This window comes from Schistocerca americana, chromosome 1, assembly GCF_021461395.2.
Source record: "Schistocerca americana isolate TAMUIC-IGC-003095 chromosome 1, iqSchAmer2.1, whole genome shotgun sequence".
Classification (NCBI taxonomy): domain Eukaryota; kingdom Metazoa; phylum Arthropoda; class Insecta; order Orthoptera; family Acrididae; genus Schistocerca; species Schistocerca americana.
Genome location: NC_060119.1, coordinates 785,517,559 through 785,799,144, shown reverse-complemented (window position 1 = coordinate 785,799,144; position 281,586 = coordinate 785,517,559). Strand labels below are relative to the sequence as shown.

At 39.9% G+C, this 281,586-nt stretch overlaps 2 protein-coding genes and 1 non-coding gene across 5 annotated transcripts; 2 read left to right on the top strand and 1 right to left on the bottom strand.

Annotated features, from left to right (window-relative positions):
• Positions 1-68,815: 68,815 nt before the first annotated feature.
• Trnas-cga lies at positions 68,816-68,890 on the top strand. Its single transcript has one exon. It is a non-coding gene; the product is annotated as a tRNA-Ser (tRNA).
• A 22,956-nt stretch (positions 68,891-91,846) lies between these two features.
• On the bottom strand, positions 91,847-121,581 carry LOC124612345 (protein preli-like). The gene is made up of 3 exons (XM_047140502.1): positions 121,279-121,581; positions 111,555-111,768; positions 91,847-93,397 (listed from the first exon to the last, which is right to left on the bottom strand). Exons 1-3 carry the CDS (start codon positions 121,368-121,370, stop codon positions 93,050-93,052), a joined length of 654 nt encoding a protein of 217 aa, XP_046996458.1. The 5' UTR covers positions 121,371-121,581; the 3' UTR covers positions 91,847-93,049.
• A 257-nt stretch (positions 121,582-121,838) lies between these two features.
• On the top strand, positions 121,839-274,672 carry LOC124612330 (longitudinals lacking protein, isoforms H/M/V). Of its 3 annotated transcripts, none has more exons than XM_047140473.1 (10): positions 121,839-121,976; positions 122,088-122,292; positions 140,759-141,058; positions 190,686-190,835; positions 194,528-194,809; positions 196,948-197,124; positions 220,781-220,838; positions 238,685-238,946; positions 258,445-258,865; positions 267,948-274,672. In XM_047140473.1, the coding sequence occupies exons 3-9, from the start codon at positions 140,903-140,905 to the stop codon at positions 258,863-258,865; spliced, it is 1,506 nt and encodes a 501-aa protein (XP_046996429.1). In that variant the 5' UTR covers positions 121,839-121,976; positions 122,088-122,292; positions 140,759-140,902; the 3' UTR covers positions 267,948-274,672. The 3 variants fall into 3 exon arrangements, with proteins under 3 accessions (XP_046996429.1, XP_046996437.1, XP_046996446.1); XM_047140481.1 differs by having other exon boundaries at positions 121,864-121,961; XM_047140490.1 differs by lacking the exons at positions 121,839-121,976; positions 122,088-122,292 and adding an exon at positions 131,687-131,788.
• Positions 274,673-281,586: the final 6,914 nt, after the last annotated feature.

The window sequence follows — 281,586 nt, the reverse complement described above, 5'->3', positions numbered from 1 at the left end:
AAATTCATGTCGAAAATACGTGTTCACCTACGCATAGCTGCGGTGGGGGTCAAGTGCTGAGAGAGATGTGTGCATAGCAGCTAAAAGGTTCGCAATGTTACACTGACAGCACAGATCGCGCTATAGAAATATGTTCGGCTGCGATCCTAACTGAACAGCCCGTTTATCAGTGAAATTTCCCGTCAAACTGCTGCCAGTGTGGGAGCACCGTCCGCTATTGTTTTCTGCAGACAAGACTTTCATAGACAAAAAACTATTTTTCTTTTTTACAGATCGCCATATAGCACTGACAGTTAAACCCTGTAAAAGAGCCCTACTTTCGTCAAATACAGAAATACTCTTACTCAATTACACTGCTCTGCCACTGAGGACAGGAGCGAAGATCTATTTGCAGAGCGACTCACCCTCGCAGACGCTGCAAAAATGTGTTCCATTGCTTTCCATAATAGCACAGTCTGTTTTCTCCCTAACGATCCTAACGGGACATTCCAGCTGCGTCTAGCTCAGGGTGGCTGACGCATCGCCGCGAAACGTCCACATACCATCTGAAAGTTTCTCAATGTTATACTGACATCACATATATAAGAAAAAAGTCGACCATTCGGAAATTGTATAGCGTCCCAGAAAAAGTTAACACTTGCTTTTGTAGGAGCTTTCGTGATTTCTCTGCTTGTCTGCATGGAAATTCTTGCTCTAACAGAATCTGTTTACGAAAATAGCGCAGAATAACGTCGAATCCGTTCTTCCCCATGGTACTAATGTAGCACCCCGTCCATCACTTTTTCCTTCCTGCTTTCAACATACGCAAATGCTCTCACCACTTTATGGAGACTCCTATGTCCTGGCCCAAAGGATGTTTTGTCAATGAATGAATGGAGCATTATGATTGGTTCTTATTGAATTTACCCGCCGAATTACTCATGCTGCCGGTGTGGAAGCACTGTCCACCCTTTTCTTGTTTTTGCAGACAAGACTTTCAGTGGCAAAAGCTATTTTACACAGATCGCTGTATTGCACCAAAAATTAAACCCTGCAAAGTGCCCCTACATGTCTTCAAATCAGAAAGACTCTTACTCAATTACACTACTCTCCCACTAAGGACAGGAGCTTGAATATTAGAGCGTGAAACTGATCTCCAACCGAGCAATATATCACCGTGTACTGTGTTGATGTAGTAAACATACAATTGCTATCCTGTGCCATATAAAAATCGCTTCTTTTATACGATTTGTATAGCTATCGACACCAGACACTCATACATATACCGCAAAGACAGACTGCACTGTAGGTATACTCGCACTAGATATTTCCCACAAGGACGAGTGGTCATCCACTCCCAAGGTGAGACCAGAGCACCCTCAGTGGACCAAAGTCACTCTCAGAACTGTTCTACAAATTCGGGCTCATTTTCCCTTGGCACCAATGCATTACTGTTTCTGGTCCGGACCTGCTTACTTGCTTTTATACACACATGTCAAGACTCTGGGATTACAAGAACACATGTATTTTCGCATGGTTTTTGCATAATATTATACCATTTTCACGGTATTTCTCGATATCAAGCACACAGCAGTATCCTACTGATCACTCGCACACCATAATTCCGAAGATATAGACTGGAAATTATTTCTCTACAAGTCGAAACTTTAGCGAGGTGGAGCATGCTGTTAACCACTAAGTAACTTGAAACTTATCCCATCTGCAAAGACCTGTACGTAAGAACTCGAAAAAAATAGACGAAACTGATATTTCCACTTGTGAATACCAGAGTCGGTGATGCAACAGATTCGAAATCATCCCTATAATTTACAAAGTCAACTAAGGTGTTTCTCAACATCTAGAGAATCAGCAAATGTGCCTTCCACCTGTCTTTTACCTGCTAGATGCACACACCACAATCGATGTTCTCTCAACTAAATAAAGGCGCGAAATATGCAGAAGCAGTCAACCAAACAATTTACATGGGAGGAAATCATGGTCCAGCGCAAACGCACTTCCATATTGAATCTTATCAAATTTCCACACGATCTCGAAAGCTATCCAACACATACTAGGTATTAGTTCGCTATTCGTCCGTCTAGAGGTCAACACAGTTAAGTCAGCTACATTCTACACTCCAACAGACCTCTGCATTCGGATGGCTCCTACAGTTAATGGCAAATGTGAATAATTCTTGCCACAGATCACAAGCGCTGCATGCCAAGCATGAATAGACAGAATCGTCCTAGGAAAAAACTGGCCTCATATATATTTTGTCCCTGTACTTGCAACTAAATGTTACACTTGCAATCGCAGTTGACCGACATTCGACAATGAACGAAGTATTGGAAATACACCCTGCTGGCGGCTGTGAGACTGGAAATCGAAATATCGGTACCATTCTTATGACTTGACATACTCCTCCCTTTGCTATCACAGTACTGCACGTCAGATCCATACCTTCCTTATGACTGGACATAGTCGTTTCCATTGTGTATGTCGGAACACAAACACATACTTTATAAGCCTGATGCTCAAGGAGAACCTATCTCGCACTCCCTACTACTAAGTGTAATACCGATTGCTGGCGATACGAAATAATACTGACCTAAAATCAACGATGGGTGGTGTCATGCTAGAGCCAAGGTAGCCAGTGAGGGCTGGCAACCCATATTACACCACAGAGGATGGGGTTGTCTACGTCCAAGGCATACCAAAAGCACCATGGTAAACACTGGTTATTTACATACAAGATAATGGAAACAGACATTCCGAGCACTACTTCCTGCAGGGGGAGCTCGAGCCACGACATGCAGGAAGTATCACTACACCAAAACCTGATTGGCTGGAGACAGCTATTTAGGGGCTAGAACCAGCCCTGAAGTTCAGTTCACTCTGGATGCCGACCTCCTAGACATCGATCACTGAAGATTACCTTTTTTGTCTGGGATTTGGACTTTTACTAGTGTGTGTGTGGTGTCACGAACCTGTATGGAAAATTAGTAGTAAATTTATGTTTGCCTCAATTAGGAGACTTTTACTGGCATCGTTATTGTTACCTTTCATTTGTTGTACAGTCATCAACTTTGTAACTTACACAAATAAAAGTAGTGTTTTGTGAAAAATTGCGAATTGTCAGTCACAGCACAAGTGGCGACAAGTTGGTGCCTGCTTGTGTCTTCCTCATGGCGGAAGTTGTACTTCAGCAGCTGGTCCAAAGTGTGCACGACTTACTACAAGGTTTTCAACAGTATTGCAAGTAATCTCAGGATACACAGGAACGTTTATTTACGGGACTGTTGCAAAACCGCCCGGTTCCGCCGCCCCGCCGTTTCCCTCTTTCAACGAGGATGCTGAAGACTGGGAAACATATGAGAAGCAGCTCCAGTGGCATTTTCAAATCCACCAGGTTGTCCAAGAGGCTGCTCGTCGTTCCTAAGTTTTGTCCTGGATCCAGTCCAAAGTGTATCTTCTCTTGATGAAACTCCAACCTCGATCTCTGGTTCTTTGAGTTTCTCCCAGATTTGTGAGGTTCTCATGACTTACTACCAACGAAGGTTCCACATGTTGGATGACCGTGTCGAATTTTACCAGTGACACAAGAAGGCTGGTGAATCCTATCGCCAGTGGGCAGCGGAACTGCAGGGTCTCAGTGGGAAATGCCACTTCAACACATGAGTGTCCAAAGAATCCTACACAGACGAGATGGTCTGCGACCACCTCATCCAGACCACCTCTGACATGGCTTTCTGGCGAGACGCCCTCAGACTCGACGATCCTACTCTGGACCAGATCATTGATCTAGCATTCAAGTACAAAGTCTCTATGGTGGCCTACAAGTGTTTGGTATCCTGGTCAGAAGTGGCGGCTCTTCACCACCACAACGCCTCAGAGCCTGTAGCATCGCTGGCAGAGATTGGAGACATTGCCACCATCTGTTCCGATGACTGGGGCCGACCATCCTCTTCTGCACAGCATTGACAGGGAAGCCGCCCTGTCCAGGAATTCGTGCCTTTGGATGGCTCCGTGGGCCCAGCTCAGACTGTCGGTGCACAGAGGCCCCCGTGCCCTGCCAGTGCTGTCAGCCCCTCTGGCTGCTGTTCTGCCCAGGATGCTTTAAGAACCACGCACAGGAAGACTGCTCTGACAGGTGGGCATATTGTGCAGTGTGTACCCATAACGGAAATGTCAGTTCAGTCTGCCGGTATCGTCAGCCCCCTCCTCATCCAGCCAATGACCATCGGGGCCTATACCCATGGACACCAACCAGGTGCAGTCTATGGGATCTTCCAAGCTGATGATCGATGTTCAGGTCAACGATCAGCTGCTGTAGATGCAGGTGGATCCTGGAGCAGCGATCTCACTGATCAACTATTCCTCTTATGCAAAGATTGGGGCACCACCCCCTCGCCCCATGGCGCCCACACCTCGACGCCTCCTTACTTATGATAAGCAAGCAATCGCCCTCCTGGGTCAGTTCGCAGCTTCCATCCTGTATAAGTCGGTTCGCCGGGAAGTTATCTTCCTTATGGTCAACAACGTGGCCATGGCGGATCATTACAGGTTGGGTACCTTCCGGGCCTTTGGCTTCGGCATAGACTTCAATGTTCATCTGGTGTCTTCTCAGATTCCGTTTCTGGCAGTCGATACGTTGTGCATGAAATTCCAGGACCTCTTCTTGCCGAGCATTTTCTGTGCTCAAGATCTTCATGCGTCACTCCAGCTGAAACCGTCTGCCTGCCTGAAGTACTTCTGTGCCCGGCAGGTTCCCCATGCCCTCGAGCAACCTCTTCAACAAGAAATGGACTGTCTCACCAGGGAGGGAATCGTCACTACGGTCTGTTATAGCTCGTGGGCGACACCCTTGTTCATCCTCAAGAGACCAGATGGGCGTCTTCGAGTTTGTGGCGACTTCAAGGCTACTTTTAACCCTCTGCTACAGGCTGAAGACTATACCCTTCCATGTCCCAAGGACCAGTTCTCCAAGCTCGAAGCAGGACAATTTTTTTCGAAGATTGATCTTGCCGAGGCATACCTCCAAATACCTTTCGATGAGCCTTCTACTCACTTGGCCGTCGTCAACACACCGTGTGGGCTGTTCTGGTTGAACTGCTTCATGTATGACATCGCTAGTGCACCAGCTATCTTTGAGCATTACTTGGAACAGCTCTTGCGGGATGCGCCAGGTTGTATCAACTACCTTGACGACATCATCGTCACTGGCCATACTACGGATAAACATCTCAGTCATCTGCGACAATTGTTCCTGCACTTGCAGACTGTGGGTCTAAAATACAACCTTGCTAAATGCTCCTTTTTTCAACCTGCTACCTCCTAACTGGGTCACATCATTTCCCACAATGGCACCTACCTTCTCCCAAATCGCCACTATAGAGGCCCTTTCTCGTCCACACGATGTCCACCAATTGCGGTCTTTCCTGGGTAAAATTGCTTACTTTCGAAAGTTCCTTCCCTCCGCCGCCCACATTGCGGCGCCCCTCCGTCACCTATGCCGAAAGAACGTGCCTTTTTATTGGTCCCCGGCTTGTGAATCGACTTTCCAAACCTTAAAGCGGAGGTATCACTCTGCGGCGTGTCTCACGCCATATAACCCATCTCTTCCTCTACTCTTGGCTACGGACGCCTCAGACTATGGTGTTGGGGCCTTCCTTTCGCACCGTCTACTAGATGGATCAGAACGCCCAGTGCTGTACATATCTAAATCCCTTGCAGATACCCAATGCAAATATTCCCAAATTGAGAAGGAGGCGCTAGCCATCATGTTTGCCTGTACCAAATACCTCCTGTACCTTTACAGTACGTCTTTTCGCTTAATGACTGACCATTAGCCCCTCGGGGCCTTATTTTCCCCGTCAACCCAGTTACCTATGAAGACTTCCCAGTGCCCGCAGCGATGGGCCCTATTCCTTTCACGTTTTAGGTACGCCATCAATTTCTGGTCCACCTCCCAGCAAGCCAGCGCCGGTGTCTTGTCTCAGCTCCTCTCCGACCAGGATTCGGCATTCGATTCGTCGGACCTCCTAATTTTTCAGGTCAGTGACGACATACAGGATGCCTCAGCTGCATTCCCAGTCACAGCTGAGAGAGTGGCCGCAGCGACGACCGCAGATCCGCTCCTGCAACTGGTGCGCTGCTATGTTCTCCGCAGCTGGCCGACGCTTCCTCCGCCACGCGCCCAAACTGACCTCCGATTCTTCTTCTCCATCCGCCATCAACTGGTGGCCGTCAACGGGGTGCTCCTCCATGCGGAAAATAAATAATATTTTCCATAATAAAGGAAATAACTGACTGATTTCTAACGTTATTGGAAGAAGTAGTGCACCAGATGTAGTTTGTTTCAGAATAAAATCCACGTGACGTTGAAAGGCCTTCTCGTCAGATTGCTGTCGATCGGTGCTAGAATGACACACAGTGTCGAACACCCTTACGGTGACCTGGTAATCAGCATGGTGGCACCAGTTGTTTCCCAACCTGACGATAAGGCAGCTAGAAATCACGGAACTGAATTTTGAAACAAGACAGTTTGTTTTAACTATAATCAGGGAGGATGGAAGCATTGTAAGTCAAAATTCAAAATCATTTCGAGTCCTTTATCACCACCGATTACATCCTCTAAGTAACGTTGTAACTATCTGTCTCACCCAAGAAACGTTAAACAAACAGAAAATATACTAATGTGCTGAGGCTGCCAAGTCAACTACTTGATTAAATCTTTGTAAGTTTCAACCAGAATGACGTATGAAATTAAATAGGTTTGACTAATAAAACTATAAATTAACAACTGCAAAATATGACGCTCTTCATTATATTGGTGCATCTTACAAACAAATAATAAACCATTCACAACAAACACCGGAAGGGTGATTCCTTCTATCCAGATTTACTTGATCGCGAAACAAGTCAGTCCAGTTAACCTGGATAGACAGATTGTAAAAACAATCCATGACAATAAAACAATATCAAATGAACAAATAAGCAAGTAATAAAAGCCTACTGTTTGAAAGTCAGAAAAGCAACCAATTTGTAAGACAAATACAAAAAATAGATTTAATTTAACAAAACAGTTCTAAGTGAGATTAGAAAATTATAGTTCGTAAGGGGAGGCGAATAAAAGTTGTCATAATGTTTGCATTGGAACTTGGTCAAGGCACTTGATCAGTTGGAGTTTTTGTATGTGGTCTACTACGGCAGATAAATTGCGTGTGAAACATCAGTATATGGTCATGATCAGTATCGTAGTACAAGCAGGGCGGGAGTAACTACGAGAACAGTTACATTAGGTAAATTATGACAGAATGCTGTGATATGGGCGGCTGCTTGATCTAGTGAAATTTGTTGATGCTGCTGTGTCATCAGATAATCCAAGGACTTGAACATTTCATTGTTGTTAGTATCCAAAAGAACTAATAAGGTGGGACGTGCGCTGAGAGACAAGCTAAATTGCGGGATGAATAAGAGGAATGGTTTGATAGTGTCATTCAAAGTTCCTTTCTACTGTGCAAAGAAGTGAAATTTAGGTCTCACGGTATAGTAACGGAATGCTTTGAATGGAAGTCCGCATTATCTAGCATTGCGCGGTAGGCGCGGGGAATGAAATTCTGATTTGAATGCACAGATGAAAGCTGAATAGGATATGGGACAGCGAACAATTAGCCCATTCTTATGCCGTGGAACAAAGGTTGCGTTAATTCGACCAGTAAATGCGGGAACCAGCTGAATTTTTTACAAATGAGAAACTGTCTTCAGTTATGATCCAAAAAGGAAGAGGAGTCCACAAGCGATGCTGAAGTGTGTCGCCAATGTCTACTCGAAGACCAGGCACATGGAGTGGTGCCAGGCTGCGCTTATTCAGCAGCGGTTCAACAGTAGGTACTCCTGATGAGCGGAGAGCTGGATCTTATTTCTGCAAATCTTCTTCAAAATAACGCGGCAGTCTTCTTCGCGATAATGTGGTCTGTGCTTTTGTAAAACAAGTTTGATGGTATATCGCTACCTGTACACTTGGTTAAGTGATCGAAATGAAATACAATCTTCCGTTCTGGGAGCTGTAATTCGGCATTGACGAACAACGTGAAATGTTGTATCTGAAGTGGTTCATCCCTGTGCCACGTAACTTTCTTAGTTCTGTCCGATTTCACGGCAGTTTGTCCTAACATTACATAATCTCCTACTTGGTATAATGGCGTTGTGGCATTCTTTTGATTACGAAGCTGTTGCCTCCGCGTCATGGTTGCATTGATCTGCTGAATTATCTCCCAAAGAAACTTTAATCTTTTGACTCAACCTCGTTCTTCATGTATCCTGGTGTTGTACAATGAAATTACAAAATGCAATAGCCTATTCCAATCTGAATGTGAGCTGTTCACCTAATAACACAACATTTTTACAACTAGCAAGCAATCCGGCTGGAGAAACATCCGCAACCGACCATTACAGTAGAGGTTGAAAATACCGCTTCAGTTTCAACGGAATCCTGACATTACTCTTAGAGTTAAACAGAGTAGTTAGCCGTTTCTTTATTTTAAGTATTCAACACACCTGTACCGTAAAATTGGACATAAATTTTGCTCCTTGGGCTGTTATAATAGCCTCTAAACTTCCAAATGGTAGTACTGATTGATTGACAAATGCTTTCGTGACTGTCGCAGCGGTAATGTCTTCAACAGATATTATAATAAGTTGTCGAAGCCGTGGTCAGCGATAGATAAAGCATTTCTGTTATTTTGGGCTTTTACGGGGAACGGTCGGACCACATCGATTGCTAGGGTTCGAAAAGACACACACACTTGTGTCAAAATCGCGGTCATGCTTCGAAACCACTTCGAATATGAACTGGTACTTCCTTCCATTTATTTCCAGTTCCACATGTCACGAACCTACTGGGCATTGTATAAAACGTCATCTCTTGTAACAGAGTCTGATGAAGTAGCCTAACTTACACTCAACATCGGATTCTTGTGACCTTTTCAATTCCTCAACAAGCATGTCGTTTACTTTCAGGATCCTACTTTTCCTACTCTGCGTTCTCGTTTGACTTAACAGTCTTGTTCTTGACTATGTAGTTCTATTCACTAACTTTTAAGGCCCATCTACCAAGTCTGCTCCTGTGGTCTTTTAAAATTAATTACTGTGAACTGTCGTCCTTATAGGTAACACCGAAAGTAATGCGTACCAATAACAAGTACCAGAGGTCCCTTTTCCATGGTGTTGTAGTTCTCTTCAGTCTGATTCAACTGATGCGATCATTGACCAGTTGGTTTTCCTTCACTCTCTTGTATTCCACTGAAAGTGTAACCAACAGCTATAGGGTAGCGCAAAATCCACATAAGCCAAGACAGGTGAACTTGTAAGAATTTCTTTCGCTTTTATAATGGCGCTCTTGCAATCCGTTGTTCAAACAAAATGAATCCCTTCCTTGGTAATTTTGTGAACGGTTTCATGACGGCTGTATGATTTTCCAAGAAACGACGATAGTAATTTGTTAATCCAAGAAATGAATGCAATTTTTTAACGTTCTTTGGCGCGGGAAAATCGTTCACTGCGCCCGTTTACCACGGCTCTGGTCACACATCAACTGCCGTAATTATGTGACTTTGATAGAGCACTTTGTAACTGAGAAAACTGCACTTTCTTAGTTTTAGATTTAGATTAGCATCGTTAACACGAGTTTGCACGTTTCTCAGACGTTCTGCATGTTTTCTCATCGTACTTGAAAGGACAATTATGTGATTCAGGTATATTAGACACATGATCAGCTTAAGACCACATAAATCAATAAAACACTGAAATGTAGCAGGAGTGTTTCGGAGTCTAAAGGGCATTGTTAGGAACTTGTAACGCGCAGAGGACACAACAACGTCTTTTTCCATTTATTTTGCATCTCTAGGTATTTGATGGTAGACAGAGTGCATACCTACGGTAGTGAAGAATTTGCATATGCTTAGGTGATCCAAAGTATCATCAATCCTTGGAAAGGGACAAGTATCCGGTTCTGTGACTTTATTGACCGCTCGCATATCTACACAAATGCGTCAACCTTTTTCTTCATTACAGATTTTCTTCAGGACAATCACTATAGGTGAAAACCAGAGGCTGAAAGAAAATTAAATTATTCCTGCTTCTAGCAAATCTGAAATATTTTTCTCTACTATGGGCTGCAAATAATGTAAATGTTAAAGTTTCCGGGCTATAGTCTTAGCATCACCTATATGAATCCCATGGCACGTTAAGGAGGCTGCCAGAAGTTGTTTCTTTTCTTCAAACAAACTCGCAAATTCGTCTAGAACGGGATAATACGTCTCGATCTGCTTTACACACTATGGCGATCATGGGTACCCATGGAATTTTGACATCTATTCCAAAATTATCTATACTCATGGGAGAAAACGTACCGTCATCTGTGGTACTCAACTGAAATAAATTGCCCTTCACAAACATCTGCTTACCATCTAAAGCTTCATTTCTTGTTAATGGTTCCACTGAAAATATCTTCTCTTGTATCAAAACGATTTTCCTACTACCACCCAAAATTTTCTCGGTTTCGCTGTAGTACATCGTTTAGTGTATTAGCAGAAAGTGGCAGTTCATTCTCGACCCATCGCGTCCTTCTAGCGAAAACACGGCCAAAATGGCAGACATTTCCCCAATCTGCACTTCTTGTGTTTGGAAGTTAACTACGGCTTGAAAATGGCGCAGGGAGTCGTTGCTTAAAATGGCTTCAAAATCGTGGTCATCCTTCCAAACCACTTCGAATATGAACTGGTACTTCCTTCCACCTATTTCCATTTCCACATATTGTGAACCTTTTGGGTAAATTACCTTTTTTCCCAATCCACTCAGCCTACAGCGTGGCGGTTTTAATAGTAAACGCGAGAAGATTTAGTGAACAAAACACTTACTTGTGCAAATGTATCAGTGATAAAGTTAGACTGTCTACTGTTGATTTTACCTTCCAGAGTTACGTTAGCCACCTCAGTGAATCCTGCATCTCTTACTGGACTCGCTTTGCGATAGGGGAGCGAGGGGCAGTGGCAGAACCGCTCCCGTACGCGTTTCCTGTATTCACATTCATTTGTGCACCTTAGTCACCTGTTTGCTTAGGCAAGGAATGCTGTGAGACCGACAGTTTTGTCTAACATGCCCAATCTTTCTACAACTGGATCATGCTGGTGGAAAAATGGTTCAAATGGCTCCGCGCACTATGGGACTTAACAGCTGAGGTCATCAGTCCTCTAGAACTTAGAACTACTTAAACCTAACTAACCTAAAGACATCACACACATCCATGCCCGAGGCAGGATTCGAACCTGCGACCGTAGCAGTCGCGCGGCTCCAGACTGAAGCGCCTAGAAACGCTCGGCCACCGCGGCCGGCGCTGGTGGAAAACACTTAGGATCCTTCTGATTTGGGTTTTTGCAAGTGCAGTGCGCTTCGACAATGAATTCACCTCTAGGGAGGTTTACCCTGGTGGAAGATTGGACAAATTGTCGAGACCCTTCACACAGAAATGTGAGTCATACAGCCTCCATTAGAGTGGTTGGAGAAGTATACTTCGCCGGCCGGTGTGGCCGTGCGGTTAAAGGCGTTTCAGTCTGGAACCGCGTGACCGCTACGGTCGCAGGTTCGAATCCTGCCTCGGGCATGGATGTATGTGATGTCCTTAGATTAGTTACGTTTAATTAGTTCTAAGTTCTAGGCGACTGATGATCTCAGAAGTTAAGTCGCATAGTGCTCAGAACCATTTTTTGAGAAGTATACTTCACCTCAGCACCTACCTGTAGGTCAATCCTGGGAACAAACAATCTACACAGTAGTATATCATCCCTTCCGTTGCTTTCCCCTGAAGCATACGAGTACTAGGGCCACGGCAGTGCAGCCCCATTCCGCATTGTTGCCACATTTATTCAAGACGGCAGATCTAAGATGGCGGCAACTGTGGGATTCGATTGTCCAATACTTCATGCTCAATGTCAGTACCATCACCGCTACTGCTGTTGTTGCTTTCACCATCAAGTATTTGTTTAAAAGAGGTTTTATGTTTATTGTTGCTCTAGCTTTTAGCGACATGATGAACAGTCGTGCTCAAAAGTATCCGAACGACCTGATTGCATTTCGCCTGATTCACATGCAACCCGCATAACACAGCTGTCCAACAGGTCCTCTAATCGCTACTTGGTACAGTCATTTGACAATTGAAAATGGTTCCCAGAAGTCACCACTAGAAAACACTACTCTGTATCGCAATAGCTCAAGATGTAAAGTAATACTACGATACTACAAACACTTTATCACAGATAAGACTGCCCTTAAGGCTTGTAAGCTCACATTTATTACAATAAATGACATACCTGAAATGTTACCACTCTCATTATTATGTCAGATTGGTAATGCACGTAGTAAGTTCGTCGTATTCGTAATTTCCTCTTCAAAGTAACATACCGTACTTGTTAGTTAACACGAAATGACATTAAAAATTTAAGTTATTCACGAGCAGCTAGTTGAGAATATGTATGAACTTCAAATGACACGACGAACCGGCTCGTTCTGCATATGAATTCAGACCCAGGTCATGAAGACTAAGCAAAGATTTCGAGACTGACGGAAACTAACAGTCATTCCTGACTAGGCATACAGAGAGTGATGTACCACGATTTTCGACAGTATCAGTTAGCAAATATCAACTTTAAATTACATAATGTAAACATTTTTAACGGACGCGAATTCCTACCCAGCATCTATTGTCCCTGTTAACGAACTAGAAAGACGTTAAATATTGCTTCTTCACAAGTAACTTACTTGAAATACTGTGAGGTAAAGCTTTGTGTTGGACAGGGATTCGAACCCAGAAACTAATCGGATTGATATCGAAGCGCAATCGACTGTGACATATCGGATTTTCTCGGCAGTAGCTAGATGTTTTAACTGAAATGACCAGACGAAACATTAATTTTTTCCTTCTCAGGACACCAACCTGGCACCTATCGCTGTTATATTCTAGAGAACACGAACATTAAATATGGGTGTCTTACACCAGCAACGTAATGTGAGCATGTTTGAACTAGAAATAATATGACGAAGAGTGCAGTGCTGACTGGGAAACGAACCCCACACATATCGTTGTTGGCTATGAAAGGGTACAGGACCACCCGACATTGAAAATAGGAACAACATTCTTCGTTATTCTTGTCATAACAACATATTTTTTGTAATAATGACTCAATTTCACTTAATACACGAAGCTGGATACCAGTGTAGGAAAGAAGGATAATTTATTTATTTAATTGATCACATGTGCACCCCCACAAAATAAATCCCTACATCCAAATTGGTGAGATCTGTGAAATGAATGAATCTATGGTCGTCTGATAACTGCAGATAGTGAATGTGAATATATGATCATCTTTGAGACGGTCCTTTGGTCACCTTTGGTGGAACCAAAGAGATGAAATTTACCGGAGCTTTGAGCGCCTGAAATGTGGCTGACCAATACGGTAGCAAGGCAGAGATGCGAGATGACCTGAAGAACGGCCATGTTTTCAGCGCTCTGCCGCTGGATCTTGTGTTGGTAAGATCTGTCTTAGGTGTGCTCCGTAAAGACAAAAGAGTGGAGACATGGTATGCATGTGAAATACTTAAGAGTAGTTTGGAATAATAATTTCTCTATTTCAGGAGCTTTTTGTGGGGAGAATTAAATGTCAGGCAGGTAATATTAAGGGGATCGTAGTAATCTTCGGAAGTGATCAACGGTCACAATGAAACCACGTGTAGCAATAAGTTGAAATACTTCCGAATGCTTAAGTTAAGCTGAATTACTAGTGTGTGTACTATAAGTTGGAAATATTTAAGAAATGGCGTGTGCAGGATTTGAAATTAGAGACGAGTACTTCCATGTGGTGAGTACTGTGTGAGTCTCAATCTGTGTATGAGACAAAGGATAAAGAGAAGTACTCATCCATGGTATCAATTGAGGACTCGCGTGTGTGATGAATATGTTCTTAATATTACTTTGCGTATTATGTTTCCGTGTGACGGTTGATTCAAACTACACTCCTGGAAATTGAAATAAGAACACCGTGAATTCATTGTCTCAGGAAGGGGAAACTTTATTGACACATTCCTGGGGTCAGATACATCACATGATCACACTGACAGAACCACAGGCACATAGACACAGGCAACAGAGCATGCACAATGTCGGCACTAGTATAGTGTATATCCACCTTTCGCAGCAATGCAGGCTGCTATTCTCCCATGGAGACGATCGTAGAGATGCTGGACATAGTCCTGTGGAACGGCTTGCCATGCCATTTCCACCTGGCGCCTCAGTTGGACCAGCGTTTGTGCTGGACGTGCAGACCGCGTGAGACGACGCTTCATCCAGTCCCAAACATGCTCAATGGGGGACAGATCCGGAGATCTTGCTGGCCAGGGTAGTTGACTTACACCTTCTAGAGCACGTTGGGTGGCACGGGATACATGCGGACGTGCATTGCCCTGTTGGAACAGCAAGTTCCCTTGCCGGTCCTCGAATGGTAGAACGATGGGTTCGATGACGGTTTGGATGTACCGTGCACTATGCAGTGTCCCCTCGACGATCACCAGTGGTGTACGGCCAGTGTAGGAGATCGCTCCCCACACCATGATGCCGGGTGTTGGCCCTGTGTGCCTCGGTCGTGTGCAGTCCTGATTGTGGCGCTCACCTGCACGGCGCCAAACACGCATACGACCATCATTGGCAGAAGCGACTCTCATCACTGAAGACGACACGTCTCCATTCGTCCCTCCATTCACGCCTGTCGCGACACCACTGGAGGCGGGCTGCACGATGTTGGGGCGTGAGCGGAAGACGGCCTAACGGTGTGCGGGACCGTAGCCCAGCTTCATGGAGACGGTTGCGAATGGTCCTCGCCGATACCCCAGGAGCAACAGTGTCCCTAATTTGCTGGGAAGTGGCGGTGCGGTCCCCTACGGCACTGCGTAGGATCCTACGGTCTTGGCGTGCATCCGTGCGTCGCTGCGGTCCGGTCCCAGGTCGACGGGCACGTGCACCTTCCGCCGACCACTGGCGACAACATCGATGTACTGTGGAGACCTCACGCCCCACGTGTTGAGCAATTCGGCGGTACGTCCACCTGGCCTCCCGCATGCCCACTATACGCCCTCGCTCAAAGTCCGTCAACTGCACATACGGTTCACGTCCACACTGTCGCGGCATGCTACCAGTGTTAAAGACTGCGATGGAGCTCCGTATGCCACGGCAAACTGGCTGACACTGACGGCGGCGGTGCACAAATGCTGCGCAGCTAGCGCCATTCGACGGCCAACACCGCGGTTCCTGGTGTGTCCGCTGTGCCGTGCGTGTGATCATTGCTTGTACAGTCCTCTCGCAGTGTCCGGAGCAAGTATGGTGGGTCAGACACACCGGTGTCAATGTGTTCTTTTTTCCATTTCCAGGAGTGTATAATACTCTGAGAGAGAAGCAAGGTGAGTCAGCCGTCTATCCAGCAACGCCATTTGGCTTGCATTGCACAGGAAGACATGCATATATCCTCCAGAGATCATAGTAGGAAAGAAAAGTTACGAAGTGGCGCAGTGTCGTGTGAAACTGGGATAAATACTAATTGAAGTGGGAAAGCTGAAAGTGATGTGATTATAACGTTGTGACTATTCTGTGTATTGTATGTTGCCAGTGTGATGTATCTCTTGAGATTTTAGTATGTGTGGTTGGCATGGGAGAGTAACAAGATAGTTTCAGAAGCAGTGGGTTATGCATGTTCCTTTTTGTACCACTCGGTCTGGAGGAAACTTTCGTGATGATGGGTGTGAGAGTCGAAGTGTGAGATGTAGCAAAAGATCCACCATCCTATCCAGAAAGTGCACTGTAGCGTTAAATAATTACCAGACCATAAGATAGAGAGTCACAAATGTAAAACCATGCCCACTGGGCGGAATTTCTCATGTGTTATTGTTGTAGGTTATAGAATTTGTGTGTTTAGGTTGCAGAATTTATCGGAATAAATAAGATAGTGAAAAGAAAAAGATTGGTGGCCTTTTCCTTCGAATAGTATGTTGTCATGATACCCAGAATTTATAATGTGTGTGCCATTCATTGCGTGTTGATCAAAGCCGTTAAATAAGAAAGAAAATGTATTGCCAGTGTGTAGTGAACAGTCAGAGTTGTGTAAATTAGTAATAGTCAGATGTGCGTTTCCGTTTCCGTTGCGTAATATTCAAACAGGAGAATAATTTGTAACTTAATTGTGAGTACTAGAGCTCATCTTACTTGATAAATAAGAATGAAGCCACTCGCTTGGCAGACCACTTATCTTGCAGGCCTGACTGCTTGATGCCACAGTATGAGCAAGGCATGTGGGTGCCTCTCAACTATACACGAAGAGACCTCAGCTCCCGAATTTTTCTCCACCAGCAGCTCGGAATAACATCCTTGAACTTACAATGACCTCGCAAATAGTTCTGTGTCTCACTGGGAGCCAAAAACGTCAGATATCGTTAGTGTTGACAACTAATGAAAATACATTAAAAATCAAAATTATTATCCACCAGCAGATAGGTTTTCTCATGCTAGAACTCGATAATAAATAATGAAAACTTTAGTGCCAGGCCAGGATTCGAACCGATTCACTCGCAATATGTGTAAATGTTCAGGAATCTGCAGTTTTAAACAAACAACAAATTGTAGTCGAGCTGTATTGTCCGAAGGGATAAAATTCCGCGTTAAGGGTGGTCTGGGTTGCATTCCCAGTTCAGAACCAATTTTATCAATATACAGAAGCTCAAATAAAAGATGGAATAAGTGTCCTGTGACCCTACATAGCGTTTGTTTCGTCACTAGAAATATATAACTAGTATAAGAAAGGTTACTGGTGATAGAGTTTCTACATGTCGCCACTCCTGACTTTATTGTAGTTCAACCTGGCATCTACTTGCCAGAGAAGGAATATCATGTTTTATGTGAATGTCAGACCACAATGCTATTATACCTTCTTCATTTGGCGTAGCGAGAAGAGAATAGAATCTGTCTCTCCATATCAAAAATCATTGGCAGAAATTGGAATCGAACCCAGACCATAAGTATATGAACAAATGAACAATCCAACAGACCACCAAATCCTCTTCTCTGTAACTCATTTTTCTATCCCAACGCCGTTGCGCCACGCTGGATGAGAATTTCTGAAACACAGGCTCCCTGTAGTGGTTTGCAGCATGTTCAGTACATTCATTTACTTGGTTGACCAAACGCCTTGAACTAGCTGCCTCGGCTACCCAGTGCATACATTCGTCTCTATTTTGTAATCACTGAAATAAAATCACGTAACTGCCACTTACACAGAACTGCCAACAGTCTAGGAAGTGTTCCTTCCCACTTGAGCTACTCTATTGCTCTATCTGTTTGTTGAAAACGTCGAGCAGTGCAAAAGAAAAGCTGTAACTGTCTGTCTCTCAGAATTCTAGATCCGGCCATTTGCACTGTCTCACAGCAGTGTGGAATGCGGTAGTTCTGGAGGCATTGTAAATGACTTCTATAGCTGCAGTAGCTACGTGTCAGCTAGTAGCGTAATGGTAAGTGTCACACACGGTAGATGAGCTGTACTGAGTTCAAGTACATTCACTGCTACATTTTTGAAAACGCTATTCTGCTGTTTGCTGAAGTTATCAATCTAATGGAACTTTGAACATAATTCCCTTCACTTCTCAACCCAAAATAGTCACTTGTGGAAAAAGGGCTAACTTCCGCAACATTTTGTTCTTTTCAGGTTTAATAGACGGCCAGGCAGGAGATGCATCTCGACACTTTTGTCTTATGTATGGGTAAAGTGCATCGTGCCAAAATACGTCAGAAAAGTACTTTCTACGTTAGCTAGTGTTTTGTGCAATCTCACGGTTTAAAGTTTACGGCCCCTTTTTCTTCTGCGAAAAAAACGTTACAGGACACGTGTATCTGGACATGCTGGAAAATTGGCTCATGCCACAACTGGAGACCGACAACGCCGACTTCATCTTTCAACAGGATGGTGCTCCACCGCACTTCCATCATGATGTTCGGCATTTCTTAAACAGGAGATTGGAAAACCGATGGATCGGTCGTGGTGGAGATCATGATCAGCAATTCATGTCATGGCCTCCACGCTCTCCCGACTTAACACCATGCGATTTCTTTCTGTGGGGTTATGTGAAAGATTCAGTGTTTAAACCCCCTCTACCAAGAAACGTGCCAGAACTGCGAGCTCGCATCAATGATACTTCCGAACTCATTGATGGGGACATGCTGCGCCGAGTGTGGGAAGAACTTGATTATCGGCTTGATGTCTGCCGAATCACTAAAGGGGCACATATCGAACATTCGTGAATGCCTAAAAAAACTTTTTGAGTTTTTGTATGTGTGTGCAAAGCATTGTGAAAATATCTCAAATAATAAAGTTATTGTAGAGCTGTGAAATCGCTTCAATCATTTGTAATAACCCTGTACTCAGAACTGCCTGCAAACTAAGCTTCATAAATTAGTAACTCTCATAGTTGTTTTAATATTTCTTTCGTAAGTGTACTCAAAACTAATAAACTCATACAAGGACGTTTTCGTACCTAGCCAATAGTCGAGCACAACAAATAAATAAAAATAAAAAAGAATGTGTTTGTGTGTGTGTGTGTGTGTGTGTGTGTGTGTGTGTGTGTGTGAGAGAGAGAGAGAGAGAGAGAGAGAGAGAGAGAGAGAAAGAGAGGTATAAAAATAAAAAACAATGAGAGAGAGAGATTAAAAAATTGTTGTAAAGAAATTGAATCATGGTGTGTAAAGAAGTCTTTCATTAAAATGACACGTACCACATCATTACAAAATGTCATATTCATGATCTATGGAACAAGTATTAATCTAATCAAATCTAATCTAATCATATCATATTGCTGACTAGCCATGAAGAGTCATGAAGTACCGAAATTTTCGCCAATATCAGTAACCAAGTCTAAACTAGAAAATAAAAGACTACAGTTTTTGTAATAAACCGGGACTCCTATCAAGATCTTTTCGTCCCTGTTAACTAACCACGTAAGATGTCTGATATACCTCCATGCAGAAGTAACAAAGTGTGCATGCATTTAAAGATGAAGCGCATGATGTGAAGTTCTGTGACGGAGATACGAACCTAACACGTAATCGAATTGTTAACTAAGTAAAATCAAATGTTACGTATAGGTTTTTCTTACCAGCTGCTAGGTGTTTGAATCTAAAATAAGGATACAAATTTTTGTGCCTGAGCGACAGTCGAACCGCACACCTACCGATCTTCTTTATCATCCACGAATATAGCTTAAGTATCAATTGCTTACTCACCAACAGTAAGATGTGTGCGTATTTGGCCAGAGATAACGACATCTATTGCGATTGTTGGCAACACATGAACAGACATTAAAAATGCTCGTTAATTTTCACTAGCAGGCCGGTGTGCAGCTGATAGGGCTTGAAATGAAATTACGAATATTTTTGTACACGATCAGGATTTGGACCCACATTCCTACCTTTGGAGGTGACCTAGACAAGATTGCAGTCTTGGGAAAAGGAACGAAATGACTGAACTATACTGTTCTGAGAGATTCAAATCCTCGAAGGAGGAGATACGAATTCGAATCACAGTCCAGCACCAAATTTTTCAACGTCTCTAGTTCAATCAAGTACAAGTAAAATTTATTTATTTATTTATTTATTGTTCCGTGGGACCACATTAAGGAGTAGTCTCCATGGTCATGGAACGAGTCAATACATGAAATTATAACACGAATGTAGAAACAGATAAAATGAAATTCAGGGCTATTACAAATGATTGAAGCGATTTCATAAATTCACTGTAGCTCCATTCATTGACATATGGTCACGACACACTACAGATACGTGGAACAACTCATAAAGTTTTGTTCGGCTGAAGCTGCACTTCAGGTTTCTGCCGCCAGAGCGCTTGAGAGCGCAGTGAGACAAAATGGCGACAAGAGCCGAGAAAGCGTATGTCGTGCTTGAAATGCACTCACATCAGTCAGTCATAACAGTGCACTGACACTTCAGGACGAAGTTCAACAAAGATCCACCAACTGCTAACTCCATTCGGCGATGGTATGCGCAGATTAAAGCTTCTGGATGCCTCTGTAAGGGGAAATCAACGGGTCGGCATGCAGTGAGCGAAGAAACGGTTGAACGTGTGCGGGCAAGTTTCATGCGTAGCCCACGGAAGTCGACGAATAAAGCAAGCAGGGAGCTAAACGTACCACAGCCGACGGTTTGGAAAATCTTACTGAAAAGGCTAAAGCAGAAGCATTTCTTAAACAGGAGATTCTAAAACCGATGGATCGGTCGTGGTGGAGATCATGATCAACAATTCATGTCATGGCCTCCACGATCTCCCGACTTAACACCATGCGATTTCTTTCTGTGGGGTTATGTGAAAGATTCAGTGTTTAAACCTCCTCTACCAAGAAACGTGCCAGAACTGCGAGCTCGAATCAACGAAGCTTTCGAACTCATTGATGGGGACATGCTGCGCCGAGTGTAGGAGGAACTTGATTATCGGCTTGATGTCTGCCGAATCTCTAAAGGGGCACATATCGAACATTTGTGAATGCCTAAAAAAACTTTTTGAGTTTTTGTATGTGTGTGCCAAGCATTGTGAAAATATCTCAAATAATAAAGTTAATGTAGAGCTGTGAAATCGCTTCAATCATTTGTGACAACCCTGTATAAAAAAACATATTCAGGTGACAAGTGGTAAGTTTAAATAAAGAAAATCAAGAATGTAACACTGGAATTTGCTTAATTTATTAGCTCTTCCAGGAGCTCCTCGACAGAATAGAAGGAGTGAGCCATACGGAAACTCTTCAGTTTAGGCTTAAAAGCGTTTGGGCTACTGTTAAGATTTTTGAGTTATTGTGGTAGCTTATTGAAAATGGATGCAGCAGAATACTGCACTCCTTTCTGCACAAGAGTCAAGGAAGTGCATTCCACATGCAGATTTGATTTCTGCCTAGTATTAACTGAGTGAAAGCTGCTAACTCTTGGGAATAAGCTAATATTGCTAACAACAAACGACATTAAAGAAAATATATACTGTGAGGGCAATGTCAAAATTCCCAGACTATTGAATAGGGGTCGACAAGAGGTTTTCGAACTTACACCACACATAGCTCGAACAGCCCGTTTTTGAGCCAAAAATACCCTTTTTGAATCAGAAGAATTACCCCAAAAAATAATACCATATGACATAAGCGTATGAAAATATGCGAAGTAGACTACTTTTCGTGTTGAAATGTCACTTATTTCAGATACTGTTCTAATGGTAAATAAAGCAGCATTTAGTTTCTGAACAAGATCCTGAACATGGGCTTTCCACAACAGCTTACTATCTATCCGTACGCCTAGGAAGCTGAAGTGTTCCATCTCGCTTATAACATGCCCATTCTGTCTGATTAAAATATCAGTTCTTGTTGAATTGTGAGTTAGAAAGTGTAAAAACTGAGTCTTACTGTGATTTAGCATCAAATTATTTTCCACAAGCCATGAACTTATTTCATGAACTACATTATTTGATAAAGTTTCAATATTACACACAAGATCCTTCAATACCAAGCTGGTGTCATCAGCAAACAGAAATATTTTTGAATCACCTGTAATACTAGAAGGCATATCATTTATATAAATAAGAAACAGCAGTGGCCCCAGCACCGATCCTTGTGGAACGCCCCATTTAACAGTGCCCCATTGGGGCTGAACATCATTGCCACTCTCAATATTGCGGAGAATTACCTTCTGCTTTCTGTTCTTAAAGTAAGAGGCGAACCAATTGTAAGCTACTCCCCTTACTCCATAATGTTCCAACTTCTGCAGTAATATTTTGTGGTCAACACAGTCAAAAGCCTTCGTTAAATCAAAGAAAACACCTAATGTTCGCAACCTTTTATTTAATCCGTCCAAAACCTCACAGAGAAAAGAGAACATAGCATTTTCAGCTGTTAAGCCATTTCTAAAACCAAACTGTACATTTGACAGCAAATTATGTGAATTTAAATGCTGCAGTAACCTTGTATATACAACTCTCTCAATAACTTTAGCAAACACCGATGGCATAGAAATAGGTCTATAATTATCAACATTATCCCTGTCTCCCTTTTTATAAAGTGGCTTCACTACCTAGTGCTTTAATCGGTCAGGAAACCGACCACTCCTAAAGGAAAAGTTACAGATATGGCTAAGTACTGGGCTAACATACATGGAACAATACTTCAGTATTCTGCTAGATACCTCATCATATCCATGAGAGTTCTTGGTCTTTAATGATTTAATTATTAACTCAATCTCCCTCTTGTCAGTATCATGTGTAAGTAGGCTGTTTATGTTTTCTCTATGTAAGTAGGCTGTTTAGGTTTTTTTATTGGTAACGCCACCTCTGTATGAAAAATCACTGGCTGTGCTGTGTGCAGTCTGTGGGTAGTTTGCATTGTTGTAATACTCGCCATTGTAGTGTTGGGCAGCGGCAGCTGGATGTGAACAGCGCGTAGCGTTGCGCAGTTGGAGGTGAGCCGCCAGCAGTGGTGGATGTGGGGAGAGAGATGGCGGAGTTTTGAAATTTGTCATGAACTGCTATATTTATATATGATGATATCAAGGTAAATACATTGTTTGTTCTCTATTAATATCTTTCATTTGCTAACTATCCCTATCAGTAGTTAGTGCCTTCCATAGTTTGAATCTTTTATTTAGCTGGCAGTAGTGGCGCTCGCTGTATTGCAGTAGCTTGAGCAGCGAAGATTTTTGTGAGGTAAGTGATTTGTGAAAGGTATAGTTTAATGTTAGTCAGGGCCATTCTTTTGTAGGGATTTTTGAAAGTCAGATTGCGTTGCGCTAACAAAATATTGTGTGTCAGGTTAAGCACAGTCATGTTTAATTGTTCAAAGGGGACGTTTCATATGTCGACCCTTAGCCGAAGATACCTCACTGGAATCTTCTGATTTTTTGTTGTAGTTTGTGTAATTAGTGTAGATTTTGTTTATTGCTAGCGCGTAATTGTAGAGAAAATCTCCTTTGTAGTTGCAGTCTTTCATTGTTGTACAGTAAAACAGTTGTGGCATGCATGTAGATTTGCACCAAGTATTTTGCAGCTGCAATTAACTAGATATTATTTTCAGTGTTATGTTAATGTGTTCTCTTATTTTTGCTCTTCAAATTGTGCTTTTCTGTGTTGTCGTGTGAAATATTGTGACAATAATGGCGTGTGAAAAACGTAATACTAGGCTCCAAAGTAAACTGAGAAATGACAGTGAAAATGAAAGCAGTGTGTTAGCGCCACCGAGTAATGAATTAACTGATGTTCAAAGTAGTAATTTGGTAATTGTGCATAGGGAAATGGAGCGGGCTGCAAACAATGGTGTAGACAGTGAAACGGGTAGTGAACAGGGAAGCATTATCGATCGATCGGTCGGCAACAGCTCGCCTCAGGAATCCGAAATGACAGGACACAATTTTGCAAATACTGTAGATTCAGGTTTTGCGTCCTCACCGTTTTCCCAAATGAGTCAAGACACATTTTCCGCTTGTCAAAATATGAATGTTGCCGGTGCAACTTCACTGCCGAAAAGCACTGAGGAACATGTTTCAGACACCAGTGCATTGTTATTACAGTTAATGCAACAAATGGGACAAAAACTACAAAAGTTAGACACAACACTTGAACAAAATCAGAGACAAATGGGACAAAATCTTAAAAAGTTAGACACAGTGGAACAAAATCTCAAAAAGTTAGACACAATGGAACAAAATCTTCAAAAGTTAGACACTACACTTGAACAAACACGTGAAGATTTAACCACTGAGTTACATAACATCGAATCGAAATGTCAAAAGGTCTGTAATGACGTAAAAACACAAATTTGTGAGCATTTTCAACCTATTTTTTCGCGGCATGAAAATGTATTACAGAATCACGAAGCAGCCATAAAAGAACTGCAAACCATTGTTCATGAAAATCACGACACCTTGCAAGCTAAAATTGACTCAGTTGCATCTACCGATTCGGTTACGCAACTTGCAAAAACTCAGGAAAACTTAAAGGACACAGTAGATACTCTGAAACTTGGTTCAGAAAAACATACAGAGGAAATAATTTCACTATCGGATAAAGTAGCTGAACTTTCAGACCAGTTCACTAACTTATCTACAAAGGTAGATGATGATCTGAATAACACAACACCTGTAGCCTTCACTGACACAGAAGAGTATGAACAAATTAGAAAATTCAAACAGAATCAAAATCAAATCAATACACAGTACAAAAGAGAAATCCGGGAAGTACAAGATCAGCTGACACAGGTAATTCAAGAATTACGTATTTCAGAGGATACTCGCGCCCCAATACGGGAAGAGGGACACAGAAATACGGAACAGCCACAAAGTAATAACACAGGGCATTTCGGAAGTTATGAAAGAAATTGGCAATGTGCACCGAATTTTGATATGGAACGGCCGACACGACCTAACAATGACCGATATGCGACTCGCCGACATGATGATTTTGACTATAAGCTGTTCATTACTACACGTAAATTCAAAACATTTAAGAATTCTGGCAACGACATTCATCCACAAGCATGGCTCCATCAATTCTCTCATTGTTTTCCTCCCAACTGGTCGTTAGAACACAGATTAGAATTTATGTGTGGCTACTTGGAGAATGAACCAGCTGTAAGAATGCGGTCGGTCATTCACGATTGCCACAGTGAAGGAGAGTTTTACCATGCCTTCCTCTCAGCATATTGGTCTCAGGCCACACAAGACCGAGTAAAACAAAGCATCATAATGATGAAACGTTTCGAACAATCTGAATTTTCCAGTCTTATGAAATATTTTGAAGACATGTTGCACAAGAATCAGTACCTGTCAAACCCATACAGCCCCTCAGAACTTATCCGCATTTGCTTAATCAAATTGCCTGAACATTTACGACACATTATTTTGGCAGGACGTTGCAAAGACGACATTGAAGCTTTTCAGGGACTGTTACAAGAATTGGAAATTGACACTGACAATCGCGGAATGCGGAAACAGGAACACAACAATTACAGGTCACATCCATCACAATTCCTCGATAATAACTGGACGCGACAACACAAATCGTGACCAAAACAGACACCACCCGTATGACAACCATTGGCAGAGTAGTAATAATTACAGGGAAAGATCACCTCTCCGCGGTAATGACTATCACAGAGACAATCAGAGAAACAGACAATATGGGAACCAAAACAACTATTATTACGGGAGACAGAATAACTTGAGACGCAACGGTCCAGCGCGCAGTTACGATTCAGGGAGAAATTCTCCACTACTTAACCGACAAGAAAGAAACTACAGGAACTACCGACATGACGACAGACGATGTGATCGTAACGACAGACCCGAATTGCATCAGAACTGGCGGGATTTAAACAGGGCAGGGCCCTCTCGTCACGGTGAATTTGTAGAAGTTAGGTCTCCAAATCCCAATAACGACGCGCGCCAACAAAGAGACAATAGGCAATGACTCACACCGCAGGCAGCCACAAAACGCACGTATGAAACTAACGACGCAGCTGCCGTAGCTAGTAATTACGTAAAAATGGAAGACATTAGGGACATCTTACTCCAAGAACACGACGTAAAACATAACAACATTGCATATCCTGTGATTCACATTACAGTAAATGACGTAAAATTTACGGCAGTACTTGACTCTGGCAGTCCCATTTCAGTAATCAGTGAAACAGCCTTTAGCAAATGCAACAAATCGAACGATTGCCCCACACTTCCGTTACGTAAGATTAAATTACAAGGTGCAATCTTTGGAAAAAGTGTAGATGTACGCCAACAAACCAATTTAGAATTCTTTTGTCAAAGCCACAGCTTCTCTATGAACTTTCTCATTGTTCCATTATTGTCGACGGAAATTATATTGGGAGTAGACTTTTTGAATGAATACAAAGCAATCTTAAACTTTCACGATGCTGAAATAAGTTTAGAGAAAGAAGGTAAGACAATAGCTTTGAAATTTGAAGATTGGCTCTCAAACCATGACGAAGAAATCAATCGGCTTTACCTTCTGTTAGACAACAGATCGGAATTTCCTACGGAACTAGACACTAACAATCACTCTGCAAGTACTGACAGGGATGATGTCGACGGCGCATTTGACACTAATAAGTTAATTCAGAATAAAATTCAAACAATTGAGAATTGTAATGACACTGATAGGCAGGACCTTTTTGAGATTTTACAAGAACATTCCACAGTTTTTACTCATAAAACAGGAACAATCAAGGGATTTCAATACCAATTTCGTGTTCGTGAGCATACTAAATTTTGTGTTAGACCATATGTATTTCCAGCACATTATAGGGACCGTGTTAGAACAGAAATACAATCTATGCTCGACGAGGGCATTATTGAGCCTGCAGTAAGCTCATACAACAATCCATTACATGTTGTTGAGAAGAAAAATGGATCGATCAGGCTTGTCTTGGATTCGAGACAAATCAATACTATCATTATTCCTGAAACAGACAGGCCGCAGACGATGGAAGAACTTCTTCAAAATTTTAATGGTGTAAAAGTGTTGTCTTCCATTGATCTCAGATCCAGCTTTTATCAGATCGAACTTCATCCAGAATGTAGAAAATACACAGCTTTCCTTTGTTTCGGCGTTTGTTATCAGTTTCGGAAACTTCCCTTTGGTTTGAACATTTCTTCAGCAGCATTCATTCGCGGGCTAAATTCCATATTGCCTGAGTTCTTAAAACGTCACATCACCTTATATGTGGACGATATTCTAATAGCAGAAGCTTCATGGGAACAACATAATCGCATCCTCAACAGTTTGTTACGCATTTTTGCAGAATCTGGAATTACAGTTAACTTGGAAAAGTCTGAATTCGGTAGGACAAAAGTGAAGTTTTTGGGACATATTATTTCTTCTGAAGGCATTCAGCCGGATCCTGAAAAGTTAGAAGCAATCAGAGCCATTCCAGTTCCATCTACAAAACGACAAGTCCGCAGTTTTCTAGGTCTCGTAAATTTTTACCGTCGTTTTCTGAATATGCAAATTCTTGTTACACCAAAACTTTGTTCTCTCACTGGAAAAAATACTATTTGGAACTGGGACGAACAAGCACAGTTGGAATTCGATTCTTTAAAAGAAGCGTTACTTCATGTGCCAATATTAGCTCATCCAGATCTATCACAAGATTTCTGCCTTAGCACGGATTCTTCTAAAGTCGGTCTTGGTGCCCATTTATTTCAAGAAGCCATAGAAAATGACACTACCGTTCAGAAAACCATTGCTTTTGCTAGCCGAGTGCTAACAAAATCTGAAAAAAATTATTCCGTTACTGAATTAGAACCTTTAGCAATCGTTTGGGCATTTAACAAATTCCGTTTCTTTCTTTCTGGTAAGCACGTAAAAGTATACAGTGATCATCGTGCATTACAATTTCTTATGTCTTCAAAATTAAATCATGACAGGTTAAAACGTTGGGCATTGTTTCTGCAAGAATTCCGCTTCACAATAATCTACATTCCCGGCAAGGAGAACATTGTTGCGGACGCACTGTCACGCGCACCGGCTGGGCTTGAGAAAAGTAACAAAGAAGGCAACCTCGAGAAAAATTTCAGTATTCTTTACATTCAGAATGTCGCCTTTGAAAACTTCATCACCACATCTTTAAAAGACATTGCTCATGAACAAGATAAAGATCCGATTTGGAGAGACATCAAAAGTAAATGGCATGAAAAGACACACACTCAGATTCGGCATTATTACCTGGTTAGAAACAACATACTCTTCAAACGCTGCACTGTTGATGACAAGCTATGGGTACTTTGCATTCCAGACGATTTTGTTAATAAGCTCATTTGGTACATTCATTTCAGCTACGCACATTTTGGCCCACGAAAATGTTATCATATTCTTCGAACGACTTGTTATTTTAACAATATGGAAAAGAGAATTCGAAGAGTCTTGTCTATTTGTAAACTTTGTCAAAAGGCGAAACCATCTACTATCTCCCATAGTGCTCCGCTGTTTCCAATCATTCCTTCTAAATTAAAAGAATTTGCTGCTGTTGATCTCTTGGGACCGCTTGTCAGAACATCTAATGGATTTTCGTACGTTCTAGTCGCTGTTGAACTTACTTCAAAATTTGTTTCTTTCACACCGTTACGTAAAGCCACTGGACGGTCTGTATCCAGCGCCTTTGTTAAAAATTTCTTACGTGAAGTTGGACACGTTAGTAAAGTCATTTCAGATAACGGACCGCAATTCAGATCTGCTGTTTGGTCACGCATGCTTCGCAACCATAAAATCAAACCAGTTTTTATTTCATTGTACTCACCACATTGTAACCCGTCTGAACGGATTATGAAAGAAATCAATAAGCTTTGCAGACTTTATTGTCACAGAAAGCATCAGCATTGGGACAGATATTTACACTTATTTCAAAATGTGCTGAATGAAATGCCTCATGATTCCACTGCTTTACCACCTACTCTTGTACTAAAGAATGAAGAACCACCGAACAGAATCAGAGAGCTTGTACCTTTCCCAAATACACGTAAACTTCGACACAAAGACATAATTGATTTGGCTCTTAAAAATATAGAATCTGCAGCAGACAAAAGGAGAAAACTACACGGTAAAGCAAATGCAAAGAAATTGTATATTGGTCAGAAAGTTCTCATTAAAGCTCATTCATTGTCACATAAGAAGAAACACTTGAGTCACAAATTCTTTCTAGTTTACAATGGACCTTACAGAATCCGACGTATACCACATGATAATTGCATTGAAGTTGAAACTCTGCGTACTAGGAAGAGTAAAGGTTTACACCACATTTCACATGTAAAACCGTTTATTGAAAGATAATATGCTTTTTAACTTTGTCTTTGCCATAAAACTTTTCACTTCACATTTCTGGTATGCTTTGTCAGATTTAGAATCTGTTAACATGTAACAATGTTTGAAGTGAAATATCCAGTCAAGAACCAAGAGAACTTATTTAAACAGAAATTACGAGTGCATTGTTATAATGAACAGACGACACAGTGTTGTTAATTGTACATTCTTGCTTGTTAGTTGCACGATTACGTAACGACTATCAGGCTTACGTACTTAGGACACATACTGGTACTGCTAATGAGATTTTAATGCAACTTTTGGTTTACTTGAAAATACATTCTGAGTTTAAAGTACTTTCTGTGAGATACCAGAGGACACAGTGGTTAGTTTATGTGACAGCTACACGATGTTATCACGACGCTACTAATGAGTGACAATTCACAATGTTGCTTTTGCAGTGTATCTGTTTTATATCTGCACAGTTTTCTGAATTCTTCTAGGAAGAAAAACATGTTTTAGTAGTAACTTTTGTGGTATAGCTACAATGAGACTGCCTTTTCCGTAGCACGATAATACGTTACAGCACAGTACTTTCCTCATCACGGCAATAAGCGTAATAACTAAGACATTTATACGCAAAGCATTTCACTTTTGTGTATTATGAGGTAAGTACATTGACTTCTGCAGAACTTAGCTTTCGGAGGACGATAACTACGACACTTCCACACAGATTATGTTGCAACAAGACGCACATTTAGCGCTACAGTACACGTATTTGAGTGATTAATTTTGTACTTAAAACATTTATTTTTAAAGATTTTTGAATTACAAAGAAAGTTTTCCGTGATACATTTCATTCCATTGCTGTAATCTGTAACACCTGAGGGTTAATTACATTAATCCTCAGGGGGGTACACGCTTACTTTGTGTACCATGTGTGTGGCAACCACAAGGAACCCTAGCTAATATGGTATTTGCTTATACAACTTTACACATCGGTACCATATTTCTCTAACACACAAATTACACAGCTATCTAAACTTTTTTTTATTACATCAGTGACAGATGTTTACGCAATTACACAGTTGGATAGCTTCACACTTATGAAATTGTATTTTGTCTGTACTTTGTGAAATGCTCATATTTTTTTGGAACCATTGTGATACTATGAGAGCTTTGAATGATATATTTGGTAAGGGAGCATGATTTTAAAGTACGTTTGAGGTAGATGACATTATTGAAATGAGCAGACAATATTTTTTTTAGGGTTTGAAATTATTGCAGAAAGCTACGACGATTTTGAGATTTGACTGAGGTGTTATGATGTTATTTTTACGACGACGATGTGTATTATGCTGCTGAGGTATGTTTATGATTAATAGGCTGAGGCTATATGAGTTATTTGATTATGCTTCATATTTATAATGACGAAATATTGACGAGTGTCGATGGATACGTATATGTGTAATAAGGTAAGGAGTAATGAATAGTGGGTAGGGACTCTTGACTTGTGAAACAGGATGTTGGAAACCAAGAATCGTACTTTAGAATTATGAAATGTGTGTACATGTGTGAATATATTACAATGCCGCCGAAAAATTTTTTGGACACTGTTATATTTATAGGGTTTTGTTTCTATAGATTTGGAACGCTAATTCTTGACCTGTGAAATATTCTTATGTGAGACTGTCACTGTAGCGGAAACTGCTGTCGTAAATATTTCCATAAGAAAGTTAAGTGACCACCTGCACGTAATGCGGTCGCGGGCACCCACCTGGGCGACAGCCGCCCGAAAAAAAAAAAAAAAAAAAAAAAGCCATTAGCCTTTCAGCGGGCACAGGTAGAAAAAAAAGGGAGGCCATTAACCTCGCTTCTGATATTCCTTTGTAGAAAGCATCGCAAAAACGACACGGCCGAACTTGAAAACATACGATTACACTGTGCTCTTAATTTATGATATTTACTGAAATGCCTAATGAAATGACGAGAAATATTTTTACATCTGCACACCTGATTATGACAAGCGTCTTTCTATGAGAGTTGAGAGCTACTGACTTACGAAATGCCACATGACTATTGAATGATGTTTTTATGCTTTGGTTTGCGTAATTGCTTATTTCATTTGACATCTGTTTTTCAGCTGTGTTGCAGCATTGGTTTCATAAAATAAAATAAAATGCATTTGCTAATGTGAACACTTTCTGTCAACAGATCTATTAAATAATAATTTTGTGATCCACATTCTTCAAAAAAGGAGCACTTGGAAAGGAAAGAACAATAAGAAGGAACTAGTAACAGTAACACATAATTTTCTTTTCAAGTACATGGTAATATTTCTTTTACAATAAGTTGTTGTGGTGCACCACTTTAATTACGTAGACATTAAGATGTGAATATACATTTCCCTTATCTGCATTGTTGTCTTTAGTGTAATGTTTTTTTCTGCTTGAGCTATGTCATGCTGCTATTTGCCAGGCATAGTGCTACTAAATTTCACTTTGTATTACTCTGTTAAGCTAATTTTACTACTGACTTATTTTTCTTGCTACTGTACGTTGGCTCATGTTAGTTGTAATGTTGCATTGCTTGGTAATTTATATTTACTGTAGCTTGCTTTGCAATTTTCCATTTTTTTTGCATTGCTGTTTGTGTTAATTTGTTATGTGCTGCTGCATTGCCTCGTCCCTTAGTTTAGCATCTGAGCTCAGTAGATTTAAGTTAGCTTAAGAGGGGGTAGCCTCTAAGAGAATGAGTTTCGATGAATTGGAAGAAATGCATTGCGAAGTTATACAAAAACAGGTTTAGGTAGGATTTTCTTGGAAATAAATGTTGAGGTGAGAAATGTGTGAACATATAAATACAGAAAGCACGCTTAGATAGAATTTTTTTTGGTGGAAACAAAGGATGAAATAAGAGGAAAGATATATGAAGTTTTGGGTTGGACTGCAGTACCAAATGTTACACTGAAAACGAACCCTATCCTTTCCTATTGGTGTTATCCCACTATGTGTTTGTGTACCCTTGTGTAGTTGTTTTCTTCCTGTCTCTGTGTAGTTTCATAGAATTTTTTCTTCTTTTAATATTAAGCTACATTCACTATGATGAGGAATACTGTTATCCTCGAATATAATTGGCATTAATAATATGTTATTTACTTTGTAAAGATGTTAGACATTATTAATTCCGTTCTGTTTAATGCTCATGTGTGAAGTTGACGTTTCAAAAGTTATTGTGATCTTTTATGTATCTACTTATCTCATAATTCCTGTAACACTGATGTATATGTTATTTCGATTCTTTTGTAAAGCCTGTACTACAAATATTATCTGTATTATTATGTTCTTTAATGATGTATTTTGTACCTTTGTAATTGTATTTTCATGTTGTAAATTTATAAAATTGTAATTGACACCAGTTCATCTTATTATTAACTTGTAAGTTACATTTCACTGCACACGTTTCTGTTGGTCATAGTATATGGACAATATGTGAGAAGTAGGGACTGTTAGTGTTTGCACGTGTGTTAATGATTCAGCAAGGGACTGGATAACAGCATTGCTGGATCTAAGGACAATTCCAGAAACTTTGTGAGTGCACAAGTGGTGGTTTATGGACTTGCTATATTGTCCGCAAGACTCTTCGATGGTGATTGTGCACCTGCACATTTGCAACAGATGGCTGCTGGCTGTCTCTACCAGGACTACAGTGGGTCTGCATCTTTGATGGCCCACCAATTGCTACAAGGACTGCAGTGGGTCTGCACCTCTGGTGGCCCACCAGTACCGTAATTTCTACCAGGACTACAGTGGGTCTGCTCTGTGATGACCTAACTACCAATATTCTTCAAAACTTCGACTGACTCTGCAGTGGGTTTGCTCTGTTGTGACCCAATACTTGTCTGCATGTCGAGAGTCAGCACTGTCTTTCCGTTGGAAGGACAACACTACTTCTTCAAGACTGCATGGAAATCCACTACTTCCGTGTGCATTTTCTTCTACTGCTCAGACTTTGAGAAAAACACTATATTTTACCGTAATGAATGATCAGGACTGTCTTTATGGACTGTGACAAAATTTTAGCTTTTGACCAACGTTGTATCAATAAGTGTGTGCATTTGATATCTTTGTTATTGTAATTATGAAAATTTTTTTCAAATCTGTATTGGGCACTGCCCAAACCAATTTGTAAAATTTTTTTGTGGGGAGCATGGGGGCTATGTAAGTAGGCTGTTTATGTTTTCTCTATGTAAGTAGGCTGTTTAGGTTTTTTTATTGGTAACGCCACCTCTGTATGAAAAATCACTGGCTGTGCTGTGTGCAGTCTGTGGGTAGTTTGCATTGTTGTAATACTCGCCATTGTAGTGTTGGGCAGCGGCAGCTGGATGTGAACAGCGCGTAGCGTTGCGCAGTTGGAGGTGAGCCGCCAGCAGTGGTGGATGTGGGGAGAGAGATGGCGGAGTTTTGAAATTTGTCATGAACTGCTATATTTATATATGATGATATCAAGGTAAATACATTGTTTGTTCTCTTTTAATATCTTTCATTTGCTAACTATCCCTATCAGTAGTTAGTGCCTTCCATAGTTTGAATCTTTTATTTAGCTGGCAGTAGTGGCGCTCGCTGTATTGCAGTAGCTTGAGCAGCGAAGATTTTTGTGAGGTAAGTGATTTTTGAAAGGTATAGTTTAATGTTAGTCAGGGCCATTCTTTTGTAGGGATTTTTGAAAGTCAGATTGCGTTGCGCTAACAAAATATTGTGTGTCAGGTTAAGCACAGTCATGTTTAATTGTTCAAAGGGGACGTTTCACATGGAGGAGCATTTCAGGTAAGAGTCTCAGAACACTTTTTTCTACGAGCACTATATGATTCCCTGTTGGGACTGGGTTTCTATTTAGTTCACCTACTATATTCAGAAAGTGATTATTAAATACTGTACATATATGCGACTTATCAGTAACATGGACATTCCCACTATGATTCTGTATCCTCGCCCTGTCTCTGCAGACCAGCCACTTCCTTTACGACACCATATGGTTTTAATTTTATCCTGAGTCTTTGCTATTCTATCTGCATACCACATACTTTTTGCCTTCCTAATAACTTTTTTAAGCACCTTACAATACTGTTTGTAATGGGCTACTGCATTTCGATTGTGACTGTTTCTAACGTTTTGATATAATTGCCACTTTGTTCTACAAGATATTCTTATACCTTTAGTCAGCCACCCACGCTGCCTGTTTGTGCTAGTACCCTGTTTTGAACGTTCTAACGGAAAGCAACTTTCAAAGAGCACGAGAAAAGTCTTGAGGAAAGCATTATATTTATCGTCTAATGTATCAGCACTATAAACATCTTGCCACTCTTGTTCCTTGATAAGGTTTACAAAAGTCTCTACAGCAACTGGATCAGCTTTCCTAAAAAGTTGGTAACTATATTTAACATGTGTTGCAGCGCAAATATCTTTTAGACTTAAAATTTGTGCATCATGATCTGAAAGGCCATTCACCATTTTGCTAACAGAATGCCCTTCTAGTAATGATGAATGAACAAAAATATTGTCTATGGTTCTTCTACTGTTCTCTTGCACTCTCGTTGGAAAGAATACGGTTTGCATAAGATTATATGAATTAAGGAGGTCTACCAGCATCCTTTTCCTTGCACAATCACTTATACAATTTATATTGAAGTCACTACATATAACTAACTTTTTGTGTTTCCTATAAAGTGAACCAAGAACATCCTCTAGCTTTAGCAAAAATGTTGTGAAATCGGAGTCTGGGGATCTATAAATAACAACAGTAAGAAGTTTAGCTCCACTAAATTTAACCACACCTGCACAACATTCAAACACCTTTTCAGTGCAGTACTTTGAAACATCAATTGACTCAAATGGGATACCGTTTTTCACATACATGGCTGCTCCCCCACACCGCAAAGAGCTCCTAGAAAAGCTGCCAGCCAACCTGTGTCCTGGTAAAGGAAGCCTCTGAATTATCTCCTTATTTAAGAAGTGTTCAGATATACCAATAATTTCAGAGTCAGCATCTATAAGCAGTTCACTGACTTTATCTCTAATGCCTTGTATGTTTTGATGAAATATACTAATTCCCTCATTAATCGGATACCTAAGCTTTGTCGAAAGTGGTTTCTTTGTTAGAGAGACTTCCCTTAAGCAGGAATACCTGTCAGCTGATTTCAATCTAAAAATGGTACAGCTCTAACACCCACAACTACCGGAATTTTCCAATGAGTGATCCCACCACCCCCACCTATGCTGTCACCTATAAGCTTTGCCAGCCTCCCCTTTCCATACCTGTTGAGGTGCAGGCCATGTCTAGTGAAACCCGTCCTGCTGATAGACTCCACCGACACCACTGAAATGTGACTCATGCCTTCTGTCATTAGCGCACCCCCAAGTCTCATCTTATTACGCCTGACGGCTGTATTAAGATGAGGCCGATCGTGAGGCTGAAACAGTTCCACGAAATGCACATTCGTGTTGCCAGTCTGAGTGGCTATCTTTTCCAGGTCACCATCTATGTCATACTCCCCATCCCTATCAATACTATTACCAGCCCCACCCACAATCACTACCTGATCCTCTTTTGTAAAATCCCTACATAACCCCCCTATGTTAAAAGTCACCTGAGCCAATCCTGCATTAGGCTTCACAATGCTGGTGACCTGGTACTCACTCCCCAAAACTTCCTGCAACTGCTGGCCTACACCTCTACCATGAGAACTACCTAACAGCAGAACCTTCTTCTTTCTCTTAGACTTTGCAACTGTCCTAGCCACCGTAACTGCTGAGGTCTGCTGCATACTTCCTCCATCTACAGCTACTAGAGATTCCTCTCCACTAGACTCTGACAGTTGGTCATATCTATTACAAACACCAATAGTAAAACTATCTGAAAATCTCCTTCTCCTAGCAGGTCTCTTGCCAACAGCCAGCTCCCATTCCCCAACCCCCTTCTCCCTCCTCATCCTATCTAGCTCCTCCTGTGCGTTTTTCAACTGCACCTGAAGGACACAGATCTTACGCTCTTGTTCCTCTATCAACTTACTCTTGCTACATAACCTGCAGTTCCAGGAGAGGATCTCACCAGAATGCCCACTGGCTTCCCCACTGCATCCCCCCCCCCCCCCAGTGAAAATACTTCGAACAAGTCTCACACCGCAATCCACTACTCACGAACCTACGGCAAAGCCCACACTTCTCACTCATGGTAAAATTTTACAGTTATTGAAACAAGAAAACAACTTTATCTAAGTTCCGCTGCTACAATAAGAAGATGTTAAAAACTGACTACAATTATCACAAACTTGCTCTACAAGGGAAGTAACTACTATTATTGACAGTATTAATCAACAACAAATGAGAACATAACAAAATACTAACACAGAAAGAAAATCAAACGTCTAATGACAGTAACGAAACTGAAAGCAGTTCGCAAAAATTTCTTCTGAAGTTATTTCACCGGAAAACACCAAGAACACCGGTTGAAGACTACTAAAGTTCCTAAATAAACTACTATACACAAACAATTAATTAGTACTTAGCTTTCGATGCGACGCTACAGTTGCAACTGGTCAGAGCCCTGTTCCTTTAAATGGCTATCGGTTCATCAAATCAAATAAAATTGTCTAATGTAAGTAAGTTTACTGGCGACAGTATTCCTGTTTACCATGACGTCCGCCTATGTCATTTCTCAACTGAAACCGGCTCTCCCCATTTGGTAATGAAGGAACGTGGTCTTTAATGTGGATTCTGGATGATAACGTCTTTATCTTGGGGTTATCAGAGGTAAAGTAAATCTGTTTGTACCTCTTAAAAGTAAATGCCTGAACCCACGCATTGCGCCTGTGATAGTTCGTTCCACCAGACCATTGTGGCCACATTTCCCAGCCCCAGGAGAGTGCTATAACGGATGATGTGCTTAGCTTACAAACTTAATCACGGTGGAAAATATGCGAGTCTATTAAATGGTTAAGTCGATGCAAGCTTCTAACGCGGAGATTATGGTATTCTCATTTCATCAGGAGGATGTAAAGACTCTTCTAGGCATCGTAGCCTTGATGTGAAGCCATTTTGAAATTTTGACTAATTCAACAAATTTCTTAGTTCGGGAAAATCCACTGTGAAGTGTGAAGTTACCGGATAATTCGATTATTACCGTCATTATTACTATCATTTTCTTCATACCGCTGCCGGAACACATGTGCTTGAAGATCATTTAATGCCTTTTGGTCATCATAGAAGCAGTTGCCCAAGAAAAGGCTCTTTCCCTGTCTACGGAATCCTATTCATGTTAATATGTTACTCGTAGATTACATTAAAACTAAAGTAATTGATGAAGACGTTACTTGATAACAAAAACGCGCTGCCTTTCTTCATTTACTTGCGCCTACAAATGGTTGTCGAATACTGCCAAACCAAAAGCCAAGGGATCTTACTGCCTTCCGATATACGTCAGTTCTTCCATATGATTTGGTCAACGTGACATGTTTCAAGTTGTGTATGACACAGAATGTTTTAGAAAATCAATTGTTTCCTTTGCAATAAACTGAAAGATTTTTATTCTAAGCTATCCAAGTTCGTAATTTCGCAATATTAGTTCAAATTTAATATTCGCTTCTATAATGTAGGAAAGTATTTGACAGTTGCAAAACCCCCATCCTTCTCATTGACCTTACACGTAGTCGCTGACCATAAATTCTAGCTTAGAGTGACACCAGTTTAAGTAACCTAACGTAGGGAAGACTGTTTTCCAGTGCTCTTTCTCACAGGAAAATACGCAATTCACTCATTGGGCTCCATAAGTACACCGTAACAGTAATTTCTGTGTGTATACAATGCATACGGATTGTAGAATTTAGTGGTGCTCTCTCTTCCACTTCTGTATACAATATGCCTGAACTAAACGGGCCCTTTATCATTACAGGCTCTGGGCAGCGTAACATCATATTGACAACAATAATGTGCTTATACTGACAACCTCACTGTTCGTTTTACCTGATTTTGTAATCATTTAAATAAAACAACATGACCTTCCAGTGGGAGACATTTCGTCCCCCTTTTACTTCTGTGAAATTTGTCAGTAAGCTTTTTGTCTTCCAACCAGCGAAATGCGGCAGAGTACGGCCGGTAAACGATTCACAAACCACGATTTAGTGCCGTTAAGACGATTTCTTTAAACATTGTCGCAGCTGAAGAAATTTAGTTTCTTCTTAAATCGTCGTATGCTCCAACGTTCACAGATGTCTCAAATAGGAAAAGCTCTTTATCCAGGTACGACGGTTGTAAAGCAAACTTCCCACAGTTTGTGCCAGGTTGATCTTTTCGTTTGACAGCGCTGCGTAAATATTTTGTGTAAGAGGTATCACAAGTAGTGTTCCTGTTGCTGTGGGAATCATTGGTTGAAAACGAGTTTAACACCAATGGGTACAGGACTGCTAAATATTCAAAATGATTATCGACCTAAGTCTAAGTTCATCCGCAAACTGAGACGTATTTATAATACTGAAGCTAGACTGTGTATCCTTGTCTTCCTTGAGTGGGCATTGGAAGCAATCGGCTTTTGGCGGCCGTGGTGTGCGGACTTCTGGCGTGGGCTGTGCGCTGCGGTCTGTGCGCTTCGCTCGGTAAGTCAATCGCCTGTTGCAATAGTTAGCTGCGTTAGCTCAGACTCTTGATGGATTCATATTAGAAGGAGAGAGGGATCAGCCTAATAGAAGAGACACGTTGAAATTTGTTTTTGACCAGAAAGGGCAGAGACCGAATTCGTTCGAAATTGAGACTTGGCTAGAGGAAGTTGAGAAAATTTCGTTTGAGGATATTATAGGCATTCACCTTTCAATTGTGAGTACCATCGCGTATGTTCAGCTTAAAAACACCGAATTGTGTGACAAAATTGTTGAATCTAGTGGCGGAACATTTAAGTTCAAACATCACGATGGTGATATTAGTGAAGTTCATGTTACGCAAGCTGGCTTTGGATTAAGGACTGTCCGTATCTTTGAGCTACCATTTGAAATCACAACTGAACAGATCAATTCGGTGAAAGCTCTTGGAGAAAAGTGGTCTGCTGCTCACAAGTTCCTCGTCTTAAATGGTATCAGACAATTGCGAGTTGATTTACACAAGCACATACCCTCGTATATAAATGTTTGTGGTTATCGGGCTATAGTAATGCATGATGGGCAGCCAAGAACCTGCGCGTCTTGCGGCGGTACAGGCCGTGTCCGCTCGTAGTGAATACAACGCAGGCCCAGCTACCTGCGGGCGACGCAGTGAGACCCCAGCCATGTCACGCTCCTGACGCTACACGCTGCTCGCGACAATGAAGTGATAATGGACGTTAGCGACTTGGCGGTGACAACACAACCAAAGAGTCAAGAAAAAGAACGAAATACCTCTGTTCGAATAGAACAAACCCCGGAACCGATTTTAGTCCATCAGAATGATCAGACTCCAGAAAACAACAAGAAAACGGACCCACCACTTGCCAGCGAACAGGACCGAGCGCAAGAAACCCAAGGGGCAATAGAAAACGTTGAAACCTCCCCAAGAGTCAGTCCTCCAGGGAAACATAAAAAGAGGAGACCAGCTCACAAGGGCGCTGAGCGACTGAACCTCCTTTGCGAGAAAAAGCAAAGCAGATTAGCAACAAACTGCATCAAGAACAACATAGTAATCCGGTTCTGAGTATGCAGGCACCAGACCCCTTGCAAGGTAAATCAAAAACACCATGCCCCACGCCAACGGGCCTTTCGTCACACGAAAGATTGAAGCTGTTAGCAAATTTCGATACAGACAAGGCTTTCCCTGAGACTAGAAATGCAGAAAAAGTGACATCGAGAGCTAATCAACACAAAAACTGCGCTGATGAATAGGAAGAAAGGAACCAAAATGAAAAATTGAATGAAACTGGAGGAACGGGACAGTCTCCTGCTCCACGAGATTAACTGAACACGCCGAAACATACGCGTGAAAAAGGATTTTCGTCTGAAAGCACTTCGTATGACGAATATTGACTTCGGTAATGAATAGGACAGTATGAACGCAGCACAAGCCTACAAAACCGCCACGTTGAACATTAATAAGATACGCTCCTCCCTGCATTTGCAACATCTGCAAGACTTTCTATACGCATCTGTCGTTGAACTGCTGTTACAGGAAGTAACAGATATTAAATTAGAAAAGATACGTGGGTACAACGCCATAACAAACCCTAGTATCAGTGCAGAGCTGGGAACCGCCATTCTCACGAAAGAAGGCATTCGTGTCACACAAATAGCAAAACTGGAAAACAGTAGAGGAACTGCAGTGACTGTTAATAACGCCCGCATCGTCAACGGTTACGCACCGTCAGGCAACAATAACAGGCGTGCTAGAGCGAACTTTTTAAAATGTGAAATCGTTCATCACTTTGGTACACGTCAAGATTATATAATCCTAGCCGGCGATTTTAATTCTGTGCCCGAAAGACCAGACACCGAATTTCAACAAGTCCTTAGAACTGGAAAGAATAGTCCACCAATTCCAGTTAACCGATACCTGGGAACATACCCATGGCGCACAGCCCGATTTCACATATTTTACCAGTCACTCAGCAAGCAGGCTAGACAGGATTTACGTCTCGTCCAATCTACAGAGCCATGTACTCCAGTCGGGGGTCTCGCCCACTATGTTTTCTGACCACGCCGCGTACATCGCCACAATAAATTTGGAAAAACAAGAGAATTACCGAGCGAGGGGCATATGGAAACTCAACGTTACACATCTACAAGATGAGGAATGTCGCGTGGCATTTACTAATGCCTGGAAAGCATGTGAAAAACTGTAAGTAGGCTGTCTATGTTTTCTTGTTGGCAACGTTACGTAGCGCTCTGTATGAAAATCACTGGCTGTGCTGTGTGCAGTCTGTGGCTAGTTTGCATTGTTGTCTGCCATTGTAGTGTTGGGCAGCGGCAGCTGGATGTGAACAGCGCGTAGCGTTGCGCAGTTGGAGGTGAGCCGCCAGCAGTGATGGATGTGGGGAGAGAGATGGCGGAGTTTTGAAATTTGTAAGACTGTCATGAACTGCTATATACAGGGTGATTCAAAAAGAATACAACTACTTTAGGAATTTAAAACTCTGCAACGACAAAATGCAGAGCTAAGCACTATCTGTCGGCGAATTAAGGGAGCTATAAAGTTTCATTTAGTTGTACATTTGTTCGCTTGAGGCGCTGTTGACTAGGCGTCAGCGTCAGTTGATGCTAAGATGGCGACCGCTCAACAGAAAGCTTTTTGTGTTGAATCGACGACAGTTGTTCAGCGTGCATTTCGAACGAAGTATGGTGTTAAACCTCCTGATAGGTGGTGTATTAAACGTTGGTATAAACAGTTTACAGAGAATGGGTGTTTGTGCAAAGGGAAAAGTTCTGGACCGCCGAGAACGAATGATGAAAATGTAGCACGCATCCAGCAAGCATTTGTTCGCAGCCCAGGAAAATCGACTCGCAGAGCTAGCAGAGAGCTGCAAATTCCACAATCAACTGTATGGAGAGTCCTACGAAAAAGGTTAGTTATGAAACCTTATCGTCTGAAATTGGTTCAAGCACTACCTGAACGTCAACTACCCGAGGCGATGGATCGGCCGCCAGGCAGCCCGTGACAGAGCACTTCATCACTGGCCTCCAAGAAGCCCTGATCTTACCCCCTGCGATTTTTTCTTGTGGGGGTATGTTAAGGATATGGTGTTTCGGCCACCTCTCCCAGCCACCATTGATAATTTGAAACGAGATATAACAGCAGCTATCCAAACTGTTACGCCTGATATGCTACAGAGAGTGTGGAACGAGTTGGAGTATCGGGTTGATATTGCTCGAGTGTCTGGAGGGGGCCATATTGAACATCTCTGAACTTGTTTTTGAGTGAAAAAAAACCTTTTTAAATACTCTTTGTAATGATGTATAACAGAAGGTTATATTATGTTTCTTTCATTAAATACACATTTTTAAAGTTGTGGTATTCTTTTTGAATCACCCTGTATAATATGACTATTAAGGTAAATACAGTGTTGTGTTCTCTATTAAAATCTTTCATTTGCTAACTATGCCTATCAGTAGTTAGTGCCTTCCTTAGTTTGAATCTTTTATTTAGCTGGCAGTAGTGGCGCTCGCTGTATTGCAGTAGTTCGAGTAACGAAGATTTTTGTGAGGTAAGTGATTTGTGAAACGTATAGGTTAATACTAGACAGGGCCATTCTTTTGTAGGGATTATTGAAAGTCAGATTGCGTTGCGCTAAAAAATATTGTGTGTCAGTTAAAGCACAGTCTTGTATAATTCTTCAAAAAGGGGACGTTTCAGAACGATACCCGCTATAAAATTCTGCCATAGCTTGGTGGTTAAATGTGCTAAGCCTAAAGTAAGGAGAATGCTGATCGATTACTCACGACAGAAAAGCTTCTGGATTAAAAAGACGACTGGGTTTTATTTTATCTGCCTTAGGGACCTGTACACCCTAGACACACGATTAACGGAGGACTTTATCCGGATTCAGAAAATTAAAGCAGAACTTTTAGCACTGAAGCGGCGACAGTCAGAAGGTTTTAAAGTCAGAGCGAGAATACAAAACTTTGTAGAAGGGGAAGAAAGAGCTATGTACCATATAATGCGTGAGAATGTGAGAGGAAACAGAATAATACTGACAGAAGTTACCTGATGGGACCAGTCACACAAAACAGAATGAAATTCAAAACGCTGCTCATAAATATATCTCAGATATGATGTACAACAAACCTACCGTCGACGAGGCGCAGCGAGATCTTGTTAGAAACGTATTAGGTCGAATTAGTACAGAGCAAGTACAAAATCGCACGGCTGAAATAGAAGAGGACGAACTGAAAGACGCAATAGAGCAGAGTCCTAAAAATAAATCTCCAGGACCTGATGGTATCCCCGTGGAATTCTACCAAGTGTTCTGCCAACAAATGGCAAGCAAGTTGCTATGCATGTACAACGAACTCATGAATGGAAACGTTGACGTTCCCAAAGAATTTCCTGCAGGGACCATAGTACTAATTCCTAAAAACTCATTTAGCAAAGCAATTGAAAACCTTCGCCCAGTAACATTACTCAACAGTGATTACAAAATTATGGCCCACGTATTAGCAAGAAGAATAAAAATGGTTATCAACTCTGTAACTGACCCGTACCAAACGTGTGTAGGCAAAGACAGAAACATCTATCAGAATATATGCGAATATAGGGATATACTATCAACCGCAAATGTTGTTATTGTTGTGGTCTTCCTCTATCCTGTGCAAGCTTCTTCATCTCCCAGTACCTACTGTAACCTACATCCTTTTGAATCTGCTTAGTGTATTCATCTCTTGGTCTCCCTCTACGATTTTTACCCTCCGCGCTGCCCTCCAGTACTAAATTGGTGATCCCTTGATGCCTCAACACATGTCCTACCAACCAATCCCTTCTTCTAGCCAAGTTATGCTACAAACTTTTCTTCTTCCCAATCCTATTCACTACTTCCTCATTAGTTATGTGATCTGCCCATCCAATCTTCAGCATTATTATTATTATTAACAGTCCATCCTCCTACCAACTCTTTTTAAATTTTTTATTTTATGTACTTTTTTTATGTTTTTGAAACCAAATCCTCATTTTTCTTACAATTTTTTTTCTTCTGGTCGGTTTCCTATTTTTTCTGTAAGCCTTTGCTAGCATAAAAGAGAATAAATATTTCTTCTTAATTAAAGGAAATTAATCTTCCTCTTGATAATGGAAAGACAAGTGTATTAAAATAAACTGAACGTGAAGTCTCTCATCCTCACCCGACTTAATTCGACTACATTCCATTATCCTCGTTTTGCTTTTGTTGATGTTCATCTTATATCCTCCTTTCAATCCACTGTCCATTCCGTTCAACTGCTCTTCCAAGTCCTTTGCTGTCTCTGACAGAATTACAATGTCATCGGCGAACCTCAAAGTTTTTATTTCTTCTCCATGGATTTTAATACCTACTCCGAATTTTTCTTTTGTTTCCTTCACTGCTTGCTCAATATACAGATTGCATAACATCGGGGATAGGCTACAACCCTGTCTCACTCCCTTCCCAACCACTGCTACCCTTTCATGCCCCTCGACACTTATAACTGCCATTTGGTTTCTGCACAAATTGTAAATAGCCTTTCTCTCCCTACATTTTACCCCTGCCACCTTCAGAATTTGAAAGAGAGTATTCCGGTCAACATTGTCAAAAGCTTTCTATGAATCTACAAATGCTAGAAACATAGGTTCGCCTTTCCTTAACCTATCCTCTGAGATAAGTCGTAGGGTCAGTATTGCCTCACGTGTTCCGATATTTCTACGAAAACCAAACTGATCCTCCCCGAGGTCGGCTTCTACTACATTTTCCATTTGTCTGTAAAGAATTCGCGTTAGTATTTTGCAGCCGTGACTTATAAAACTAATAGTTGGGTAATTTTCACATCTGTTAACACCTGCTTTCTTTGGGATTGGAATTATTATATTCTTCTTGAAGTCTGAGTGTATTTCGTCCGTCTCATACATCTTGCTCATCAGATGGTAGAGTTTTGTCAGGACTGGCTCTCCCAAGGCCGTCAGTAGTTCTAATGGAATGTTGTCTACTCCTGGGGCCTTGTTTCGACTCAGGTCTTTCAGTGCTCTGTCAGACTCTTCACGCATTTCATCTTCATCTTCATCTACATCCTCTTCCATTTCCATAATATTGTCCACAAGTACATCGCCCTTGTATAGACCCTCTATATACTCCTTCCACCTTTCTGCTTTCCCTTCTTTGCTTAGAACTGGGTTTCCATCTGAGCTTTTGATATTCATACAAGTGGTTCTCTGTTCTCCAAAGGTCTCTTTAATTTTCCTGAAGGCAGTATCTATCTTATCCCTAGTGATGTATGCCTCTACATCCTTACATTTGTCCTCTAGCCATCCCTGCTTAGCCATTTTGCACTTCCTGTCGATCTCATTTTTGAGACGTTTGTATTCCTTTTTTGCCTGCTTCATTTACTGCGTTTTTATATTTTCTCCCTTCATCAATTAAATTCAATATATCTTCTGTTATCCAATGATTTCTACTAGCCTTCGTCTTTTTACCTACTTGATCCTCTGCTGCCTTCACTATTTCATCCCTCAATGCTACCCATTCTTCTTGTACTGTATTTCTTTCCCCCATTCCTGTCAATTTTTCCCTTACGCTCTCCCTGAAACTCTGAACAACCTCTGGTTTAGTCAGTTTATCCAGGTCCCATCTCCTTAAATTCCCACCTTTTTGCAGTTTCTTCAGTTTTAATCTACAGGTCATAACCAATAGATTGTGGTCAGAGTTCACATCTGCCCCTGGAAATGTCTTACACTTTAAAACCTGGTTCCTGAATCTCTGTCTTGCCATTATATAATCTATCTGAAACCTGTCAGTATCTCCAGGCTTCTTCCATGCATACAACCTCCTTTTATGATTCTCGAACCAAGTGTTAGCTATGATTTAAGTTGTGCTCTGTGCAAAATTCTACCAGGCGGCTTCCTCTTTCATTTCTTACCCCCAATTCATATTCACCTACCACGTTTCCTTCTCTCCCTTTTCCTACTGCCGAATTCCAGTCACCCATGACTATTAAATTTTCGTCTCCCTTCACAATCTGAATAATTTCTTTTATTTCATCATACATGTCTTCAATTTCTTCGTCATCTGCAGAGCTAGTTGGCATATAAACTTGTACTACTGTGGTAGGCATGGGCTTCGTATCTATCTTGGACACAATAATGCGTTCAATACGGTGTTTGTAGTAGCTTACCCGCATTCCTATTTTCCTATTCATTATTAAACCTACTGCTGCATTACCCCTATTTGATTTTGTGTTTATAACCCTGTGGTCACCTGACCAGAAGTCTTGTTCCTCCAGCCACCGAACTTCACTAATTCCCACTATATCTAACTTTAGCCTATCCATTTCCCTTTTTAAATTTTCTTATCTACCTGCCCGATTAAGGGATCTGACATTCCACGCTCCGATCCGTAGAACACCAGTTTTCTTTCTCCTGATAACGACATCCTCTTGAGTAGTCCCCGCCCGGAGATCAGAATGGGGGACTATTTTACCTCCGGAATATTTTACCCAAGAGGACGCCATCATCATTTAACCATACAGTAAAGCTGCATGCCCTCGGGAAAAATTACGGCCGTAGTTTCCCCTTGTTTTCAGCCATTCGCAGTACCAGCACAGGAAGGCCGTTTTGGTTAGTGTTACGAGGCCGCAAATGTATGCCGAATAAAATGTGCGATAGTGACAGAGTAGATCATAAGTATCTCCTCTGAATCATGGAAGTAATGGGATTCCCACCACGATTCGTGAGGACTATTCAACAAATTTTGAAAAACAATGTAGCATGAATAATGATAAATGTACAACTAAGTAAAGAGATTGAGTTGACTGGATCCGTACGACAAGGTTGCCCAGTGTCAATGGCCCTTTTCGCAATTTCAATAGAAGCTCTCCTCGCGACACTCTTGCATCAGCTGCAAGGATTTCGTATAAACGGCAAGAAAATAGTGTGAAATGCCTACGCAGATGATGTGGGCGTCCTCGTTATAAATGAAGATGAAGTGGCGAAAGCTCTTCAGATTGTACACACATATGAACTTGCTTCTGGCGCCAAACTAAGTGAAAGAAAGTCAGGCATTATGAACGTAGGCAGAGGAATACGCATGCAAAATCGGGGACAGTTGACGGAAGTATCAAAAATGGATCAAATGGCTCTGAGCACTATGGGACTTAACATCTGAGGTCATCAGTCCCCTAAAACTTAGAACTACCTAAACATAATTAACCTAAGGACATCACACACATGCATGCCCTTGGCAGGATTCGAACCTGCGACCGCAGCAGTCGCACGGTTCCGGACTGAAGCGCCTAGAACCGCTTGGGCACCGCGGCCGGCACGAAAGTATCAACTTCGAAATGTTTGCTTATTGAATTTAGCAGCAACATCCAACACGCCATTTCCGTCAATTATAAAAAAAAACTACTTGCTAGCATACGAGCGTCTGTACAGGGAAACAGTATGAGGCAACAGGACGAGATACAGTAAAGCACTCTAGTAAATGTGTATATAATGTCCAAACTTAGCTACGTTGTATAAGCATTCCCAATGCCATTAGAAACAGCCAGAAGAATTTTGTCCGCGATAGGAAGCTTTGTAAGCCAAGGCAACATTTTCAAAGTGAAGTTCGATACACTAACACTCCTAACAAAGAAAGGGGTTTTAATGTGTCGAATGTACAAGCAATGGAAACAGTTGTCGGACAGCTTAACGGCCCCCTTGCTGAATGAAATTGCTGCTGCAAGCATGCAGCCCCCAATAGATGAGCAGCATATGGCAGCTGGTCTTTGTCATCTAAAAACTTTTCCCATTGAGTACAGTTATATCTCATCGAGGCTCTCAGAACAGCAGTTGACGAAAGTAAAGGACACCTATACGTATTTGATGGAAACTAAGGAAGGAAATATTATTGAAAGAAAATACCCTAACAACGACTGGTCTGCAATTTGGAAAAATATCCACGATAGGAACTTACCCTCTAAGGTGAAAGCAACTTGGTACAATACAGTCAACAGGTAAATAACAACTAATTCCAAATTGCATGCTATACATCTCACAAATTCGCCCTTGTGCGCTTCATGCAACCGTCGTGCACTGAAGAACACCGATTCGTGTGTGAAAGAGTAAGAGACATTTGGCATATAGTTAAGCAGAAATTAGCCACCGTTAACAGAACATCACCAACCGTTTTCACCGCCGCAGATTTTCTGACTCCAGACGCAGTGCCATATCCTAATACGAAAAGAAATGCTGTTAACGGGCTAAAAGGGCACAATCTGCACTATATCTCGAAGTCAGAAAATAAAAGCAAATAAGATTACTGGGTGTTTACCTTAATCCATAAGAAGAGAAGTTTAGAGTTCTAAAAAAAGTTTTACCTTCAAGGGGATACAAAATTTTATGTTTTCCTTATGAGGATGAGAGACTTCACGTTCAGTTTATTTTAATATACTTGTCTTTCCATTATCAAGAGGAAGATTAATTTCCTTTAATTAAGAAGAAATATTTATTCTCTTTTATGTTAGCAAAGGCTTACAGAAAAAATAGGAAACCGACCAGAAGAAAAAAAATAGTAAGAAAAATGAGGATTTGTGTTCAAAAACATAAAAAAAGTACATAGAATAAAAAATTTAAAAAAAGTTGGTAGGAGGATGGACTGTTAATAATAATAATAATAATAATAATAATAATAATAAAAACGACTGAAGCATAGAAGCTAGCTGAAGAAGGAAAAACAAGGTGAGTGTGTGGAAGGGCTGTGAGGTGAGAAGGGAGGCCCTAAAGAAAAAGAAAAAAAAAGAAGGCATTTACACACACGTATACAATACTTTGAATATTTCGAATGCTATAGTTAACGTTTTTCTCATAAACTAATTTTTTTTTTTTAATTCTTTTGGGTCTTCAGCGTGCAATATGTGTTGTAGATACAGTCTTAGATAAAAAAAAATTGACCGCCGAGTCGTTCACGTAAGATAGACAATACAGTTGTGCTCCCCTCAGAATTCTATGTCCAGCAGTATGCTCGATCTGGCGACACTGTAGACTGCAGCACTTCCCGGAGGAAATCATGACTGCAGTCTGAGTACATCAATCTTGACTACGACCATAGTCTTGAGGTAAAATGCGAGACTATCTAATACGACGTCTGTCAACTGAAAACACATGTCGACAAAATTTTTACCGCTCCTTACCTAAAATAGATTCGCTTTCTGTCACAATGGCAATAACAGTTCGGTTCAACAATATTTTAGCGAGAGATTTCTTGGGCGACCATCTGCCTCTCTGGGACCCGTTTGCTGCCTACCGGCGGGGGCTGAGGCACTGAGCTACCTCGCCTGCCGACATCTGCTCCACTCCTCACTCTTGACAGTGTAAAATGCTTTAATGTTGTTGAGTGGTGACCTCACAAAATCTGTCTACGATTTATGTTTCACACTCGATAGCAACGGAGGCACAAAACCATTTTTATTTGATGAGTATATTATTTCACTAGTATGCAATACATCAATGTGGTACAGTATGAATTTCATTGTTTCTGATCCAGTGCGCTATAATTAAAGTGTCACATCCTGTTCTTTTTCTTTTCACAGGAGATTCTTCAAATAAATTATTTTTGTCATGGATTCATATGTGTTAGTCAAGGCACAGAGAGTAAATGCAATGTAATGTATTTGGTTTCTTTCTTTGATTCCCTATGGTAAATGGATGCGAAACATTGTTTCAATACCTTTCAGAACCTGCTCTATAGCTACTCAGTCAAATTGCTTGTTTTGAGGTCCATACATTAATTAATGGAGAAGTGAATGCTGTTCAAAAGTGATATTTAAAATATTCAATTGGATTTAAGGCGGCAAAACTGCCCATATTTGATGCTACCCAGAGAAAAAGTAAGTTGCTAGAGCCGCTGTTAGCAAATGTCTGCAGAGAGTTCCTAATTGCTACTGTGGAAATTTAGTAATGAAGCCCTATAGTAATCAAGAGGTTCATTTCCTTCATACTTATCACCCTGGCATGTGAGTCTTATGTGAAGAACAATATTGAAATTCGTATCATTGACGGTCGATTCGAATTTCTTCAGAGACGCTTGTATTGTGAAGCAGTTTGGCAGTCAGAAAGCTAATATCTATGACCATTAACACAACTTACTGAGTCGAGAGGACGCGATGTGTAAAGGTCTTCTTCCAATTTCTTTACAGAATTTTTCCTGGAAATTCCGCAGCTCCATAAAATAAATCAGAAAAAAAACTCACACACTCTGGCCCCTACCACAGTTAGAACTGACGACTCATACAGCTGTTGCGACACGATACATGGGCAGTACCACGGGGCTACAGACGCACTGCTGCCAGTATGCCACTCTCATCATGGTATTGGTCGCTCAGCCTCATAACGCATCGTGAAAGATAATAAAAGTTGTCACTTATGTAAAGAATAGAACTTCTTTAGCCAAAAAATTGAATTTTCTGTCTCAGTGTCTTAGTTTACATGAGGATTACATAGCACGAGTCATTCAAATGGAAAGTGAATTTAGCGAGTCAATTCAGTACCGTAAGTGGAAGTAATTGCACTGTCACAGTTTCCAGATGTTTGTGACGATGTTGCCAATTCTCAGCTGTGCTAGGAACAGCTCTGTAACAGTATGTGAGGGGAATCTTGTGCTCGTGTCATAGGAGGATACGGAGAGGAGGTGTGGGGTTTGGTTAATATGCAGCGTTTTCTCCTACCAGTTGTGTCAAACATTCAGGTGTATGATCTTCCCACAAAATATATACGAATAAAACACTTACCTTGTTACTTTGTGACAAAAGATTATTTCAGTACAATAAAAAGTTTTTGGAAATCAACTTTTCCCACCTGTCAAGAAAAATAATGTAACAAACACGTTGCACCTCGAAATCGATTGCATCTATGTGCAGTCTTGTGATCATACAAGTAGAATTTCATAAATTGCTTGAGAATGTACAAAAATGTTGGTGCGAATGGAAGCTATAAGAAACACAGTTAACTAATTATTCTGTGCCATGTAATAATCAATTCATTTAAAAATTCAGAAGCGAAGAAACTAAAAATTATGCCCATTAAGACAGAAACTAAAGTGCAGATGCGGGCACTGTGTAGATCTGCGCTTTTTCATCTTCAGATCTATACAAATAATGTATACTAACCAGTGTATTCATTGCTTTCATAATGTTTCCCTCTTGTTTAGTCTTCTAATGATGTACTGGATCCACGCCAATGAGTCTGATTGTTTCTTTGTATCCTTCCATCTACTACCTCTGTGTGTTATTGCCCGGTGTTCGGAAAGCAAAATATTATGCCTGCTCGCACGAGGTATTAGAACGAGGTCCACGCAAGAAGGCTAACGAATTATAAATAAAATACACTGAGACGCCAATTTGTCTGTCGTCGTGGTGTTAAGTCGACAGAAATAGTTGGCTGCTATTGCCTGCATCACTGGCATCCCGTCGTCGTATTCTCTTACTGAGATTTTCATATTACACTGAACACAAGAGCCGGCCGTAGTGGCCGAGCGGTTGTAGGCGCTGCACTCTGGAACCGCGCGACCGCTACGGTCGCAGGTTCGAATCCTGCCTCGGCATGGATGTGTGTGATGTCCTTAGGTTAGTTAGGTTTAGTTAGTTCTAAGTTCTAGGCGACTGATGACCTGAGAAGTTAAGTCGTCTAGTGCTCAGAGCCATTTGAACCATATCCTTGCTTTACGTCATGAGACGAACACGGCGTCACCTAGCTGATATTTGAAATACACTTCTGTTTTCTCTCACTGTCTCTCTCTCTCTCTCCTTATTTTTATTTTTTGAGGAAAGCACCGAGAAGCGCGAGTAATAAGCAAGTAGACATATAGTCTATTTACAGTCATTTTCATACCTTTTGAGTGTATTATTGCGTAATTCCAATTATTGACAGTCTATTCGTTAGCTTGCTCGCATTCAGTGGGGTGAAACCTATCACAGAAGCAAGCAAAACACAAAAATTTCTTGCACCATGCGCAACACACAAACGAAATCTTGCTGCACTGACGTGTTGTCCGATATATTGCTCGGAAAACATATCTGATTCATGTTGCTAAACACAGTTCTATCAGATATCAATTTGGATGCGTACCAAGTGTATAAAAGTATATCTTGAAATACACAGAAAGGCGCATAGAGGTATTCGTCTGAAACATAGCCATGACCAAGATTGTAACTGGCGTCGACAGCATCGTTGTCTACCACCTTGACAACTAGAATGGTGACAGTGCTCGGCCGGTTACGTTCACTGGCATAAAAGCTACAGCATGAAAACACAAAAATGTTAATAACCCGAAGATCATTAACTTTTAACCCATAGTAAAGTAAAGTAGTCATCAGTAGGAAGATTTGTTTGAACACAGGCACAGTCTTTTTGGAGGTGGTATGCCGTTGCTTTCCTCCGACCTTTGAGTTGACTTACCTTGCCAGTTAATAGGGGAACCTACATTTTAACGTGGCTTTCGGACCACAGTGCAACTCGGCATTTTTCACGCCAACAAACACTGCCCGAGGGGAAATAAGTGTAAAATGGCACATAAAAAACGTGGAATTGACCAGGGATCAAACCCGAGGTATTGGTATTTGCAGTCTTGCTCTTTACCGCTTTGCCACCATGTAGCCACCACTGTGACTTCTGCATGACATTAAAATTACGGATATCTCGTTTGTGTCTGCTTTGGTACTTGCGGGTCCCTGTACCAAAGTAAAGAGAATTAAATTGAATGTAATGCCTTCAAGTTGGCATAAACAGAAAAGGAGAAAAATGAAACAACATAAACGGTCTCTCTTCGATGCCTCAATCTTCATTGCCGTTGTGCGTCTTATGAGAAAAAACGTGCTCTTCATTAAAATAAACATCTTTGTCTTGTTATGCAAATATTTGCGATGTATTTTACATTAAAATTTTACTAACAAAATTAAAATAGGATAAGTTTTACTTTTGTTCAGAGCATCTTAATGGCTGAAGAGAAGTTAAGCTGAAATTAAACAATATGTGCTTTAAACAAAGTCTTCTTTCTTTTAACACAGTAGACTCAGTACCGCGTCCAGTTCCCGTCCTCTTCTACAACTGCACTTAATCGCCGGGGAACAGAGGCAACAAGCTTTCTGATGAATCTGTCACTCTGTGACATTAAGCACATGCTTTCCAGCATCGGTATGAAGAAAATGATAGTAATAACGACGGTAATAATCGAATTATCCGGTAACTTCACACTTCACAGTGGATTTTCCCGAACTAAGAAATTTGTTGAATTAGTCAAAATTTCAAAATGGCTTCACATCAAGGCTACGATGCCTAGAAGAGTCTTTACATCCTCCTGATGAAATGAGAATACCATAATCTCCGCGTTAGAAGCTTGCATCGACTTAACCATTTAATAGACTCGCATATTTTCCACCGTGATTAAGTTTGTAAGCTAAGCACATCATCCGTTATAGCACTCTCCTGGGGCTGGGAAATGTGGGCACAATGGTCTGGTGGAACGAACTATCACAGGTGCAATGCGTGGGTTCAGGCATTTACTTTTAAGAGGCACAAACAGATTTACTTTACCTCTGATAACCTCAAGAGAAAGACGTTATAATCCAGAATCCACACTGAACACCACATTCCTTCATTACCAACTGGGCAGAGCTGGTTTAAGTTGGGAAATGACATGGGCGAGCGTCATGGTGAACAGAAATACTGGCGCCAGTAAACTTAATTACATTAGAGAATTTTATTTTATTTGATTAACCGATAGCCATTTAAAGGAACAGGACTCTTATTTCACTTGTACTTGATTGAACTAGAGATGTTGAAAAAGTTGGCGCTGGACTGTGATTCGAATTCGTATCTCCTCTTTCGAGGATCTGAATCTCTCGGAACAGTATAGTTCAATCATTTCGTTCCTTTTCCCAAGACTACAATATTCTCTAGATCTCCTCCGAAGGTAAGTATGTGGATCCAAATCCTTATCCAGCACAAAAAACGTACATAATTTCATTTCAAGCCCTATCACGCGCACACCAGCCTGCTAGTGAAAATTAACGTGCATTTTTAATGTCTGTTCATGTGTTGCCTACAATCGCAATGCCGCGGGGGATTAGCCGAGCGGTCTAAGGCGCTGGTCCCGGAGGAGGTTCGAGTCCTCCTTCAGGCATGGGTGTGTGTGTTTGTCCTTAGGATAATTTAGGTTAAGTAGTGTGTAAGTTTAGGGACGGATGACCTTAGCAGTAAAGTCCCATAAGATTGCGCACACATTTGAACATTTTACAATCGCAATAGATTTCGTTATTTCTGGTCAAACACGCACACATCTTTCTGTTGGTGAGTAAGCAATTGATACTTAAGCTATATTCGTGGATGATAAAGAAGGACGGTAGGTTTGCGGCTCGATTGTCGCTCAGGCACTAAAATTTGTATCCTTATTTTAGATTCAAACACCTAGCTGCTGGTAAGGAAAACCCATATGTAACATTTGATTTTATGTGTCGGGCTCCGTCACAGAACTTCACATCATGCGCTTCGTCTTTAAATGCGTACTCACTTTGTTACTTTTGAATGGATGTATATAAGACATCTTTCGTGGTTAGTTAAGAGGGACGAGAGGGTGTTGATAGGAGTCCCGGTTTATTACAAAAACTGTCGTCTTTTATTTTCAAGTTTAGATTTGGTTACTGACATTGGCGAAAATTTCGGTAATTCATGACTCTTCATGGCTAATCAGCAATATGATATGATTAGATTAGTACTTGTTCCATAGATCATGAATACGACATTTTGTAATGACGTAGAATGTGTCATTTTAATGAAAGATTTCTTTACATACCATGATTCAGTTTCTTTACTTTTTACTCCCTCTCTCATTCTTTTTTATTTCTCTCTCTCTCACTCTCTCCCTCTCGCACACACACACACACACACACACACACACACACACACACACACACACACACATTCTTTATATTTCTATTTGTTTGTTGTGCTCGAATATCAGCGAGGTACGAAAACGTCCGTGAATGAGTTTCTTAGTTTTGAGTAGACTTATGAAAGAAATATAAAATCAACTACGAGAGTTATTGATTTTTGATGCTTAGTTTGCAGGCAGTTCTGAGTATTATCAGTAATTACGCTCCAGTCCCTAAACCTAGTTACAGAAATGCGATTCAGACTCATTACGTATTCCAGGCCTTCGCAACCGCGTCTTTGGGACGCCAGCTATGGTCACTTCACAGCCCGCTGTAGGATCACATCGGTTCGTCTTCTTCCTGCTGGTACTGTAACTGAGACAAGGTATCTTTGGCAACTCTGAGATCGACAAGTTACTTCCTGGTGTGCACGGAATTAAGCATAAAGTTCAGTTGATTTTTCCTGTGATTTCCATTGAATAATCTGAGTGTGTAACAAAAGATTGCAAATTTACGGTTTTCAGCCTAGGAAAGTCGTTGCACGGGGAAATCGCAACTGATCTCGTCCTTTAAATAGTAGTTTACGAGTTCCAGCCACTATTGACCTCGTAAGAGGTCTCTGTGGTAACGCGCTGACCTGTGGAAAGTGTCTGTTATGGGTTGCAGTTCCAGTCCCACTGACTCTAATGTTTTCATCCCTTCTGTGAAAGAGTTACAAGCAGTCAGATCAAACATCGATAAGGATATCTCACGTAAATACCTTCGGCCCATAGTGCAATGGTGAAAAACTTACAATGCTGCACAACAGGTAACGCCTCTTTCCGCTGCTGACAAGCAAATTTTGAGTTTCTAGGAATACATAACTTTATTTATGAAATGCCACATTTGCATACCTCTTGAGTATGACACAGCATACCAATTAAACACAGACTCAACCGAAATCTAAGTGAGTAGTATTTTACTAATTCGCGCCGATAGAGGCACGCTTGTGTACAGATACTCAGTTTTATTAAAACACACTTTCGTCGTAAGGTTATTGTGGGTAGTTTTATTTCATTTCTTATATTACAGTGCACAATTTTCGTAAGGTTTCTTTTAGTGTTGTTAAAACAATAGTAAACATGAGAGAGATATTACTCATCAATGATATATGCAAATTCTCTGATGTTATCTATAACAGTCTGACAATAAACATGCAGTTTATTGATTATATGCATGTAGAAAACTTGTTCTGAGTTAAAGCTGTCAAACAAAGTATGAAGAAGAATAAAATGCCACTACCACACGACAGCTAATGTAGAAAATACTTTTCTGACGTATTTAGGCACGACGCACTCTCCCCATACATAATATAAAAGTTTCGAGTTGCATCTGCTGCCTGGCCATCTATTAAACCTGAAAAGAACAAAATGTCACAGAAGTTAGCCTTTTTTCCACATTTGACTATTTTGGGTTGAGAATTGAAGGGAATTATGTTCAAAGTACCATTAGATTGATAACTCCAGCAAACAGCAGAATAGCGTTTTAAAAAATGTAGCAGTAAATGTACCTGAACTCAGTACAGCTCATCTACCGTGAGTGACACTTACCATTACGCTACTAGCTGACACGTAGCTACTGCAGCTCCAGAAGGCAACAACAAATCCTCCAGAACTTCCGCGTTCCACAGTGCTGTGTGAGAGTGCATATGGCCAGATCTAGAATTCTGAGAGACAGACAGTTACAGCTTTTCTTTTGCACTGCTCGACGTTTTCAACAAACAGATAGCGTAATAGAGTATCTCAAGTGGAAAGGAACACTTCCTACACTGTTGGCAGTTCTGTGTAGGTGGCAGTTACGTGATTTTATTTCAGTGATTACAAAATAGAGACGAATGTATGCACTGGGTAGCCGAGGCAGCTAGTTCAAGGCGTTTGGTCAACCAAGTAAATGAATGTACTGAACATGCTGCAAACCACTACAGGGAGCCTGTGTTTCAGAAATTCTCATCCAGTGTGGCGCAATGGCGTTATGATAGAAAAATGAGTTACAGAGAAGAGGATTTGGTGGTCTGTTGGATTGTTCATTTGTTCATATACTTATGGTCTGGGTTCGATTCCAACTTCTGCCAATGATTTTTGATATGGAGAGACAGATTCTATTCTCTTCTCGCTACGCCAAATGAAGAAGGTATAATAGCATTGTGGTCTGACATTCACATAAAACATGATATTCCTTCTCTACCAAGTAGATGTTAGGTTGAACTACAATAAAGTCAGGAGTGGCGACATGTAGAAATTCTATCACCAGTAACCTTTCTTATACTAGTTATATATTTCTAGTGACGAAACAAACGCTATGTAGGGTCACAGGACACTTATTCCATCTTTTATTTGAGCTTCTGTATGACGATAAAATTGGTTCTGAACTGTGAATGCAACTATGACTGACCTTAACACGGAATATGATCCCTTCGTGACAATACAGCTCGACTACGATTTGTAGTTTGTTTAAAACTGCAGATTCCTCAACATCTCCACATATTGTGCATGAGTGGGTTCGAATCCTGGCCTGGCACTCAAGTTTTCATTACGTATTATCAGGCATGAGGACACCTATCTGCTGGTGGATAATAATTTTGATTTTTAATGTATTTTCATTCGTTGTCAACACTAACGATATCTGACGTTTTTGACTCCCAGTGAGACACAGAAGTATTTGCTAGATCACTGTAAGTTCAACGATGTTATTCCGAGATGCTGGTGGAGAAAAATTCGGTAGCTGACGTCTCTTTGTGTCAACAACGATATGTGTGGGTTCGATTCTCAGTCAGCACTGAACTCTTCGTCATATTATTTCTAGTTCAAACACGCTCACATGTCGCTGCTGGTTTAACAAACCCATATTTAATGTTCGTTTTCTCTAGAATACAACAGCGATAGGTGCCAGGTTCTAGTCCTGGGAAGGAAAAAATTAATGTTTTGTCTCGTCATTTCAGTTAAAACATCTGGCTACTGCCGAGAAGATCCGATATGTACATTTGATTGTGCTTCGATATCAATCCGATTAGGTTCTTGGTTCGAATCCTTGCCCAACACAAAGCTTTACCTGACGGCTTTTCAAGTAAATTACTTGTGAAGAAGCAATATTTAACATCTTTCGTATTTCGTTAACAGGGGCAATAGATGCTTCTGCTAAAAATGTTTACGTTATATAATTTAAAGTTGATGTTTGCTAACTGATACTGTCCAAAATCGAGGTATATCACTCTCTGTATGCCTAGTCAGAAATGACTGTTAGTTTCCGTCAGTCACGAAATCTTTGCTTAGTCTGCATGACCTGGATTTGAATCCATATGCAGAACGAGACGTTTCTTCGTATCATTTGAAGTTCATACATATTATCAACTAGTTGCTCGTGAATAACGTAAATTTATAATGTCATTTTGTGTTAAATGATAAGTACAGAATATTACTTTTAAGAGGAAATCATGAATACGACGAACTTACTACGTGCATTGGTTATCTGACATAATAATGAGGGAGGTTAACATTTCAGGTATGTCATTTGTTGTAATAAATGTGAGCTTACAAGCCTTATGGACTGTCTTATCTGTGATAAGACGTTCCCTACTATTTGTAGTATCGCGGTATTACTTTACATCTTGAGGTATTGCGATACTGAACAGTGTTTTCTAATGGTGACTTGGATCCATTTTCAATAGTCAAACGACTGTACCGAGGAGTGATTAGAGAACCTGCTAGACAGCTGCGTTATGCGGGTTGCATGCAAATCAGGCGACATGCAATTAAGGTCGTTCAGATATCTTTCAGCACGACAGTACATCAGTGAAATGCAGTATTTCACAGTACATTTCGCTACCATTAACTGAACAATTATTTATAGGTTTTTATGTGGTGGGACTTAGGAAAATAACATACATTAACCCAGGTTGTCGCAGACTGCCTATCACCGATCTATATTGTGTCATCAGTTACATTTATAGGCTGAATACCTTGTAAAACACCTGCTGATGCCAAATGTTCTATCTGGCCAGGGGCGTGACGGATAATAAATTCGTCAATGGCAACACCATCGTTATCTTGTGGTTTTGTTTTTGCTGAGAACTGCCTGAGAGATTCAGTAACCGGCTTAAAAGTCTCTCTTAGTGTTTGCTGTCAATCCAGATGCCCTAACCATAGTAAGCTAATTTCTCTCGAATGGCTTTCCGCTCCTGAATGACTTTCTGCTTTGTTGACCTCTCGGTGTAGACTATTCAGACGTCTCTGCAGTGTGAGGCTTTATATATCTGCTCTTCCTCCTCTTATTGCCTGCTCCCTCTCCCCAATAACAAGGGCCTCTACATATATTTTCCCCTCAATAGCCTCAACCTTTTCAGTTAAAGTCGGTTACTTTTTTTACCGATTTCATTAACTAACACGTGTAATGCATTGATCTTTATCAGAAGAGATCAGTAATATGTCTCTAGCTTCCTGTGCATACTTCTAACTTTGTGTATAATAGCCTGAATTTTCGCATCCATTTACAATGGAATTTCTGTCTAGGTACACCCATTCTATCGGGCTGAGATCTAGACGTACATTCGAATTTGTCCATGGTGCAGCGTATACTGATGTAATCACCTCTCTTACCGGGCTATATACACAGAAACTCTTGGAAGTTTCATCTATACCCACCATCATTCAACTTTCTTGTTTTATCAATAACGAAAAACCCATACTGCGAATGATTCCAGCAGTCGGCACATATCTTTGTTCCCAACTGTTTTAGGATTCTGGAATACTTTTGGCTTAGATAAAATACATCAGCACCCATAAGACGACCGAAACAGAAATATTTTCGAATTTGGCCTTGCTTTGCCACAGAAACATCATCCATTATGAACATAGTGCTTGGCTTTAATTGTTCAGGTGGGGGCATGTCACTGCTCTCATTTAATGTCGTGTATGTAACACCTTTTACACAGTGCAGTATCTGATGTCATAGCTGATATTTGGACTGAAACAGTGTTTTTGAAATTACAAAAACACGTTCAAATCTGACTTCATCTACATGTTTTAGCAGTGTCATGAGAACATTAGTCCTGCCACATTTGAATGGACCTACAGTAATTGCTCATATATTATCAGAAAGGAGTATTCCATTCTTCTTCTTCTTCAGGTCTTCTTTTGTGCCTTCACAGTACCAGTCACCTACAACAACGTCCTTGTGCCGAGGATGTTTCACCCAACCTGCCATGATACCAACTACGTCAGGTAGTGACAAGTAGAGGGTATATGCAGAAAGACACACTTGGAAGGGTGGTAATAACATAGCCACCATAGCTCCGTCACTTAATTAGCTGAGCTACACTAGCTACACGGAGAATTCAACTGTACATATATATACACATCCATGAAAAGTAACTTCATCATTCTGTCTGATAATGACTGGTGCATAGGTGTTTGATGCAGCTGTCTGCTGCTGCATGATTATAGGTGCAGCACTGAAATTTATGATATTAATAAGTGTAATACTTGCACTAAATGAGAGAGGTACGAAAGGAAACGTAAACACAGTTTGAGATTATATATACATATTATTTATTTAAATATCATACATCGGATGCAGTATCTCAAAAAAGTCATCAGATTCTTTCTTTATTTTCTTTGCACCTATACAATATTTCCTAGATAAAGCTTCTTGATATGCAATAAATTCCGTGCGTATCTACTTCAAACCAATGGGCATCTCAGGATACTCTGGTTTTTCACATGCACAACTAACCTGTTTCTCTTTTGGCTCTGCGTTTGTGCAGAAACAAAGGCATTGTTCCAAATCATCAACATGTACGCTATGCCCATGTAGAAAGCTTACAACATCATAGTATGTCGAGTCTATGCTCAGCAACCACTGACTAGTCTCTCCAATGCGAGGCATAGTGCAGTATCCACATTGTATAAGTTCACAGCTGAGATGTGCCATAGATAAACACACTTGTCACCTGATTTCTTAATAGTGCTGTGTCATCGTACTCTGTTGTAATAGATAGTGTCACACCAGTAAGGCGAATGTCCAGGGGGCTACAAGTTGGAGAATACTCTGTGTCACTTGCTGTTTGATGTAGCGCTCAGGACAACGTATTTTGTCTCAGTCGAACTTAGAAATAGGCACTTTAACACCCTTCAACACATTTTCAGTTTCTATTCTCACATACAAGACCCAGCCATGATGTGCTTCTATACCCACATTTACATATTTTATTCCACTAGGAGTTACATTGTACTTAGAACTGAAAAACTTGTGCACACTTGATACCTCCTTATCTACGGTATCTGCACTCAGTCCCTGGGCTAGTGCAGGTATGTTCTGCTGGGACGGGTCACATGTCAATGACCAGAACTGTCCTCCAGTCTGCTGTTTAGGACCACCAGCAGAACTTGAGTCGTTGGAGACCATGCATCCTCACCACACAAATCAGTGAGGGGAACAGACAATACCAACTCCTTGTCCTGCTCCAGCAAGTAGGCTATGTGTGGAACTTTCTTATCCGCAGTATCTGCTCTGTGCTGCTGAACAATCACACCGTTGTTCTGGTGGGATGGGCCACATGTCGGTGACCAGTAGTGACCTCAATCTTGCTGTTGTTTAGGACCACCAGCAGCATTTGAGACGTCCTCATCGTCCAAATCAAAGAGTGGGACAGACAATAACAGCTTCTTGCCCTGCTTTGGTAAGTGGGCTATGTGTGCTACAGGATCCCATGTGGTCGCTACAGGTTCAGACACACTGAAGGTTGTTGCTGCTGCAGGTCTAGAGATCGGTGCAGGTCTTACAAGATGACGGTTGAGGTTGTTACGGGTCTGGATGTAGCAGAGGTCGACACGTTGAAATGCAGACCAAGACACGAAAACAACCAATAACAATGCTAACTAGAGACAAAGACGTGATATGGAATACTTTCTTTTCTGCTTTTTTTCTGTTCTGTAGGATTGTGCTGGATCTAGACTGGTGCTGCTGATGCTTCATGGTTCTCTTTCTGCTGCTGCTGCTGGTTGACTGAGAGAGACTGTGATCGCAGAGCTGCTGGGCTGTCCTACATTTCCTCTGATGATGTCACTAGATACTGCCATCCTTTTGGCTGAAGTCTATCATGTGACCAAATTCAGTGTTCCTATTAGTTTGCACCCTTTTTTCTGGACCGCCATCTTGGATTACATCATGGGAGGGGTTGGGAGGAGGGAGGGGAGTGGGGGAGGGCCGACAGTATCCTCTGATAGTGGTGTTGTCAACTAGCGCAGTTCGTCTCCGAGCCTCAAAGTAAACACCTATGGTTCATTGTAGAGTAGGGCAAAGATGGTATGGGGTGTTAGGCAATTTAAAAAAAAGTAAGCAGTTCCAGCACAAGCATCTATCTCCATGAGTTCTGTAACATAACTGCATCATCCCACTGCATTCCTTGTTTGTCAAAGAGTATCCACCACATGCTCATGCATTATCTTTACTTTCCATGCATTGTGTAGGAGGTTATAGATACAGTCCTCAGCTGTTTGATTGCATGTAGTACACTGATTAAATTCATCCCCGCTCATCACCAGCATTTCCTCAATTGTGCACATTGATCCTTGCACCAAAGTGGGTGAACATCTTGCCTCTTGCACTTTGGAAGACTGACTGGACTTTTATCAAACGATCTACAGTTACAGCATACACATTTATCAGCATGACGTGTGAAGTGTAACTTAGCCCCATTCTGCTGCATCTTTGTTATTTGATGAAGAACATTCATCTTCTTCACACATTCAGCAAATATCATTGCATTCCAAGCATCATGCAGGTGGCTATGGACACAGTCCTCAGCTGCATGATTACAGATAATATACCTGTCAAACTCCACCTTCTACAGCACACACATTTCATCCATTGAACACACAGAACACAGTAAACAATTGTGTCCGTCCACTCGGGAAGCTCAGCATAGACTGAGCGCATTTCCTGACATTTTTCCCAGGTAGCCATCTCGGATTACATCAAGGGAGGAGCAGGGGGGAGGGTCAACAGCGCTCTCTGGTGGCGGTGTTGTGAAATAGGTCGGTTGGAGTCCAGGCCTCAAGGTGAACACACTGGATGGAGCTACTGTCAAGTGCACAATCAATGACAATTCGAATTGTTTAAATAAACAATATATTGCACTGCATACAAAATAAAGACTTAAGTCGATCTTATGTGGCAACCCAGCACAGACTGAGTTCTTTTCCTGCCAATTTCCAGATGGCCAAAGGGAGGGGAAGGGGAGGGTGGAGTTATGTTATTGGAGGTAGCCCAATTGACCTGTTTTCCCAGCAAAATTTGAATTTCCCACCAGGATGTCACTGAGACATCGCCGCATATATGGACGCCATCTTGGATCTGAAATCCTGAATAAATCTGGCAGTAATGCAGAGTGGGGCTGCACTGCCATTGCCCTACTACCTACATGTACGACACGACAAAGCACTTATTCGGTCTACAAAGTGCTCTAAACTCCCTCTGTAATTTTGGTATAATGTGGAAAGGTGATTCCTATGGCAGCTAATGCTGTGCTTACCTCCATATCTAGCCACTATCCCCTGTGAAAGGATTTCAAATGCCATGATATTTTTGAGCCCTCCCATGGAATTTATATAAGTGCGTGCCTCTCTTTGAAACTTAAGGTGGGCTACTCCTATCAACACTTCATCACTGCATGTGGACAGTTTCCCCCTCATCTGCTATATTTTGTATGAAAGTATGGACTTTTTCGTCTGGTTTGCTAACGAAGGTGGGTACTAGGGAATCCACGGCAATGTCAATTACAGGTCAGGAAGGATGTACTTGTTGGAACCCCGGAATTGGGAAAGTTAGGCTAACTGCGGACACCATTCTGCTTTGCGGGGTCGCATTTACCAATGCCTCTTTATGGCAGTGTGTTCAAAAATGGTTGAAATGGTTCTGAGCGCTATGGGACTTAACTTCTGAGATCATTAGTCCCCTAGAACGTAAACTACGTAAACTTAACTAACCTAACGACGTCACACACACCCATGCCTGAGGCAGGATTCGAACCTGCGACGGTAGCGGTCGCGCAGTTCAAGAATGTAGCGCCTAGAGCCGCTGGGCCACCCCGGGTAGCGCAGTGTGTAGAACATCATTTTCATCAGGAGTTGCTCAAACCTTGCTTGCCATGTCAGCATCCATCTCCAGCTATCTCTGTGACCCAATTGTGAGCATTGGTTTAAACTATACACATCAAAACAAACAAAAAGTATACGGCGCTAGCTGTTGGCTACAACTCAGGAAGCATGGGACCGCAATGGTGTCTTCTTCGTAAAAGTAAACCTTGCGACTTGCATTTGTTGATTGATGAACAGCGTGGCGGCGTCAGGCAGTGACACGATGGATCATTGTACCCACGATGGGGCTTTGCGAAGGTGACAGAAGCAACGGGTGAGGTTGGTTGGCATTTTGTGGCTGCAAAGGCGGTGGTGGCGGTGCTTCTAGGCAGACTGGGGCAGGCAGCCTGGACTTAATGAGCAAAGCACTCATCCACTGCATCACATTTCTAAGCAGGATGGCCGCGCACAACGCTTTTACATATCTGCTCATGGCTTAGTACTTTGTATGTAGCACCTGAAAGCCAAACATACACTACTGGCCATTAAAATTGCTACACCACAAAGATAACGCGCTACAGACGTGAAATTTAACAGACAGGAAGAAGATGCTGTATTATGCAAATGATTAGCTTTTCAGAGCATTCACACAAGGTTGGCGCCTGTGGCGACACCTACAACGTGCTGGCATGAGGAATGTTTCCAACCGATTTCTTATACACAAACAGCAGTTGACTGGTGTTGCCTGGTGAAACGTTGTTGTGATGCCACGTGTAAGGGGGAGAAATGCGTACCATCACATTTCTGACTTTGATAAAGGTTGGATTGTAGGCTATCGCGAATTCGGTTTATCGTATAGGGACATTGCTGCTCGCGTTGGTCGAGATCCAATGACTGTTAGCAGAATATGGAATCGGTGGGTTCAGGAGGGTAATACGGAACGCCGTGCTGGATCCCAACGGCCTCGTATCACTAGCAGTCGAGATGACAGGCATCTTATCCGCATGGCTGTAACGGATCGTGCAGCAACGTCTCGATCCCTGAGTCAACAGATGGGGACGTTTGCAACACAACAACCATCTTCACGAACAGTTCGACAACGTTTTCAGCAGCATGGACTATCAGCTCGGAGATCATGGCTGCGGTTACCCTTGACGCTGCGTCACAGACAGGAGCGTCTGCGATGGTGTACTCAACGACGAACCTGGGTGCACGAATGGCAAAACGTCATTTTTTCGGATGAATCCAGGTTCTGTTTACAGCATCATGATGGTCGCATCCGCGTTTGGCGACATCGCAGTGAACGTACATTGGAAGCGTGTATTCGTCATCGCTATACTAGCGTATCACCCGGCGTGATGGTATGCTGTGCCATTGGTTACACGCCTCCGTCACCTCTTGTTCACACTGACGGCACTTTGAACAGTGGACGTTACATTTCATTCAGATGTGTTACGACCCGTGGCTCTACCCTTCATTCGATCCCTGCAAAACCCTACATTTCAACAGGATAATGCACGACCGCATGTTGCAGATCCTGTACGGGCCTTTCTGGATACAGAAAATGTTCGACTGCTGCCCTGGCAGCACATTCTCCAGATCTCTCACCAATTGAAAACGTCTGGTGAATGGTGGCCGAGTAACTGGCTCGTCACAATACGCCAGTCACTACTCCTGATGAACTGTGGTATCGTGTTGAAGCTGCATGGGCAGCTGTACCTGTACATGCCATCCAAGCTCTGTTTGACTCAATACCCAGGCGTATCAAGGACGTTATTACGGCCAGAGGTGGTTGTTCCTGGTACTGATATCTCAGGATCTTTGCACCCAATTTGCGCGAAAATGTAATCACATGTCAGTTCTAGTATAATATATTTGTCCAATGAATACCCGTTTATCATCTGCATTTCTTCTTGGTGTAGCAATTTTAATGGCCAGTAGTGTAGAATGAATTGGAAAGCAATGTTGCCGTGTAATTAATACACAGTGCCCAGGTTAGAAAAAGAAACTGTATTGGTTTATTTGCTCATGGGGGATCCCATGAGGAGGTTTGCTGGGTGGACAAGAGAAGATAACTCCAGCAGACCCAGACCCATATCAAAGGAGAAGGGAAAATTCAGTTGTGAAGAAACTAAGCCATATAGCGTCTCCTCTGGGCGGAGCCTCGGAACAGAAGTGAGATATATTTTTCGATTGTGACTCCGAGAGCCCTGTCTCACCAGTCAGGTGATCAGGCAATGTGATTTCATTGGCAAGGAGGTATTATGACTCGGCCTGTTCTAGCATGAACAGATCGATTGTTGACACATAAGCTGAAAGGCGACAGACAATACAGACAGACTTATTGTAAAATTTCAATAGTAAACATTAGTCGCATTTGCGACCTGGAGGCACCTTGTGCTCCACTCTACAAACACACCTTCTCTTCCCTTTCCCTTGTTCACCCTGCTTCTCAGGAAATATACGCACCTGCACTATTTCTGCCACAACATCTGTAACACAACTTCCTGTGTATTCCCTGAAGCGTCCAAAACAACAAAATCGTCTGCAGTTTCACTCTACACAGCTCGAAGATCACTGGCACATGCACATCCCTGTGCACCTAGCCCAGGCTCTCTGGCGTCAACAAAACACTCATCATCACCCAATGGGGCAGACACTAGTATGCTTAAATCAGTTATCCCCACTTGTAATCACTTTGGTACAGGTCACACTCAATCTCTCCAGCACTACACTTATCCCCAGACTCCACAATTCCGCTGGACATCAGAGATAGTTCTTCTACATCACTCTCTTTAACTTAAGCAACGTCACTATTCTGTGACTTGCTTAAATTCCCAGGAATTCATGTTTTGGCGCCATCTACAATTAATTTAATTATCCCACTAACAAGATTGTCCACCCATTTGTTACATTCTTCCCTACTCTTTTGAGGACTGACAGGTTTATCTACATTGACGGTAGCTGGACATTTCACAGGAATACGTAAACTACTCACAAGCCTGTTCCTCTCCCTTTCGGCTTAATTCCACTGCTTCCTCTCTTGTCTTTCTTCCTATTCTCTCCAAAATCAACCTATTCTTCACAACCAAAGGTCCACCTTGCATTATCCATTCCTCATGTTCTCTCCACATCTCCTCCCTGTATTCCACGGTTTTGTGATAAGTTATTTCCTTCATTTCAGAATCAAGTGTTTCTAATCTCTTATTCTTCTCCACATTTTCTGCTTGCAACTTATCTACTTTATCTCTTAAGATCCTCAAAACCTCCTGCCTGTTAGATCATTGCCGTATAACACCCCTGCTACCTGTGATACTCATCACAACATGAATACCTATCAGCTATACAATCATAAATGAGGGAGAAAGAAAACCATAAAAATACTACTATCCTAATACTTCTCACTGCGCTAGATGCTTAAGCACTCTACACGAAACAAAATCAAATTACGAGAACACTAACAGTAACACTATCATATAACTCCTTTACTGCAACTTAATTACTGTAACCCGAGTGGCTGTTCATGTTTATTAGTATCAATCAAACCAATGACTAAACTTAGCTTCACCTCCCGAATTACTACTCACAGTCAACCGTTTATGTACTACTCAACAATGAACCACAAATTTTCCTCATGAGACCCACATTGCGCATATCAACCACTCGAAAATTAACACTTGCGTTTACGCCTCCTCCCATTATTGTCTGTGTTCCCCTGTCATCCACTGAACTTACAAGCACAAGTCAACCCCTGACAAAACCCACTGACTTACCATGACACTCAACTCAAACATAAGCAAATCAAAATACTACACCCAACAATGAAGGTATTTTAGGCATTGTTCCTCATTCTACTGTCACCAAATAGTGTGGTGACAGGCTCAAAGATCCCACTTTGGACACCACTGAGGTGATCAGATGGTGATTGGTTATGATAAGCCATGGGACTCAGGTAAAACAATTTTAACATTTACAAAGAACTTTTATTAGTTTCAGTACATTGCGTGGTGAGACAGGCACACCTCTCCTTGTTGACCCTGACTGGGGCCGATGAACAGGAGGTGGCTTTCACCTAGTGCTGTTGAGCCAGTGCCTCATGCTGCTGAGGCTGGCAGCCTCTGTAGAGAATGAACATTGACATTGTGCCGCAATGGTCTTCCACTCTGGAGACGGCCCTCAGCTCCACACATGACTGTGATGATGGCATGTGAAGTCTGCTTAGTGTGAGGAACAAGCCGCTGCCATCAGACAGAAGTTGACTGGCGGCTGTTGCTGTGGGGCCAAGTTCCACTGGGAAATCACTGTTGGTGAAGTTAATTATATTCCTCGCCTCCAGAAAGCTCTTATAGTTCTGCTAATCTTACGAAATAGGACCATGGACTTCCTCTTCTACATTTTAATTGTAGATGCAGGCAGCCAACTCCAAGGACACCAGTGCCTCTCAAGATGAAGGAAATTCTTCCATCTTGACTCCACTACTCTCGACATAATTCTCTTCTTCTGCGCCGTGATGATGCACTGGTCACTGAAAGAAAGAAACTTAAAACTAACTGCATTACATAGCTTGGTGGCAACTGATACATTTGGTCATTGCATACGCCTGCAGATATTTTCATACTTTGTTTAAATTCATGGCCATTCGTTTATTCTGTTACCATTCATGATCATTTATGCTGCAAAGAAAATTATCTGACATTTCTTACGGTATTTTGTCATTAGCCCTAAGCTTGCACATCTCGTATAGTTTTTCATAATGCTTCCTTTTGGCTGTAAATATGTTGTATATAGCTTAGTATTTAACTAAATATCTGTGTACATATATCAACATGTTCCTTAGTTCTTAGACGGTAGATGTATTTGCGTAGTATTTCAGTTTAGTTTCTTTGCATTTAGATTAAGTACACAATGCATTCCTGTTTTGGTTTCGCCTTCTGCCAGTCTGTTGCGCATGCGCACAGGTCAATGTCTCCTCTGCTGCTACTGACGTCAGTGCATATTGTTGAGCGCAGACAGTTGAGCCATAAGCAAATTTTGTTTGCCAATTTTTGTCGATTTAGGATGAGTCTGTAAGAGGACTTGTTGTCCTTCAGAAAGTTGTGTAACACGTTTCAGTTTCTTGTTATAAATTTTCTTTCTATACTCTGTTCTGTTTTCTTGTGTAACCATGGCTTGTTTGCCGGAGACGAGGTACTGGCAGAAGTAAAGCTGTGAGTACCGGGCGTGAGTCGTGCTTCGGTAGCTCAGTTGGTAGAGCATTTGCCCGCGAAAGGCAAAGGTCCCGAGTTCGAGTCTCGGTCGGGCACACAGTTTTAATCTGCCAGGAAGTTTCATGGCTTGTTTGATTTTCTCCTGTAGTGTCATTTCTGTAGTGGGTACCTTTGATATGGGCGACTCCCACTCATTCGTTTATTTTGGCTGGAACATCAATTCGTTAGGTGTGAAACCTGTTGAAGAATGTGGAAGGCTATTGACAACTTGCATGAATGGAGTTACGTATTCTACTCGTTGGGTGTGTTTCTGAGGGGTGTACGTCCTAATAAACTAGTTAAATTCTTTAAAAACTCGTTCAACTGGGGTTGCTTCTGGGTGAAAAAGGCATACTAATATGTGCTTTATGCCCTGTGAGCTCATAAATTGTTTCCACTTTTGCCCAACGAAATATGAAGCATTATCACTTAGCAGTACCTTTGGTTTACCTACTCTTCTCAAATAGTCTCACTCAATTCTATTTCTGATATTTGTGGTTGTTGAATTTTTTAATGGCAGACATTTTGATATGTTTCCAGAAAATATTGTACAGTGCTACTACATATTTTACTCCCCCTTTACATCTTGGGTATGGACCAGCTATGTCCAGGGACACTATACCTAGAGAGTTTTTGTGAGTATTGGGTGTAGCTCAGTATATTTTGACACATTGGACTGTTTTGACTTTTGACATATTGCACACTTTCTTAATACCTGTAGGACTCACCTTCTCAAATTTGGAAGAAAACGAAGTGTTGCAATTTTTTTCAGTACATTTGCCTAATCCAAAATGTCCCCATACTTCATGTGTGTGTCTCATGAAATAGTCGATATAATCTTCAGCAATACACACACTCCACTGATCAGATTTTTCATGTTTCCTATAAAACAGAACGCTGTTGTACTACTGTTACCATTTACTTACCTTTCCATCTTCATCTTGTTTAAGGTTTTGCATGACTTTACTCCACCTGCAATCTTGCTGTTGTATAATTTGCATTTGCTTACAAAACTTATAGTAACCAGACTGTTGTGTTGTACTTTGCATTAATAACATTTTGAGTTCTGAATATTACTCTGTTAATTCACCAAATTCCTCTGAACCTTGTGGTAGCCTAGACAAGGCATCTGCAATAACGTTCTGACTGCCTTGGATATAAATGATTTCGAAATTGAATTCTTGTAAATATAGACACCATCTAGTCAATCTACGGTGCAATAGTTTACATGTTAAAAGCAATGAGAGTGACTGATGGTCACAGTCATGCCCCACAAAAAATATTCAAACTTTTTAAATGCCCATATTACCGCTAAACTTTCACTTCAGACACAGAGTAAGACCTTTCTGCTTTGGATAACGTGCGACTAGCAAAGCTGATGACCTTGGGTACTTCCTTACCTTCTTCCTCTTGCATCTGTAATAAGCATGCTTCCAGCCCTTGAGATGAGGCATCTGTGCATAGACAAAAATCCGTGGACACATCAGGGAAGTTAAGAATGTTTGTGTTGACTAATGCCTGCTTAATGTTATTAACGTCGTCTTGACACGTATCAGCCCATAGCCAAAGCCTATTTTTTCGTAAAAAGTTGAGCAATGCATCACTTTTCATCAGTTGTAGCGGTATGAATTTATAAAAAACGATGCTCGTCCTAAAAAGGCTTTTAGTTGTTTTTTATTCCTTGAAGCTGGACAAGTTTTGTCGGATCAGGTAATATACCTTGTTCTGACACAACATGTCCTAAAAATTTGACTTGCTCCTTACCCAAAACTTTTTTAAATTGGCTGTTACTCCGTAATCTACAAATTGTTGAAGCATCAGTTCAATGAGCCTGATATATTCTAACCAAGTAGGTGTGGCAATTAGCAGGTCGTCTACATAGACAGTGACTTTGCTAAGCAATTCTGGTGCTAACACTTTGTCGAGTACAGATATAAACAGTCATGCACTAATGTTCAGTCCAAAAGGTAACACGGAATTCGTAACTTCTGCCAACACAAACAAGTGCTGTATATTTTCTACTTTCTTCGTGGAGTTTTATTTGCCAGTAGGACCATTTGGGATCGATTATAATGAAATATTTTGCATTTTAAAACTTTAGAAGGTGTTCATCCAAAATGTCTGGCCTTGTGCGTTCTTCTTATTGATACCTCTAGCATCAAGAACTAATCTTACAGAACCATCTGGTTTGCTTACTGGTAATCTTGGACTACAATAGGGTGAAAATGAAGGTTGTATAATTCCCCATTTAATCGTATGATTGATCTCTTTCCTTACCGACTCTCGTTTTGCCCATGGAATAGGATATGACATTACACAAAATCTCATGTGGGTAGACATCAAATTTATATTCATAGTCTTTGATTACTCCTGGCTCCTTACTGAAAACATTGGCATACTAATAAAACAAGTTAGAAAGCTCTTGTCATTGGATATCATTTAGTACCTGTGATTCACTTAGCTTTTGCTCTACCATTTCGTAACTAACCTCGGTGTTTGTTTTTTTGTTTAGAATCAAATTTGTTTGTGAAATATACACCTGGAAAGGAATATTGTACTATTACATTTGACTCTGATTTTTTTGTTACTTTCATCAGTTGTTTTGACTAAACGAATAGAAAAAATCTTATCCTTAACATAAAAGTGCCATTTACCATTACCTATGTCAATCTGTGTTTTGTTTGTTCTAAGTGTGTCCATGCGAATAAGACAATTTACTATAAGTTTGTCAATTATAAGAAAGTTGCACTTCACTATAAAATGTTCAGTTTGTTATGGAATAAGTGCCTGATGCTTAACCAATTTAGTCTTATTGCCTGTAGCAGTTTGCACCTTGCTATTTTGTACAGGAAATGTAGGGAATTTGCCTCTCTTCCTCAATTCACAGTAAAATGCATTTGGCATTAGGTTGGTAGGTGAACCTGTATCTAAAATTAACTGTGTGTCAATATTAAATATTTTCACCTTAATGATTGCTTGTATTTGTTCTTCCTGGACTTTATCTACTGTCCCTAACTCATGCAGATACAAATCATTCTTGATATCACCTTATTTGTCAAACCTTATGATACATGTTTGTGGTTTTGTTTAGCCCTCACTCCCTGAGAGGTCAGTAGCCTTGCGATTAACTACGACCGGTTGGTGTTTTCCGACAGCATAGTGTGATTTAATTCGTTACCTGGAGAATTTTCAGTTAGTTTCACTGTTTGGGTACTCCGTCAATTTGTGTCGTTAGCTGCTGTGCAGTTATTTTGCTGCCCAAAGGTCGGCTGCGGTACAGCGTAAGGCATGGCATTGTTACCGCGCGTCGGCCACTGCTGCGGCTGACTGTTTATATTCTTATTCGGCATAGGGCCTTGTGATGGTGAATTGTAGTTCGCTCGTCCGTTGAAATTACCCCTGTTGTTTGGAAATATCTTTTAAATCGTTTGTTTTTTCCGTTCCCGTTACTGTACACATTACCTCTGGGTACGTAATTTTGCTGTTGTGTGCACCAACATTGCTGTGTGTTTAAATCACGTTTTGCTGACTGATTTGCATTGTTGTTGTTGTGCATGGTTTTCTGTTGCTCTATTGGGAGCAGGTCTTTCTTCATAGATTAAGTCGATAGAATCATGTACTGACAAAAAATATTCAGTGTCATGCTCTGGTGTTGTGACTAATTTTTCTCTAATATGCGATGATAAACGACTTTTGAAAATTTTTAACACGTATACCTGTGATATTGGGTTGTTCAGGTATTTTTCAAAGTATTCACATAGGAATGAGGATGGAAATAGGATCACATTTGAGGAAGTGGTGAAAATGGTCAACAGATTGCAGTGCAATAAAGCAGCTGGGGTGGATGAAATTAAGTCGGAACTCATCAAATACAATGGAATGTCAGGTCTTAAATGGCTACACAGGATAATTGAAATGGCCTGGGAGTCAGGACAGGTTCCATCAGACTGGACAAAAGCAGTAATCACACCAATCTTTAAACATGGAAACAGGAAAGATTGGAACAACTACAGAGGTATCTCTTGAATCAGCGTTGTGGGTAAAATCTTCTCACGTATTGTTGAAAGGAAAGTGCGAGTATTAGTTGAGGACCAATTGGATGAAAATCAGTGTGGGTTTAGGCCTCTTAGAGGTTGTCAGGACCAGATCTTTAGCTTACGGCAAATAATGGAGAAGTGTTATGAATGGAACAGGGAATTGTATCTATGCTTTATAGATCTAGAAAAGGCATATGACCGGGTTCCTAGGAGGAAGTTATTGTCTGTTCTACGAGATTATGGAATAGGAGGCAAACTTTTGCAAGCAATTAAAGGTCTTTACATGGATAGTCAGGTAGCAGTTAGAGTTGACGGTAAATTGAGTTCATGGTTCAGAGTAGTTTCAGGGGTAAGACAAGGCTGCAACCTGTCTCCACTGTTGTTCATATTATATATGGATCATATGTTGAAAACAATAGACTGGCTGGGTGAGATTAAGATGTGTGAACACAAAATAAGCAGTCTTGCATATGCAGATGACTTAGTTGTGATGGCAGATTCGATTGACAGTTTGCAAAGTAATATTTCAGAGCTAGATCAGAAATGTAAGGACTATGGTACGGAGATTAGCATCTCCAAAACGAAAGTAATGTCAGTGGGAAAGAGATATAAACGGATTGAGTGCCAAATAGGAGGAACAGTTAGAACAGGTGGACAGTTTCAAGTACTTAGGATGGATATTCTCACAGGATGGCAACATAGTGAAAGAACTGGAAGCGAGGTGTAGCAAAGCTAATGCAGTGAGTGCTCAGCTACGATCTACTCTCTTCTGCAAGAAGGAAGTTCAAAAATGGTTCAAATGGCCCTGAACACTATGGGACTTAACATCTATGGTCAACAGTCCCCTAGAACTTAGAACTACTTAGACCTAACTAACACACAGTCATCACGAGGCAGAGAAAATCCCTGACCCCGCCGGGAATCGAACCCGGGCGTGGGAAGCGAGAACGTTACCGCACGACCACGAGCTGCGGACGCAAGAAGGAAGCTAGTACCAAGACTGTGCACCGTTCAATCTTTCGACCAACTTTGTTGTATGGGAGCGAAAGCTGGGTGGATTCAGGGTACCTTATCAATAAGGTTGAGGTAACGGATAGTAGCTAGGATGCTTGCAGGTACTAGTAGATGGGAACAATGGCAGGAGGGTGTCCACAATGAGGAAATCAAAGAAAAACTGGGAATGAACTCTATAGATGTAACAGTCAGGGCGAACAGGCTTAGATGGTGGGGTCATGTCACACACATGGGAGAAGCAAGGTTACCCAAGAGACTTATGGGTTCAGCAGTAGAGGGTAGGAGGAGTCGGGGCAGACCAAGGAGAAGGTACCTGGATTCGCTTAAGAATGATTTTGAAGTAATAGGCTTAACATCAGAAGAGGCACCAATGTTAGCACGGAATAGGGGATCATGGAGGAATTTTATAAAGGGGACTATGCTCCAGGCTGAACGCTGAAAGGCATGATCAGTCTTAAATGATGATGATCCACATAGGCTACCGTATTTGCAATTGAATGGTGTGAGGTTGAAAACCTTGCGTCTGAGCCTTTCTTGCACTGCCTAAGACCAGTATTTGTCCAGGAAAGCTCGTTCAAATTGGATTTAAGTGCTGCAACGTTCGGCCACTTCAGTTGCCTATAAAAGCACATTACCTTGCGTGTATCCCACGAAAAATCTGATTTTCTGTGCTTCCGTCCACCTGCGTGGAAATACATGGTGAAAAGCACTAATAAATACTATGGTATTCATTCTTTTACCTTCGGTAGTGAATGTAGGAATTTGTCGATATCTCAGCAAACCTTCGTCTGCAAAAATAGTTCATAGACTCGTGGCATTTTCGATCGGATTTATGTTGTTATTCTAGTTACCTGTAATTCCGGCTGGTAATTGTTCAGGTATTGGAGTTGAGCGTATGTTTACATTTTGCAATCTACAACTGACACTGGTACCTGCTGTGGGACTCGTGACAATTTGTGAATAGATGCTAACGGGTTGTGGTTTGTTCACTGTAGCCTGTGTATTATTTACATGCGTATTTCGAGATCTGGTAATATTTTCTTCTAAAAGATTGTGGATCCTATTTTCCGTGGCTTGTAGGTAAATGTTTACCTTGTTCGCGATTTCATTTTCTTTTTTCTAAATAGCCTTTTCTACTACAACTGTGTAGAACTTGCAATCGGTTACTAACTTCTCTGCAATGGTATTACCCTTATCTAAGGTACCTGCTTCAGCTTGACTAATGATATCATTGAGATTTTCATTAATCTTCTCTCTCCTTAGCACATGCTGAGTCAATTTCTAATGTTGCTACCCTTAACGTAAATCTCTTCTACAGCTAGAGGTACATCTTCATAGTCTCTATTTAGTGTGTTAACGTCATTGGTTACCGTTGTTACTGGTTTTGTGTGGCTTCAGTGTTTGTGTTTGCATCTGTGATATTCTTTATCTGTTTTTGTACTCGATCGTAATGCTCATTAAAAGAATACACCTTTTGTTTTACCTCTGTAATGTTACTGTTAACTTCAGAATGTATTTCATGCTTTACTTGTGTTTTCATATCATTCAGTTTTTCGTCGATTTCAGTGCAAAAATTTTTGGCTAAGTCATCGAATTTCTGTGAGACTGTGTCTTGCAAATCCTTGAATACTTGTTTTTGTTCTTGCTTCATTGCTTTTAGATCTTGTGTAACAGTGTTTTATTGCTGTTTTACCATTTTCATATCAAATTATCAATTTTGGTATTCATATCGCTGAGATTGACGTTTATATTATATAATAACTGCCATAGCACTGCATCAGTTTTAGTACTGTGATTGCTGTCTGTTGTACTTCCCAAGTAACTGTTTGTGTTGTGACAAAATGGTGTTTGTAATGTATTGTCAATATTCATATTTGGATAGCTCTCCGATGTTTCGTTCATGAGTGGTATGTCGCTCTGGGAGATGTGTGACACTAGCTCATCGATTGTAAACGTTGTGTTGTTAACGTTATTCTGTTGTGGAGCGTCGCTATCATTTGTCACTCCTACGACACTAATCTCTGATCTACTTCAAACTTCTGCAGTGGGCAAGCATGGCGCCTGAACTTCAATTGTTCGCTCTCGCAGTTCTACGCCATCGTAGCTGATTACGTTTTCGCAATCGCTGTCAACAATGGGCATATACTTTTCGGCAATGTTATGAATATGCAAAAAATAGAGATTTCACAAAAATGTTCAAATTTCATACGCTAATTGTTACACTTGATAAATGTAATTTACGTAATGTCAAAGTCATTTTATGTCTATTATAATGTGCAAATTATTGTATTACAATTCTGCATGTTTTACAGATAATGCGTATCAAACTGAAAAATTCCTGTAAATTTTTAGCCTATAAGATTAAAGGAAGGGAAATATGAGGAAAATGTTTCTATCTACATCAAAAGAGGCCCTACCAAGCGTAACAATGCAAGCAACTTGCCTAGGTCCTACCTTTGCTGCGCTGAACAAAACAGCTTACGTGACCTGGGTCCAATTCTTATTCCTTTCAAAAATTTTCTCCTAAATTTTGCCTTTCTTCGTTACTTGCTCTCTGTCGTGATTCACGCAGACAGAAAATACAGGCAATTAGTTTTTATAATTCATAACAAGTCACAGAAATTTCTTATTATAACAGTAGTTAACGATCACTACTCACGACCGGTGTCCTGAAGTCCTGGCACACAGGTCGACAGTTGTAATACAAAAAATATAAATAAATATAACTGAATATGGTTGCGTTACTAAACTTTCTGTGCTTATCTTAATTTTTCTTCGATTGGACTTCGCTTACATTTTTAGTTGAAGCTACAGGAGGCAGACTCCGGGAACACTGGCGCTTGTCCTGTTTTAACATCATATTATTCACGCACACATATGATACATCGAGATCGCAACACTTCATATCTAACATCGCGCATTCTCATCGCCCTTCTGCATACGAGAGTGTCTTAGTGTGGCTGTCTAAAACAAAAAACTGTACCGGCAAGAAAATGTCTTTTCATTTGTCAGCACCTTACCGCACATTAATAATTAACATCCTTGCTAATGATTCTGTTCGATCAGTGTTTTATTTTTGTTTCGTTCCTAAATAAATAATAACTTTGTGGCATCTTGGGGGTCATTCATCATGTACGTATACAGCTGGCATTTGCAGAGATGAAAAAAACAGGGTACGCTACCTTCTCCCGCTTCTGGCTACAGATGTGTGGCTTGGTGCCACTATCTAAATTGTTCCGGTTCGGAAATCGTAGATCCGGGGCTGATGCACAGAGCAGTCTGAGTTGTAGTGGGTAGTCTCCACCTGACCTGTGTTTACGTTTAGTAATTTTTGCTGTTTCCACTTCGGTTATTGCTGTCACAGTAAATGAAAACAAAAAGGAATTCTGTGGCCGGGAGCTACCAAATGAATTAAAATACGTTCGCATAATTACGGAAGGCTAAAATATGTTGTTAGTTTTAGGTTTTTTCCCACCTTTCTGACAGTCGAGCATTAATCGCCTTGCAGAACAATGAAGTTATTTTTGTCTGTCTGCTAAAGAGATTTGGCTTTTATTAATCTTTTGCGCGGAGGCAGTCAATTTATTTGAAACGAAGTGTTTAATTTCACACTGTTGGCTAGTTTCAACTGTTCGCTGCATTTCAAGTGCACGTTTTCATTCTTCTAGCTCGTATGGCATTATGCCATAATAATGAACCAAACACGAGCTGATAGAGTACTGGTACTCAAGGAAATTTACATCCGAATCTGGGCATACGATTGTGCACTTTAAGCCGAATTATGCATTTTAGTATGGTTCACGAAATTCCGATGCTCTTGAAGTATCCTTTGTTGTCTTGTTTCTTTTATGACACAATGCAAGATCTTTTAATGTTTTACACGAACAAACCATACTCTGCATAACAAGGAGCCAATGGAGCCCTGATGGAGAGCCAGACTGTAGTCAAAATAATGTCACTGATTGCAAAAGCTGCTACAAAACCAGTGCTTCCTGAATCTCCCATCCATCCACCACAACATTTTCCGATCAAACATGTGAATTCTCCCTGAACCATAGCCTCCATCTCCCCCCTCCCCTGCCCCACCCCAGTGGCTGCCCAAATTGTCCACTGTCCCCTGAACTCATCTAAAATGCATCTATTACTGACACACTGTTCCTTAATGTGTTCCCCTGTTTTTCCTTCCTCTGGCCACCGAATACAACAGCACATCCCCAACAGGATCACCATTCACCCATGCCATGCCGCAGGGCAGCGGAAGTAAAGTGGCAACTCACTTTCCCTCCTGTAAGTTACTCAACATCTATTTTATGGATAGTAGCTTTTTCAGCAGCCTTTTCAGTATTTGCAGAGCCAACAGTCTGGATGATTGACAGATCTGGCCTTGTAACATTAACCAAAAAAACCGTGCTGTGCTGTTACTGCAAATGGCTGAAAGCAAGGGGAAACTACAGCTGTAATTTTTCCCAAGGGCATGCAGCTTTACAGTATGGTTAAATGATGATGGCTTCCTCCTGGGTAAAGTAGTGCCCCATTTAGATCTATGGGCGGGGACTACTCAGGAGGATGTCGTTATCAGGAGAAAGAAAACTGGTGTTCTACGGGTCGGAGCGTGGAATGTCAGACCCCTTAATCGGGCAGGTGGGTTAGAAAATTTAAAAAGGGGAATGGATAGGTTAAAGTTAGATATCCCCCCCCATGAACCATGGACCTTGCCATTGGTCAGGAGGCTTGCGTGCCTCAAAGATACAGATAGCCGTACCGTAGGTGCAACCACAACGGAGGGGTATCTGTTGAGAGGCCAGACAAACGTGTGGTTCCTGAAGAGGGGCAGCAGCCTTTTCAGTAGTTGCAGGGGCAACAGTCTGGATGATTGACTGATCTGGCCTTGTAACACTAACCAAAATGGCCTTGCTGTTCTGGTACTGCGAATGGCTGAAAGCAAGGGGAAACTACAGCCGTAATTTTTCCCGAGGGCATGTAGCTTTACTGTATGATTAAATGATGATGGCGTCCTCTTGGGTAAAATATTCCGGAGGTAAAATAGTCCCCCACTCGGATCTCTGGGCGGGGACTACGCAAGAGGACGTCGTTATCAGGAGAAAGAAAACTGGTGTTCTACGGATCGGAGTGTGGAATGTCAGATCCCTTAATCGGGCAGGTAGGTTAGAAAATTTAAAAAGGGAAATGGATAGGTTAAAGTTAGATATAGTGGGAATTAGTGAAGTTCGGTGGCAGGAGGAACAAGACTTTTGGTGAGGTGAACACGGGGATATAAATACAAAATCAAATAAGGGTAATGCAGGAGTAGGTTTAATAATGAACAAAAAAATAGGAGTACGGGTAAGCTACTACAAACAGCATAGTGAACGCATTATTGTGGCCAAGATAGACATGAAGCCCACGCCTACTACAGTAGTACAAGATTATATGCCAACTAGCTCTGCAGATGATGAAGAAATTGATGAAATGTATGATGAGATAAAAGAAATTATTCAGGTAGTGAAGGGAGACAAAAATTTAATAGTCATGGGTGACTGGAATTCAAGAGTAGGAAAAGGGAGACAAGGAAACATAGTAGCTGAATGTGGATTGGGAGACAGAAATGAAAGAGGAAGCCGCCTGGTAGAATTTTGTGCAGAGCATAACTTAATAATAGCTAACACTTGGTTCAAGAATCATGAAAGAAGGTTGTATACATGGAAGAACTCTGGAGATACTAAAAGGTATCAGATTGATTATATAATGGTACGACAGGGATTTAGGAACCAGGTTTTAAATTGTAAGACATTTCCAGGGGCAGATGTGGACTCTGACCACAATCTATTGGTTATGAACTGTAGATTAAAACTGAAGAAACTGCAAAAAGGTGGGAATTTAAGGAGATGGGACCTGGATAAACTGAAAGAACCAGAGGTTGTACAGAGTTTCAGGGAGAGCATAAGGGAACAATTGACAGGAATGGGGGAAAGAAATACAGTAGAAGAGGAATGGGTAGCATTGAGGGATGAAATAGTGAAGGCAGCAGAGGATCAAATAGGTAAAAAGATGAAGGCTGGTAGAAACCCTTGGGTAACAGAAGAAATATTGAATTTAATTGATGAAAGGAGAAAATATAAAAATGCAGTAAATGAAGCAGGCAAAAATGAATACAAACATCTCAAAAATGATATCGACAGGAAGTGCAAAACGGCTAAACAGGCATGGCTAGAGGACAAATGTAAGGATGTAGAGGCTTATCTCACTAGGGGTAAGATAGATACTGCCTACAGGAAAATTAAAGAGACCTTTGGAGAAAGCAGAACCACTTGCATGAATATCAAGAGCTCTGATGGAAACCCAGTTCTAAGCAAAGAAGGGAAAGCAGAAAGGTGGAAGAAGTATATAGAGGGTCTACACAAGGGTGATGTACTTGAGGACAATATTATGGAAATGGAAGAGGATGTAGATGAAGATGAAACGGGAGATATGATACTGCGTGAAGAGTTTGACAGAGCACTGAAAGACATGTGTCGAAACAAGGCCCCCGGAGTAGACAACATTCCAGTAGAACTACTGATAGCCTTGGGAGAGCCAGTCCTGACAAAACTCTACCATTTGATGAGCAAGATGTACGAGACAGGCGAAATACCCTCAGACTTCAAGAAGAATATAATAATTCCAATCCCAAATAAAGCAGGTGTTGACAGATGTGAAAATTATCGAACTATCAGTTTAATAAGTCACAGCTGCAAAATACTAACGCGAATTCTATACAGACGAAAACTGATAGAATCCAACCTCGAGGAAGATCAATTTGAATTCCGTAGAAATGTTGGAACACGTGAGGGAATACTGACCTTACGACTTATCTTAGCAGAAAGATTAAGGAAAGACAAACCTACGTTTCTAGCATTTGTAGACTTAGAGAAAGGTTTTGACAACATTGATTGGAATACTCTCTTTCAAATTCTGAAGGTGGCAGGGGTAAAATACAGGGAGCAAAAGGCTATTTACAATTTGTACAGAAACCAGATGGCAGTTATGAGAGTCGAGGGGTATGAAAGGCAAGCAGTCGTTGGGAAGAGAGTGAGACGGGGTTGTAGCCTATCCCCGATGTTATTCAATCTGTATATTGAGCAAGCAATAAAGGAAACAAAAGAAAACTGTTCAGATGTTCGTGGAAAACTCAAGAATTCAGTTTACAATCGAGGAGGAGGTAGACGGCAAACTACATTTCCTCGATGTGCTTGTGTTTAGAAACGAAAATGGTAGTTTGGGCACTCAGTGTACCGCAAACCCACGCACACGGACCGTTATTTGCACCGGGATTCGAACCGCCACCCACAACAGAAGCGGGGTGTTATCAAGACGTTAGCGGACAGAGCTAGAAATATTTGTGAACCTGAGTTGCTCGACGCTGAGATGGAACATCTCCACAATGCACTAACGAAGAACGGATATTCGTCTGCCGAAATAAAACATGCGTTGAGGCAGCCACGCAGAAATCATACTGATGGACAGGCTCCTGCAAAACCTAAGGTTTTCCTGCCGTTTGTTAAAAATGTAACGGAAAGAACAGGGAGGATCTTGACGAAGCGGAATATTACCGTAATTTACAAGCCCACCAGGAAGATACAGGAATACCTTAGGCCTGCCAAGGACGCTCGCAAACCATTGGAAAAATCTGGAGTGTATAGGATCCCATGCAGCTGTGGTGATGTTTATGTGGGTACCACCAAAAGAACTGTTTCTAAACGTTTGGAAGAGCACAAGGGAAATTGTAGAAGAGGAGAAACGGAATGATCAGCTGTTGCGGAGCATGCTTTCCAGCCAGGGAACCACAATATTCGTTTCGAGGAGACGCAAGTACTAGCGGCCACGAGCGGATACTACGAAAGGCTCTACAGGGAGGCAATCGAAATCGCTAAACACCCAAATAATTTCAACCGAAAGGAGGAGGGCGTCAAATTAAACGGTATATGGATGCCGGTGCTAAAGAAGATGTGTACCACTCGTCCACTACTGGGTGATGGCAACGGCGATCGACGGCGACGGACACCGGCCAATTGCACTGACGTTTTCAAAACACGTGACGTCACGCCGCGGCGCGGGGGCGCGCGGACACGGAATTTAGCGGCAGTCAGTAGCGAGCCAGTGTGTGTGTGTTGGACCTTCCATCAAGCTACGGACCCCCTTGAAGATGTCTCCCGCAGTCGGAGACGAAACGTTGGGAATCACCACAGAATTCATCAACCGACCACGGCATAACAGCCCGAATAATTATAATGGACATGATATTTCCGGCCGTGAAAGTTTACATTTTAGTATAATGAGGAGGTATTGAATAGAATTGGGGAGAAGAGGAGCTTGTGGCACAACTTGACTAGAAGAAGGGATCGGTTGGTAGGACATGTTCTGAGACATCGAGGGATCACCAATTTAGCATTGGAGGGCAGTGTGGAGGGTAAAAATCGTAGAGGGAGACCAAGAGATGAATACACTAAGCAGATTCAGAAGGATGTAGGCTGCAGTAGGTACTGGGAGATGAAGAAGCTTGCACAAGATAGAGTAGCATGGAGAGCTGCATCAAACCAGTCTCACGACTGAAGACCACAACAACAACAACAAAGTTAGATACAGTGGGAATTAGTGAAGTTCGGTGGCAGGAGGAACAAGACTTTTGTTCAGGTGAATACAGGGTTATAAATACAAAATCAAATAAAGGTAATGCATGAGTAGGTTTAATAATGAATAAAAAAAAAAAACAGGCGCGCAGATAAGCTATTACGAACAGCATGATGAACACATCATTGTAGCCAAGATAGACATGAAGCCGACACCTACCACAGCAGTAAAAATTTATATGCCAACTAACTCCACACATGAGCAAGAGATTGAAGAAATGTATGATGAGATAAAAGAAATTATTCAGATAGTGAAGGGAGATGAAAATTTAATAAACATGAGAGACTGGTATTCGGTAGTAGGAAAAGGAACAGAAGGAAACGTCGTAGGTGAATATGGAATGGGGGTAAGGAATGAAAGAGGAAGCCGCCTGGTAGAATTTGCACAGAGCGGAACTTAATCATAGCTAAAACTTGGTACAAGAATCATGACAGAAGGTTGTATACATGGAAGAGGCCTGGAGATATGGGTAGCTTTGGGAGATGAAATAGTGAAGGCAGCAGAGGATCAAGTAGGTAAAAAGATGAGGACTAGCGGAAATCCTTGGGTAACAGGAGATCCCTATCAGGTCGGATTGAGGGAGGACATAGAAGCAATTCAGAGGAGGGCTGTAGATTTGTTACTGGTAGGTTTGATCATCATGCGAGTGTTACGGAAATGCTTCAGGAACTCGGGTGGGAGTCTCCTAGAGGAAAACAGACGTTCTTTTCGCAAATCGCTACTGAGGAAATTTAGAGAACCAGCATTTGAGGCTGACTGCAGTACAATTTTAGTGTCGCCAAGTTACATTTCGCAGAAAGACCACGAAGATAAGATAAAGAGAGATTAGTGCTCGTACAGAGGCATACAGGCAGTCATTTTTCCCTCGTTCTGTTTGGGAGTGGAACAAGGAAAGAAGATGCTAGTTGTGGTACGAGGTACCCTCCGCCACGCACCGTATGGTGGATTGCGGAGTATGTATGTAGATATCGAATTTGATTGATGAAAGGAGAAAATATAAAAATGCAGTGATTGAAGCAGGCAAAAAGGAATACAAACGTCTCAAAAATGAGATCGACAGGAAGTGCAAAATGGCTAAGCAGGGATGGATAAAGGACTAATGTAAGAATGTAGAGGCATATATCACTAGTGGTAAGATAGACACTGCCTACAGGAAAGTTAAAGAGACTTGGAGAACAGAGAACCACTTGTATGAATATCAAGAGCTCAGATGGAAACCCAGTTCTAAGCAAAGAAGGGAAAGCAGAAAGGTGGACGGAGTATATAGAGGGCCTATACAAGGGCAATGTACTTGAGGACAATATTATGGAAATGGAAGAGGATGTAGATGAAGATGAAATGGGAGATATGATACTGTGTAAAGAGTTTGACAGAGCACTGAAAGATGTAAGTCAAAACAAGGCCCCAGGAATAGACAACATTCCATTAGAACTACTAATAGCCTTGGGACAGTCAGCCATGACAGAACTCTACCAACTCGTGAGCAAGACTGACCTGTTTACCATCTGAGGGCAGCACTAAACAGCAAGGCATGCAGTTTTTGTGCCTCTGTATACAATACAGTATATAACAATACTGTATATTACAAGAATGGTGGAGTGTGGCAAGGTGATGCTTACCACAAGTGGTTTGATACATGCAAATAATGCAATGAGAAGGAAAAATTAACATTAATAATTGGCAAGATACTGAGCAGAAAAGGCTTTGTGGTGCTGGATTTAAATGAATCATGAATAGGAAAGGTAGTACCTGCTAAACAGCCTTCAATAGGAGTTACTGGAATAATGCTTTATGGGTTTTGTAAAAAGGTGTATGTCTATAGAGTAGCATATGTGTCCTGTATAGTGGTGTATGTGCCCTGTAGAGTACATGGCTCTAACGACATATGTTATATGCAGCTTCTGAAAACATCACAGCAAAAATAGGTAACATGAATAAAATTAGCTACAGTTCTGTAGTTATCACCAATGAAAAAATATAATATATAATCCAAGCACTGCTACATTATTAAAGAGAATGTGAAATGTGATAATCCAGTAGAATATTAGGTATAGGTAGTAATATTGATTGATTGCATGATTCAAGATTGTGTATGCAGTGCTGAAGTGCGCTCAACAGAAGGATGCATGGACACAAACCTTGAAATTAAGTTAAAGTTGTACAAAGAATATTATGCCTTCACATATGATGAGCAGTCCATTTACTTGACAAAATCCATGGAAAAAGATATGCCAATGAGACGAAAGAAAGGTAAGACAGATGATACTTCACGGAAATGATCTACTTTCAAATACAAAGCCTAGTCAAATGAAGTATGTTGCTTGACAAAATCCGCATCACGCAGCGATGGATACAGACTCTTAACATAAACTAAAAGATGGAATGACTACTCCTCAAGATGGTTGAGGAACACATTTCAACAGGTCACATCAAATGACAGCAGTGCTCTGATTCAAGAACAAATTTTGAGTTTCCCAAAGCAGTTGAGCCATTGCAGCATTAATAAATCTTCAAAAGAATGTCTGCTCCCCAATCTCAACCACAGAATGTTATCAATTGCTTACTGTAAAGTTTCCTGATAAATCAATAAGCAGGTCATACTAGCAAAGTGTGTTTCAAACAGATTTTAATTTGAGTTTTGGAATACCTAGGCCAGATACTTGTAGACAATGCGATTTGTCGTTTAACAAAATAATCACAGCTTCAGATGAAACAGAACTGCACAACAACGAACTTGAGAGTCGGTTGTGTCATACAAAAGTAGACCAAGCCTACAAAGTGCTAAGAAACAAAGCATATACTTGGCCCCAACCAATAACAAGGAAGTCAAAAACATAGTAATGTCATTAAAAAAAATATAAAATCAGCAGGCTATGATGGATTGTCTATCAGTACACTGAAAAGATACATAGACAACATATCTGATGCCATGGACACAGCAGTAAATGATGTAATTGCATCAGGTTGTTTCCCAGATAGTCTAAAGACAGCACAAGTAACCCCGATTTACAAGAAAGGTGATAAATCTAAAATTGAAAACTACCGCCCCATCTCAATCTTACCTGTGTTTTCTAGGGTAGTTGAGAAAGTTATTTATACTAGACTAATGACATTCCTGAGTCAACACAATTTAATATTTGAAAATCAGAATGGCTTTATGAAAAACAAGTCAACATCAGTAGCAGCAGCACAATTAATAGACAAAATAATAATGGCCATAGAGAACAAGGAGTATGTAACTGGAGTGTTCCTTGATCTAGAAAAAGCTTTTGATTGTGTCAACATCACCATATTACTTGACAAGCTGTGGAACCTGGGTATCAGAGGAACTGGCTATGAGCTAATAAAATCGTATATGAGCAATAGAAAACAATTTGTCTTGCTTAAAACAAACAGTGGGTCTTACAAATCTAAAATTACTGATATCAAATATGGAGTGCCTCAAGGTCCTGTCTTGGGACCCCTTCTTTTCTTAATTTATGTTTGTGATATACAGTATTGTTCTCCTAACTGTACAAAAATATTGTATGCAGATGACACATCAATAGTGTGTAAACACAGACTATGAGAGTCTGGAGGAACTGTGCAACAGTGTAACTAATGAAATAGTCAAGTATTTTAATGAAAGCCATCTAAATGTAAGTGCTTCAAAGACTGCAATGATGGAATTTAACACAAGGAAACAAATAGAATTTGACATGAAATTATTCATAGGAAATGACATTGTAAAAAAGGAAAAAAGTTCTTGGGAATTACAATCCAGGACAGCCTCAAATGCGACATGCATATTGATTCCTTAGCGTGTAAGCTGTTGAAGAATGTGTTTGATTAGCAAATATTGTAAGGACATGTGTGTACTAAAAACTGCTTATCATGCACTATTCTCATCAAACTTAAACTATGCTGTAGAAATATGGGGTGCAACAACTCAAGCCAACCTAAGTACATTATTAATACTACAGAAAAAAGTTATCAGAATTATTTGTGGTGCCAAACCCCAAGAAGCATGTCGGAATCTGTTCCCAAAATTAGGTGTGCTTACCATTATAGGCCCCCCCATGAACCATGGACCTTGCCGTTGGTGGGGAGGCTTGCGTGCCTCAGCGATACAGATAGCCGTTCCGTAGGTGCAACCACAACGGAGGGGTATCTGTTGAGAGGCCAGACAAACGTGTGGTTCCTGAAGAGGGGCAGCAGCCTTTTCAGTAGTTGCAAGGGCAACAGTCTGGATGATTGACTGATCTGGCCTTGTAACAATAACCAAAACGGCCTTGCTGTGCTGGTACTGCGAACGGCTGAAAGCAAGGGGAAACTACAGCCGTAATTTTTCCCGAGGGCATGCAGCTTTACTGTATGATTACATGATGACGGCGTCCTCTTGGGTAAAATATTCCGGAGGTAAAATAGTCCCCCATTCGGATCTCCGGGCGGGGACTACTCAAGAGGATGTCGTTATCAGGAGAAAGAAAACTGGCGTTCTACGGATCGGAGCGTGGAATGTCAGATCCCTTAATCGGGCAGGTAGGTTAGAAAATTTAAAAAGGGAAATGGATAGGTTAAAGTTAGATATAGTGGGAATTAGTGAAGTTCGGTGGCAGGAGGAACAAGACTTCTGGTCAGGTGACTACAGGGTTATAAACACAAAATCAAATAGGGGTAATGCAGGAGTAGGTTTAATAATGAATAGGAAAATAGGAATGCGGGTAAGCTACTACAAACAGCATAGTGAACGCATTATTGTGGCCAAGATTGTGGCCAAGATAGATACGAAGCCCATGCCTACTACAGTACTACAAGTTTATATGCCAACTAGCTCTGCAGATGACGAAGAAATAGAAGAAATGTATGATGAAATAAAAGAAATTATTCAGATTGTGAAGGGAGACGAAAATTTAATAGTCATGGGTGACTGGAATTCGAGTGTAGGAAAAGGGAGAGACGGAAACATAGTAGGTGAATATGGATTGGGGGACAGAAATGAAAGAGGAAGCCGCCTGGTCGAATTTTGCACAGAGCACAACATAATCATAACTAACACTTGGTTTAAGAATCATGAAAGAAGGTTGTATACATGGAAGAACCCTGGAGATACTAAAAGGTATCAGATAGATTATATAATGGTAAGACAGAGATTTAGGAACCAGGTTTTAAATTGTAAGACATTTCCAGGGGCAGATGTGGACTCTGACCACAATCTATTGGTTATGACCTGTAGATTAAAACTGAAGAAACTGCAAAAAGGTGGGAATTTAAGGAGATGGGACCTGGATAAACTAAAAGAACCAGAGGTTGTACAGAGATTCAGGGAGAGCATAAGGGAGCAATTGACAGGAATGGTGGAAATAGATACAGTAGAAGAAGAATGGGTAGCTTTGAGGGATGAAGTAGTGAAGGCAGCAGAGGATCAAGTAGGTAAAAAGACGAGGGCTTGTAGAAATCCTTGGGTAACAGAAGAAATATTGAATTTAATTGATGAAAGGAGAAAATATAAAAATGCAGTAAGTGAAACAGGCAAAAAGGAATACAAACGTCTCAAAAATGAGATCGACAGGAAGTGCAAAATGGCTAAGCAGGGATGGCTAGAGGACAAATGTAAGGATGTAGAGGCCTATCTCACTAGGGGTAAGATAGATACCGCCTACAGGAAAATTAAAGAGACCTTTGGAGATAAGAGAACCACTTGTATGAATATCAAGAGCTCAGATGGAAACCCAGTTCTAAGCAAAGAAGGGAAAGCAGAAAGGTGGAAGGAGTATATAGAGGGTCTATACAAGGGCGATGTACTTGAGGACAATATTATGGAAATGGAAGAGGATGTAGATGAAGATGAAATGGGAGATATGATACTGCGTGAAGAGTTTGACAGAGCACTGAAAGACCAGAGTCGAAACAAGGCCCCCGGAGTAGACAATATTCCATTGGAACTACTGACGGCCGTGGGAGAGCCAGTGCTGACAAAACTCTACCATCTGGTGAGCAAGATGTATGAAAGAGGCGAAATACCCTCAGACTTCAAGAAGAATATAATAATTCCAATCCCAAAGAAAGCAGGTGTTGACAGATGTGAAAATTACCGAACTATCAGCTTAATAAGTCACAGCTGCAAAATACTAACACGAATTCTTTACAGACGAATGGAAAAACTAGTAGAAGCCAACCTCGGGGAAGATCAGTTTGGATTCCGTAGAAACACTGGAACACGTGAGGCAATACTGACCTTACGACTTATCTTAGAAGAAAGATTAAGGAAAGGCAAACCTACGTTTCTAGCATTTGTGGACTTAGAGAAAGCTTTTGACAATGTTGACTGGAATACTCTCTTTCAAATTCTAAAGGTGGCAGGGGTAAAATACAGGGAGCGAAAGGCTATTTACAATTTGTACAGAAACCAGATGGCAGTTATAAGAGTCGAGGGACATGAAAGGGAAGCAGTGGTTGGGAAGGGAGTAAGACAGGGTTGTAGCCTGTCCCCGATGTTGTTCAATCTGTATATTGAGCAAGCAGTAAAGGAAACAAAAGAAAAATTCGGAGTAGGTATTAAAATTCATGGAGAAGAAATAAAAACTTTGAGGTTCGCCGATGACATTGTAACTCTGTCAGAGACAGCAAAGGACTTGCAAGAGCAGTTGAATGGAATGGACAGTGTCTTGAAAGGAGGATATAAGATGAACATCAACAAAAGCAAAACAAGGATAATGGAATGTAGTCTAATTAAGTCGGGTGATGCTGAGGGAATTAGATTAGGAAATGAGGCACTTAAAGTAGTAAAGGAGTTTTGCTATTTGGGGAGCAAAATAACTGATGATGGTCGAAGTAGAGAGGATATAAAATGTAGGCTGGCAATGGCAAGGAAAGCGTTTCTGAAGAAGAGAAATTTGTTAACATCCAGTATTGATTTAAGTGTCAGGAAGTCATTTCTGAAAGTATTCGTATGGAGTGTAGCCATGTATGGAAGTGAAACATGGACGATAAATAGTTTGGACAAGAAGAGAATAGAAGCTTTCGAAATGTGGTGCTACAGAAGAATGCTGAAGATTAGATGGGTAGATCACATAACTAATGAGGAAGTATTGAATAGGATTGGGGAGAAGAGAAGTTTGTGGCACAACCTGACCAGAAGAAGGGATCGGTTGGTAGGACATGTTCTGAGGCATCAAGGGATCACCAATTTAGTATTGGAGGGCAGCGTGGAGGGTAAAAATCGTAGGGGGAGACCAAGAGATGAATACACTAAGCAGATTCAGAAGGATGTAGGTTGCAGTAGGTACTGGGAGATGAAAAAGCTTGCACAGGATAGAGTAGCATGGAGAGCTGCATCAAACCAGTCTCAGGACTGAAGACCACAACAACAACAACAACACCATTATAGGTGTATACATATTGAAAGTTATATTGCTTGTGAAAACAATAAATCCAAATTTCAACTGTGACCTGCACCAGTATGATGCAAGGCAAAAGTTCAGTTAACATGTAAATAGCCACAGAACAGCTTTGTATGAAAAAAATGCACTTCATGCTGGGCTGAAGCTAGCCAATGCCCTACCAAAAAGTCTCACAACCCTTCCTACTAACAAATTAAAAGATCAGCTAAAAAGAATTCTAATTGAAAACCCTTTTTATTCCCTAGACGAGTGTTATATCTGTACGAAAAGTGCTTCATAAGTACGTCAAGCTCATAGTTTTAAGTAACCTACAACTAATATAATGTTGATAAAAACAATATTTGTAATATTGTGATTGTATACTACCAAATGTAAAATTTATTAATACAAACAAATCTTTAGTTTGTAATTTATAAACTGGCGTATTCACAAGAATAATCTGTATGATGTCCTGAAACTGTATTATTTCTAGGGATTGTATTTGATTATTCGATGTTGAATAAATATTATTATTATTATTATTATTATGGAAATGGATAAAAGGAGCAACAATACACATTATATGTGTTGACTTACAACAGGTTTTAGTTTGTCCAACACTGTCACATTCCATGGTATTTTACCACAGACTGCTGTTGTCATAGAATTTCACAGTTCAACATTAGGAACTGGAAACATCACAGTAAATTTGTGGGATGAATCCACCGCAAGGAGAGCTTCAGATGAAATAGTTTGTTGTATGCTTAAATTTGTGACAAACAATTACAATATGCATGAAGAAGGTATGGAACACAAACTGATTGTACGGTCTGACTGCTGAGTCGGGCTGGAGAGTTTTGGCACTTTATTTCTATCTGGTGATCTCCAAGCACTTTTTACAGAAATACATCAGAAGTTTTTATATTTGGGTCATAGTTTCCTACCCCAGGACAAGAACTTTGCAATGATCGAGAAAAGGAATAGTGTCAAACATTATTGTTCACTCAGAATGGAAGCATGTTATTGCTGAGGCCTTTGTCAATCCTTCAAAACTGAACATTCAGGAGATGATGACGGAAGACTTTCAGGATGTAGGATCCACTGACTTGGTTTTCAAAAAGCCACCTACTTTGAAAATCACTAATTTACTCTGGCTGAAGCTGTGCAGTGATGATCCTCAAGGTGCAAGCATGTGTTGTAGTCACAATGTGCTTTGGCTATGGGAAAGACATTATACCGTAAAATATGGTTGTGAACATCAAGTAAAAAATTGTCTAGTGTGGTTGCTGTACAATGGGACACAAACTTCATAAGAAGAAGAAAAGGGATCTACTGGGCATGATGGATTATATGGAGCCAAAAAACATGCATTTTTACAAAAACCTGCAGTGCGACAACTGAGTTTAATGCATCAAATTTGTGTGTCAAGTTGATGACAAACTCATGTTCCCATACCTCTTTCAGGACCAAAGTATTCAGTTTACAATAAGTATTATTTCGTATGTTGTTGTAATTTTCTTTCTTACTTTTTGATTCAAGACAACCTTCATTACACCACAACAGAGTACAGAGTGATCTGGGATAATGCTGTATATCCATTCCTATACAGCATTTTTCCATTCTAATACTTACTTATTTTTTTTTTAAAAAAAAACTATGCTTAGTGCGATTTTAAAAAGCACAACAAAGTATCTTCAATAGTATACATGCACAAACAATACATATCTGCTATTAGATTATTATTCTGCAATTTCCTAAAAACTATAAAATGTGCTACACAGCATTATTCATTTATTGGATGAACTTCCCACAATTTTTAAAGTTTTTCTTCCGTTTAAAATGATGTCAGTGTGGAGATAATTTAAAAGGAAGTGCTTCTGCAGTACATTCAGCTGCTCACATGCAGACAGTAGCTTTCTATTAAACTACCATAATTTGGGCAATCATAATGAAAAATGTTTTATTTCATTGTTTCTACATTGTCCACCAGATTTACAGTTGACATATACCATTAGCACTGGTTACAAAGTATAAAAAATTCAATTCCCAGTTAATTTGTTATTTTCATAACAAATAAAACAATATCAAATATTATTACTATAAAGCACCAGTTCAAATCAATCATGAGAAAGTATGAGATCTTAGTAAGTCAGTGTTTAAGAACATTGCAGATCAAAGAATAGCGAGCCTCCTTCAAAATTTTAAAAGTAAGAGATCAAAACTGCATAATTTATGTAGTGGGCCAAATTTGACGTGACAGACTAACAAAACAGAAACAAAATCTTGTCATATACTATATGATGAAGCATGGTAACCAACTGGTACCGTTTTTCAGACTTGTGTCCCATTCTTCTTCTTCTTCTTCTTCACATCTTCATTTACTCCATCCCTTTGGTTAATATTCTTATTTGCTTACATGAAATAAAATATATATTTGTAAAGTTTTAATTTGATCCTCTGCAGAAAGTCAAGCAAGAAATACAGTCCTGACAACAATAAAGTATAGTCAAAATTTCCTTGCTCCTAACTATAAAATTTATTTAAAAGATCAACACTATACAAATAGAATGTATGTCAGCCTGTGTGCAGTCTCTTTAAGTTAATAATGTGTTGGATGAAGACATGCTTATAACATGACAGAATACAATTTACATGCTGTGTTATGTAACAAATCTGCAGGAATGAACATTTAATCCGACAGTATGAAATGCAAAATATAGTAAGCATTTGTGCCTGCAAAGTCTTGGAAAGTTATTAGAAATATTCTACAAATATAAGTCTTGATATTTATACCTACGCTTCTTTTTGAATCAAGAAGTAGCCATATTTACACCAATAGTGTATAATAAATGCACTGAAGCAATAACATCCACCATTCCAAAGTGGCTATGAAATGCCAGCAAACACAATAATACAGAAAGTTTCATTCAAATGCAATTACTCTGAAACAAGTAGCAAGTATATTTCACCTTTCACTGTGATATAATTACTCTGGTAACATTTTTCTACAATTTTAATTAACTAGGCTACAAAGATAACTTCTTCGGCTTATAAGCTGTGTCAGCTGACGCTGTCAGTAAAGGAAACAACTTCCCTGTGCACATCAGCAACATAAACCTTTCTCTTATAAAGGTGAACTATGTTTGGTTTGCATGGCAGGAAGCATAAATTGTCCCAGCTTTTGATTTTGCCAGATCGGTAGCCTTCTTAGCTGCATCCTTGAGGGCATCTTTCTTGGTTGATCCTAAGCCCTGGTTCATTGTTTCCTCTCTTAATGGGATTGATGTAACAGGAAACAACGAAGAAAGTACATAATTGAAGCCTGAAACCATTTTCTGACAATTTTTGCGAAATCTTTCTACGCCAAATGCTTGTATAGCACGCCCAAATCCAAACACTTGAGAATCTATCCAAGCTGATCTTTCTGCTACAGTCCAGTTCGGATTTTCCTTGCTTACTCTGTATGTCACCTTTTCTATAACACTCTGAAACAGACAAAACAAAATACATTTAAGTTCTAAATAATTTGAAGTTTATTTTGAACTGAAACATACGGGTCACTCAAAATAGTTATTGTATCTGATAACAGTATGGAAATACTTTTCTTTTTTACTTTGTCATGTGTATTGGTTAAGATGTTCGACTACTCCTAAATAACAGTGTTTCCTTTTCATCTATATTTGAGTTTCATGTTTTTGAGCTAGTACTCATTTTGTCTGTCTCTCCTCAACTATAATTTTTCTTTGAAGGAGCAGACTACTGTAATATCCCTTACAGCCACGGAGGGCAGGGGTCCACATTGCCAGGTTTCCTGGAGGGCAATGCAGAAAGCAGGTGTAAAGCTTAACAGTTGCCGTAGTTCAGCCAGGTGGTTGAAAAAACAGTCACAATTCTACTGGAGGATGACGTTATCGTGAGGCCGGGAAGGCATGAAGGACACAAGGAGGCAGGTTATGGCTCAGGGTCACCTGCTGCCTCTGAGTATTTGTAGCCATTTCTACGGTGGATGAGGCATCAGTGAGATCCAGGTCCGCAGGGGACACTAAGATCTCCACTGCATCCTCAGATGCAGAACTGATAGGGAGTGGTGGTATTGGCGCCACCAGAGGGTCCTGTTTCTTAGCATACTTATTCTTAGTTTGCTTGCTCTCTCGCTTCTCTTTAGGGGCTTGCTGGGAAGATTTCTCTGAAGGAGCTTCAAGCATGGAGGAAGGCCGTGAAGCTCTTCGTCCAGCAGCTTTTGGCTCTTTGAGCCACTGGCGAGTGTCCGCCGTGACGTCAGTGGAGACCTAGGGAGAGAGGGCCCCAAGGGACCACTTCTGCATGAGAGGAGCTGGAGGAGGCTGTTGCTTCTTCAGCAGGAGGGAGGGGACCGATGTCCTCTGCGTTTGGAGGGGGGGAGGGGGGGGGGGGGAAGGGAGGGCTTGCTCCTGAACTAGGTGCTTTAGGAGCAACGGGGGAAGATTTGGCCCCTACCATCAAGGGGCGGATGTATTGTGATGGCCCGGAGGGCCCGCTGTTCGTGTCACACAGTGAGGAACCACTAACCACTGGCACTTGGGACGGCAATGGTGATGTAGCTGCAGCAGATGTCAACGTCAACCGAATGCGGTGTAATCTTTTGAAATTACGTTTAGCCTCTATGTAAGTCAACTGGTCCAGGATCTTGTACTCCACGATTTTCCATTCCTTTTGGAGTACTGGGCAGTCTGGTGAGCAGGTGCTCCCCACAGTTGATGCAAGTGGGACATGGCGCACATGGAGTATCTGGCTGCAGTGGACGTCCACAGTCTCGACATGTGGTGCTGGAAGTGCAGCGGGAAGATGTGCCCAAACTTCCAGCACTTAAAGCACCGCATAGGGGGAGGGAAGTATGGGTTAACGTCACAGCGGTAAACCATTACCTTGACCTTTTCAGGCAATGAATCACCCTCGAAGACCAAGATGAAGGCACCGGTAGCAACCCTGTTGTCTTTGGGTCCCTGGAAATGTGCCGGATGAAATGAACACCCCACTGTTCTAAATTGGCATGGAGCTCATTGTCAGCCTCCAAAAGGAGGTCACGATGGGAAATAATCACCTGGACCCTGTGCCGTATGGTCACCAGCAAGAGATGACTTAGCCCACTTCATTGTGGATTATCCACCCTGATGCTACCTACTCCGATCAGGGGCTCTCCCCACGGGCACCACCCAGCGACAGCAAAGGCCAACTGGCATGATGGCCGTTGCCAGGAGTCCTGATGCCCCAGTAAGACAGGCATCTACACCTCGGCATATGTGGGCAGTTTGCAGCTCGGCATCAGTAGTGTGATCCCTGTGTTGTCAGGGGGCTACCACCAAATAGGTACATGACAACCCCACCACAACAAAACGCGCTGGATATTGGGGCAGAGAAATCCAGTATTGTCAAGGGGGCAAAAGAGGACAGGAGGCAACGAAAGAAAATGACGTTCTCTGGAAAGTTTCCTTGCCCAAATAGTTGAATCGCAGTTGGAGATGCAAAGCCATGACAAGAGATTCAGGAGATCGAATCTGAGGGCACTCGTGCACCATGTAAGGTGTCCTTCCCCATATGGCCTGCACTTCTGTAGAATTTTGAAAGTGACAGGTCAAACCATAGAATGGGACCTGAACTCACAGGACCGAAAAGTGAGAGACTCCTTTTAGTCGTCTCTTATGACAGGCGGGAATACCTCGGGCCTATTCTAACCCCCAGACCGGGAACTTTGTATATAAAATTAGGCACATTTATTAGTTTACACACACACACACACACACACACACACACACACACACACACATTGCTGGCACAATTTCCGAGAGTGTAGTTAGGAAGGAACCAGAGAGTACAACTTAAATTACTGAGAGTAAAACTAGTAGCAATGGAACCTCAACATCACAGCACGTCAGCAATTGTTGGTTAATATATTAAAAAACTAAAAACCCGCCTCGATTGCGAAAAAAGCACCTAGTGTTAAAGTGTTAACAATGTTCCACTGGGAAGGTTAACACTTAACACTAGGTGCTTTTTTCACAATCGAGGCGGGTTTTTAGCTTCTTTAATAGCAGCAATGGCATTTATAATTCCTTGCTCACTACAAATAGGCTGTGGTTTCTAAGAGTACAGCTTACACTGGCGCAGGCGAAATGAACGGCAATCACATTCTTGTAATTCCTTACTTATCAAAAATATTTTGCTGCCCATTTCTGAATATGTTGCTATATTTGTGGGTGTGATTAGGCATGAACGTGAGAGCTTAAACTGACAGTTCAGATTGCTGCAAGTGAAATGAGTAGCAGTGATATTTATTTTCTACATTGTCAAAAATTTTTAGCTGTTTGAGAAGAGACGTGGAGAGGAGAGTAGGCTTTGTGCATGCACAAGGTGAGGTGCTTCTTATGTTACTTGTGTTTGCAGCAGGTGCGTGTTGTACATTTAACGTCTTGTCTGAGAATCTACATTGAAATATATTTTGATGTAGAATTCTATGGATATGATTTTTTTTTCTCTCTTGAGGAGATAAGAGCAGTTTTCAAGTTTTTAAGTTTTTGACCAAATTCTTTATCCGACACTAAAAACCGACATCACAGGGTTGTGAATTGCATCTGAGGGAATCACTTTAATACTGCAAGATGGCAATTCCTCTTCAGCTTAAAAATACTGTCATATGATATGGATTTGCTTGTTCTCCCTACAAGTCAATTAACAGAAGAAATTTGTTCTCTTGCACATAGGTTGTTACCAAATTAGTCGCAAATGTTTTACATAATGCTGTCTTTTAAGTTCAGCACATTTTGACAAAATAATGATGATATTCTTATATTTTGTCGGATCCTCACTCACCATTTTTTGAATCCCCAGTCCGTAAGAGTCATTACTTTCTTATAGGCATATGTAGACTGTTGGTATAATTTTCCCGAAAGGTTTATAGCATATTAGGCTGTATACAAGTGAGCTAGTTTGTTCATATTTCAGTTTATTTGCTGTGTATGTAACATAAAAATTGAAAACATAAAATAAAATAAAATAAGAAAAGGAGTTTCTGCATTAGGACCTGACCTCACAGCCTCCAGTTTACCGTTCTGTACTCTTTTCGCTGTGCCAACAGCAGCCTGGAAATTACACTAATATTAATGGTTCATGTCCCTCCTGACTGGTGCCAAGAACAATATATTTTATTAATGCTTTGCCATCTAGAGCTTCCATTTCTGTCACATTTGCCATAAATGGGATGGTGAGGTCACCTGCCTTTCTGTTCCGATGACGTCCAGTGTGAATCGTCCTTTAATGGGCAATAACTGGGCAACCATCTTTTGTTATTACAGTCTTCGTATACGTTAATTTTCAAGTACCATAACTCTGGTCAAAGAAGTGTTACATGCATGAAATTCATAATTCCGTAACTGTGCTCGTGAACAATAATCAAATATTCAACATAGCCATCTGCCCGTCATTTTAAACTACTTTAATGCATATTTTGAGTCCTTCAACCAAAGTTTTGCAAGACAGACCCACTGATAAGAAGTACACTTTAAAGAGGTACATCACACTTCTATGTAAATCACAAGTAGCCGATTAGTATTGGCCTTACCAGTTCTCGAGTGAATTGCTTTTAAGCGGTGTATTGAAATTTGTATTCCAGCATTCTGGAAAAACCACATATCATTCATTAGCTCACAAGGTGAAGCATAGAAACAGTTTGCTTACTTAAAAAAAGTATACATTCTCTTACTTTTGATAATTTCTTTATTTCTGAAATGCAAATGCAAGGAAGTCACACTCACTTCCACTAGACTGCTTTTGTCCACTTTGCAGCCAGGGTGCGGCTCGTCAAAACACTTCTGGCACAGATATGTATTGCTGCAAACACTGGTGTACAACAGTGACCGGCATTATTGCCAAACATGTGCCTACAATTCGCATGCTGCCAATGTTGTTGGTAATATGCAATTTTTACAGCACATGTAATGGGTAAATTAATTTTCAGTGAAACAGAATTCATTTCAAACTGCAAAAATTCTGTTAAATATTCTTTCAAAAGTCAGAAATTTTGCCAACTGAGATGCTATGCATTTGATCAGATGCTGCTGAGACTTGGACACGAGGGAGGACTGAGAAGGAATGCTCACTTAGTTCATACGAGCTGTCCACTGAAAAGTTCAGCTTAATGAACACATAAACATCAATTATGTCTACATCTTTGATGATTGCAAGAGACCCCACACGACGGTATTAAACACTGACATTTCTTATTTTAAATTTTTGTGCTGCACGCCCCTTAGCTGCAGTCGTGGAAATGGACAGCACAGGACTATAACAATACTAGATAAACTGAGAGAAACAGAACAGTGTTTAACAAAGGTTTTTCTGCCAATATCTTGTATCAAGTAGGGCTCTAACTTTTAACAACTATTCACTAGAGAGCACACAATAGTAACTACATGTATCAATAAATCTGTGTAACTAGAAGTTGAGAAGGGAAAAGATGAACAGATTAATTAGTTACCTCTATAAAGTGTTTATTTCTAATCTAAATTTGTTAAAATTTTATACCTTTTTTATACAAATGTTAGCCGGCACTGATGCTATAACCTAAACTACAAACACAGATTCACTTAGCTTTCTTGCAGAGGGGTGAATACACTGAGGAAGTCAAATATCTTCGATCACACTGCAGCTTCTAAATTCAATAATGTTAGTTTTCTTAGTGTCACCTTGTCCTACATTATATATTAAATTGTCTATGATTTATTCCATGGTTCCATCTCTTTGCCAATAATCTATATGACTAAACGACTATCCCAGAACCTAGGGCACTGTGCCAGCCACCATTGTCTTGTGGCTTCCAAGGGTAACAGAAATCTGATTTTCAATATTTCATGTAATCATTAACCTAATTAACACATTTAAAATGCTGTCATAATCTACTCATTTACGGTTATAATCTTATGTTGAAAGTTTAACACAATAAGACAAGTATTACAGTTGCAAACTGTATGTGTGTGTGTGTGTGTGTGTGTGTGTGTGTGTGTGTGGGCGTGCACGCGCTTGCTTGGGCAGGTGTGCAATTGGTGACATGCTAATACCCAGACTTTACTCTTCCAGTCTTTGTGAATGAGAACACTTGGTGACTTCCAACAAACTTCAAGCATAATTTAAATCTTTTCTTAACTTTTTCTTGCTTATATGCTTAAAGGCAAATATTTAACACATTAACTCATTTCTAAACAGACATCTGAAGCTGTTTTATATATGGGAGCTCAATTCTTCAAAGAATCGGAGCTTTACTGGTAATCTTTAACTTCACTATTTCATGACAGAAACGTGGCCGACCTTTTGCTGCCATACTTTGAATATCATAATTTCAAGACCTGCAATCTTTTCAGTAACATGTCACAATCTGTATTGTGTGGTTTTACATGACTTCACTTAAAGTGAAGCTAGCTTGAGGGCATTAAGTTCAAACATATATGGCAGTAGTCTGACAACAGAATGGCCGCAGATAGCCAGTTTATCAACGTAGTAAGTCTCTCCTTGGGGCTCATTTGTTCTATTTCTGTAAACAGCACACACTTTCGCATTGTCTCACCCCATGTCTTCTCAGTTTAAGTATTTATCTTTTTTGTGGCTTTTTCAACAATGTTTTGTGGATCTGTTTCCCATGAAGGGTAGTGTTGTCCACAACCAATACAGACTCTCTTTGCAGTTTCTTTAAACTGTTAAACTACGAACGACTTTCTTCTCGACCCACTTCTTAAATTACTAGAGTTTACAGACGTTGGTAATCACCAGTATCTGTTCCCACTTTGTATAGTAATTTGCACCTTTCAACAACATTTGAATATCCCCCAAGATGTACAATTACTCAGTTTGATACCTTCTCCCTGATGCATTTACATGGCTTGTGACTCCAATATCAGTACCTTGCTGACTTTTCTGAATGTTAACTCTGTATCAGCCCAAGTTCACACACAAAATATCGGCCCACCATCACCCCTCAATTACCTTATCTTCCGCAAACAGTGTGTCCTCCATTTAATAATATTGACCTTATTATTAATTTTTTCTTTCCTACACACATTTCTTCTATTTAAAACCCACTTCCTTTGAGTTGTGTCTTGATGCTGTGCCTTTTCATTAAAAATTGATTCTCCCTTTAAGAACAGGTAAGAGTTTGGCACATGTAAAAACTATCTTCTGCCCCCCCCCCCCCCCCCAAAAATACCTCAGTAATGTCCTTTGTTTTATGATGATAGAAACTATCAACACGTACATTATGCTCTTCTGAGTGATTCCATTCCTTTCCGCAAGTTGACAAGAGCTGTTTGCTTTGTTACAGCCAAGAACTTCGTTTCTTATCCGTTGGACTATTTTCTGTGAAGTGTCACGAACTCTGCAACCCTGCCAGTTGCTTTCATTACACGAACAACCAGATACTGTTTTGTAGCTTCCTCATCAGTGATTCATAATTTGTGCAATTAAACATCTTTCATCTCTATGGACTGCCTCACCAAGTATCCTTTTTTATTATATGATCAATTAAATTTGCGCTGTCAAAACATCAAAGAAAAAATATTAGCATATATCACAACACTTGCAACACGCAATATTGCAAGCCATGCATACTAAAAATGAGAAGGATCATGTAATGAAGTTACTGCTGTGACGGCGCTGCCCGTGTTTGCTCATGCACATATGGCACTTTCCTCTTTTTGTGCCCCTCGACACAATGACAGGGCACTTCTCCTGTGTGCAATATAATTTTTACGTCTGTTGGAGTGTGGAAACTGGTGAAAGCCAGAAACTTACCGATTGGTCAACCTCTTGCCATCCTTAGCTAGGAAACAATATGGCATTCCTCAGCAAAATAGCATTGCAGTGGGCATTCTGAATGCGATGTTGATTCCAATTTACTGCTTATACTGTAATTAGAAGGAGCTTGTTCCCCCACACCTCCCCACCCACTGCAACAGCCACTGTATCGAGGGGTGCAGGACCCATTTCTCCCCTAACCAGATAGGCTTAGTAAGTAGCAGGACCATTGCCTCCAGAACAAATCTAGTTACCAGCTCAGGCAGAAAACCTGAGGCCTTCCTGTCCCTTCACTATGGTTGCCTGACATCTTGTTTCGGTCTACAGCAGATCATTTCATAATGTCCCTGTAGCACAATGGACGTGTGACATTTTTTAACATAATGATGCTGTCAAAAACATCACACTATTATTTGAAGGTGAAAAACCTCAAAATACTTATTGTGACACAATTTATGTCAATGGAACTTTCAAATACTGCAAAACTTCTTTTTTTTTGTCAAGTATTTACAGTCCATTGGTTTATTAACAGACATTACAATTCCAATGGTCTTTTATTTGTTGAACAATAAGGAAATTTCATGTTACTGGAATGGCCTTTCACCAGTTGTTGATAAATATGCTGATCTGGGCCTGAAATATCCCCATCAACAATATTTCCAGACTTTGAAGAAAATAATATGAAAGCTGGAATTATGAAGTGTGGACTGATGTAAGAATCCAGGGACATAAATTTCATCTAACACAAAGCTGTTGGTGAAAGGTACAAACATTTGGACTTTTACCTGACTACTAGTACAAATGAAATTGTGAAGTTTCCGTCTTACACATTTCGCTTAACAGTGCTGGATCCTGATATGATTGTTAACTGTTTTGTTGAGGACTTAACATCAAAAATCCCTGTATCTGAAAAATTACAGTTGTTTTTGAGTGCTTAGTGTATACTTATGTAGATGAAATTATTCCTTCAACCATGTCAGCTGAACCAAGTCGCTATATCCAGAGAACCACCAATCCTCGTGAAAGTTTCCACAACAAGCACAATAGTCAGTTTTAATCCTGTAGCACAGATACACAGAGTGATCCGAAAATATGTTTACAAATTTGACATGGCACATCGGGCCTACAGTAAGTATCAGTAATCATGTGGCCACAGGGGGTCACAAATGACACAAGGGGGCGCTACGGTCACGAGAAGGCATTGCAATAAAAACGTGGTTGGAGCATACAGAGACTGTCGCCATTCACACTGTGGAAGCGTTGGGAGTAACATGGCTAGCTACACATACCATGAAATGACTGAGAGGCATTTGATTTATGGCATGGCCAGCTACAATGGAAGAGAAGACAAGTAATTATATCACGCAAAATGTCCCAATAAAGGGGTGCCATGCCACACATTATTCACCACCATGCATCACGAACTACGAGAAACTGGCTCGTTCCATGTGCAATGGACAGCTGTGACGGAAGTATTCTTGAAAGGGTGCAGCGTATGCTGTCAACAAGTACATGAAGTATCCTGCACCACAGATATCCCCCAAACCTCTGCCTGGCACATTGTATATGATGGACTGTATTCATTTCATTTCCAATGCGCCCAGGCTTCGAAACTGGGGAACAACAACAAGTACATGTAATTTGTGTGGCAGTTTCTGCAAGAATCTGCGGCAGAGTGAAGCTTCACATCAAGTGACCTCTTTACAGATGAGGTGGTATTCTCACTTGATAGTATGATGAATTTTCACAACCTGCATATGTGGGCGGATGTGAAATCATATGCTACATGTACATGTGCCTCACAATGCAAACCGACTCGTAACATGCAGGCTGGCATGATTGGAGACTGTTTAATTAGGCCGTACATCTCTCATATTTCTGTGAGGGGTTCTGTTGTACGTGCTGAATGATGTTCCGGTGCCTATTCAACGTCACATTCAATTTCAGTGCAATGGAGTCCCAGTGCTTCTCAGCAGGCAAGTGAGGGCACATTTGCAGGCAACCTTTGCCGGCCGCTGGATTGGTCGCAGTGCACCAGTCACACGCCACCATGATCACTTGATCCATTTTCAACCAAAGTTTTTCTGTGGGTGTATGTGACGGGCCTTGTTTATGAAACACCTGTTACATCACTGAAGGATTGTTGTGGCAGCAGGATGTCTTCAAGATACATCAGGTATCTTTAGAGGGGGCACCATTCAATGCAGCACAGATGTCAAACCTGCCTGGATGCATCTGGGCGAAGCTTTGAGCATCTCCTGTAGCGGGCATCCCATTTGTAGCATGTGACTAAATAACTGCAATGCCACTTAGTAGCCCCGAATGGTCTTTGCAACCCTAGTTCCCATGTGATTACTGATCTTTATTGTATGCCAGATGTGCCCCGTCAATTTGTAAACTATTTTTGAATCATCCTGTACACAGATTTCCTGAGGTATTGGAGCAAATTCAACTCAAAACCACAATCAATTCCTCAAAATAAATGAATTAAATAAACTCCTTCATGATGTAGCAAGTGAAGAACTTCAAAACTGGAAAAATTACAAGAACACAATATCTGAAATTAGTTTCCTAAAAAATAAAATCTAGAAACGCTAACTAAAATGAAAAATATTGCCAGTTTTAAAGACGTGCAGCATACATACTAGATTAGTATTACAATAAATTTGTAAATATATCTAAAAACAAAGGTGATGTAACTTACCAAACGAAAGCGTTGGTATGTTGATAGAGACACTAACAAACACAAACACACACACAAAATTCAAGCTTTCGCAACCCACGGTTGTTTCATCAGGAAAGAGGGAAGGAGAGGGAAAGACAAAAGGATTTGGGTTTTAAGGGAGAGGGTAAGGAGTCATTCCAATCCCAGGAGCGGAAAGACTTACCTTAGGGGGAAAAAGGGACAGGTAGACACGCGCGCGCGCACACACACACACACACACACACACACACACACACACGCGCACACACGCACGCACGCACGCACGCACACATCCATCCGCACATATACAGACACAAGCAGACATATGTAAAGCCTTTACATAAGTCTGCTTGTCTGTATATGTGCGGATGGATATGTGTGTGTGAGAGAGTGTATACCTGTCCCTTTTTCCCCCCAAGGTAAGTCTTTTCCGCTCCCGGGATTGGAATGACTCCTTACCCTCTCCCTTAAAACCCACATCCTTTCGTCTTTCCCTCTCCTTCCCTCTTTCCTGATGAAGCAACCGTGGGTTGCAAAAGCTTGAATTTTGTGTGTGTGTGTGTGTGTGTGTGTGTGTGTGTGTGTGTGTGTGTGTGCGTGTGTTTGTTAGTGTCTCTATCAACATACCAACACTTTCGTTTGGTAAGTTACATCATCTTTGTTTTTAAGATATATTTTTCCCATGTTGAATGTTTCCCTCTATTATATTCATATCAATAAATTTGTAAATATATTCAAAAATACTACACACACACACACACACACTTTTGGGTGTGAGACAGTTCCTCCATGGATAATGCTAAATGAACTAGTACAAACACCACTAATTCACATTTAACCTTAAGAGGTTCATTATCTTTTGATCTCAAGATGCACGATAATGAGGGCCATTCCTTGTTGTTACATACAACAAATACAAAAAAATTTTACAGTCTCAACTAGAGGTGTGTGTGTAAAGCAACCTTTTTATAAGACGAAGACTGGGTCGACTGCGGGAGGCACGAGTCCTGTGCTCCAGGCAGACCCATAACTGTTTTGGGAGGCATGGGTTCCGTCTTTATGACTGCAGGAGGTGTGGGTCCTGTGCAGAAGCTACTGGCAACTAACAAAATCAACTGAAGAATTAACCACATCCTCCAAATAGCTTTAATATATTATAGTAATATGTAGATATCTTAATATTTACTATCACTGCACAAGACGACTGGGGAGGCGGGAGTCCTGGGCTCCAAGTCCTATTTTTCTGACTGCATGAGGTCTACTGGGCTGCTCTCAGGTGTGTCTGCTACCACCAGTATCCCTCATTGAAAGTGCCAATATTTACTGTTCATATTGTACTTGTGCATGAGTGTCAGCAGAAACTTAACCGGGCAGAGGCAGAATGGAGGGAGGCACATAGGTACGACCTGTGGTACTTGAGATTCTAAGTGGGGTGGGGGGCGGGGGGGGGGGGGGGGGGGGGGGGGAGAGGAAGGGGTGGGGGCAGGGGGAGAGAGGAAGGGCCTCCTTTTCTCCTCCCTCCCCTTCCCCCACTGCCTCCTGCAGACACCTACGTACTTGCAATTTTTTTTTTTGTTTTAACGTGTATGTTTTTTTCTTTTCTCTCCATTAACTATATTTAATTTATTAATTGCTTTTGTTTTATTACAAACCTACCATTCTTGCCTCACCTACTCAATTAATTTAGCATTTCCCCATCTGTAATGTCTATTCTTTCATTCAAGGTGGTTCTCATTGCCCACTTTACTGAGTTTGCATTTTAATTGCAAGGCACAGTTGAATAACTAAATACTTCCAAGGCTAAGGGTGCTAATATACACTTATAAGGTGGGGTCTGATCCATAGGGCAGCCAGATTGGATCCTGGTGACAGAGCAATTTTCATTACTATCATTAGTGGTTATGTCTTAGGTTAAATTGCAAATTGAAGTGAGGACATGAGTCACTGTTATTAATATATTTGTAAAATTGAGATATTGAGCTCTGAAATCCCCTTCATGCTAACAGAAAGAAATAGATTATATGTTGACATCAGGTAACATCCTTCCTTTCTTTCACTTTCATCCGTACATTACTGACATGATGAAGCCACCTACTTGACACACTATTACATCACAGAGAGAAGAGGAAGCCAACCTCAGTATTTCCTCCAAATGATCATGAGTATGAGAAGCTACATTACATGTAAAACACATGAGAAAAATGTAACTACTTTACTGCCGTTTAGTTGCATACAATTCCTCTCGTACAACTTTCCCTTAATTTGATCTGAATTTTTTTCTGTCACTATTCTTTACCCACACATTCTATAAGGAATTTCAAGCTCCAGCTGTACAAAACACTGATACTACCTGTAGGTCTATATGGTTGCAAAACTTCGATGTCAAGAAAAACGACTGTTTTTGAACAGGAAGTCATCTGGAAGACCTGCATTCAGGAAAAAGTTGATATCACTGGCATCGGTATAATTGTGAGCTGGATAAGATCTACAACAGCCCTAACACAGTATTGTAGGTTTGATGAAAACCAATGTTAGAAACACAAAACGTCAGTCACAATGAGAATTTTGTTATTTAAATTCCTCATATTTCTAGGGTTCCATATGATAAAAAATGGCACCCTTATAGGATCACTTTGTTTCCCATATATCCGTTTGTCTGTCTGTCTGTCCCACTGTTCAAAATCCTTTTTATCACAAAGGAGTGCACATATCAAGTTGAAATTTATGTCGCACATTAAGGTATGTGGTCCCTTGGCGACATAAAAAAAGAGAAGATTCTAAGTCAATGCAGTCAAAAGACATGGCCATTTATGTTACAAATTTTGATGCTCACAAACTCCCTCATCAAAATCTATAGGGTACTTCCTCTTGATGTAGAATCATGAAATTTGGCAAGAAGAGAAGTTTCACTGCACAAGTAAAAGAAAGATTATAAAATTGTTAATTTTTAATCGTATCACATGAAAAATATTTCTTTTGTTATTTGTTATCTGACTTCAAACTTGAAATTACAACATACTTGAAAGTCTTGGAGTCCCCGAGATTGATATCTTCCCACTCAATATATAAAAAAATTCAGTTTGTACGGAACCCTCAATGTGTGAGTCCTACTCTTATATGCCTCTTTTTTTTTTATTTTTTTTTTTTTTTTTACTTTGAAAACAAAAATTGATTGTTTACACAGATGTAAGTAGTCTGATCAAGATTTGGGTATTCAGCATAATATTGAATATTTACGAATGTTTACTAATGTGTCTAAAAGTTGATTAAAAAAGGTGTTTTTACACAATGGTGATAAACTTCCACCAGTAGCTTTGGCTCATTCAGGGGATGAGAAGGAAACATATGAACGAGTTGTCTTACTAATGGATGCCAATATGTAATCATGAGTGGATAGTCTATTGTGATTTAAAAGTTGCTGCAGTACACAGAGATTTGCTTGCTGGTTTCGCAAAATACAATGTCCAGTCACATTAATGTGACCACCTGTCAAAAGCCTGAATAGTCCTTCAGCACTGTGGACCACTGCAAGACGCACTAGAAATGAGTCAGCGAGATTCTGGGAGGTACCACCAGGGATGTTGGGCCATGCATCAGTAGTGCCATGACCTGTTATGTTATGCTTCTCGATTGAGGGCCCATGGTGCAAACAGCCCAATAGAAGTGGTCCCACAGACTCTTGGTTTGGTTTAAATAATGCCATGACCAGCTGTGCTGTTTCTCGATTGAGTATCCATGGCGCAAACAGTCCGATAGAGGTGGTTCCACAGACTCTTGATTGGGTTTAAATTGGGGAGTATGGTGGTAAAAGGAGTACAGTAAACTCATTCTGGTGCTCTTTGAACCACACACATACAGTGGGAGCTATGTGCTGAGGAAAAATACTGTATGTAGTGGGGTGATAGTCCTCAAGGATAGATGCATACTTCTGTTAATTGACTGTGTCTTCCAGAATGACTAGATCAGCCAGGGAATGCCACGAAAACATTCTCTAGACCGTAACACTCCCTCCTCTGGCCTGAACCCTTCCAACAATTGTAGCTGGGTGTTTGTTTTCAGGTATTTCAGGCTGTACATGCCAATGGCAATCTGTCTGAAGAATTACAAAATGTAGTTCACCTTAAAATGCCACCTGTCACCATTCAAAGGGAGACCACTTGTGGTGTTTGCAAATTCCAGCCTTTGTCAACGATAAACAGAAGTCAGCATGGCTCCATGAACCAGGTGCTTGCTGCAGATGCCTATATGCAGCAATGTTTGCTGAACAGTTGCTGGAAAGAACTGTTGGTAGCCGCTAGGTTCATTTTGGCAGTCAGCTGCTCAGCAATTGCATGTCTATTCCCCCACATACATCTCCAGAGCCACTGTTCACTCCTGTCATCTATGGCCCGTGGTGCACCACAGCTGCCTCAGTATTTTGGATAGGGTCATTTTGTCATGCACAATATACTTTAACCACAACGGCAGTTACATTATACACCATCATGTTACACACTGTAATTCAGAGTCCTCTAGCAGTAGAGGGCTGCAAATATGTAGATGTGAAGAATAAAGATGTAGCATGTAAACATCATTTGTTTTAGTTAAACAGCACCTATGCACTGCTACCAAGTGTGGAACACTCATGTACAAAATTTTAAGTTCCTGGCATGACCCGGAAATTGCAACCCGCATCTGGCAATCTATCTTCAGACCCAACTTCAGGCCTTAATAACTTTGGAACTATTACGCACAGTCCAGCGAAATTTTTACAATCCCATAACATCCACTTAGAGAATACACTCTATGAATCAAAACACCAACAACATATTTCTGAGGGAAAATAAAAAATTCCAAAATGTGATTTAAAAAAATGTAATACGTTAAAAGGTACATGATGTAGGTGCCCTCTATGGCAAATATATTTCACTAATTTTTTTGTGTTAAGCTTAATGTGGCCTAAACACACACAGAACTCATCATGCCCATATCAGTCACAAAAACTGAGTTACATGCACACAAAAATACAAAAATTTGAAAAATTACCTGAAACACATGGATTTTCGACATGTGGTAGCACACAAGGGACAAATTTCAAGCCAAATTTCAAATGCTGCATAAGTAGACCATAATATAATATGTGCCAAAATTTCAACTTGTTATTGCAAGGCATTTGTGTACAATAAAAGTTGACAGAGATGTATTTGGTTACGTTTGCCTTGCAATAACAAGTTGAAATTTTGCCACATATTATATTATGGTCTACTTATGCAATGTGTGAAATTTGGCTTGGATACCACTTGTCCCTTTTGTGCTACACATGTCGAAAATCCATGTGTTTCAGGTAATTTTTCAAATTTTTGTATTTTCGTGTGCATGTAACTCAGTTTTTGTGACTGATATGGGCATGATGAGTTCTGTGTGTGTTTAGGCCACATTAAGCTTAACACAAAAACATTATACCCTTTTTGAGTGAAATATATTTGGCATAGAGGGCACCTACATTTTTTTAATCACATTTTGGAATTGTTTATTTTCCCTCAGAAATATGTTGTTGGTGTTTTGATTCATGGAGTGTGTTCTCTAAGTGGATGTAACTGGGTTGTAAAAATTTCACTGGAATAGTGTGGAATAGTTCCAAAGTTATTAAGACCGGAAGTTGGGTCTGAAGATAGACTGCTAGATGCGGGTTGCAATTTCCAGGTCACGCCACCTTCTTTAACAAGTCATAATTCTGGAACTAATTGGCAGGGGAAACTAATACTTTGTACACTAGTGTTCCACACATGGTAGAATTAGTGTACTGAATTTCAGTCAAATCTGAGACTATGAGCTGGAGCCCCTGGTTGAACAGACATGGAATGACCCCTATGCAGTCTTTCAAAGTTACTGCACTAGGCACTGAAATGATTTTGGGTTTCTAGATTAGTCTGTGATTCTATTTTGCATACAACATTCTAAGAACTGGCCTATTTCCGTAAATATTGGGCACAAAGGACTTGTCAACTTTGCTATAAACTCAAAACACATCAGTTACTCCGGAAAGACACTGTTTACTTTACACACACACAAGACTGATACTGGAAGGGGTTGGCAGAAGAAAGTGCTATCACTCAGTTTACTGATCAAGTCATCTCTCATGTTTTTAATGCACCGCATGCTGGCCTTGGCGACCAGACAGTTGCATGTGCAAGTTGCATCTGCGTGAATGCTTGTGTGTATGTTGTCTTTTTTTTTTTTTTTAAGGGCTTACTTGTTTAGCAGTCTTTTTGTTATGCCTATCTGTGACTCAATATCCTCGCTATGTGGTGAGTATCGATCTATCCTTTTCAGAATATTGTCATAAACATATAACAAGTAGTAATACCAAGTATGTTCTTGTTGGTTATCATTTTCTTCCACTGATCCGTTCAGTTCAAATCGATGCGAGCCTTACAGTGTATAACACATGACTTGGTTGTGTAGGCTGTCAAGGCACACTACCACATTTTTATTTGTGCCGTCCACATCTTCTGCTCTGATTTCACATAATATGTTCTCCAATTTCATTCCTTTTTGTATCCAGCTCAGCTCTTTTCTACTATGTCCCTTTTGACAACAGTTTTTATTACTTTTTTTCCCTGCCACTCCACACTGAATTCAAACAATAATTGATAATCATTTCCAGTTATTAGCAGTGTCGGTCACAGTGTAGTTCTGGTGATGTGTGCTCTTCTCTAACCATCTCTCAGCTTGGAATCAAAATTACAGGTAAACATCTTTCACCTCTGTATTGTATGCTTTGAACTTTTTACTTAACATTTTCTCATTTTTATACCCCTACTGTGTATTATGTAAATTTCATTCACACCTCTTCTACTCAAGCGACTTATTATTTGGCAAGCATGTCGACTGAGGAGTAAAAACTTGCCTAAAATTAGTAAGTAGCACAGACAATGTTTAAAATTAATTTTAGCACTCGTGCATGTGACGCAGCTGAAACGGAAAAAAATATCTACATGCACAAAAATTTCACTACACTGCTAATGAAGGCAGTAATAACTCACCTCTTCTGAAATGAGAGTTAAGAAAAAGAAAGGGAGCATGGACTAGGAAAATCTTCATTTATCTTACTGGTCCTGAGACTCAGCCATTTTGAACCTTTTATTTTATGGTAATTAATTTTATTATTGCCTGAGGAACAGCAACGGGAAACACTGTCATTCATAGCACATAAATAGTGCTATTGCTAATGCCACCAAAAGCTGCTTATTTTTTTAAATGCATACCTACATTTTGCAGTTTCTAGGAATGGCAATTATTTCCATTAACATATTTATTAGCAGTTTTCCACATTTAATATCACATTCCTTCTTAAACAACATGTGATACACCTCATCACTGTGAAGGCATGGGTGCATGGGGGGGGGGGGGGGGGGGGTGTGATATAAACAACTTACAAACTCAGTCATTTGGGCGGACGCAGCTTACTACAAAATCATGTAAAGGCTTCCCAGTGAGAGTGACTAGACAAAGGCCTGGTTTCAACTTTCCAACTGAACATTTAAACCAATGAAGCATGTGACATTATTGTGCAAACTGAATTACAGTCTGTGGTACTTTTAGAGAAACCAGTAAAATTGTAGCTCTCTCTCTTTTTTTTTTTTTTTAAAATCTCTGGAGCATTTAATGCTTCCTGTGCACTAATTATGGGGTATCATTAAATCTTTCTTTTTTTATCATCATTTGCAAATTTCTTTTGGAATAGTTACTGCTTACAAGTAGTTCAGAAGTTTGACATCATTACACTAAAAATTTGACAGAAGTGTAGCCTTATACAGAAGTGAACAATAAACAATTCAGACACAAAGAGAATACAAGCTTTTGAAATACGGTGCTTCAGAAAAATGCTGAAGATCAGATGAGTAATGAGGATGTACTAAATCAATCTGTGGAGGAAAGAAATTTATAGCACAACTCGACTAAGAGATCTGGTCATTTGATAGGACACATCCCGAGGCATCACAGAAAAGTCAATTTGGTAATGGAAGGAAGTGTGGGAGGATAAGAATTGTACAGGGAGATGAAGGCTTAACTACAACAGGCAAGTTCAAATGTGAAATCACATATATTCACAAAAAAAAGAGGAATGTGTGCATTCTTACCATAACTCTGACATATCCAATGTTTCTGGTGTAGGTGACCAACAACTTCTGCTTAGGATCCACAACAGACTCTTCAACAACTTTGACTGTTCTGCCACTAATGAATCTTTCACCCCATTTAGGAACTCTGTTAGTTTTTGTAAGGAGTCGTTTTGTATAAAGCTTCTGGTCCCGAACTTCTCTGAATACTGTATCTTCACTCAAAACATGATTGCTGTAATCACAAGACATGTAACATCATACTTCCAGCAGTATCTATTTACAAGATGCTGAAATAGGATCAACTGGAATATACCCCCCCCCCTTTCTCTCTCTCTCTCTCTCTCTCTCTCTCTCTCTCTCTCTCTCTCTCTCACACACACACACACACACACAAGATTAGAAATCACTGAATCCAAAGCTTTCTGAATTTCTAAGTTCTTTCATCATGATAAGTAAAAAAGAAAATATTCCTGAGGGGGAGGGAATAGCATTCCAAATGCTAAACCATCATAAACTCAAAATAGGGGGAATGAATTAGAAATAACAAGGTATGAACAACACATATTCACATTCCACTCATAAGAAGCTAAAGGTTGCCAGTACGTCAACAATAAGAGCTAAAATTAAAATTAATAAAAAGCATGCCTGGAGAAACACTGGAATGTATACATGCTACATGCTCCTCATCATTAGCAAATCTCTGCTACATATGGGAGAATGGTTTAATGTTGGTTTCCACTTACAAAAGAATCATTACTAACCAATCCAGTTTGCTATCATATTGTATGACAGTTGTATATAAATAGATCACCTGATCTCCAAATCAAGCAAAATTCCAATACAACTAATTAGTGCAATCAGTTGAAACCATCAATGCTACCATAAGTAAACTTCCATACAATGTGTTTCACGTAATTTTTACAAGATTCTTTAATACAATTGTTTCATAACATGCTGTGAGGTTACATATCTACATATCTCTCTCTCTCTCTCTCTCTATCCCCCCATCCCCTAAATGACAACTAGTTGAATGTAGGGGCCCAAACTCAAAAATATATCCTGTGGTGTCTTGCCACTGTATTTCATTTTATATTAAGTAAAGTTTCAATACTACTGTTTGTGTTGTTTGTTTTATTTAATTAAAGGCTTGAATGATGCTAAGTGGAGATCAAAGGATGCAGCATGTACATGTGCGGACTACGTCAATGTAATTGTAGCCAGTTCCTGACCACTGCCTGTCCCTCACTGCTTTGCACTTCATACTGTGTCATGTTGCTGATATGAAGAACATGAACTGATTCGCTATTTTACAGCTCTGTATACTGCTCTCAACATAAGGCATGCAAGCTAATGTGAGCCACAAGGCATGTGTACATGGATTTTGCTCAAGAATGCTGTATTTTATACTTAATAAATGTGTTATCACACTCAGCAATTGTCTCATTTACTTCTTTTGGGAACTAAAAGAGGGTAGTAATCTTGTATGAGAGAAAAATTGCTAGACTACATTTGATATTCACTATATACAGGGAGAATGGGGACCAGGGAGGACTCAGGGTGATGTACTGATCCCCCCAAACTGATAAGTCTGAGGTGCTGTCTTTCACTGAAACTGAGCTAATGAGACTAACTTCACCTGTTTTGGGGAAACCTATTTTGTCCAGTGTCAAGAGGAGGCAAACACAGAAGGATAAGAGTTCTATTAATATTGGCAGTTGAAACATACAGTGAATGATAGAACCCCTCACAGAAATGGCAGCAAAGAACAGTAAAGGACACCCAGTGCACTCGGTGTGTATGCTTTGGGGGGGGGGGGGGGGCTCATTCTACATGTTAAAGAAGTTATTCCAGCAGCCACTGCGTGAACAGTGTGCAATCAACTGCAGATTGTGGTGCATGTTGGAACATATGATGCCTATCACCTGGGCTTTGAGGTCATACTTGGGTCTTCCAGCAACTGGCAGAGGAGGTTGAGAAGACCAGCCTTGTGCAAGGAGTTTCAACGGAGGTCACAAATTGCAATGTTGTCCCCAGAACTGATCATGGCCCACTGGTTCTGTGGCAAGTGGAAGGAATGAACCAGATACTTCAGAAGCTTCTGTGACAGGCTAGGATGCGCCTTCTTAGGGTACAACCATAGGGTCCCACTAAATGGGTCAGATGTGCACTACACATCAGAGACTGTTACTAAGGTAGCTGACTGTGTGTGGGGTGCACACAAAGTGTTTTTAGATTAGGCAACACTCCATCCAATCCAGATAACGATAGCCATAGAACACCCGGACATATTATTGTAAGATCAAAAGAAATGCCTCCCACAGGTGAGAGTATTAAAAATCATAATGGTAAACTGCTGAAGCATTCACAACAAAGTGTCACAGTTAGAAGCACTTATAAGAAGCAGTGAAGCTCACATAACACTAGGAACAGAAAGCTAGTTGAAACCTGAAATTGACAGCAGTGAGACTTGCGAGGGGGGGGGGGGGGGGGGGGGGAGAATTGCAGAGTATCTCTAAAGGATGGGTAAATGGGAAATGGAGTTGGTGTAGACAAGAAACTCAAATCCACTGGGATAGAAATTGGAGCTGCATGTGAGATTGGGCACTACTCAGTATCAAGAGTGGGCATAAAATGATAACTGAATTCTTCTATTGCCCACCAGACTCATCTCCTGATGTAACTGAAAAATTTAGAGAAAATCTCAGCTCACTTGTACATACATTCGCCAGTCATACTGTAGTAGGTTACCCAGTCATATTGTAATCACTGGTAGGAACTTTAAGTATCCAACAATTAATTCAGAAAATTACAGTTTTGTTAGTGGTGAGTGTGGTAAGATATCCTGTGAAACATTACTAAATGCATTGTCTGAACTACCTACAACAAATAGTTAAGAACCCCATTCATGATGGAAATATATTGGATCTAATGGTAACAAATAGACCTGACCTCTTTGAGGATGTCCACATCGAAACTGGTATTAGTGAGCATGACCTGCTTGTGACAGCATTGATTACTAATGGAAGAAGTACAACTAAAACAAGCAGAAAGATGTATAAGTTCAGTAAACTAGATAAAAAATCAGTAGTGTCATATATCAATGAGGAACTTGAAACTCTCAGCACAAGGCAGGAGCATTTGGAGGAAGTATGCATCAAGTTTAAAAAAATAGTTGACCACGCACTGGGTAGATATGCACCCAGTAGAGTGTTCATAATGGGATGGACTCTCCATGATATACAGTCTCTGTACAGAAACTTCTAAAGAAACGGTGACTATGCATAATAGGTGTAAAAGCATAGGACTAGAGATAGAGAGCTGCTGAATTAAATAGGTTTGGCTGTCAAGAGAGCAATGCACGAAGCCTTCAATGACTACTGTAGATGAATACTGTCTGATGATATTTCACAAAACCGAAAGAAATTCCGGTCGCATGTAAAGGCTGTTAGTGGAACCAAAGTTAGTGTTCAGTCCCTTAGCGAATGAGACTGGAACTGAGGGCAGCAAAGCAAAAGATGAAATGCTCAACTCTACTTTCAAATGTCTCTTTACAAAGAAAAAACTCAGGAGAATTGCCCCAGTTAAATCCTAATACCACTGAAATTATTAAAATTGAACAAAGCGCCAGGTCCCAATGGAATCCCTGTCAGATTCTATACTGAAAACACTACCGTCAGATTCTATACTGAGAACGCTACCGTCCAATATCCTTGATGTCAATTTGTTGCAGAACCTTAGAACATATTCTGAGCTCAAACATAACGAGATATCTTGACCAGTATGTCCTCCTCACTGCCAACCAGCATGGATTTTGAAAACATTGATCATGTGAAACCCAACTTGCACTTTTCTCACATGACATACTGAAAGCTTTGAAAGGCAGCCAGGTACATGCAGTGTTTCTTAATTTCCTAAAAGCATTTCACTCAGTAACACACCTACTCTTAGTGTCAAAAGTACGATCTTATGGGGTATCAAGGGAAATTTGTGACTGGACTGAGGACTTTTTGGTAGGGAAGATGCAGCATGTTACCTTGGATGGAGACTCATCGTCAGATGTTCAAGTAACTTTGGACATACACCAAGCAACTTCCTCTTCATGTTTAATGACCTTGCAGACAATATTAATAGTAAGATCAGGCTTTTCTGCAGATGCAGTTATCTGTACGTATTACCGGAAAGAAGCTGTATATTTGGTCAGTTTTTGATAAGATTTCAAAGTGATGCAAAAATTGACAATTTGCTTTTAATGTTCAGAAATGTAAAATTGTGCTAAGATGAAAAAAGTGTAGTATCCTTTGACAGTAATATCATTGAGTCACTGTTGGAATTAGCCAAGTCATACAAATATCTGGGTGTAACACTTTTTAGGGATAGGAAATGCGAAGTTCACATAAGCTCAGCTGTGGATAAAGCAGATGGTAACCTTAAATTTATTGGTAGAATACCAAGGAAGTGCGATCACTCCACAAAGGAGATTGCTTACAAGTCATTTGTGCGACCAGTTCTAGAATACCGCTCAAGTCTGTGGGACACATACCAAATAGGACTAACGGGGGATTGTTGGCTGGTTGGTCTGATGTATAAAGGGACCAAACTACAGGGTCATCAGTCCCTTTTCCCTGACGCAAACATGGCTCAGGATAAAACACCCGAATTACGTTTGGGAAAGTAAAACGGGGAAAGCAATGTGGAACCACACTTAAAAAGAAAACAAATGGAATGAACTGAAAACAGGGAAAATGTACACCACAAACTAAAGTAGAAGAATGTATTAAAACCATAGAGCAGATGATCTGGACTGCTTGATCACAAGAATAAAAGAGGATTAGCCACACACTCTGCAACACACTAAAATGTCCACCCCAAAAGATAAGGCAAGATGACCACATGAAGGGAAAAGATGAACACCGGGACAAACAAATGCAAAGAAAGGGTGACAGAGTTAAAATGGAGGAAGGGTGGAGGCCCCGGAGAGAAGGCCAAACACCCACCCTTATGATAAAAACACCACTCACACATAAAACGTAAAACTAAATCTGCTGCTGAGCCATTGTTGCCCAACACCAAAGGTAGGCTGCTGGGAATGTTAAAAGTCTGTCGCAAAGCAGCTGAAACTGGGCAGTTCAGCAAGGTGTGGATGACCGTCGTAGGGGAGCCACAGAGACACCGAGGTGGGTCCTTGCGACGGAGGAGGTAACCATGCATTAGCCATGTACGGCCAATGCAGAGCTGGCAGAGAACCACAGAGCCCTGCATGGAGGACTTCCACACATTAGTAGTCTCCTTAATGGCATACAGTTTGTGGTGCGTACTGCGACTATCCCATTTCGTCACCCAAAGCCTTGCGGCTAAAGACTGAATGCAAGTCAGTTTCATAGATGCCCATATCTAGAAGCAGTTTCCGTATAGCCTGTTTGGCCAGCCTATCGGCAAGTTCATTGCCTGGGATTCTGACATGACCTGGGATCCACAGTAAAACCACGAAACGACTGGACCGTTCCAGGGCATAGATGGAGTCTAGAAAGGTCACTACCAAAGGATGGCGAGGGTAGCACTGGTCAATAGCTTTTAGGCTGCTCAAGGACTCAGTACACAGAAGAAATGACTCACCAGGGAACGAACGGATGTGCTCAAGAGCATGAGATATGGCCGACAGCTCTGCAGTGAAAACACCGCAGCCATCAGGCAAGGAATGCTGTTCAATATGTCCTCTGTGGACATATGTGAAGCCAATGTGACCGAGAGTCATCGAGCCGTTGGTCTAAACCACTTCATGGACTCAGTACATGTCAAGAATCGAGAAGAAGTGACAGAGGAGAACCACGGAGTTAACCGAGTCCTTAGGACCATGTGAAAGGTCCAGGCGAAGCCACGGCCGAGGTGTACACCATGGAGGTGTACATGATTGGACCCCGAGTATAGGCGGTAAAGGCAAGGACTCCATTTTAGATAGAAGGGATCGGACACGAACTGCAATTGTAAGCCCTGACCTGCGCTGCCGATGCGGGAGATGAGCCGCTGTTGGTGGTAAAAGGAGACGGTAATTTGGATATACAGGAGAACTAGGAACATGTGCAACATAACTTTCAATGGAGTCCGGCCTCCAGCAGGACGCTGGTCACCGGACTCGTCCTAAAATCTCCCGTCACTAGTCGAACGCCACAATGGCACACTGGGTCGAGGAAACGCAATGCTGAGGGTGCTGTCAAACCGTAAACCGGACTTCCATAGTCAAGGTGGGATTGAACAGGGGGCCTGTAGAGCTTCAGCAGTGTAGAGTGATATGCATCCCAGTTGGTGTTGCTCAGGAAGTGGAGGGCATTGAGGTGCTGCCAGCATTTCCACTTAAGCTGTCGAAGATCAGGAAGCCAAGCCAATCGGGCATTGAAAATCAGTCCTAAGAATCAATATGTATCCACTACAGTGAGTAGATCGTCATTATGGTAAATTTCTGGTTCTGGATGAATGGTACACAGCTGACAGAAGTGCATAACACACGACTTTGCAGCTGAAAACTGGCTAGAGCCCATGACTACACCTTGTGGATGGCCCCCTTTAGACACCGCTCAGCAACACCTGTACTGTAGCAGCAGTATGAAATTCAGAAGACGTCTGCATACAGAGAAGGTGAGCCGGACAGCGCTGCAGCCACTGCTAGGCCGTTATTGGCCACTAAAAATAGAGATAAACTCAATACAGAGCCCTGCAAGACTCCATCTTCACAAAGATATACAAAATCTCAGCATGGTAATGTTTTCGAATGTAAGACTTATAATTTGTAATCAATATTACTATAATCTGTGTTGTTGCTTAAATACTTGAAACACATTCTACATCCTAGTGATAAAATCGCATCAAGAATCTATGGAACACGTAAATAAATAAATGAACCTATTTGCAATCACAGTTCTTTTATGGCTTTGGGTGGATAGTAAATAGCCTGAGAGTGTTACCATTTGGGCTTCATGGTCACTAAAACTTGTATTTTCACAAGCTGCCATATGCATTGTGTTAACAAATATTTGGTCCATGGTGGCACAAGCTTTTGTAATTATAGCTGGAATTGTTATTGTTTGTTTTAAACTGAAAATATCTCTTAGACTGAGCAGCATAGAAATCTCCACATACTACTGCCAAATCCATACCTCCATGTATTCTACATAGTAATGTTTCAGTTTATTGAGGACTGTCACAAATTTCAAGTTAAAAGAATAGTTGACCTTACATTGGACAGATATGTGCCCAGTGGAACAGTTCATAGTGGGAGGGAACCTCCACAGTATACAGTCACTGTAAAGAAACTTCTAAAGAAACAGAGATTACTGCATCATAGGTGTAAAGCGAAGTGTAGGGCTACAGATAGAGAGATGCTGAATGAAACATGTTTGGCTGTCAAGAGAGCAATGGATGAAGCCTTCAATAGCAAAATATTGTCAAAGGACAATTCACAAACTCTAAAGAAAGTCTGGTCATGTGTAAAGACTGTTAGTGGCACCAAAGTTAGTGTCCAGTCCCTAGTAATGAGACACGAACTGAAATTGAGGGCAGCAAAGCAAAAGCTGAAATACTTAACTCAGTTTTCAAATTTCCCTTTACAAAGGAAAACCCAGGACAATTGCTCTGTTTAATCCTTGTACCACTGAAAAGATAAATGAAATACGCATTAGTGTCATTAGTGATAAGAAACAGCTGAAATTGTTAAAACTGAACAAAGCTTCGGGTCCCGATGCAATCCCTCTCACATTCTACACTGAATTTGCCACAAGTTAGTCCCTCTTTAACTATAATCTATCAGTTCTTGTAAAAAGGTGCAGGTCATACGAGTCTACAAGAAGGATAAAAGAAGTGATCTACAAAACTACCATCCAATATCCTTGACAAGGACTTGTTAGAGAATATGAGAACATATTATGAGCTCAGACAATGAGGCATCTTGAACAGAATAACCTGGCCTCAACACCCAAAAACATTGATCATGTGAAATCCAACTCTCATTTTCTCACATGAAATACTGGAAGCTTTGGATCAAGGCAATCCGGTAGATCCAGTGTTTCTTGATTTCCGAAAAGCATTTGACTCAGTATTGCACCTACACTTATTGTCAAAAGTACCATAATATGGGGTATCAAGTGAAATTTGTGACTGGATTGAGGACTTTTTGGTAGAGAGGATGCAGCATGTTATCTTGGATGGAGAGTCACTGACAGGTGTTCAAGTAACTTCTGGTGTGCCCTGTGGAAGTGTGTTGCTGTTTATGTTTTATATTAATGACCTTGCAGACAATATTAAGAGTAAAATCAGGCTTCCTGCAGATGATGCAGTTATCTACAACAAAGTACCATCTGAGAGAAGCTGCATAAATATTCAGTCAGATCTTATAAGATTTTAACATGGTGCAGAGACTGGCAACTTGTTCTAAATGTTCATAACTATAAAATTTTGCACTTCACAAAATGGAATAAATGTAGTATCCTATGACCATAATATCAATGAGTCACTGTTGGAATTGGCCAACTTGTACAAATACCTGGCGGTAAGACTTTGTAGGGTCATGAAATAGAATAATCACATATATTCAGTCTTAGGTAAAGTAGGATGTAGACTTCTGTTTATTGGTAGAGTATTGGGAAAGCACTATCGGCCTACAAAAGATATCGCTTACAAATTACTTGTGTGACCCATGCTAGAACATTGCTCAAGTGTGTGGAACCCATACCACATAGGACTAACATGGGACACCGAATATATACAGAGAATGGCAGCATGAATGGTCATTGGTTTCTTTAATCTGAGGGAGAGTGTTACAGAGATACTGAAGGACCTGAACTGGCAGACTCTTGAACACAGACAAAAACTATTCTGTGATTGTCTATAAACACAGTTTCAAGAACTGGCTTTAAATTATTACTCTAGGGATATACTACAACCCCCCTATGAATCACTCGCACAGAGATCGTGTGGATAAGATCTGAATAATTACTGCATGCATAGAGGCATTCAATCAATCATTGTTGTCACACTCTATACACGAATGGAACAGGAAGAGACCCTAATAACTGGTATGATGGGATGTGATGTCAATTTCCCATTTCGTGGGCGAGATCTGACAACTGGTTTTATCTATCAATGAAGATTTTTCGAGTCTAAAAACAAATTGTCAATCTCTGTTGTAATATGGCCTTCAAGCCTCATAACGACTTTTACTGTGACCCTCATCATCTTCTCCGCCCAAAAGTGACTCTGCAGTGGAGTCTGCATACCGAGTGAATCAGCACTGACATAAATACAATATACGATTTTCGTATTTCACTCAGAAACACACACTGTAATGCGGAACATAAACTGCACTCTCCCTCCTCACAATTAGCTACCTTTAAAACACATACTCTAGTAGCTCCAATTATGCGAAACCACTGCCGTTGGTTGCTTCTAAATTTTGCATTACTATAAGTTACTTTTGCTTGAGATGTGATGCTTCTGTATGTTAAGAGGCATTTTAATCCTCTTTTTATCTGTCTTGCGTCATGACACGGTTTTCTACTGTGATCTGCAACAGCTAAAATTATCAGAAAACTACATTGTGCCATATCTGGGTCTGTAAGGATCTTTCCTAACATCGCATTCCTACTGTACGTGATTCATCGTGGTTTGTTACTGACCTATAGTTCAAATCATGCTATTGACGATGTGGAAGTAAGATGCCTAACAAAGTAATTTCACGATTAATGTTCCAACATACCTGTGCGGGTTGGGATATCTTCTCCAAAATCCTTGAGCAACTTGTTCCCAAGTATAGTGGAACACCGAACTTTGTTCAAAGTACCTCACCATTTTCGCACAAGGAATCGGCGCATAAAATGGGTACGCACACCAGTTTTTCAAGTACCTTTATTTGGATCCATTAATTACATCAACTTCGGAGTAAAGTTACAAAAAATTCTGCCAACTGCTTTTTAACAGTACTTAGGGGAATACACTCATCCTTACGTTCAAGCCATGCTACCTGCTAAAATCGTAGATAAACACTTCAGGGGTACAAACATTGGTGTCCACAGTACTTGTTATTGGGATCGAGTATTCGACTTCGTTTTTGCTGTTTTTAGTTCATATTGCCCATGCTGAAAGCTTGCTATAATAAATATTTGTATATCTTAAAAAAGCACAAAAATTAGATCATGGAGTGTATTCGGTGAGAGCAGAAAGTGTTAAAGTAAATAAGAAGTTTTTTGTGTTGTTGACATTAAAAGATTTTATCTCGCACTGAACTTCACACTACTGTTGACAAATTCATAACAAATGCTTCACACATTGCGCACGGGGAACAATACCCTCTATGTTCATGAAGTGCGATTTGTTACGTATATAGTGTACGTGTGTAGTTACAGGCTAGTTTCATGTATTTGGAAGAAAGAGAAGTTATTAGTGAGTGTTGCATGAGTAAGATATTCATGTTTCCCTATTCATGTTTTGTTTCGAGTGTTTCCGCATAATTAGAGAAAACTAGTTTTATTAATGCCCACATGTTAATTCAACACCTTGTTTTGCTAGTTTCTTCTTGTTCAGCGCGACAAAAAGTGAAATGAAGTTTGTTTGCAATACGATCGTAGTATAGCGGTTCCGAGTTCAGGTGAATGACCTATAGGAACGGAAACTTATTCTGTTACGGCTCTCAGCTAAAAATCCCATCGTGTGTAAGAAGAAATATCATTCACACCTCAAAAGCTTATACACAATAATAAAGGTGCATACATAGGTGCGTATTATATGTTGTTACCTTTAAAATGTTGATTTGTCTATAGTTATAGAACTAATACAAAACTTAATTGTAGGGCTACATATAAATATTCATTTAGTCCAATTATAAACGACCAGAAAGAATTAGATACGCCCATAAAGTCTTCTGAAACATTTGTGAAAGGTCAGATTATAATCGTCCCATTTCATAAAAAGTGCCATGAACGGGAGACAGCGTCTAGGCAAATTAATTTCACCCTGTTGAATGTTTCTATAGTTCACATATTGGAAATTTAACGTGAGCAGTACAAAGCTTACTGGGTATAGTGGAACAAATAAAAAAAACGTGTATCATGGAGGTTTGAATATTTTGAAGCATACAAACGGGGGAAGAGCGTTCAGAGCGAGCGGAGAAAAGTGACTGTAAAATAGGGCGGTCTTGAAGATCGTCGCGTTAAAGCTTTTGTATATCATATAGAGGTAAGTCGCTAATCTGGATAATGTATTCTCCGTAATGTGTTTCCTGAAGCCAGCATCGATATGCCGCTGTAACCGATAGGACAACACGTGCGCCATTTTCAGTTTTTGACGAGAAATTAACTAGATTTTAAAAACTGACGTTACCGCTGTCTTGCCCTAAATAACTACCCCCACAATGTTAATGGCTGTAATGTTGCGACGCGTGGATAACGTGTATAGACTTGCATTCCGTTTTCTTTTTTAATATGAAAGCAGTGGTATAAGAGTGCGTCTTTCAGAATTTTTTAAGTCTCATTCAAACTGAGAAATGTTACCGACTAGAGAACAGGAATTAATTATCAAGAAATGCCAAGAAGCCTAATAAAACGTAGCGCACATAGTGCGTTGCAAACGATTGGCTGTACTATTGTAATTCGCAGTTTTGTAATTTACGGTAACCAGAAACGGAGTTGTGACAGTAAATGTTATTTAGATATGACTAGTTATTGTTGTAGGGTTCTTGCCTGCGTTGCTTACCCAAATTCGTGCAACGTACTTACTAGTACGTAGAAGGGTAAAGGGTTGTTGTGTGAATGCTAGCCTCAGCATTAGTGTATTTGGCGAGTATGTACCTTGTAAGAGAAATATCAGCAGTACAGGGTTACTGATTATGGTGCAGTGATGAATGTGTGATAAATCGGGCATCATCTGTTTGCTGTGCTGATACAACGGGAATGAAAAACATAACGGGTCGTTGGTAGACTAGTTCCGCGAATTTCAGGTCACGAATGTTTTCGGGATGCGGTAGTGTTCGTTAGGCGAGTGCGTGGCCGCGACTCAAAAGACACTTAACATAGATTTGTAAGTAAAATCCTATCGTACTACGGCATTCACTACTTACTGTCAATTTCCTGAGTGGATTCAGCTTTAGCTGATAGAAAACACGTACCAATTTCAGTTGTTTCTACTTTGTAGCAATTTTTTTATTGCCGTTTTTCTCCTCTCTCTCTCTCTCTCTCTCTCTCTCTCTCACACACACACACACACACACACACACACACACACACACACACACTTTTTACCGCCATCAGCATGTGAAATGAGATCTGTGGAAGCAGTCTGTAAAAGGAAGTTGTTACAATTATATTCAACTTTCATAGCTTTGTGTTTGTCACATGGGGGGGGGGGGGGGAAGTAGGGAGTGCATAATTACAGTAACTTATACATCCTCCACAGAAGGTTGTGTAACTCACACTTGCATATCTTCTGCAAAAGACTTTAATTTAAAGGGTAGAATGTTGGCTTTAATGTCCTGCCATTAGCGGTGAAGCACAAGATCTAACTGGAAAAAAGTGGCAGGAAATCAGCAGTGGTTTTTCCAAATAAACCATTCTAGCACCTACTCAAAATGAGTTGGGAAGAAGACATATACCTAATAAAAGTGGTAGCAAAGGATGGAGACTTGAATACTGCAATTCTCAAATGTGAGTCCAGTGTCTTGACCACTCTGTCAGTTTGCTTGATCCTGGATTAGCTGCTGAAATGGCAGTATGTTTATATGACAACATTGTCATCTGTAAACATTAAGAAAAATATGAATTCAAGGTGTTAAAGAAGGTAAACTTGATAAATTTATTATCATAATTTATTTTTTTTATTTTCAAGGGTGTTTTTCCTCAAATGATTCAGTGAGACCCACACTGTTAATATGGTATGTAAACCATTTGTAGCTCTGTTGTATTTCCCAGATTGAAAACCAGTTTCATATTTAACAGAAAGTAGCAACATATACCAGATGAATCAAAGCTGTAATTCTGCATTTATTAAAATTAGCAATAGTTTTGTATTACTGTAACATACAGCAACAGGTTACTGTAGCTGCTCCTGTCAGCATATTTACCACTTGGCTCATTCTACTTCCAAGGCAAAGTTCTGTCTTTATGATACCTGTGTCACCCCACATATTAATGAGTGAGTGATGTGTGGAACTGGTGTTTGCACCTTAGTGTAAACAACACAGATTTGACACATTTCATATTCTCTGGTCAGAATTAATTCACACTAGGGCATACTGCCACATATTTGTTCAAAGAATTTATTTGCTTGAATGTCTGTTCCACTGACAAGGAATGGAACTATTATTTTTTCTTTTTATATTTACTGTTGATCTAGATATTGGTTTACTAGCTCATGGTGCTTAATAGAAGATTTTTATTGACCTACATCATTAGTCCCCATATTCAAATTAGACGGAAAGAGGGAGGACTAGAGTGTGCTCTTGGAACTCCCCTCTGAAATCATGATTGTGGTGACAGACTGATCTGTAGTGTAGCTCAAGTGTGGCTTAGGTTGAAAGGTGATAATTTGTTTGAGAGTTGGCAATACCAATGAATATGAATGTGCCAAGTGAAGACTGGCGACATATTGACATGTAGGTAGGCTAGTGTTTATACTTGCACCATATTCAAACTCACTTTGCCCTGTTTAATGCACTTTTTGTCACAAAAACTGAAGCTGTATGGCAAATTCAGAAAGTGTATATTAGGTAATGGGGGACTAGTGCAGCAGGGGATACAACCCGTCTGCTTTGGACAATAACGTCACAAGTGGCCAATCGAGAAGCGATTCTTCTTAGTGTTGTAGCTCCCTTCAGTGGCTGATAAGTGTTTTTTGGCTTTTTTAAAAAAAAAAATCTCAAGAGATAGAATAAACAGATCCACTTTATTAAGCAATCAGTAAAAAAACGAAACTGAAACATAACAGTAAAAGCGAAAATGGTAAACTGCTCTCTGGCGACTTGTGACGTCATTGTCCAAAGCCGACGGGTTGTATCCCCTGCTACACTAGACCCGGTAATGGACATGTCTCAGAGTATTTTGATGCATGTTACGTAGGCCTACATATAAGATTTCTAATTTACAAAAAAATACGAGGGATTCAGTACATAACTTGTACCACAAGTAGAATGGGTCTTCCATAACTTTTACTGAAACATAATTCTCAGCAAGTTCACAAGACCATTTGATCCAGCTCATGGAAAAAATTCAATGTTTTTGTGATTAATATAATGGACAGGCACCAGGAACATTATAAAACTTGCTATTTCCATATTTTTATGTATTTGTAATACCCAAGACATATATTACCTTTAGGCACTTGGGTTGAGTTCTGTAGGAGAGTCTGTAGTAGCATCACAGTGTAAACATATGGTAACACAAAAAGGGTTTCATTTTATCATAAGAGTGATTTTGAAAAAGAAATTTAAATAATTTTAATTTCATTGGTGAATTATTGAACTGATAGTGAATCATGTACTGAACTGTTTAGTCTTATCATTTCTTATGGTGTATGGAGGGTGACAGAATCCTCAGGAATTTGACTCTAGGATTTAATGAGCATTACCAGCATTGAAATCGCTCTTTAAGTTTATTCCAATGTAAGTGCTGTGGATCTCCTACAGTCTATATATAGAGCATGCAACATAAGCCAAATAAAACATCGTACAGTTTTTTTCTCAGACATCTGTGATGTTTACAGCTTACTGACTGCAAATGCAAGTTTAGTAGTGAAAAGTGACTGTCTAGTAAAGCAATAGGCCTAAAACACGCAAAGCAATTTTTAAGGCTGCTGGTGTTTGTTAACTCCACAAGAAGTTAATTATGTTCTTTTTGCAAAGATGCACTCGGCATGGCAAGGGTGTGGAGGGGAAGATTGACGAGCAACATGCCTCTGGAGAGCATCCCAAACAAGTTGCTTTGGGATTGAGATTGTGCGGTATTTACTTAATTGTACGTTCAAGATGTTTGTACGTGGGATAAAGCCTCATATAATATACTGTTTTATCTTGTGGGGTAACTTCACCAATTGCACTGATTTTTATACACACACACACACACACACAGGGTGGTCAGAAAATGCCTGAAATGTTTGTAGTGATGTATGTATAGTATGTCTGCATATCTGTGTACCTTCTATTTCATAGAGAAAGACAGAGAGATGTGTGTGTCCATGTTTGGCATGTGAACCATATCACAATTAGTAAATAATGCGATACCATGCCAAAAGACCTGTGGCACCATTAATATGGTGGAGATAAGTGACTCAGGAAAGACCAATGCCTCGAAACATCACAATTATGGGCTACACAAGGTATTAAAAAAAAAATGTTATCATAGTTTCGTTGGTTTCACAGTCTCACAACCAAACTGTCACTTCAACCTAACTCAGACCCTAGGCTGCGCCACAGATTAGTCTGTTGCTACATCATTAAGAAAGAGTGGAAAGCAGAATGACAGTACTGGATCCTTTAGTGTAATTACCGAGCGAGGTGGCGCAGTGGTTAGCACACTGGACTCGCATTCGGAAGGACGACGGTTCAATCCCGTCTCCGGTCATACTGATTTAGGTTTTCCGTGATTTCCCTAAATCGTTTCAGGCAAATGCTGGGATGGTTCCTTTGAAAGGGCACGGCCGATTTCCTTCCCCATCCTTCCCTAACCCGAGCTTGTGCTCCGTCTCTAATGACCTCGTTGTCGACGAGACGTTAAACACTACTACCCTAACGTAACCTTTAGTGTAATTGCAATCTGTAGTAGACCTAGATGTGTCTAGTATGCAACATAATCTAAGCAACTACTAAAAATAATTAAATCATATATTATTAAAGAACACAAACAACATATGAAGATATTGCTGATGCCAGCTACGAAACACATGATGTCACTGTCCAAAGAATACATCAGTGATTCCCGTTGTCTAGAAGACTGGCCATATCATTAATAGGATGTATTGTATTTATTATATTATTGCCAAGAGAGCAGTTTAATTAACCATGTAGCAATTGTGTATGTCCTCATGGTAGCAAAGTTAAAATGAGGTAATACCACCTTTCATCCATGTATGATACTGTCCCTTAACCCGTGGCTTTCTCATCTGCCCTTTAGCATGTAATGGCTGTGGTGCGACTACAACAGTTAACAACTTGTTAACGGGATGCAGTGTGTTTGCTGGCAAGATAGTATCAGGAGGGGTAAGAGTTATATGTTCCTCCTCTCCTGCACACATTTTTTCCTGTTGTATATGCTATATGTATGAAACCAGGACTGTCACAATTTGTCTTTTATTGTCTTCATTTACCTTGCACCTTGCGGTTTTACTTTGTTGTAATTAAAACTGAATTTTGTACAGAGCAAACATCAATACAAGGATAACCTACAGATAAATCTCTTCAGACTTCATTTCGTATTCATATTTGTTAGCTTCACCAAGTGTCAAACAAAGTTGTCACCTTCCGACCTAATTTAGACCTCAGACAGCGCTACAGATCAGTCTATTCGCCACAATCGCAAGGGACGCTATCTCACTATAAGTTTCACAAAGATATGGGATCTGTTTAGGACAATGTTAAACATCACTTCTCTTTTTACGGGGAAACTAATCTTATATTAATATGTGGAAAAGTGAAAGTAATGCCTTTTGAAACTAATTTTAACCACTTGATCTTCAGAGGATACTTTAAATACATATATCCAATTTTTATTTAAGTTTAATGTGGTTTTGTAATATTTGTACTTTAGTCCATAGTCTTTAATATTTTACTTTGTTGTTGTATTGTCAATAATTTTTTTGGATGAGTATAATGTTTCCTGAAAGTGCACTAATAAAATTGGGGGGGGGGGGTTGATACCAGCCAATGAGATGTGTTGTTAAAATTTGGGGGGGAGGGGGGGGTTAATATCAGCCAATGAGATTTGTTGTTTCACACATTTGCATTCAAGATATTTGTGAGAAATTAATAGCAAAAAAAGCCATTAGTCTAGGGGTGATTTGATGTCAAGTAATCTAGGGGGTCCACATCACTTCTTTTGTTGAAATTTGATGTGCAGGTTTGGTATTTGATCACAGTGGAGATTTATAAATTTTAATACTTTTTGAGTAGAGGTCTTTTAAGTGGAAGGAGTGTAGATTTTACTGCAACATTTTAAAAATTTTAACCATCTTCAAGGTGTTGTAATTCAATGAGTAATTGTGATAATGCAAAAGAACATGGCAATGTAGTTGAATGGTCTGCATTGTGCACATTATGTAAGCTTTGTCATTTCTCAAACTATTTCTTTGGCACACAAAAGTTGTCAGTAACATTTGTCTTGACAAAAATTCTCCCATGTTGAAAATAGCTTGATCTCTTATCACATTTGGTTTAGAAACCTCTCCTTTTGTGATCTTATATCCTGTTAGATTATTTATAAATCCTGTATGTTTTGTCACTTTTTGGTTCATAGTTTTTGAGAGAGACAGGTGTGAGGATTATGCCAGAGTGAGTGATGTTTTGGGCCTTGGTATCTTGGAAGGGGTGCGTGATCTATTTGTGAGAGCATCTTTTTCTCTACAGATATAAAATTTCCTCAGATGTGTTTTCCTTGGAGTATTCGTCTTCAGCTCACTCTTTTGTCCATGTTTGCTCACAAATAAATTTGCTTTTGAATAGGTTCTGCCTTGAGGGTGCACACTTTTTCCCTTCTTTTTACACAGACATATTTCGCTGAAGTCAAATTTTTTACCACATGCTGTGATTTTTGTGGTTCATGTGGCAACAAGACTGAAAATAACAAACCATTTGATGATGCTCTGTAACTTCAGCAAGACATGTCCAGGTAAAAAAATGTTTGCTCAGGGTGGAACTATCCAAAAGCAAATTTGTCCTGTGGAAATTTGTAACAAATTTATTGCTGTTTTGGCTTTGCTTTCATCTGATGAATATGTGCAGAGTAGAGGGTGCAATAAGTTAGAGTTCTCTTGGGGCTTGTCCTCTTAACAATCAGAGGGTTAAACACAATTTAAAAGACTACATCAAGTGCAAAGTTAATGAGACTCAAAGCTTAATAAGTAGCCAAGTGGCATCTGTTGGTTGGCTTTCATCCAGTTGAGTTATAGTGGTCTGCAGGTTCAACTAAAAATGAGTATATGAAACATTCTGATTATACTCAGCTGTTGGCAGATTATACTTAGCCGTTGGCAGACTAGAAAGGAAAAAAATACACACTTCTGTTCATGCCAAAAACTTCGTATTCTCACATTGGCACCAAGGAGTTTGTCTGCAAAAAAAATCAGGGTGGTATTTAAACTCTTGTTAAAATAACTACAAAGTTGAATTTGAAAATGGTGCAGTAGCAGCACTGAGGAAAAAACACGGCAAAGTTCTTTCTAATGGAATGAAGACTTGAGTGGTTGAATTTTAATGAAGAGGTCAGCAGGCTTTGCACTGGTATGTGGTAAACTAAAATGAGTGTTACTAGACAATTTGATATAATTGTTAATTGTTTATTGAAACAAACATGACCAGGAAATTGGGTTTTCCAAATTCTTGCCTGTAGCATCATTTAAAAGGACTACACACTTTTGATGGATTTGAGAGCTTCCAATGCTGAATCAAAAGCTAGCATGCTTCATCAATGTGAGATTTTAACAGGAAGAAATGTACTTAAATCACTTTACTGATTTGTACAAGGACACTGATTCTGAAGAAACTCTGGTGTACAAGCAGTGCAACTAAGCAAATCGTGTATTGTCGCAAGTAAACGACTGCCAGTCAATTATTTTGTTATAAAGATAGCATCAAAAATCTTCTACCTGACTATTCACACCTTTGTTTCGAAAAATCTGAACACTGTGAAGCAAATCCTTGAGTCAGATGTGGTGTCCAATGTTTTTGGTGGGAAAAGTGGAGCTACTGCACATCTCATTGTTTATTTTGTTAAGACTGATTAAGACTGAGCAAAGGCAATGTAAAAGTTTTTGCATAATTAGTTACAGCCAGACATGATACAGTTGTTACTTTAAAGAATCCTATATTTTATCTATGCTCTAAAGTATTGATTTGCATGAGAAACTTGACTGGGCGATGTAAACCTTCAGTAGAAGAAACTAAAAGGAAGTTTGAAATTCTGCAGCAGTGCTATCAATAAATCACTTTTGTTACTTGTAGTTACTTTTTTCTTATACTTACTTTTTTTGTTAGAAGTCACTTTTACTATGTTCTGAGGTGAAAGCAGCTTTAGGCATGTCGTCTGGGAGGGCTGAGGTTGAAAGGGGATTTTTCTGTGTAAAAAGATGTCTTAAAGAGAACTGCACATCACACTCAGAAAAAACTACCAGTGTTATGACAGTAAAAAGTAAAATGAAATTGTATGACAATCCAGAAAAAGTACTTACAAAGAGCTGCTTTCTTTGGTGCAGTGTGCATACAAAAAAAATACTGGCTGTACCTAGGAGGAGGAGGAGGAAGAAAAGCAAAAACAAAAATATGAAGAGGAAAAAAAAAGAACAGTTCAGGAGGAAGACAAGCAACAAAAACTTGCTGTGGAGAAAAAGAAGATTTTGTCATGTAGAAAAATATTTAAATAAAAACGACTGCAAGAAGAGGAATAACTTATATCACCTAATAATCTGACCTCTGAGGCTAATCAAAGACTCACAGAAAAGAGGTTTTCAGGAATTGCTATTCCTCTTGGTGAAATAAAGATAAAATAAGTATGGAGCATGTTGCTTTTGACAGATGTTAGTGTAAAAGTTAAAGAAATTATTTCTTCTTATTTGTAAACAGTCAATTATGATCTTAATTGGGCATTTTAATATGAGATATTTCCCCTTTAAATCAGTAATATTGTTTTGAAATATGCATTTTCACATCTAAAAACTGTTGGCAACCCTGTTTGGAGAAAAAGATGCTGTTTCAAATAGTAGTTAATGCAATTGTGGATTATGGCATTCCTTCTGTGATACAAGATTCAAAAATAACTCACCCTGAGAGCAAATTTGTTTTTGGGCAACTTCCTCTCTCTCTCTCTCTCTCTCTCTCTCTCTCTCTCTCAGCTCAAAATTGATAACAGTTTTATAAGCAAACTACCAAGCATTATGGACCATCTTAATCTCCTTTTGTTCTCACTTCAGGTGAGTCTTCTCATCCGGAGGTCTGAGTGACCTGCCTCGCCTACTTTCTAACGTTTCCCAAATTACCCCTTTTTCCATTGTGAGGAAGAAAGTAGTAGTCTCAGAAGGTAGGACAGTTTTGTGTACTTCTGTATGTGTCTATAACACTGCTGGAATGTAGCCTCCAGAAAGTAAGTACTGGCCATTCTGTCTCTTCGTAATTTCGCACTGATGTCAAAGCTGCCAGTGTCTTTGAATTTAACTGATTGTACTAGGTAAGGGCTCCACATGCTGGAGCAGAGAACTAGTCACATTAGTGTCTTGCGATTCCTTTACAACTGCACTTAATCTTGCATTTGCCTTATCTAACAATGATTTCACATATTCGTCCCACTTTGTATCATTTCTTTGTACCACCCTGAAATATTTAAAAGTTACTTGCTGCATATTTTAGACACTAATATTGTAATATGTTAAAATTGATTTCTTTTTCTTTTGTAAATGTAATGTCTTGGATTTAAGCACTTGTAAAGAGAGTTATGATTCTTTGCACTAAATGGAAATTTTGTCAAACTCTTTCTGCCTGTGAAGCTGTTGACAGGATGTTAAACCCTAATCTTCCTTCCTTTCCTTCTTTCTGCATGTCCAATGTCAATAATTTCCTGCTGTAATATTCATTGTAAACATGCCTTTATTCTTATGGCATGTGGATAGCTGTCATCCTGTAATAAATCTCATTGTAGTGGTGTAGGTGTTAAGCTACCAGTAGGAGAAAAATATTAAGTACAATACGTTAATTCTGTCTGAAGAAGGCAAAGTAGTTTGTCACTTTGACAGCAGTCATTCTACATCCCCTCTTCCATTTAGTGACTACATGACCTTTTCTCATAGATTCTGTATAAAATTGATTTCATTACCATATTTTCCAAGTAAATGGATAATAGTTAGAGATCAGGATTATTATGCCAGCTGTATTAATTCTAAATGTAATGCCAAAAGTAACTTTGACATTGAAAATTGCTTTAACATCTTACATGTTGTTCATCTGCCAAACCTCAGTTGCTAGTGATAATGTAGTAATCATTTTTTGCGTTATGTCCATGAGCAACTGATTAAATGCAATTGAAGGAGGAAAGGTAACAACTCATTGAGTAGTTGAATTACTGAATCATCAGTAGGCACATAAAAATGCTGAAATCATTTCTAGCTTTAGGACAAATTATTCTTTAGAACTGTAGAGTACACACACATCTGCACACCTATATTGTCACAGCTGACTACACTGTGCTGGAACTGCAGCTTGACTGGTGCCATACGCAGGAGGAGTTGGGAACTGTACACAGTGGTATGGCTGGGGGAATAAAATAATGGAAGAGGGCTAAAGGAGGTGGTGTGAATACAAGATGAAATGCAAAGCAAAGTTGTATGCACTAATGGCTGGTAGATCCGGAAGGGCAGGATCATCTGCCTAATTGGAAATGTTATTCCTGTCCGCCACACCCAGAGGCACCCACCCTATATGAAATATGAGAGCTGTGTGTGTTAGTGCATATGATGTAATGGTGTGAGAGACAGGGGGGGGGGGGGGAGACCCAGTGTTGGCTCATAGCCTACTCCTCTTGGAACATCACCAAGGGCCTGCTAAGCTTAACATGCCCATCTGGTGGACGTATCAACACCACCACCACCACCACCACCACCAGTGTTGGATGCCCTCACTTCATGAGACACTGCAGAAAGGTTCAGGATGTAGAAACAGAGTGGTGATCAGGAACTTAATTACACCACTCCTCTGCTGTAAAGGCAAAGAGAAAATTGTCAATGGCATGTGACATATCCATTAGGTCACCTATCCAAGGTATTGGCCATGTCCAACAATGCTTAACTTCAGTCATCTGACAGGAACCAATGTAGCCACCTTGGATGGCCATTGACATTGCAAGATAAACTGGGCTGGCTCAGGTCATAGGACAGAAATGACATTGGATGCAGGACAGGCTGGTGAAGATTAAGACCAGGAGGATTATGGAATCCAAAAATGTGTTACAGGGGCAGTTCCCATCTGGTTTTGGAGGGAAGGATCTAGATAGCATGGTTGTGAAGCAGTCATTGGAATTGAGCATGTTGTTCTCAGCAGTATGTACAATTACTGGACATTCAATTCCACTGTTGGCCGCAATTTTGTGGTAACCATTTATTTAGGCACAACAGCTAGTAAAAATTCCAGCAGATCTGTAGTATGCTATGACCACTCTCAAAGGTGGCCCTGCCTCATTTAGGACAGGGTAAGCATGGAAGTGGGCTGGAGGAGGATGTACTGGGTGTGTTTATTGGACAGGTCTTGCACCTGATTCTTCCACAGGGTTGCAATCTAGATGACAAAGGCTTGGGAGTGGGTGGGACATAAGAATGGTGTAGGGTATTGGGTGTAAGTAAGAACAGCTACGGCAAAGGATATGGTCAAGTTGTTCCAGTCCAGGATGATATGAGGGGGGTAAGGGAGGACTCTTTGCCGCTGGTTCCTGGAGTTCATCAGAGGATTAGGGGCATATGTTGATATGGCACAGGAAATGTGTATGGATAGATTTGGGGGATAATGCTTGTCTGCGAAAAGCCTTAGTAATGTGTTCAATATATTAGGCAAGAAATTGCTAGTACTTAGATGTGATATCCGCAGGTGGTTAGACTATACAGGGGAGACTTATTTGTGTCAAATGTATGACCGCTATAAAATGCAGGTATTGTTGTTAGCTAATGAGCTTGATATGGACAGATATTTGGATGTCACCATCAGAGAAATATAGGTCAGCATCCAGGAAAGTGGCACAAGGGCTTAGGGGGACCAAGTGAAGTGGGTGGGAGAGAAGGTGTTGCGACTCTAAAGGCATGGGGTATAGTTTCTTGGTCCATGGTCTAGATATGAATATTTCATTGGTGGATTAGAAGCAGACAAGGGGGCTGGGGAATTTGGGTGGCTATGGTTGCCTCCAGATGGTCCATAACAAGTTGTCTTATGATGATGTTTTTTTTGTGCTCATGGCCATGCCATCGGTTTGTTTGTACTTCTTCTCTTCAAATGAGAAATGGTTAATGCGTAAGGATGTTGTGTGTCAGGTACACAAAGAATGAATTTGTTGGTTTGGAGTTGGTAGCACGCTGGGATGGGTAGTGTTAGATAGCAACATGCACATGGGGATTGTTGATGTGTAAGCAGATGGTGTCACTAGTTAAGCCTAAGATTCCATTCATCGACCAAGGATTTCTCATTACCATATAAATGCAAATTACATTTTGTCACATACTTTTCACTTAATTTATTGGGACATATTGAACGTTAATGCGTTTTTGCCGTGTTCAGCATGTGTTCCTGCTCATGTCCTGGAGAAGTCATTCTTCTGCCAAAACCACTGCTGGCGCTGTTAAAGTGAAATAAATTCGTGTGAAATGCGGTATTCTTCAGCAGGACTGGCATGATTAAATTGTAAATCAGAAGTCATTAACCTCTTTTCATAATTTTTCTTCTGTTATCATAACGTGTAGGCTTTCACAGCCGGCATCTTCAGTAATTAAAACTTCCGGGCTAAGAGGCCGTGGTCCAATAGTAGAAATACTTCTCCCTGACGTTTCGTTGCCAGCTGCGGGCAACATCATCTGAGGTGAGTCTATGACTGGCTGCTAGGCCGTGGAGGTCCTGTTTATATAGAGCGCGTAGAGGGTGCCACCACTCGTCACATGTTGTCAACAGTAAAACTATCTCTGGCTGGCATCATTACTCTCGATCGAAGGTAATCGATTGTCACATCTTTGTTACAAAGTCGATCGCCATATCTTATCTAACTTCAATCCTTTTTCTTTCCTGTTAAAATTATTGTGGTGTTTAAAAATCTCTACAGCCTCTCTATACATATGTGCATAATAATGCGATGTCTTAGCTAGCACGCTCGTCTCACTAAATTTTATTTCATGGTCACCCGTTTCAAAAACATGTTCCGCTACAGCCGATTTGTCTGTGTGTCCCAGTCGACAGTTCCTTTTATGTTCAGTTAGGCAAGTATTGATACTTCTTTTTGTGGTTCCAATGTAAACCTTCCCACAACTACACGGAATCTTATACACACCAGGAGTAGCTAAAGGGTGTCTTGCATCTTTCGCCGATCTTAAGCATTCACTAATCTTCTTGGTGGGTCTGAAGATTGTTTCTACTCTGAACTTGGCCAGCACTTTCTCGATGCGGTCCGTAATATTGTGAATGAATGGAAGAAAAACTTTCCCCACCGATGGTTGTTGTTGTTGTTGCACGTTTTCGGACATTTTTCTTCTGGGATGGAGTGCTCGTACCCAGCGTACCCATTTTTCTGGAAAGCTGTTCGCAAGTGGTTTAGTTCCTCTTGCAAATAAGCTGGCTCACAGATTTTATTAGCCCACCAATGTCTTGATAATACCTCTCTTCTGCCTGGGATGATGGTTTGAATCCTTATGAAGATAACGATCGGTATGCATATCTTTTCTGTAGACTTTGTGACCCAGAGTCCCATCTGCTCGTTTAATTACTGAGACGTCCAAAAAATTAATCTGTCCATTACTTTCTGTCTCCATAGTGAATTGTATTTTTGAACTGATGCTATTCAAATGCTTCAAAAAACGGTTCAGTTCTTCTTCACCGTGATTCCCTATGACAAAAGTGTCGTCCACATACCGATACCACTTCAAAGCCCTTTTTCTGGCTGACTGCAGTGCTTGCTGTTCAAAAAATTCCATAAAAATATTAGCAACGGCTGGACTTAGAGGGCTACCCATTGCCACTCCATTAATTTGTTCATAGAACTCATTATTGTACTGAAAATAATTCGTGGAAAGGCAATGTCTAAACAAAGCTACTATATCAGTAGGAAATATGTCAGATATGCAAGCAAGAGCTTCATTGACAGGAACCATGGTGAACAGAGACACCACATCAAAGCTGACAAGAATATCACTGGGGCTGAAGGTAATCTCCTTCAATTTTTCGATGAAGTGCATAGAGTTTTTAATATGATGATCAATTTTTCCAATAAACGTTTGTAACAAGGTGGCAAGATGTCTAGTCAGCTCTTGAGTAGGGGATCCAATAGCACTTACTATCGGTCTCAGTGGGACATTAGGTTTATGCACCTTAGGTAGCCCATATAATATAGGAGGATAAGCTTCCGTTTTGCAAAGATCTTTTTTATCCTCTGAAGGAATAGAAGACTTTTTTATTAATTGATTGGTAACTGTCAACACTTTCGTTGTAGGATCCTTTTTCAACTTTTTATAAGTGGTAAGATCCAAAAGGTCACTGATCTTCTTGTGGTAGTCTTCACTCTTCACCACCACGGTAGCATTTCCCTTGTCAGCAGAAAGTACAATAATACTCTTGTCCGCATTAATCTCCCGTAATGCTTTCTTTTCTCCTTGAGACAGATTACTGCTAGGTGGCTTAGCTTTACGCAGTATCCTGGCTGTTTCCGTCCTAACTTCATCAGCAGTGTGTGATGGTAACAGCCAAATCCCCGCCTCTATATTAGCTACAATATCCTCCGTTGGAATCTTCAGTGGAGTAATTGCAAAATTTCCTCCTTTCGAGAGAACAGAATTTTCTTCCCTGGATAATTCTTTTCCGGACAAATTTATAACCGTTCGAGAATTGTCTATAACCGGTGTTTCCTGTCTGCTCTTCTGTAGATTATCAAACTTCTTCTTCTTCTGCCTAGTAGAAGACAGTTCTGCACTATGTTCCATGGATCTAAATGTTAGCCCATCTACCTTATTCCAATTGCAAACCTGCATTGTATTGCTAATAAATAGATGGAGATTTAATAGTTGACTGCATGTTACCGCCAGTCCTCGACGTGTTTGATGGATCCGTTCTCATAGAATTGCCAGTTCCATGCGTGAATAGATACGGCTAGCTTGCGCTGAATGAAACAATCTTCTCACCTTCAAAAACTTCGGAACTGTACCGGTGTCACAACAACGTAGCAAGAAAGTGAGCGAACAAAGCTGCTGGGCCTTCTTCTTGCGTAGGCTCTCCAATCATCGTACCATAACTGACATATCCTCCCCGTAGAGGCGTCTAATCATAGCGTGTAGGCTTTCATGGCCGGTGTCTTCAGTAATTAAAACTTCCGGGCTAAGAGGCCGTGGTCCAATAGTAGGAATACTTCTCCCTGACGTTTCGTTGCCAGCTGCGGGCAACATCATCTGAGATGATCTATGACTGGCTGCTAGGCCGTGGAGGTCCTGTTTATATAGAGCGCGTAGAGGGCGCCACCACTCGTCACGTGTTGTCAACAGTAAAACTATCTCTGGCTGGCGTCATTACTCTCAATGGAAGTTAATAGATTGTCACATCTTTGGTACAAAGTCGATCGCCATATCTTATCTAACTTCAATTCTTCTTCTTTCCTGTTAAAATTATTGTGGTGTTTAAAAATCTCTACAGCCTCTCTATACATACATGCATAATAATGCGATGTCTTAGCTAGCACGCTCGTCTCACTAAATTTTATTTCATGGTCACCCGTTTCAAAAACATGTTCCGCTACAGCCGATTTGTCTGTGTGTCCCAGTCGACAGTTCCTTTTATGTTCAGTTAGGCGAGTGTTGATACTTCTTTTTGTGGTTCCAATGTAAACCTACTTTCTTCTGTTAGTTAGGTTTATTAAATTTAATTTTGAGGCACATATAAAATGAACGTATATGTGCATGAAGTTGACGTATTATATACTTATATAACTTACGATCTTTCACGTAGAATAACATGACTGTTCTCGAACAAAATTTCAAAATGCAATAGGCAGAGATTTCCAACTCTTCCCTCATCTTCAGTATCCCACAAATATAGTAGGTCGGCTGTGGTTGTTACAGTTCTTGCTCCAGGGAATTAGCCGACTGCAGAGGGGCAGAGCACGTGACAACAACCAGAGCGTGCAAAGTTTAAAAGCTGGGCTTCCAGAAGGTTATAACTGCACACTGTCAGAATTGTGCAGCAATTTTCATGTGGGGTTGATTGCTGCCCTGATATCGTGCAAGTGTTTTTTTTTTTTTTTTTTTTTTTCACCTTAAAATACAAGTTCCAGTTGTTATTTCCTTGTCAGTATAGTACACATACCACACAGAACCTTACCACCATATCGTTACAACCTGAAAACACCATAAACCCATCCTGCCCGAAATATGTCTTAATTAAGGTGAAAAGCATCTGGAAAACTGTAGGTTTTGAGTTATTCAGTTGCACTTAAACATAACCGAAAAATCACTAATTCAGTGTGTGTCACGAGGAACGGTCATTGTTCTGGGAATGATTATTCAAAGTAAAAAAGGCAAGGAAACTTGATGTAAAATGTACACCTTAAGAACAATGAGTGGATATTTTGCTGTAGCAGAAATGAACAAGCACTTATAGGTCTTGAGGTATGCATTTCAGAGCTTGTGTTCACTGGGTTGCTCCCCCCTCCCACACCCACACCCACCCCCACCCCTCCTCCCCATTCAGGCCACAGGCCACCACCTTTCTGTAAAGGGTGTTCAAAAAGAAAGCCGGAGGCATAATTACAGAAACCAGTACCTTTATGTGAAGTATTGACCCTGACTGTTGAGACACTTGTCCCATGTGACACGGGGTGGTGTATGGCTGTCCCATAAAATTCCTGGGGCTGCTATGTTAACCAGTTCCGCACGTACAGCTGGACATCGGCATCCGAGGGGAATCGTTTGCCCCTCAGAGCCTTTTTAAGGCGACCAAAAATGGCATAATCACAGGGGGAAAGGTCCAGACTGCATGGAGGGTGGCAGAGAACCTGCCATTTGAATTTCTGAATGGTGCTACAACCGTGTTGGCTGTATGAGGCTTTGCATTGTCGTGGAGCAGAAGGACCCCACAGGTGAGATTGCCTGCTCGTTTTGATTTGATCCCTTGGCGAAGGGTGGTCAAGGTTTGCGAGTAATGCTGGGCATTCACTGTTGTCCCGTGCTGCAGGAAGTGAATTAGAAGGGGGCCATCTTGGTTCTCTTAAAAAGGCTCCGAGGGGCAAATGATTCATGTGGACGACAACGTCCAGCTGTATCTGCAGAACTGGTTAACACTGCAGCCCTGGGAATTTTATGAGAGAGCCATTCACCGCCTTGTGTCACAGTGGGACAAGTGTCTCAACAGCTGGGGTCAATACTTCTGACATACAGGTACTGGTTTCTGTAATTATTCCTCCTGCTCATTTCTTTTTGAATGCCCCTTATAAGCTTGGGAAGTAGAGAGCTTTCAATAAGGTATTTATTTTAGTCCTTTTTTGGTTTGAAAGCTAGTTTCTGTCACATTCCTGTATATTGACCGTTCCTCCTGGGACATCCTGTACATTATACCTTAACTTTAATTGTACATTTTTATTCTGCAACTGTTCATGAGCTGCCTTTGCTGACCAATCAGTTCCCTTTATCCTTCTTTAGGCTATTTATTAGATGGCCAAATATTGCTTGGTAATTATATTTTTGTGAAATGTTGTCAGAATTTGTTTGTTTTAGCAGCTTACACTATCATTTTATTTTGCCATGGATAAATTTTTGAGTGTTTGGTAATATTTCTATTCTTTCTTGAATTGTGAAGGAGGTTATAGAATGTGATACAGTAATATTCTGTTACAAACAGTGGAATAAGCAAACATAATCACTCATTGTTTAGTGAAAGCGTTGAGAGATATAGGCCCATAAACTGAAACATGGTAACTCAGTTTATGAACATTTATTTTTCCCCCCCTCCTCCCTCCAATTTTATGTATGTAGAAATGTTCACCTACATAGTCGAGGGCCATATACCTCCAGATGATTATTTTCCTCAGTGTCGTTCAGGCTAGGATCCATAATGGCATGGTGGGTGATATTTAGTTAGTTTTAATTTGTGTGTGTGTGTGTGTGTGTGTGTGTGTGTGTGCGTGTGTGTGTGTGTGTGTGTGTGTGTGTGAGAGAGAGAGAGAGAGAGAGAGAGAGAGAGAGAGAGAGAGAGAGAGAGAGAGAGATTTTAGTCATTAATATTTTGACTGCTACTAATTTTTTGAAAATTTCTTTCTTTACTTTTGCATGGATAGAAGAGCTTGAAGAAACTCATGAATATCCGAGAAAGACACTGAATCAGGAGGAAGGCCCAGTTGGATACAAATTGGCTGACTGCTCAGATTATTAAGTGGTGAAAGAATTTCAGATAAGGAGGCAACAAGAACTTTTAAAGTAAAATGAATACACATCAGAGAATGCTGCCACAGCAGTATTGTTTGAGGTGGAAGTACCACCACAACAATCTGCAAGTCATGTTCAGCCAACTGCTAGAGCGTGAAAGTTTTTGCGATGTGACCCTTGCATGTGAGGGCCGAACTTTGCGTGCTCACAAGGTTTGTATGAAGTTTCTAAAAGATTTCTGGCAAGACTATGAAGAGTTAGTTCTTGGTTTTGGCTGTAGCGTGTTGTGTGCAATTTTTTCTCATATACATTATTGTAGCTTATCTTTTTCAAACATATTAAATGTCACATACTCGGACACATTTATTTAATAGTGAGTAAATTTCTAGTTATGAGTGGGTATACACACAACTGTAATTTTTTTTGTTATTTTTTGAATATTGTTAGCTGTTGTAAAGTACCAGTAAGTTCCAGTTTGAATTTCTAAATTCAAAATGCAAAACTGAGGCAAATGTTTATTTTCTTCCTCTGTGCTTTATTTTACTTAATTTATTGTTTTGACTAGTAGAAATTAATGGGTGTCTTTTGGAATTTGTTTTGTATAATTAATCTGGTTTTTTACTTCTGTGATAATCTTGGCACTCTTGGTATTTTTCCCTGAAATGGATTATCAGCAGTGAATTTCTCTTATCATTGCATTAACTAAGAAGGCCTATTTTGCCATCCATAAAATATTAGGTTGGTGCACAAGTTTGTAGCGTTTTTGTTTTGCATGCTGGAATTCCAGTTGCTGTCGATTTATTTATCGACTGTCAATTTTTATTTGTAGTTCACTGTTGTTATTTGAGTGTACGTATTGTCATTGGGAGATATTGATTGGAGTTGCAAACGCTAGAAAATGGAGTGCCAAGCGGTGAAATCTGAACCTTTCCGACATGTACTTCTGCTGGAGTTCAGTAGAGGGGTGACAGCAGTGCAGGCAGCCAGAAATATTTGCACCATGTACGGTGATAATGCCATTGGACAAAGCACAGCAAGGAAAGTTTTTCTTTGTATTAAGGAGGATCGTTCCGATGTTACAGTCCGATCCATGAAGCATGGCAGTCCACGCATGTCGAGGCATGGATGGAAATTGCATAGGCGACGATTGAAAATGAGAGCTGTGGTATGTGCATGTGCGTTGCTGGAAGAAAGTGTATATCCTGCAAATCGTGTTTCTCGATTGCTTATGCAGAATTTATCACTTTTCACCACAGTCATCGATGACAACTTGCTATGATCACGTTTAATGTATAAATTAACTACGCCATTCACAGCAGAGTTCTCAGTACCCTACTGAAAGCTCTTTGGTTGATGGTGAATGTGTGACATAGGTGCGTAGAACAAGCCTAAACTCGACTGCCATCTTTCGTGACACAACTATAGTGACTGTCCACGTTCAGAAAGACATTCAGGAATTGATGAAGATTGTTTAAATGTCTCAATCCACAATGATCCACGTCAGTGTACTTGATAACTGGCAGATGTGATGAACTGTGCTCATTCCAAGGACATATGACATTTGTGTGCCATGGGGAAGGTTCAAAAATCAGGTGAATGGGTACCACTTGCTCTAAGCCAGAATCACAATCAGCGGGTGGCCATCTCTGCTTGCTCCTCATCAATTGGCTCACGAGCAACACTGACTTTCCCTATCATGGATTGTTACTGATGACAAGAAGTGATGTCTTTCTACTTACATAAGGAATAGAATGGAAAAGTTGAGCCCTAACAAAGCAGCAACTCCCTGTACAAAAATTTATGCACATCCACAAAAGATAATGTTACACATCTGGTGGAACAGCAATTGTGTACTCAGAATTGCTTCCCTGAGGTGCAACCATCATTGCTGTCATTTATTGTCAGCAGATGAGTTGCCTTGCAGACACAATCCAAGAACAATGACCAGGAAGACTGAGTGAAATGATGCTATTCCTCGATAATGCCTGCTCACATTCTGTTAAGACTGACATTTATTCATCTTATGGCATACATAGCTTATCTTGTAGACTTTATGTACAGTTTAATTACAAATTAACATTCAGACATTGACTATAATCACTAGCCTCATCTGTTGCAGCTAGGAAGTTGATGAAGGTTCTTCTCTTCTCTTGTAAGCTTGAGCTGGACATTCTTATACAAGGGTTGGAACTTGAATAGTGGCAACTATTTATTTACAGCTCGCACAAAATAGATACATGTTTCAAAGTTTTACTGACCTTCAAAGCAGTCACCAGCATTGTGTATAACCCGTTGCCAGTGATGTGGAAGTCGTAGGATACTCTTAGCAGTGCCAGTTGTGTTGACAGTTCAGGCGGCACGGTCTATTGCCCAACAAATTTGTAGCAGTTCTGAAGCGAATGTTGTTAAGTGTTTAATTCACTTTAGAAATAGAGTTGAACTCATGAGGGCTTAAGTCAGGAGAGTGCAGTAGGTGGTGTAGCACTTAGCAGCCCTATCAGTCAAACAAATCAGTAACAGCTTGCACTGTACATGCTTGAGCATTGTCCTGCAAAATGATGGTCAGGTCCTGCAGAAAGTGTCATCACTTCTGTCTCTATGCTGTTCATTTTTGGAACACAACCTACGACCAGCTTAGAGACAGAAGTGATGAAACTTTCTGCAGGACCTGACCATCATTTTGCAGGACAATGCTCAAGAATGTACAGTGCAAGCTGTTACTGATTTGTTTGACTGATGGGGCTGCTAAGTGCTACACCACCTACTGCACTCTCCTGAGTTAAGCCCTTGTGAGTTCAACTCGATTTCTAAAGTGAATTAAACACTTCGCAGTATTCGCTTCACAACTGCTACAAATTTGTCAACACAACTGGCACTGCTAAGAGTATCCTACGACTTCCACATCACTGGCAACGTGTTATACACAATGCTGGTGACTACTTTGAAGGTCATTAAAACTTTGAAATGTGTGTCTATTTTGTACAAGCTGTAAATAAGTAGTTGCCACTATTAATGTTCCAACCTTCATACTATATGCCGGATTGTTTGTTTCTCAGCAATGCATTTGCAATGTGGAGTTGGTATTTTTCCCAATTTGTCGAGGGCATCAGCAGTTCTTCCGTAGTGCGTATGCGGTTTAAAGTTGTCTACACTTTTCGTGATTGATTGAAGCCGGGTGACTTCTCATTTGTCAAGAAGCTTTGGCATTTTGATGGGCAGTGTTCTCACCAGTGCTGTTTCCAGAAATTGTGAATGTCGAAGTTGGAGGTCATCATCTCTTTAGCAGTGAGTAGTGGTGGTTTCCTTGATTTAAGTCTTCTTCACTCCCAGCTCAGCTGTATCATTATGTATGGGCAGAGAATTTTTTGTTGTATCTCTGATGGTGGTATATGGCTTAGGGTTTGCAACTATATAGTAGAGGTGGATTATGTTGTGCCACTGATAAAGCTTACAGTGTGATTTAGTGCCACCTCAGTTCTGCTTGTGTATGGGTTATAATCCATACTGGTGCACAGTGTTCTGCTACTGAGTAGACAAGGCCAGTTGCTGATGGATGGAGTGTATCTGCTGTGGAGCCCCCAAGTAGTGCCACACAATTTCTTGTCCTCATTTTGCTTGAAGTCTTTGTCAGGTGCTCCTTGCAAGAGTGTGTCCTGTCCAATGTAGCTCCTAGGTATTTGGGGTAGCCGTTACAGTTAAGGCGTTTCCCTTCAAGGATAGCATTAAGCTCTCTTCTTGCTGAGTGGTTGCTAAAGTGGAGGCGCGATTCTTTGGCCTTGTTTGGGTTTAGCTGCGAAAGTAGTCTTTCAGTGACTTTAGGTGGGAGCACAGGACATCTTCAGTGGCCTCAAATGATTCATGTTGTACAGCTAGGGCCCAGTTGTTCATGTAGGCAAACTTCCTAGATTGACAGAAAACACTATACAGGAGCTGCATTATGAAGTCATTTCACACTTGTCCTATTTACCTGATCTTGCACCCCCACATTTTCACCTTATGTGCTCTCTGTCAAACAATCTTAAAGGAATTTCCTTTCTGGATAAAAATGTGCTCTGAGCATAGCTCAGCAAGTACATCATCTTGAACGCATGTGATTTCTACAGCTGTGGAATCGAAAAGTTAGCCCAGCATTGGCAGACTGTTGTAAATAGTGAAGGAGAATATATTATTGATTGCTAAAATCTGTTGTACGTATCTATTGTGTTTATTAAGTTATGGTAAAAAGCTATGGGGTCAATCCATGTCAAATCACCCCACATTGTGTCACCCACCATCAGAGATTTTCATGAAACTTTGTGTAACTGCTTATGCTCATAACTTAAGAACATCTGTAAATTCTTTTTTGGCCTCAGAATAAAACTTTAATATTGAATTTTCAGTATAATGATGTTCTGATAATTTGGCTCTGTGAGAATGTCCATGCACGGTGGCACTTATCTACAGAAATACTCGTAATCCAAGTTGTTTTGAACTTTGAAGCAAGAAGTGGTGGACATTGCTTTGCTAAATGAAGTGTTTAAATTTTTAAAAAACATAAACAAAGAACAGTAGCAGCTGGAATGCAAATGGGAGGGAAGAGCAGGAACAAAGATATTGACAGCACTTGTGACGAAAACATTACTTCTTGCACCACATGCTTTCTCTTACCTAATATTTGGAAGATTTTCTGTTAAAAAATTTTTATTGAGACTGAAAAATTGTTGGAATTCACCTTCACAGTTGGGCATATCTCCAGACCACACAACAGCAGACTGCATGGTCTGCTTAATCCAACAGACAAATATCCTATAGTACACATTAAAAAGATTTGATTCTAATTTAGACATTTAACTTTACATTCTCAGTCAGCACATTATTTCAAAAATCATTCAAAGGGACATCGAATGTTCCTTTAATATACCATTTCTTACTTACAGACAAATCACTTCACGAATATTTCTGTATTTTTTCGAAATCTGTTTTCTATTTTTATGCTTTGTTCATAAAGTATGACATTTAAGATATTTAAATGTTGCTCGGTATTGTATTATTATTATTAAGAATACCCACTGATCAGCCAGAACATTATGACCATCTACTTAATAGCTGGTATGTCCACACCCATGGGCGTGGATAACTGGGGCGACACATTGTGGCATGGAAGCAGTGAGGCCTAGGTAGGCTGCTTAAGGGAGTTGGCACCACATGTGCACATGCATGCGGCCCCCCCCCCCCCCCTTACACACACACACACACACACACACACACACTCACACACACAGGTCGCCGTAATTCATGTAAAGACCAGGAAGGGGGTGATGAGCTCTGATGCCACGTTCAATTACGTCCCAGATGTGTTCGATTGGATTCAGCTCTTTCGAGTTGGGGGTCAGCACATCAACTGGAACTTGCCATTGTGTTCCTTGAGCCACTCCATCACACTCCTGGCCTTTTGACATGGCACGTTATCTTGTTGAAAACTGCCACTGTCGTCAGGATACATGATCGTCGTGAAGGGGTTATGTGGTCTACAACCAGTGTACAATACTCCTTTACCATCATGGCGCCTTGCACGAGCTCCATTGGACCCATGGATGCCCACATGAATTTTTTCCCAGAGCCTAATGAAACTGTCGTCACCTTGTCTCCATCCCACAGTACAGGTTTCAAGGAGTTGTTCACTTGAAAATCGAAAGATTCCCACCATCCTGTCGGCATGATGAAGAAGGTATCTCATTTCATCAGGCCATGCAGTGCTCTGCCATTACATTAATGTCCAGTGCTGATGATCACGTGCTCTTTTCAGTCGTAGTTGCTGGTATCGTGGTGTTAACATTGGCATGTGCATAGGTCATTGACTGTTGAGGCCCATAATTAGTGTGTTCCGTGCACTGTGTGTTATGACACACTTAAACTCTGCCCAGCATTGAAGCCTGATGTTAGCTCTGCCACAGTTCGCCGCCTGTTCTGTTTTACTAGTCTGCCCAGCCTACGACATTTGACATCTGTAAAGAGGGGTGACCACCAAGCCCCATGGTGTCTGGATGTGATAAATCCATTGTGTAATTTATATGGAGTTTATGTTTGCACTCTGCTCAAATGTCTGACCAAAACAGAAGTAAGTGAAGACAATATAAGAAAGCATGATGTCTGGCACAAAACTTCTTGATGGGTTCCATGAGGAACATAGGAAACTGGCACAGAAGAGAAAGCTTTCTTCAGCAAAAAGATATTTTTTATGTCAATACTTAGGAAAGAAATAAGAGATTTTTTTAAACTTTAACACACAGAACTCGTCATTTTGAAGATGTCAAATCTGGGGGAATCATACGACAAATATTGGAAATAATGTAACTCCTTTTATGGTAAGATTTGCTTCAGCTTTGTAACTGGAAAAACTTTGAGGTCAGTCTACGAGTATAATAAGAATCTCTTCATCTCTGTCTCATTTTTTAGTTATTCTTTATTCAGTTTCCTTTCATGATACATCACAGCAAACTCCCATGAAAGTGAAGACACAAATTGATTGCAGTAACTCAATACTAATTGTATATTCCACAGTCTGGTCTAAAACAGCATGCTTATGGAAAATTTGTTAAGTATAATGGTCGGTTAGTATTCCCAGTCATCAAGTGAGTATACTGAATGCATGAAGTTTTGCAAAATCTAATTAGTGGATAGTGACAACTCCATCTTACTGTGAAATAAAGTGCTAGCAAAAAGATATTACAATACAAAATGATTGATGTTAGCATTCATAATCTTTTGCTACTGGCGCAGTTGTGGGTAATGTGTAATTTCACTATGTCTTTAAGGGGAGCACACCCTGCCTATCTAACCCATGTTAATTTAGCCAAATAGTTGACCCATTTCTGAAAAACTGTTTGATGCAGGACCTTAATATTTTGACTGTATGTTTCAGGATGCTAATAGTCAACTGTACTGAAATCTACTTTATCCATTTTATACTTTTTAAGAAATACTTTTTCATATTTATTAACAAAAAATATTTAAGTTTTTCTGTAGAAAATATTTTTTGTTAACTTCCTAATGGGGGAATATTAATGAATGTAGTACCAGAGATGGCTTTTTATGTTATGCAGTCTGAAAATTTCATTCATTTATCTACGATAGTTTCTAATGTAATGGGGCATATGTACTGAAAACTTTAGTTTGCGGGAAATTGACTTTAAAGAAAAAACTTTTGAAATTTGTTACTTACAGTTAATTAAAACAGTCCTGCTGCATATGATGGGCCTTCTTTGGCCTCTGGCGGGTCTTTCAGCTTCTTTTTCACCTTTCTGGATGTTTGTCTTGCTTTCTTGGCCATATTAGATGCAGACTTGCCTGCATCGGCTATCCTCATTTATCGCAATGTTGCAGCCCAGTGATTATATTTTCACCAGAATTAATTCCCAGCTTTTTCAGTACCCAACACTTTCCAATATTACTACAATTGAATGTAATAACAGCATCATGAACTCCTAGTTTCATTGTATGCATGCCTACAAATACAGTTTTAGGAAGGTGGTTCCAAATTATGCTGTTGAAACATTAATTTGTGTTCTGTGTCTGCCCATGCAGACATTCCTTAGGAGATTAGGATGAGCAAAGTCTATGAAAATAGGTTTTATTGCTGTAATAACAGTAGCAGGAAGAGAATGCTGGTAAGATTAAGATTCTCCAGTTGCCTGAGCCCTATTGTATTTGCACCACAAATTTTCTCCTGATGGACACAATCCATGACATGGCTTATCATCAGTGGAGGACTTACAGAAGAATATGGCCCAAACATCTCGCTTCATCGCCTCCAGATTTTCTTTATTTCTCCTAATTGCCTGCCCATAGTATACCTGCAAGTTTTCTATTTCAGTTTTAGTTAACCGACCCTGTCCGGTCAACAATTTTCCATCTTCTAATTTTTTTCTTCTCATATCAACAGTTAGTTTTCTCAGCCTTGCTCCCAAATGTTTTTGAACGTGGCCTACACATTTATTTTGCTAATATGGCATGTCCATATGGCTTAGAGTTCACCACATTGTTGTATGGCTTACTGTCACCATCACCCAAATATTGGGTGTGCTGTATGCCTCTTGTTTCTACAGAGTGATGAAATATTTGTTGTACTCCATGAGCTTCCAAACCACCACCTGTTCCTCTAAAGTTAGCCACACAGTTGTGTTCTTCATGTTCATTGACTTTACAATATTTGCAACATTTAGACATTATCTCCACATCTAACACTTTATCGGTGCCTACACTCGTGGAAGTCACTACTCCATTCAGAGAAGTATGTCCTCTTTTCTGCCAACTTCCATCAAGTGCAACTGCAATATCTGAACATTCATCATTTTCTTACACTGCTTCCCTATCAGCCAGTTTCTTGTTTTCCTCACTGACCTCACATACAGCTTTCTCTAATACTGCAGTCAGTGTTTCAAATTTATTTGGTGGTTGATGTAAGTTCATCACTGAACAAAATTTTCTCCTTGCAGCCGTGCGCTTGCCAATGGATCGTAAGGCATAAACTAATCTAGTATTGATTTCATTAGGGCCACTTGCATCTGGTTTTGAAGAACTCATAAATGAAATCACAGCTGAGCATTTAGTGCAAATGAAATCCAAGGCAATTGCTAGGCCTTTTCTCCCACTGGCATTCTCACAAATTTTTACACTGACTCACCACAGTGTCTACATTGTACAAATTTAGAAATTACATTTGATAATATTCTCAAATTTATAATAATGTTACTGCACCCCTTGTCACTTACAGTAAATTTGTTGCACCTCTCTCTTGAAATGGTGAGAGCTTCTTTGATGACGCACTTGTTGAAGAATTACAATTAGAAACATTTTTGTCAGGTGACATAACCTCTTGTAAAGAAAGCTTTATAAACTTGTTTCCTCTAAATTGTTGTTTCTTGAAAATGCCTTTACGTATCATCATCTTCAATAAACACAACAAAACACACGTAAAACAAGCACTGCATCTACATCTACATCTAAATTTATACTCCGCAATCCACGCAGCGGTGTGTGGCGGAGGGCACTTTACGTGTCGCTGTCATTACCTCTCTTTCCTGTTCCAGTCGCGTATGGTTCATGGGAAGAATGACTGCCGCAAAGCCTCCGTGCGTGCTCGAATCTCTCTAATTTTACATTTGTGATCTCCTCGGGAGGTATAAGTAGGGGGAAGCAGTATATGAGGGTCGTTTTTTAAGTAAGGGCCGTTCGCGTGTATAGTCCCGTAGTTCGCACGGACGCCGCAACAAGCCACTGCACCACTTGCCGGCATCCTTCCCGTTCACACTGATGCAAGTTGCAGCTCTGTAGCTGACGTGTACGCATCACTGTGCTACTTTATAATGTTTACGATTATTGCATCGCCCGCCGCGTGTGAGATACGATCAGTGATACGTTTTTTGACCGCGAGAAGCCTATCAGCTGCAGAAATTCATTGTCAGTTAACAGAAGTTTATGGCTTGAATGCAATGAGCGAAGGTAAAGTGCGTCAATGGGTTAGAGAGTTTAAAAATGGCCGTCAAAACGTCCATGATGAAGAACGCTCAGCCCGGCCCTCTGTGACCACTGATGATTTGGCGGCTGCAGTCAAAACAAAGATTCGTGAGGACAGAAGATTCACAATTTCCACTCTTTCTTTGGAATTTCCACAAGTTTCAAGATCGGTTTTGTACAAAATTGTGTCTGAAAACCTAAACTTTAAGAAACTGTGTTCTCGGTGGGTACGCAGGCTCCTCACAGAGGACCACAAAGGGAAGAGATTTGCCACTTCATTGGAGTTTTTGATTCGTTACGAGGAAGAAGGGGATGACATGTTGAGTCAAATTGTCACTGGAGATGAAACATGGGTATCCCATATCACTCCCAAAAGCAAGCGACAATCGATGGAATGGCGACACACAACCTCACCCGTCAAGGTCAAATCCAAACAGATGCTGTCAAAGCGCAAGATTATGGCAACTGTGTTCTGGGACCGGTGCGGTGTTTTGCTAGTGGACTTTATGCCAAGAGGAATGACAATCAACTCAGATGCCTACTGTGCAACTCTAAAGAAGCTCCGCAGAGCAATTCAAAACAAAAGGCGCGGCATGCTGACAAAAGTACTTTTGCTCCTGCACGATAACGCTAGGCCTCGCACCTCTCAAAAGACTCGGGATTTGATTGATTCTTTTGGCTGGGAATTTTTGGACCATGCACCATACAGCCCCGACCTTGCTCCTAGCGATTTTCACCTTTTCCGGTACCTGAAACACCATCTTGGCGGGCAGCACTTCAATGATGATGTGAAAGCGGCCGTGAACTCTTGGCTGTTGGAGCAGGCGGCCGAATTCTTTGAAGAGGGAATTAAAAACTTTGGGCAGCTATGTAGAAAAGTAGGTAAAAGTGTGTAGAATCAGAAAATAAAAGTTTTTTTACGAAAGTATTTGTATCTTTTTTTTTAAAAATAAAAATGGCCCTTACTTAAAAAACAGCCCTCGTATAGATACCTCATCCAGAAACGCACCCTCTAGAAACCTCGACAGCAAGCTACACTGTGATGCAGAGCGCCTCTCTTGCAGAGTCTGCCACTTGAGTTTGCTAAACATCTCCGTAACCCTATCACGCTTACCAAATAACCCTGTGACGAAACGCGCCGCTCTTCTTTGTATCTTCTCTATCTCCTCTGTCAACACGACCTGGTACGGATCCCACACTGATGAGCAATACTCGGGTATAGGCCGAACGAGTGTTTTGTAAGCCACCTCCTTTGTTGATGGACTACATTTTCTAAGGACTCTTCCAATGAATTTCAACCTGGCACCCACCTTACCAACAATTAATTTTATATGATCATTCCACTTCAAATCATTCCGTATGTATACTCCCAGATATTTTACAGAAGTAACTGCTACCAATGTTTGTTCCGCTATCATATAATCATACAGTAAAGGATCCTTCTTTCTATGTATTCGCAATACATTACATTTGTCTATGTTACGGGTCAGTTGCCACTCCCTGCACCAAGTGCCTATCCGCTGCAGATCTTCCTGCATTTCGCTGCAATTTTCTAATGCTGCAACTTCTCTGTATGCTACAGCATCATCCACAAAAAGCTGTATGGAACGTCCGACACTATTTACTAGGTCATTTATATATATTATGAGAAGCAATGGTCCGATAACACTCCCCTGTGGCACGCCAGAGGTTACTTTAACGTCTGTAGTTGTCTCTCCATTGAGAACATGATGCTGTGTTCTGTTTGCTAAAAACTCTTCAATCCAGCCACACAGCTGGTCTGATATTCCATAGGCTCTTACTTTGTTTATCAGGTGACAGTGCGGAACTGTATCAAACACCTTCCAGAAGTCAAGGAAAATGGTGTCTGCCTGGGAGCCTGTATCTAATATTTTCTGGGTCTCATGAACAAATAAAGCGAGTTGGACCTCACATGATCGCTGTTTCTGGAATCCATGTTGATTCCTACAGTGTAGATTCTGGGTTTCCAGAAATGACATGATATGAAAGAATAAAACATGTTCTAAAATTCTACAACAGATAGATGTCAGAGATATAGGCCTATAATTTTGTGCGTCTGCTCAATGACCCTTCTTGAAAACTGGAACTACCTGTGCTCTTTTCCAATCATTTGGAACCTTCCGTTCCTCTAGAGACTTGCCGTACATGGCTGTTAGAAGGGGGGGCAAGTTCTTTCACGTACTCTGTGTAGAATCGAATTGGTATCCCGTCAGGTCCAATGGACTTTCCTCTGTTGAGTGATTTCTGTTGCTTTTCTATTCCTTGGACACTTATTTCGATGTCAGCCATTTTTTCGTTTGTGCGAGGATTTAGAAAACGAACTGCAGTGCAGTCTTCGTCTGTGAAACAGCTTTGGAAAAAGGTGTTTAGTATTTCAGCTTTATGCGTGTCATCATCTGTTTCAATGCCATTATCATCCCAGAGTGTCTGGATATGCTGTTTCGATCCACTTACTGATTTAACGTAAGACCAGAACTTCCTAGGATTTTCTGTCAAGTCGGTACATAGAATTTTACTTTCAAATTCGCTGACCGCTTCACACATAGCCCCCCCCCCCCCCCCCCCTCCCCCCACGCAAACTTTGACATCGTTTAGCTTCTGTTTGTCTGAGAGGTTTTGGCTGCGTTTAAATTTGCAGTCAAGCTCTCTTTGCTTTCGCAGTAGTTTCCTAACTTTGTTGTTGAACCACTGTGGGTCTTTCTCGTCCCTCACAGTTTTACTCAGCATGTACCTGTCTAAAACGCATTTTACGATTGCCTTGAACTTTTCATAAACACTCAACATTGTCAGTGTCAGAACAGAAATTTTCACTTTGATCTGTTAGGTAGTCTGAAATCTGCCTCCTATTACTCTTGCTAAACAGATAAACCTTCCTCCCTTTTTTTATATTCCTATTTACTTCCATATTCAGGGATCCTGCAACGGCCTTATGATCACTGATTCCCTGTGCTGCACTACGAGAGTCAAAAAGTTCGGGTCTGTTCGTTATCAGTGGGTCCAAGATGTTATCTCCACGAGTCGGTTCTCTGTTTAATTGCTCGAGGTAATTTTCGGATAGTGCACTCGGTATAATGTCACTCGATGCTCTGTCCCTACCACCTCTCCTAAACATCTGAGTGTCCCAGTCTATATCTGGTAAATTGAAATCTCCACCTAAGACTATAACATGCTGAAGAAATTTATGTGAAAAGTATTCCAGATTTTCTCTCAGTTGTTCTGCCACTAATGCTGCTGAGTCGGGAGGTCGGTAAAAATGAGCCAATTATTAACCTAGCTCGACTGTTGAGTTTAACCTCCACCCATAATAATTCACTGGAACTATGCAGCTTTACTGTACGATTAAATGATGATGGCGTCCTCTTGGGTAAAATATTCCGGAGGTAAAATAGTCCCCCCATTCGGATCTCCGAGCGGGGACTACTCAAGAGGACGTCGTTATCAGGAGAAAGAAAACTGGCATTCTACGGATCGGAGTGTGGAATGTCAGATCCCTTAATTGGGCAGGTAGGTTAGAAAATTTAAAAAAGGAAATGGATAGGTTAGAGTTAGATATAGTAAGAATTAGTGAAGTTCGGTGGCAGCAGGAACAAGACTTCTGGTCAGGTGAATACAGGGTTATAAATACAAAATCAAATACGGGTAATGCAGGAGTCAGTTTAATAATGAATAAAAAAATAGGAGTGCAGGTAAGCTACTACAAACAGCATAGTGAACGCATTATTGTGGCCAAGATAGATACGAAGCCCACGCCTACTACAGTAGTACAAGTTTATATGCCAACTAGCTCTGCAGATGACGAAGTAATTGAAGAAATGTATGATGAAATAAAAGAAATTATTCAGGTAGTGAAGGGAGACGAAAATTTAAGTCATGGGTGACTGGAATTCAGTAGTAGGAAAAGGGAGAGAAGGAAACATAGTAGGTGAATATGGATTGGGGCTAAGAAATGAAAGAGGAAGCCCCCTGATAGAATTTTGCACAGAGCACAACTTAATCATAGCTAACACTTGGTTCAAAAATCATAAAAGAAGGTTGTATACACGGAAGAAGCCTGGAGATACTGACAGGTTTCAGATAGATTCTATAATGGTAGGAACCAGGTTTTAAATTGTACGACATTTCCAGGGGCAGATGTGGACTCTGATCACAATCTATTGATTATGAACTGTAGATTATGAACTGAAGAAACTGCAAAAAGGTGGGAATTTAAGGAGATGGGTCCTGGATAAACTGAAAGAACCAGAGGTTGTACAGAGTTTCAGGGAGAGCATAAGGCAACAATTGACAGGAATGGGGGAAAGAAATACAGTAGAAGAAGAATAGGTAGCTTTGAGAGATGAAGTAGTGAAGGCAGCAGAGGACCTAGTAGGTAAAAAGATGAGGGCTAGTAGAAATCCTTGGGTAACAGAAGAAATACTGAATTTAATTAATGAAAGGAGAAAATATAAAAATGCAGTAAATGAAGCAGGCAAAAAGGAATACAAACGTCTCAAAAACAAGATTGACAGGAAGTGCAAAATGGCTAAGCAGGGATGGCTAGAGGACAAATGTAAGGATGTAAAGGGTTATCTCACTATGGGTATGATAGATACTGCCTACAGGAAAGTTAGAGAGACCTTTGGAGAACAGAGAACCACTTGTATGAATATCAAGAGCTCTGATGGAAACCCAGTTCTAAGCAAAGAAGGGAAAGCAGAAAGGTGGAAGGAGTATATAGAGGGCCTATACATGGGCAATGTACTTGAGGACAATATTATGGAAATGGAAGAGGATGTAGATGAAGATGAAATGGGAGATATGATACTGCGTGAAGAGTTTGACAGAGCACTGAAAGACCTGAGTCGAAACAAGGCCCCGGGAGTAGACAACATTCCATTAGAACTACTGACGGCCTTGGGAGAGCCAGTCTTGACAAAACTCTACCATCTGGTGAGCAAGATGTATGAGACAGGCAAAATACCCTCAGACTTCAAGAAGAATATAATAATTCCAATCCCAAAGAAAGCAGGTGTTGACAGATGTGAAAATTACCGAGCAATTAGTTTAATAAGTCATGGATGCAAAAACTGATAGAAGCTGACCTCGGGGAAGATCAGTTTGGATTCCGTGGAAATGTTGGAACACGTGAGGCAGTATTGACCCTACGACTTATCTTAGAAGCTAGATTAAGGAAAGGCAAACCAACGTTTCTAGCATTGGTAGACTTAGAGAAAGCTTTTGACAATGTTGACTGGAATACTCTTTCAAATTCTGAAGGTGACGGGGGTAAAGTACAGGGAGCGAAAGGCTATTTACAATTTGTACAGAAAGCAGATGGCAGTTTACAAGAGTCGGGGGGCAAGAAAGGGAAGCAGTGGTTGGGAAGGGAGTGAGACAGGGTTGTAGCCTATCCCTGATGTTATTCAATCTGTATATTGAGCAAGCAGTGAAGGAAAGAAAAGAAAAGTTTGGAGTAGGTATCAAAATCCATGGAGAAGAAATAAAAACTTAGAGGTTCGCCGATGACATTGTAATTCTGTCAGAGACAGCAATGGACTTGGAAGAGCAGTTGAACGGAATGGACAGTGTCTAGAAAGGAGGGTATAAGATGAACATCAACAAAAGCAAAACGAGAATAATGTAATGTAGTCAAATTAAGTCGGGTGATGCTGAGGGAATTAGATTAGGAAATGAGACACTTAAAGTAGTAAAGGAGTTTTGATATTTGGGGAGCAAAATAACTAATGATGGTCGAAGTAGAGGGGATATGAAATGTAGACTGGCAATGGCAAGGAAAGTCGTTTCTGAAGAAGAGAAATTTGTTAACATCGAATATAGGTTTAAGTGTCAGGAAGTCGTTTCTGAAAGTATTAGTATGGAGTGTAGCCATGTATGGAAGTGAAACATGGACAATAACTAGCTTGTACAAGAAGAGAATAGAAGCTTTTGAAATGTGGTGCTACAGAAGAATGCTGAAGATTAGTTGGGTAGATCATATAACTAATGAGGAGGTATTGAATAGGATTGGGGAGAAGAGAAGTTTGTGGTACAACTTGACTAGAAGAAGGGCTCGGTTGGTAGGACACGTTCTGAGGCATCAAGGGATCACCAATTTAATTTTGGAGGGCAGCGTGGAGGGTAAAAATCATAGAGGGAGACCAAGAGATGAATACACTAAACAGATTCAGAAGGATGTAGGTTGCAGTAGGTACTGGGAAAAGAAGCAGCTTGCACAGGATAGAGTAGCATGGAGAGCTCCATCAAACCAGTCTCAGATCTGAAGACGACGACAACAACAACAACAACGACAACAACAACAACAACATGCACTTCTATTTCATTACAGGATAAACTACTATTAACAGTGACAAACATGCCACCACCGGTTGCATGCAATCTATCCTCCTTTGTAAAAATTTTGGCAGAATTTATCTCTGGGTTCAACCAGCTTTTCGTACCTCTAATGATTTCAGCTTCAGTGCTTTCTATCAGCGCTTGAAGTTCTGGTACTTTACCAATGCAGCTTCGACAGTTTACAGTTGCAACACCGATTGCTGCTTTTTCCCCGCATGTCCTGACTTTGCCTCGCACCCTTTGAGGCTGTTGCCCTTTCTGTACTTGCCTGAGGCCATCTAACCTAAAAAACCCGCCCAGTCCACGCCACACAACCTGTGTAAGTATAACAACTACTTGCAATCACACTTGAACAAAACTAATCGTGTTTGAAAGCGTGTTGTTTACATAAAGAAAATTCCTAACGTGCAATGTGGGGGTGGGGGATATAAAGATCTAAAACATATGCAGAAAATTGGGCGTGGCACGTAAGCACACATGGTAGGAAAATGCTCGAAAAAATTGTTTTCAGCAAAATACATTTCAGAGTACTTAAATCAAACCTCATCTATCGAAATATGATGAAAACCAAAAATTGATTTTCTTCGTCCTGAACTACAGCGTGGTGCCCTGAATGAACTATTATTTAATATATTAAATCTCCTTTTAAAAATGTTTGATTGTGATGCACCCCCCCACCCCCCACCCCCCCACCCCCCACCCCCCACCCCCAACTCCCAACCCACCCCCACCTTCCACTTCCTTGTGTGAGGCAAGCAAGGGCGGCAGCCGACTGGAGTTCGGCCGCTGTATAGCCTGTGCAGGCTTGAGAGGATGAGCTCCATGATGCCTCATAGATACTGTTCTTTTTAACAATAAATGAGAGTTGATTTATTTTATATATTGATTACAAACTTATCACAATTAAGTAACAAGTTTCGTGTATTAGTTCAGTTGCAAAATATAATATAAATAGAAAAATACATTATACATCAGCAAAGACAACTAGACTGCATTTTTCGTTTCACATCAGTGACAAAAAGAAAAAAAAACATAATTACACTTTTTCAATGTTAGCTGCCTTTTCTTGAATTGAGCCTGCTATTTTAAACGTCAGGAAAGAGAACAATTATATCTGGCAACCATGACATAACTGAAGGGAAAGGAACTAACTGGAGAGAAACAGTGAATCAAGAAACATAATATTTTGCAAATAATAGCCTCAACCATAGTAGCCAAAAGAAGAATGTTTGGAGCCACTGTATTTTGGGGAAGTTGGATATTTACAGCAGCACTGGGTCCCAAGAAGTACCTTGCATCTGTTCGCACATTGTTTTCATTGAAGTTTTGAGGTCAACATATGATACTGCTGTTACCAGCTGACTGTTGTGAGACTGAACAGTTTTTCAATGCGTAATAGCGGATTGATGCAGCTGAAATGCTGCTACAGTAGCAGTTGAGACCGACAGCAAACATAAGCTAGTTGATCTTAAACGTGAACAAGGTGAAACTGAACAGCCGGTGAGTGTGGAGTGTGTTTGTGAAACTTTGTCACTGGAAGAATATCAAGAAGAGCCAAATGAGGAGCATTAGAAAAAACTTGACAAACAACTGGAAGATCATATTGCAGAGTCTAGAGTAGAAAAAAGAAGTTAAAATCAAATTAATTATGAATAATTAAACACTTGAAAACCTAGGTTAGAGAAGGAACTTGTTAAAAATAGCATGTTCGTGAGAAGAGTTCAATGGTAATTGAGAAGTACAGCATACTGAAGTTGTAGGAATTGTGCAGGAAGTGTCATCCGAGGTAAGTGCCCAAAGAAAATTGCAGGAAAATCATTTCTTGCATGTAGCAACTTGAGTTAAAAACACGGGAGTTCAAAACTTTAAAAAACATAGTGAACTTTAACGGTCACAGAATTATGGAATTAAAAGGAACATTCCAACAAAATCCTTGGGAAAAGTGTATACTGCACCAGTAGATTTTGTGCATGGAATACAACACACTGAAACTGTTACAGGAAATCACTAGGCAGATGGCAAACATTGCTGAGCCCATAAACATTAAATGTACTGAAAGGACTACTTAGCAAACACAGAGATTGTAAGACCAACACTATTGATTTGAAGAGTCTGAAAACAAGGGAGAACTCAAAGGGAGTACTGTGCCATCAACCAGAATTATTTTTTTTTTTTGGGCGCTAATGACCATAGAAGTTTTGCGCCCTAAAACCACAAAAAAAAAAAAAAAAAAAAAAACAACCAGAATTATGGGGAAAGCTAGCGAGTGGTAGGAGGAATTTTTGTCTAGACAGTGGAAGTCATCTATGTAATAAATTTTCGTGTTTCAAGCCTTTAAGAGGATTTTGTGGTCTAGAGATTTCTCAGCAAATTATTTTTTTTATACTCGAAAATCGTTTCAGTGGAAGCATGCATACATCTGCGCTAGACCCTCTCGGCGCTTGGGCCATTTGCGACTCCAATCTCTCTCTCTCTCTCTCTCTCCGTAAAGCTATTGTAACGTTCTAGGTCAAAGAAAGTTTTGAAACGGATGTTGTACGTGCTCACCGCATGTCTCAGGTACATGTTTTCAACAAAAGTGAGGATGAAAAAAGCGGTTATGGTGCCACTTTTTCCAATGAATTCAGGGATTGACAATTGGTAGCTCTATTACTGTTCAGAAAGTTCATATAGATGGAAGCAAGCTGCCGGCCATGGTGGCTGTGCAGTTCTAGGCGCTTCAGTTCGGAACCGCGTGACTGCTACGGTCGCAGGTTCAAATCCTGCCTCGGGCGTGGATGTGTGTGATGTCATTAGGTTAGTTAGGTTTAAGTAGTTCTAAGTTCTATGGTACTGATGACCTCAGATGTTAAGTCCCATAGTGCTCAGAGCCATTTGAACCATTTGGAAGCAAGCTAAGATGAACAGGACACTGGATACTTTTGATCATAAGCCACCAGAGGAATGCAGTTATTGGAACTGTTGTTACTGATGACAATTTGATGGAGAGATGCCTTGAGCCTGCATGCAGCACAACAGTAAAGTCATTAATTTGGACTTATACTCCAAAACAAATGTTCTTGAATGTAAAAGTCATCCAAATTGCTAACAGTCAGGTGTGTGTTGATTTTAACAATGAATTTAAGGGTGTCCTGCTTTACGTGTTTCGTAGGAATCGTTATCAGCACCACGGCTTGCTCATTCACCATGAAAACTGAAGCAAAACGCTTCAAAAATTTGGATTGGTGCTTAGGCCGGTATTACACTATCAAATTTCTTTGTCCAATATCTTTGTCAGATATTTTTGTCAAAGAAATTTGATGGTGTAATAGGGAACTTCGTCAACTGTCGTCAAATATTTGACCAAATGTAGGGCGTCGCTGTAGATTTGATCAAAGAAGTCGCTTGTCTTCTGTTCACTGTAATGCGACATGTTACCACGCAGAGCATTACTGCAGCGTTCGGTCATCTGTAGTGTTTTTATAAACATTGCTGGTAAATACAGTTGGTGTGTACCGACAACTACAAAATTAGTAGAGATGTATGAAGCTGATGAGGCGCTTTACAGTGTGACACACCCTGAATACAAAAATAGATTAAGAAGATATGAGGATACACTTCACTGAGCACATACAGAAATGTATGCTCTTCCATTCTTAAGTAATTGATGTACGACTTGACGTCCTCCACTATAAGCTCATGTAAGAAGTTTTATTGAATGCTTTTACCGTGTCGTCGTAAAACCAACTGCTTCACCCAGGTAAGTTCTCCCCCCCCCCCCCCCCCCTCCCCCCCTACCGCTTTTCTCTCCCGCATGTGCATACAGTACAGTTGTGGTACATGCCACTGCTGCTGACACCAAGTTGTTGTTGTTGTCAGCCATCTTGAACTTTGACAAAAAATATGATGACAGTGTAATACTTATTTTTAGCACCATGTCGAAGATCTTTGTTAAATATATTTGACGAATATTTGATCACATCTTTGACAAAGAAATTTGATAGTGTAATCCCGGCCTTATTCCAGAGCAGTGTCACGACTAGAATTGTGGCTAGAGAGACTCGCACTTCAGAAAATGATTTCTTCCAAGAAGAGGAAGGTATGTTGTATGGCCCAGAAATAGTGGATTATTGGCAAGTTGCAAAATTTTAAAGTTATAGACACAAAAAATGAACTCAAAACTTTAAATGCACATTCCTTGAGAATTTTTTGTTTGTTCGCATGTTAAAAAAAATTGTAAAATTAGATGCAGGTTTGGATTTAATAAAATAGGCACTTGTAATTTTGGTGTGAACCTCAAAATACAGCACTTTTTCATGATGTTCATTATTTATTTACATTTAAAGGCAACAAAATAAGTTGATTTTCTCTACCTGCGTTTTCAAGTGGACGGCATTTTGAAATGCTCTTCAGGTTCATAACAGAAACTAATTCTGATAATGTAGCCATTTTGTGCCAAATAGGTTCATCAATTTAAATAATATTTAGGAAATGTACTTTTGTTTGTGATTATAGATTTGTGTGAAAAAATGTTTTGCAGGAAAAAGAATGCTGAACATGAGCATACAATAATGCTCAGAAGACTTGAAAACCCCCTTAAGAGGAAATCTATCCTATAGTCTTTTTACAAACATTTGAAGATGCTTTTCCATCAGTATGGAATGATAAAAAGAAAACCAAGGGCCGCAGCTGGAGAGTGGGCAGTCCTTAATGTGAAGTAATTCCAGAATTGGAAGGATTTTGAGAGGCAGTTTAAAGAGAGGTACTGATCTGAAGAAGACCAGCAGAAAGTAACCCTAGAATTAGTGGACCCAAAACTGTACTGTCCTAAATGGGGTTGGGGTGGATTGTGAAAGTATTTTGAATGGGACCAAACAAGGATAAATTTGTTGGATGAACCTAGTAATGAGAGCCATCTAAGGAGAGTATTAATCAGTAGCGTGCCCGCCCATGTGCAGGAGAAAATGACTGGCAAGGAGTGATCGAGAGTCAGTTAAATTTTAAGTTATTGGGAACAATTGGATATCCTTAGTAAAGCTCGCGAAGAAAAAAATGGAGAAAGAGTGGTCAGAATTCACAAGTGGAGGCTCAACCCCAAGAGGGACAGACAGTGAGCAAAAGTAGTTGCTGCACAGTGGAGGAACGAAAACTAATGATGCATGCAAGGGGTTCAAACACAAAGAAAGCGAAATAACTGTGGTAAGATCAAATGAAGGGTAAATATAAACAAACACAATTGTTAAAGTTGAGGAAACTGAAAACTCTTTGGATGCAAAGTGATTGATTTGCTCCAAGCGACTGTAGTGCTACGAGTGTTGCAGTGAGCTGCCGGCTGTAAATCATTATGATTAAACTTATTTTTATATTTTTCTAAGCTGTACTCGTTATAGTTTGAAGTTAATGTAAAGAAAGTGGGGTTTTAGCTTGCAGTGAATTTTTGTAACATAAATCTAATGCAAAAATTAAAAATATAGATTTGTGTTTCTCTGATATCAACCTGAATAAACTACTGCTTGCTAATCATTCCAAGGTTTTTCCATTGTGATGAGAGAGTATTATTATTATTTCTTTCTTGTCTCAGACGTTATGTCTGGTTAAAAATGGAAGGTGACGCGGACCTTGATCAAGCGTGACTTCCTTTTAACTGTACGGTATATGTTACATTGCATTTAGGAACTTTCGGGTAATTGAACAAGTGTCAATAATTACAGATTTCTGTAGTTGTATATACAAGTTTGGATGTAGCTGTATTGCATTGATGTACTGGTGGATATTGTGTGGTATGACTCCTGTAGTTGATAGTATAATTGGTATAATGTCAACTTTATCCTGATGCCACGTGTCCTTGACTTCTTCAGCCAGTTGGATGTATTTTTAAATTTTTTCTCCTGTTTTCTTTTGTATATTTGTTGTATTGGGTATGGATATTTCGATTAGTTGTGTTAATTTCTTCTTTTTATTGGTGAGTATGATGTCAGGTTTGTTATGTGGTGTTGTTTTATCTGTTATAATGGTTCTGTTCCAGTATAATTTGTATTCATCGTTCTCCAGTACATTTTATTATTATTATTATTGTTATTATTTGTAGGACAAATAATAGTGAAACCAGGAAAGTAACACCTGTGTCATGACCAATGACAGCTAGTACTTAATTTGATGGTTCATTTAAGTTTTTCCAAGTAGTAACATTCTGTGTAACTTTGTGCTGGGATAATTCATTGGGACACCTTCTGTAATGGGTTGAAATTATTATGTACAGGATTTCTGGGTGTATTTTTAAGGATCTTAGGATAGCCTCTGTATTAGACTAAAAGTGGTCATTGAGGAGAAACATCTTGTTCGAGTAAGAAATGTTAAGGTTCTTCGTAGTTTTGTATTGGGGGAAAGGTGAGGGCAAATCTTTCACCCATAGATGTACTTTTCCCTTCATCAGATCCTTGAGTCGATAAGTATTGTATTGGGTAAGGAGGTATCCAGAACTGTTTCAAGAAAGTGTGTTCCCTGTGGAATATGAGTTGTTAAACCCTGGGTGCAGCCAAAGTGCTACTATCCAAAAGAACATGTGATATGACATCCCAAATTCCCAAGAAGATACCCAGATTATATCCCAAAGTAATTAACAAAAACCATATTAATGGGGAATGTAATGGAAAATGTAAAAATGTGTTAAAAAAATCATGCAGCCGTATTTATTAATGTACAAATCTAAAATTTTGCATGTGTAAAGCAAAAGAGCTGTGGTTTAACAGAAAAATATAATAAAATATGCAGGATTAATATTTTGCCAGAAATCTGAATTTTTATTTTTTTTATTGTCTTTTATAAAAAGCCATAACTCAAATTCTAATCATGCAATTAATCTGAAAATTTTGTTGTAGTGTCCTGAGAAGGATGTAAGACCACTGAACTGTAGTTATTAATTCGTGGTATAAATTGTATCATTAACAGAGTTTTAAATTTTGAACATCCAAAATTAACTTTTTTCTACATACAATCATCTAAAAATCAGAATGTAACTGCAGGATCTCATACTTTTTAGTTCCAGGGAGGCAGCAACACATGAAAAGTTCCTGAAAATTTCATAGCATTAGTCCCTATCAAAAGGCTTCTAATAATGTAAAAAATGTAAAACATAGAAAATGGGGTTTAAAGATTTTCTTCTCGTACTTCTACACGTAATAAGCTTGCCTCAATTTTAAAATCCTCCATACTGATACTCCTCATCCTCCAGGTTTCTCTTCTGTCCTCTTCGAATCCGCCTGGGCTGTATTTGCAGGTAACACACTGAACTGTTAGCTTTCTTGACACTGCTCTCGTTGATGGTGCAAAATGCTTTTGTTGTAAACACACCAGGATCTATACCAACTTTCTTCAGCACTTATGCAGTTATGCCATTATTTCTGTTACTATAACATAAAACTGCATCATACACACCTATTTTGAGTACTTAAAATCCACAGAATGTCCTTTTGGGCATCTAATCCAAATTAAATTATTGAGGCTTTCATTTGCATTTTGTGTCTTCCCGTGAAGACACTTCCTCAATACATAAGGGTTTGCGTGAAACCTGAATGTGGGCTTAACTGCATTCATAACAGGTTCTGGTAATAAGTGTTTATGTGAAGATGTCTCATTTCTGTTGTTGAACTTACACCAATCATCTTTCGGATACAGATTGTGCATTGGTGTTTGGTCAGTGGATAGTTTGTGGAAAAAAATTACCCACACAACACACCTCATTGCCTCTAAATTGTGTGTGTTTTTCCTGATAGCTCTCCCATAAAATAACTGAAGAAAATCAGTTTCTTTCAGAGTAAGCATTTCTTTTCCTCCCAGTGGTTTTCCATCCTCAAGTACTTCACCTTTCTTCTCTTTCAGCAAGTGACGCGTACCATTAAGCCTCTTTTGGATGTATCCAACACATCCCAACTTTTCTATTGTTGTATTGTACGGATTTTTATCTGTTACAGCTTTGAACGAAGAGGAGTCCCCATCACCAAGGTGTGATTATGTCGTAGCTGGTGATTTAGCATATCTAATACCATACTGGTCCACAGATCTGGAGAACATCCTCGCAACTGCAGCAGCCTCCATGCCCCCACTTGAGCCACTATAATTTTTAGAACATGCTACTGCATGCTTTTCTTGCCACAGTTTCTCAATGTCTTCATTGGACATTTTCCTTGCTGCGCACTGGTGACAGTATTTAGACATAATTTCTACATCTAAAACTTTACCTGGATCAATACCGGTAACAGATGCAAATCGAGACAGAGATGTGTGATGTCTTTTCATCCAGGTCCCATCCCCAGGATCTATTTCTTTCTGGTTATTTTCACCAATTCCTCCCCTGCTTTCTTCATAAAAGCTTTGGCGTTGTCACATACAGCATCAGACATTTCTTTATTTATTTTTTCAAAGCTTGCACAACATGGAGGCATGTCCAGAAAACCACACAATAAATTACCTCCTTCCCTTCCCTGCCATCTTCAAGGCATCTCAGAACATATGCTAACTTTTTAAATTGCTTTCATAGGTACCAGTGTCAGTTTTTTTGGAGGAGGAAAATGAAAATTTGTAGCCACACAAATTAATTTAAAATCGCAAGCTATTCTCACTCTTCTTTCTTCAACAACAATCGTGCATTCCGTATTTTTACAGCTAACACAAAACATGAGAACTTTATACCCTGGCAGAGAGACTCTAAATCAATAAGTCTGAATCCAGAGGAATCCATATAAATATCATTCATGCATGCGTACAATTCTCCTGTCTCAAGTTTCGATGCTGAAGCTGAGAGCTTATTTTCTTCATTTCAAGCTGCTTCCTCTTTTTTGTTGGTAAACAGATTTCCATGAATCCTCAGTTTCCTAAACACAGTTTTTCCACCACCCATTATGTGTAAATCTTGACTTACATGTATAGGTTTGCGAATTCAACCTTCCACGTACTAATATCTGTTAATATTGTCAAAAGATAAATAAACCACTTGCAAGAAAGTTTTCAGGCAAAGATATTGACGTCAGCCAAAGATATCGAAAGAAAATAGCCTTCACACTGACAAAAATTCCGCTGAAGCAAGTAGTTTCCCAAATGTTGGAAAAGGTGGGAGTGGCCACCAGTGCAGAGTTAATCAGTTTAATAATTTAAAAGCATTTCTAAAGTTGCTGTCTTGATTAAATTCACACACAACATAGTTTAAACTGTGTAGATGAAGAAAATAATATTTTTGAAAAATGATTTTTTGACCAAAATCCATTATATTCCCTCTTAAACGGTACCCAAAACATAGAGCATTAGGACTTCCTAATACCACCCAGTCCAGAATTGCAACAAAGCACAACAAACTTTATGTTCTTATGAAGTGGTCAGTGACATAAAGTAATAATGGACATACGTATTTCAGCCCATTCCCGTAGAGGGCGTAATATATGTGGTCAGAAGGTTATAAAGTTGGTGGGAAGGCTTTCTTCCTATACAGGCTAATACACAGAGATATCTTTGTAGATTCTTCTTAAAGGGAGAGGACACAGCTTTAGAAAAATGGAGTGAAAAGTCAACACAGTATGACAGTTTCTAATTGATGAAGAAGAAGCTAGAAGTTTATCTGTTACAGCTGCTAACAAAATAAATTTTATGAAGCAGGTCCTAAAGAATATTCTTGCTATACTTGGTGCATGTAAGCTTGTCCATTGTTGACATAAGTACGTAGAACTTAGGGGAATTACATTGAAAAATAAATAAGTGTTGTAGTCCATTCTTGATATAGATTCTTTAAAAGAAACCCAATTTTAAAGAAGTTGAATGACCTTAGTGCCATAATCAGCCAGTACAACTGTGAAATATTAATAAACGTCATTCAAACTTAGCATGGGCCACAGCAGAAGCGTCATCTATATATGTGGGTCCTGAAATGTTGAAATAGTGAAAGCACGCATATTATGTGAGACATAGATTGATAAGGAAAGGCTAAAATAGAAGAGAGAAAATAAATGATGTACTTTGTCATAATCTCCTAATTTGTTGTATTGGCTGGAGAATATAATTACTTGTGCACAGTGTTGCTTACGAACTGTCAAAATCATAAAGTATGAGATGAGTCCTTGGTGTGTATGAAGACGAGTGTATAAACAGGGGACTGTGAATTTACTTTTCATGTATACATTGATTAATACTAATCAAGCAGATACTGGATTTGTGAAATGGACAAAAAAGAAACAAAAAGGTAAGAGGTGGAGTTTTATTTATAGTGTCAATAAGTGTTGATATGCCGGATGACTGTCAAGTGCTGCTCATTCATGTGGATCAGTATGTCGTCGGTCTGATTAATATTAGGAACAGACTACCTTACCTGTGGTTACAGAGCTAGCAAGGGAGGGGAGTTATGTAATGACACAAAATTGTTGACATTAGCATTCTTTCTCCTAATGCTGATGCAATCGCAGGTAATGCCTAATTTCACTACGCCTATAATGGACTGTTATTTAATGTATTTCATTTTCTTTCAAAAGAATTTGATTCTGGTTGTTGTTTTCTTTTACTGTGTGTGAGGCGAACAAGGGGCGAAGCCAACTGAATTTGGCCCACCGCATAATGTAAACTGGCCGCTCTTGTGCCTGCCACATAGGCCAAAGATATTTAGAGGATGAGATCCGTGATGCTTCATAGATACTGTTCTGTTTAACAATAAATAACTGTTGATTGTTGTTTGAGATTGTGGAAAACTTGTAACAAAAGTAATGTCTTGTACACTAGCTCAGTTGAGCAAAGTGTAATATAAATGGAAAAATAAATTACATATCAGCAAAGGCAACTGGACCACATTTCTATGTCGTAGCTATGGGAAAAAGAAATGTTGTTATTACATTTTTCCATGTCATCTGCAAGAGCCTGAGAACAGTATCTATTAAATGAGTTAGCATGTTAGGCCTAATGGAAGTGTTATAGATGTAGCCACACAATAATGGAAAAAATTAATTGGACAGGTACTGAAATTGTGTAGAAATGGTAGACAGTGGAGGAATGTCATGGAGAGCTGTGTTGATTAGACGTGTTAAAAGTCATTCATGTTTGATTAACTTTGAGTGGGGAGACACAGTGGTCAGTATAATGTGTAACGGAGCCAAAGATTAGAATGTGCAACGCAAATTTTTGGGGCATATTTGGTTTAACAAACAGAGTGATAAAAAAATTAGCATAGCATAGGAGAAGGTGATAGAAGAGTCAAAATACTGTAGCCGAAAAACTACCAGCTGATCTCTCTCTGACAAGGAGAGGTCCCCAGTAGTGGGATAGAACGATATATACAGTAATGTAGGTTAAGATCCCAGGTATCATACTTTGCAGCCATTCACCCTGGTGAGCCTCATTTGCGTGTAATTGACAAAAAAAGTTTCGGAATGTTGCATGATGCTCAGTAGCATTAAAAATTTGTATTAATGAAGACTGGTTGTGAGGTGCAGTGAATAGGGGAAGGGTTTCACATGCAAGAGGTTGCAGATTCAGATCTTGTCAGGTGCATGAAATCTTTCTTTTTTTTTATTTTTAAATCTTTTTTGAAATGAATTTGATCACCATTTTAATCAATTAATTGGTGTAATGTTATTTTCTTTTAATTTCTGTTCCTTTGTCACATTTTCATCACCATATGAACTTTTCCATTCCATTAGGAATTTTTGTGAATGTGGATTTATTTATATTTATATATTACCATACTCAGTTATTTGAAAATTTTGATCCATTGGTTAAAAAGCAAAAGACAATATAATCTATTTATGTTGACTGTGGAGTGAGAAATGCAAAAACTCAGGCATGACCATACATTAACCAACAACAGAAGTAAACCAGCTGTCCTATGGAAAAACCTGTGTTGTCTTAGTATAGGCAAAGTATAAGCCGCAGGTGTTGCCATTATCCCAGCCAATGAACTGAATCGGTACTTCAAATTACCTACAACAATTGAACCACAAACAAAATAAAGAGTCATTGATTACTTAATGGGGATAACTATTTTTTTTGGCATGTTAATTGTCACAGAAACATAATGTAGCACAAATTCCTATTATGATGTAGACAAAATAAAGCAGAGGAAGATTTAAATGAAGGAGAGGTTCATAAGTAAAAGAAAATTCAAGCAAAATGAGGAATTTATATAATGAATGCAGTAACCTGGGCTGTGGGTCGTAGTAAGACTACACAGTGTTCTCACAGCCCAAAACTGATCAAATGTGGTTTTTTTATATATATATATATATATATATATATATATATATATATATATATATATATATATATATATATATATATATATATATGAGCTAGTAAGCTGTATTACATTCCATCTGGGTTTCTTTCCACTCTAGCCTTCATAAAATATATATATATATATATATATATATATATATATATATATATATATATATATATATATATATTTTATTTTTTTTATTCCCTCCCCTCCCACCTCCTTGCGTGATCATAAATATCGTGCCTCCAAGAATGCATTATTTTCTGTGGTTTCATACGTATATGAGCTTTGGAACCTGCATGTTCTCATCCCTTCACACATTGAACTGCCAACATGAAGATCATATGTCACTGAATCAATTGTCTTACTAACTTTGAGAAAATATTTATTTTACAAACATGACTGGTCTTTCAAAGTATAATTAATAAGCATCAAGAGCTGAAGCAGAAAATAAAGGGAAATTCAGATTGTGACTTGTCATCTCAATAGTTGCACAGAGTGTACATTCTTCAAACTATGCTCTATTTGGTTTTTATAGGTGCACTTGAAAACTGCGGAAATGCCGAAACAAATTGATCCTGCAGAATAAAATAAAAGTATTTACTTTTTGAACCACCTTTGTATAAATGTTACCCTTGTAAATAATCAGCTGTGTGTTTGAATGTAGTGTCTTCCCGAGTTCATACTTACAGCTTTGAGGTCCAGCTGATTAGATTAATATTGTCCCTGTAGAACTTGCCATTTATGCTATTATTTAAAATGTAACTGGCACATCACTGTTTGAGACTCTCAAAGAGCAAAACACACAAAAAAGACCAAGCTTCAAAATATTTTTCAAATTTATTGTAGTTCTGTGATAAATTACAATTCTTTTCTTTCCTGCTTGTTTCACCACAAGATTGTTTCATCTTCTCTGAACAAATCTTACAAACCCATTTTGAATGTTGTTTCACCTGAATTGTAGGAATTTTAACAGGAATGTTGCATCCAACAAGCCTATTACTGATAGCTGCACTAGGAACAATTTCTTGAGCAAGTGTCATACCTTCCTGGGGAATTGTCCTTCAGCAATTTCTTCAGTTTTTCCCCACTAATACATTTCTCCTTCTAATCCAGAATCATTCAGTGGTTCCTCTAAGAGTTTTCAAATTTCTTATATACTCAGCAAACTTGCCATTTGTAACAGAATTACAGAACTCATCAAAATTAATGAGTACACACGTATGAATCTCACGATAACGCATGCACGCAGTGGCTCTGTTGGTCACAACAGCAACTCCTATGTTTGCTACTTCTCCTATCAAAGTAATTCTTTAAACTGGCAACAGAGGGCAGTATCTGTCCAGGGACAGGCAGTAAGATGTCCATACATTCCCATACCAAAGCAGTCCAGTTTTGAAGTGATTTGTGGCTCGTGTGTTGTGAAGCATCACAGCCAAAGATATATCAGGTGAAGTCCTTTGAACGCAGTTTTGTGGCTAGAGTAAATGCTTGGTTGCCAAAGTCTTAATAAAATATATAATTCACATTGGATCAGATATGCTCAATAATGTTCATGTCTGTGGAGTTTGGTGGCCGGTGGAAGTGTTTAAACTCAGAATAGTGTTCCTGGAGCCACTCTGTAGCAATTGTGGATGTGTGGGGTGTTGCATTGTTCTGCTTTAATTGCCCAAGTCAGTCGCAATGCACAATGGACACGAATGTATGCAAGTGATCAGACAGGATGCTTATGTGTGTGTCACCTGTCAGTCGTATCTAGACATATCAGGGGTCCCATATGACTCCAACTGCACATGCCCTAAACCATTACAGAGCCTCCACCAGCTTGAACAGTCCCCTGGTGACATGCAGGGTCCATGGATTCATGAAGTTGGCTCCATACCCATACATAACCATCCGCTCAATACGATTTGAAATGAGACTCGTCCGACCAGGCATCATGTATCCAGTCTTCGACAGTCCAATGTTGGTGTTGATGGACCCAGGTGAGACGTAAAGCTTTGTGTCGTACAGTCATTAAGGGTACACGAATGGGCCTTGGGCTCTGCCCATATCGATGATGATGTTTCGTTGAATGGTTCGCACGTTGACACTTGTTGATGGCCCAGCGTTGAAATCTGCAGCAATTTGTGGAAGGGTTGCACTTCTGTCATGCAGAACGATTCTCTCCAGTTTTTGTTGGTCTCATTCGTGCATGATCTTTCTCTGGCCACAGTGATGTCTGAGATATGGTGTTTTATCAGATTCCTGATATTCGTGGTGCACTTGTGAAAGGATGGTTGTACGGGAAGATATCCACTTAATCGCTACCTCGGAGATGCTGTGTCCTATTGCTCGTGCACCGACTATAACTTCATGTTCAAACCCACATCTCTCTGCATTTGAATACGCATGCTTGTACCAGTTTCTTTGTGCTTCAGTGTATATTGTTAAAATAATTTAATTATGAAGTGCCCATGATGTAAGGAGTATAAATTCCTCTGCTATTGTGCCAAATGTCCTGCCAAGGTCTCTATGAATTGATCTGCCACACCACTCCTCTCCATGATCCTAAAGCTCACTAACAATGTACAAATTTCTGACTTTTCCCACAGTACAAGTGCTGAAAAGAGGCAGCTGAACATGTTCTCTACATGGACCTTAATTCTTTTTCCTCGTGCCATGAGATGATAAAGGCTCTCATAAAATTCTTCCCCCGCACATATTAGTGTGATATTACTACAGTGAACTCAGAACTATGACGCAAGTACAAAACTCATTCCATGAACCACCCATTTACTTGTTTGTATTTCAGTCTTATCACCAAACAATGGAAAATCCAGGATGGAATGTAACAATATTTGAGAAGGAAAGTTGCTACTCACCATATAGCAGAGATGCTGAGTCACGATAGGCACAACAAAAATATTCACACAAAACTTCTGGCCATTAAGGCCTTTGTGAGCAACACGTGCACACGCGCGCGCAAGGACTTGTGGTGGATGCAGCCGTGCCATCTAGCAGCCACTGTGGCCCTTCCTGTTTGGAATAAATAAAATTAATCATTTATGTAATTTACCCCTTCCCCTCAAAAAAGCTGTTGGATGAACTTCAATAGCTGTTTCACAACCAGTCCCATTTGGATTCCATCTTCACCAGTTTTTAAAAGTACCTTCTCTGAACTGAACTGAGAAAGTGGGAGTGTACCTCCTAGTTATCATTTGGTTGCCCAACTATTTCAACATTGATCTCCATCTGCTCCTGTCTTCCACATGGCTCTACTTCTTTCTTCATCTCCTGCAACTGCCTTTGTTCCCACCCTCTGCCCCCTCCCCCTCCATATCTAATTAGCTTCACGCTTCTCACAGCTCCCATTTCTCCGTTTCTGCATCTCCATATCCTCATTGGTTGTTGGTTCCACTCTTGAACCTTCACCTTTGTTCCAAATTGTTTATTTTAGCTGTTGTTCACTATCCTCCTATCAGCTCTCTGTTTCACTTAAGTTTCTACTTGCCTTTACTGTTGTACACATTGGTTTCATTATCCATTTATCCATTACGTGTACCACCTTATTGAGTCCCTTAACCTCACATTGCGTGTGCATGTGCGCACACGCGTGTGTGCATAAGTGCTTGCTCATTTTCTTTGTTACTTTCAACGGAAAATGAGTGTACAGAGAGCAAGCTGCTTATTATAGGAATGTTGTTAAAAAGGGGCACATAGATTCACCTTGCATTTACATACACACACTACAAAGTCTGTGAATTGCATGGCACGGGGCATTTCCCACTGTATCACATATTAGGGTTCCTTTCTGTTCCATTCATATGTGGAGTACAAGGAGAATGATAGCTTAAATGGTTATGAACATACTGTAATTACTCTAGTTGCCTCCCCCCCCCCCCCCCTCTCTCTCTCTCTCTCTCTCTCTCTCTCTCTCTCTCTCTCTCATAATGGTGCACCAATATGTAGATGTGACATGTACCTAGATGTCTTGTATATGACTGTTACTTGAAACTTCTAAGGAGGCTTTTGCAGGCTGAGTTGTAAGTTATCTTTTTAAGTGTCTACCAGTTCAAGTTTTACAGCATTTCTGTGATACCTTCCCATGAGTCAAACTCTATTTGTGCCACTCTTCTCTGTATAAATTAAAATCCAAGGGAAAACCCTGAAAAGTCAGAAATTACAGATTTTCTGATTTTTTTTTTTTTTTTTTTTTTTTGTCATAATTTAATACTTCAGACAGTGTAGTCTTAGAAGAATTTCAGAACTGCGCAAAAAATGTGACAAATCGAGAGATATTCCAGTAACTTGAAAACATGTAGGGGGAATATCTGACAAGTCCAGGGAATGTAATGGGAAAATTTAATTACATTATAATTCCTAGCTTGTGTTGGTCTGTTACGGCTAATATTATCATTGTTGCCAAAGTCATTGTGTTTAATTTGACCATTTTAGATTGGTTTGTGGATTTTGTAAAGGAAGTTCATTGTGCTGTGTCAAAGTAATATAATAAAGAAAATAGAGACTTATCCACTCATTAAGAAAAATATACTATGTCTTCAGAGAAGCTGACCAAAACAAGAAGAAATTTGATGGCATTGTTGTTGTTGTAGTCTTCAGTCCTGAGATTGGTTTGATGCAGCTCCATGCTACTATATCCTTTGCAAGCTTCATCATCTCCCAGTACCTACTGCAGCCTACATCCTTCTGAATCTGCTTAGTGTATTCATCTCTTGGTCTCCCTGTATGATTTTTACCCTCCACGCTGCCCTCCAATATTAAATTGGTGATCCCTCGGATGTCTCAGAACATGTCCTACCAACCGATCCCTTCTTCTTGTCAAGTTGTGCCACAAACTCCTCTTCTCCCCAATTCTATTCAGTACCTCCTCATTAGCTGTGTGATCTACCCATCTAATCTTCAGCATTCTTCTGTAGCACCACATTTCGAAAGCTTCTATTCTCTTCTTGTCCAAACTATTTATCATCCATGTTTCACTTCCGTACATGGCTACGCTCCATGCAAATACTTTCAGAAATGACTTCCTGACACTTAAGAAATCCAAACTGATCTTCCCCGAGGTCGGCTTCTACCCGTTTTTCCATTCGTCTGTAAAGAATTCGCGTTAGTATTTTGCAGCTGCGACTTCTTAAACTGATAGTTCGGTAATTTTCACACCTGTCAACACCTGCTTTCTTTGGGATTGGAATTATTATATTCTTCTTGAAATCTGAGGGTATTTCGCCTGTCTCATACGTCTTGCTCACCAGATGGTAGAATTTTGTCAAGACTGGCTCTCCCAAGGCCTTCAGTAGTTCTAATGGAATGTTGTCTACTCCCGGGGCCTTGTTTCGACTCAGGTCTTTCAGTGCTCTGTCAAACTCTTCACGCATTATCGTATCTCCCATTTCACCTTCATCTACATCCTCTTCCATTTCCATAATATTCTCCTCAAGTACATCACCCTTGTGTAGACCCTCTATATGCTCCTTCAACCTTCCTGCTTTCCCTTCTTTGCTTGGAACTGGGTTTCCATCAGAGCTCTTGATATTCATGCAAGTGGATCTCCTTTCTCCAAAGGTCTCTCTAATTTTCCTGTAGGCAGTATCTATCTTACCCCTAGTGAGATAAGCCTCTACATCCTTACATTTGTCCTCTAGCCATCCCTGCTTAGCCATTTTGCACTTCCTGTTGATATCATTTTTGAGATGTTTGTATCCTTTTTTTCCTGCTTTATTTACTGCATTTTTATATTTTCTCCTTTCATCAATTAAATTCGCATTAGTAATACTTCAAAACATTTAAAACTGCAAACACATGACACAGGAGAACCATGTAAGCGTAAAAATAATTGTTTTGCTATTGTCAGCTATGAAAATTGAGGGAATATTATTAATAAGATGAACCAATTTGAAAATTATGATGAAATAAATGTTATATAAATGGTTCAATCACAGCGATCCTATACTGTGCAGGCATCCCAGAAGTGAAGAGCAGGAGGCATCATTTCAAGATACATCTTATAAATCCAGTGTTTGTGTTACCCTTAATGGAACTGTCCAAGAAGTACATGTTTGCAATCATTCATTTGTGTCATGACAAGAAGAAATAAAGGAGGACAAGGTAGATCATTTACATAAGGAACTTAAATCTGGAGACCAGTCTCCGCGAGACAGCCAAGGAAGACACAGAACCCTCCAACAGGCTTTAACAGATGTAACCGTAAATAATAAGACATATTAGTTCATTTAAAGGTCACAAGAGCCACTACAGTTTGTCAAAGACAGAAAAATATCTACATATCTGAGTCCTTGAATATACAGAAAAAAAGTTCACTATGTTCTAGTAGTAGTTCAAATATAAGAATGTATCGTATGAAACGTACCACATTGCGATCAGTTCAGATTTCAATGTAAGTTTTAGATATCCATGATCTGATCTTATGGTCTCTATGATGAATATGTAGTCAGGAGGAAAGTTTGGAGAAGGAATAGTCATCATCATCATCATCATCATCATCATCATCATCATCTACTGAAAAGAAATGCAGCTTCATTCTGAACATTGATGCAATGAAACAGCCCGGAATTGCATCTTTGAAAGCAAAAAGTGTTCTATGATGGGAAGAAAAAGCAAAGAAAAAATGTCAAGAGTCCATCTATAGTTGTTGTAACTATGGACTACAGTAAAAATTTCCCTTGGCCAAATACAAAAGGCAAATTAAATTCATTATATATGACAGTTGTCTGTATTTATTTTTAATGTTTACGTTTTGGGAATGGGATAGTTATTATTAGGCATCCATACCACAATCAGTAAAAATTAAACCCTTGTACAATCACTTTGTTGTCCTGTCTGTCTTTTCAGCTGTTTAAAAACATTTTTCTCGGGAACAAGTCAGAGCATATTAAATTGAAATTTGCATCACATACTCAGGTATATCTCCCCCCCCCCCCCCCCCCCCCCTCAATGAACCATGGACCATGCCATTGGTGGGGAGGCTTGCATGCCTCAGTGATACAGATAGCCGTACCGTAGGTGTAACCACAACGGAGGGTTACCTGCTGAGAGGCCAGCCATATGTGTGGTTCCAGAAGAGAGCCAGCAGCTTTTCAGAAGTTGCAGGAGCAACAGTCTGGATGATTGACCTATTTGGCCTTGTAATATTAACCAAATCGGCCTTGCTGTGATAGTACTGCGAATGGCTGAAAGTGAGGGAAAACTACAGCTGTAATTTTTCTCAAGGGCATGCAGCTTTACTATATTTACTCGGGTAAAATATTCCGGATGTAAAATAGTCCCCCATTCAGATCTCTGGGCTGGGAGTACTCATGAGGACGTCATTATCAGGAGAAAGAAAACTGGCGATCTACATATCAGAGCGTGGGATGTCAGATCCCTTAATTGGGCCGGTAGGTTAGAAAATTTAAAAAGGGAAATGGATAGGTTAAAGTTAGATGTCGGTGGCAAGAGGAACAAGACTACTGGTCATGTGAATAAAGGGTTATTAACACAAAATCAAATAGGGGTAATGCAGTAGTAGATTTAATAATGAATAAGGAGTGCAGGTAAGCTACTACGAACAGCATAGTGAACGCATTATTGTAGGCAAGATAGTCACAAAACCCAGACCTACCACAGTAGTACAAGTTTATATGCCAACTAGCTCCGCAGATGATGAGATTGATGAAATGTGTAATGATATAAAAGAAATTATTCAGATAGTGAAGGGAGATGAAAATTAATAGTCATGAGAGACTGGTATTCGGTAGTAGGAAAAGGAAGAGAAGGAAATGTAGTAGGTGAATATGGAATGGGGGTAAGGAATGAAAGAGGAAGCGGCCTGGTGGAATTTGCACAGAGCATAACTTAATCATAGCAAACACTTGGTTCAAGAATCGTGGAAGGAGGTTGCATGCATGGAAGAGGCCTGGAGACAATGAAAGATTTCAGATAGATTATATAATGGTAAGGCAGAGATTTAGAAACCAGGTTTTAAACTGTAAGACATTTCCATGGGCAGATGTGGACTCTGACCATAATCTATTGGTTATGAACTGTAGATTAAAAAGTGAAGAAACTGCAAAAAGGTGGGAATTTAAGGAGATGGGACCTGGATAAACTGAAAGAACCAGAGGTTGTACAGAGTTTCAGGGAGAGCATAAGGGAACAATTGACTGGAATGGGGGAAAGAAATACAGTAGAAGAAGAATGGGTAGATTTGAGAGATGAAATAGTGAAGGCAGCAGAGGATCAAGTAGGAAAAAAAATAAGGGTTAGTAGAAATCCTTGGGTAACAGAGTAATATTGAATTTAATTGATGAAAGAAGAAAATATAAAAATGCAGTAAATGAAACAGGCAAAAAGCAATACGAACGTATCAACAATGAGATTGATAGGAATTGCAAAATGGCTAAGTAGGGATGGCTAGAAGACAAATGTAAGGACATAGAAAATTACATCACTAGGAGTAAGATAGATACTGCCTACAGGAAAATTAAAGAGACATTTGGAGAAAAGAGAACCACTTGTATGAATATCAAGAGCTCAGATGGAAACCCAGTTCTAAGCAAAGAAGGGAAAGCAGAAAGGTGGAAGGAGTATAGAGGGGGGTCTATTCAAGGGTGATATACTTCAGGTCAATATTGTGGATATGGAAGAGGATGGAGATGAAGATGAAATGGGAGATAAGATACTGCATGAATAGTTTGACAGTTTTGGATTCCTTAGAAATTTTGGAACACGTGTGGCAATATTGACTCTACGACTTATCTTAGAAAATAATTATGGAAAGGCAAACCTACACTTGTAGCATTTGCATACTTAGAGAAAGCTTTTGACAATGTTGACTGGAATACTTTCTTTCAAATTCTGAAGGTGGCAGGGGTAAAATACAGGGAGCAAAAGGCTATTTACAATTTGTACAGAAACCAGATGGCAGTTATAAGAGTCGAGGGACATGAAAGGGAAGCAGTGGTTGGGAAGGGAGTAAGACAGGGTTGTAGCCTCTCCCCGATGTTGTTCAATCTGTATATTGAGCAAGCAGTAAAGGAAACAAAAGGAAAAATTCGGAGTAGGAATTAAAATCCATGGAGAAGAAATAAAAACTTTGAGGTTTCCCGATGACATTGTAATTCTGTCAGAGACAGCAAAGGATGTGGAAGAGCAGTTGAATGGAATGGACAGTGTCTTGAAAGGAGGATATAAGATGAACATCATCAAAAGCAAAATGAGTATAATGGAATGCAGTCTAATTAAATCAGGTAATGCTAAGGGAATTAGGTTAGGAAATGAGACACTGGAAGCAAAATAAATGATGATGTTTGAAGTAGAGAGGATATAAAATGTAGACTCACAATGGCAAGGAAAGCGTTTCTGAAGAAGAGAAATTTAACAAGTACAGATTTAAGGATCGGGAAGTCGTTTCTGAAAGTATTTGTATGGAGTGTAACCATGTATGGAAGTGAAACATGGACAAGAAGAGAAGAGATGCTTTTGAAATGTGGTGCTATAGAATAACGCTGAAGATTAGATGGGTAGATCACATAACTAATAAGGTGGTATTGAATAGAATTGGGGAGAAGAGAAATTAGTGGCGCAGCTTGACTAGAAGAAGGTATCAGTTGGTAGGACTGTTCTCAGGCATCAAGGGATCACCAATTTAGTATTGGAGGGTAAAAATCATAGTGGGAGACCAAGAGATGAATACACGAAATAGATTCAGGATGATGTAGGTTGCAGTAGGTACTGGAAGATGAAGAAGTTTACAGAGGATAGAGTAGCATGGAAAGCTGCATCAAACCAGTCTCTCGACAAACATTGAGCTTCTATGTCAGTGCGGTCAAAAGACATGGCCATTTATGGTACATACTTTGATACCCCCAGACTCACTCATTAATACCTGTAGGATACTTCTGCTTGACATAGAATCATCACATTTAGCAAAGAAGGAAGGTTCTATAGTACAAGTAAAGGGCAAAATAGTCAGAAAATTGTTGATTTGTAATTGTATCATACAAAAAAATTCTTCTGTCATTTGTTGTCTGACTTCACACTTGAAATTAGAGCACTCTTGAATGTCTTCGAATCTCTGGAATCGATATCTTGCCAGTATCAATGTTGGCATAACAGCCAAAAATTGTCGAAATCCTAGATTCGCAAAATGGATGAACTTTCTATATACATAATTAAGTTTGTACGGGAGCTTAAGTACGCAAGTCCTACTTGTACCTGACCAATTTTTTTATTATCCAGACAACATCAGCTGAAAAGGAGCAGATGAAGTTACAGCATTGCTTCATCATTTTGTACACAATTTTTCAAATCTATATATCAGAAATCTAGAGATCGTTTGGGACTTCTGCAGAGGGCAAAACAAGAATGCCACTGTGTTCAGATTCTTTCACCATCTAGTCAATACAGAAAAATGACTGGGCGTTGTTAAAATCATATTCCCCATAAGACATTATTCGTGCCTTGGTTGTGGTAGAAAGTACAGTGGAGCCACAGTATTTCAAGATTCTGTGCAATACAAGATGGTCTTAAGAAAATTAAAATTTTACATAAAACTAGAGTAGAAATATGTTTTCATATGTGGTCCACATTTACATTTTACGCACTTTCGAAATTGTGACATTTTGAACTTATGTTACATGTACAATACAGATAAAACTGTCACACTTAGTATTTTTGTTCCTAATGCACAGAAATAACTTTGGCCTCGACTGCTAATGCATTTCTATTACAGATGAACAGGTACCATTAGGTTTTGAGGAATGTGCAGCGACAGTGATCGTTAAAATACTTCAGTGTACTGTAACACTGCCGTATACATTTTCAAATTTTGACTGACAGTTGTTGTATGTACTGTAGTTGGTTGTTTAGTAACATCTGAATTGTAGTGAACCCACTAACTGTGTGTTTCTTACTGCTTTAATTCATACATGACAATGAGTGGTAGGATTAAGAGAAAATTTGTGCTGTCGAACGTGAAACTGGAAGCTTTAAAAACACTAGACAAAGGAGAAGCCAACGACCTTGCCACAGTGGTAACACCAGTTCCTGTCAGATCATGGAAGTTGAGTGCTGTCGGGCTGGGCTAGCACTCGGATGGGTGAAGGTCTGATTTGCTGAGCGCTGTTAACAAACATGGTGCACTCAGCTCTTGTGAGGCAAATTGAGGAGCTACTTGATTGAAAAGTAGCTGCTCAGGTCATGAAAACTTACGATGGTGGGAGGGCGGTGTGCAGATCACATGCCCCTCCATATTTGCATCCAGTGATGCCTGTAGGCTGAGGATGACATGACAATCGGTCAGTACTGTTAGGATCTTCAGAGATCTGTTGAGATGGAATGTAGTTTAGTTAGACAAAGGAGAAACATTAAAAAATCTTACTGCTGAGTATGGAGGCAGTGAAGTGACAGTTGGGGTTTGGCGTAGAAAGAGAGGCAAAATTGAGAAGTTTTAATCAAACAAATGTTCTGTTTCGTAATTTGAATGGAAGTCAATGAAGAAATCTGAGTATGAAGAAACGAGTCAAGCTGTTCATTTGATTTACTCAACAAAGACAAAAAGAAAATCAAATTTCAGGGCCTATTCTGCAAGAAAAAACTATATTTTTTAGAAATAAGTTAAAGAAAGGTGAGGACAGTTTTGATGCAAGTTCAGAATGGCTGGATAGGTGGAAGAAGCAACATAGTGTAAGGCAGCTTGACATTTTTCGTGAAAATTTCTGCAGAGTCTCAAACTATTACACAGTTTAGCGAGAAATAAAGAAAAAATGTACAAGGAGAAAATCTTACTCCTGATCAGCTGTATAACTGTGATGAAATGGCGCTATATTACGAAATCCTGCCATCTAAAACTCTAGCCTGAAAAGAAGAAAAATCTGCCTCGGCCTACAGAAAATATAAAGAGAAGTCAACAGTTAGTGCTGCATCAAATGCAAGTGGAAACCAGAAACTGAAGCTGCTGGTGATAGTAATGTCTACTAATCCTAGAGCTTTAAAAAATGTCACTGCTTTAGCACTACTTGTTACATATGTCCACCAGAAATCTGCGTGGATGGACAAATATTTTTAAGAAGTGGTTTTTTGAACATTTTGTTCAAGAGACCCAGAGATACCTAAAGAAAAAGTGCTTGCCTTCCAAAGCAATCTTAAAGCTTTGACAATGCTGGTTCATGCCCTAATGAGGAACAATTACAATAAAATGGTATTTGCACATTGTTCTTACTGCCTAATGTCATGAGTTTAATACAGCCTATGGATAAAGGCATTTTACAATGCTTGGGAAGAAGTGTCGTTGTTTGCTTCACACACTTCTACAAACACAAGATGAAGGAACCATCAAAGAATTTCTTATAAAAAAAAAAACTGCGATAAAAGATGTAGTTTACTGGATAGCCGATTCATAGTGGAGACACAAAACAGATGTTGGCAGAACTGAGGAAAAGTTTGCTGGATGTGAAAATGCTAATGCGAATGATGCTTCAAAATAGAACAACAGTTTGAAGTGACAGATCTTGCAGTTATCAAAATGGTTACTGAACCTTCTGAGGGCAGTGACAGCGAGAAATTGCCTGAAGTAATTGTACCAGTGACCACTCACACCGAGGGTTTGGCAGTGCTAGATGTGGCATTGCATTATATTGAGCAGCATGCGGAAGTTACTATAACTGACACCATGCCTCGTAGATGGTGGCATAACACCGCTGCCAAAAAAATTAGGTTTTATTTTAAACCAGAGGACAATGGACAATTTCTTTAAACTATAACTTATATTTTTGCAACTGGATATGCTTGCCCATATATGTACATACAACACAGTATGTACTACATTGTTTTTATTATTTTTTTGTTATTGTGCTCATTAAACACTTATTCGTGATTTAACCATTGATTTGGTGATATTTTGTATTATCTGTGTTTTTTGTAATTCGAGGTAATGTCAGCCTCAGTTAGCTCGAATTATTGGGTCTCTACAGTATTAGTATAATTGACCAATGTCAAATGCTGAAGGAGTGGTGTCAAGTTTTCTGGAATTTCTTCATGCACCCTTTGCCACCTGTTGTCATTGATGTTGAGGAGCAGCCAAATGTAATCAAAGGATGGACTGCGCATCTGGATAATACAGTATACGAAAAGAAACTCCCTTACCAATCCAGGACAATAAGAGAACAGGAAATCGCACAGTGTAAGGAAGCACTGGTTTAGTTTAGAAGCAGCCTGTTACTAAGTTTCGTTACTGCTACCTGGGAGGAAAAGACAAGCTACTTACAAGCAGAGTTCAACCTCCCATCTGCTTGAAATCAACATACTGTAGCTCCTTCATGACAGTAAATGTATAAGTTTTTCTGTTCCACAAAGTGAGTTTCTATTTTTTGAGGTCTGTAACTATTTGAATTTAGTTATCCTGATTATTTTACTGACAATTTGAAAATATCTACTGAAGAGTGCAGAGATTTGCAAGACCAGAAAATATTTTGCTGTAGTGAAGTGCAAGTGTATTTAGATAGTCTGCTTCTTTAGTCCCACCCATTTAAAAAGGACAGAATAGTATCTCATAATGTATTGTTATAAAATTACATTTATTGTAATGAGAAATTAAAAAGTGGTTAGTGTTTGAAATCTAGTGGCTACTTGCAATATGTTATCGACTTGGCATATTTTTCCTATGTACAAGTTGCTTAATTAGATGTATATAATTTGAGCGGTATGATCACCTTAAACAGAAATAAAGAAAAAAACATGATAAATTGAAAGATTTTGAGCCTTGAAACTTTAAATTTTGTCTCCTGAAAAAAAAAGGAAAAAAAAGGATTTACAGATTTTTTTTTTCTCCTGGACTCATCATTTAGTATCAAGTGTCTTGCAAGCAACCTTCTTTGTAGGCCAAGTGCCACACCAATGAGCCAAAGTCTGACCACCTGCCTCACCTACAACTAAGCCTATGTGATCATTCCGTTTCAGGTTCTTCCAAATTTTTACACCCAAGTATTTGTTTGAGTGAACGGATCACATTTGTGAATGATTATATTGTAGTCATGGGATACTAACTTTTTTCATTTTTTGAAGTGTGCATTTAATTACTGAATGTTCGAAGCAAATTGCCCGTCTCTGCACTACTTTGAAATCGTATCAAAACTGGCTGAATATTCATGGATCATTTTTCAGACTGTACTTCATTTCAGATAACCGCATTATATGCAAAAAATTTGTTACTATTAATATTTTCTGCCAGGTCATTGTATACAACAAGAACAGAAGGGCTCTCAATACACTTCCGTGGCACACACCTGAAATTATTTCTACGTTTTTTTATGCATTTGTGTCAAAGGTAACGTGCTGCATTCACCGTACCAAGAAATCCTTAAATCCAGATACAGATAACTGTACCTTCATTAATAAGCGTTGATCTGTCATTGAGTCAAGTGCTTTTTGGAAGCAAAGAAATACAGCATGTTCCTGATTACTTCGATCCAGTGCTTCCAGAAAGTCGTGTAAGAAAGCAGTGAGTTGGGTTTTGTATCATGAATATTATTAGAATACAAATTAAACTGGGGTATTACTCAGGTTTTTCTTTGTATAGGGGCATCTCCCTCTCTCCTCCCCCACCTCCACCCCACCCCACCCCACCCTCTCATGATCAGTGTAATGTCTTACATTCCTCATCAATGCAGACAGTCATACAGTAACTCCAATTGTGCCAGCAGGGTATACGTAGTTATGCCAGCCTAACATTTGGTTCCTGAAGAGACAAAGGAAACTTTTCAGTAGTTTTAAGAGAAATAATGTGGATGTTTGAGCTGATGTAACTACAATGGCCTTGCTATGTTGGTGCTTCAAACTGCTGAAAGCAAGTGGAAACTACATTCATTATATTCCCAGGGACATGTTCAGAGAATTTAGAAGGAGAAATGGATAGGTAGATGTTACCTATAAGTGAAGTGTAGTGGCAGGAAGAACAAAATATTTAGTCAAGTAAGTGCAGGGCTGTCAACACAAAATCATATAAGGGTAATACAGGAGTAAGGCTAATAATCAATAAGAAAGTAAGGTCACGAGTAAGATACTACAAACAGCATAGTGAACCCATTATTGTACCAAAGATAGACACATTAGTACACATCTACGCGCATATTTGCTGTACATATGATGTAGGGATTGAAAAGATGTATAATAAACAAAAGAAATTACTCATAACTTTATGGGAAATGAAAATTTAACTGTGATGCAGATTGTAATTCAGTAGTCCAAAAAGAGTAAAAAGGAAAAATAGTATGAGATTGAGAGATTTGTTGACACTAGATTGTTTCAAACAACTGAACTTTAGGATGAAAGTAACTTTTACGTGATGTGTCACTGCTAAATAACATACTCAACAAAACTTGAACCAGACATAGATAACTGCTATAGTATAGTGTAGAAGGTAGATGAAAGAAAAAAATGTGCTGTTAGACGAACAGAAATGACACCTTTATTCAAAAACTATAACTACACTGAAGTCATTGTGATTTATGATGGTCCCCTGAACATTGCAAAAAAAAAAAAGAAGAAGAAGAAGAAGAAGAAGAAGAAGAAAGAAATTGCTGCACACCATTCTCAGTAGGGTGTGTGATCAACATGGATGGCAGTACATGCTGTGCAGTGTGCTTTCATGCTGACCATAAGGTTGGAAGCAGTTCTTGTGGCAAGGAATTTCATTTCTCCATGAGCGCAGTTGACAACTACTAGATGGTCATCTAGTGCGTGTGAATGTGCTGCAATACGTATGCTCAATGCATCTCTCACGTGTTTGGTGGAGTTTAAGTTGGGGGAACAGACAGACCAGTCAGTTTGTCAAATATCCTGTACAACATCTAACAAATAATTGAGGGCTTAGAGGAATTTGTGGCAGGCTGCATCGAACAAGTCAGAAGACTGATGATGGGGGTGGGTAAATAAAGAAAGAGATTTTGAAAGCATAATTCAAAGTGCAAAACATTTTCAGATGCTGATTTGACCTGGCTGTAGTATATTGGTTATCAGCTACAGATTAATATTGAAGGAACTGCACAAGGGTGGGAAAAAGTGAGGGGGCCTGGATAAATAGACAGAACCAGAGTTTACTGAAAGTTTCAAATGGGACATTAGGCAACTATTGACAGAAACAGTGGATGAAATTCCAATAGGTGTATTTCATCCACAGTGGATGCAGTTGAACTCTGTGACTGTTCTTTTATAGGTGTAGAGTAATAACTGCTACCAGTCATAGTTGAAGGGGACTTTATTTAACACACAACCAGCTTCAGGCTTGTATCCAATCATCAGGTGGTTTACATTCATGTACTTGTTTCCATACTCGATGTTGGAGATCACTGTTTAAATAAAAAAAAAGACAAAACTGAAAAGATTGGAAGGGGCTAAGGGACATGTGTTGTAAAATATTGTAGTACTTACATATAGCTGGTATGTCCATATCATTTTCACATTATAATTATCACATTTTTTTTTTTTTATGAATTCTTGCTGGCAGATGATTTAAGGTTAAATAGACTGCCACCACCATTCCTCAAAAAAAAAAAAAAATTAAAAATAAAAGCTAGTTGTTAAGCTGGATGGCATCCATGTGTTCCTGCTATTTTATAGTGAACTCCTTCCTGTCTGACCTATCAACTAAGTTTGTTAGCAGGTAGCTTGGAGAGATGTTGTGAAGCCTGTAGAGGGACAAGGGAAAGCCTTTGGGGAAAAAAGTAGTTGAATGAATATCAAGAGCAAGGCAGACGGTGTTAGTTATTTGCATGTTTTGTGGATCGTAACTGCAACCTGTTGCGATGATGTGGAATGTAAGTCAGTTTTATAATTAATGTGCTCCATCCCTCCCTCCCTCCCTCCCTCCCTCCCTCCCTCCCTCCCTCCCGGAGACCAACTGTATCAGCCCCACCCCATTCCTAACTGATTAAGTAATTAAAATATGCCGGCCGGAGTGGCCATGTGGTTCTAGGCGCTACAGTCTGAAGCCGAGCGACCGCTACGGTCGCAGGTTCGAATCCTGCCTCGGGCATGGATGTGTGTGATGCCCTTAGGCTAGTTAGGTTTAATTAGTTCTAAGTTCTAGGTGACTGATGACCTCAGAAATTAAGTCGCATAGTGCTCAGAGCCATTTGAATTAAAATATAAATGTTCTTGGCACGACAGATCACTGTGTCAGACATGTTAACCGTGCAAGTTGTTCTCTGCGAATGGTTGCATGTTGAGGGCTTTGTTGAACACTTTTTGAGTGCACTTGCAGTTTTCCTCTGTTACTTTCCTAACTCTACAGGAGAAAGTTTGATTGCCTTATCTCAGTGTTCCCATTGGAAGTAATCTCTGTTGGTCCCAGATCCTAATGTGCATTCAATAGACAGTGAATTTTGCAGTGGTTTGCAGAAAAATTATGATGCTACTACAGTGAAAGTTCCAGAATACTGGGATGCCACCTGATTGATTCAATTTCAAAACTAGGAAATGGGTTTTCATAATGAAGACTATCTGAGAGCCAGTCTACAATCAACTTTTGCGTCAAGTCATGGAGCCTAATTACAGCTATTGATCATCAGATTAATTCAGCCAAATAATCTCCATATTACTTAAATGGCAGTAAAAAAGCATACTTAAATCTTTTCCTGTGTCAGGTTCACTTTTATGTGAATTTAATAAGCATACCCAGGACGTACGTCCTGCCTGCCAGAAATCTAGTTGTAGAGTGGATACATACTGTTTCTTGGGGCACTGTTAACTTTCAAATGTAACTTGTATATGGTGAAATAAACAGCCGAAGTACAAACATGTTGCATGTAAGAATGCAAATACTTACACTCCCTATCAAGCTACACAATTTCTTACGTGGCTGCTCAGTGCACCCTTTCAATTGTTCGATCTAATTTGCCAGTCATTTCATGAAGTGAAATTATTTTTGTAATCATAATCTGGAAAAGCAATGTTCTACAGAAAAAATGTAATAAAATTAAGAAGCAGTTTTGGACACGTAGATAGATATTTAAAAATGGTTACCAGTTTCAGTCCATTTTAGACCATAATCAGAACATAGTGACACAGAGCAGAAACTGTATGTATGAGGCATGGATGTCATTGCAGCTCGAAGACAATTTTGTCCATAGGAAAAGTACTCCAAATTGGCTAAGGAAAGCATATGCAGTACACCTACACCTCCCCCTTTGTGCAAGAGTTAAAGTGGATCATACCTTTGATTCAGAACCAGTTTGAACTGAATGCAGTTGTGCAAGAGTGTCCAGAGTGTTGGAAGTTAAGTTGCATTTGTTCAGTGTATTGCAAGCAGGGACTAGCAAAAGTATGTGTTGCTACGGAGACTTACGAAAAGTTATAAAGGGCTTATGGAGAACTTACTACATCCAGGGCATATGTTCAGGTGACAAAATACCATTTTATTTGGCCAAGAAGTAGTGGAAGGCAAAGCTTGTGCATAGATCCAAAATGTGAACAACAAATGATAATGTGAAAGTAGTGAACTGATGATGAGATAGATAGATAGAGAGAGAGAGAGAGAGAGAGAGAGAGAGAGAGAGAGAGGGGGGGGGGGGGGGGGGAGGAGTTAATTTGAATTTCTTAAGTGTCCATCTTATTAACAAAGGATGTGGATGCATGAAAACTGTGCAAAATTTGATCCAAAGAACCTCACAACTACTAGATAAACAATAATTGGGAGGGTGTGTCAGGAACATCTTCAAGTGATCTTCAAAGCGAGTCTCTTCATTCACATTATCATAGGTGACTAGGCATGGTTTTTCAGATATGATCCCAGAATTAAACACCAAAGTCTGGAGTGGCATAACGGTAAACTCTCCCTGTTCAAAGAAAGTGAGAATGAGCAAACCCAAAATCAATGCTTTTGCCGTCTCCTCGTCTTCCTGTCTACAGTTCCTGGATTCCCCATTAAGAATATGTACCTCCAGAACAAATTTTCAGTCAATCTTCTTATTGAGATGCTCTTGAAAAACTCAAGGAAAGCTGTACCTGAGCATCCAGGACTGGATGTACTCGGATGTGCATCGTGGCTATGTGCCATCACACAACTATCTCTGTCCATCTATTTTTGGCAGGAAATGGTATCCCTGTAAGTTCCTCAGTCCACCTATTAACTGGATCTTGGTCCGGTGACCTCATTTTATTGCCCTGTTTGAAATCTACTTAAAGGGTATTTCTCTGATACTTCCAAGTGTAACTGATCAGCTGAAGTTTATTTTAACAGAAGCCTTCCAGGATTGCAACAAAAACTGGAAACATAACATTTGCCACTGTGTAACTGTCAAACTAGTACAAAGGGGACAACCTTGATGTGTGAAAAATAGTAGAATTCATGCTTATGAAAAAATTGCTCTCGTTACATTTTTAACTCATATTTGTGTAACTAGAATCCACATAGGCAATAAAAAAGATTATACAGGTTTGCCACATCTTCTGGAAATCAGGGCATTTCCAACACATTGTGAAAATATCAGGTCCCTCATTCCTACTGCTTCTCCTATTCCTACCACTCCCCTCAGCTTGCAGTCAGTGCTGCCACCACTTCTTGCCGATAGCCTAGCAGATACCAACGAGAGGCAGGTTATGCATGAGGAGTGGTTTGTTTGGATCTAATTCTTAGAGGCTGTAGATGCAGTGGCCAGAGATGTGGTCATTTGTGCGTGAGTTGTGTCTGGGTATTTGTGTGAATGTGTGTACTTTCGTTTTCTGATGAAAGCCATGGCTGAAATTCAGTTGAGAGTGCGATTGTCTTTTCTACGTGCCTGTCTGCAGCTCAGCAATCATGTTTACGGTGAGTTGCTACCTATCCTCATTATTATTGATTCTCAGAGTATTTGAACAAGTTACCTGTTGCATGGATTGACCAATGTGGTCTCATTTCATCAACATGCTGTCCGTGGCTCGAGAATAGCTGGCCACATGGGTGGATATACACAATGAGGCAAAACTGGAGTCCGTTTCTGTGGGTATCTGTAATGGATTGGGCCTGCCGATCTGAAGCACATTTGGTCCTCACTAATGTGCAGGCCCTGCCTTTTGGATCTAGTCTCACCGATCTGCCTGCAGGCAGGGTCTGTTTGTGTGTGGCATAATGCAGCGGATTTTCATGGTTTATCTTTCTGCAGAACTGTTTTGAAATAGGCAGGGCACATTCTGAAAAAAGTTTGAATAATATTACTATCTACTAGTAGTAGTGAATTAGTTACTCCAGAATTAAATGCACAGAGAGAACTTTCTTAGGACATTGCATTCTGATTTCTGTTGTGCAACTGACACTGACGTTGTCGACACACCACTTTCTATAGTTCCTAACGTTCTGACGACTTAAAGTGTGAGTGTGGATCTGTGTTATATCAGCTTATTCCTCCAAGCCATCTTCCACTTCTTTACGAGGTGACTGACGTGGAATTTGCAACCATCTTCTTTACTGAATAGCTGGCTGCTGGAAACCCTCTTGACTTCTTCTCTGTCGAATAATGCTAGGTACATGAATTTTCAGACTCTTTCTACTTATGACATACAAACTTTAGTTTTTGTCAACTAACGATGTATTTGACCTCCATACACAATAAAAATCTCACTTTCCACATGAATATGTAACTTCCTGCAAGTTTCTTGTACAGTTGGACGTGAGAAACAAATAGAGTTACAGTTAAAAGAAAGTTGGCTTGGATACCATGACCTTTCTTAACATGAATCGTAAAATGAGTTGCCTCTAACAAGGTCGCGTCAAGAGTCTACAAGAGTACTTATTCAACTGTTCTAATTTTAGTAACAATAGTCAATGACACAATGAGCACAGAGCTGCATATAAACTCCATGGTTCTTCCTTACACACTCACTAAAACATCTATGGATTGCCCGACAGGTACTTGTCGGTGCCGTCCAACTGCTGCGTCTACTTTCTTCCCGCAACTGATTTTAAACCTGCACACACAATCTGGCACACAGTAGGTAGGATTCTACCATCCCACACTCATATCCAGAATATCGTATGTTGGAGATGGTGGAAGGCTGAGTGGTTCTAGAATTTACACAGAAATTCTCGAATCGGTACAAGTTACTGTCACGACATGCTGAATTGTGACTGTATATAATGTCGTGTGCCTTTGTCACTGTGTGTGTATATGTGCCTTTAAACATCATGTTAACTGAACAGTTCACTTTGTGTCTTAGACATTCTTTTTAATAGTTAGTGACACTCTCTCCAAGTGAAAAAGGAGTGGTGACTGTCAATATGATAATATGTGAAAAAGAAAGTTTTTTGTAGTCTGACTACACTATGTAATTAAATAACAATATAAATAACAACAGATACAACATAATATTTATGGCCTGAGATAAAAATGGATCACTTTCAATGTACTGAGTGAGCTGCAGCTCCTTTCTAATATTTCCTAACCTACTCTTTTTCAACCGGATAAAGAAATTAACAGTTCTCAGAACCATAGTAGTTACTGTCTACTTTGGCATGTCTGTTTTTCAGTACTTTGAATTTTGAATGTAAGTACATGCCAGCCACTGTATCTCCAAGAAATTTTATAGTTTTCTAGAATGAATTTTCCTTTTGATATAAATAAATATTTACATTCTCCATCACCTTTATTTTTATAATAGTTGTGTAGGTAGTTTATACAGTATTTCATAAATTGCTACATTTTGATCATAGATTGTTGTACACTCCAAGAAGAAAGTTTGATATTGTGAGAAAATTGAAATTTAAAAAAGTGTAACTGTTTATATTTTTATCTTTACAGGTTGTGCTGTCAGCATGTAGTACATACTTCGATACAATATTTTCTCAGTACGAAGAAAAGAATCCTATTGTGATTTTGAAGGATGTTAAGTTTGCAGATATACGAGCACTTGTTGAGTTTATGTATCGTGGAGAAATCAACATAGATCATGTGAGTATCAGTGCCTTGGTTCATTCTGCTTGGAAATTTTAATTGATTATATGTTTGTGATCTAATCAACTCACCTCGCAGCTCCTCATGCCCTACCATCCCATTATCATCGTAAGCACTTTGCACTAGTAAGAGGATTGGTTCCTTCCATTGCCACACCAGATCACGTCGTACAGGACATTTCAGACAAGCTGTGGTGATTATAATTATTAAATTTGGCACTGAAATTTATCTGTGGCTCAAATAAAAATCAGATTAGTTATAGTCAGCAATTATTCTCATTATTTCCCCAGGTAATAATTGTGAAATATTGTTTGGGTACACTGGTCATGTAGATCAGGGCAGATAGTCGAGACCTCAAGGAGCTAGTCAGCAATAGCTGAGTTTGTGTTTCGGAACTCTGTGTGTGTGTGTGTGTGTGTGTGTGTGTGTGTGTGTGTGTGTGTGTGTGTGTGTGTGTCGCAGGAACTTGAGAGCTTGTGTTGACTTCAAGGGTGGAAATTATTGATACAACCTCAGTAAATGTCCCTCAAACTGAAGGCAAACTATGCGCCCATCGAGTGGTTTGCTGTTGAAGCAAAACGGTAGATAGCAAACAATCTCCGAAGCGTTTGCTGTATTCCTGTTGCATTGGACTTGCTCAGGTATTCAGGGCTGTGCTCTTTAGCATTTACTTCCTTAGTTCCTCTCTGAGTGAAAGGGTGCAGTTGTATGACACTGGGCATTTATTCATGGGGAGGAGCAGTTCAAATTCTTGTCTGTCTATCCGGATTTACATTTTGGAAAAAATAACTAGCTTCTACTCTGTGTCTAATGACCTTATTGTAAATGGGGCATTAAACCCATGACTTAATCTTCCTTCATAGATTATCATTGGAATCAGTGTCCAAACTCTTAAAATTTCCAAAGTATAATCATACAATCTGGGAGAAATCAGGCTGAATCTGTGTAAAACTCCTTGATGAATAATTCTTGAGAATGATAGTTCTGAAGAACTGTAACAAAATACTTGTCTCAATACATTTTCCTTAGAAATTCCTTCGAGAAAATTTCACAATTTTATGTGAATGAATCTGGGAGGTAAAATAACATTCAAATCTTACCATCTATATGCAGATACCAGACGGAGATTTAATTGACGACTCTTACAGAAGTAAAATTCACTGACAAGACACACCAGTTATAAATTGTTGGACCAGTTCTAGAATATTATTTATGAGGTTGGGACCCGTACTGAATCAAATTGAAAGAAGACACAGTGAACAATCAAATACTAGCTGTCTGATTTGTTGCAGATTGGCATAGTCAGTGTGGAAGTGTCATAAACTGCTCAGCAAACTGCAGTGGAAAATTCAAAAAGAAAGGCATTATGAATTGTGGAGAACCTTTCTCTCGAGATTCGGGGAGCCCATGAACAGCAAAAATGAAGAAAATTACTGGCTCCAACACGCACCCCATGTAATAGCCACATTAACAAAATTAGGTTTCAAGATTACGCCGAGAAATACAAGCAATTCTTTCCGTGTTGCCTCTGTAGATGGAACAGTGGGACATAGAAATTATGATATACTACTAGATCCTCTGCCATCCACTGTAGAATGGTTTGTGGAATAGAAGATGAAAGCAAGAATTTGTTTTTCCTTCTTTTCCAAACGAGCCTTTTTACACATATTTAAATAATCTTAATATTATCATACATTAATTGCTTTAGGTCTTAAATATACTGACAGAAAAAAAAATCGAGGAGGAGTTGTGACATAAACAAAAGTGGGTAAGCATGTTTGTACATCTGAAAGATGATGTCTAATCCAATTTCATGCCAGTCACGTAAGAGTGGCGCTAGTAGTGCCATTATGAGAACAAAAATCAGATTTGCTTTAAATACACTCCATAACAGTTGTGAGCATTAGTGCCTCTGGGACTGGACTGGTGAGTTGATGTGTGTTAAGAATATTTTTAACACACAAGGACCATTAGCAACAGCTCACTGAGTTTGAATGATGTGTAATAGGGCTATGAGAAACAGGATGTTCCTTCTGAGATACTGCAGTGTACACCATTTTGTCAATGTGCTGACTATTAAAAAGAACACTACCTCCATTTGATGATAATACAAATTTCTGTTGGTAAATTAAAAGAAAGGTACTAATCAAACAACGGAAAATCCAAGATGGAATGTAGAGTAGTTTCAGCTCTCTGGGACTGCAGACATCAAGGCAAGTTGCATGTGTGTGTGTGTGTGTGTGTGTGTGTGTGTGTGTGTGTGTACTGCTGACAAAGGCCTTAACGGCCGAAAGCTATAACTGTGTGAATCTTTTTATTGAGATACTGCTGATAGACTTGTTATGGAATGTAGCCACCATGCATGATTGCTGCCTGTGGTGGTCATGATAATGTATGAACACAAGATGACCAGGCTCCGGACACCCACATGGCACTACCAAGAGAGAAGACCACCATGTTTGGCATGTAGCTCTGGTGCATTATACTGCATCTGCAGCAGCAAATTGAATTGCATTTGGCACTACAGTGACAAAATGAACTGTTACAAATTGGTACAGCTATGAGCCAGAAGCCTTGTAGTGTGCAATGCACTGACTGCATACCACCACCATTTGCATCTTCACTGGCATCAAGCAAAAGCTCATTAGAGGGCAGGGTGAAGGTCTGTTGTGTTTTCTGATGAAAGCTGGTTCTGCTTTGGTGCCAGTGATGTCTGTGTGTTGGTTAGGAGGCCTGTTGAGGGCCTGCAACCAAACTGCCCGCATGCTGAAAACACAGGACCTACACTTGGCATCGTAGTCTGGGGAACAATTTCATATGATAGCTAGAGCACTATCATGGTTATCCCATGCACTCTGACTGCATATTTGTACATCACTCTGCTGATCCGATCTGTTGAGCTGCCATTCATGAACGGCATTGCAGGGTGTTTTTTCCAACTGGATAACACTTGCCCACAAACCACTATTGCAACCCAACATGCTCTATAGAGTGTTGACGTGTCGCCTGGACCTGCTCAATCACCAGATCTGCCTCCAGGCGAGCACATGAGGGACATCATTGAACAATAACTCCAAAGTCATCCATGAACCGCATGAACTGTCCCTGCATTGGCCAACAAAGTGCAACAAGCATAGAACTCCATACCGCAAACTAATGTCCAGCACCTGTACAACACAATGCATGCAGATTGGTATGCTAGAATTCAACAATTTGGCAGTTACACTGTAATGCACTCACTTTTCACATTTGCAATGGCTTATCTCGCACTACATCAACATGTGATCTTGCAATGTTAGTCACTTAAATATGTTACCTAGACATATGTATTCTCAAAATTTCATTGCTCTACATTAATTACTTTTTGGTGTGTCTTTCTTTTTTTTCTTTAAATCAGTGTGTATATAGGACTAACTTTTAAATTGCTTCCGGAGCTTATGTTTATTCTTTTGATCAACATTGGAAATCTCATTGACTTTACTTTGCTTATCCTAATGTTTATTGTATAAGCATAGAGAGAAAATTCTAGGTTGATAACTATTTAACATAGTTAAGGTCTGCGATTTCCGTTACGTTGTAAGGTCTGCGATTTCCATTACGTTGTTTCACCTATTATATTCTCTGATGTTTTCTTGTTTTTCCCCTTTCTTACTGTAAGTTCTATGGCAAATGAGTAATTTATATTTCAGTCCCATTTGGCTAGTTTACTAAAAGCCGCAGAAGACTTGAGAATTAAAGGCTTGGCAGAGGTTTCCTGGCGATCTGAAACCCAAGCAAATCAATCTGTAGAGGAGAATGTGAACAATACTGACACCCGATCATCACAAATGGACACAGTGGTCAGTGATAATGAAGTTGAACCACCACTGAAAAGGAGGAGAGGTCGTCCTCCCATGGATGCAAGCAGTCCTGTCTTCCATCCAAAAGTGACAAGTGTGTCAAGTGTTGTCACCAATGAAGCAACTTTTAGAGTAAGTCCTACAAAATAATTTATTCTATTGCTCATTTTGAATTAGTTATATCACATTGTAGCCGCACGGTTGGAGGCGCCATGTCACGGATTGCGCGGCCCCTCCCGCCAGAGGTTCGAGTCCTCCCTCTGGCATGGGTGTGTGTGTTGTTCTTAGCATAAATAGTTTAAGTAGTGCGTAAGATCGATGACCTCAGCAGTTTGGTCCCTTAGGCATTCACGCACATGTTGTCATCACTTTGTAATAGTAAATATGTTCATTAAATGCTTATACTTCTCATTAACTTCAGAGTGTATGGAACAATTAGTGTTTGTTTTTCCTTTTCTTTTTCTTTTTTTCCCCCCTCACTGAAAGTTATTGAAATCTGCCATGTTTTCATTTAACTTTGGAATATATTCTGAGTTAAGTTCTAGATTTCTTATATGTGGGGAAAGTAACATTCGCATGTTGGGTAAGTCAAAAAAGCTGTATCTTCATCAGTTATTAACATTAACTGAAGCCTTCAGGAACTTCCAAGTCAGGTTTCAACTAGTGACCCAAAGCATACCAACCAGCAATGCTAATCACTACACCACTCAGCATGCACCACAGCTTACAGCATTGCTCCCTCTCCTGGAGAAACAGCAACCCACCGATTCAGAAGTTCTTTTTGTATTCAGCTATTGCACCTTAGCTCGAAATCATGTCAATGGTCCTGTTATGATGGTGCTTGCGGATCCTTGCGACTTGTGATGAGGATAGTTCCTCCCATCAAAGATGTAGTTTTTTTGAACATCGTATCACTAATCTGCACCTCTGGACTGTAGGATTGTTTTATACAGAGGGCATGGATGACATCTCTGCCCTTTGTCTTCTTGATGAAGGTTTGTAATCCGAGACTTCACCTGAAGCATTAGACGAGTAGTGAAAGATATAATACAAACCAAAGCAGCCCTTTAGTAACTTTTCCAATAGTCCTACTTTCTGCAGAGCCAAAAAATCCAAACCAAGTCTCCTAAACTGTATCTGTGCTTTGCACTTTAGCACTCTTGGTCCTTCTCCTGGGCGTCGAGAGTCGGAGCCAACTGTCTTGCGTCTTCAGTCCTGGTGATGTTTCACATAGTCATATTGATCATCATCTGGCAGAAATGGGAACAATGTATCCACTGTCATTTTGGCCTTGTGACCATGTAGCAGGAAGATTGGCCTGAAGCCTGTAGTGTCTTGCTTCGCTGCATTATACTGAGTGTCATGATTGACAGTATGATCTTTCAGTCTCTCTGTTCAACATCAACATACATGAATGGCATACCTGCCAACATCTTATCAAAGTGAAGTGTTCTGTGAGGCCATTCATTTGTGGTTTGGTCCCTTCCGAATCTCTCTCTCTCTCTCTCTCTCTCTCTCTCTCTCTCTCTCTCTCTCTCTCACACACACACACACACACACACACACACACACACACACACACACACACACACTCACTCTCCATTATTGTAATATTTCATTAATGTGTATTTCCTGTACTGTATTTGTTGTGTTTCTAAAGATTATCTTTTGTAGTGTGCACATTTGTGAGAGTTAACTTGGGTAAATGAATCTGCATGTGTTTACAACTGTTCTGAATTACAGTTGTAATTGTATTGTCCATTCACCTGTTAGTTAACTAAAGTACCAGAATATTATAGGTAAGAAAAATTTTTGCCTGCTTTCAGAGTGATGGAGAACAGCATCAGTCATTTCCTTTCAGGCTTTACTTAACCAAATGCAAATTTCAACTAATAACTAGCCATTATCATTGCAGTATTTAGAGTTTTAATACATGCCCTATTATGTCAGCTGCTGCTGTTTGGGCTAAAACTAGAAAGGAAATGACGGATTCTTGCTCTCCATCATTTTGAAAGTCATATCACACTCATTGAGTGCATTCCACATTCTTAGTAGAAGGTAATTTGTGTGTCTGCTTCTTCTTCAGATGTAAAATAATAAAAATGTGGGTAGTGGAAATATCCAACAGCATTTCAGTAATCTTAAGTCAAAGTGCTTGGGAAGACTAATTCGTAATTTATATCCATATCATCAGTACTTCGTCCATTCTGTGTATGATCTTGATGAGGCAAGTTTCATTTGATAAAATATGGCTTTTTTCTTTCGTACAGGACAGAACTGGGACATCTGATGCCGAAAATGAAACTTCAGCTTGGGATGAAGCAGAAAATGAGGTGATTAATTGTGATACTTCAGCAGAAGCTACTCCAGCTGCATCTTCAGTGAGTGTCCAAAGTTATTCAACACTTCTCTCGCACCTCGCCAAGGGCACCCCGACCCCATCACAGGTACCTCACCTCACCACACTGCATGTTAATTTGCTGACACATTCATACTTTTGTTTGTTCTAAATTTGCCAGTGATTGTATTTTGCATTGTTTTGGTTCATAATTATTTCTAAGGTATTATTCAGAGAGAGAAATCCGCAGTTCTTGGCTGCTTATTTGCTTGCTTATAGTTCCTCTGACTCTCATTAAAATATCATTGTGAATTACATTTCCAGGAATCAAGGATTAAAGGCATATTTTCCTCAGTGCTAGCTGTTTTTTGGGTGGCACATTCTGACTCCGTAGTCAGCACAAAGTTGAGGCTGTAGGCTAGCATAGTTTGTTTTTTATGGTTCTGTACCTCAGTCGGTAAAAACAGAACCCTTATAGGATCACTTCACGAACCATTTGTCTGTCTGTCAGACCATTAACACCCCTTTTTCTCGTGATATAAAGTTTAAATTTGTCACATACAGTTCTTGGCGGTGTGAAAAATTTAAGTTTTGAAGTCAAACCATGGAAACTCCAGGTTGATATATCAACAATGTAAGGGAAAGATAGATTGTTAACGTACCGTAAAGATGATACGACACATTAGCTTTTAGCAACAGCGGCTTTCAATGGAAGCAGCAATAAAGAGGGGGCAGGGAAGGGGAAGGGGTAGCAGTGTACGGATGAGGGGAGAGAAGAGCATAAGAGCACTGTCTGGCAGTGTCTGCAGGGACTAGGGGACTAGACTGCCAATAGGCAAAGTGTTGGGTGGTTGTGAGGCAGGGAGATGGAGGGGGGGGGGGGGGGGGCGAGTGCGTTGGCAGACGGCGGCACACAAAATGGATGGGAGGCAAGAATACATAGGCAGTGATAGGACAGAGGGTTGGAAACTTTTGGGTGGAAATACGGGGATAGTATGTTGCCTTAAGTTGAAGCTGGGATAATTTCAGGAGCAGAGAATGTCTTGTAAGGACAACTCTCTTTTGCGAATTTCAGGAAAGCTGGTGGTGAAGGGGATAATCCAGATGGCTTAGGTAGTAAAGCGGCCATTGAAGTAAAGCATGTTATGTTTAGCTGCATGTTATGCCTCAGGATGGTTTACTTTTCTCTTTGGTCACAGTATGGCGGTGGCCATTCATTCTGATGGACTGCTGGTTGGTAGTCATACCAATATAAAAAGCTGTGGAATGATTGCTGCGGAGTTGCTATATGATGTGGCTGCTTTCACAGGTGGCCCAGCCACTGATGGGGTGGAATAAGCATGTGACAGGACTGGAATAGGAAGTGCTAGGTGAGTGGATTGGGCAGGTCTTGCACCTGGGTCTTCCACAGGGATTATATTCTTGCGGCAATGGGTTGGGATTTGAAGTGGCATAGGTGTGGACTAGGATGTTGTAGAGGTTGGGCGTGCGAAGGAGCACCATTTAAGAGGGGTAGGAAGGATATTGGGTATGATGTCCCTCATTTCAGGGCATGGTGATAAGCAATCAAAGCCCTGGCGAAGAATGTGGTTCAGTTGTTCCAGTCCAGGGCAGTATTGGGTGACAAAGGGGGCACTTCTATGTGCTTGGTTCTTGGGGGTGGTTGGAGGATTGGGGGTGTGAGGAGGAATGGCATGAGAGATCTGTCCACAGACCTGGTCTGAGGAATAGTCCTGTCTGTGAAGGCATTCGTGAGACCCTCAGTTTAATGGGCAAGGGAGTTCTTGTCACTGTAGATACACCATCGCCAGGTTAACAGTCTGTATGAGAGGGATTTTTTGGTGTGGAAGGGTAACAGCTGTTAAAATTCAGATACTGTTGGTTATTAGGTTTAATGTGGACAGAGGTGTGGATGGAGCCATCAGAGAGGATGATGTAGTCATCATCCAGGAAGATAGCATGCTGGTTTGAGGAGGACCAGGTGAAGTGGATGGGAGAGAAGGTATTGAGGTTGCAAAGGAACGAAGATAGGATGGTTTGACCCCTAGTCCAGATCATGAAGATGTCATCAGTGAACCCAAACCAGACTCCTCCACTTATAAGTTCTGCCAGAGTGATCCCATATCATAAGTACAGGAACTGAACCACGTTCTTCATCAGCACTTTGATTACCTAACATCATGCTCAGAAGTGAGGGATATCCTACCCTAGATCCTTCCTATCACTCCCAGTGTGGTATTCCATCACCCACCCAAACTCCATAATACCCTAGTCCATCCCTATGCCAATACCAATCACAGTTCCTTGCCTCTAGGGACATACCCCTGTGGAAGACTTGCCCAATCCACCCACTGAGCTCTTCCTGTCGTAGGTTTACCCTACCCCACCAGGGGCCAGGCCATCTGTGAAAGCAGTTATGTCATTTACCAGCTCTGCAACAATCATTGCACAGATTTTTAGATTGGTATGACTAACAACCAACTGTCCACCACGATGAACACCCACCACCAAGCTGTGGCCAAGAGCAAAGTAGACCACCCTGTGATACAATGTACAACTGAACATAACATGCTTGATTTCAGTGGCTGCTTCGCTATCCAAGTCATTTGGATCCTCCCCTCCACCACCAACTTTTCTGTATTGTGTAGATGGGAGTTATCCTTACAAGTCATTCTCCGTTCCTGAAAATATCCCAGCCTCAACCTAAGGTAAACTACTGTCCTCCACACTCTACTGTCCCACATGCGGGTGCTGGCGCGCACGCGCGCATTTACCTTTTGGGTGCATGTCTTTTTGCTGTACAGCGGACCCTCCATTTGATGAATATGGACACCCACTCCTTGAGGGAAGCCGCTGTGTTCTGCCGGTCATGTGCATTAATTGACGCAACCATCGTTCTTCACACTCGCCAGGTCTGGTTGATACGAACAAAAATGAAGTACGGGAGTGTAAGTCTCTTGGTTGTTTATCCTACAGTGAGGCTCATCAGAAATGTGACTTTCTTCATCCTGTTTCTATGGCATCTAATTTTGCCTCTGTTACATCCTTTCGTCTCTTCCCTCATCCTTATCCCTGTCTGTCTCACTCTCCTCTCACCCTCCCCTGCAGTTCCCATGCCATGCCCTCCGGGTGCCACTTCCCTTACCTGACTGGAGGAATGTCCCCATTCTTAATCGCCTGTCAGTGATGGACCCCCCTCCTGAGGCTCCTCCAACCCCTCCTTTTGCTCCCCCCCCCCCCCCCCCAAGTGTCTCTCAGACTGGAGACTTCACGGCAAACAGACCTCCTATGCCCATATGCCCACAGCCCTAACTGCCCTCCTTCAGCAACTCCCCCCTCCCTTTCTCCTCCTTGGGGATTTTAATGCCCATTAGCTCTTCTGGAGCAGTGCTTTATTGTCTAGTTTGGGTCTTCTCATAGATCAGTTTCTTGTGGACCACAACCTGTGCATTCGTAATGAACCCATTGTAATGCCACTTGTGGCACTTTCTCTGCCATTAGTGTTTCATTCACATCTCCTAGCCTTCTCACTTCATTACACTGGTTGCCGCATGATGAACTCTGCAATAGTGACCATTTCATGCTGATTCTCTCATTCCCTTTCCACCTCCCAGTGGGCAGGTTACCCCACTGGGCTTTCCATTGTACTGATTGGCCTCTATATTTGTTCCACGACCTATTTACCTGCCTCTTTGTCAGGTTGTAATGATGAAGTTGTCTGTTATATGCCCAGTATGATTATTCACACCTCCTGCACTGCTGTCCCCCCGCTCAGTGGGCACTTTGGTCACCGGTTGGTCCCATGATGGAGTGTGGCCACTGCCATCGCCATCACCATGTGTGATCACTGTCGAGCCTTGCAATTCCTTAAGAAGCACCAGACCTCTGCCAATGTTATTACCTTCAATGCCTTCAAACTAAAGCCTGTTATCTAATCAATCAATCAAACAGGGTGTTGGGAATGTTTAGTCTCCTTACTAGGTTCTTCTCTTCCTTCGTCACAGGTGTGGGCTACACTCTGCAATGGCCTTCTTCCTCCTCGGGCCTTGCCCTCCTAGGTGGTATCAGTATGGATCCATTGGTTCTTGCAGAACACTCTGTGACCAAATATGCAATGACATCTGAGTTACCTCCTACCCAGCTGAATTCCTCCTCCAGAAACAGCAGACTGAAGCTACCCACTTATGTTTTACCCCTTGTCAGGCAGAATCCTGCAATGAACCTTTTACTGAACAGCAGGCTGGTCCTCTCCTTTTTCCACGATTCAGCTCTTGGCCTTGATTCCATCCCAAACCACTTGCTTCAATCTGTCATACAGGTTTTTTCTCCTCTCAGTGGAGGGACAGCATCATGATTTCTGTCCATAAGCCTGGTAATGACCTTTTGTCCCTCAATAATTATTGGCCAGTCAGTCCGACCAACAAATGAGCGAAGTAGCACAGTGGTTAGCGCACTGGATTTATGGACTCGCATTCAGGAGGGTGACGGTTCAAACCTGCGTCCACCCATCCTGATTTAGGTTTTCTGTGATTTCCCTAAATCGCTTCAGGCAAATGCCAGGATGGTTCCTTCGAAAGGGCACGGCCGACTTCCTTCCCTAATCCAATGGGATCAATGGTCTTGCCGTTTGATCTGCTCCCCCAGATCAGCAAACCCAACACTGCAAGTTATTTGAACAGATGATGATTTATCGGCTCTGTTGGGCCCTTGAATGTCTGAACCTTCTGTCTCCCTACCAGCGCATCTTTCAGGAGGGACAATCTCCAATTGATCATTTGGTACAGTTTGAAACTGCAGTTTGGCACATCTTTTCTCAGCGCCGCCATCCGCCGCAGTTTTCTTTGATCTTTGTAAGGACTAAGACGTGGCTTGTTGCCATCACGTCTTTCCTCCACTTCATTAGTGGGGTCTTTGGTGCCCCCCTCTTGATTTTAATTTGCCAGTTCGTCACACTGGTTGTTCTGACTTCGTGTTGGCATGTTCTCTGCAGCCACCTATCCTCCCATTCTCTGTGACCTCTCCAAGATCAGTTTTGCAGCTTCACATCAAATTCCTTTTCGCTCAATCATGGGCCGATACTGGGGAAGCAACCCCGTCTAATAATTGGGGACACCTGCCACATGGTGTCCTTCCATCCGCCTCTTCCAGCGGGAGTCTACCGCCCTCTCCCATCTTTGTATTGGCTGTACCAGGTTGAGCCATGGTTTTTTACTCCATAAAAAGCCCCCTTGCCTTAGTAGTTGTGGCCTCTACTCACGGTGTTCCATGTTTTGCTGTACTGCTTTTGCCTTTTGGCCCTTAACACTACATATGCCCTCCCTCTGTTGTTGTCACAGGAGTTAGTCCTCCCAGATTTAAGTACCTGAATTTTCTTCCAGAATTGGAGCCCCTTGGTTAGCAATGATATGGGTTTGGGAGGCCTTTGGCTTGCCTCCTTGCCGGCCAGGCTCCCCCCTTTTTCCTATGTTTTGTCTGGTCTGTTGTGCCATTTTGTTTCCCCTTTTATTGGGTTTTCTTCCCCTGCTGTTGTCTCTGTTTTGTCACGATGGTAGTATGGTGTGGGGATCAAGATGTGTCTGCGTCGGTGCTGGTGACCCATCGTGCATAGTGCATCTGGGGTGCCCCCTGCTCTTTGTCCATTTTCCCTGGTATTGTTCCTTCCTTCTTTTCTGTCACCTAGAATCATGAGACTGATGAACTCGTTATTTGGTCTCTGCCTCATCACCAGTGAACCAACCATCCATCCCTGTTAAAAATGTAGGTCCCCCTTGCCTAGCTGGGGTGGGGCAAGTTAGGAACACGCAAGTCACTGGAGTGGTGTCCAGTAGAGAGATTATCATCATCATCTGTATATATAATTAAGTTTGTATTGAGTCCTGCTCACACCTGTCCAGTTTTTTTTACGTTTATTGTAGTAGTGACACACACAAGGTTATTGGGAGAGGAAATACCAGGAGAAAATGTTTGGTTGCTATTTTGTTCCTGTGAAGTCCAATATTAAAAGAAAATATTGGTTTAAAACTGTTTCCTACATTGGCCATACTGAAATTTTACAAGTCTCTTAAAAGTTTGTCGATATGAGAGTTCAGTTCGATGCATTTACAAGAACAAGCTAAAAGCCAAAGATTGGGGTAGTTTTGTCTTTCAGTTAGACCTATCACACCAGCTCCCATTTCCTGTGCCATTCATTTGCAGTTTGTAACAGGCCAGTAAAGCACTCTTATTTGTCTGGGGTGGTATTTTCATCTTCACATTTTTAAAGTGATGACTCAACTGTGTAATTAATATTTACTATCAGTAAATTTGCCCTACTAGCTCGGACTGAGTTGTTTGACAGGCCACTAGTGCTTTGTCTACAGTCACTACCAATCCTGTAAATAAGATGTTACTGTTAGCATCATGGCTTTCATATTCATTACGAATGCTGTGTTGTTTTGTTTGTGTTTGCTGATAGTGAAATGAGTGATTACAACACAGTTCCACTCCATAGCAAACACTATCTTTAACAGTTTTTTTGAGAGCTAAGATTACTATATTTATTTATGTAGATGCCCAACATGAAGCACAAAATGCAAGTGTAGTGGTTGCATTGCTTAGGAAGACAAAGCTTTGTCCCATTTTAGCGGTCTCATTTTTAGGTCCAAAAAATCTTCTTTTTTTTTTTTTTTTTTCAAATGATAGAGTGCAGCAATCAGTCCGTTCTTCTTTTTTTTCCAGGTTTTATTATGCAAATCCAGATTTCTACTACTACAGTAGTATTCAAAGAACTGTGACTGAAGCCCGAACAACAGGGAGCTAACATGCATCAAGATTAAAAAATAGTGCTTTGATAAAGGCTAGGCACTAGCCAAAATCTGGATTTGCGTAATAAAACCTGCAAAAAAAAAAAGGGGGGGGGAGGTGATTGCTGCGCTCTATCATTTATAAATTTCATAACAGTTGCTGAGTGCACCCAGTTTCGTAATGGAAAGTAACCTGACGATCATTTTTTGCATTACCAGAATTTTTCATGTGTGGAAAGTTGTACTTATGTTTGATATCAGTATCTCACATCAGCAATTTTATCAAAATTTCATTTTCAAGTGAGTGGCTGCATCACAGCTCACCTTCCCCCACAGAACACACACACACACACACACACACACACACACACACACACACACACACACACTCGCGCAGATTGGAGCAATTGTGTTCCTGATTGTGAATCCTTAGCACCGGCTTGAATATCACACGCTTGATGTTGGGCAAGCAGGATGTAGACTGGTACAGATTTCAAATCAAACTAGTAGGTTGTTATTCAAGTAGCATAAAGAGTGTCATTATTCCAGGGTTTCATTAACCCAATGGTTGTGACACTATAGTGTGAGATAGCAAACAAATTAAGTAGGTGTGTTTGACCTCATTTCTGAGTCATTTATGAAATCCTAAGTAAATTCAAATGTCTGGGTTGGAAGCTTACTGATATGCTGTGCATTGTCACTGTCTGGGCGCAGCTGAGTATGTGAGCCACTTGCCTACTCCCTCATTCTTACTGCTTCTTCCCTTTCTTCCACTCCCATCAGCTTGCAGTCAGTGCTGCCACCACTTCTTGCTGCTAGCCCAGCAGCTGCTGAAGAGAGGCAGGGAGGCATGAGGAGTGGTTTGTTTGGATCTGATTCTCAGATCTGTTGACACAGCAGCCAGAGACAGCTGTTATGTGTGCATTAGTTGTGTCTGAATAATTGTGTGAATGTGTGAGAGTGTAATTGTCTTTTCTATGTGCCTGTCTGCAGCTCGGTGATCATCTTTACAGTGAGTTGCTACCAGTCCTCATTATTATTGATTTTCAGAGTACTCACACAAGTTATCTATTGCATGGATTGATCACTACAGTCTCATTTTGTCAACATGATGTCAGTGACACGTAAATAGCTGGCCATAACAGTGGGTTCCGCGATGGGCCAAAACTCCTGGCCATCAAATCGGGCCTGGCTAACAGATCAGGCCTGCCTATCTGAAGCCCATCATTTCTCACTAATGTGCAGGCCCTGCCCGTCGGATCTACTCTCACAGATCTGCATGCAGGCCAGGTCTGTTTGTGTGTGGCATAATGCAGTAGACTTTCATGGTTTATCCATGGACTCAGGGCTGCGGTACTCCTTGGCGGACCAGAGGCCACTGATAGTGGACTTCAGGAATTACAAGAAACATTGTACAGTGCGTCATTTTATAGATATTTTATTTATTCTAGCACATTTTGACACTTTTAAAGTAGTTTATATATTAGAAAGAATAGATGATAAGAGGAAGAAACTTGTCGCAGTCACTAACAGCTTGTATGCTACGTACTCACGTATTTCACGAAAGAAAAGCCACACAATACCTGTAAAATAATGGACATAACACAGTGGGCAATAACAGACAATAACAAACATAGTAGAACCAACATTTATTGGCAGTCACCTATAGTGTTCGTTTACACAACTCTTCCCTGTCTTATACACTTCTTTCAAGAGGCCTACATTTTTCTGAGGTTATGGATCAGTGATGATGTTGTAAATCTGTCTTGCTACTCCAATGAAATATGTATTTTTGTCACCAAATGTGTTTCATTTTATTGAAATAAAATAACATCAGTTGTCTTAATGAAACATATACATACCATTTGGCTTGCCTTTCTCCATCTCAAAATAGTTCATTCAAAAGATGTTGATGTTAGTACTTAAGATTTTTGCTCACTTATTTAGAAATACAAAAGTCCTTACATTTTTTTGTCAACTTATGTCTTTACTAACCCTTGAGATCTCAAAATTTGTCCCTCCAGGGGCCAACAGCTCTTTTGTGGGGTACGTGTGCGGCGCGCACGGGTCCCTGAGCTACTGCAGCCTTTATTCTTTTCCAGGCTGCTTTCCCTGTCCTTCCTTTCCCATTGTCCTTTCCTTTCCTTCTCTTGGTGTTGTTCTTTATGTCAGCCCAGCTATCCTCATGACTTAATTTTGTCTTGCAGTTTTGGCTGGTTGCTTTTCCTCCTCCTCTCTGGCTTTTCTTTTTTGGTCCCCCTCATGGGTTTGACCTCCATTTCCAAATTTGAAATCTGTCGTGTGAGCCAGATGGGGAAGAACTCCCTCCCTAACGTCTTTGACGTGGATTCCTCTCCACCTCCTCTTCGTCTCCTTCTCCCTTTTCCCCCTTCCCTTCTCTCCCTGCCAAAGCCCTTTCGCCTCCTTGCTAGGTCACCTGCTTGGTAGCCAGTCCGTGCGGTGGGGCTTTATGTATCCATCTGGCTGAACTCCGTGATACCACAGGGATCACGCTGCTGGCGCCTGTGCTGTGAATGCCTTGAGCAAGCCTACGATTGGTTGCCCATCTTTTCAGGGCATCGGAACTCCTGGCAACAACCGTCCTGCCAGGCCGCAATTGCTGTCGTTGGGTGGCACCCACAAGGTGAGCTCCTGTTCAGAGTGGGGGTGGTACCAGGGCGGACACTTGGCACATGAAATATGTTGAACTGTCTGGCTGCTCTACTGTGGTCGATCCCTTCCTTAACGTAGTTCTGTCTCAGTTCCTGTTTCTGCGTTTCCAGCCACGCCTTCATGGGATACGCCCTGGGAAGAGAGCCAGACATGCCGGCTTGAGGCAAAACCCTTTCCATGTTTCCTGGTCTGCACTAGGACTGACAGGGAGACTTTTGCCACCACCAAACCCCTTTTCTTTGTGGAACACACTGAGGGCAAGTTTGGTGAAGTTGACTCATTAAGCAAGATGAGATGTGGCTTTCTCCTTAGAAAGACAACTTCTGCCAGTCAGCCAGCCTCCCTGTGTGCCTGCGACCATTTAGGAGACAACCCCATGGCTATTGCTCTACATCTACATCTACATCCACATCCACATCCACATCCACATCCATACTCCACAAGCCACCTGACGGCGTGTGGCGGAGGGTACCCTGAGTACCTCTATCGGTTCTCCCTTCTATTCCAGTCTCATATTGTTCGTGAAATGAAGGATTGTCGGTATGCTTCTGTGTGGTCTCTAATCTCTCTGATTTTATCCTCATGGTCTCTTCGCGAGACATACGTAGGAGGGAGCGATATACTGCTTGACTCCTCGGTGAAGGTATGTTCTCGAAACTTCAACGAAAGCCCGTACCGAGCTACTGAGCGTCTCTCCTGCAGAGTCTTCCACTGGAGTTTATCTATCATCTCCGTAACGCTTTTGCGATTACTAAATGATCCTGTAACGAAGTGCGCTGCTCTCCGTTGGATCTTCTCTATCTCTTCTATCAACCCTATCTGGTACGGATCCCACACTGCTGAGCAGTATTCAAGCAGTGGGCGAACAAGCGTACTGTAACCTACTTCCTTTGTTTTCGGATTGCATTTCTTTAGGATTCTTCCAATGAATCTCAGTCTGGCATCTGATTTACCGACGATCAACTTTATATGATCATTCCATTTTAAATCACTCCTAATGCGTGCTCCTAATGTGTGCTCCTCACAAGTCACTCAGTATGATACAGGTGTAATTTTCCATAGGGTCCTTATGCTCGAGTTTGATGATGAACTTATGGGTAATCAGGAATGATGTGGCATTTGTTTCATCAGCATGTCCAGAAATGCCCTAAGGACCATCATGTTGACACTGGCACTTTCATCGTGACATTTGAGGGGAATACCCTGCCCGAGAAGGTCAAGGTAATGGTGTACAGAAGCGACATGAAACTGCACATTCTACCTCCCGTGCGTTGCTTCCACTGCCTCAAGTTTGGCCACATATCCTTGCGATGCAATGCCGCTCCCGTCTGTGGTGACTGTTAGCTGCCCTCTTCATGTGGGAGTCTTTGCACCCCCAACACCTAACTATGTAAACTGCTCCGGTTGCCATTCTCCCCACTAACTAGTGTGTCCAGTGTACATGAAGGAAAAAAGTATTCAGGAAATAAAGACCTTTGACCGTCTCAGCTACTTTGAGGCCCGGATGAAATTTGACAGACTTCATCCTGTAAACCTCTCCTCTACCTTTGCGTAAGTTACGCCTTCCCCTCCTCATCCCTCACCCTTACTCCCATCCTGCTGCCCTTCCCTTTCTTCACCCTTGGTGGCTCCCATCCCTACCCCTCCAGGAACCACTCCTCCTCCCCCTCCCCCTCCCCCTCCTCCATGTCACCAGGGAAAGGTCCTCTTCTCTGGCTCCTGCTAGGGATGGAGCTCCATCTCGGAACACCCCTCCCCAGTATTCTCAGGACTGGAAGCTTGCACCCTCTGGCCGGAGGAGAGACCCGCACTCAGAGGTCCCAAATCAATTCGCTCTCTATCCAATCCTGACATTACTGCCATACTGATAACGCCTCCTCCCTCCCTCCGAGGGAGAAGAAGAAGAAGAAGAAGAAGAAGAAGCAGCAGCGCAAGTCAAAGGACGAGGCTTCCGCGGCTTCCCAGAGGGCTTCGCCCCTTCCACCTTGTACTGAATAACACCCAGTTTTTCTGGATGTCACCACATCCTCGTTGGTGACTACCACCGACCAAGTGATGTGAGCTCAATTTGGTTTCTTTTTCTTACCTGGACTCTCATCACACAGTAATCCAGTGGAGTTGCAACACATATTATCGCCACCTCCCGGATATACAGCGGCTTGTTTCCTCCTACTATTTGTTCTATCTTGCTTTTCAAGAAACTCAGTTTCATGATGACCACTCTCTAATGTTTCATGCTATTGGGCATTCTGTTGAAACTGTGCCGGCCCCGGAGTAGCATCTCGAGGGGTCGGCACTTTGGTTCGCACTGATTTCATTAGTGACTGGATCCCCCTTCATACCAACCTGGAAGCGATAGTGGTTAGAGTGCAGACGACTCTGGCAATCACTGTTTGCAATGTCTGCCTCCCTCCAGGCAGGCCACTTCCTTATTTTGAACACTTCCTTGGGGATTTCAATGTACCCCCCCCCCCCCCCCTCCCGTGGGGGAATGCCACTACATCAGGTGGGGATCTTATAATTGACCAACTTGCTACAGACTTTGATTTGTGTCTCCTCAGTGACGGTTCCCCTACCCACTTCAGTGCCACTCATGGCACCTTTACTGTTGTCGATGTCACAATCTCCTCCTGCTCTAGTGGCTTGCCTACATTGGTCAACCAGTGATGATAATTGCATTGATGTGATCGTGCAGGGCACCTCTGCCACTATTCTTCATACTGCTGACACTGCTGTCCCCCTGATCCACAGGTCTCCCTCACTATCGACCAGTATTGTGGTGGACCAAGGACGTATCGGTCACTGTCCAGGACTGCCAACAGGTGCTGCAGCGATTTAAACACCACCCTCCACAGGCCAACTTCCTCACTTTTAAGTGTCTTCTTGCTAAGGCTCATTACCTTATTAAGCAGAGTAAAAAGGAATGCTGGGAGTGCTATGTTTTCTCCCTGGGGACATATGGCTGTTCATCGCAGGTTTGGTCCAAGCTCTGTAGCCTTCTGGGCTGCCAGTGACAGTCAACTGTCCAAGGGTTATCCTACAAGGTGCTCTGGCGACTGATCCATTGGTCCTTGCAGAACACCCCGCGACACACTTTGCGACAGCTTCAGCATCCTCTTCCTACCCTGCCATCTTACTCTGGCAGAAACACAGAGTTGAATAGAGCTCCTTCTGTTTCAGCCCTCACCAAGCTGAACCCTATAATGAACCCATCACTGAACGGGACTTCTTGCAGGCTCTTACCTCTTCACTTGACACCGTCCCAGGCCCAGATTCCATCCACAACAAGATGATCCAACACTTGGACATTATGCAGAAGCAATATCTACTCAGGGTCTTCAACCACATTTGGTTCACAGGTGCCTTTGTCTCACAATGGTGAGACAGTATAGTTATCTCCTTCCTTAAGCCTGGGAAGAACCCAGCAGCCCTCGACAGCTACTGCCCAATTAGCCTGACGAATGTACTTCGTAAACTGCTTGAGAGGATGGTTAGCTTCTAATATGTTGGGTACTCAAATCTCACGACCTTTTGTCCCCGTATCAGTGTGGCTTCCGGGGAGGACAATCTCCAACTCACCATTTACTTAGTTTGGAAGCTGCAATCAGACAGACTTTTACTAACTGTTGGCACCTTGTCACAGTCTTCTTTGACCTACATAAAGCATATAACACAGATTGGTGCCATCGCATTTTAGTTACCCTCCATGACTGGTGCCTTCTCGGTCCCCTTCCAATTTTTATTCACGAATTTTTATTCGACCAGGTTTTCCAGGTTCAGTTGGTTCTTCACTTAGCACCGCTCAAATTCAGGAGAATCCCACAGGATTCTGTATTGTGTGTTCCACACTCTTCTTCATAGCCATCAATGGGCTTGTAACCTCTGTTGGCCCTCAGGTTACCCCGGCGTTGTATGCTGACGATTTTTGCACTTGGTGCAGCTCCCACTCAGTAGTGTTAGCTCTGTGCCAGCTTTAAGGTGCCATCCAACGGACCTCTGCATGTGCTGTATCTCAGGGCTTCCAATTTTCTCCCACCAAAACGTGGGTTTTGCATTTGTGTCCTCAATTCGTAGTACACCCTGATCCAGAACTTTATTTAGGAGACCAGCTCCTAGATGTTGCAGCACAGTCCCATTTCTTGGGCCCTTTTTCTTTTTTATGGAAAGCTGATGTGGCTGCCCCATATTTGCTTCCTGAGGACTACATGCATGCGGAAGCTTAGTGCTCTCTGCCTCCTGGCCCACACATCTTGGGTTGCAGACCATGCTACTCTTCTCCATCTTTACCATGCTCTGGTCTTGTCCAGACTAGGTTATGGAAGTCAAGTTTATGGCTCAGTGGCTTCTTCCACTCTAAAAATACTTGATCCTGTTCACCATTGTGAGGTGTGTCTGGCTATTGATGCCTTTCGCACTAGTCCCGTTGGCAGCCCCTCACAGAAACAGGGATTCCCCTCTACAAATACGATGAAGCCCACTCTTGTTTTTTTACACAATCGCCATTCGCAGATTCCCTGACCATCCCATGTACTCTGTCCTCTTTGCAAGCGAAGGACGTCGTCTCCTGATCATCGCCCACAGGTGGGATTGTTGGTTGGAATGCATCTCACTTCCCTCTGTCAAGATCTACATCTCCATTCACTGAAGTGCGCTACTTCTATTTCCTCTCACAAGCCCCCTTGGATGGTGCGTAGACCACTTGTTAGGACTGACCTATTCCAGGGTCCGAAGGTCTCGGTCACCCCTATGGTTTTCTGGAGTCTTGTACAGTCCATCCTTGCAGAGTTCTAGGGTGCAACCATCTTCTACACTGATGGTTCTAATGTGATAGATAAAGTGGCATAAGCTTTCATGTCTCCTACCGGCTTACAACACAATTTATTGCCAGAATCATGTAGTGTGTTCAAGCAGAGCTGCTGGCTGTTACCAGGGCCCTCCATTTCATTACTCAGGCCTCCCTCCACAGTATTTTAATATGTACCAACTCATTGAGCAGCCAGCTACTCTCGTCATCCTTTGGTCTCTGCTATCCATGACCTTCTCTCATCCCTTGGTCATGCTGCCTGCTCAGTTGTCTTTCTCTGAGTCCCAAGTCATGTGGATATCAGGGAATGAACTGGCTGACCATTTGGCTGGATAAGCTGATACTCACCCTCCATTCCCTTTCATGACTCCAGCTGTGGATATGCAAGTCTATGTCAGATCTTTCTTTTTCCCAAATGTTGAATGACATCTGGAGTGCTACTGCTCTCAGTAATAAACTCCGCACAATCAAGGAGACTACTATGCTTTGGTGCTCTTTCTTCTGCTCCTCTTGGAAGGAGTCCACTGCTTCATGCTATCTACGCATTGGTCATGCCAGGCTCACCCATGGTTTCCATCTATGTTACCTATGCAACGAACCATCCCCACAATATGGTTGTGGAGCCAGACTGACAGTATCCCAAACATTGGTGGAATGTTCCCTTCTTTTGACCCTTCGTGCTGAGTGTAGTGTTTCTTAATTTTAATTTGGCGGATGGTTCATAGGTGGTTGAACTAGTCCTTTAACCTTTTATGCCTTTTACTGAGTGTGTTTTAACTTCCTTGTTTTATAGTTTGACTCCCCTGACTGGATCCATCCACTTTTAGAGGACCCTCTTTCTTCTGTGAGTAACTTTGGAATCGAGAGACTTCGGATCTCGCTGTTTTTAGTTGTCTCACTGTTAAAGTGATCAGTCTACTGTCATATGAACACAAGTCACACAATATTAGTTGGTGTTATTCTCAGAGGCAGTTATTTGTATTCTTATTGACTGAATTTTAGTTACACATGAGTTGCTCTTTGAGTTACTGGAACTTGTCACCACTGTCTACAATAAAGTAAGCATTGTTTTGATTAAATTTAAAAATGCAGCATTTTTCCCCAAAAACACATTCCTTTCACATATCCCATTAGATTAGCAATGTTATTACTTGTGTTTTAGTTGTAGACAGTAGGATATAAACCTACCCCCCCCCCCCCTTTCTCTCTCTCTTTCTGTGTGTGTGTGTGTGTGTTGTTGTTGTTTTCATTCCTCCTCACCCCACTCCCTCAAATTGCCACAGTTTGCAGGAAAATGTTTTCCTGTTAGCACTGTAAAATAATATTTTGGGAGGTGGTAGTAACCATCAAAACAAGAAAATTTCTAATAAACATGGGCTCTAAAATACACACCTTAAGAGCTATGAGCATGTATTCAATAGAAGAGATGTTTCATTTTATGGTTACTGCCGTCTCTCTAAATATTCAACACCTGTTTTTAACACTCTGCAGTTTGAAACAGAGTATATGGTAAATGTTCCTTTAAATGCACTTTCAAAATCAGCTTGCAACACTGTTAATTTAAAACTTGGACAGTAGCTACTGATATTACCATAACTTCCTTATTTCTTTCCGACCTCCTCCTCCTCCCCCAAAGGAAACATTCATACCAGGTCTATGAACTGAAAGTTCTTGATAACTTGTTGCAATTTATTTTTAATCAAAGTGCTGCATTTTTTTGTTTATCTGATGGGATATCTGTTCTAAGGAATTGCTCTTCCATTGTTCCAGACGTTTTTCCAAAAATCATAAATGCTAAGAATGAAAAATTTGAAGATGAACTGAACAGTTTTTGTTTTGTTATAGACAGTAACAAATAATATAAGAACAAAGTTTACTCAGCTCTTAATAAAAGCCATATAATTTATTCTATATGAAAATATTTAGCTTGCAGATTTCCCTCAAGTTTTAACTTTACACCTAGTAGCTCCACCTTTACAGTCCAAATACGTACAATAATTCCAACCACAGTATATGGAGACAAATCAGTACTCATTTGGGAGTGCATAATAAGTTGAGTTACAATTACAGATGGGTGTTTCATTGAAGTAGCAATGGGCATGACATATCAGTATACTGAAGGCAGACTCGTATGAACGCTAAAAAAAAAAGTTATTAGATTCCCTCCTGTATACACTGTATAGAGGTGTTTTGAGTGTAAATGTGGATGAAAACATTTTCATTTTCTTACATGACAGTAATAATAAGAATAAGAATAATGTGGTTCCTGTACAATAGTTCATGAAAAGCTAAAAACATTCCAGTCTCCTGATATATGTATGTTAAAAAATTTGCAAATCATGTTATAACCTTGCACCAAAAGCACTAATATTGCAAATAACAAGACATGGTGAAGCCACGTCTAGAAACCTTGGAGAAAATATTGGCAGTAAAGATATCAAAAGTGATGGAATCAATTAATAAACACTCCCAAAAGAGCAATTTGTAAATGAGTTATAATTTCAGATTCCCCATCTTTTCCATGTGTTGTTTCAGGATGTCATCCCCTTTGTGTTTAGAAACTTTTTTTATTACCATTTTCTGTAGACATTCACTCAATGTTAACATGCATCTTCTCCATCTCTTCTACTAATGTGAAGGGCTATTAAAATATGTCTCCAACTTGGTTGTGCTTCTAAAATGAATATCTGCTTGAAGTTATGTTTTATTGTACATATTATTTCGTTTTTATACTTAGAAAAATACTATAGCATCTACAGTCTGTAGCAGACTAGCTTATTAACACAGCAGTTTGTCTCCTGATGAAGTTCCATAGCTGAAATATCAAGGTATACATTTAAAAACAGTGTGGTTGCTCAGAAGCTTAATAAGTTTGGCTGCCACTGATATATATAATTTTGAGACAATATCTTCCAAGAAATGTAGAAAATCTCTTCTTGGAAGACAGAGTCTCAAAATTTCAGCAGTAAACCTTGCCATGTCAACACAATAATACCCTTGTGGTGTCAACTAAGACTTTGCTGCTGATCTCTGTAATGCTACCACTATTACACAATGATCCCCCTGAGCAAATATAACGCTGTTTACTAACTCTTTTCCTTCCCTTCTCTTCCCCTCCCTCTCTTCCCCTCCCTCTCTTCCCCTCCCTCTCTTCCCCTCCCTCTCTTCCCCTCCCTCTCTTCCCCTCCCTCTCTTCCCCTCCCTCTCTTCCCCTCCCTCTCTTCCCCTCCCTCTCTTCCCCTCCCTCTCTTCCCCTCCCTCTCTTCCCCCGTCTCCCTCTCTCTGTCCCCCCCGTCTCCCTCTCTCTGTCCCCCCCGTCTCCCTCTCTCTGTCCCCCCCCGTCTCCCTCTCTCTGTCCCCCCCGTCTCCCTCTCTCTGTCCCCCCCGTCTCCCTCTCTCTGTCCCCCCCGTCTCCCTCTCTCTGTCACCCCCCCCGTCTCCCTCTCTCTGTCACCCCCCCCGTCTCCCTCTCTCTGTCACCCCCCCCCCGTCTCCCTCTCTCTGTCACCCCCCCCCCGTCTCCCTCTCTCTGTCACCCCCCCGTCTCCCTCTCTCTGTCACCCCCCCGTCTCCCTCTCTCTGTCACCCCCCCCGTCTCCCTCTCTCTGTCCCCCCCCCCGTCTCCCTCTCTCTGTCCCCCCCCGTCTCCCTCTCTCTGTCCCCCCCCCCCGTCTCCCTCTCTCTGCCCCCCCCCCGTCTCCCTCTCTCTGTCCCCCCCCCCGTCTCCCTCTCTCTGTCCCCCCCCGTCTCCCTCTCTCTGTCCCCCCCCGTCTCCCTCACTCTGTCCCCCCCCCCATCTCCCTCACTCTTTACCCCCCCACCCCCGTGTCCCTCACTCTTTACCCCCCCACCCCCGTCTCCCTCTTTACCCCCCCACCCCCGTCTCCCTCTTTACCCCCCCCCCCCGCTCTTTACCCCCCCGTCCCCCTCTTTACCCCCCCACCCGTCCCCCTCTTTACCCCCCCCCCCGTCCCCCTCTTTATCCCCCCCCCGTCCCCCTCTTTACCCCCCCCCCCCCCCCCCCCCCCCGTCTCCCTCTTCCCCTCCCCGTCTCCCTCTTTCCCCTGTCTCCGTGTCCACCCGTCCTCTCCCCCCGTCAGTGCCCACCCCTCTCTCTCCCGCCTCTGTCCCCACCTGTCCGTGTCCACCCCTCTCTCTCCCCTGCCTTTTTTTTTCTTATTTTTCCTACCTGTTACATTGTTAAGGGACAAAGACTGACTGAACAATATTCAAGAATGTGTTGAACAAGTGTTTTTAGGCTATTATTTTATTAAAGGTTTTCATTTTCATAGGATTATGTCTTTAAATATCAGCCTGATATCTGCTTTTCGTAATACTGGTTTTGTGGGGTCATACCACATTAGATCACTAAGGACAGGTACTATCAGATGTTTTATAGTCATTACTGTTCCAGTGATTTATCAAAGAGTAGTGGATCTTTTTACCTACTTAGGTGCCATATGTTACATTTATTTATGTTTAGGATCAACTGCCAGTCCTTGCACCAATTGTGAATCTGCAGGTATTCCTGCATTTTGGTACTGTCTTCTGGCATTGCAACCTTACTACGCACAACAGAACCATCTTGAACAACGTCATGGTGTTTGACATTGTCCACTAGATCATTCACATATATTGAGGATCACGATAATAGTCATATATCACTTTCTTGAGGCACTACTGAAATTACTTTTACATATGTTTTGTTCCCTCAAGAAGGTGTCGGATTCTATCTCCTAGGAAGTCTCGAATTCCATCACAGTCTGTATTTAAGATTTTGTTACTATTCACTTCACCCTCAAGTGAAGATCAATTTGTCATGTGCTTTGCTTTCAAAAGCTGCAGTGAAAATGAGGCTTTCAGGGGTTTCAGCAGCAGCTGAGGTGCCCCAGCTTTTGCCACATGTTCCCCAACATCACCACAGGTTCATTCAGCAAGCTGAAGCCTGTAACCATTGGCCTAAACAACTTCTAGCTTTTTCCAGACTGTGGACAATTCACCTACTATCTCCACAGAACAAGTTTACTGACTGCCTATTTCCAAATATGTAACACCATGTAAAGCCATTGGGAATATGTGTACAAATCAGTCCAAGTAGATTGCAGCAAGAGGTCATATTGCTCAGCTGTGATGCTGCCCGTGGTATAAGTTTTTTCATCTTTTATTCGTCAGCTCTGCCGTCTTTTGGAATAGTAATGTATGCAACTTGCAGTTCCCATTTCTCCCCGATTCTGATTTTTGGCTGTTGTGCTCCAGTGTTCAATCAATGGGATTCCTACAATAGTCTGGCTTTTGGATTTTCTTGCACTGAAGATATTATTTCTAACATAAGTTTATCATTCATGCCACAGCTTTGCTTGTAATCTGTCTGTGTGACCTTTGCAACAACTCAGTTGTTGATCAGATTGTTCCCTCAGAGGTCTCTGTCTCATATAGTGTGCTACTCCATGTTTTTTCTTTTTCTTCCAACGTCTCCCCAACTTCCAGAAGCCTCTGGACATATACAACCTGTCCATCACATGCAGAGATGTAAGACATGATTAATTATGAAGTGTTTCATGTTTTTTTTTGAGTTGTACAGTTTCACTTGTGTACAGTCCACAATGACTGCAGTGTACCTATATGGCCCAGATATTCATGGCTTTGGTGTTATTGCCACCATTCAGTTTGCATTTTGAAAATTTTTCTGCTCCTTTAGACATATTCTTTGCTGAACAGTTTTCACATGGTCAAATGTGATTTTGTCCAGTTGCAAAATGCCCATGTATTTGTAGAGTTGGTAGCACTTGATGGCTTCTCCATTTGTCATTGCTATGCCTTCCCTTTCTGTAATCTTCTATGTTTTTAGTGCCACTTGGTCATATTTTTCCTGGCTGAATTCCTTATTGATGCCAATGCTGAATGTCTGGGCTGTAATGATCAGTGACTGTGTTTTGACTTCCAGTTCTATGAACTATACACATACAGTGGATGAGATTTTCCACAAGTGTTAGGCCAATCTCTGGCCCACATATGTTTCCATTGTTATCATCAGTCGTAATGAGTCACGAAAGTGAGTTACCTTAGATGAGTGCTTTCTTGATGTTGAACAATCTGTAACTCCTTATTTCCAACAAAAGTTCAATCTTGTAGTGCTACACAGTATTTTCTGTAACATTCCTAATTTTTTCCTTACTCCATTGATTTCCAGGTATTTTGTTGTCCAACCATCAAGCAGCGAGTCATCCACTTTTGAAGTCGATGCACAGCACGTGAAGATTAGTTCTCTAGCTTTTGCAGTTTTCTAGAATAATTTTCCAATCAAAACCTGGTCTGTTGCATTTTTGCTTCTTTATTTGTTGCCTTTTTTTCCTCCACTTGCAGAGTATTAATTTCTTCAGAGTAGCCATTAGTTTTATCAGCTTATTGCTGATCTACAACTTAAACATAGTGGAACCAGAATGAAAAATGCTCCTATCAAAGCACAAAAAAGGCAGATATGTCCTGGGCAGTGTTGGGGACTTAAAATATGGGAACTAGCATTCCGATTTATGTGGCAACTTCAAAGATATGTAAATCAAAACTTCTTGATATATTCACATTTTTTTATTTGTTAGTATTAGTACTCCTGTCATATAATATAATGCATCATATCAAGTAAAGTAACATGATGTTATGTCGTGTATCATGGCACATGCCATCATGTCGTTAGGGGCCCCAACTTATAAAAAATATTCAGGATCTTGCCCCGGGAAATTTTCTAAATTTTAGATGAAAAACAGCGAGTTTTAAAGTTTCTTAAGCATTTTAGAGTCATATGATCAACATTATAACTTCGAAAACTGGACTCTTGATGACTTGACACTTCAGGAAACTCAACAAGCCCAACACTTTTTTGGCTTTGAAAAAACAAACAAAACATGAACACACACGGTATTTTCGTAAAAAGCTAATTTAATTTACAGTAATAATCATGCTTATCGACTATTACAGAGCAGTGAGTATATAGCTCTGAAAAGACTGAAATTATATTTAAATAAATCCTAAACTATCATTAACAGAATAAAACATAAAATATTGCTGTTGCACAGTAATAGCACTTTGATTAATAAGTGAAATAGGTAATTTAAGCTTACTATGAATAAGGCTCAGGGTTCATTAAATAAAAACAATATCTCAAAGTTAATGCTTTAATACAGTTAATAAAGTTAATACAGTATGCCTAATACTTTCAGTCAAAAAGTATGTAAACAGTGGGTTTTAATTGAGTCTTACATCCCAAAAATATTTAAGTATTTGAGAATAACTAATACTACAGTGATATAGTAATACATTACTAAACTAGTACTAATATTTTGAAACTGAAAATTTAACATTATGCATGTATTTAGTTCTCTATTTTATAAAGATTTTTAATATTGCTCTAAATTCCGTTATTATGGCTAGAGTGCCTTTAGAAAGGTGCAAATGTTGATCATGTGACTTGATTACTGAATATGAAGTCATTGATGAGGTCGAATATCTAAGTCATCCGAAACATCTCGGTGGGCATGAAAAACAGCCAAGTTGTTGAATCGCTTCTTCCCATTGTTGACCAGAGATATGACTTCAGACGTCTAAGGGCACTAAATGACCATTCTGCTGTTGCTGTTGTGATTGGAACTACTTGGAGAAGCTTAATGCACTTCACTACTTCACATAACATTTCTCCAACTGCAGGCTCTTCTGTAATGTACTTTCTTACATCACGCATGTTTTTTTTTAAGACCATTTGTTTTTTATTATTGATATCGGCTAACATATTCAAGTGTAAGCGCAGTCTCTCAATTTTCTAGGTCATTTTTGAAAAACTCAGTTGATTTTTCCAAATTTGTTTCATCTCTGTTTACTCAAAGCAAGCACTCTTGTTAAACTGCAATGACCTGTGTGACTCCAGTTTAAGCAAACTGATCAGTAATGCAAGGAAATAAGATTGCCATTTTTCTGACAATTACTTTAATTTTCTGCATGTTCATCGATAAAGCTTTAAATGGTCGCTCAAACAGTACAACATTTTGTATGTTGCTGGGCATAATTCTGATTTGGTATATACATTGTTTTGCATGTCGAAAGAGTTTTCAATGATTAAGTCACTAGTGAATAAAATCCTTAACGTATAAACAATGAAATGATAAACAACTATAATAACCAGATTTTTTAATTGTATCCAAATGCAGCACTTAAATACAGAGCATTTGTACAAAACTTAGTTTCGTGTCTAGTTGCACGATTTTTTTGCTTGTAAAACCCGAATGATGAAATATATTTGCAAAAGCTTCTAATAATTATCTCAAGAACATGTTTTTTTATCGGCACTTGTATCTCTTTAAACCATGTCAGCAGATGTGATTCATGTAAAACTGGATTTTATACACATTTTGTGTGCAACTTAGGACCACGGATAAAGCTTGCACAAAACAAGATGGCCATTACTTACGTGTATTTGTCTACTTTCTAACAAAATTTGAATCGATTTGCACACGTTTGAAACATTGAAATAGCACGGGTGTAAAAAGACTCGCAAAATCTGAATGAAACTAGATGTTTCAAAGCAAGTTCTCAATTTTATCGTAAGATTGCATTCTTTATTTATTTGATTCACTTCAAACCGTTTCCACGCATTCAGTTCACATGAGAGTAAATTTTAAGTTTTCATATAGTTTGACTTTAAACCATCCTTTCTCAGCAATGGATAAATTGTTTTCCCATTCCTGGCGCATAAGTGATGGCAGTGTAGTAACTACAGTGGTAGCTTGAACTAGCGACCGTAAACAACAGAAGTGCATTTGACTGATAAGTTGTGAGCATGCAGTGTTAAGTAGTGGGTGTGGGACCCTAGTGTGTGTGGTGTTGTTGTTGTGCAAATTGTAATTGTCACACATTGCAATGAAGCAACTAACTGAACATCTGTAAATTAGCAGTTCATAATGTTCTTTTGAATGTTTTGTAGAAGAGGAAAGTATGTGGGGAAGTTTATCCCTCACACCTTGCATCTCAAACAAAAATAAATGATGTTTAGATGCCTGCCACCACTTGATTGGAATAAAAAAGCAAGGAATTCTTTTCTGGAAAAAGTCATCACAGGTGACGAGACTTGATATTATCACTGCGACTCTACCACAAAACAGCAAAGCGCATAATGAGTCATCTGGTTCACAAAGACTGAAGAAAGTGCTAATATAATGTGAGAGTTAAACATCATACCAATGAAGGACTTTCCTAGCAGTTTCACATTGATGTATGAGCATTCTATGCCTTGTACTCAAATGTAAGGGGCTGTGTAGAATACCTGAAACAGTAAAATCACCATCTTAACTTTTTTGCTCTAATTTTTAATAGTCCCGTCTGGAAATGTTTTGGACTGACAGGGTACATCAAACACATCTGTTACCATTACTATGATTGAAGTCAAAACCATTAATTATTAATTTCTGTAGGATCAGATTTGACATATAGATATAAGAACGTGTTGCTTATACATTTTTCAGGAAAGTTTTGCTGAACCTGAGGAGAAAGAAAAGTTAAAGCCTACGTCATACTCAGATGGTAAGTGTAAGAAGTTTTCTTCTTTGAGAGTAGCTTGAATGTTTCAAAAAGTGGCCTGTATTTATGTCTGTATTTAATATTCCACTTAATATTAATTGAAAATTTTTATTTGCTAAAAAACTGTAACTCATATCTGTTAAATTTAAACATTTTTTACTATTCCTGTTTGGATTGCTAGTTTTATTATTGTTTCTGTTTTCATTGCTTTTTTTTTTAGGATTTATTGTATGATATTTAAACCTATCATTAGGTAACCATATGAGGGGAAAAATCCACAATTATTGCTTGCAGAAACTTGGAGAGAGTTTGGTGGGTGAGGTTTTAACTTTATAATTTTCATCTGTGATACTTAGCTTTGAAACTGGCGTAATTTGGGATTGTTCCAAACAAGATTACAAAACTGAGAAATGAGTAGTAAGTAGATTGTTGCAGCCTTGAAAACTGAATGTTTCAGTATATTCTGAAAATATTAGGTACATTATTTTTGAGTTTATTACAAGAAACAAAAATTATGAAAATTAAAAAAAATGTTATCTTCGATATTGACGAATGACTTTCCTAAATCTTAGAACTTAAAAATAAAGAGGAAATACAAAAACAAGTTATTTGGTTTTTAAAATATTTTTTACTGTGCCATAATTTATTTTCGTGTGGTAATCTCAATAACTGACACACAAAGGCCAAAGCAGCATTCCTTCCATCACCATTGCTTTCCTTTCTGATGTGCTTACCAGTACCTTTTTACTCTGACTAGGAGAACTTCGAGATAGACGTGTGTATTATATGCCATTTTATTGCAAGCCATCTGTGTTCTATAATTTCTTTCCCCTCTCAATTTGCCCAGATGTTCACTCTTATAATTGTGTTTTTAGCAAAGTGATACGCTTTGCCATTTATTTACCAGATTCTCAAATAAATGTCTAAAATACACACACTCCTCACACAAATGAATGGGGAAGAAACCCTTATAAGCGGTATAGTGGGAAGCACCCAATGCTATGCAGTTCAGTGCCAAGTATACCTCAGTCTAGATGGACGACTTGCCTTTTGAAAACTTGGGTGATGCTGAGAACTTTAACCAAACCAGTTGTTAGTGTAGTCTGAATAAAAGTTGCTAACACCATAATTCATGCATGAAATTTCAAATTATTGATCTGAGTTCTGTTCCTCTCTCTGAAGTCAGAAGGCCTGCTGCTCTACACCTGTCTGTAATTCTCCATGCTGTTTCTTGTATATCCCTAGTTACCCTATTCCATGCGATTGAGCACTTGTGATGGTTCACCTTCTTTATTTATTTCATTGTTTGTTGTCCTCGGTGTCGATGTGATATTAGCTTAAAAATGGGTTGTGGAAGTACAACACTGACTACTTTAAATAATGTAGCCAACAGGTGCACAGTTGTGTTTCACAGTAGTTTACTTTCCCTGTTAACAACTGCCCAATAATACACAGTTATATATGGCCAGTGCACTATTGTTTTAACTTTCCATAAGCCTCATTAATAGTTTGCAGGCAAATCTCCACATGCTGCTACAATAGTTTCCTGTTGAACATATATGAGCAGTGAACATCTAACCACAAAGTTCACAGTTCTTGAAGAATAGAGAGGTATGTATGCAGCTTTAACACACGGCCTAATTGTGTTACACTTATTTCATGGATGCATTGTTGTTGATCTAACCAATACAGGTTCCTTGTCTGAAACTCGGCCGTGGACTGACTGTCTTGGCACCAAAAATTGGGCCCTTATATATCCTCATGATAGGAGGTGCTGAAACTATGCATTGTTCGAAGTTAAATTTACAGAAATTACAGTTAAAACTTAACTCATTAAATTAACTGAATACATCGAAAAATCCGTTCCTTTAAAAAGTTTCTTCTGTTACAAGATTTAGGCTGAATTATTTGTTTAAATGATGAAATTAACATATATCATTATGCAAACAATACTTTTGACAAAACTCCCTTAAGAATACCATTAGATGTTCCTCCAAATGCTTATAATTAGTAGAGAATTTATATTTGTTTATATGTCAACAATAGAACGAGACAATTACTGGTTTCACCTTATAACAAAAGATACCATCTAGGAATAGTCAAAATGAATCAGAGAATAAATTACCTACATAAAACTAAGCCCAAAATTAGATCTGGTGTTATAGTCTTCAAAACTAAGGGCCAACCTTTGTCTTTTATGAAAATGCACATTATACTAATGTATGTTAATGGTAAGTAGTTAAAAGTGAAAAAATGAATTTTAAGGTGGCAGATGGCAAAACAAAAGGGGAAGTAAAAAATCCCAGCTTGCTTCGTCACACGCTAAATCACAGAAAAGGCTTTACAATTATCCACAACTGACTGACAAAATGCTTTGAGCCCTACATATGGCAAACAGATCACAAAGTTAGAGATAACTGTCATTGCGGTTATTATAGTAGCATTAAAATTACTTGTTGACTTGACATTTCATACCTTGAAACAGAGTTTTTCCATTCATAACTTTTAGTGTTATGCTTAAATTGTCCACTGTTTCCAATGTAACACAACAAAGCATCAGTGCACTTGAGTAGTGCACAGCAGCTGGCACTCTCAAAGCAAGTGTTATTTAGTAACTGGAATGCTGAGCCCTGCTTGCACTTTCTACCACTGCAACAGCTCATTCCTTGTTTCACCAAGCCTTAAACATTAGCCAACTGAGAGCCATTTTGGTAGTGCCATTGTGGCAGTTGTCATGCTTTGAAAATGGTCTGCTGACTGTGAGCCTCAAAATTATTTTAGATTTGACACAGTAATACAGGAAAATATTGTTGTTATTTTGCATTATCGTAAGTGTCAACTATAATTAAGTGGCAAAGTACACTGTGGCATGCAGATCACGGTGTGCCACATTTTATTGGACTGCACTTTATTTGCTGATCAGCAGACTGCAGTGATTTGCCGGTGGATCTGCAGTCTATTTTGTGTAATCAAACAGATGTAGTTCGCGTTTTAAAGTTTTGTGAATTGTCTCGTCTTTTTAACAAGATTTTGGGGAGATATTTTTAATGTGTCAACAGGGTGGCTGGCTCACCAAGCTTTTTGTAAGTGGTCAGCCAGTCTCATTTCCCTGTGTTGTTCTTTTAGCTCTTCTGTGTCTTGATTTCATTCTGTTTTTCTTTCTTGATTAGCTATCTTCCCTTCTCACTGGTTTTAGTGCATGTGAGAGTGCCTGTGCGATAGTGTGTGGTCATTTAGAGTGCATGCATGTACGACAATTTTAGTTCTTACCCACATTCGAGTGTTTTAATAAATCTCATGGTGCTGATAACCTTGCCATTGGGTGTTAGGCTGGGAAATATGTTCAGCTGCTCTGCAGTTTTCATTGGCCATGCTCGAAATCCACTTTCAGAAAAGGTTCAACATGTGTAAAGTAGAAGTACTCACAGCCTTAATGGTTACTGCAGCAGAAGAGATCACCTCACTTGCTTAGAATACCTAAATGCCGTTCACACAGTGCGGTACATGTATCCAACAGATGTGCCAGTCCTAGGTTACCTAGTCTACCTAAAAGTATTTGGATGAAGGTGTCCTTTTACTTTTTCAGTCAAGTCACATGCAAATGTAGTGGAATCTCATTATTATGACCCCATTTAGCACAGCGGGCAGGCTGTATCATGGGAAGTCGGAGAAAATGCAGGAATTTTTTTTGAATTCCAGGGTTTTTCCAGTTTCTTTAGTTTACAGTTAATGTTTTGTAATTTTGACTGGTAAGAACTGATACACTAGCAAAGAATTTTACTTTGGCCCGCCGCTGAAGAATACTGCAGCAATAAAACATAAATGAGAGAAGAACGCCAAAATAAAGCTTTAGTTGCTAAAAATTTGCACAATTTACAACAAAACACTGTGCACATGCAAGCATCTGCTGATAGCAAAATGTATCAAAGGCTTTAGGACGAAAACTATGCAAGACTGTATAACGACAGACTGCTGTTGATGAGTGTGGCACCACAACTAATTAAATTTCTAACAGGTGGAATGGTGGTTTGAGAAGTGCTTCATTGAAAGTAAATTTCCTTTTACGCAAGTTGAAGGTGTTAAGTGTGAGAATGTCTGATGATGAATTTATCTGACAGTGGCTGACTCTTTCAGAACTAATATTTTGAGGATCAGCCATTTATGCCATTATTTAAAATTTTACAGCACATTTGTGTTTATATATCTTAAAGGATAACACGCCAGAAAAGACCAGTATTATATGTGAAAGCTTAGCTTTCCTTGTAGCTATGCTGCATGTATATTAATTAAAACAATTAACTTTTCCTATATGTGTGTGTTTGTGCTACTTAAGTCATGTTACTATTGGCTGACTACATTTTGTGTTTTCTCCTCTGAATATGTGCTGTCATTTGCTGGCAAGATCACATGACATGAACTATGATTGACTGACAAAAGCACATCACACTCTCCATTTTAGTCCTTCAGAAACCAGAAGCTGTATTTGGTGGAATTCATATTTATATATTCGTAATACGAAAATATGCCACGTACATGTTGCTGCGCATCAAAGATCTTTCCAAAACACATTGTGTTTTCTGCTAGATTTTGTTGCCTTAAGTGCCGGGAAGTTCTATACCGATGTATAAAACCTATATCATTCAAAGGATTGATAAGTTTTACAGTTCCGAGGGAAATTATGTTGTCACATAACTTGGAAAAAATCTACTTTCATCCAGGGTATAGTGTATTTTCACCCAAGAAAAAGATATTTTTAACTGGGAAATCTGGGATGCCCCACATTCAAATCAGTGATAGTCTGTCACTCAGTAAACCACCATTAGCCGTAGGTGGCTCTGTGGAGGTGAGAGTATGTTCATGGTCATCACGTGCAGTAGCTTACACATGTGAAAACACTGTCTCTGTGATGTTGGAGAACCACCTTAGGCACTTCCGATCTCAGAAGCCTGAGTTTCTGTGTGATCTCTAATTTGCTTGCATCTTGCGCAAATTATCTACCTGTGTTCAAAGTCTATTCTGACGTTCTGCTATGTTCACTGCACTCCTTTAACAGACTGCTCAGGTATCATGCCTACACTATCGCCATATCTCACATCTAGCCGCAACATTTATGTGTCATATATGACACAAAGACAAATAGAACAATCCTTGCCATGACTTTTAACCACTGTTTACATTTGGTTCAGCTTATTATTTATTTCTTTATTTATCGTATGATGATGCAGAGCTTGACTTAAGTGCATAATTTTAAGAGTATACAGTGTAAGAAATGACAAGCAAAATACAGGTACAGAATCAAATGTCCAAAGTATTATACTAAATTATGTACACATTACACAAGTTCTTAGATTTCTAAGTCCAATCTGTTGATCCAGTTGAGCCCTTCAGGTGATGCATGGTGGATGTCATTTATTGGTCCCCTGAAGGCTCGTTTCGGGCATTCACCAACAATGTGATTTATTGTTTGCAGGGCAGCTCCACAGTCACAATCTGGAGATGTTGCCCAGCCCCATTTGTGCTTTAGATATCCGCAGTTCCCTTGTCCTGTTCGGATGCGGTTGATAGTTCTCCACTGACGTCTGGGGAGTGTGAAACCTGGAACTCGCATGGAAGGCTTTTCAACCAGGTGACCGTTGAACACTGACAATTATTCCTATTGACTTCTCCATACTTCGTTGATGTTAAAGTCGGAGGCTTCAAGATGATGTGCAGTTCGCCAAGGTGGTTTTCTTGACTTCAGATGCTGATGTTCTGCTATTATCGCTGTGTACGGGTAGCTGAGGGTTCTTCTGAATGTTTCTCCAGATCTTCAGGAGAGCATCTGATCTTCGTAGAGCTAGAGGTTGGATGTTACTTAAAACTGGTAGCCATGCAGTTTGAGTGCTACATATGCAGCATTGTCTGGTTGAGTTGCACATCTGTCTTGCTACAGTGAGCACTGTTCATCCATGTCGGGCAACAGTATTCAGTGACAGAGTATGATAGTGCCAACGCAGTTGATCTTAGGGTTTGAGCTCTGCAACCTCAGGAGGTACCAGCAAGCTTCTGAATGATATTATTACGGGTCTTCAATTTTTTGGACACGTTGGAGAGACGACGTCGGAAAGTTAGGGACCTATCAAGTGTCATTTCGAGGTACTTTGGAACTTTGGAGTGCTGCGGTACTGTAAGGTTTGTCCTTGGAGTTTAACTTCTGGTTTATAGTCAGAGTGTGTGTTCCGTATGTGGAATGCTGAAGTAACAGTTTCCTGAGGATTTAGGCGGAGGCACCATTTCCTGAAGTGTGTGTCCAGGATTTCCACGTCGGCAGTGAATGTGCTTTCAGCAGTGGTGAAACTGGAGCTCCGGGTTGCCAACCAGATTTCATCAGCATATATGAATTTCCTTGAGGTTGTGGCTGGCAGGTCATAAAGGTACAAGTTGAAAAGGAGAGGGGCCAGTACAGATCCTTGAGGTAGTCCGTCACTTAATTTGAAGACTTTGCTTCTGTTGTTATCAGAGTAAATCTCGAAAAGTCTGTTGCGTAGCAACTTGCTAAGTAGGTTTGTGAGTTTCCAACACTGAATGATCTTCACAAATTTTAAGAGAAGGCCTTCTCGCCATACGGTGTCGTAGGCAGCGGATAGATCCAAGGAAGCAGCTATGCTTATGCCTGTCTCCTCATATCCATTTTCAATACGGGTTGTTAATGCAAACACTTGGTCATTACAGCTTCTACCAGGCCTGAATCCAGCTTGTTCTATGGGTATTTGTTTATTAATTGTTTCATAGATCCAGTTGTAGATGAGTTGTTCAAGTAGTTTGTAAGTAACACTTAACAGGGCTATTGGGCAGTAACTTCCTACTTTCATTGGGTCTTTGTTCAGTTTAAGGATTGCTATTAGCTTGGTTTTCTTGAATAATGGTGGGAGATTTCCAGTGGAGAGAATGTTTGAGAAGAAGTTAGAAAGCCATATGATAGGTGCTGGTCCACAGTGTGTTAGAAATTAAGGGTACATCCCATCGAATCCAGCTGCCTTCCCAACTTTCATGTTTCTGATGGCGTCTCTTACTTCCTCTTCATCGAATGGATTGGAAAATTTAGAGGAATTTGGGGCTGCTCTTTTCTTGGCGTTGAGCTGGGTTTTGATTTCCCTTCTTGTGTGCTTATCAGGGTGTATCCGACCCGGGAGAAAACCGGGAATTTTTCGTTGTTTTAGTTTTCAGTTAAATTTTTGTAACTTTGACTGGTAAGAATCGATACTGTAACAAAGGATATTGCTGTATCCCGCTACTGCAGAAAAATAATGCAACAATAAAATGTGAACAAGGAGGGGGAAAAAAAAAACATAAGCTGCAAAGGAAATGTGCAATATACAAAAACAAAATGCAGTGCTCATACAAGCGTTTGCCAACAGCAAAATGTGTCAAAGGCTTTAGGAAGACTATGCAATGCTTCATAACAACAAATTGCCTCCGATGAGCATGATGTCACAACTGTTTACATTAGATTCGCCAAATTCATATTCTTAAAGAGAAAAAAAACCATTTCACAAAGTACCTAGCATCCAGTGGATGTTGGTCTATTGAGTACTCATATGATTTTGATGCACGTCCCTGTTGGTTTTTGAACACACTCTTGATTTCTGAATGAATCGTAAGCCCCACACGGTAGCCGTGCGGTCTGAGGCAACTTGTCACGGTTCGCGCGGCTCCTCCCGTCAGAGGTTCGAATCCTCCCTCAGGCATAGGGTGTATGTGCTGTCCTTAGCATAAGTTAGTTTAAGTTATATTAAGTAGTGTAAGCCAAGTGACCGATGACGTCAGCAGTTTGGTCCGACAGTAAAAAGAAGAAGAAGAAGAAGAAGAATCGTAAGTTGATTTTTGAATGCGTGCATAGTGTACATTATGTCTCTGTCAGGGGAATCCTCGTCGCATCTAGAAATAAAGTTTCCTGCAGGCAATAGGGGACCTGGCTATACAAGCTGAGCGGAGTAAAGCCGAATGAGTGAACGCAAATCACACTCTGATTATGTTGTTGTTTGGGTTTGCGAACGATGAGCGTTGTTTGAATTACTAGGGAAATCCATAGATTCAGACTACCAGAGTGGAAGTAATCGATTAACAAGAATGACAGGTAAGAAAGGTTACATATTATCTTTTCGGTGTATCCAGGAAAATGAAATTTTGTCAGAAAATTTTTAGCCAGATCGCTACACTAGTAAGAGTCAGTTGTACAGTCCTCGTCCAGCAACCGCTTAAGTTCTATTCTGGAAGTACTGCGGAAAATGGTTTGTACGAACATAACAATGCCTAACCGGAGAATAATCAGGGATAACTAAACCGGTGATTCTGGCAGGGTTAGTGAAGTTAACCAGCGAATAAGTTTTGACAAAGGCAGAAATAGTTCCAGAATTAATCATGACAAGATTGTTTGTTAGAACGAGGAAGGAGAAGAAACAGGGATCACACAAATTAGGGAAGAATATGAGGATTCCAAATTTATATAAAAATCTCGTACTACTACTTTTCGATCTCACGCTCGAGAAACTGGAGCATATGAACGAAATGTGAAACTATTTTCTAACATAAAGCTTTTTGCTTTTAGTAGGCCTAATAGGCATTTTATGTTGGTCTTCTGAATTATATTCTGTCGTGTTATAAAAATGACAATTTGTGCGAAAACAGTCTCGTTTATTTGGTGTGTGTTACAATTTCTGTAGTGTTAGAAAGGCCTATTTTGTTTTTATCTAGCAGGCAGTGACAAAATAGACGTAATGAGATCGAGAAACCACACCAGTCTTGGGTACTATTTGTATTAACAGCTTACGCAGTATTAGACAACGATATTTTGATTTTTCATGTAGCAAAACGTTCGACGAACTTTGATGAGGTAATAGATTCTTTCGCAGAAAGGAAAGTGCGCCATGTAAAACTGTAGCAAGATTAGAGAGAAAACAATGCTAGGAGCTAAGCATTGAAGTAATGTTTACTGTATTGCTTGTCTTGTCTTCATTGGTTTTATGTATCCTATATTTAATTTGATGTCACCCAAAACAGAAAGTTATTAGATAACAAGCAATAAAGAGTGCAAATTTTCTGAAAAGTTCTTGTTCTCCCATTTACAAATAATCCCATCTAGTATTAATTGCGAGTGGGTGTGGTTATTTTTTTTAAAAAGAGGGACAGGATGTGAAACTGGGCGACTGGGAGCAGGAGAAGCATCACAGGACATTTTAATTTCCACTGTCCTGAATATAGTTTGATGGCATCCAATACAAAATATACACGTTTCAATTCCACGGTGTGAAATACAGTGACGTGTGATAGAAGAATACTGTGTGAAGAGGGGTAGCACTGCACTCTGGCACACTTAAGACCAAATAACATGTCTTACATTTCCATGAAAATATATGTTATATGTATCAGACCCTTCAGAAAGATGTGCCCTACAAAATAAACATGTTTTTGAAAATTCGATTTTTTAAAAATTTTTGACATATCTTAAATGCTGGAGGGATGGGGGCTGGGAGGGGGCAGGGGGCGCCACTATCTTAGTATTGTCCTGGTTTGGAAATGTCGTAGATCCGAGGCTGATGCGCAGAGCAGTCTGAGTTAGAGTGGGGAAGTGTGTAGTCTCCACGTGACCCGTTTTTACATTTAGTGATTTTACTGTTTCCTCTTCATTTACTGCACTCACGTCAAATGATAACAAAATGGATTTCTGTGGCCGGGAGCTATCGAGTTAATTAAAATACATTCATATAATTATGGAAGGCTAATATACGTTATTAGTTTCAGATTTTATTTTATTTTCACTTTTCTGACAGCCATGCATTAAACGCCTTGTAGAACAATTAAGTTATTTTTGTTGGTTTGCTAAAGAAATTTGGTTTTTATTAATCTTTTACGCTGAGGCAGTCAATGTGTTTGAAACAAAGTGTTTGGTTCCACACTGTTGGCTAATTTCAACTGCTTGCTGCATTTCAAATGCATGTTTTCATCTTCTAGCACGTGTGGCATTATGCCATAATAAAGAATCAAAAGTGAGTTAATATAGTACTGGTACTCTTTAATCTTTAAGTATTGGTACTCTTTAATCTTTAAGTATTGAGTGACATATCTGGGTATGGGTGCTGCGAAGCTGAGTTGTGAAGCACAGATCAGGTGTATATCCTCTGTTCCAACGTCCTGAATGAAAGGTAGGTGGATCCTTGGTATCAAAAACTACTTCCAAGTTTACGGTTTCCATCCATTCACAAAGAGCTTCACCATTACTGTCATTTTCACAATATTCCCATAGATTATGATGGCTGTTGAAGTTGCCCAGGAACAGAGATGGATGCTGCTGAGATGGTAGATGAGAAGTAGGCCAGTTTACTCTGGGAGGCTTGTCAACATTGACTATTGTTACACTATAAATATTTGCTGAAATTGTGAAAATATCGTTTTTGCTGCTCACTGAAACTACCTGATAATTTTTCATATTATGCTTGACGTAAAGTGCAAGACCGTATTTTAGATGGCTATTTGAGGCTATTAGTTTATATCCTGGTATTTCCTCTCTGCTCCTTATCTGTTGATCGTCTGCTGTGTCTGTTTCTTGGAGTGCAATGACGTTGACTGCATGGTTTTTCGATAGTTTGGATAGATAGTCACGTTTCGACCTGCTTATTCCTTCGATGTTAAGTTGGCATATACGAATAGATGGTCCAATTATACGAACTTGTGTGTCCTGAGAAGGACTTTTTGGTTGTTTCTCTGCCTTCTATGACTGGGAGGCCTTTTTGGGCAGTTCAGTCTCATCCTGTTGTTACTCATTTAGCACCACCCAGGAGGCACATGTGACTTAGGATATGTCATGGACGTGAGTAACCTTACCCAAAATCTGGGTTAGTGAGCAGCTCATCCATAGTTGTACCTCATGTAGCAATCTCTTATGGGTACTACCTGCTGCACAGCTTGAATGGCTGCATTGGACACTGGAACCTATCCTGGAGAGTTCCAGTCGTTACATGTGCCTTGTGTATCCAAAAATATATTAAAATCCAGATGCAATAATAAAAATGATGATAGTGATGATGATTGATAGATAAATTGCTATTCACCACACAGAGGTGGTGTTGCGCTATAGACAGGCACATTGAAAAAATTCTGGTAAATATTATACGTTTCAGATGTAGAAAACATATGCTCGCATGTGCCCCTGCCCCCCCCCCCCCCCCTCCCCCCACGTGCACACACGCACGTGCGCGCTCGTGGCCACTGTCATCTCTGGGCACGAGGCCTGACTCTTAGCACCCAGATACGATAGAGACTCTGTGTGTGTGTGTGTGTGTGTGTGTGTGTGTGTGTGTGTGGGGGGGGGGGGGGGGGGGGCTGTTTTTTGGTCAACACTACCTCTTTGTAGTGAACAGCTATTTATCCATTTTAGATTATATTTCATCTGTTTGGCTTCAGTTAAACGTGTACTTCATGTCTACTTCATAGTTTTTTCAAAGAGTGATGATTCATGGTTGTATGTTCTTCACATCAACTAACATTGTAAAGTTTCACACCACACAAGTAGCCCTCAGAGTTGTTCAGATACCCGTAGCCACCTTGCGTATGATGTAATTGTGATTAGGAACTTTGTATGAGAAGGGTTAACATCGAGGTAGTATAATATGCAGCTCTTGTAGTTAGTTGGCACAATTAGATTTTGCAGTGTAAAAATGAAAAATATTTTCACTGTAAGATTAACATTATAAAAAATCATTCTTTATGCAGTGTCATCACAGTAAATATCTTTCAGAAATGACTTTTGCAATTAGAGAATTTTTGAAATTGTGTCCTATATATGTTCAATAAGCACAAAATATACCAACGATGAAATTTCCATTCAATTCCATGGCACCTCTTGATGTTCCTTCTTGATGCATGTGAAACTGGCAGCAAATAATGTATATTGGTGTGTGTTGCTACTGTCTTATGTGTAGCCTTTTCAAAAAGTCTTTATACTGATAATAATGAAATTGATCTATAAGTGCATACATTATACAGGGTGATTCAAAAAGAATACCACAACTTTAGGAATTTAAAACTCTGCAACGACAAAAGGCAGAGCTAAGCACTATCTGTCGGCGAATTAAGGGAGCTATAAAGTTTCATTTAGTTGTACATTTTTTCGCTTGAGGCGCTGTTGACTAGGCGAAACAGATGAATCTTTCGTTTCAAAGATTGTGTTTAGTGATGAAGCAACTTTCCACACTAACGGGAAAGTCAACCGTCACAATGTCTGTATATGGGGCACTGAGAATCTGCGGGAAACAACTCAGTATGAACGTGACTCGCCTAAGGTGAACGTTTTCTGTGCCATTTCAGCCAATAAAGTTTTTGGTCTCTTTTTCTTCGAATGTGCTACTTTAACTGGACTACAGTATCTGGAGATGTTAGAGAATTGGCTGTTCCCTCAGCTCGAACAAGAAGCACAATAATTCGTATTTCAGCAGGATGGAGCGCCACCACATTGGCACTTATCTGTCCGTAACTACCTGAACGTCAACTACCTGAGGCGATGGATCGGCCGCCAGGCAGCCCGTGACAGAGCACTTCATCACTGGCCTCCAAGAAGCCCTGATCTTACCCCCTGCGATTTTTTCTTATGGGGGTATTTCAAGGATATGGTGTTTTGGCCACCTCTCCCAGCCACCATTGATGATTTGAAACGAGAAATAACAGCAGCTATCCAAACTGTTACGCCTGATATGCTACAGAGAATGTGGAACGAGTTGGAGTATCGGGTTGGTATTGCTCGAGTGTCTGGAGGGGGCCATATTGAACATCTCTGAACTTGTTTTTGAGTGAAAAAAAAAACTTTTTAAATACTCTTTGTAATGATGTAGAACAGAAGGTTATATTATGTTTCTTTCATTAAATACACATTTTTAATGTTGTGGTATTCTTTTTGAATCACCCTGTATATTTCTGTATTTATGTAGTTTACTAACCTGTATTTTAATCTATCTGGAAGCTGAACGTACTTGAAAGACACACACATAAATGACTTTATTAAAATTTAATTGTAAATTTCCTTGTTCCTCATAAGTATATTTGGTAATTTATCAAACCATGTAGGGATTTAGTATTCTGTGGTTTAATAATTAATTCAATTTCCTCCTTCCTTATTTGCTATAGTTGTATGATAAGTGTCTGTGCCAAGAATGAAAATTTATCCTGTACGACAAATAATTGCCTTAGAACACGGGCCTATTTTACACTCTTGTCCGTGCCAATAAAATCGTAATTTTACTAACTTGATACTCACAGGAAGCAGTACTTAAATGTTTTGTACAACTATGGTGAATCATAATGTTATCTACACAGAAGTAATTTAATACAGAGCCAACTGAAACAGGTGTTAATGTGATTATTGCCAAGACACATTGAAATTCAGAGAATTAAAATTGCGCAGCTTCTAGAGAGATTTATGTGGGACACACTGTAGCTCACTGTGTTGTTATTTTTTCATAATTTTATTGAAAACAAAAATAATGTAAGGAAAAGATAGATTGCTACTTACCATAAAGATGACACATTAAGTTGCAGATAAGGACAACTAAAAGACACACATTAGCATCAGCCACAGCTTTCTCCAGAAAAAACGTGCGCGCGCGCGCCCACACACACACACACACACACACACACACACACACACACACACACACACACACACACTTATTCACACAAAGCAGCACATCTCACTTGCACATGACCACCATGACTGGCAGCTTGGACCAGCATGGGCATTCAGATCCATGCTGCTGGAGATGGCAGTCATGAGTGTGTGAGATGTGCTTGCTTATCTGAATAAATGTGTTGTGTTTCTCTTTCTGACAAGGGCTGTGGCCAGAAGCTAAGATGGAAGGGTCTTTTAGTTGTGCTTGTCTGCCACTTAATGTGTTATCTTTATGGTAAGTAACATTCTGTCTTTTCCTTACATTGTAAATATTCCAGACTGGAAATTCCATTGTTGAAAATATAATATAAAAACTGCTATATAACTTAATGCATGTTATTCCTACTTTTCATAAGACATGCTCCCCGGGTACTGATGTTGGGATACAAATCTTGTCAGAATCACCTGAGGAAGTGTTGGGCACAGCAGTTATCTAGTTTCCCACAAGTTTAGGGATGCTTCTAGACAAATATGCCTTAGATCAATATTTGTCTATTTTCACAGTCATCACAGATACCAGGTCGTGATTTCCTTCAAATTGAGTGATGGTATCATTGAACTACTCGTAAAGTGAAGATTTCCTACCAGTTATGGCAATAATTGGTTGGTGATTGGTTTTCTTTTAAATTTTTTGTATTTCAACAAGTTCGCTTAACCAAAAACAACTCTTTTCGAAAAACGAGCAACAGTGGCTGCTCTTTTGACAAAACTGTATTGACTTCTGTGTTGCTTGTTGCAACAAAAAGATCAAAAGAATGTGCAAAAAATTGAACACACATTTGGAAGGTTGAAAAACATGTCAGTTGATTTCATGTGTGAAACATTGCTCATTATTATGGCGGTGACTTTAAACTTACATTTGGTGATAATAGCCTCATGCTGTGAGTGCATAGGAACTACTATTATTTATAGTTGTTCACCTATTGTTTCCTTTACAGTAGTCAAATAGTTTTTAATTTTACCAAATAATTGGTTATTAGAGACTTCGATAATGTTTTACAAATTTGTAAACTACAGTTTGGGCTAATATGTTTTAGTTTTATTAAAATGTTGTTTATATAATGTCATGCAAGTAGAATCGCATCTTAAGTTATTTGTGTAATCAATCGCTTATCAGCGGAACATTTCCAGACTGGCTAAAATATGCCAAAAGTAAGCCCGTTTACCAGAAAGGGGATAAAGAGATACCACAAACTATTGACCAATTTCATTTTTGCCAGCTTTCTCAAAAATATTTGAAAAGGCTGTGTTAAAGTATTTCCTTAAGCATCTGACTCCAAATAATATATTGTCCAAGTCACAGTTTGGCTTTCTTAAGGGTTCTGATATAGAGAAAGCTATTTACACTTACAGTGAGAGTGTACTTAATTCATTAGATAAGAATATTATGGTGTCACCAGCAATGCTGCGAAATGTTTTGAATCTTATCTAATAAACAGCAAACAAAGGGTGTCACTGCAAAATACCTGTGCAGTAAGCAGTCAGTCTTCATCTGATTGTGAATTAATTGCATGTGGTGTTCTTCAAGATTCCATCTTGGGTCCTATGCTTTTTCTTATGTACATTAATGACCTCTCGTCTGTTACATTGCCAGATGCTAAGTTTGTTTTGTTTGCAGGTGATACGAACATTGCAATAAGTAGCAAGTCAAGTACAGATTCAGAAATAGCTGCTAATCAAATTTTCACTGACATTAGTAAATGGTTAAAGATAATTCACTGTCATTAAATTTTGAGAAGACACACTATATGCAGTTCAGAACCTGTAAGAGATGTCCTTCCAGCATGTGTATAACATGTGAAGACATGCACAGCAAAGAGGTTGACAGTGTTATAAATTTCATTACCTACTTCCAACCAATAGCTTAATACATAGTATCAATACTAGGAATAAGAAAAACCTACGTAAAGATCTAAAATCACTTAGCTTGGTCCAAAAAGGAGTCCAATATTCAGGAACACACATTTTCAATAAATTGCCAGCAAGCATTAAAAACTTGGTTTCAGATAAAGCACAGTTTAAATAGGGCTTGAAAGACTTTGTGATAGGCAACACCTTCTACTCTATAGATGAATATCTTAACAGGGACTGTTAGACCAGCTTAAGTAAAACTGTCTATTAGATGTCAGTTTTGGCAGCACTCAGTCACAACAGTCAAGATTAGGTATTTTGTGTGTGGTACATTTAGTAACAGTGCATATCAATCTTTCCTTCTGACAGTGTATTAATTCTGTAAATATTAGCAGATCCAGTTCACTGTAATGTCTTCACTTATTTTTCAAATGACCAGGGCAGTAGGTATTATATTCAAATGTTTTGTGTTTTCTATGTTACACTTTCTGACATGGTCCACACCCACAAGAATCATCTCATTTTTTGGGTCTATGGAACGAAAACTGAATCTAATCTAATCCATAATATTATTTAGTGTGGTTGGCTTCATAACATTGACAGATTTACGTATGGGTCGGTGCATACAAAAATTGCTTGGGTGCGTGTGTCACAAAAGAAAATATCTTGGTTAGCTTCCTGACCTACAAGAAATTATCTGCTGGGAGTAATGGCATTTTCCTTTTTTTATCCTGTACAGTAAAATATTATACGTCACTTGAAGCTCTTCTACATGAGCACGTTCACATCTGCAGCATTGAAAATTATGTGAAAAAATTAAAACATCTTTTAAACAGTGAAACTTAAAATGAGAATTAATGAACAGACAGTGTATTCTATAACCTATACATCCATATGTAAAATTTAATAATGTAATGTAAATACCGCCGTTATAATAAACAATATCCAGGTTGAGCCAAACTCAAATTGATAGCATTGATTAAGAAGGGATTAGATTTAAATGCGACTGTTATCAGCAAAGAAAAGCAAAAGAGCAGAGAGTGGGAGGACTCCTGTGTCACTTAGCAATCAGCTCCATTCAGAGTTGAGAGTGGTTGGGCACCAGTGAGTGGCTACCGGGAGCCAACTCGCCAGCAGTTCTATCTGTGCTGAGTCTAGTGTGATAGTGGAGCAGTGAGCTAACTCGCCAACTCTCAGAAGTCAGTTACTTGCAGCTTGCTTGCTTCCAGTTGAGTGGCCGAGTGCACCCAGTCTTCAAAGCTTTCTGTCTTCACAGTGAAGAGCTGGCTCGTAGTTCCTAGCAAGTCCCCCCCCCCCCCCCCCCCCCCCAAAAAAAAAAAAAAAAAAAAAATCAAGAATGAAAATACAAATTGAGAAAGTGTTTCACATTTTAATGCAGTGCTCTAAAGAAATAAATTTTTTGTGCTTTCTGTTCTTTTCATCCTGGACAAAAGCTGCTCATAAACAACATACATATATGTTGTCTGTAGTGTATTTTTCTGCGGATTGGGAGAAGTTGCATACTGTAATGGTCTTTGACATAGTGACTAATTCAACATCTTGCCTGGGATGCCATTGCAGCATCCTGCCTTAGAATCTTTGTTCCATTCACTGACATCACTGGATAGGCAGTTTGGACATGAAGACCTAACACTCCTTTTTTCTGACTCATGAGTTGTTTGCTCTATAGAAGAATATAGCTTTTTGAATTAGTTCAAGAACACCTCGCCCATCTCCACTACTCCTACGTAACTGATAAAAAACGCATTGAAACCATTAGACTATTTTTGTATAAAATTTTCTATTGTTGCTATCAAATTATGACATTATGTTGCTGCAGTCATGGACTGTGCGGCTGGTCCCGGCGGAGGTTTGAATCCTCCCTCGGCCATGGGTGTGTGTGTGTGTTTGTCCTTAGGATAATTTAGGTTAAGTAGTGTGTAAGCTTAGGGACTGATGACCTTAGAAGTTAAGTCCCATAAGATTTCACACACATTTGAACATTTTGACATTGTGTTTTTATGTAACCTGTGCAGACATCAACTAAGTATTAGCAGTGCACTCTCTGTCCTCACCAAAGCAAATTTGTTGCATCCCTTTCAACATCAGGCTCTTTCTTCAGTTGTCAAATATAATTTATTATTATTTTGAATTAATCATGTTGAGTCTTCCAATCTTCCTATGATAATTGTATCTAATCGCTACATTGACGAAGTAGGTAGGAAACTTACCTGAATTTAATGTTATGTTACGCATTCAGTTTGTTGCTCATTGGAGACTAGCATTTGCATTTAAAATTTAGGTGCACCAGTTACGACAACACCTTCAAGTGGCATAACAAGTCAGATAGCAGAGCAGTACAGGGATGTCATCAAATTAAATGACTACCTGACAACAGGAAGGCGGCAGCAGTTTTGGGAGGAGCCATTCACAAGGCGGATAATGGATGCTATAAAGAGCAAAGAATTGGAAATGAAGACTGGTGCTGAATTACTTGGTGTGTCGTACGGCACCTTGTATGGGCGGTATAGAGATGCTTATGGTTGTCTGAAACATCCTTACCGGTAAGTTCTAAATATTGTAAGGTGTTTGTTTTATTGTTGCCCATAGAGGTACTTTTTTTATTTATTTTATTTTTCCCTTATTTATTTGAGGGGAAGTTTTACTTTAACTTTAGTTTTACTTCAACTATAGTATAACTTTCCCTCAAATAATTAAAATAGATTGTAAATTACCTGCAAAAAGTCTATAAACCACAAAATTGTAGATTTATTTATTTATTTATTTATTTTTATTTTTTTTATTTTTGTGAAATGTGTGTGAGAAATCCTTGATGCCATTTGACAAGGAGCCTAAGCGTGAAACTAATTACTGTATATCTAAAAACAAAGATGATATTAATATAATAGAGGGAAACATTCTACGTGGGAAAAATTTATCAAAAAACAAAGATGATATTAATATAATAGAGGGAAACATTCCACGTGGGAAAAATTTATCAAAAAACAAAGATGATGTGACTTGGTCTTTAAATATGTCTGCTTGTGTCTGTATATGTGTGGATGGATATGTGTGTGTGTGCGCGAGTGTATACCCGTCCTTTTTCCCCCTAAGGTAAGTCTTTCCGCTCCCGGGATTGGAATGACTCCTTACCCTCTCCCTTAAAACCCACATCCTTTCGTCTTTCCCTCTCCTTCCCTCTTTCCTCATGAAGCAACCGTTGGTTGCGAAAGCTTGAATTTTGTGTGTATGTTTGTGTTTGTTTGTGTGTCTATTGACCTGCCAGCGCTTTTGTTTGGTAAGTAACATCATCTTTGTTTTTAGATATATTTTTCCCACGTGCAATGTTCCTATTATATCCAAACTAATTACTGTGAAATAAATCAGTCGTTCAAAAAGCAAAAACTAGTTGCAGATTTTTTGTCAGTGATATTTGTCTTGTATCCTTTGTGAAAGAACTCTGGAAGATTTCAGAGACTACCCCTCCCTTTTGTTTTTTCCCTAGCAACTGTGATGCTTCTCCAATAGGCAGGAACCAAACAACTGGCTGAAATAAAGTTTCTTTGTTCGGTGACCACAGTCGTAATACATTATCTGAAGAAATCATTGCTGCCACTAGACTGTAAGTTTTTACTATTAATCTGTTTCACTATTGCGGTTTTGGCTGTAGAGCCGTTTCGAAGCACAAAGGCGAAAGAAAGTCGGTAAACATCCAACACATCTGAACAACACATTGTCATCAAATTGTTAAAACACATTCATGGATGTATATACCAGCTGTATCCCCTGTTTTTAATTTTCCCTCAGATTTTGTAATGAGGCAACATGTACACATATGTCGTGATATTTCAATGCTGACAGGTCAGATATTTACTGAGTAACAAAAACTTAGTCAAATGGTGATATTGATTTCATTAAACAAAATGGCTGTTTTTGCGTAATTCACTTTGAAGGCAGGTGTAGCAACCAGGAGAAATTCATAGTTAGAATAACGAAAGAATTTGGTGTCATTTTTTTTCAACTAGCAGATGTTCTACTGAAGTCTGGTAGGAGATAAAAGTATGTAGAGGGGTTGCACAAACATTGCTCCGCAGGACACAGATGTCCCCATGGACTACAGGTGCATGTAGTATAGGCTACCTGCTAGACAGCCCTATTGATTATGTTCTGTGCAGTGTACAAGCTACTTGTCTGCCCAGCCTGCGTTCACTCAGCTGAGGCAATATGATCACATAGAGTATAATCCAACTGTCTGACTGCCTTCAGATGAGCATTCCAGTTGGAACTGCCTGATACAGAGCACTCAAGGAGGACTGGATAAAACTGAATTCTAACATGACTAAGCAAGAAAAAATGTTTCATTCCCCAAAGGGTCCTCAGGAGCTAAAAACAGTGCCACTATATTGATAGGATGCACCAAAAGATAACTGCGAAGAGTTAATGGTTTCAAAAGTTTTATGCATCGTGGTCGCTGAGGAATGGATAAATTTTCTATATTTTTTTCGTTGGATCGTCTTGGAGGATGTAGTGCAGGAAATTAATTGAACTACCATCATGGACAGTAGAATATCATTTGGGTGATGTTGAGTGTATTGGATATTTACATCCCTACCTTAACCACCTGTTCAAAGGATATTTGATTCAAGGCATGAAACCAACCATCTGAAAGCAGGAAGATACGATCATTACCTCAAAAAGGTGCTGTCAAAAATCCCATAGTCACTCATTAATATTTGCTTGCTGAACACTCTGTGCAAAATATAAGAGCGATCATATAATCAGATAATTGCACACAGAATGTTAACAGATCTTGATCAAACACACTATGGTTTCAGGAAGGGAAAGCTGAACAATACATAGTAAACCGAGCAGTTGCAATCATTGATAATGACTTACTTGACTTATTTCGTGTTGCTCTTGTGCAGAGCATAGGGCTTCAATGAAGCTCTGCCAGGGCATTTGATTTGGGCCAAGGATCCTCAACTCTGCAAACATTTTCTTGGCTTCTCCCTGCACTGTCCTCCTCTTTGCTGACTGTGGTTTTCCTTGTTTCCTTTTACACTGTGAGGTACAGCAGAGAGCATCTCTCTCTGCAGCATCCTCGCTTTTTCAGAGGGTGTGTCTGATCCAGCTCCACTTTCTTTTCTTGATTTGGACAGCAATAGGTTCTTCTTGCATTTGATTCCAATGATTGGAATTGGTTTACCAAAAGATTTGAAGGATTCTTTTAAGACATCTATTGATGAAGACTTGCAAACCATTGGTGATTGTAGAGGTAAGCTACCAAGTTTACATCCACATACCAGCACTGCTTTCGTGTTTGTTCTAAATATTTGTGGTTTTGTTGTTATGGAAATCTCTCTCTCCCTCTGTAATGCATGCAGCTGAATGAAGGCCCCATGGTTTCATGCTCTGGCTTCAGCAGCAGCTCCTCCATCTTCAGTGACAATACTCCCAGTGTATGTGAACTTGTTTACCTGTTCAACATCCTCATCGTACACTCTCAGCTTTCTCAGATCTCTTGTATCAATTTTCACGAACTTCATCGTGGTGGCATACACTTTCAGCTCAACAGTACTGGCTTCATGTTCAAGATACTGCAGCTTTCCCTCCATGTCAATATGGTTTTGCAAGAGGAGGATGTCGTTGGCAAGCTCTAGATCTTCCAGTCTCTGTCAGTCCCCATTGTATTCCTCTCTTCTTCTTCTTCTTCTTCTTCTTCTCCAATTCCCATATCACGCCATCCAGCACCAGTAAAAAATGGTTGCAGATAAAACACACTCTTGGTGAACTCGAGGCTTACTCTCATGGATGACTCAGCATATGTAGTTATTGTAAGTATCCCTCATAACCTGTAGTATCTTCTCTGGTATCACGCACCTTGCCAAAGATTTCCACATATGACTCTTTTTAATGGAGTTGAATGAAATAAAAAAAAAGGAGGAGGAGGGGGGAGAGAGAGAGAGAGAGAGAGAGAGAGAGAGAGAGAGAGAGAGAGAGAGAGAACTAGCAATGAGTTTATTTGATTGTTCAATTATGACTCTAAGTTTGTTTATTTGAACTGTACGAGAACAGCTACTTCTAATACTAGCTTTCTCCTTTTTCTTATCTGCAGTCTGAATAAGAAAGAGAACCAAAAGATGAAGGTGATCCTGAAATGGCAAAAAATATGTTTAATTCAGAGCCACTTTCAAAGGAAGAAATAAAGACGGCAATCTTACAGCTAAAGAATGGAAAGGTTCCAGAGTCAGATAATGTTCTCGCAAAACTTCTGACCATTGACCTGGACCCAGCCACTGATCTTCTCCACCATAAAGATGTGGAACTTGAAAAGTGTGAGTGCAGGAGTGGAGAGGGTGACTCCCATCAAATTTCCCAAAAAGGACACATCACTAACTGGCATAATTTGAGGGGAATCACCTTGCTTACAATTCCAAGCAAAGTGTTGGCACAGATAATCCATAATAGAATCAAGGTTCAAGTTGAATCATTGATGATTACCATGAATGTGATGTCACTGCTGTGATAAACGATGTCAGGAGTATTTGATAATCTTTCAGGACTGAAGTTACCAACATGTTTGTGTAACTCCTTCAGAGACTACCTTCGCAGTAGAGTACTGAATGGACATCTCCTGATTCTACTGCCAAATGAGAAATAACAAAAGGATGCTCTCATAGGTCTCTCTGTGGCCCTGACTTCTGCGATGTTGTGAGCAAGTCACTATTGGAAATAATAAAGGAGTCACTGATGTCATTAGTCATTACATATGCAGCTGATAACCCTCATGGTAGTTACTGGAAATTCTACAGCTCAGATAGGGCAAATGTGTAACCCAGCAATGCAGTGAACAAAACAACTTGAGGATTGCAGGAAATGACTATCTACATGATGCTGATGGGAAAATTGTTGAAAACAAGGAATCCGGGTATTAGACAAAATGGTGCCTGGTTAGTAGGAAAATGGTAAACTGGTATTTGGGGATACATCTGAATGAGAGTAGAATGTACACACATTTGGATGCAACAGATGAAGGCATGCAACAGGTGAAAGGAAGGGCAGGAGAGTGCAGGGAAGGATTTTGTGACCCACAGGTGTATATATAACAGCACAGACTGATGTGTAGAGCAGGGCAGGGTAGCACAGCACCTGCTTCCGCCTTCGCCGCACAATGTCCGGGACACAGTTTACTGTGTGAGTATAACACATGCTCCCACTGGGTAGTGTCTCAGAATGATGACAATGAAGGTGAAGGTATTGGAAATATTGGTGGCTATAAGGAGGTTACATCTTGAACTGATGGTCATGCAGGATTGAACTTTCTTCATTAACCAAACATCGATGTTGTAATGATCAACTAAAGAAAATGAAGAAACTTGATCTTTCCAAGCTTACACAACATTCCATTGTGCATTGCAAATAAAGGCCAAAGGAAAGAGCAATTGAACATCTGTCAGTAACCCTCCCTACCATTTCTTCACATTGATGGACCAAGCAAAATATGCCACTGACAGGTCAATATTTCATTTGAGGTAAAATATCTGAAGTGATTTCGCTAACAGAAGCATCTCTCCTAGGAACTCACAGACTTACTGCTCAAGAACTCGAACCACCGTGGAACTATGATGCAACAAGTGCTACATATCCATTGTACTCATCAGAAGCCAGCAGTGTGTCTTTGACACTTCTTCAGAACTCAGTAGATGTGCCTTCAAGTACAGCTGTGGAACCGTATGCACAATTCATGTATAGTAACAACAATTTCTCTAATTAAGTTTCCAAAGTAACCTGTCCAACTCTTGCTTAAATCGTTACATTGTAAGAAATTTCAGTAAAACTTAACTCAGGAACATGGCGAGTTTTTCTTCACTTGCAGTTGGTTTTTAGGCATTACTCCCCTTAGAAAATGTAGATTTCCGCATGAGCCCATGAACCTAATGGAGTTCGGTACCTTCACATTTGAAGGACTGCACACTTTATTAACAAGGAAAGACTCTGTGACAATGGCTGAACTGTCTCCCAGTATGTGCACGCACTGTGGCGAAAAATATTTCCTTCGCTAGGCTGCCCCTGCCCCTACCATTTCCCAATGTGCACCTGGCGTAACCCTCCAACTGCAGTCGATGTCTATTTTTTTTGTATTACATTGCAAACCATTTATTCAACAATTAGTATAGTTGTAAGAATTGTGTTAAAGGATTGTAACAAGAAAACTGAAAAATAAATTTAGAAGTGATTTTTATTGACATTTAGTGCATGTGCATGTGGGAAATGTGAAAATCGCGTTCAGTGCTATAAACACAGAAGCACTTTATTGTAATTTTTCTGAGTGTGGTATATCTTGAAGCACGGTTCCATACACAAGCTGGCAATAATGATTATTGAACTTCTCATGCGCGAAGACCTAACTGTAAATGTGGGAGTGAGACTTAAGAATGCATAAAAAGTGACTCCCGGTGTTCCAGAGCAACAGAAGGATTCAATGTGAAAATTGTGCCTTCCAGTGTACAAACAGCGGACCTACACAATCTTCCAGAAAGAGCTGAATGCACACATTTACATCACCTGCAGATGGGTGGTTAAGCTGGTGTCACACAGGAAGTATTTCTCATTGTTAACCACACCTGATGTTTCCATTGTGATTGGTGTGTGCATAGAAATGAGCTAGTGCATAGCATGGAACATGCACCTCAACATAATTTTCTGCTGTAGCACTATCCAGTGAGAGTTCTTGGCTGTATCTGGTTTGTAAAATACACAGTTTGTTTATGAAAATGAATGGCTGTAAAATTCCTATATTAGCTCTGTTAAAATGCACATTTCCTTCCTTGTCCATATGCTAGTCATTTTGTTCTGTCTGTTGCATCCACACACAAAAACGTCTTTTCCATGTCCAGTCAGTAATGACACCAGTTTATAAACTTTTATAAAAGTTCCTTTCAAATAGCGTGGTGCAAATGCACAATAGTCTTCCACATACAATAAAAAATTATTTTATCATTTTCACTTTGTAGTATAACCGTAAGTTCATTCTTACTGGGTCTCTATGCAGTACGGTAGCAGAATTCTGAGAACACATGAAATATAGGACTTGAAACAAGAAAGTATCAAATATCGTACTGAAAGTAGTGGAAGCTATCTTGTACATAAAGCCAGAAAGTGTTCAAGTGTTCTATTATTGCAATATTACTGTTACATTTCTAAACTTTTATAATGTAATTATAAAACTGACTCAGTCAATATTGCCACAACCTGTGGTGAATGCAGGACAGTGTCGTGGTTAGCATCACTGGTTTACTGTGCCTCATGCTTTGAATCCCACCATCAGCAATTATTGATTATTATTTGTGTAATGCAGCCAACCAGTTGCAAAAAGATTTTACTTTAATGTGGATTTTCACCAATTATAGGTGTCTTCATCTGGAAGTCCAAACAATTACATGTAGTACCAGATGAACACATTTATAAGGAAAATGCTCATGGTGAAGGGATTTTGTTCATAAATCTGTTCATCTGGTACTATATGTAATTGTTTTGGCCTTTTTGATGAAGACACCTATAATTGATGCCGACACTAGGTTAAAGTAAAATCTTGTTACAACCAGTTGGCTAAGTTATATAAATCCTATTCCTGTACGGTTGCTGGCTCACAGCCATGTTTAAAATTGTAAGAATTATTGAGTATTTAGTATTTATTGTTTCAGGAGGGTCCTATGTTTGTAACATTTGTATATGCTGGAATATTTGGTGTTTGTATTAATGCCAGCATTCTGGATTACTTGAAGTTTGTATAAATAGCTGCACTCTGTAAAGGAATTCAGTTCTGTTCTGGCTGTATGTCAGAGTTCGTAAGAATGTGCTTTCAGTGCTAAGTGTTGTATTTCGTTGACAATCATGCTTGTGGGAATGGACTTGATTCTGGTTATGATGTGACAATGTCGTAGCAAGAGGTTACAGTTACACACCTATAATTGGTGCCAAATCCACATTAAAGTAAAATCTTTTTGCAACTGGTTGGCTGCAATACACAAATAATAATCAATAATTGCTGATGGTGGGATATATTATGGTTACTCACTTACCTTTGTAGTCAGTTTTCGTGCAAGTGTGTTAATTTCCAAAATCCAGCAAAGAAAAGCTGTTCAAATCCTACAAAGAATGCAGTGTTGTGTCCTTATAAAGATCCCTGGTCCCTGCCGACGACGTCAGTAGGACTTTTCATGTTGTTTGGAAATGATTTGATGGACTTACAGATCAGAAAACAAGGTGCCAAATATTTGCATAGGTAAAGCAACGTCGAAAAGAAAGAGAAATGAGCAGTAACCTAATAGCTTAAAAGAAGAAAACTGAACATATGAATTATATAATGGCAATACCTGTGAAACTAATCTAGGAAGAATAGTGTCTAGTATTATATCAGACTTGGAGATAAATTAATCGCCTGGTTCTTTTGGAGGAGGTTGATCCACATGCTGATGAGGCACAGACCCTATTCTAATTATCTCAGTCAATTTAAGTTGGTTGGTTGGTTGGGGGGGTTAAACCAAAGCAGCAAGGTCATCAGCAGCAGTCCCATCGGATTAGGGAAGGATGGGGAGGGAAGTTGGCTATCCCCTTTCAAAGGAACCACCCCAGCCTTTGCCAGAAGCAATTTAGGGAAATCATGGAAAACCTTAATCAGAATGGCCAGATGCAGAATTGTACAGCCGTCCTTCCAAATGCGATGGATTTAAGATGAGAAGCAGCAAAAGATGTGAAGTTGAGAAACTGAAACACACATGAACATGTAGTGATAGAGTACCTTAATCAAAGTTTCACAGTTCATGCAGACACAGATAATTTTAAAAGGTCGAAGTTCATATGACATTATATGTGATAGAAAAACGTGCTGTTCCAAACAGTATGACCAAGCGAGGTGGCGCAGTGGCTAGCACACTGGACTCGCATTCGGGAGGATGACGGTTCAATCCCGCGTCCGGCCATCCTGATTTAGGTTTTCCGTGATTTCCCTAAATCACTCCAGGCAAATGCCGGGATGGTTCCTTTGAAAGGGCACGGCCGACTTCCTTCCGCGTCCTTCCCTAATCCGATGAGACCGATGACCTTGCTGTCTGGTCTCCTTCCCCAAAACAACCCAACCCAAACAGTCTGCTAGACACTTATTTTGTGAATGAACTACAAAAGTATTTTAATTCTTTGAGTGGAACAGAACACAAGATTTGTAATGTCTTAAAGTATTACTGTAGATTCAGCTTTAGAGGGTCAGTGCAAAGAAATGATGATTGACGTTAGCACTAGGCAAGAAGTGCATGTTATTCTTAGGGTCTACATGTCTCAAGTCTTGAGCTCATAATGTGTACTTGGATCCAGCTTTTTGTGCCCTGCTACAGAGGAAGGGAAGACAGTACATCACATCATCAGGGTCTGCATTGCAGAACAAAGGACCACAAGCACATTTGGTGAGTGGTGATGTTCATGCCAAAGACATTGAAGACCAGTGTGAACACCTGCCTGAAAGTAGTAGTCCAAGTTTCCGAGTCTGACATGGAGTGCTGGCGGTGCCCTTCATCATGTGCAGATAAAACAGTAACAGAATGATGACCAGTTAATACTTACGTCTAGCTTTATTTTACCAATTTCTCTTGGCTTTTTACCATTACATTTAACTTCTTTTCACTGTGTTTTATGTTTGTTTGTAATTAAATAATACCTCACTTTTTCAGTCTCATTCCCTCCTTCCCATTTATGTTTCCTCCTCCTTTACATAAACTTTCTTTCTCAGTGTTTTGTTTATTTTTTATTTATTTATATATTTATTAATTTTTTTCAATAGCTGAGTAATGTAATTTGATGTTGGTTTCATAGCTGTATAGACAATTACGAGGGTTGAATGAAAAGTAATGCCTCGACCTTCATTAATTGGGTTTGAATGGGAATATTTTAATAAATCAAATGCAGAAATAATCCTTAGAATGTGATCTTTAATTACCGATATTCACTTTTACACATAATCACCAGCCAGTTGGATACATTTCTGCCAATGATGAACAAGTTTTCTGAAGCCATCACAGAAGAAGTCAGCACTCTGTTTCTGCAACCACAGTCTCACAGTTCTCCCAATGTCTTCATCAGAAGCATAATTATGTCCTCGCAGATCGTCTTTCATTATCAGGAACAGATGGAAGTCAGACAGTGCTAAATCTGGACTGTATGGAGGATGCTGTACAGTGGTGAGATTCAGCCTCTGAAGTTCTGCTGTGGTGGCACTTGAAGTTTGTGGTTTGGCATCGTCATGCTGCAGGAAAACATTTCCTTTTTAGTTTCGGGCCCTTGTCAGCTGCTGCTTCAGAACTTGTAGCATTGTGATGTAATGCTGTGAATATATTGTTGTTCCACAATCAAGGATATCAAAATGGATAACACCATCTGCATCCCAGAACACTGTGACCATGATTTTTCCAGCTGGGGGCTGCGTCCTGAATTTCTTTTTCTGGGGGCGAGTCTTTGTGTCGATATTCCATAGACTGACGTTTCATCTCCAGCTCGTAATGGTGTACCCACGTTTCGTCTCCTGTCACAATTGAATAGAGAAATACGTCACCTTCATTCTCGTAATGTGAGAGGAGTTCCTGGCAAATTTCAGGTCTGTGCGCTTTCATTTCAGGAGTCAGCATCTGGGGTACACATCGTGCACAGATCTTCCAGTAGCCAACCAAAGCAATAATGTGACCCCCATCTTCTTGTGAAATGTTGACTGTGCTTGCAGTTTCTCTCTGGATGATATGACGATCGTCCTGAATCAATCTGTCAACATTTTGCTTGCGAAACTCGGGGATTGCTGTCCCAGGACATCCAACTCTTTGTTTGTCACATAGGTCAGATGTTCCCACCTCCACATCTTTAAACGTAATCGCCCATTGACACACAGTACTCATATCAACACAATCACTATAACCTGCTTTCATTCTGTGATGAATCTCCATTGAGGGTAACACCTTCTGCTGTCAAGAATTCAATGACTGCACGTTGCTTAAATCGCATTGACTGACGGTCTGCGCAGGGTTCCATACTTTACACTGTAACAACACAACCATTCAAAGCTACGGCTTGCCGCCAACTGGAACTGTAGTGAAGAGGCTATGGAACAAGCCAGTACCTGGCACATACCAATGCTGCCAACTGTTGAAAAGTTATGATGGTAGAGGCTTTACTTTTCAGTCAACCCTCATATTTATAAAAGAAGGAAACCATAGATCGTAATAATAATAATATCTACTTCTGACTAATTATTCATTCCAAAATTCTTAGAAGTCTGGTGTTTAGGGCACATGTTGCCATTGACATTCGTTGGCAGCGCTGTTGGATAAAATTCTAGAAGATATCCACCCTCCAAATTGTAAAAACTACTGTAGAATGTAGATTGTTGTTGATTGTCCATTACGTATTGATGTTATCATCTTAGTTGCAAGTTGACAGACTACTTCTTCGTAATATGTTAGAGGCATATTTGAAATGAAACTGTGAATTAATTACAAAACTGAAGAAATTCCTCTAAAATTACCGAGTGTTAGTGACTTTGTAATTATTCTTTGTGAGAATCCTTACACACTCCAATCCTATACCTCAAGATGAATAGAGGACACTCAGTAGATTAGACAGTGCTGCACCAGCTTTTAGCAAACCTCAACAACAATAACAGCAGTGAATTGTTGATAATACTATTTTCCAATTAAAGTTACTTGATAGTTGACATTTCACACTTTGGAGCCATCTTCTTTCAATCAGACTGCTCAGTGTTACTGCCACAACAAATGGGCAGTTCACTTTCAATTCCTTTTATGGCTTTCTTTTCTTTGATATGTTTGGATCCTGAATCGTAGCACTAAATAACCACTACTGGATCCTTTTGCACAAGACGCCATTCAGCATCACATATTATATTCAAAGAGATTTATAGGTGTACATTAGATTAGCTTCGTATGACATTGCATGGAGCCAAACTTTCTGAAGGTTGCAATTCATTGTCCTGACTGGGTCAACAGAGTTATAACAGTATTCTGTAGTCTGATAGCATAACTCAATGGGTAGGGTACAGACCTGACATGTAGAAGGTTGCGAGTTTGAATCTTGTCGCCTGCTTGGAATTTTTTTGGTCATTATTATTATGAAAAGGACTTCATTATTTTTATTCATTTAATCAGTTTAAATGTAACTTTTTACTTCTAATACTCTGCCGTGTTATCACCACCATTGATTGACATTTTTATTTCCACTTATTTTTCTTCCTATCATCCTTATTTCGTTTGTAATCTGCCTGTGTTGCCTATAACGTGTAACAGAGTCCCATCTGTGACTGCTCATTGGTTGCTAATATGGCAGCTTGTGTAGCCAGTATGAGGATAGTTTTAGGTAACCAGTGATAGCGAGAAATTATAGTTTGATTTTAGTGCTGTAACTGAAATTTTTCTGTCTTGAGTTTTCTCATTGGTAGATGTGAGCATTGATTGCCATGAACAAAGTGATCATGATTGTAGTTGTGCTGCAAGATGTTGACCAACATTTCCTTGTATACATTGCACATCACAAGGTTATGATTGCATAAGGACAAGAGTTTAGCTGCAGGGCTACAAAACGTCTTCTGTCACAGTTCAGTCACTATTCATTTAAAATCGGCTGTCGACAAAGCATCTAGCATTTCAGTCATATTTCACTGTAGCTGCTTAAGACATTGCTCCGTGTTAACCCCCTTATCAGTATTGTGAAGTGTTCGGCTGTGCTTGTGTGTCAGCTATAACTGAGTGGCAACCAAAAGCCGATGTGACAACACTGTAACAGCAAGTGACAGACATCACCTACCAAGTAATTTCAATTTGACTGTTTAAACCAAACTGGGAAACTGGATATAAAGGAACATTGACTCATTCTAAGTCAGTGTTGTTGTACCAGTGGAATTTTTCTATTGTGATAAAGAGGAAGCAGAGTTGTTATTCCAGTCATAGGACTTCGTGTAAACCTTGTACAGTGAACAAAAAAGTTCTAGAATCAGTTTAAAATGTCAGTATGTCATTTAACAAAATGTTGCTAGTTCCATAACTTGGTGTAGAATCTGTTAGATTTCTCACACTAGAAATTTGGAGTACTGTCAACATGGAATCTGGTGGCTTCTTGAAATAATGGGTGCTTCATTGCTATTAAAATTAATTGAATTGTAGAAATTTGGATTTACTGACACACTTACACAATAAGAACTTGTTTACCCAACACTGATTTCAAAGAAGAATGAAGAGTTTCAGGTATATGAGTTTAGAGTTGTAGGTGTGGGCTATGTGGGTTATTTCACATATAAATGGGATTTTACTAATACAGTGGAACTCCGCATAGCAAGCATAATTCATTCCAGAAAAATCTTATTCGTAGTGTGAAACACTCATTAAGCAAAACAATATCCCGTATAAGTTAATCTAAAATACAATAATGTGTTCCATGGAGAAAAAGTACTAAAAGTTTTATCTTATTCATGCCATTTATTAAAAACAATTATACATAGAGTATTATGTACTTTATTATTCACGATACACAACTAATTCCTTTTTACTAGGAAGCTATCTATAGTCATTTGTTTCTACTGACGCTTCAGCACTTGGAAAAATGGGACACAGAATCATCATCAAATAAATTTGTGGTGCGCATAACCATTTCTTTATTGGGGTGATGATTTTCATTGTATGATGCAACTGATTCCCACGCTTTCAGCATTTCTCTTATTGCACCAGAAGATTGCTGCTTTGCTCTTGCCACCCCGTCCTCCTCCTCCTCCTCCTCTGAAGAAGAAGAAGAAGAAGAAGAAGAAGAAGAACTCCTCTCCATAACTTCTTGCTGTGCAACACACTGCAACTCCATAAGCTCTTCCTTGTCATTTCTTGGCTGTGATCTTCCACAAGTTCATCAATATTATTGTTATCCATTTAGAGTCCAGTGTAGTCTACTCTTGGCCAAAGACACAATCTTGTTGACTACAGGCTCCACAGGTATTGACTAGGCTAGAAATAATCTGCTGGTCCATAGGCTGGAGTAATAGAATGGTGTTGGGAGGCAGAAATTGGATCTTGATAAATTGAAATTCTTCAAGAAGGTGGTCTTGTAGGCCTTGAAACTGGACAGGAGTGTTGTCCATAACAAGCAAGACGTTGAATGGCAGACTCATCTGAAGCAAACATTTTTTCACTGAAGGACTAAACACTTCATTGATCCAATCACAAAAAAGATCAAGTGTCACCCGAGTCCTGTTGTTATGGTAAACAACCAGCAGTTTAATTTTCTAATCACTGCTTGCATTGGCACAGAAAAGCAGTCCAGAATATGAAACTGTTGTTTAGATACTCTTGTCACTCCCTTTGGAGCATCTATCCCCTTAATCTCATCCTCGTTCTTGAGGATAGTGCTAATAGTTGATGTGGACTGACCATATGTCTGTGCTAAACCATCATTGCTCAAACCATGCTCGCGTTTTTGAGTGATTTTTACTTTTCATTTCTAAGGTCATTCTCTTCCTCTTACGGTCGTTTTCTTGTGGCTTTATCTTTAGGGACATTTCTATGAAGGTTATTGAAATTTGCACACAAAAAATCAGTGTCTGAACAAAAGCGTAGAAAAATATGGGATCACAAGCTGCACTAAGAAGGTAGCAGAAAGAGTGCTAAACCCAGACTGCAGTAAGCACTAAAGATATTGTTCATATGCCGCTGTCGACAATGAAAGGTGTTCATATTGTAGAACGTTTCCCCCACTGCACGCGAATGGCTGGTGATGTCACACTAGCTAATCATCACTCATTACACAAAACATCACTTGGTAAGCGAGTCATTTTCTTATGATTTGTTTTGCTCGTTATGTGAATTGCGCATTATGGGAGACACTCGTTAAGCAAGATTCCACTGTAGATTGATGATAATCTTTGTTCCTATTACTTATATCTTACATATGTGGCAATGGTTAGTTGATGTGAAAAAATTGTAATTCCAATATCGGTCCCCCTGTAACAGGTGGGAGGGGGCAGAGTCAGTTATCAGTTCAAAGATCATGGGAAGGACTTTCGTGTCTGAGCCAAGAGAGCCATGCCAATTAATGTGCCCCTGGTAGTAAGAATAAATGAACTTTATTTGTGCTTGTAAACTGAGTACAACAAAAGTTATTCAGATGTGAATCCACACTACTTGCTTCCTGTCCACCAATATGGTTACTGTCATATCACTGGGAGAGATTTTACAAGGGCGGCATTAGTGCGACCGTATCTGTGGACAGCAGTAGAGCTCACGGAAAGTCCAGGAGAGAGGAACGTGATGCATGCACACTGCTGCTCGACTCGCTGCGGCTCACTTAGGTACCGTCGCTCGCGCACGCCAACGCCAGTAGCCCAACGCCGTGTTGGGACGCGGAAAGGGAGACAAACTTGCTGCTGTGTCCAAGCTTCTGCTCACGCTGGCAGGAGATGGCTGTGGCAACAACAAGAAGAAGCGAGGCCGACTGCAGCACAAGAGGCAGTGCTACCGCTGCCAGAAGATCGGACACGTCACCAGGACGTGTAGGGACGCAGTCGCTTGTCTGAAATGTGCCAAGGCGCATGACACGCGCGATTGCGACAAACCACCACATGTTGCCCCTACGTGCATTAGCTGCGGCGGCACACTCGCTGCAAACGCTTGCAGCTGCACGCACTTGAAGCAGCGGACATCACCGCCAAGAAAGCGGTACTTGGAGAAGAGGCAGCGGTCCCGCCACCCCCTCCCAAAGGGGGAAACGGGGAGGCCGCAATCTCGCCCAGTGCCTCCACCGACGATGCTGTGGCCGCAGAGAGGGTGGCAGTGCAGAAGGAGATAGTTGCACTCCACCGACAGCTGCAAGAGCTGCGGGAAGAATTCAGGACGCTGCAAAAGAAGACACCCGCCCCCTATGCTACCCCCATGGTGGTACGACAAGCTGGGTTGGATGTGTCGACACAAACGAACGTCCCCCGGAACCTGTAGCAATACAGGAAACAGGGGAGACGCACATGGACGTGGTGCAGCCTATACCGCCGCCACCTCCAGATGGGGAGAAGAAGATGCAGCAGGATAAACAAGATCAAGAGGGAGGAGGGATGCACTCTGAAGTCATACCGTTCCTGGACATCACGAACCTGCCAGTGATACTCAAGGTGATCACCACCATGGTGCGAGATGGGCTGTACGACATCCACAGAAACCCTTACCTTTTCGCGCAAGCAGAAGGGAAACAGAAGCCACCACTTCCACACCGGCCATTCGAGCTACGTGACGGATATCGGCAATTATGCTCAAATTCGTCTCAAAGAAGGACCTTCACACCATCAACTCGAACCTGGTCTTTACGCCGCGCGACTGGGGCTTCATCTTGGAGGATGCGGTCACGCGGCTGAGGAAGGAGGTCCAAGATGGACAAAGGAAGCTCTCACCCGAGCTGGAGTCCGCACTAAATAACATGACGCATGAGGGGAAGAAGAACTAATACAACATCAACTGCCAACTCCACCACCAGCGTGTGTGCATGCTAGCAGCCAAGATTTATTACCTAAACCACACAAGGACCATCCACAACGAGAGGCACAACTAATCCAACCCGTAAGGATCTAGGAGGAACAGCTACCCACAGCTTAGCCTCCGATACCTCGGGCCAAGGACTAGGCTCGTATGTACAGCAGGAGTGTGAGCGCCAGGAGAGAGGTTCTGGTAAGGTGGAGGCCTGTAGCTGACCGGAGTTAGTGTGGCTGCTGTGCCCAATGTGGAGAAATGAGCTCCATTGGACAGTCTAAGAACATGGCTGGTGCAATCCAGGAGTGAAGGTGAGTTGCGTGCTGGTGGACTGCAGATGAGGCCAATGCTAGAGTCCAACATGGAGAACTCATACGAGGTGCGGAGTGGACACTTGGATGCAGCTCAGAGTGAACAGTTGCACTGGGGCGAAGGGAGCTACTATTGGGAGACTGGCAGGATGCAGTCAGTGGCCTGAAGTGACTCACAATGTGAGCTGGTGCAGAATGGCCAGGTGGCATCCTTTATAGCTGCCTGGTGGAAGAATACTGCCATGGCGATCAGCAGGCAAGTGATCAGAAGATTAATTAATGCCCACAGTGGCAACATTTGTTGTGGCAACTCTTTCACTGCTAGTACGGAAGTGTGTTACTGTGGCAGTTGCAGGAGATGCAGTTGACAATTCGATGTGCTTGTGTTATTTTCATACTGTTTTCTTGCGATCGCCCGCAGTGGAGTCGCCAGTGGCTGGAAAGATGGCAAGCCACAGTACATGCCTGAGTGATTAGAAATATAAGTAAATGGAAGTTGGGATGGATGGACAAGTCACTGAAAGAATTGTGCAGTTATGGTTGATTTTTTGATGAAGTAAAAAGTGCAACTTTTAGTTGTTGAGTTGTCTCTGAACTCTGAGCTAGTAACTACAGTTGCCATGTTGGACTGTACCACAGTAATGAATCAACATTGCAAGAGAATTACCAAATGTCTGTTTAATACCTGACAAAAAATACTCCCAAATTTTCAGGGTGTGAGGACAAAAGAGAACATGCCGCTCATTATGACTTACACCCGGAGATATCACCATTTACTTATACAGTAGACACATTTTGTCTAACAGCATGAAAAAGATATATGTCTATGGGAAGGAGAACTGTTCTTCAGATGGTATTATTAAAATGGCCTGCAATTATTGAAAATCAATTTTGGGTTGCAATTTCGTGCTCTTTGATACATATGCTACCGAGCAATGGAAGTGGTGGCTGGGGGAGCAAGTACATAAGATTCCTTCTCCACCTTTTCTGCACACACTCTGTCTCCCGTGTTCTCACCATGGTGCTCATTTGTCACAAGTTGGAATCCTTTGGCCAAAGGCCCATGCATGGGGCTGAACCTTGCCATTGAACAGTACTGTCTGGTACATGTATACATTACTAGATGCTCATTTGGAAAGGTATGATTACCAAATCGTCAGATAGCACAGTGCAATAAAGATTTTACTGCCAGAAGCAAACATTGACCTCTTTTAAACAATTTCTTATAATGTGAAACAATAGATCAAGAGAGTGTTCAAAAATGGTGTGGTGAAATAGGAGCCATATCTTCATTCTTTGGCTCTGCATTATTACTGATCTATTCCTGTGTGGATTATGTTGTATATTATACTATTGCTGCTTTTCTGATAAATTATAAAGCTAGTTCAGTAAATATTTAAGCATTGATTACCTCAACATGTCAGTTTTGACCTCAATACGAAGTAGAAAATATGAATCTTCTGCTCCCCACAACTGATATCGGCAAACGTGCCAACCCGGTTCTGCCTCATAATGATAAATTTTTGTGAGCAGAGAGGGTATTGTGAAATGACAGTAAAGGGCACGGGAGGGGGGGGGGGGGGGGGGGGGGGACAGCATATATTGCTTTAATGAAGTGAAAGAGCAAGAAACAGAAATATAAGAGGTATTATATTGTTGTTTAATTATCCTGCCCTGAAGAACTAAATGTATCAGAAATTCAGTATTGAAGGAATCATTTGAAGCAATAACAGTGCATATTGAATACTTTCCTTCAGAAAGTCATTTTCTTGAAAATTGTCATTGTGGTGTATGCACATAGCTCAAATTTCCACAATAACACCATCAAGGGCTTCCTCGCGTAAATTCTGAACCTTATTAATTTGGAATGTACAATTTGTGGACGCAACCTTTCCTTTCACTAGCACCCATATATTTTCTAATGGGTTCTACTGGCAGTGGCAACAGGAAAACCTCACAATCTCATGGCCATTTCTGCTGCTAAATTAAGCCTAAATAGTTCAAAATGATTGTAAAGATGCTTGTTGTGTCGAACTTCCTCAAACATTTTTGCAATCATTTAGCAGCTCAAAATTGAATGTTTTCTCTTCTAGGCTCTGCACATGTAATTTATTCCTTGTCTGTGTTTGAATTATTTCTCCTTTTTTAGGTTATAACTGGTGTTATCCACAGAAATCACATAATCCTCTTATAAATCATGTAATAAATGCCATGTATTATGTAGTGTTTAAACACACTTTTATTCATCTTTTCAAGATAATCATTAGATTTGCTAAATGTAGAGGTTAGCTTTGCACTCTTGATAATGTCATATTGAGATGGCCCTTTGACAGGCAGTCCCTCTGTTTTCTTTGCCATTTCGCCATTTGACACTTTCAGCCATTGTCTTTCGAAGCCTACCAGATATGGTTCGTGGCATGGTTTCGATTGAAAATCACAAAAAATAATAAAATGGCAATTTTCTTTTCAGATGTTATACATTTTTCTCAGGAAATTTGCCCTAGCTGCTTCAATATTGAATCTTTCCAGCATAATACGTCTTTCATCAAAACTTCTTTTCTTAACCGCAGGTTTCCATTCTCCATCCTTCAGCACAGACTTTCTATATTGTTCTGAGTGAAACACCCTACAACTTTGTGGTTGTGGTCCGTGAACCTTATAAGATTTCGTCTCTTCTGGGATTGCCTAAATTCTTGTACCTTGTGTATGTCTTTGTGTGTCTTCTGTCATCTCAAATCACAAACAAGAACAGCAATAGTACACGATGAAAATGACAGTTCTCTTTGTAATCAATGCAACACTTCCGTACAGCGAATGTATAGGCAACTGAATCAGCAGAATTTCAAAGGTAGGTTTGTGTGTGTGTGTGTGTGTGTGTTGTGTGTGTGTGTGTGTGTGTGTGTGTGTGTTTTATAGACACTGCTTCTTATGATATTATCTGGGCAGCAGCTGTCACAGAAATGACATTGCGCTAACAGTGTGCTCTTAGCCATGAGTCAAGCCAAGCTAGGTCGGTGGCTTTTCATTGGCAGTTACAAACAAAGGGAAGACAAGGTGTGGGAGAACTAGCATCCTCCTCCCCAGTTGCTTTTGTTTTAGTATGAAACATACTAATAACTGTGACCTTATGTTAATTTCATACTAATAACTCTCCGTCCCCCATGTGTGTTTCACATCAAGTAATTTAAGTTTTCTTTTGCCTACAGTGTTAGAGATTTCTGGTCAGAATCTGGTCCTGCTGACGTTCTAGCTAAAGTGCAGAGGAAAGAAATCACACTGTTTCGAGCAGCAGAGATGTTAAATGTGACAGTGACGACTCTTGCAAACTACCTTTCTACATTGCGCCAGTATGAAGGAGATGAAAGCCTTGATGATGCAAGAGATCACGATGATATGTTTGGAGATACATATAAAACACCAGTTAAGAAATTTACGTCAGCTCTTGAAAATAATCCTGATATCACTATTGTGAAACAGGAACCACCAGGGACAATGATGAACCATGAACCGATTGATAATGATAGTGCCCTTCCTTCAGTTGGAACAAATGATGCAGACCATTCCGACACAAAAACTGTTGGTAGCCATCTACCAACAAATGGAGTAGATGACGAGGGAGGTGAATAGGTAAGTATTGTTGGTTGCTCAGATGAAAACTGCTTTGTTGTTGTTAGTGATGGTGGTAATGATGGTGATGGTGATAATAACAGTACTAATAAAAGTTCAATTTGGCCATGATACTGCATAACTGTAATGCATAGGATTTCTGCAGAGTAAAATGGTGCGTCTGGGAAACCGCTTTTCTGTAATTAAAAAGCATGCCACAGTGACTGGTGTTAAAGAACGTAAAAAAAATTGACAACTTAGTAAGGATGTAAGTGTGGTAATGTAAAAGATGATGGCAAATTAGAATAATCTAAATAAATTTACAGATAATCAAGAAAAGACATTGAAATAAATTCAGCAGATGTAACTTTTAAACAAATGTAAAAGATTTGGTGGAGAGGGGAGGAGGGAAGTTAACTTAGAAAACCAAGGAGTATTTCATTTGGTGAAAGAGAGGAGGTCCGTCGTTTGGAAACATTTGTATGTTTCTAAACTGTACTACCCACAACAATATAATTTCATTGTTTTATGCCACTTTGATCCTGTTGTAGTTGTGAATTTTTTGAGTTGTACTGATGAAATATTTTCATATTGCTTATGCCAGTGGCCTTGCCACAGTGGTAACACTGGTTCCAATCAGATCATCGAAGTGAAGCACTGTCGGGTTGGCTAGCTCTAGGATGGGTGACCATCTGGTCTGCGGAACACTGTTGGCAAGCGGGGTTCACTCAGCCCTTGTGAAGCAAGCTTAGGAGCTACTTGATTGAGAAGTAGCTGCTCCAGTCTCATAAACTCACATACGGCCAGGAGAGCACTGTACTGACCACGAGCTCCTCCATATCCGCATCCAGTGACGCCTGTGAGCTGAGGATGACACGGCGGCCAGTCGGTACAGTTGGGCCTTCATGGCCTGTTTGGGTGGAGTTTAGTTTTTCATATTCCTTATTGTCCTGTCTTTGTTGTAACTGTCTCGTGTGTTTTCTTCATTTGAGAATCATTTGATATGCTGCTAGGCCAAGTTAATCTTCTTTGAACAGGCATTTCTTTTCTTCTGTCAGGGTATAGTTCCTTGCAGAGTTACGAGGCACCACTTGATGTTTCCTCTGAATTTTTTTGTTGAATGCTTTATGGCTGCATTCAGGTAGCTATTAATAAATAATGTAACATTTTCAAATTGACAAGAACATAACAACCATAAGCCTCCCATAAGAGCTGAGAAATGGCACTAATATAAACATTCATATATGGACAGTGATGTTACAAAATTGTACCCATTGTGTTAAATTGCTGCTATAGTCTTGATTTATACTGTAACATAATTTGAGATGTGTTTTTGATAAAACTGCTAAGTACTGTCTAGTAATATCTCTTTTTTAATTTTTTGTAATTTTTTCTTCTTCCTTTTATCACTAGCCTCTTCTTGCTCCCCATCTCCCTCTCCAGTGTCACACCATTTCCATTTCAGGGTCCAAATATTATGGGCTTCTCCTAATGAAGCTACTAATACTTACTTTTGTTTTGTGTCTGATGCTCAGCATTTTGGATAAATTTGAAGAACATCATTGTGATTAAGAAAATGAGAAAATTGCATTAAATTCTATTTAGTTACAAACAATCCAGCTCAGTTTGGGGCCATATACTGTACTTCAGAGCCAAAGAACTCGCATAATGCAAATGTTCCTCTTCCTTCTTTAAAAAATATCTAGCTCATAAATCATTGCAAATTATCAACAACAACTTACTATTGTCACAGTGAGAATTACTTATATAATTTGAAACATTTTCACATTTTACTGTGCGTTCAGTGTATTATGTCATCTGCGTTCCCCCCACGCTGCCAATATTATAGAAGATTGACATGTGTCACAGCGTAATCTGAACTGCAAACATCAGCATGTAATTAACTCTATGAAAAAATAAAGCTAATGCATTAATCATTCATGTATGACCTTATGAGGATACGCTTCTATAATATAATCTGTTAATTATTATGTTGCAGCAAATGTCTTGGTAAACCAACACACTGGTTTGGAACCATCTAATAGCAATACGCTTATGGGTGCAGACATATAGTGAGGTTCTGCTGTGCTTGTAACTATAAGAGCAATATTAGCTGTGTAATGAAAGAGGCCCTGTTATTGAACAGGTATTAAAGTGGAAGCATTGAAACACAGAAAACAGAGTTATAAATATTACTAGATTGCAATGTCAAATGTATTCTTTTATTTTCACACACAGGTAGCCAAAATGTTATAACTGGCATACTGACTATCTTATCAAAATAAAAATGTTGTAGGTTAACTTTTTATGGTTGGGGTTCAAAATCAAGTAAAATTTTTTGAAGGACATCATAGTTGCCTTGGTTGCAAAAACTGTTTGTCCATGAAAACAGTTACTATAGTTTTGACCATGTGGCCATTTTCAATCAGTTTTCTCTGAAAATTTTTTGCTTCAACACATATCAAAACTATGAAAAATATTTTACATGTGCAGGGTAATTATAAAGTCCATGAAACATTTTAAAAAATCCGCACAGGGAAATAGCTAAACATAACATTTGGTGAATGGTGCCCCTCCACATATCCACAACTGTGTATGAGTTTACCTGAAAGAGACATTGCCACATTGCTGGATAGGTTGTGTTGCAACCGCTGAACTAGCACTACTCAAGTGCCCACAATCGTCACTGGACTCAATGCTTTGTGATTTTTGCTTGCGGCATTACATCATTGATAATGTTTGCATTCCATCTGTATCGCAGCACTTTGAACTGTGACACTGCAATGCAACAGCTGTTCTTACCATCACTCCTGAACTGATTTGGGTATAGTTAGAATTGGACCGTCGAGTAGATGTGTGCCGTGTGATATAGTATGGACACACATAACATTTATAAACACTCTAAAAGAAAACAAACTTTTTGTCTTTTACATAACCTATTGTTTGTTAAATTGCTCTTGACCATTTATCTCTGTCGATTTTTTGAAATGTTTCATTCACTTCATGCTTAGTCTGTATTGTCATCATCACTTCAGTGTGCTGAATATTTAACATTGTCATCATCTTTGGCATAAACAACATTAAACCGTTTCACATACATTACACTGATGGCAACTGAGACTGTTGGTGGGAAGAAGATATTCAGAGGTCATGTTTTTCTGCCTGGAGAACAAGTTCTTGTCTCTGATAGTGGGCATCAAGAACCAAATTATGTCTGCACTCAGGTGGTGAATGACAACGAAAGTTTACATGTTGCCAGCTGACGTGTTCACTGCATGTCTTTCTACTCAAGGATAAACACCACGAAACTGACCATATACATGAATTTCCACAGAACAATTGTCCAACTTAGGACATTCAATAGCCAGTTGTTCAGTTTGCGCTATGGTATGATTTGGAGGCTTTCTTCCAACACCAGTTTCCTCAGACTCGAGAGATGGGAACTTGTTCTGCAATGTATCCTCTTATCCCACCACCCAACTGAAATCTGAGACAGTTCTTACATAATAATTGAATTGTTTAAGAAAATAGAGATGTTGTAAAGGCCTCTCCCCTACCATTTCTATTTGTAGTTGCAACATTACTCGTATCCTCCATCATTGCTTGAGTATTAATCACTGTTTAGAATCTCTGTTACATATCTGCAAGCCTCATTTTATGTCCTCATTCAGCCTCAAAAGAGAATATAATAAATGATGATAGGAATTTTCAGTAAAGTTGTAGATGCTCCATATATTCAAATTACTGTCAGTAGACATTTATTTTAACACCAGTGCTGAAATGATCAATTTGCTGTTTCAGATAGTTAAAATTTTTTTAAAAATACCGTCAAACCTAAATCAACGAATGATAGTTGACAGTGATTGATTGTAACTGATTGTGACTGACTGTGACTGACTGACTGACTGACTACCGAAGACAAATTGACAGTGACTCGATGCTTAACAGAGATTGACTGATCACAGCTATTTATTTGCCACTAGCAATTGCATTGTTCGCCATGCCTGTTTTCAGATGTTCATAGAAATATTTTTAATGTATGTTCACAAAATAATAAAATACATATCAATTAAATTTTCAATGGATATTTTAAAAACAGGAATTATGGACAGTACTTGTACACCTATGAAAATTAAGTTATTTTATTTAACTAATGACAAATTATTCTGTAAATGACTTTGGTACTGTCCTCTACTTTTATGGACACAGTATTCTAGTGAACTCCATCAAAGGTATCCCAGAAACAAAATCTTATGTTTGAAATATTTCATTAACTAACATATTTTCTCAGTAATTATATTCATTTTTAGCAACAACAAAAATGAGCTTCAAAATAGTAATACTGGATTTTTGTAAGTGTTACATTTGAGAAGTTGTCAAGTTCTGTGTTTCTTGCAAAAATAATGTTTTTCAACAGCAAAGTTTCCTAAATTTAAAAATTTAAAAACAAGATAGGAAAACTTATGGAGGCAGAAGAAAAGGTATTTAAAATGAGATACTGTGTATGTGAGGACTGTTCAGAAAGTAATGACCAATAGGTCACAAACCAGAAACGGCAATGAAAATCCAATGAATTTTTCACATATGTTTTGGGCATTGTTTCTAGTACACCTGTTGATCATGTTACATCGCTGTTTTCAGTTCTGAGCAGTCAGTCAGCATGTAAAGATGCCTAGAACAGTAGTGTCTGCCACCAGGAATGGGTTATCACTGCACACCTGATTTCAAGCAGCCTCACATTAGGTAACTGTCATGCATTTTCTTCTTCATGAAATTTTTGGTCGCACACTGCAGAGACAATGAGGATGACCCTACAGTGTTTTTGACGGGAAGTGTTGATCACCCACCTTACAGCCCAGACTTGGCTGCCTCTGATGTTCATTCCTGCTCACATGAACCACTGGCTATGACCGAGTGAGGTGGCGCAGTGGTTAGACACTGGACTCGCATTCGGGAGGACGACGGTTCAATCCCGCGTCCGGCCATCCTGATTTAGGTTTTCCGTGATTTCCCTAAATCACTCCAGGCAAATGCCGGGATGGTTCCTCTGAAAGGGCACGGCCGACTTCCTTCCCCATCCTTCCCTAATCCGATGAGACCGATGACCACGCTGTCTGGTCTCCTTCCCCAAACCAACCAACCACTGGCTATGAAAACAACATTTTGGCACAGACAGTGAACTGCAGACTCGCATAGAGAAGTGGCTGAAAGAACAAGCAACTGCCCCCTATGATGAGGGTATTGGAAAGTTAGCACAATGCTAAGACAAATGTCTTAAATTGGAGCAGCAACTATTTAGAGAAGTAACTGGAAGATATTGCAAACTGTTGCAAATAAAATGGTTTTTGGTTTTCACTGTGGTTTCCATTTCATGACAAATCGGATCTTACTTTCCAAATAGCCCTCGTAAATATTGAAACGGACACTGCTGTCAAGCTAGTCAATAAATGGGGCCTTATATTTTAAACTATAAGAATCGTAAAAAGTAAATCTCTTTAAAGAATTTCACATTTTGAGTGGCCTATCTACATACATAAGAATAGAGGAAAAAATATTATTTGTAAGGAATGATACCAAGACAAGTGAATCTGGTCCACCTTGCTGTGTTTCAAATGTGTAGTACTATCCAAATACTTTCTTCTGCAGCCTTCTGTTAAATGATAGGTTGTTGAAATGAGAATGAATCAGATTTTATACAATTCATTGACAAATTATGCTTCTAGTTAGTTGTGCAAAATCTTTCATGCGAGAGGGGAGGTACTTTCCTAATGCAGCTGTTGGGAATTTATCACAAATACAACTACTTTGGTGCAGTGAGGTGTCTTGTAGCTCATACTTTGCCACTGTTATTGTTGTTTACTTTTATCATTGACCACAAAAATGTTGTCGACATGATTCTGGTTACAGCTCTTTTGGCACAACATTCCATGATCGGTACCAAGCATACCTGGCATCTTTTAACATTCTCTCCAGTGATTTTCGTAAATCATTTTGTCGTTTATGTGAATGCACCGGTATAGTCACTGCTTTTCAATCCAAATTGCCAGTCCTTTTTTTAAATTTTTACTACATTTACATGAAACTTCCTATTTGTTAAAAAAATTTCCCAAAATTCATCAGGTTTTTTTCCAAATTTCTTAAATACTCTTTTAAGATGTAGATTCGTAAACCCTACAGCTAGATAGATTGTAATATTGTCTATTACATTGTACACTCTGATGCCTCCTCTACCAAACATATCCGCATTATATTAGCATTGCTATTCATAGTTCCAATACGTGTAAAACCAACTAATTTTGGCTCATTGCTTGTCCAAGCCTCCATATTCCTTACAAAGATCAACCTACATAAGATCTTTTGAACTAATTATCTCCTCATCCACAGTCTATCTCTAAATACAGCACTACAAGTGTTGTCACCTCATACTCTTTTCCAATTATCAGTGACAAAAATGTTATCAGCTTTTACACCAGTTCACTTTTACCAATCATTTGAAACCACAATCTTCATGTCACCAGCATGATCGTTAATAATTTTCTGCGCAATATCTGCAATTTTTTGTACAGCTGTTGCTTTCAGAATAGAGTTTTGGTTCCTCATTCTGTTCCAATTTTTACAGACACCACGAGCATATGTTCTTTATTCTTCATTTTCATATACTTGCACTTGTTGTATCATGTATTTATTCTCCTTCAAATAGAAATATTTTTTCATTGCTCCTGTCTGCTGTTAACTGCCCCAGTTGAATGGATTCCTTATTTTCTTTCTTGGTGAGTTGGTAGGTCACTTTCATGCCATCTTCTTAGGACAGTGTTTTTATTTTAATGTTGGAAATAGGACAGATTGCTACTCACCATATAGAGCAGATGTTGAGTCACAAACAGGCACAACACTCACACACACTCACTCACTCACACTCACACACACATACACACACACACACACACACACACACACACACACACACACACACACACAAAGGCTTTCGCAATCACTATCTCTGCTCTGACCACCAAAGCTGGGCTGCCAGCAACTGCAACTGTTGGGAGAAGCATTTGTGGTGGCGGTAAGGGGGATAGGTGGTTGCCTCTGACAGCTCGCTGAGTCCTTTTACCTGGTAGTCTCTGCAAATCAAAATAACAGTGATACAGCCAGTGTTGACAGATAGGATGCTTCGAAAAGACCACCCAGAAACAAATTCATGGTACAGCAATGGTCACCTACATGGCACCATCCTATAATAATCTATTCATGGGCCATGTAGAAGAATGCTTCCTAATCACCAGAATCCCAAACCCTTCATCTGGTTCAGAGTCATTGATGTCTTTATCTGAACCGAGGGTGTGGAGACTCCTCTAAAACCTTAACACCTTCTCCCTCATTAGTTCCACTTGGTCCTCCTTAACCTGCCCTCACTCACATCATTTCCCATCTTTGCCCTCACCATCTGTCTCATTTAACCTGTTCACTCCCCAGTCCACTTCGTTTCCCCCCTCCCCCCTCCAAACTACTTCATTTCCCCGTCTTTGAATACCCACATCTGCTTCGTTTACCCTTTAAGCACACACCCATCTGTTCCATTTTCCCTTCAAGTACACACCTTCCTGCACCATTTCCTCTCTAAACACACATCCAACTGCTTTGTTGCCCGTCAAAGCACACATCCATCTACCGTGTTTGCCCTCTTTGCACATTCCCATCTGCCTCGTTTCCTCTCTTTGCACATTCCCATCTGCCTCGTTTCCTCTCTTTGCACATCCCCATCTGCCTCGTTTCCTCTCTTTGCACATCCCCATCTGCCTCGTTTCCTCTCTTTGCACATTCCCATCTGCCTCATTTCCTCTCTTTGCACAACCGTCTGGAATGGCCAAGCTGTTCTAGGCGCTACAGTCTGGAACGGCGCGACCGCTACGGTCGCAGGTTCGAATCCTGCCTGGGGCATGGATGTGTGTGATGTCCTTAGGTTAGTTAGGTTCAAGTAGTTCTAAGTTCTAGGGGATTGATGACCTCAGAAGTTAAGTCCCATAGTGCTCAGAGCTTATCTTTGCACATTCCCATCTGCCTCATTTCCTCTCTTTGCACAGTCCCATCTGCCTCATTTCCTCTCTTTGCACAGTCCCATCTGCCTCATTTCCTCTCTTTGCACAGTCCCATCTGCCTCGTTGCCTCTCTTTGCACAGCCCCATCTGCCTCGTTGCCTCTCTTTGCACAGCCCCATCTGCCTCGTTGCCTCTCTTTGCACAGTCCCATCTGCCTCGTTGCCTCTCTTTGCACAGTCCCATCTGCCTCGTTTCCTCTCTTTTTGCACATTCCCATCTGCCTCGTTTCCTCTCATTTGCACATTCCCATCTGCCTTGTTTCCTCTCTTTTTGCACATTCCCATCTGCCTCGTTTCCTCTCTTTTTGCACATTCCTATCCGCCTCGTTTCCTCTCTTTTTGCACATTCCCATCTGCCTCGTTTCCTCTCTTTTTGCACATTCCCATCTGCCTCGTTTCCTCTCTTTTTGCACATTCCCATCTGCCTCGTTTCCTCTCTTTTTGCACATTCCCATCTGCCTCGTTTTCTCTCTTTGCACATTCCCATCTGCTTCTTTTCTCTTCTTTGTCTCTCCCCAATTCTCTTTGTTCCCTCTCTTTGTTTCGTCCTTAATCCACATCGATGCCCCCCCCCCCCCCCTTTTGCCTCAACCCCCAATCCGCTTTGTTCCCTGTCTTTGCCTCTTCCCCTCATTCGTTTTATTCCCCACTTTGCCCCTCCCCCCACACCCACTTCGTACCCCTCTTTGCCCCACCATCCACCTTGTTTTGTCTCCTTGCCCCCGCCCTTTGTCACCATTTTTGTGTGGTTGCCCTGTTGTCCCCTCTCTTTGTGTGGTCCATTTCCTTGTCCTCCCACCTTTGTGTGTGGTCCACATCCTTGTCTGTAACACCCCCGCCCTGTGTGTGTGTGTGTGTGTGTGTGTGTGTGTGTGTGTGTGTGTGCGTGTGCGTGTGCGCGTGTCTGTTTTACACATGAACGTATACGTAATATCTAGATGTCTTAAATATTATCCGTTTATGTGATGGTTTAATTATTTGAGTGTTTTTTCCTTCTAATTTCAGATATTGACTGTTTGATTCCTCAAGGCTCTAACAGTACAGAACATTCCTGAAATGAAATCAGCTTCTTCAAAGATACCATCACACCTTTTTTCTACATTTTCTGATATTTGTATGAAGAAAATTGTATTTAAGTGATGGTTACTCGGGAATGTGGTACAAATGGTTCTAAATTGATGTAGCCATGTGACTGTAATACAAGAAATTACTGCTGTATGATAGAACTGGGATAACCTTTTGAAGTCCAGTGGTTTTGTTTATTTTTATTGCAATGGATTTGACTGGCAGATGTAAAACATACAGAACTGGATCCGCACTCCTCTTTTGTATCTCAACACAGACTGAGAAAAGGGACACATTTATGTGATGTGTGACTGGTATTCAGAGTTTTGTGCAATCAGTTGTTCTCTTTGTAGACTGGAATGAACTGACTGTGTTAACAGCCACATTGTCTATGCTTTGTAGACAGTCTCTTAATTTTATTTTACTTTTTTTTTATTTATTTCTGTTTTGTACTGAGGAATGTTTACTGACTAAATGATATTGAATGAAATGATCTAGCGATATTGTTGACAGAATATTTAATGTTAAGGAAGATATGGTAAAAGCCTATTATAATGCAGCTTTCTATTTCTCACAGTGTGCATTGTAATAGACATATTTCAATTAAAACTGATGCCTCCAAAATTAACGTATTTGTAAGTCATTTTCATTCTTTCTTAATTGTCCTTAGTTGCATTTGTCGTGCTTGGGTCATAAGTTGCTTTTTGTAGTATTTTGTTATCCAGCAGGAGTAATTATTGTTTCAGTATGGTGACACTCTTTATCACTCATTGGAAGTAATGCCACAGTGAGCAAAGGAAATGTTGAACAGTCCTGCAAAGAGGTCACCATATTTGCAAAATTAGTCAAGAACAGTTTCATAAATTAAAAACAATTTAGGTTTGGCAATAAAACAAGTACCAAAATGTTGTTTGCACCACCAACATCTAACTCGTACTTTTGATACGAGTTGGCAGTTCTGAGGAAGAAAATGAAAACATTATTGCTGTGTTATTTTAGGCTTGTACTGCAAGTCTGAATTTTTGTTGTACTGATTATTATTTCTATTCCTGTGATATTTCTGGAAATAACTGTTTCAAGCTGTTGTAAGGTGTAATTATCTTATATCTCACACCTAGATTCGATGGTACATCAAGGTGCAAAAACCCACTTCTCGCAATCACAGTATCGTTACTTTGTTCGGATGTTTAGTGTGCTACTAAAAGTTGGTTCATAATGTTGCTATTCAATCATTTACATTGCTATGTTCATTTGTTGTTTGTAAATGTAATGGAAACATGAGAAAGTGACTGTGTTAAATATTGTAGAAGGTAACAATCTACACGTCTGGTGATGTCACAACAAGCAATCTTAAGTGCCATCCCCAAGTTATAGTATTATATACAAATACTGTAATCTACAGAAGCTAAAATCAATAAAAGATAACTGTGCTGGTGTTACTTTGACAGACACTACCATCAGAATGACTACCACAACTACTTATCTCAGTTGTTTAGAAGTATCCTTTTGTTGCCAGAAAATAAGATAATGTATCAACTAATAACCATAATACTCAGTGAGGTTTTTTCTTTCGAATGCAAACCATGAGATGTCGCCAAATGCGTAAGTAAAATGATATTCCAGTATTGTGAAATTAGTTTTGGTTGAAGACATGGCAGGTTTTCACTAATCAGCTCACTTCTGTGTAATATGCATTATTGCAGTGACATAATGTATGAAGTTGCTGCTTGGGTATTAATCTTCATTTACTTTGCCCATTACTGTTGTTACAAAGCTTACATTGTGGCTTTTGTATGACGTCAGTTTCCCAAAATGAGCAAATAGTCAGTTTGAACATGAATGATAATTTTAATTCCATATACTGGTCTGTGCCCTGATGTAAACGACAGTTAGCATATTCAATGTATTAATTTTCCCTGTTGAAAAATCTTGTCATGTTTCTCTATTTCAGCAGAGACAAACCAAATTAAGCAATGACATCACCAAATCAACCAGTATTTTTGTAATTGAGCAAACTGTTCAAAAATAACAAATCAGGATTTGGAGGCCTTGGATAAATCACGATGTCTGTCAGTATATATAAATGCCGTGAATTATTTTATTACTGAAACTTAAGTAGTTTCTTTTCTATAAACTGAAAGTGGAGGGGGGAGAGAAAGGGAAGGAAATATTGATGTCAGCTGCATCGGGACTTTAAGAAGAATCAGTGGCAACAAGTGAAAATCTTTATGGACTGTGATTCGAACTCTGCACCCCCTGCTTACTAGGCAGTTGTGTTAACCACTGTGCCATCCGGACCCAGTGTTTATTGCAATTATGCAGACTATCTCCGCTGACCCACAGTCTCATGTAGTGCCACATAGCCACAATCACCGCCCGTATCCTCCATGCTTGCTACTTTGAGGTTCCCGCTGAAGGTAGAACGTAATTGTGCATCTGCACTGAAGGTGGTGGATTTGTTGCCCATTAATGTGAATCAGTTGTATGAATGTGTAGTATCTGTTCTTTTCGATGTGTTGGATTCCATGTGGTATCTGTTCTTTCAGACCACACATTCAAATAAATACGTTCTGTTAAGAAATTGCCTCTACAAGAACACTCAGCCATTATGTATTGTACACATGGCTTATTTTATATTGAATTAGCAGAAAACTGCTCATTTTCCATATTGTTGTTGCTATACCCCACTTTATTTTTTTGCTTTCTCTAATCTCCTTAGAACAACTGCTGGATAACAGTATCTTTTCTTTTTCTTCAATCACAAAACGTTTCCTGTCACTGTACCCATCTCTCATTAAGTTGGGATGTATCGATTGGAGCATTTTTATTATGCCAGTTCTCCTTCACTTCCATCTTTATTCATCTCAGGTCCTATTCTTCCAGATGTTGTAACACTAATTCACTCCTACATCTCCCTTCCCAATCATGTGACTAGCAAACACTGCATTTTTCAGTCAGATTTCTTCTCATACCATCAACATTCTTTAGTACAGATCATTTGATGCTCAGTCTCATTTTTTATCTTCTCTGGCCTGTATCTTCCCAAGCACTTACCTCTCTTTTTTTCTTTAGTTGTGCTGCACTGTGTCAGACTAATGTTGTAATCTCAATTGCATATAATTCTATGTTGGGCTTTTTTGTCTAGTTGTGTCTTGCCTTTGCATTTCAGTGATGAAGAGGTTGGCAGAATCTAGGCAGCCCATCTATGAATTGGTTTCTTGCATTTGTTTCATTATTTGCTACCTTCCAATGTCTGATCGCTCTGTCAAGTGTGATGTAGAACTTTTGTTGTTTATCTTTGTAAGTAAAAATCTGCCAGTACTGCTTTCTTTATCTTTACACGTACCTCTGTCTTTCATCTTTAATTGGTACTTTGAGGTAGAAGTGCTCATGGAGTGCTTTCATCACTTATTTGGTCCTCATTTATGTAAGGAAAATATGAAATTATCACATTTGTAAAATTTGAGTTTTTCACACTATTTAGAAACATGCTGAGTATTGCATTAGTTTAATATATGTGGCTAATGAAATCTCAGAACTCTCATTTTTAAATTGTGCTAAATATCTTATACTTTATGTTGTATACAGATATTTGTTTAAAATTTGCTTATGTAAGGTCTTAAAAGACTGCACTTGCTAGGATAATGGATGTATAGTATTTAAAAGCTATGGTTTTCTTCATTAATGTTTTGCTATCTTATTCTAGTCACTGTCAAGAAAGAAAATCCTACTGTATGCATGTGTTTTATGTAACTATTCATCAATTTTTTTTATGGTGGAAATAGCACTGATGTACATGGATGTGAAACAGTATACAAATCATCTACCTGAAGTTGCCATGGTATTCTGAGTTTTAGAATCTTTCAATTAACTATCAGAGTGGGCATTCCATACTGTGAAATCTGATGGTTAAATGAAGTGACTTTTCACATTAATTTACTGTACAGGGAACATCATAACCATAATTTTCCATTATAGTATTTCTAGAGTGCTGCTGTGTAAACCATTGAAATAGCTTATATAACGAGAAAACACACACACACACACACACACACACACACACACACACACACACACAGAGTCATTCACTCTAACTTCACTTCGAAATGTTCTCAGCAAAAAAATGAGGTGTGTGGTAATCTAACGGGGCATTCACTCAGTACGCTTGTGCCGGTAACAGCTGTGATTTTCTCTGTATGTGGCCCCGCATCCATGGAGCTCTTCTCCATAATCTCACAGTACCTTGTAACACCAAACAGCTTATGCAGAAACTGAAACACACCAAGTAAAGCAGTGGCCACCATAATAGTGTATGGAAGCAATGCAAAAATAAAAAAATTATGATATGGAAGTCTTTTGTTGGAAACCACATAAGTGGGTTTACAAAAACAAACGGTTGCGAAAAGTGGGTTTTGAAACTATTAGTTATTTATTTACTTGTAATGTCAGTATTTATTATATCTCTTATATAATTTATAGAACCATAAATTAGTGTTAAATGCATTGCAGATATAATCAGTATAAACTTATGATTTTATCTAGTACATAAAGTATGTTTTAGACAATCGTATTTACATTTTGATATGTTTACACAGCCATCTGACAAACATAAGTGTTCATGACAATTTTTATACTTTTTTTATGTCAGGTTTTCTGTTGTGGCATTTTAAAGACATAGCAAGGACCAAAGAACTGACAGAATAATTTTTGAGATATAGACTGAACCATGATCAAAGTATTTAGTTTGTGTGCATTGTATTGTGTAGTATTTTCACAGAGCAGTGTGATCTTTGTGTTTGTGGCAATGTGTTTTTGAACCTTGTTTTGTAGGTTCAGACTGCAGCAGAAGCAGTGTATGCATATCAAAATGATTTGAGAAAATTTATTTATGTATTTTTACCTGTCGTTGTGGATAATTTGGCCCAAGTTTTCTTAAATAATTTTTGTTTTGTGCTTCACATTTTTTCCATTATGTATGAACTCATTTTTCATTTAAATATACAGGAATCTAGAATTGGTTTGTAATTATTAAAGATAATAGTCTGTATACACACTTTGAAACAATCCTTGTATGTACATTTTTCATTGGGGTCTTATTTTAGAGATTTTCCTTAGTTCTCTTAGTTTTGGTAGATAATTATCAGGTCTTCATTTAGTGGATACCAGTGCCTCATGCAAAGGAACATAAATTAATACAATCACTTTTCTAAAAAGGTAATTGTGCTACATTTGCATCATCTGTAACCAAATATGTAACTGACATAGCTATGAAGAAGATACATTATTAAGAATATATATATATTATGTATACATACATGTAAAATTCAATTACAAATATATGAATGTGTATTAGAAGGGAAAAAAGAGAGGAAAACACTCACACAAAGTTCCTATATCAGAATATAATTCTTGCTAATTTTTATATCTCAGTATTTGAGCAACATTATAAAAAGGAAATGTAGCTGTGTATCAATTTGATGAAACAACTTTTTACTTTAGCATTAAATATTAATGCTTAGGTGTTTGTTGTAGAGCGTCTGTTTTGAATTGAGGCAAAAAGAGGAAGATTAAGCTATTTATCCTCAAAATATTCTAAATGTTGGATAACTGAGAGGAAAGTACACTTTATATGTACTAAACCTATTTCGGAGATTCATTTCAGTTCTCATCATTTGTACATCACCCAACACTGTTAGCAGTTTACCTCAACTTTTGTGTTGTAGCTATTGTTCTTGTTTAATTATTTATGTTGTAAGCAATTCTGTAGTTTATTTTCGTTTGTAAATGCATATTGTAAGTTTAATGTACTTCCTTTGCCGAGATATTGTCACAATTGTATGAAAGTTTCACAGTTGTTTTTAAACTAAATGGGGAAATTTACAGGTGAAACACACACGAACATTTTTCTTATGTTCTGATTTAATGTCCATGCAATATGCGTTTTATCACTTATGTCATAAAACGCTGCAAACTGAATCCAATAAGCAGTTGAACAGTGGTGGTTTGTGCAAAGCAGAATTCTGAAATTGAGGTTACTCTGGAAGTTGGTTCTTTATTTCTGCCATTGAGATTATGTAAACTGCAGCTGCAGTTACCATCTCTTCACCTCTCACTTTGACTCATCTCTAGTGCAATGTGCTCTGATTAAGTACATCACTTTCATTCTTTATTTTTGTTATGAATCAGTTTTTTTTCCTTTTCTTTTGTTCCTTGATCATTGAACACTGACATTGCTTTTTTACAGATTCAAATATAATTTCCACATTTTGTTATTTTTCTGGTGTAGTACTGTTTTATGTTAAGTCATTTGGTTGTTCTTGTCTCTGTAGAGATTCTGAGGCCACCACAGTGACAGCAAGAATTGTGAAAGAGTGTAAGAAACTTAGTGAAATAATTAGAAACTACTCCAGTCATAGGGCAAGAAATTATCGAAGCTGCACTGTGTAAAGAAAAATAACTTTAGGAAAGTTGCTGTTGGACAGCAACTGTATAAATAGATAGCTGCTTAAAGAGTTTCATTACTCAGATTTCTGATAGTTTAAATGCATGAAAACTGAAAAATATTAGTTCATTGCTTTTCCAATTGTTTGTTAAATTGAGAAATAACTTTTATGACAGCAGCTGTTTTTTATTCTGCTTTTGTAGCTACCCACAAGTGGTTTTCAAGCATTATTTCTGCATTTAACTTCCTAAGATATATTTTAGGTTACTGAATATGCAGCTGCAGTTTACGAGAAAAAATAAATAAATTTGTGGTTGCTTATTTTTCTCAGAATATTATTCTTATTAGTTTATATTGCTGAAAAAATTACAAGTTAGGCCTCTGCCTGTTAATATAATATGCAAGTGAATCTCTTGCAAATTCTTATAGTGAAAAATATCAGACAGAAGTAGGTTTCATTTGATTTAAAAACACAATTTATGCCATTTTCTAGATATCTTTTGTAATACTTCGTTTGTATCTTTTTTTATTTCACACACAATCACAGATAATTGATTTGTCAATTTATCAGGTTATGACCATTTGAAATGAGAGTATATCACAATATATTTCAAGACTGGAAAAGATACAACAAATTCATGGAGTGATTTGAAAGCTGAAATCCTGTGAGTCATTACACTTACCTACTTAAAATAGATATTTATATTGGTGTCAGTGTACAGTCAGCAGAGGTACCTTAACTTCTGTATTTGTAACTTTGTGACCAGTATAGTAACTGTTTTTGTGCATTTATTGTTCACAGGGGTGATTTGATATTTTTTAGCCAGGTTTTAAATTTCTGTCTGATATATCCCACTTAAGAAATAAGCTTTTGGGAGTGAACGAAACACCTTGAACAGCCATGCATGTGTGCTTCAGCTCTTTACCAGTGTTGGTGTAGGACATGTGAACGAATCTCAGTCTTTAAGATATGTGTATCTTTCAGTCTTTTGATATGAATATATATGCTGTACTTGCTGTTGGGGATTCTTTCCTACACATGATTTCGCCATTTCAGGACAAGTAGGAAAGCTCGCGTAATTGCACATACTACTTTTTTTTTTTTTTTTTTTTTTTTTTTTTCGATATAAAATGAAGATGATAGTTTTGAACAGCATTTTGCTAGTGTGTTAGGGAGAAACTATTTTTAATGATCTCATATTTTATCAAATGCAAAATTTATTATCCATATGTAGCTTTATTAACATAATTTATTCTCCAGGAGACTGATAAATGTTTTTTGTCACGTGTGTGTGTGTGTGTGTGTGTGTGTGTGTGTGTGTGTGTGTGTGTGTGTGTGTGTGTGTGCGCGTTACCACCATTCTTTTATTGCATGGCAACATATTGACACCTATATAAAGATGTTCTAGCAAATTACTTGATTTTCATACGTGTATTGCTCATACAGTCTTAAAAGATTTGAAATTGTAGTGCCATCATTTTCCAAGGGGATTGTATTCCATTGATACTATTCGTAATTTTATTTTGAACAGATGGTATTACATAAGTTACTTTTTAAAAATATTATTTTTGTTGGACATCTTGATTCAATTAGTAAAGTTTTGCGAGATCATTGAACTGAAAGCAGTTAAAGTGATTGCATTATTTTTTCATACAGATGTAAATCTAGCATTTTTTCTTGGTTTTCTGTTATAGCATTTTTTTCAGTTCATGACAGATTATTATATAAGTGTAGCGATTGTTTCATCAGGTTTCTGCCTTTTGTGTAACTCAAAATTCTTTTGTCAGGAAGAATGTGAAATTTCATGAATGATAAAAATAGTGTTTCATTCCATGGTTCTGTATTGCACAATGATCACTTTAATTCTGACCAGTATAAAGTTAAACATACAGGAAATATTACATTCACTGGCAAATAATACAAGTAACTTTCATGTTTCTCAGACATTATACACAAGATACCATTTTAAATAGTCTGTCGTGAAATTGTTTTTCACACAACTGCACTAAAATGATGATATGAGTATTTCTCACAACAGTTGCTGCTATTATACAGCTACAAAAACTTTCATCATTATTGAAGAATTAAATTTTATTTACTTTATGGAACTATTTTTGTGATGATTAATCTTATGAAGTAGCGCATTCTTCTGGATAATAATAGAAATTAAATTCAAAACTTGTAGTATGATTGTGTCTCCTTTATACACTGTATACTGTTCCCTGTTTTTCAGGATGCTGTATTACAAGAATTGATGCTGTTCTGGGAAGGGGAAAAGGGGGTATTAAGATAAAGTTCCAATTTGAAAGTTGGTTATCTCTGTGTTTCAGTCGCTTTTTACTGTGGTATAAATTGTGTTTCGTTTCATAATAAATACCTCTTCCACAGGTACTCATTACCATCCAGTTCTGTTTCATGTGTATATCATCATCATGCAATGAGTGTAGCAGAATCACTTAATAATTTCAACAAGGTGGATTCTGCCATGTAAACATCTTTAATGTTCCGTGATTCATTTACTTCTATAATTTGGTGTTACAATCAATTTGCTGTGACTGTTATAAGACAGTAACACATTCTAAAATAACCAAACACTGATGAATTCATGTCATATAAAACTTTTTACCACCTGATACAGCAAGGTGAAGAATTACTTTCTTCAAATATGAAAGGGTTTTTGTAACATGCACACTTTTACTTATGGATGTTAACTTTGTAAAGTCTCTTGACTCTTTCCTCAAAATGTTACATCTAACATCTGACTGTGGGGAATTAAAATTACAGTAAATGCACAGTTTCTTCAAGATCTGAATAGGTGTGCCAAACCCGTCTCTCATTAATGTAAGGTAAAAGGAAGAAAATCTGAAAGAAGTTATATCTTCATTATTCCTGTCACCTTTTATGACTGTAGGAAATAAGAAATTCATATTGTGCATAAAAACTGATATATGTTGAGAAGTTTATTATAACCTACTTGTTTCGCAGCCCTGTACATTTGAAGGGAAAGTATATCATTATAGATGTTTGCTAATAAGACACATACAGGACATTTCAGAATATAAATGGATAATGAATACCAAAATATTATTTGAATATATTATTGTTATTATTAATTTTCATATTTAGCACACAGTTTGCAGTAGAAAATTGTTTTTGATTTTATTTCTTGCAGACTGATTTGTTTTGGTGACAATTTCTTCAGATGAATAAATGTGGAATTATTGTTGTTGTGCGATATAAAGTGTCTCCCTACTGTTTATCACACCTTTTTGTTTCTTAGTAAACATAGACATCAGGAGGGCAGGATCCTGATTCAACCAACCTATTTCAGTATATCATTGCCTGAGTAAAAGGAATACTTTTACACAGAAAAAACAGATACAATAACAGTACATTTCTGTAATTTACGATATTCTGACCTTTTTAAGCCACCCTTGTTCACAATACTGATCTAAAATACATTCTGTATACATGGTTGTGTTCTGATATTAATTTGAAATTGGCAAAATGTTAGTGTTTTATTGCTTTAGTATTCTTAGAATAAGTGATTGTGCTGAGCTTGAAACATATCTTGAATATTTGAAGCATATTTTGAATTCTTCTTCTCTTGCCAAAAACTTATTAAATAAGGAGACTAAATTAAAATCTGGGCTAACTTAAAACTAAAATATTTTACTTTGAGTGTCAGAATGCACAAATAAAAACTAGTCTATTCTGTTAATGAGAAACAAACAAACCCAATGCTAGGCTTTGTATGTTTCTTCTGTTTTAAAAAAAACCTAAAGAAGGGGACATGCAAATATATATGAAAACATACTCAGAACACTTACATAGTCGTAATTATTCTTGTTTCATTGTCCTCTCTAGAAAGGTGCTATTTTCATTTGATCATCTGTTGTCAAACAGAGTTTCTTTTTTTGTACTTCCATTGATGTTTCATATTTTTAAACTAAGTTTTAAATCAATGTGTATTATATCACTGTTTTGGAATCATAAGGAACGAGTGACCTTCCCTGCTTAAAAACGTGCATGTATGCTCTATTATAACGACATGCTATGAACTATATCTGCCCACCGATATATCTTGTCCTTTTAGAATGAAATGGTTTTGAATTGTATTTGAAAATAATTTCTGGCCAAGCTATTCAGAATTCTCTAAAGACTGTGTTTTATTAGCCTTTTATAATTTTTGTTGTTACTATTTTGATTGGATTGGAGTGACAGTATTCAAAGTTTTGAGTTTACATATTGCTTCAGTAATTGTTTGGATTGTAGTTGAAATGTTCGCTTCTTGCATGAAAACCAATTGCCTATCTGTCAGTTATCTCTCTGGCTGTGATGTTCTGTTGTAGACACCATGTTGCTTGTAGGAAACATTAAAATCTGCTACTTGCAATACTTTTTGAACTGGTGTTTGTTATTTTTGTGATGATACATATTTTGTCTTTTCTTTATGATATTATTGGAGGTTAGGTTCTCAAATAATTTAGAATGTTTTCAGAGAATCACAGTGTGTGTTATTGTGTTTATTGCCATTCATCATTCACACTCTATCTGTTCATTCAGTGCTTGAAAATTTAAGGATGCAACCATAATAAATTTGTTATAATATTTGCATTTGTGGTGGTGTCACATTGTAGTGTGTATACAGGAGATATGTAAATGTGAAGTGCAGTTAGCAGTTTGTGTGACAATGTTTCTGCAAAAAGATATTGCATGATAACTAAATACATGCAGCAGGTGCACTGTTGATTTGAACAATACGTATTACAACCTGACAGTGATGGTTCCAAAGATCTGTTCTTATTGAATATCAAACCAGATATGCTCATTTTCATTTCCAAGTCATCGTGCATTATGTCGAAGAAAAATTATATATGTGTCAGATGTAAAAAGCATTAACACATGCCAGCCCCACATTTTCATATACCATGAATGATATATGAAATCTGCTAGATAAATTTTATAAGTACTGTTAAGTTGCTGTTTGAATCCATTTTGCAACATTCCTTCGCAGGAGAGCTTCAGTAAAGTTTGGAAGGTAGGAGACGAGGTACTGGCAGAAGTAAAGGTGTCAGGACGGGGTGTGAGTCGTGCTTGGGTGGCTCAGTTGGTAGAGCACTTGCCCGTGAAAGGCAAAGGTCCTGAGTTTGAGTCTCGGTCCGGCACACAGTTTTAATCTGCCAGGAAGTTTCTTATAGTACCCTTTGTTCAAGATATGTTACTAACAAATTCAGTTTCATGTTTTCCCACCTTCTATCATCATGCATTGACTACCAGAGATGCAGTATAATTTACAGTGAAACAGAATTGTAGAGGCTATTAACACTAAATACTGCTATGCAGGAGATTGTGTAGACCATTTGCTATTCATTGAATGCTGAGTGAAAGAACATCTGTGCCAGTGCAAGAAGCTTGATTTGGGTATTCCTAGAATTCAGGTGTTTCCATTACTTAGTGATTTTTACGTTTTTGTTTGAATGAGAATGCTCTTTCTTGACTGTCATACTGCATAGCACATAGTACATTGTTGAAATGGTTCTGTGTTCTCAGAATAAAATTATTGTGGTTGTTCCAGTAACATCACAATGTAAATTGACAAAGATTATAAAATTGTAAGTTGTAAGTACATGCCTGTGTTCAACAGAAACTTATGGTTAAACTGTAGGGGCTCCATTAAAAAAAAGCTGGTCAAATACCAGAATTATACCACAGTCTGACATATACAGTAATGACACTGCTGTGAAAATTGTTACTCTCAGATAGTCAAAATGACGTTAGTGCTTCAATTATATAAGCTGAAACTTACTCATGAAGGAATACTGTTAAATATGTGTATAATAGCAGCCTGCTCCACTAAAAACAAGGGGATATAAACATACATTTGATCTGTGAGAAGCATACATTTCTGCTTTTGTTCTTGACACAAAACGGTTTTTTATGGAGTCTAATGATTCTTACGTTCTTACACATCACCCAAGTCTAATACAAATATTTTTGTAGATGTAATTATTTTGCTTCAAAGGCAAATATGTTGATTCTTGCTGTTTGTGTCTCAGATTTAGCAACAGTTATGGAATTGGTTTCTCCTGTGGTGGGAACCACTTTTATTCTCACATCTGTGTGGTTTTTCCTGCAGCTACAATTGTGGTGGCTTATTTGGTATGATAAATAATATAGTCTTACATTCCATACAAGTTTCCTGCATTCCACATTCACTGATTTGACTGGAAATGTATTGAAGAAAACTGCACACTGTTGGAAAAAAAGAAAACTACGTTCTTCAGTAAATATCTGTACTGTACATTACAAGAGAACTGCAGATAAACTGTCCTGTAATGTACCGTTTCATACGTCCCTGGGACCTTCAGAAACTAAAGAAAAACAAATCTTGTGTCATTTCTTAATTAGTGCTGATTGTAATTGCACTGCATGTGTCCTCTATTGTAAAATTCTAGTTACAAATCAATATAAGTGATACTGTTAACACTCATACCGTATTATATTCAGAAGTGTAGCGTTCTGTCTACCTTGAGAGCTGCCATTGTAGTATATAACAAGCATGAGTTGGGAGTGTTGTGACTGTATGTGTTAGACTCTGATTATACTAAAATATAATTACTTGTATATCACTGGAGTGTGACTACCCACATACATTTTGTTGTCACAAGAACAATAACCTGATACATTAATATTACATCACAGGTTAGAAATTTCTGCATCCATACCTCTTCATGCGTGTATTTCCACTCCTTTTGTACTGTATCAAAAGGAACTCATCTGTTACAGAATGTAGAGACCTAACATTTGGAGATGTCTGGCATATCTTAAATATTCCTATAATGAGTGCAGCAACCTTTCCTTCTTTCATGATCCAAAACTTTTAGTGAAGTTATTGCTTTTTATAACTAGGTGTACTAATATTGCTACAAAGTGTGTACCACATACAATTATTTTCATGCTTCTACAAATGTAAGAATTAAAAATGTAACTTATGACTACTGTAAAGCCACACAGGAAATATAACCTCTTCATTTTTTTTACTTCACTTGCTAACTGAAATGCGAGATTTTGCTCTTTTAATAAGCAGAATCCTACTTCTATTTGTTGTATAACAAGAGGTATGAATTTCACAC

Bases quoted from the DNA above. Each gene is read 5' to 3' on its own strand.
- LOC124612330 (XM_047140473.1), top strand. From the start codon at position 140,903: ATGAATACACATCAGAGAATGCTGCCACAGCAGTATTGTTTGAGGTGG. The intron at 197,125-220,780 runs GTACCTCACCTC...TACATTTTTCAG, and splicing joins GCACCCCGACCCCATCACAG to GAAAGTTTTGCTGAACCTGA. The intron at 238,947-258,444 runs GTAAGTTCTAAA...TTTTGCCTACAG, and splicing joins TGTCTGAAACATCCTTACCG to TGTTAGAGATTTCTGGTCAG.
- LOC124612345 (XM_047140502.1), bottom strand. From the start codon at position 121,370: ATGGTGAGGTACTTTGAACAAAGTTCGGTGTTCCACTATACTTGGGAA. The intron at 111,769-121,278 runs GTATGTTGGAAC...TTGTGATTACAG, and splicing joins AGATATCCCAACCCGCACAG to CAATCATGTTTTGAGTGAAG. The intron at 93,398-111,554 runs GTAAGAATGCAC...TGTCTGTTTCAG, and splicing joins TTGGATATGTCAGAGTTATG to AGTGTTATAGAAAAGGTGAC.